The sequence below is a fragment of the Schistocerca americana genome, chromosome 4 (assembly GCF_021461395.2).
Source record: "Schistocerca americana isolate TAMUIC-IGC-003095 chromosome 4, iqSchAmer2.1, whole genome shotgun sequence".
In the NCBI taxonomy this organism is placed as follows: Eukaryota; Metazoa; Arthropoda; class Insecta; order Orthoptera; family Acrididae; genus Schistocerca; species Schistocerca americana.
In genome coordinates this window covers 840,458,783-840,747,140 of record NC_060122.1, presented here as the reverse complement: position 1 = coordinate 840,747,140, position 288,358 = coordinate 840,458,783, and the positions used below count along the sequence as shown (strand labels likewise).

The following is a 288,358-nucleotide window of genomic DNA, read 5'->3' as shown; positions in this document are numbered from 1 at the left end:
GACCTGGGAGGCCAAGCATGACGAAAGTGGCGGCTGAGCACACGATCATCACCAAACGACGCGCGCAACAAATCTTTCACGCGTCTAGCAATATGGCGTGGTTCTAATAAAACCCCATGTCATTCCAAGCATGTGTGTCAATTTTTACCTCTCTATCCACATTACTGAGTGGTTTATTACGTTTTCAAATTTATGCTGACTTTTTGATCACCCGGTATATATTGTCTTGTTTGGTGTAGGAATTTTGGAAACCGGCGTTTAGTACGGCGATCTGGTTTTCAATATGAGAACACTATACTTTAATGTTTCATCTACGGCTCCCGATATCGTAAGACTTTTAAATCAGGTGATGCTGAGGGAATTAGATTAAGAAATGAGACACTTAAAGTAGTAGATGAGTTTTGCTATTTGGGGAGCAAAATAACTGATGATGGTCGAAGTAGAGAGGATATAATATGTAGACTGGCAATGGCTAGGAAAGCGTTTCTGAAGAAGAGAAATTTGCCAACATCGTGAATAGATTTGTCAGGAAGTCTTTTCTGAAAGTATTTGTATGGAGTGTAGCCATGTATGGAAGTGAAACATGGTCGATAAATAGTTTAGACAAGAAGAGAGAAATGTGCTGCTACAGGGGAATGCTGAAGATTAGATGGATAGATCACGTAACTAATGAGGAGGTATTGAATAGAATTGGGAAGAAGAAGAATTTGGGGTACAACTTGACTAGAAGATGGGGTCGGTTGGTAGGATATGTTCTGAGGCATCAAGGGATGACTAATTTAGTATTGGAGGGCAGCATGGAGGGTAAAAATCGCAGAGTGAGACCAAGAGATGAATACACTAAGGAGATTCAGAAGGATGCAGGTTGCGGTAGGTACATCGAGATGAAGAAGCTTGCACAGGATGGAGTAGCACGGAGAGCTGCATCAAGCCAGTCTCTGGACTGAAGACCACAACAGCAACAAGACTTTACTACCTCCGAACAACTGAGTTGATGTGTTGAACCCTATACAGCACAGACGAAAGACGCCGACGATTCTGGGTCTTTGCGTATATTAGAGTTCTACCATCCAAAATGTGATCATTACACGTCGTAGAAAGGTTTGAAGATGGTGAGTTGTACGATCCGAAATGGCCACAAATAAATAAAAACAAAAACATACAGGTGAAGTTATTATCATTATTGTACATGTTGACTTCAAGGATTGTAGCTTGCAGCTTACAGGACTTTATTCCATCCTCATGTGGCAGGAATGTAGGGAAATGTGCGACAGACAAATTAGTCTGGTTGCAGCCTGAATCTACACCTGCATCTACAACTGTACTACAAAAGGCACCTTACGGTGTGCGGCGGAGGGTACTTTGTGTACCAGCGTCGCTTCCCCCTTTCTTGATCCAGACACGAATGGTTTGCGGGAAGAACAATTGATGGTAAGCCTCTGTGTGGTCTTGAATGTCTCTGATGTTATGTTAGTGGTCTTTCCGCGAGATATAGATGGGATGAAGCCACATGTTCACTGACTTTTCTCTCGGTATTGTAATAGCGAACCAGACCGTGACGCAGAACGTATCGTCTGCCCCTAGAGTTGGCTGGGCTTCTCTGTGACGCCTTCACGCTTACTAAGCGAACCTGCGACAAAACAAATTCAGTCATTACTTTGGAAATTCTCTGTTTGCCCTATAAACCCCATCTGGTAAGTCCCAGTCTGTGGAGCAATACGTAAGTGTTGAGTTTCGTAAGTTACCTCCTACGTGGGTGGACTACATTTCCCGAGGATTTTTCCACTGAATCTGGCGTCTGCCTCTCCTACAATTAGGCTTATGTGGTCGCTGGACTTCAAATCACCTTCGTAAGCATACTACCAGATATTTAATGGATGCATCTGTTTCCACTGTCCGAGAACAATGTGTTCTTCCGCCCATTTCTGCGCAACAGACTACGTTCGTTTATATTGAGGTTAATTGTCAGTCCGTGGAGCAAGCGAATATGCTCTGCAGGTATGCTGCATTTCGCTGTAACCGCTCTATATGCAGGAGCATCATCCGCGAACAAGCTCACGGATATTCCAGCGTTATCCAGTGTATCATCGGTATACGTTATGATTGGCAATCGTCCTCGAAAAATGTTTTGAGGCTGCATCCGAAGCTTCTTCTACGCCTGAATACTTCTCTATGTTTTAAAGATTTGCTGTGTTACCTCTAGTAGGAACTCTTCAGTTCAGCCACAAATCTGTTAAGACATTCCGTACGCTCGCGTTTTGTTCGTTAGGCGACAGTAAGGAATTATATAGGACGCCTTAGGGAAGTCGTTGAGGACGCCGTAAACCGACTGTCGGCATCTGCTTCCTCGTGGGTCTCGTGAGCGAACAGAACGAGCTGGGTTTTCCAAGACAGTTGTTTGTGGCATACATGTCAAGTTATTAGTCTCCACTTCAGCATGGTCTCGTATCTAGCAAAAGAACAGCTTCTTACTGCTTCTCTTCATGTTGTTGTTGTTGTGGTCTTCAGTCCTGAGACTGGTTTGATGCAGCTCTCCATGCTACTCTATCCTGTGCAAGCTTTTTCATCTTCCAGTACCTACTGCAACCTACATCCTTCTGAATCTGCTTAGTGTATTCATCTCTTGGTCTCCCTCTACGATTTTTACCCTCCACGCTGCCCTCCAATATTAAATTGGTGATCCCTTGATGCCTCAGAACATGTCCTACCAATCGATCCCTTCTTCTGGTCAAGTTGTGCCACAAACTTCTCTTCTCCCCAATCCTATTCAATACTTCCTCATTAGTTATGTGATCTACCCATCTAATCTTCAGCATTCTTCTGTAGCACCACATATCGAAAGCTTCTATTCTCTTCTTGTCCAAACTATGTATCGTCCATGTTTCACTTCCATACATGGCTACACTCCATACAAATACTTTCAGAAATGACTTCCTGACATTTAAATCAATACTGGATGTTAACAAATTTCTCTTCTTCAGAAACGCTTTCCTTGCCATTGCCAGCCTACATTTTATATCCTCTCTACTTCGACCATCATCAGTTATTTTGCTCCCCAAATAGCAAAACTCCTTTACTACTTTAAGTGCCTCATTTCCTAATCTAATTCCCTCAGCATCACCCGACTTAATTAGACTACATTCCATTATCCTTGTTTTGCTTTTGTTGATGTTCATCTTATATCCTCCTTTCAAGACACTGTCCATTCCGTTCAACTGCTCTTCCAGGTCCTTTGCTGTCTCTGACAGAATTACAATGTCATCGGCGAACCTCAAAGTTTTTATTTCTTCTCCATGAATTTTAATACCTACTCCGAATTTTTCTTTTGTTTCCTTTACTGCTTGCTCAATATACAGATTGAATAACATCTGGGATAGGCTACAACCCTGTCTCACTCCCTTCCAAACTACTGCTTCCCTTTCATGTCCCTCGACTCTTATAACTGCCATCTGGTTTCTGCACAAATTGTAAATAGCCTTTCGCTCCCTGTATTTTACCCCTGCCACCTTTAGAATTTGAAAGAGAGTATTCCAGTCAACATTGTCAAAAGCTTTCTCTAAGTCTACAAATGCTAGAAACGTAGGTTTGCCTTTCCTTAATCTTTCTTCTAAGATAAGTCGTAAGGTCAGTATTGCCTCTTCATGAGAAGTGGTATATGCTGGATTGTATTTTTGCTTTAAAAGTCCAGAGGTGATGCCTGCGCAAAGAGAAATGCCGGTCATACGCTGACGAGCCAGAAGATTGCAACTGCACTCGGGCTCGTTCACTACCTATTTTTCACGTGGCTCAACTGGAAAGGGGGTTGGTAGTGAACGGTTGCATTTGCTTCCCTACTATTGAGTCATATATTGGCTAGCTTTTGAACAGCAGTGAATTGAACTACACTCCTGGAAATTGAAATAAGAACACCGTGAATTCATTGTCCCAGGAAGGGGAAACTTTATTGACACATTCCTGGGGTCAGATACATCACATGATCACACTGACAGAACCACAGGCACATAGACACAGGCAACAGAGCACGCACAATGTCGGCACTAGTACAGTGTATATCCACCTTTCGCAGCAATGCAGGCTGCTATTCTCCCATGGAGACGATCGTAGAGATGCTGGATGTAGTCCTGTGGAACGGCTTGCCATGCCATTTCCACCTGGCGCCTCAGTTGGACCAGCGTTCGTGCTGGACGTGCAGACCGCGTGAGACGACGCTTCATCCAGTCCCAAACATGCTCAATGGGGGACAGATCCGGAGATCTTGCTGGCCAGGGTAGTTGACTTACACCTTCTAGAGCACGTTGGGTGGCACGGGATACATGCGGACGTGCATTGTCCTGTTGGAACAGCAAGTTCCCTTGCCGGTCTAGGAATGGTAGAACGATGGGTTCGATGACGGTTTGGATGTACCGTGCACTATTCAGTGTCCCCTCGACGATCACCAGTGGTGTACGGCCAGTGTAGGAGATCGCTCCCCACACCATGATGCCGGGTGCTGGCCCTGTGTGCCTCGATCGTATGCAGTCCTGATTGTGGCGCTCACCTGCACGGCGCCAAACACGCATACGACCATCATTGGCTCCAAGGCAGAAGCGACTCTCATCGCTGAAGACGACACGTCTCCATTCGTCCCTCCATTCACGCCTGTTGCGACACCACTGGAGGCGGGCTGCACGATGTTGGGGCGTGAGCGGAAGACGGCCTAACGGTGTGCGGGACCGTAGCCCAGCTTCATGGAGACGGTTGCGAATGGTCCTCGCCGATACCCCAGGAGCAACAGTGTCCCTAATTTGCTGGGAAGTGGCGGTGCGGTCCCCTACGGCACTGCGTAGGATCCTACGGTCTTGGCGTGTATCCGTGCGTCGCTGCGGTCCGGTCACAGGTCGACGGGCACGTGCACCTTCCGCCGACCACTGGCGACAACATCGATGTACTGTGGAGACCTCACGCCCCACGTGTTGAGCAATTCGGCGGTACGTCCACCCGGCCTCCCGCATGCCCACTATACGCCCTCGCTCAAAGTCCGTCAACTGCACATACGGTTCACGTCCACGCTGTCGCGGCATGCTACCAGTGTTAAAGACTGCGATGGAGCTCCGTATGCCACGGCAAACTGGCTGACACTGACGGCGGCGGTGCACAAATGCTGCGCAGCTAGCGCCATTCGAAGGCCAACACCGCGGTTTCTGGTGTGTCCGCTGTGCCGTGCGTGTGATCATTGCTTGTACAGCCCTCTCGCAGTGTCCGGAGCAAGTATGGTGGGTCTGACACACCGGTGTCAATGTGTTCTTTTTTCCATTTCCAGGAGTGTATATACGTTCAGATTGAAACTTATTTATTCAAAAGAAACACTTGAAGTTTGTGGCCATGCATTTTTAAGTATACAAATAAATCCGATATGTACAAATAATAATCGGCGCAGTTTGTACACTGTTTGTCCCGCACCTACACACTTTCACGTCGTTGCTTCACATACACTGGCGTCCATGCTTACACTCGCGGCACTTTTGCCGCTCCCAACTTACCACCATAACGGACCAACGACAAAAGACCCGATTTTCCCGCTCATATCCGCAGTCCTGAGTCAGGTCACGTGACACTACATTAGTCAAAATAATCCCTAAGCATGGCCACAATTCGTTTACAATTTTTTATAAGATTTAAATACTTAAATCTAAGTACATTATATAATTTTACACATTTATCACCATAATATTGTAATTCACTGCAATAAAAAGAAAGACAAAACACTATGAAACGGAACTACAACGCCCATCAAAACACAAAACAAGTATTTTCCGGTCTATTTTGCCCAACATATTATTCCTGCTGCTGTGCTTTAAATTTAAATTACGAACTACTTGAAAGAGCCCCATATTATCCCCTGTTACCTTACAACATTATGATGACCTGCTTAAGAACTTGTTGGTCCATCTTTGGAACGCAGTACCTCACCGACTGTGTGTATCACAGATTCGACAGTTTGTTGGTAGGTTTGTGGAGGTATGTCACACCAGATATCCACGTACGAGTCAAGCGGTTTCCTTAAACAGCGGGCCGCTGGTTTGTGTGCGCAGTGACGGCGCCTGACAGCGACCCAAATGGGTTCACTGGGTTCACATCTAGCGAATTTCATGGTCAAGACATCAACGTGAGTACACTGTAAGATGGCAAGAACTATGCCCCTTACATGAAGTCATTAAAGATCACCTAACTCACATTGAGCGAACAGTAGGGCTGAACAAAAATGACTGACAAGGCAGAATGTATCTTGTAGAGGGTATAGTATGGACTCATTGGAATAATTAATGTCGGGTGATGGTTTTAAAGTAATTCACACGACATGAAAACTTTGTGGAAATGTGTCGATTTACTGGAGCCTAGTTTATCCCAGGGAAGTATTCGAGTGACCGTGGTCGGCTGGGGAGCGGCAAAGGGAAGCGACAGTAGGCAGTTTAGGGCGGCTCAAGCTCTGAGAAAGCGGTAACGGGGCGCGGCCTTCAGCTGCCTTAAGATGAGTGACAATGAGTGGGTGGTTAACCCCATGCTGGTGTACTGGGAAGCAGACAGAGAACTTGTATGCCTGTTGACAAATGTCCATTGTCCCGTTTTCAGTGAAACATGCGAGAAAGCCACTCAAAGTTACAGTGGAGTGGTCAACAGAGGTCAAAATGTGCGTGTTCGTGACTACAGCAACTTCACGCTGAATTCACGGTCCGCGAGTCTGAAGTAAATCAGGTGAAGAGCGACAGAATGAAATACGCCGGCCTCCGATGGGAATGTAGGGCCAAGGAATTTTGAAGTACTCTCCTGGGAGTCAGAATTCCGGAAAAATTGGTGTTTGTGCAGATGCTAACCTTGATGGGTGGCCTGGGAGGAGCTAAATAGCAGAAGTTGAGAGGAAGAGAAATTTTATGGGAATTTATTCACTTCCCAGAGTAGGCATTGGTCGGCGCTGGGAAGCGATGCATAAATAACGCGATTAGCGCTGCAATTGGCGTAAGTGATTTTGCTGGAGGGGAAACCGAGGCAAAGAGCAGACTGTGAGAAGACTCCTTAGGGGTCTTCCGTTTCCAGCTTACCTAGAGAGCGGATGTGACGTTCTTTACTCAGCTTTCCTGAGAGAGAGTGAGCATCTCTGCAGTTTAGGACTTAGCAAACGGAACGATTGAGCTTGGAGATAGAAAGTTTTTGCTCAGCTATGTACTGAGCAAGATAACTAGAATTAAATAGATGAGCGTGGCCTTGCAGCAGGCCGTTCGCATGGATGACGGTGTCTGTGGGATGACCATCCACCTGGTGTACCAAAAACACGTTTCATCCGACGAGGCGACAAGTTTCCATTGATACACCGTCCAGTCTCGACGATCCTGTGGCCACTGCAATTGTAATTGACGATGTCGTTGGGCCAACACGTAGTGGTCGTGTGCTGTGGAGCCCCATATTCAATGGTGGGCAATGGTCGTAATATTTTGGCTTATCAGTGTTACCTCAGAAAGAGTTAATGACATGAAGTTAAACAAACCCCACTTTCCAACATTTGGTATACAATTCATGAGTACCTATGCCTCTACGGACGTTTATTCGTGTGATGTTTATTTGTGTGCTGGAAATTTGTGCCTAGCAGACGTCACTTTATCATTGATCTTTCATCACAAGTTGAAATATACCTGACACTGACTTTGTGGCGAGACAAGCGCTGTATCGTTTGAGAGATACAGAGGCAAGTAAGTAGCCGGGACTTAATCCAGTTTACTGCTACAAGCGCCAAGTCATGATAAAGCTCCAGTGTGTCGCATACAAAGTTTTGCGCGGTAATCTAAGATTTAAATTAAAAATTAGAGTAATTTTTCCAAATTTCGTCAATATATGCTTCAGTATATCAATGTTAAAACTGTTAAATCTCGGAACGATCATATGAATATGTTTTGCTAAAGATATTGTTTTAAGAAAAAGTAAGTGGCGCCAAATAACGCAGCTAGAAAGCTAAAAACTGTTCAGAACGAAAGTCACAATCAACTGCTACAAGTCTCAACATGATCGGAGCAATATTTTGGTGAAAACTAGCGTTTTTACGAAAAACTGAAGACGCTAAAAATTAGACTTAGAAAGATGAAAATTCGTATAAAGCTTCAGTCTCATATAAAAACTTTAACTATGTGACTCCATTAATCTAACTCTAATAGTTTTTACGTAATTTACTAGAAACTAAATCTGGAACAAAAACTTCCTTATTCGTAATAGATTAATTATCATTTGTATTAATGATAGAAAGTTTTAATTACAGCACTTGATTTCATCCGTTAAATGATAAAGGTATACCAAGTTTCAAGACTTTAATGTAAAACAATCAATACATGGACTCTTAAAGAAGTAGTGCAGAGGTCTTTTTCTGCTGTGATTTCAGTTTTAAAAATTCTAGCCTGCAAAGTTTAATTGCAGTGGAGCTGAAACTTTTTCTGTAATTAAATCCAACTTAACTCCATTCATATAATCATTATGAAATCGTAAACTGATACACAACAGAGGAATTAAATAATACATGTCCGAGAAGGTGGCCATTTAGATGCTACCAACTAGCCACAGAGTGGATAACAGCGGATGTTCCCTTTGGCCGTCCGCTGTGCCCATACATAAATACGGCCAGAGAGGCAACAGACAGACACCTTACGACCCAGCTATCAATCGGTCCGCGCTGCCTCGGATGACGTCACAGCCAGGCGGCAACTAAACACATGCTTTCGGTACAAATAGGAAGTGAACTCGCGAGGGCTGTACACCGGCCTGGATCGCTTAGATTTCATGGAAGTAACTGTTTATGTGCCGCCCGTAGTGTTCACAAAACCGCGTGGCCAATGGTGCGATTGTTTTCCAATTTTGTGGCGAGCAATTAACTTGGACGAGTAGAAGTGCAGGCGAAAGACAGTTTTAATTGGAAATTACCGTAGAGGTCGCGTCAGAACTGCTCATAATGCTTAGGAGAGGAGGTACTGGCAGAACTGAAGCTGAGAGGAGAGGTCGTGAGTCGCGCTTGGGCAGCTCAGTTGGTCGACACGGTGGTTCAGCGTGTTCGGCCAGAGGTTTAGCTGCCCTCTGTAATAAAAAAACTGAGTGAATGGATCAGTGATGAACTTGAACAAGCGTCATGGGACATACGCCCCGAACAAATACGGCAACCAATCACGAACAAAATGGGATTAAAAGAAAGCGACCTCGAGTCATCGCGAATTGTATATCGAATTGGTGCTTCGCTTCCCACCACGTCGCCCGCACGGTAGCTCAGCATATTCGGTCAGACAGCCGGTAGCCCTCTGTAATAAAAAAAAAACTGAGTAAGGGAATCAACCATCAAATTGATTGCCTAGACCAAACGCAACGAACAATACCGAACAAAATGAAAAAAAGTTGGTAGAGCACTTGCCCACGAAAGGCAAAGGTCCCGAGTTCGAGTCTCGGTCCAACACACACTTTTCATCTGCCAGGAAGTTTCTGCTCATAGTGCTCTTTGTGGTAGAGACATTATTATTATCAGGAATATTACTACGCTTGTGCGTGTGAATTTTACTGAATATATTGATCAGTTATAACTCAAAACTTTTATTTGTAGTCATAGTTCCTAATTCTGATGAGTAAACGGCGAGTACAAACATTTTCTTTCAATGTGCACTAGAAGAATGTTGACCTGCAGACTGGAAATTATGGTCAGTGCGTTCTCCATCCCTTTATGGCTGTCCCCAAAATGGTTTTCAGGCTCTTCTAAAAGACGGCGAAACAGATTACTATTTAATCCGCCGCCTCACAGTTTCACCCTAGACATTCTCCTAGTCGCACCACTGAACGCGCCTCAGGACCAGTTGCATCTTTAACTTGCAACTTAATACTCTCTGCTCCTTCCAGACTTCTCTGAGATTCTCCCAACATACTGCACGGAAAGTAATCAGTGGCAAGCTTAAGTTATTATTCGAATTTTTTAGTGCTCGAAAATCACTTAATTGGTGGAACGGTGGATCATCGCGGTGAGCAGCGGATCAAAGAAAAATGGGAAGTGTGTTCAACCCATTGTTATTCATCCAACAAAGGCAGATTCAAGGATTACTAGCATTCCTTTGGCCTCTGTTGCTATGATGGTCTGTGCAGATTAACATGTAAATTTTTTTTTATTATTTATTTATTTATTTGTTTATTGTTCCGTGGGACGACATTTAGGAGAAGTCTCCATGGTCATGGAACGAGTCAATACATGAAAAATGATAATGAAATATAAGAAACATATTCAGGCGACAAGTCGTTAGTTTAAATAAAGAAAATCAAGAATGTAACACTGGAATTTGCTTAATTTTTAAGCTCTTCCAGGAGCTCCTCGACAGAATAGAAGGAGTGAGCCATGAGGAAACTCTTCAGTTTAGACTTAAAAGTGTTTGGGCTACTGCTAAGATTTTTGAGTTCTTGTGGTAGCTTATTGAAAATGGATGCAGCAGAATACTGCACTCCTTTCTGCACAAGAGTCAAGGAAGTGCATTCCACATGCAGATTTGATTTCTGCCTAGTATTAACTGAGTGAAAGCTGCTAACTCTTGGGAATAAGCTAATATTGCTAACAACAAACGACATTAAAGAAAATACATACTGTGAGGGCAATGTCAAAATTTCCAGACTATTGAATAGGGGTCGACAAGAGGTTTTCGAACTTACACCATACATAGCTCGAACAGCCCGTTTTTGAGCCAAAAATACCCTTTTTGAATCAGAAGAATTACCCCAAAAAATAATACCGTATGACATAAGCGTATGAAAATATGCGAAGTATACTACTTTTCGTGTTGAAATGTCACTTATTTCAGATACTGTTCTAATGGTAAATAAAGCGGCATTTAGTTTCTGAACAAGATCCTGAACATGGGCTTTCCACAACAGCTTACTATCTATCCGTATGCCTAGGAACTTGAACTGTTCCGTCTCGCTTATAACATGCCCATTCTGTCTGATTAAAATGTCAGTTCTTGTTGATTTGTGGGTTAGAAACTGTAAAAACTGAGTCTTACTGTGATTTAGCATCAAATTATTTTCCACAAGCCACGAACTTATATCATGAACTACATTGTTTGATAATGTTTCAATATTACACACAAGATCCTTCACTACCAAGGTGGTGTCATCAGCAAACAGAAATATTTTTGAATCACCTGTAATACTAGAAGGCATATCATTTACATAAATAAGAAACAGCAGTGGTCCCAGCACCGACCCTTGGGGAACGCCCCATTTAACAGTGCCCCATTGGGACTGAACATCATTACCACTCTCAATATTGCGGAGGATTAACTTCTGCTTTCTGTTCTTAAAGTAGGAGGCGAACCAATTGTAAGCTACTCCCCTTACTCCATAATGTTCCAACTTCTGCAGTAATATTTTGTGGTCAACACAGTCAAAAGCCTTCGTTAAATCAAAGAAAACACCTAACGTTCGCAACCTTTTATTTAATCCGTCCAAAACCTCACAGAGAAAAGAGACTATAGCATTTTCAGTTGTTAAGCCATTTCTAAAACCAAACTGTACATTTGACAGCAAATTATATGAATTTAAATGCTGCAGTAACCTTGTATATACAACCCTCTCGATAACTTTAGCAAACACCGATGGCATAGAAATAGGTCTATAATTGTCAACATTATCCCTGTCTCCCTTTTTATAAAGTGGCGTCACTACCGAGTACTTTAATCGGTCAGGAAACCGACCACTCCTAAAGGAAAAGTTACAGATATGGCTAAGTACTGAGCTAACATAGGTGGAACAATACTTCAGTATTCTGCTAGATACCCCGTCATATCCATGAGAGTTCTTGGTCTTTAGTGATTTAATTATTAACTTAATCTCCCTCTTGTCAGTATCATGGAGGAGCATTTCAGGTAACAGTCTCGGAACACTTTTTTCTAAGAGCGCTATATGATTCCCTGTTGGGACTAGGTTTCTATTTAGTTCACCTGCTATATTCAGAAAGTGATTATTAAGTACTGTACATATATGTGACTTATCAGTAACACGGACATCCCCACTACGCACTGATTCCATATTCTCGACCTGTCTCTGCAGACCAGCCACTTCCTTTACGACTGACCATATGGTTTTAATTTTATCCTGAGACTTAGCTATTCTATCTGCATACCACATACTTTTTGCCTTCCTAATGACTTTTTTAAGCACCTTACAATACTGTTTGTAATGGGCTGCTGCATTTAGATTTTGACTGTTTCTAACGTTTTGACATAATTGCCACTTTGTTCTACAAGATATTCTTATCCCTTTAGTCAGCCACCCAGGCTGCCTGTTTGTGCTAGTACCCTGTTTTAAACGTTCTAACGGAAAGCAACTTTCAAAGAGCACAAGAAAAATCTTGAGGAAAGCATTATATTTATCGTCTACTGTATCAGCACTATAAACATCTTGCCACTCTTGTTCCTTGATAAGGTTTACAAAAGTGTGTACAGCAACTGGATCAGCTTTCCTAAAAAGTTGGTAACTATATTTAACATGTGTTGCAGCACAAAAATCTTTTAGACTTAAAATTTGTGCATCATGATCTGAAAGGCCATTCACCTTTTTGCTAACAGAATGCCCTTCTAATAATGACGAATGAACAAAAATATTGTCTATGGTTGTTCTACTGTTCCCTTGCACTCTCGTTGGAAAGAATACGGTTTGCATAAGATTATATGAATTAAGGAGGTCTACCAGCATCCTTTTCCTTGCACAATCACTTATACAATTAATATTGAAGTCACCACATATAACTAACTTTTTGTATTTCCTATAAAGTGAACCAAGAACCTCCTCTAGCTTTAGCAAAAATGTTGTGAAATCGGAGTCTGGGGATTTATAAATAACAACAGTAAGAAGTTTAGCTCCACTAAATTTAACCACACCTGCACAACATTCAAACACCTTTTCAATGCAGTACTTTAAAACATCAATTGACTCAAATGGGATACCGTTTTTCACATACATGGCTACTCCCCCACACCGCAAAGAGCTCCTAGAAAAGCTGCCAGCCAACCTGTATCCTGGTAAAGGAAGCCTCTGAATTATCTCCTTATTTAAGAAGTGTTCAGATATACCAATAATTTCAGAGTCAACATCTATAAGCAGTTCACTAACTTTATCTCTAATACCTTGTATATTTTGATGAAATATACTAATTCCCTCATTAATCGGATACCCAAGCTTTGTAGAAAGTGGTTTCTTTGTTAGAGAGACTTCCCTTAAGCAGGAATACCTATCAGCTGACTTCAATCTAAAAAAGGTACAGCTCTAACACCCACAACTACCGGAATTTTCCCATGAGTGATCCCACCACCCCCACCTATGCTGTCACCTATAAGTTTTGCCAACCTCCCCTTCCCATACCTGCTGAGGTGCAGGCCATGTCTAGTGAAACCCGTCCTACTGATAGACTCCACCGACACCACTGAAATGTGACTCATGCCTTCTGTCATCAGCGCACCCCCAAGTCTCATGTTATTACGCCTGACGGCTGTATTAAGATGAGGCCGATCGTGACGCTGAAACAGTCCCACGAAATGCACATTCGTGTTGCCAGTCTGAGTGGCTATCTTTTCCAGGTCACCATCTATGTCATACTCCCCATCCCTATCAATACTATTACCAGCCCCACCCACAATCACTACCTGATCCTCTTTAGTAAAATCCCTACATAACACCCCTATGTTAAAAGTCACCTAAGCCAATCCTGCATTAGGCTTCACAATGCTGGTGACCTGGTACTCACTCCCCAAAACTTCCTGCAACTGCTGGCCTACACCTCTTCTATGAGAACTACCTAACAGCAGAACCTTCTTCTTTCTCTTAGACTTTGCAACTGTCCTAGCCACCGTAACTGCTGAGGTCTGCTGCATACTTCCTACATCTACAGCTACTAGAGATTCCTCTCCACTAGACTCTGACAGTTGGTCATATCTATTACAAACACCAATAGTAAAACTATCTGAAAATCTCCTTTTCCTAGCAGATCTCTTGCCAACAGCCAGCTCCCATTCCCCAACGATGTGAAGAAACGAAATTATCAAGCTATCTCATTATGACCTCTGTGACAGCGTGTACAAATCGTAACAAACGTCTGTATTTGCTTAGGCTGTAAATAGTGTAAATGGATGAGTTTCTTTGCGTATGGTATAACTTCAGGTTCACAAATTAAACCTATTTTACCGAAGTTTTCCTAACATTTCCGCAACAAAGACTTAAGAATTCGTACATGAGCAATTTCGACTTCATATTTTTGGGATTTGGCGGTGAAAAAAGCAGTTGAAATTCATTTGACAAGTAAGTTAATTAATAGTGATAGCGGTTTCAGCTTAGACAAATCATATAATCCAGCGCTTTCTTTAATAATATTGCAAAGACTTCGCTACAGTGCAGCTCATAAAAATCCTTCGATATCGCAGCATGGCTCGACCGCTTAGTCACAGATGTAGTTTATGCACACTTCTTTGCCTCCGATCAACGTCTCTGGTGCTTGTGTATCTGTGGCCACTGTCGTGGACTTAACCATGGTGAGAGCCCGCACCAGTAGCTCACTTTCAGGTCGGAAGTACACTGGCGTTAAACCGTTTGGTGTTCTCCGTGGCTTCTCCGACTGTACTGTAATAAGAACATTCCTTTACGTTTTATCTAGACTTACAACAGCCTATGCACAAAGTACATAGTCACGATTAAATGTTTCTTTCATTTTTTTATTTTTAATCCGATTAAAAATCTAAAATAACGTGTCACATTTAAAAGAACGCAAAACACCACGATGTGGCAGAAAGTCCAAAGATATTCTGCTTGTACGTAATATACACCAGCGGCAAGGCACAGTCAATACCTTCAGCGGAGTTACCAAATACGATTTTCCGAAATTCCTGTAACAAAGGAGTCAAGGTAATTATTCCAGAATTCGATTCAAGAACTGTTAGCAACGTGAGTAACTTAGAAGTAGATATCCTCGGTATAGCGAAGCAACTCAAATTGCAGTCCAGTAGTCTATCAATGAGATACCTTTCAGATGCTGATATATTAATTCCATACTTAGCAAACATATACAATAGCTCAATCGATAAAAGATTCGTACTTAATGACTGAAGATCGCAGAGGTCACGCCAAGGTCAAGAATGGACATAGGAGGAATAAGCTGAATAACAGACCTATATGATTGACATTAATTCGCAGTAAGAATTTCGAATATATACTGTTATGAATTAGCTCGACGAAAACGATCTATTGACGCATAGTATGCCCGGGTTGATAAAATACCGTTCTCCTAAAACACAACCAACAGTTTATTCTCATGAAATGAGAGATATCAACAGTGATCTGAAATTGATTCCACATTTCTAAATTTCCAGGAGGCTTCTGATGCCTTTCCTCACAAGCGTCTTCTAATTACATTGCGTGCCTATGGAGTATTGTCTCAGCTGTGCAGTTGGATTTGTGATTATCTGTCAGACAAGTATCAGTTAGTAGCAACTGAGGAAAAGTCATCGTGTAAAACGGAAGTGATATCTGGAGTTCCCCAAGAAAGTGTTATAGGTGATCTGCTGCTCTTAATTTACGTACACGATTTCGGAGACAATTAGAGCATCCCTCTTACGTTGTTTGCACGTGATGTACTCGTCTATTGTCGAGTAAAATCACCAGAAGATCAAAACCAATTGGAAAATGATACAAGCGAGATATAGGTATCGTGCGAAAAGTGGCAATTGACACTAAATAGCCGGCCGGTGTGACCGAGCACTTGTAGGCGCTTCAGTCTGGAACCGCGCGACCGCTACGGTCGCAGGTTCGAATCCTGCCTCAGGCATGGATGTGTGTGACGTCCTTAAGTTAGTTAGGTTTAAGTAGTTCTAAGTTCTGGGGGGGCTGATGACCTCAGCTGTTGAGTCCCATAGTGCTCAGAGCCATTTAAACCATTTGACGCTAAATAATGAAAAGTATGAGGTCATCCACATGAGTACTAAAAGGAATCCATTACATTTCGGTTACACGATAAATCACACACATGTAATTGACAAAATACCTATTTGTAAATGTTACGAACATCTGAAATTGGAAGGATTATATTGATAATGTTGTGGAGAAGGCGAACCAAAGACTGGCAGAACACTTACGAGATGCAACAAATCCAACAGAGAGACTGGTTACACAAAGCTTGTCCGTCGTTTTAAAGAGAATTCTTGTGCTAAATGGGATCCTTACGAGGTAGGACTGACAAGAGGACATCGAGCAAGGTCAAAGAAGAACTGCTCGTTTTATACTATCATGAAATATTGGAGAGGGTCTCACGGATATGATACACAAGTTGGGATGGCAATCATTAAAACACAGGCGTTTTTCATTGTGGCGAGATCTTTTCACTAAATTTAAATCTCCAAATTTCTCCTCCAAACGCGAAAATATATTGTTCGCGATGATCTACATAGCAAAAAATGGGCATCGAATTACAATAACAGACATCATAGCTCGAATGGAAAGGTGTATTTCTTCGTGTCTCCCGCTCACTGTTTGAAAATGGATCGGTAGCGAAACAGTGTGCAACTGGTTCGATCAAACCACTGCCAGGCACTTACATGTGAACTGCAGAGTGGTTTTGTATATGTACACTGAAGTAACAAAAATCATGGAATAGCTCCTAATATCGTATCGGACCTCATTTTACCCAGCGTAGTGCAACAGCTCGACGTAGCATGGACTCAGCAAGTCGTCGGAAGTCCCATGCAGAATTATTGAGGCATGCTGCCTCTATAGCCGTCCATAATTTCGAAAGCGTTGCCTGTGCAGGATTTTGTGCACGAACTGACCTCTCGATCATGTCCCATAAATGTTCGACGGGACTCATGTCGGGCGACCTGAGTGGCTGAATCATTCGCTCGAATTGTCCAGAACATTCTTCAAATGAATGGCGAACAATTGTGGCTTGGTGAGATGCCACTTTGTTACCGATAAAACTTCCATGGTTGTTTGGAGACATGAAGTCTATGAATGGCTGAAAATGGTCTCCAAGTAGCTGAACATAACCATTTCCTGTCAGAGATCGGTTCAGTTGGACCGGTGGACCTAGTCCAATCCATGTAAACAAAGCCCACACCATTATGGAGCCAGCATCAGGTAGCACTGTGCCTTGTTGACAACTTGTGTCCGTGGATTCGTGAGGCTGTCCCACACTCGAACCCTACCATCAGCTCTTACCAACTGAAATCCGGACTCATCTGACCAGGCCATGGCCTTTCAGTCGTCTAGGGCCCAACTGATAGGATCACGAGCCCAGAGAGGCGCTGCAGCCGATGTGCAGTTAGCAAAGACACTCGAGGCGGTCTTCTGCTGTTACAGCCCATTAACGCCAGATATCGCCTCACGATCCTCGCGGATACGTTCGTCGTACTTCCCACGTTGCTTTCTGCGGTTATTTCACGCAGTGTTGCTTGTCTGTTAACACTGACAACCCTCCGCAAACGCCGCTGCTCTCTGTCGTTAAGTGAAAGCAATCAGCCACTGCTTACTTGTGATGAGAAATGATGCCTGAAACTTGTTATTCTCGGCACGGTCTTAACACTGTGGATCTCGGAATACTGAATTCCCCAACGCTTTCCGAAATGGTGTAAGACGTATAAATTTATACTGTCTATTGTCAAACCACAATTTATGAAAGATGTTTATATTTTATTAATAGGATTAAGTAGGAATAATTAATATTTGTCATTTTGGAAATAATTGTGGTAGCAGGGAATGCCTGCACCAAAGTATTGTTGGCGGGAGAGACCGCACATTGATACATTTTTTAAAAGGGCGGGAGAGACCGCGTATGGATACATTTTGAGAAAAGAGCGGGAAAGACCGCGCATTGATACATTTTGTAATGGTAGCAGGGATTGTCGGCACCAGAATGCATTGTTGGCAGGAGAGACCGCACTTTAGCGTTCGTAGGAAGTCAGTAGTAAGCGAGATGTGAAGCGAGTCGGTAGCAGGTCTGAAGCGAGAGGTTGAGAGGAGCGGTGTGCCTGCCAGCCACCAGCTATGATTTACAAGAGATTATAAACGGATGTACAGAGACATCAGCTAACTATTATCATAAGAGGAACTAATATTATTGAATTATTTTTTTGAGAAACTCAAGACTACTGAAGGTATGTTTGCGCAATGCTAGTTGTAAGATTATTGTAAAAAGTAAGTCCCATTAGAACGTTTGTAAAATCATTTCATTACCAACAGTAAATATTTGAAGAATCGTTTTCAGAATATAATTAATTTTTGCCAGCAATATTGCATTAATGATTATAATCCATCCCAAAAACCATCAACGCAAAATTTTGTTTTTGTCGAGAAAAAGTTTAACTATGAATTACGTAACTTCAATCAAATTAATTAAAGAATAACGTCTGCTTTGCAATTAAAGAATAACGTTAGCTTTGGTAATAAATACAGCCACTTATTATGACAGCCCACCAGCAGCTAATAGAGTATAGTAAAACAGAGTAAGTATATTCACGTCGCAGTTCGATGTAGCAGTCAGATGGCGATCCAGTAACAGTAAAAGAGGTAAGGAACAGTTTTGGGTTATTGTAGGTAACGACTGAGGGCCACGACGACGACACATTCTATGTTTCGTCGAAATATTCAACAAATCACTTTTAATAAGCAGCATTTAAATTTGTATGCCAAGATTGCACTTATTATTATTGAGAAAGAGAATTAATTTCAAAGGAAGGATTTCACTTTTTATTATTAAGCAAGAGATAGAAATCCTAAGGGAAGGTTTCATAGGTTATTGTAGAAGGTGTAATGGTACTTGAATTACGTAACCATTACGGCAACTCACCTCAACCTCTCGATACCAGCAATATTCTACTGTGTTTCTGAAAAATAGTTTACCTATTTCTGTGACAACATTCAGATTTGATTTTATTAATGTAGAGGTACTTTGATACATCGATATGTTTATATTGCAATGAAATTATTCTTATGTGTATTCTTTCTTTTGTCACTATGATCTTTGACGTACTTGTAACTCTGATTTTTGGGCGCGTAAGCGGTTACTAGAGAGTCAAGTCTTGGTCGTCATGTTGAAAAGACGCAAATTGTAGTCAGTTTATGAAATGTGAACTTTAACAGTGAGGAAGATATTTTCAAGTATGAATTATATTGTGAAGTGATGTTGCAACAAAAGTAATAAAAAAGAAGAGTAACTTAAATTCGGAGTGCTGATTACTTTTTTACATCACCGTTATCCTCACTTGCAAAAGTTTAATCTTCAAGAATGGTTTGTGAAGCACATCTATAAAACTTTTGAATAATGCAGGATAACACCTAGGCCTTTTTGCATCCGAGCTTGGAATCATCACTACCTAGATTTTCCACGATTGAGCCATGAGTTCACAACGAGACCAGCGTGGGAAACACGAAAAGATGAGTGTCTAGTTTATCCATTATTTCAAGAAATGACATTATTAACTGTGCTCTAATGTTACCTGCCACACAATATAACTTTGTTGTTGCCCGAAAATGCAATATTTAGCAGCGTGAGCAACACTAAAATCATATTTAATTTTTGACCTTTGTTGTGGTAGGGTTGTTAGAAAGGGAAGGTTGCGTAACGAAAGAGATATAGAGGAGACGGGAAGCTTTCAATGGAATGTCCTGTGCATCCAGCTCCAACTACCATTCCGCGTTCAAAATCTGTTAATTCGCGTCTAGCTGCCACAATCACCTCGGACACATTTTCGCTGGAATCACCTGAGTACAAAATGACAACTCTGCCAACGCACTGCCCTTTTATACCTTCTGTATGCAATACTACCGCCATCTCTATATGTGCATGTCGCTATCCCTATAACTTTTGTCCCCTCAATGTAGATGTGTGTGAGATATGGTAAATGAAGTGTCGACTTTTTCGACTGTGGAATTTGCGACAAGTGACATCAACATGATGATTCCGATCACAAGTGTTTTAGACGCAGCTTTTCCGATCGAGTGTGGACGTCGCAACAGAGGGAGAGGCTCTGGTGGGAAATACCATGGTGAAGAACTGGCTGGTCGGAAGTGCCAGGGCAGCACCTACGAAAGGGTCGGAAAGGGCACGGTCGGATTAGTCCACGTAGCCGCATGCGGCGTGCGGTGGTCGACGTGTTCAAAAAGAGACAGAGCGAGTGCTGCAGCTTCATTGTGTCGGCTCAGTCTAAAGATCGACGAAACGTATGTGGCCGAATATTAGGAGAAGATATAGAACTTAGGCGGTTGCCCCGCGAAAACATTAAGAACCACAACGATTTGTACTACTTTTGACTGCAAGTGAGAAGGTTATAAAGAGAAACTGGTGTTCTTCGTGCTCTATTTAGGTAGAAATGTAGTTCTGTGAGGCCTACGGACATGTTATTAAACGTGGCAGCTACCATGATTTGTATGTGACTCAAAAGCTGCTCCGTAACTGTTTCTGTTTTGCTAGCAGAGCGCACTGAAACCAACTAAGCAGAGTGGCTGTTTCATACTCTCTCCTGCTTTTCCGAATAGCGCCACGTTCTGTTTCGCTGGTACCGTCTATTAAGGTCATCCGAAGACCAGTATCAGTTGCAAAGCGATTTAGAAAAGATTGCTATCTGGTGTGGCAGGTGGCAGTTGACGCTAAATAACGAAAAGTGTGAGGTGATCCACATGAGTTCCAAAAGAAATCCGTTGGAATTCGATTTCTCGATAAATAGTACAATTCTCAAGGCTGTCAATTCAACTAAGTACCTGGGTGTAAAAATTACGAACAAGTTCAGTTGCAAAGACCACATAGATAATATTGTGGGGAAGGCGAGCCAAAGGTTGCGTTTCATTGGCAGGACACTTAGAAGATGCAACAAGTCCACTAAAGAGACAGCTTACACTACACTCGTTCGTCCTCTGTTAGAATATTGCTGCGCGGTGTGGGATCCTTACCATGTGGGATTGACGGAGGACATCGAAAGGGTGCAAAAAAGGGCAGCTCGTTTTGTATTATCACGTAATAGGGGAGAGAGTGTGGCAGATATGATACGCGAATTGGGATGGAAGTCATTTCTCTTCCGAATGCGAAAATATTTTGTTGAGCCCAACCTACATAGGTAGGAATGATCATCAAAATAAAATAAGAGAAATTAGTGCTCGAACAGAAAGGTTTAGGTGTTCGTTTTTCCCGCGCGCTTTTCGGGAGTGGAATGGTAGGGATATAGTATGATTGTGGTTCGATGAACCCTCTGCCAAGCACTTAAATGTGAATTGCAGAGTAGTCATGTAGATGTAGATGTAGATGTACTTTTAGCCTTCCACAGTCAGTAGGACAGATCTGTTGAGTTCATAAAAGTAGGATAGAATACTCGAAAATTTAAGCTTTCGATCGCTTCATGATGCTTGAGCAGCTATCTCTCCAGGTAGTTCTGCCACTTAAAGGCATAGAACGAATGCAAGTTGTGAACAGTTCAATACTTTATTTTTATTTTTCGTGAGTTTGTAGGGAATGTTGCAGCGGGGAGGAGGATTAGCAGCCTTTGAAATTAAAACGTCAACATTTTCACAGTGATAGAGAAGGCAGGTCATGATCTCGCTGAGGAAACCACTTCTTCACTCACGAAGAAGAACGAAGAACGAGGCAAAAAAATCTAGCTCTTAAACTACTAGACAATTGCTAACAGGCCTCTTCATTTCTGCGTAAGCGCTGCGTCGGTCGTAATCTGCAGTTCTTTGCCTCTGCCATAATTTTCATTATTGTTTGCAGCAGCGACTTCTGTCGTAATTTGTGCCTAGACATTCTATCACTTCGTTTCATTTTGCTCTTTATTAGAAGTTTTCTACACGTTCATTCGCTGCAGAGTGCCGTTATTCCTTACCCAACCAACCCATCCGCTATTCGACAATCTGCAGTAACACACGTTTGAGAGGCTTCTGAGAGTTTCATTTCTGTATTCCAGTGACCATATTTCGCACTCGGACGGAGCTGTACCCCCAAACACATCTTTCCGTGAGTCATCTCGACGTTTATATTTTTGGTTGTTAGTAACTGTTTCTGTTTATAGAAAGCCCTTGTACCTGGTGTAATCCTGTTCACTATGTCTTTGTTTCCATCTTCCTTCTTACCTGTTCTACTTTCGAGACAGCAAAATTCGCCAACGTCGTTAAGAGTCTCTTGCCCCAGTTTAACGTCATGTCCCCTCGATGCTTGTTCTGCTTTTGTTTATACGCGTAGTTCAGGTGTCAGCTACCACACATTCCACTGCATTACGCAACCGACTAAGTTCCCGTCCACTTTCGGCGATCACCGCTGCGTCAACAGCGAACCGTATCGTGACGATTTTCTGTCAGTGACAAACAGTCCCCACATCGAGAGAGCACCTGATTCCATACTGTAGTGTGAACGGGTCTAAAGTGGCGGATAACCGCCAGCTGCGTCGATATATCTCAAATGCGACTGTTTGTGCCTGGTCCCTGAAGAAGCAGGGCGTAGCGGCAATCTGAGGATGCTGTGCCAAGATGAGCTTCATTGGCGCTGCTAGATTGTTCCGGTAACAGCACGCAGTTCGACTGTAAATAACAACAAAGTAGAACGACAACACAATACATGGTGTAATGCAAGGAGGCGCGCGTATAACACTGATGTTAATTATCAAAATATCCACGGGTATGCTGCCGGTCTATAGTGTCCAACGGGCACAATATTTCGGCGATCAAACATGTCGCCATCATCAGGTGAACTGACGGACTGAGCTCCTGTGAACGTGCCGGCACGGAGATCCGTACGCTATGGCTGCTCAGAGGGAACTGGGTTCGGTCGCGGCGGCGGCCGATTTAAATACCCTCCGCCCGCGGCGCGCTCCCTCCGCCGTCCGCGCCCAGCGCCACGGTCGCGCGGTGGAACAGATTGCGACGGCGTCTGAGATGACGTCGGTGTGATGGCTCTGTCCGCCGTGGTCGTCACAACTATACGTCTGCTCGATTTACTCTTTATTAACCCGATCGCTGGTTCCCAAGCCTTGCTAAGATTATAGCCACAGTCACGGTTTATGAGGTCGTCATTGGTGCGAATTTCGATGGCCTCTCTAACAACGCTGTCCCAGTATCTCGACGTCTGTACCGGAATCCTCGTGCGGTCATACTCCATGGCGTGATTTTCCGACAAACAATGTTCAGCGACCGCCGACTTGCTCGGATACATCAGTCGAGTGTGCCTCTGGTGTTCACGGCATCGATCCTCGACGGTACGCATCGTCTGACCAATATACGACATGCCACATTGACACGGAATCTGGTACACGCCGGCCTTCCTCAAACCGAGGTCATCTTTGGCGCTCCACACCAGTGCACGAGTTTTATTTGGAGGACAAAACACAGTTCCGACCCGGTGTTTCTTCAGAATGCGGGCGATTTTTCCCGAGAGTGCGCCTGTGTATGGAATAAATGCAGTGCCTACCTCCTCCCTCGTGACTTCATCCATCTCAACAGGTTGTGCTGCAGTGGTTGGGCGGAGAGCACGTTGAATCTGCCACTCTGAGTACCCAGCACCCAGCACTCTGAGTACTGCAGCACAACCTGTTGAGATGGATGAAGTCACAAGGGAGGAGGTAGGCACTGCATTTATTCCATACACAGGCGCACTCTCGGGAAAAATCCCACGCATTCTGAAGAAACACCGGGTCGGAACTGTGTTTTGTCCTCCAAATAAAACTCGTGCACTGGTGGGGAGCGCCAAAGATGACCTCGGTTTGAGGAAGGCCGGCGTGTACCAGATTCCGTGTCAATGTGGCATGTCGTATATTGGTCAGACGATGCGTACCGTCGAGGATCGATGCCGTGAACACCAGAGGCACACTCGACTGATGTATCCGAGCAAGTCGGCGGTCGCTGAACATTGTTTGTCGGAAAATCACGCCATGGAGTATGACCGCACGAGGATTCTGGTACAGACGTCGAGATACTGGGACAGCGTTGTTAGAGAGGCCATCGAAATTCGCACCAATGACGACCTCATAAACCGTGACTGTGGCTATAATCTTAGCAAGGCTTGGGAACCAGCGATCGGGTTAATAAAGAGTAAATCGAGCAGACGTATAGTTGTGACGACCACGGCGGACAGAGCCATCACACCGACGTCATCTCAGACGCCGTCGCAATCTGTTCCACCGCGCGACCGTGGCGCTGGGCGCGGACGGCGGAGGGAGCGCGTCGCGGGCGGAGGGTATTTAAATCGGCCGCCGCCGCGACCGAACCCAGTTCCCTCTGAGCAGCTATAGCGTACGGATCTCCGTGCCGGCACGTTCACAGGAGCTCAGTCCGTCAGTTCACCTGATGATGGCGACATGTTTGATCGCCGAAATATTGTGCCCGTTGGACACTATAGACCGGCAGCATACCCGTGGATATTTTGATTATCAAATACGCCGGGAGAAACTCAAGAATCACACTGATGTTAATTGTACAACCCCAGATCACGTAAGAAACAGATTGACCGTCCTTAGGGCGGAACAGGCAACATTTCTCGCGAGTTACTGTGTAAATGCAGAGTGTTTTGCAGGAGCATAGGTTTTACACTCGCCTTCCATCCCGTCTATTTCCTCTTTGCTATACACCTCTTCTGATACGGATTATGATGGTAAAAAAGATCTCCACGTGCAGGTTAACACTAGAAAGTTTTCAAAATCCGCACTTGGTTATGATGCGAATTAAGGTTCAAATGGCTCTGAGCACTATGGGACTTAACATCTATGGTCATCAGTCCCCTAGAACTTAGAACTACTTAAACCTAACTAACCTAAGGACATCACACAACACCCAGCCATCACGAGGCAGAGAAAATCCCTGACCCCGCCGGGAATCGAACCCGGGAACCCGGGCGTGGGAAGCGAGAACGCTACCGCACGACTGCGAATTAAGGCTGGACATATTCCAGTGACAGTCATTTCAAATTTAAATTCTTTTACTTTGCATGTACTTATCGTAAATTATTTAAGAGTGGCACAAAACGATGAATTTTGGATTGTTGTTGAAAGGGGGCTGCAAACGTGACAAGTGAAAGCGTGTTTTTCGGGCATATTTTGGCGGTGTCAACTTTGAAGGGCCACAGATGGCAAACCATAATTATGTTAAAAATTTACTTTGTACAGTTTAAAGATAACCCGCAAATATTCGCAACAGACGTACGCTTTTATCTGCAACACAGTTATTACTGGGGATATCCGCACTCGCGCAGACCTGTTGCTATTAGTCGTGCTGTTTTCGAGTGGAAGCTGTGTGAGGATTATTAGCGCACAGATAAAAAAAAATTAAAATAGGCAGCGTTTATAGTTTGCATATTATGCTCGTTCTCTTCAATTCTCCTCCCTTCATTCCAGTGTAATCGCTTGTTCACAAGTATAAATCATTGGCAGTGAACATTGGCGAATTATCTATGAATACTCGTTTGCAGCAGTGTAAACGAGGTTTTACACTCGTTCACTTCGTTCGCTCTAGTATATACCAGGATTTAGAGGGACTGATGACCTAGCAGTTAGATGATGTCTATCATTAATTTATTTCACTGTTGCGATTTCAGCTCTAGAGCCATTTTCAAGTACCAAGGGAAAGGTCTTGTAAGGTAATGCTTCTACAATTGTTTACCAAATGTTACCACACTATGCTTTGCATTTTGTTATCCATATCTTATATTGGTTTCAGTTTTCACATTGCACACAAAGATGCCTCTACAGCCAAAATTACGATAGTGAAGCGAATAAACGGTTTAAAAAAAGTCCAAATCGCAGCAAAGATTTCATTTAAAAATTGTATGATACGATTCTTGTACAGGAAGGGCTGCTACGCTGTATCAGAATATAAGATCGACAAATTTAGATAGGATCGAATGCTTAGGGCTCTTTATTAATTCTTACTCGTAACTAATTTATTGATTTACCTGAATTTAAAATCCACTTCCGTAACCTTTCTTTATCTTTGACGGGAAATCTGAACATTTTTAGTTCAGGATTTGTCCGTCTACTCCTTCCACAGTTGATATACTCGCAGGCCCTCGGCATGACGACTCGATCCACTACCACCGGTATGTCAGAAACAGCTGTACTTCACAGATGCCAAACGGTCGAAAGCTGCATGCGTTCGGACGATATTGCCACATATTTCACAGAACGGAGTGCCATCTAGTGGTTGGGACCACAAGTAAGGGTGTGACGCTGTTGCCGTCTGGTGGCCGTTCCCTGACAAGGGTTGCCTGCTAGATCGTGCGATCGGGCAATCTGTTTCTTGCGTGATCTGGGGTACAACTCTTCTACATAGCAGAAAGTATGGAAGACAAGACGAATTTAAAACGCAGTTGACGATACTCGTCGACCCGGTATTGTCCAGCAACTTGCAGTTTATCATGGCTGCCCGTAACTGTTATAGGGAAGCCTTTGTAAAATTCAACGGGTATGCGTATGACTCTGGTAGTAGATCTGTTAATCGCTTACCCGTCCGAGCCCGGAACACTCCTCGTTTAATGAGTAAGAAAACCAACCGCATCGGTCGTCAGTACTGCTGTATGGAGTCAGCCGAGCTTCCCTCACGGGCGGACCCAGTTCGAATCCCGCCCACTGGCCGATTGCCGAGGTCGCAAGCCCACTCAACTCAGTGCTCCGTAACACTTTAAAAAAGTATTTATGCAACGCATTGTCTTTTCAGATATTTAAATAAAACGTTCAAGCGCAACAACAAATACAAATTAAAAAAACATAAACAGTTTCGTTAAAACCAGATTTGTAATATCGCATCCCACAAACAAATGGACGTAGCACAGCTAAGTTGTCCTTTCTGAAAGACTGGGACGACAAAATTACTGTAAAGTACGAGGGCCGTCTCAAAAGTCCGTGAAAAGTCCGAGAGATGGCACCACCAGCGCGTATCGTGGTCTTGTTTAGTTAGTAGCATCTTTGGAAAGAACGCACACCAATTTTCAGCCATATTGGTCTATTTCTTTGTGTTTGGCATTCGTGTGAGTCAAGGAAGTCGAAAGATGGTCAAGAAATGGACAAAAAATAATTTCGTGTGGTGATTAAACATTACTTTATGAAAGTCAAAACGCCTCAGGAGACAAAAGAGGAGCTTGATAAACATTACGGTGACTCTGCACCTTCGATTAGAACAGTTTATAAGTGGTTTCAAAATTTTCGGAGTGGCCATATGGGCACTAGTGATGCTGAACGTTCTGGACGCCCTGTGGAGGTAATGACTCCAGAAATAATTGATAAAAATCCATGATATGGTGATATATGTCAGAAGAGTTAATGTGAGTGAGATTGCTAGTGCTGTGGCATCTCGAATGAACGGGTACATAATATTTTGCATAAACATTTGGACATGAGAAAGCTATCCGTAAGATGAGTTCCGCGATTGCTCACGCTTGACTAAAAACGGAATCGTGTGATGTATTGCAAGTATTGTTTGTAGCTGTTCAGGAAGAATCCGCAGGACTTAAAGCGTCGTTTCGTCACTGTGGTGAAACTTGGATACATTATTGTGGTGTCACCGCCAGACACCACACTTGCTAGGTGGTAGCCTTTAAATCGGCCGCGGTCCGGTAGTATACGTCGGACCCGCGTGTCGCCACTATCAGTGATTGCAAACAGAGCGCCGCCACACGGCAGGTCTAGAGAGACGTCCTAGCACTCGCCCCAGTTGTACAGCCGACTTTGCTAGCGATGGTTCACTGACAAAATACGCTCTCATTTGCCGAGACTATAGTTAGCATAGCCTTCAGCTACGTCATTTGCTACGACCTAGCAAGGCTCCATTATCAGTTGCTATTGATCTTGGAATTCATGTATCATCAAGAGCGATGTTCACCAATTATGGATTAAAGTATACAGAAGTTACGTACGTTTTTTACTAGTCTCATTTCCGTGTCCTGTTCCAGACCTCACGCCAGCCTGCGTGAGCTTAAACGCGTGCCTATCGGCTTCCCGTCATAGTGGATTGGCTGTTTTGCCAGTCCACAACAATTACTATACTAAACAACAATCTAAACAATGGGTTACCAAGAGAGAAAATGGTTCAAATGGCTCTGAGCACTATGGGACTCAACTGCTGAGGTCATTAGTCCCCTAGAACTTAGAACTAGTTAAACCTAACTAACCTAAGGACATCACAAACATCCATGCCCGAGGCAGGATTCGAACCTGCGACCGTAGCGGTCTTGCGGTTCCAGACTGCAGCGCCTTTAACCGCACGGCCACTTCGGCCGGCTTACCAAGAGAGAATCTGCACCAAAAAAGGTGAAGACCATTCCTTCAGCCGGAAAGGTTATGGCGACTGTCTTTTGGGATTCGCAAGGGATAATCCACGTCGATGGGTAAAACTATTACAGGTGCATTATATTCATCGTTATTGGACTGTTTGAAAACCGAGCTGCGAGAAAAACGCCAGCGATTGGACAGCAAATATGTCCTTTTCCATCATGACAATGCGCCAGCACACACCTCAGCAGTTGTGGTCGCAAAATTAATGGAAATAGGATTCCAACTCGTTTCACATCCCCCCTATTCTCCAGATTTGGCTCCGTCGGACTACAATTTGTTCCCCAATTTGAAGAAATGGCTGGCGGGACAAAGATTTTATTCAAACGAGAAGTTGATTGCAGCAACTAATAGCTATTTTGCAGACTTGGAAAATTCCTATTATTCGGAAGGGATCAACAAATTAGAACAGCGTTGGACGAAGTGTGTAAGTCTAAGAGGACACTACGTCGAAAAATAAAAAACAGCAAATAGGTGAGTAGTTTTTATTTTTGCACGGACTTTTCAAACGCCCCTCGTACTTACCCTGATATGTACACAAGTTTATAAACTGAATGTTTCAACACTGGAATTGTTTCATTTAACGAGAAACGTAGTTAGCACATTATCAGTTTTTCTTCACTCTGTAGTTTATCTTTGACGTAACAGAAGAAGGTACTGAGAAAAAAGACCTTATTCGACAGGTGACTGTGATTTTCAGTGATCACTTTGGCTCTGATGTCGAGAAAATATTCACGTACAAGGACAACAGTGATTGTTGAAAGCTCAGAACTATTGAGAAAACATCCAATACCGGAGTGATTTCACTGAGGTTAGAAAAATATAGTATTAGCTCTGTAAGCGCAATACATGTCAATTTTCGGCGTTAATTTGAGTTAGGACTGAACTGTAAGCATTAACACACGTGTAACACTACGGTGATTAACAAGCAGCTAGAACATTCGAACATTTTGTGTGACGACTGCAAAAAATAAAGCAGTGAAACGAGCTGATCTCAGTGCAGACAAGGTATGTTATGTTATTTTCCTTGGGCGCAGTGGACTCCACAGATCCAAGCATCGTGTGCATGAAGGGAAGCGCTAGAAAGACTGGAATTGTTGGAAGCTGTTAGAGTTCGTCATCATCATAGACCGTAATCGACGTCGGCTGATGAAATTAAGCGATTTCGGCGCCAGGGAAAACCAGGGTAACTTCCCAGACGCACGAGAGGAAAATCACCTGATCCCGACCGCGACCACCGGCCCCCAGCAGACAAGGGATCTGAAGCACTTCCGACGGAAACCACAAATTGCTCCTCTGTGGAATGCACTGCAGGCGTCAGGTGGCTAATTAGTCACCTGCTCACTGGTACTGAACAAAACGCCCGTGACAAGTAGTTTTCCAGTGTTCCTAAGGCAGATGCAAATTGTAATACTACTCCAGAGCTACGGTCTTGTTCGTATCACAGCAGAATGGTTATGAATCACTGGTGTTTCCTGGACAAAAATACTTCGACAGCAGTTAATTACACACACATGAGCCGTAGTCGGTGTCACTTACGTATACTATTAAGTTGCCACTAGTCCTATTGGTACCCAGCGCAAATTCAAATGTGGAAGAATTTTCATTACCTGTATACGGAGGGCAAGAGCGTAAAATTTTAACATCAACATACTAGCCACCAATGTCTTGCAATAAATCTCAAACCTCTCCTCCTTCTTCCCCACCCCCCCTTTTTGAGTCTCTCTCTCTCTATCCATCTCCTACCCAACCCTCTCTGTCCCTCATCCCTCTTCTCTCAGTGTCCACCTCCTTCTAGCCCCCCCCCCCCCCCCTCTTACCATCTTCCTATGCTTCAACAAGTTTTCAACCCTACCCCCGCCCCAGTCATTTTTCCCTACACCATTTCTTTTCAGTTAGTAACCAATAGGTGCACTAAGCTTGGTTGGAATCGATCCAGGAGTTTAGGAGGAGATGTTGAACATACGCTATGTGACATGTACTGCACACGTACATGGTTATTTGCTGTTTTACACCATACGACACCACAGAGAATGTTAAATTTATTTCTGGTATTCAGCCGTGTGGCTTGATCTTAGGTCCCAAAAACATGTTGACCAAATTATTGGTTCGCGGCGGTCCTGATTCTCACGACCTGGCTGACAAACTGAACAGCACAAATGAGAGACAAATTGCACTTCATAAATTTAAAAGTATCCCAAGTCAACTAAATACAGGAAATAAGTACCAACAGGTCGTTTTCGAACACTTTTACGCAATCTTTTCTCTTCCTCACTCCCATCACTATTGGCGGTGGGGAATCTTACTCCCATACTAGTTTCATACAAATAATACGAAACAGATGTGGTTGAAACTGCTCAAGGTGCTATGGGATGTAGGTGGTTCTTAATGCCACAGTGCTTCTTACCAGATAGTAAGTAACCATTGAATTCCTGATTCTCCAAATAATCGAACTCCCCTGTATAAAACACCTTCGAAGTTCTAATTGCTTCACAAATGAGTAAATGTATTAAACATTTGTCTTTAAGCGTGTAAGCGAGAAAAAAGGATAGGTCATAAATTATGTTTGAAGTTTGTTGTAAGTCGCTAAGTGCTCTCATCGCCAAACACTGGATGAATAAGCTCTGGGTAATTGGTGCTTCGTTGGAACCTAGTTTTCCAAGCCTCTGAGTGTTCGTGACGTCATCGCTCCCAAACTTTGTGTCGTACAGTGATATGGAAAAATGGAAGTGATCGTATGGCATTGTTGGCCGGGAGGCCCCAAATTTTTGCAGATGCATTCAGTGCTATATCTCTGGCTACTGTCTGCAAACTGCGTTGCGGATAAAGTTGCAACGTCATGCCTGATGCCACAGTTTTGCTGTATGAACAGCGAAAATGTTGTAAACGATGAACTTTTTAAATCATTTTGTCAGTGATATAAAGTTCCCTGAAGGTTTGAAATTATGAGTAAAGTTCGTAGCAAGTCCCTAAGTGCTCTTATTCTTAAATACTGGATTAATACATACTCGCGCGCTATTATTTACCCATCTATTACGCCCCCGTCCCACCCGTTTGAGAGGTAGATAGTAAGCGATATGTGTACCAAGTTTGGTTGGAATCGACCCAGTGGTTTAGGAGGACGTGTCGAACACACGTACATACATTTTTGTAATATACAGTGCTTACTTACATACACTCCTGGAAATTGAAATAAGAACACCGTGAATTCATTGTCCCAGGAAGGGGAAACTTTATTGACACATAGAACGATGGGTTCGATGACGGTTTGGATGTACCGTGCACTATTCAGTGTCCCCTCGACGATCACCAGTGGTGTGCGGCCAGTGTAGGAGATCGCTCCCCACACCATGATGCCGGGTGTTGGCCCTGTGTGCCTCGGTCGTATGCAGTCCTGATTGTGGCGCACACCTGCACGGCGCCAAACACGCATACGACCATCATTGGCACCAAGGCAGAAGCGACTCTCATCGCTGAAGACGACACGTCTCCATTCGTCCCTCCATTCACGCCTGTCGCGACACCACTGGAGGCGGGCTGCACGATGTTGGGGCGTGAGCGGAAGACGGCCTAACGGTGTGCGGGACCGTAGCCCAGCTTCATGGAGACGGTTGCGAATGGTCCTCGCCGATACCCCAGGAGCAACAGTGTCCCTAATTTGCTGGGAAGTGGCGGTGCGGTCCCCTACGGCACTGCGAAGGATCCTACGGTCTTGGCGTGCATCCGTGCGTCGCTGCGGTCCGGTCCCAGGTCGACGGGCACGTGCACCTTCCGCCGACCACTGGCGACAACATCGATGTACTGTGGAGACCTCACGCCCCACGTGTTGAGCAATTCGGCGGTACGTCCACCCGGCCTCCCGCATGCCCACTATACGCCCTCGCCCAAAGTCCGTCAACTGCACATACGGTTCACGTCCACGCTGTCGCGGCATGCTACCAGTGTTAAAGACTGCGATGGAGCTCCGTATGCCACGGGAAACTGGCTGACACTGACGGCGGCGGTGCACAAATGCTGCGCAGCTAGCGCCATTCGACGGCCAACACCGCGGTTCCTGGTGTGTCCGCTGTGCCGTGCGTGTGATCACTGCTTGTACAGCCCTCTCGCAGTGTCAGGAGCAAGTATGGTGGGTCTGACACACCGGTGTCAATGTGTTCTTTTTTCCATTTCCAGGAGTGTATTAATATAACCAAATACTTACACAACGCATTTACATGTTAATGTTTAAATTTGACAGACAGATCGCATTAAGTGATGTTAATCCATGCTAGTTACTGAGGCCACGACTCCGCTTACCTCCTATCGTATTCAAAATCTTACCTCGTGTCGGCTGAGTCGTCGGTGAGATGCGAGCCAGGGAACTGCGCTGCGGTTTACCCTGCATGCCACAACGCACCACGAGTGAGGTTACTGGATACTCGCCTCTTGGAAGAGAGCAGCCACAACGACTTTATTGCCGTTACGTTGGTAATTGGCTGATAGTCCTGTCCGTCATATCTTATTTCAGTCTTTCAGATTTGGAAATTTTCCGTATGTTATGCAGCCTTTTCATTTTACTTGTCGGGTAGGTACCCTTATGCAAGAAACAAGCTAATATTTGCAGGAGCATCTCACGTTTGTATCCCACCCATCCGAACTTCGCTTAAGACTAAAAACACTAAAAATTATTTTGCTTCGAAGAAAAAGCATCGAACCGTTGCTAGAACGATTTCCCATCAGACCTTAAAATGCATAAATAGTCACGTGACGCTCATCAAATTAATCTCACAGAAAAAGACAATGACGATACAGAAGTGATTACACACGATGGGCCAAAAAATTACAACCACCCGCTTGACACCGTGTTGGTCCACGTGTGGACCGCGATGTTGTTGTGGTAGTCGGTCCAAGGACTGGTCTGATGTAGCTCTCTACTCTGGTCATTCCTTTGCAGTCTCTATATACCGCAACCTACGTCCTTTGGAACCAGCTTACTGTATTCATGCCTAGCTGTGCCTCTGCAATACTTACTCGCCATTGTCCCTCTGCAATATTTACTCCCCCATACTTGCCTCCATTACATTTGTTTTTTATTATTTTATTTAGCGTATGGCTAATACAGACATATCATGAAATTAAATTACATATACATATTTACATATTGACACACAAGAAACTTAAGTTTGTCTTTACAACTGAATATCCAGTCCTTCAATCCAGCGCACTGCATCTGGAGTTGCTAGCAGGAAGTCCTCTTTGGCGCCGTGATAGGCTCGAATCCTGCGTTCACTGACAATGTGGTGGACAGCCTGGTATGGAGCCCCGCAGTCACAAGCTGGATCAGGCAGCTTCTTCCTCTTAAAGAGAGCATCCCTGCATCGGGCATGGCCGGTACGGATTCTGTTGAGAGCAGTCCAGGTCTTCCGTGGTAGGTCGAATCCACTTAGAAGTTTAGCACCTGAGAAGATGTTATGCAGGTGCACATATCGCGCAGAGTTGAATGGCGTGATTTCAGTCTCTTACGATTTAAATGTGGAAGGTCGCTATGCACGGGTAGGTTAGAATTCCTGGAGATCTCATAATGGCAGTACATCTGTGTAGATCAGGAGGCATTATACCGGTTAACAGTGGAAGCCAATAAACTGGAGTAGATTTGATTACGCCAGATATTATGCGCATTGTCGTATTCAGCTGGGTGTCAACAAGCCTTGTATGATGACTGTTCGTCCAAACAGGTGCACAATACCCATAACTTGAGTACACCAAGCCCAGAGCTGAAGATCGCAGGGTGGTTGCTGAAGATCCCCAGGTAGTTAGCTAAAAAGTTGAGGACTCGAAACAACATCCATTACATTATCTTATGATGACTCAGGCTGTGTCCCATCAACAGATTCCAACTTTTAGCCAATTTGCGCTATACATTTTCCCTCGGTTCTATTCAGCTCCTTCTCCTTAGTGATTCCAACTATCCCATCTAATCTTCACCATTCTTCTTCATCTAAAATTACGTGACTACTTTGAGATTCACCATTAAGCCCCTGCCAGAGGATACATCGAACCATTGTCAACCTCTTTCTCTTCCGTTCCCCTCTTGAAAAGCTTTCAGTGTGAGCTCTGATTTATCTTATTTAATATGATGGTCATCCCTCCCTATGTAGGAAGCCCGCTAACAAAATATTTAAGGATTCAGGGGAGAAAGTTGGAGATTGAAATCGCGTGAGAAGATCCTGCCACTACGAGAAACGCCTTTCTTTTAATGGCTGCCGACCCAATTCGCGTATCACATCCATGGCACCTTCTCCCCTATTTCCTTATAATACAAAACGAGCAGCCCTTCTTTGAACTTTTTCGATGTCCTCTGTCAACCCTACCTGATGTGGATCCCACACAGCGCAGCAGCACTCCAGGAGACGATGGACAAGCGTAGTGTAGGCAGCCTCTTTAGTAGACCTGTTGCATTTCCTAAGCATGCTGTCAATAAATCACGGTCTTTCGTTTGCTTCTCCCACTGCATTATTTACATGATCGTTCCAATTTAAGTTATTCGTAATTGCAATCCCTAAGTACGTAGTTGACTTTACAGCTTTAAATTTGTGTGACTTATCTCGTAATCGAAATTTAGTGGATTTCTTTTAGTACTCATGTGAATAACTTCACACTTTTCATTATTTACAGCCAACTACGACTTTTCGCACTGTGCAAATATCTTGTCAAAATCACTTCTCAATTGATTTTGATCATCTGGTGACAAGATAGCATAATCGACAATTAACCTAAGGTGGATGGTCAGATTGTCTCCAAAATCTTTCATATAGATCGTTAACAGAAGAGGGCCAGGAATCCTTCCTTGGGGACCGCCAGATATTACTCTGTTTTACTGTGTGACTTTCCGTCAGTTGCTATCGACTGTTACCTTTCTGATAGGAAATCACGAAAGCATTGTGAGCGCAACCGAGACGACACGACATAGGCTCACAATGTCTGTGCCTCAGATGCTTTTACTTTGTAATTGACGTACTTTATAGTGACTGTAGTATGTATAGGAAATGTACGCCCAAATCTGTGCTTTGCATGGGTATGTGACAAGCAGTTATAGTAAAGTTGTGTTTTAGTAGTAATGAGTTTTTATATCGTGGGACTGTGTGTGCTCTGCTTGGACAGCGCTATCTGCTGGCCGGTTGTGAACCGCCAGAATCAAAACAGGTAGGCCTGCGCGGAATAGGGCAGTGATGATGCCGAGCCGTGTTATGCGAGCAGTGGTAGTTTCATCTGGTGACTTCAGTTTTATATTTTATGGAAAGAACGACTATGAGAGCAGTTTTTTATTATTTTTTGTTGGTTGTGACAATGATTTTATCAGATGGTCTGCCTCATATGCCACGGTGTCCATATGGTTTTATAAATGTTAATCCACGGAAATAGGTATGTGGTTCTGTAATAATTGTAATGTATATAGTTATGTAAGCCCTCCCTCAACCCTGTTATGTTATACCTTCACAGATCTCATGATGGCACCTTCAGAGTGCTGAAACCGGTCATCTAATAAACGATTGAAGCGATCGTGGCTTTTCAATTATTTTAAGAGCTATGGCAATTTACGTCTACTATACCGACTGTTCGTAGGTCAACCCTCGTCCTGTGTTTGTCCTGTACCCTTTTAGACTGACGTCCTTTCTGTAGTTTCCCGAGTCCCTCTAACCTAAAAAACTGCACAGTCCCCTCCACAACGGCCCCGCTATCCGTGTAGCCACTTCCTGCGTCTAGTGTATCTCTGACCTACCAAACGGAACCGGAAACCAAATCCCCATGGCTCAAGTCGAGGAATCTGAGGCCTACCCCGTCACAGAACCGTCTGAGCCTCTGTTTCAGTCCCTCATCTTAGCTCTGTTTTGTCGATGATGCTACAGATGGTGAGCTCCATGTTCGTCTCAAAAGCAAGACCGGAAATCTTTACCACCTCAGCTAGCCGCCCGAAACCGGAGAGAATCTCTTCTAGTCCAAAGCGACAAACGTAGTACTGGCACGAGCCACCACCTGCTGTTGGCTGCACGCTGTGGTCTTCATGGCATCCAAAGCATCTTTTCAATATCTCGAACGACCACTCCCGGTATGCACACAGAGTGCACACTGCATTCCTTCCCCTCCTTGGCAGCCATATCCGTAAGAGACCCCATTGTGCACCTAATGTTGGAGATCCCAGCTACCAGTAACCTCACTCAGATCTTGTGACCCCGAGAGGCTTCCTCTGGAACAGACAGTTTCTCAGGTACAGATATCGGCTGAAAAGCTTCTCATCAGACGAACCGGGAAGATCCTCCGACTGGCCGCCTGGAAAGTCTTTCGTTGCCTGCCACGCCTTGGAATGACCTCCTAGTCAACGACAGATGAGGGGTCAACCTCAGTGCAGGAAATCCCTGGGGCGGCTACAGTACTGGACCAATTGGGAGACAAGTGGGACGTGGTGGACCTACCTTGGATCTCCACGGCTGGCCCTCCACAGTGATGCCTGCTGGCAGCAGCTTCAGGCTGTGTTACTGAAGATGACACTGCCTGGAGTTGTGAGTGAAGGGTCACCAACTCGGCTCGCATCTCTGCACAGGATTCAAAGTTTCTATCCATGCTAAAGACGACGTAAATACACTGTACACAGTTAATAAAATGCGGAACTGTGCCTGATTAATACACAATCTCAATGATCCCATGCCCAGTACAACGGTAACTGACGATGTTGTTGGGTCAACATATGAAGACGTAGTGGCCGCCTGCAAGGACTAGTGATACCAAGGATTCGCTGGCGTATTGTTCGGTATGTTATCAGACGCTTTTCTAAAAATTGTGTTCCCAGTCCGAATATACCAACCTTTTAAGATGGCACAAGGCACATACGGTTCCGAAAGCTCTGTTACAGTTCTTTGGATCCCTATTTTCACAGATATAATTATCCTCATCGTAATCTGTGCCACCATGCTGATGAGAAACGAGAAGGGTCATAAACCTTTTATGACAAAATTAAAAATAAAAACAGTCATACAAAATTTAATGACAAAATGGGAATCGAGAGCAGTTACAAAAATTTTAATGACAAAATGGTTGCTGCTTATGGCGTCAGAGTGACACACAATAAGAGATCGCAAGAGCCCCCTGTCCCCTCTCGTTACTAAATCTGAAGTGTCTCAGTTTAGTTAGAGAGTCTGTAGAAGATGGCGTTAGAGGCGTACAGTATGACAGCCGTGCTTTTCTATCCGAGTGTTAACATCCTCGGATTATCTTAGCGAGTCGTGGCGTAGGATTTCCTCCTACCTGTTTCCCCGCAAAGCTTTCGTGGTTGATATCCCTCGCAGAAGCAGCATCAGCGCCTTCAGATTCTTGGAAAAGAGCCCTTCTACATCCTGTAAATCTAAGAGACCATGTGGGAAGCTATATTACATGAAATAGTGTTCGTGGATGGCCTTATGATGTATTTATTTACGAAAATACCGTTAGTCTGATAATACTGAAAAAGCTTATTGACTTTTCAAGTCTAAAAAAAGCAGTTTTTTGAGGGCACGCTGTCGGCGACTGGCGACCATGGCACGGAGTCTAGAGCTTGTGAGGCAACGGGCGAGTCGTCGCGCCCTGGAAATATTCTGAGGAAGCAGCGGCCGCACGGGTCGGTTGGCGGGCGAGGGCCGCTGGCCAGGCCGGCCACGTGGTGCCGGACGCTGGCCGAAGCAAAAGGGGTCCAGCCCGATCGCGTGGCTGGGAATTCCATGGTGACGCTGTGTCGACGAAGGAGATTTCTATGCCGGGATTGCCAAAGATGGCGGACTTTGTGAAACCTTAATGGCAGACATTTCACAGTTCGTATAGAAATTAATAGTAGCCAGATGAATCATGATACCTCAAAAAGAAACAAGTAAATTACTACTATTTGCATGACGATTCTGATGGTATAATCAGATTTTCAATATCTTTATTAGTTTAAAGTTTAGTGTCGGACGTTAAATTATACACTCCTGGAAATTGAAATAAGAACACCGTGAATTCATTGTCCCAGGAAGGGGAAACTTTATTGACACATTCCTGGGGTCAGATACATCACATGATCACACTGACAGAACCACAGGCACATAGACACAGGCAACAGAGCATGCACAATGTCGGCACTAGTACAGTGTATATCCACCTTTCGCAGCAATTCAGGCTGCTATTCTCCCATGGAGACGATCGTAGAGATGCTGGATGTAGTCCTGTGGAACGGCTTGCCATGCCATTTCCACCTGGCGCCTCAGTTGGACCAGCGTTCGTGCTGGACGTGCAGACCGCGTGAGACGACGCTTCATCCAGTCCCAAACATGCTCAATGGGGGACAGATCCGGAGATCTTGCTGGCCAGGGTAGTTGACTTACACCTTCTAGAGCACGTTGGGTGGCACAGGATACATGCGGACGTGCATTGTCCTGTTGGAACAGCAAGTTCCCTTGCCGGTCTAGGAATGGTAGAACGATGGGTTCGATGACGGTTTGGATGTACTGTGCACTATTCAGTGTCCCCTCGACGATCACCAGTGGTGTACGGCCAGTGTAGGAGATCGCTCCCCACACCATGATGCCGGGTGTTGGCCCTGTGTGCCTCGGTCGTATGCAGTCCTGATTGTGGCGCTCACCTGCACGGCGCCAAACACGCATACGACCATCATTGGCACCAAGGCAGAAGCGACTCTCATCGCTGAAGACGACACGTCTCCATTCGTCCCTCCATTCATGCCTGTCGCGACACCACTGGAGGCGGGCTGCACGATGTTGGGGCGTGAGCGGAAGACGGCCTAACGGTGTGCGGGACCGTAGCCCAGCTTCATGGAGACGGTTGCGAATGGTCCTCGCCGATACCCCAGGAGCAACAGTGTCCCTAATTTGCTGGGAAGTGGCGGTGCGGTCCCCTACGGCACTGCGTAGGATCCTACGGTCTTGGCGTGCATCCGTGCGTCGCTGCGGTCCGGTCCCAGGTCGACGGGCACGTGCACCTTCCGCCGACCACTGGCGACAACATCGATGTACTGTGGAGACCTCACGCCCCACGTGTTGAGCAATTCGGCGGTACGTCCACCCGGCCTCCCGCATGCCCACTATACGCCCTCGCTCAAAGTCCGTCAACTGCACATACGGTTCACGTCCACGCTGTCGCGGCATGCTACCAGTGTTAAAGACTGCGATGGAGCTCCGTATGCCACGGCAAACTGGCTGACACTGACGGCGGCGGTGCACAAATGCTGCGCAGCTAGCGCCATTCGACGGCCAACACCGCGGTTCCTGGTGTGTCCGCTGTGCCGTGCGTGTGATCATTGCTTGTACAGCCCTCTCGCAGTGTCCGGAGCAAGTATGGTGGGTATGACACACCGGTGTCAATGTGTTCTTTTTTCCATTTCCAGGAGTGTACAAGTAACACCCAGCAACAAATTTCCAAAATATAAACGCTTCATCCGAATTTGTCGATCGCTGTGTCTTTAGAAAGGTATTAGTGTAAACCTAAATTGGTATGAGTTACAGGCAGGTAACTTGAGTAATACATGAGTTACTGGAGGTCAAAGTGGTCGATTACTATCGATCGCGTCAGGCCGTAAGTACTCCACAGTTACACGAAAACACGCTAGCAGCATGCTTATAAATACATTTATTCATCTTTGTCTTTGTTTATATCCGATATATACTATTGAAAGGTGGCTACACTGAGTCACGGCGCCAGAGATTGCGCCAAAGATTATTATTCCGTCGCCTCCACTGCTGCAGTAGAAGTTCAGAGGATGCCGAGGGCAGTTGTTGTTCTGTTGGGCGAGAGAGTAGATGCTGTTCGCTTGGTGTAATGTATAGATGGAACAAGTTGCAATTGTCAGAGTGTATTTGAGAAAGGAGATGGGCTTTTGATTTATGATGCTGGTGTAATGGAAAATTTTCGTCAATATATATAATGAGGTAAAAAGGTATTACAGTTTTCTTCAATGACAATACCTCTTGCTCACAGGTACAGTCAACAAGGCATCCGGCTCTTGTTCATTTATTAGACGTGTAATTCTGGTTTCTATGTGCAATTATAGTATTTCTGGTTTTACAATTAGTTCATTGTAAATGGTGTTTAAAATATTTTGTCGTACTGAGAAAGATCCGAGCCAGATACATGTACGTTGAGTCACACTAGCACACACAGAACAGTTACACTAGTGCTTTGTTGTCTCGTAGCTTTTATAGTTGCAGGGGACTTAATTAATCAATTGTGTTAATGGAAATTCCTTGTCATTCTTTATTTTTATTTTATGCAGTCAGATTGCGTGCTGATACTAGTCAGGGCCAACCGGTTACGAGACATCATAACCGATCACACTGCTACTAAAATTATTGCATTTATTCTTCTTAATTAGGCCCCCATGCACTGTTCATGAAGAAATTGGTTAAATATTTACTGTCTTTTAGGAAGCACAGAGACATTAGACTACTGGCCTACTTTTAGTTTCTATTCCTTTGATATATGTTTATTTAATTTTTTTATGTATCTAATAATGAGTGTTAGAGCGTGTTTATGGTCCAGCCGTAGGAATATTTATTTAATTTCAAGTTATTTAAATGTAGATCCAGTATTGTGTATGTGTTTCAATATGTTTGCGAGTGCACGTTGCTTTGAGACATGGTGCGAGAGCTCTAGCCAATCGCAGCGCTCGTTACTAAGGGAGACATATGCAGCTTGCGGAGGAGCATGGTTTCCGGGGAGGACACTAGGGAGTACTGGCAGGGCGGCAGTTCTGGAGAGTACGGCACAGGACACGGAAAGTGCTGTACGGCGCGGCGGACACACGGTCGCGTGAGAGACTTGCAGAGTGTGGAGCGGTTTGCGCGTGGTCGCGGCAGATAGAAACACTTTGGATGCCGACTTGTGCACTTGTGAGAAGTCCGTCGCTTCTACAGTGAAGACGTAGTGTGCGTTTAGAAGTGAATATCTCGCGAGCTGTGTTGTCGTTCATAACTAATTACGTGCTGTAGGAATCTATCGTTTCCCTGTGAATCAATTTATGTTTTATTTACTTGCTGAACCATCGACGCCGGCCGGTGTGGCCGCGCGGTTAAAGGCGCTTCAGTCTGGAACCGCGTGACCGCTACGGTCACAGGTTCGAATCCTGCCTCGGGCATGGATGTGTGTGATGTCCTTAGGTTAGTTAGGTTTAATTAGTTCTAAGTTCTAGGCGACTGATGACCTCAGAAGTTAAGTCGCATAGTGCTCAGAACCATTTGAACCATCGACACGAATAAGTGTTTTGCAGAAATATACCGCATTCTCAGAAGTACTTCTACTATCGTACTCGTCATTTAAAGTCGTTAAGATAGTACCCGCAGATTTTATTTAATTACAGTTTTTCATTTATAAATTTATATGTTACTTTCATAATTCGCAATTGCCGGGTGATAGAAACCTTCGACCATTCGATTCCTGTGTGTAGTCTTATCGTATACCGTAGACTCAACAGTATTCGGCCTGTAACGCGGCAACTACGTATCCCAGCCCCTAGACAACGACACCAGTCAAAACTTTTAATATTTCAACGTTGAGTCGGAGGGTACGTAGTTGAGGGTCACCTCCTCATTTCATTTCATTTATGTTTCGGAAAGCCCGCAAGCTTGTACTTAAAATCGTGAATCATCGTGTACAACTTCGTTCTCATTTGTTGAATAAAACAACTGCTTTCTACCGCCATAATATTCTTGTAAGAAAAACCTATCACCAGTAGGCTTCTCCAAACAACTGCAGTGGAAAAAGTGGCCTTTATTAGCGGGTATTTATTAAACAAAATGATTTGCTTCGCTCCAGAATGGCTGTGGTTTCCCTACGTATCGTGTGCGCTGATGTAGCTGTCTTTCTCACAGCTAGCCACAGCGCCTCGCCCCGCAGTCTACTCGCGACGTCAGATGGTCCAGCAACTACTTCAGCCAGTGTCGGAACTGAAACCTTACTCCCCGCTACGCGCTGCAGTTCTGTCTGAGCTTATTAAATGCTACCGATATCTGTCAGGTGCGACATATAATGTAAATCTGAAAAATAGGAAGATAAAATGTAGTTTGAAAATAAGGGGTACCTCACAAGAAGGCGACGTGCTGTCAGGAGAACACCGCATCATTTTGCTCTGATCCGGCTGCATTGCTGGCTATTAAAATTGCAGCACCAGGAAGGGTAGCGAAGTTTTATGTATTGTGGTATACAACAAAACAGAAGAAATACGTGATTAAGTTTGTAGTTGATTTGAGTCTCTACAGGCGCCACTTAAGTACACGCAGCTGCCACCTCCGCCAGCAAACGCGGCCTTAACTCGTCGGTGCGTCGAGTCGGTCTGAGTTTACTGCTGCTTGGACTCCATGCCAGAGTTCATCGGCCGTAGTGCTTGGCCAGTGGTGGCGTGCCAGTCTGCTAGGAGTCCATCAGCAGACGTGTCCAGTGGGCGAGAGGTGTGGAGCACGAGCCGTCTAGGGCAACAGTCCAACACCCTCTATGTCAGTGGGTCACAACCTGGGGGTAGGTACCCCCTGAGAGGTAAAATGAAGTTCTGTAAGCGGTAAAAGCAAACGAATTAGATTGTATTACGGTTACGAAACTAAACACTTTTTGAAGATCATTATTATGATCACTATACCGTAGACTTTTAGACTTAGAGAAAGCTTTTGTCAATGTTGACTGGAATACTCTCTTTCAAATTCTGAAGGTGGCAGGGGTAAAATACAGGGAGCGAAAGGCTATTTACAATTTGTACAGAAAGCAGATGGCAGTTATAAGAGTCGAGGAGCATGAAAGGGAAGCAGTGGTTGGGAAGGGAGTGAGACAGGGTTGTATCCTCTCCCCGATGTTATTCAATTTGTATACTGAGCAAGCAGTAAAGCAAACAAAAGAAAAATTCGGAGTAGGTATTACAATCCAGGGAGAAGAAATAAAAACTTTGACGTTCGCCGATGACAATGTAATTCTGTCAGAGACAGCAAAGGACTTGGAAGAGCAACTGAACGGAATGGACAGTCTTGAAAGGAGGATATAAGATGAACATCAACAAAAGGAAAACAAGGATAATGGAATGTAGTCGAATTAAATCGGGTGGTGCTGCGGGAATTAAATCAGGAAATGAGACGCTTAAAGTGGTAAATGAGTTTTGCTATTTGGGGAGCAAAATAACTGATGATGGTCGAAGTAGAGAGGACATAAAATGTAGACTGGCAATGGCAAGGAAAGCGTTTCTGAAGAAGAGAAATTTGTTAAGATCGAGTATAGATTTAACTGTCAGGAAGTCATTTCTGAAAATATTTGTCTCGAGTGTAGCCATGTATGGAAGTGAAACATGGACGATAAATAGTTTAGACGAGAAGAGAATAGAAGCTTTTGAAATTTGGTGCTACAGAAGAATGCTGAATATTAGATGGGTAGATCACATAAGTAATGAGGAGGTATTGAATAGAATTGGGGAGAAGAGAAATTTGTGGCACAACTTGACAAGAAGAAGGGACCGGTTGGTGGGACATATTCTTAGGCATCAAGGGATCACCAATTTAGTATTGGAGGGCAGCGTGGAGGGTAAAAATCGTAGGGGGAGACGAAGAGATGAATACACTAACAGATTCAGAAGGATGTAGGTTGCAGTAGGTACTGGGAGATGAAGAATCTAGCACAGGATAGAGTAGCATGGAGAGCTGCATCAAACCTGTCTCAGGACTGAAGACCACAACTACAATATTGTAAGAATGTAACACTGGTTACTAACTTATGAGTCCTTATCTTTTTTTCAAACACGAGCATTAACCGGTGACACAATTTGGTTGATGTTAACGACGAAACGAATGTGTGAACATGTTCTACTCACGCAGTCCACTTTTACATACAATCCTTTTATTTTATGCCATGCATCTACGGCAGTAAAATTGAGACGTGTACATCATACGCGCTTTAATATCTCATCAAAATGCCTTGAGTTTTAGGTAGTTCCCGCAATGGACCACAAACTCTTTTTATTCATTGGCAACATATAATCCATCTAATTGACTGCACGACACAACGGTAACCACGTAATGGTTACTAAATTGCGTCAGGGCCTTCACAGTGTTACTGTTTATTAGTTGTAGCTGTCAGACATAAAGCTCTGGCAGCCTAAGATCTTCAAGTTTCCACCAGTTCAGTCGTAAGGAGTCCAGCAGTGAAGTAATTTACAAACCGTAAGTGTAGCGTATGTATTTTATTTAATTCGGTTGCTTTTAAATGCGGGTGTAGAATGTGAGTGAAGCAAGAGCTACTAGGCAGAGGCGTGGTGCAGAGGAAGCATATTTTGTGACAAGCGTCTGTTCTCAATGTGGGTAGTTAGCTTTCTTTTCTGAAGAGGAGTTACAGGTGCTTTGCAAAGTATTTCATCATTCTATAAAAAAAGCATGTTAGAAATAAAAAGATTCATCAGTTCGTGATACAATAAAACACCTACACAAACTATCTTTCGTCATTCTAAAATAAAAATGTTGGAACAGAATGTTTTTTTTTTTCATTCTAAAATTTATTTAGGCGCTGATGTTGAAGACGTCAGTGGTAAACGGAACTAGGTAATATCTGACTTCGCTCAAGGGTAATGGTCTCAGAAATGTTGGGAAACACTACTCTATATGGACGTATGTCAGGACAGCACTGGTGTCAGGCGGACTTGCGTTTTCTCGTCGAGATGTAACGTCGCAGAGACCACGGACATATGGCACAGTCGGCGCCCTAAATACGTCAGAAATATGACGTCTGCTACTCAAATCGCATGATGTGCGTGTTAGAGGTGATCTTGTTGCATACGCTATGGCATGACATACCATCGTGCATGGACCCATATCACGGGGACGAATGCAATGTGGAAACGCTCGCTCTTCTTGGGGAAAAAAAGAGAGGAAGATCAATGCTGAACGTCCCCTCGGCATCTAGTTCAAGACAAGCTCTGATTAATGAAAGATGCGGAAGGAAGACGGAAGCAATAATCCCGGCATTTGCCTTAAGCGGTTTAGGGAAGTAATGGACACTTACATCAGTGCATAGTGCTGTCCACGGTACCATCTCGCTCGCTCGCACTCCTTGGAGCTTTCGCACATGGGTACACCTACTGCGATGGCGTGCGCAAAACTGAAACTATTGTTGTCGTTGGGCGCATGTTGTCAGCGCACGTCTCTTGGCTGTCATTCTAAGGAGACTTATATGTGAATAACTCTCAAAAAATCGATTTTTTAAATTTTTGTCTTAAAAAAGTCTGTGCAGCTTTGTGAGTGAGAAAAATTTTACTTCCAGGAAAACGGAACACAGAGAGTACAAAAATTAGAGAAATTCAAAAGTGGCTGCACGCACTACGACGTCCCCACGTCACACAGTCAGCTCTCTTATGACTTTTTAGTCCCTTAAGTTGGCTAACCTGCGAAAGCTTTAGAGTTGCTTATCTTTCGTTTATACAGAGAGTTTAGTCATTCTTTTCTGTTCTTTTGTGAATATTTTGTTTACAGCAACGTAATTGCGTGCGCTAGTTTCTTATTGTGTGCGTGAGTTTCTTATTCCACTTGAAACCAATGGAAGGAATTAAGATGTTCGGTGCTAAACAGTGTAAATTTTATGGGAATCGGTTCACAAAACGGATTAACTCTGCTAATACTGAAATACAATGTGGTACAACTCTTGAATCAGCTTCAACGACTCCAAGTGCTTCGAATCTAAAACTGAAGTATGTGGTCAATGGGCTTGACAGTACTAACACTGACAATACAGAGGCACCAGCTACCGATTCAGGTTGTGTTATTGTTGAACTCTCTGCTCTATCTGAACTAACAAATAAAGCTTGGCAGAGCAAGGAGTGTGGCAATAGTGCTGTGAAGGTAGTTGAGGAGATACGTGCTAGAAGTGGTTGTGCATAAAAATTAAGAATTGTTTGTAATTTTTGTGATTTAAACGAATGTGGTTATACTAGACAGAGAGTGTATAACACAAATAGTAAACTTATGCTATGAGGTGTACAGGCAAAGGGTACAGAAGCGCACAAATTTTCTGTGCTCTTTTGGACTTATCTCCCTCCCCCCCCCCCCCCCCCCCCACCCCTACAAGGTTTGATAGGTGCAATAAAATTATTCTACAGACTTTACAAGAAGCAGCAAATGATAGTACGAAAAATGCTGTTCAGGGAAGTGCATACATGAATGACAGCAATACATGTAGGTCTGCAGCATTTTCTTTAAAATTCTGCTTATGCAGTCAGTGACCCCAGAAACGAACGGTAACCTGACGGAGTGAGATGGCGGTTCCTCGTCATTCTTAATAGCACTGACCGCATAAGCAGAATTTTTAAAGAAAAATGGTATTCAGACATCATTCTTTAGTCAAAACAAAATAAAAGACTTTTTCCGACGGAAAACGGATGCACCTGATTACCTCCACAATGCAGGCGTCTATCAAGTGTCATGTGGCTTCGGCATTGTGTATGTAGGTGAAGCGGCAAGAATTGTTAAAGAACGCATTAATGAACACGAACGGCACATGCGGCTAAAACAAAGTGCAAAATCGGCAGCAGTGGAACATCACGAGAACTGTGGCTCTGACATCGATTTTAATAACGTACGTGTACTGGCTAAAGAAACAAACATTTATAGAAGAAAGGTCTGAGAAGCGGTCGAAATTTCTAAGAATGCATCTAATTTCAATAGAGAGGACGGCTATAGGCTTCCGGCATCGTGGCTCCCCGCCATCAAGGAAATAGATACGCTGCCGCGGTGTGTGAGCGGCATAAACAACGCGCTGCAAGTCACCTCGGAGGACAATAATATTTTGGGTAAACATTCCCCCCCTCTTGCTCTTTCCGTTTCGAATCTAGCCACTGATTACGACTAACCAATAGCAGTAGCAGGCATTTCAACCAATAATCCTTCTCCAGCATAAGTGTGGAATAGTGCCTTTCTGTCCAATGACGATGGACCGCCAATGGTATCCACAGGAGATGAGCTACCAGCGCCCCTTCTTCTGCATCAGAGCGGGAATATTAGCCTATGACTTTGGCCCACCAATGGTAGCCATATGAATTTTAACCAATACTATCACTTCTCCAGCACGAACGCCAGAAAACTCCCCCTTTATAAGTGGACGCGACATTCGTCTCTGGCAGTGTTCTAGCAGTAGTGGACACCAAAAGATCGTGAGGAAGATCCCAGTAGAGGGGTCGAAACGTCGAACATTTTAGAAGAAACATGAAGCGGCCTAATAACCCAGAAGATTTTAACTTCAGTGACAACGGCCACGAAAGCCTGCAACTTACATAAGAGTCCTAGTTCCCTAAGTGGTGTAGTGATGTAGTGACAGCTACCTTCTTGGACAACGGTAAAGTCATTGATGTGGAATGTATGACCAAGTACTGTCATGGCTGTACTACTGGAACTGAAAATCATAAATATTTAATTAATTTTAGTGGTTATAATGGAGGGATGGAATCTGAAGGTGTTGTGAAGATATTTCACAGGTCAGAGGAGAAATATGGTGTAGTGGTAGTAGTAGTAGTGTGAAGTACATATCTTACCTAGGAAATGGAGACTCAAAAGAGTACCAGAAAGTTTGTGAATCCAAAGCTGTTTTTGACGCAAGAATTAAAAAAAAAGGAATGTATTGGACGTGTCCAGAAAAGGTAAGGTAAAAAGACTGAGGAACTTTAAAAGGAATTTCAAGGGGAAAAATCAGCTGATGGTAAGCGCATTAGTGGACATGGCGGCTTACAGACGAAGAAATAGAAAATTTGCAGTATTATTATGGGCAGCCATAAGACAAAATAAAAATTACCTTCAGGGAATGAAAACGGCAGTAAGAGCTACCTTTTTTCATAAATCCTCCACAGATGATAACACATGCCATGCACTCTGCCCACATGGCAGAGATTCATGGCGAGGGCTGTTACTCAAGGTGAGACCTACAACCATTAACATTCTTTGCCATTTGCTATAATGGAAGTTATAAAACCTATATATAGGGACCTTAGTGACACAAGGTGTGCGAGATGCTGTTCTATGTTTCAGTGACGGTGCAGTGTCAGGGCTTAATGTTATGGAACTGATGGGAGTGGGTGGTGGACTAAATATGTATAGAGCTCTAATAGCCATCGACCGAAGGAGACTCTTTGAAGCTGAAAAATCAGTGTTGGAAGCCACCAAAGAAGCAAGTATAAGAAGAAGAAGTGTGAAAAAGAGAAGGGAGGAATAGCAATACAGGAAACAAGATGAATATGGACCTGGGATGCATTAGTGCCATGCAAGCTCAACAGAAAAAGCCGGTTTTAACTTAAACTTGAATTTCACAAAAGTTAAATTATATCATGTTCTGGTACGTTTTGGCTAAACGCTATTAAAGATATAGAGAGCTGAAATTTTGTATCCTGTCTTGAAACAAGCTTAACTAAAAAGGAGACTACTCTTGAGACTTAACTTTGAAAACAAATTGCTTTTTTGAAGAAAACCCTTGATTTCTTTTCCAAAATTTTGGTAATCATCCTTAACATTTTTGTGTAACACAGTTTATGACAGCACCATATTTTCGGTAGTCTGCTTTAAAGATAATAGTGTAAAGAACTTACAGGGAAAAAATAAACCTTCTACTCTGTTTGTATTTTGAGTAATGTGTACTTATGATGTATATAAACAATTACCATGGTTTAATTCACTTGCAACGAAAAATACAATTACAAAAAATTGTGAGAGCTTAAGCTGTGTTTGATACATAAAAATGTTCCCAAAAGATGTCTTAAAAGATGGTAAGCGTTATATGGGCTTACAAATCTTATTCTTTGAATTACACTATTCAGAAAACTGACAGTTTTTTCAACATTTCCACTGGTATTCACGGACCAGTCGCCTTAAAGGAAGCACCAACAACCAGTCTTTGTGCTGACAGCCCATGGTGCTCCATACATCACTCAGTGCCCGTGTGCATACTTACCTTGCTGCAAAGAGCTCATTTCTTGACTCAAAGTGCGTGTGTAGCTGTACGGTCCTGTACGGCTGAGCCATCAATATATGAGTCTTCTCGGGCGGGCCTCTAAGGCTTTACATAGCGTCATGGCCCTCAATAACGGCACTATAGTCGTGGGATCTCAATCCACACTAGCAGTAATGTCGCAGAATGATAAACTGCAGCCTCGTTAGGCCACTATCCTGCCGTTGCTGATACCAAAACACGCTGCCATATATTCCTCCTCCTTATACGAGCCATAACATGATCTTCTCACAAACAAACAAGATTCAAATGCGATTTGTGTGTGGGAAACCGGCTGCTTAATCTTTTCTCATATGCGGAATATGGATGGTGTTACTGCAACGTGCTTTGTGCTGAAATATTAATCAGCAGTGTATCCCAGTACGTGGTGCACTTCACAAAAGTTTGACGTTTGTTACATGCCGTCTTGATGGTGATGCAATTTCAGTGGCCAGCAGTGTAAGTCGCGAGCTGATATTGCGCACTTTGATGTCAGTGAGTGCTATTGTCATGTGTGTAAGACCTTTTTCATTTGGCTGCTCTTCGTTGAGCTGTCTCGATCTATCGCTCACTTCTCCTCTTCCACCAGCGAGAGCACTTCTGGACAGGCATGTGTGCCACGTCTATAGTTAGTCTTCACAATTTATTGACGGAATTATGACGCCATCATTAAAAAATCTTCATGTTGGACGTTCCATTCAGTTCCATCATGGCAGATACAGCAACACTAGATAAATGATTCAAATGAGCGACCAGTCTCTGTTGCAATTATATATCAGTGTTTTATTAATTCCAATGACGACCATAATCAATTGGAATTAACAAAACACTGATGTAATTGCAACTGAGACTGGTCACTAATTTGAACAGTTCGTGCTGGCTGGTTTATCACCTGCGGAAAAGTTTCTGGGAGTGTGTAAAGCCTTTTCTCCTTCTTTTCCTACACTTACGAAATACGTTCCTCAACTTCAAATGGCTGTGAGCACTATGGGACTTAACTTCTGTGGTCATCAGTCCCCTAGAACGTAGAACTACTTAAACCTAACTAACCTAAGGACAGCACACAAATCCATGCCCGAGGCAGGATTCCAACCTGCGACCGTAGCGGCCGCGCGGTTGCAGACTGTAGCGCCTAGAACCGCTCGGCCACCCCGGCCGGTGCTGAACTCAGTTGTGTAATACACTGTGAGCATCAGCCACGTGAAGGACGTCTCGGATCTGCTACCAAAGAAGAAAATACTGCAAAAGTGCATAGCATGATGATAATGTGCGTTTACAGGTGATTTAAAAAGCTGACACTGGCATATCTGAAGAAGAAGTACAGTACAAAAAGAATTTAATGTGAGGAAGCTTTGTGCATGGTGGGGTGGATACCGATCGTATTCAGTTGCTAAAAAGAATTTCGCAAAAATGTTTAGATCATTGATTTTGTATAAGGATCTCTTAGCGTGAGTCTATGCTCCATCGCTGAGTACTAGGAACGAAACCGGAATGAAACAGACGATGCCCTTGCAAGAAAAACTGACGAAGTCGATTTCATCAGCCTCAAAGATTACGACTAATGTTCGCTGGGTTGTAAATGGGATTATTTTCATAGGTTACTTTGCAAAAGATGAAGCAGTATCTGGTGGACACTATGCAAATCTTCTGGACCAATTGGATGAAAAAATGTATGGAAAGAGGATTGCAAAATAAAATAAAAAAATATATTTCATCATATAATCCAACTAAATGGAACGACAAGAGATGTGAAGTACGAATTCTTAGAGCATTCATATATTCACCAGATTTGACAAGTCCTGACACTCACTTATTTCTGTATGTAAAGAAATTTGTGTTTCGAAAACGTGCTGGGTCCAACGAATAGCTTTTTCTCCTTGCCTTCACGTTTTGAGGATGTGGTGTGCAATTGAAGGGATGGTCTGAACGTCTGTACTCATTCCCTTTCTGTGGTGCACAAGCGTGTCTGCCGGGCACAGAGACTCCAACCCTCTCCAAGTTACCATCCCTGCTGTACTGAGGTGCTTAAAAGTGTAACACAGCGGAATTTAGGCCTGGGATTAAAAGCTTTGTCCAAAGGTGTTTATATTCTGCAAGCAAACCACTAGTCTCGTTCTACAGATACCAATCAGTACTCTCTTGACCATCAGAATTTGGACCAGCTAATGTTCACTCGAATGTTATCATTACAATTGAGAGAAGAAAACGCGTTCCACGCAGAAAACCTCTTTGTGTAGTGTTTATAAAATATCAAGATTAATTGTTCAAAGTGGGCACCACTTGGCTAAAAATGTATTGAAATATATGCTAGTAGTACTACATGAAGAAATTGTAGACGCTATTAGAGATAGTCTCAAAGTGGAACTGAAAATCAGTCGTAATCAGACTATGATAAGGACTTATTAATACACCGAAAAAAGATCAGTACCAGTAAAATTTCAAAGCAAACTCAAAAAGTTTCCCCTTGGCGACGCCTTCTATTTCATACAAGAATTTCTATTATTGTAATATCTTCTGCTGGAAGGAATATCCAAGGAGTGAATGAAAGCCTGATGTTCCTTATTCGATTCTTGAGTGTACTGGCGTAAGCTGTCGCCAGCACACTGGTCGGCAAAGAGGTTGCGAAAAGATCGTTAGTAGGCGCTGGAGCAAGTGCGCCTATCGGGAGAGAGGCCAAAGACAGACTCGCAAGCAACATGCCGCCACACCCTCTCGACTGCAAGTATTTAGATCGCCGCCGCGGACCAGAGGGCTGAGCCGAGTCAGACCCACCTAGTCAGTCTCTAGCTCAGAGTCAGTTGCAGTTACAATCACAGTCACAGTCAGCTCAATTACTAGCTCAGTCACTATTCTAATTGGCGTCTGTCAGTTCACGTCACTGGCTACGGGAGAGTAGTGTTTATAGCAGGATTTGTACTTCACCAGCTGGAAGGCTAATGTGGACTGTTATGGAAGTACCTGTATCATAAGACATGGACTAGCTTAGAGATAAGTAGCTTACAGTTCTGGTAAATAAAGAACCCTGTCAGTACTTGTGTGTAGTTGTGTTCTTGAGCCGGCTGCGGTGGCCGTGAGGTTCTAGGCGCTTCAGTCCGGAACCGCGGGGCTGCTACGGTCGCAGGTTCGAATCCTGCCTCGAGCATGGATGTGTGTGCTGTCCTTAGGTTAGTTAGGTTTAAGTATTTCTAAGTTGTAGGGGGCTGATGACCTAAGATGTTAAGTCCCATAGTGCTCAGAGCCATTTGAACCATTTTTTGTTTTGTTGAAAGAGGATAACGTCCACCAGACAACATCCTCTCCCTGATTCCCCTGGTACAAGACTCTAAAGTGGCAATGATGACACAACACTCTATAGTTCTCAGTCTTTTAGCCGTTCTGATGTATTCAAAAAGACCCAACCATTTCCTAGCCATTTTTATTTGTAAATAAAACGAAATGAAAATGTAATGAGTTGGCACCAATCACAAAGCAAACTTAAAAAATTCGCTTCTCCTAGCAAATAATATAAATAAAACCTATGGAAAAGAGCAAAGTAATGTCTTGAAATTTTGAATACACAAAGCGAAATCATGAAGTCCTTATGTCATAGTTACGAAAATTCAATGTTAGTTTCTACTCATAAAGAGAAGATTGCAGTGCTTAATTTTGTCACTGGTGTAAACTTCAGAAAATACTTCTGCCACCGACGTAAGAAAACGTACCTAACAAAGAAGTCAAATATAAATAAAACCTACCGAAAGAGAATAAAAGCAGTGTTATGTTTTTAATACACAAAACAAAACTGATAAATCCTTATATTAGTCAAGTAAATTCACTGTTAGTTTATGTTCGTAACGACAAGACTGCAGCGCTAAACTCTGTCAAAGACGTTAGTTTCCGAAAATACACCTGTCAATGAATAAGAAATACTAACAGTACCATCTATTGTTTCTTTGCCCGCCCGGTTAGGCGTTCGGTCTAACGCGCTACTTCCCGAGCGGGAAGGCGCGCCGGTCCCCGGCAAGTATCTCCCAGGCGGATCAGTGTCCGAGGTCCGGTGTGCCGGCCACCCTGTGGATGGTTTCTAAAGCGATTTTCCATCTGCCTCGGCGAATGCGGGCTGGTTCCCCTCATTCTGCCTCAGTTACACTATGTCGGCGATTGCTACGCAAACACCGTCTCCCCGTACATGTACACCATAATTACTCTACCACGCAAACATTTGGGGCTCCACTCTTCTGGTATGAGACATTCCTGGGAAAGGGGGAGGGGGGGGGGGGGCGGGGTGTTGGGCCCACTGGGGACCGAACCGCACAATAGCCCTGCTAGGTTTGGTGTGGGGGGTCAGTGGGGTGGGTGGACTGCTGTGGCCTGTTGTGCGTTTGTGGATCACTGGGGGCTACCGCGTAGGACGAAGCCTCTCTGTCGTTTCTAGATCCCCGGTTGAAATACACAATACAATTCTTAGCGTGTAGGCTTTCACGGCCGGCGTCTTCAGTAATTAAAATTTACGGGCTAAGAGGCCGTGGTCCAGTATTTCTACTATTGGACCACGGCCTCTTAGCCTGGAAGTTTTAATTACTGACACAATACAATTGTTTCTATAGTGTACAACGCCATGACGATTAAATATCCAAACTTTAAATTACAATATCTATCTTTCCTGTTCCTATTTTGATGAAATATAGCCTATATGTTGCCCCAGGAGACGCTTAAATTGTCTGTGAAACCCCCCATGAAAATTCGTGTAGTAGTTTTGGAGATCAGGGTGTTCAAACAGACGAATAGACCGACACAACGGTTTCAGATAAAACTTTTAATTACAACATCTTTTGTTCTGTTATACAATTTGGACGAAATAAAGCCTACATATTGGCCCAAGGTATGGTCAAGCTACAAGTGAAAAATCTCATGAAAATTCGTCCAGCAGTTATGGAGATTAGCGCATTCAAACAGATAGACCCGATAGTTCTATAGTTTTATTAGTGTTATTATTGTTATTATACGAGGGCTATGCGGAATGTAAGGTCCGACATGTTGCGAAATGGAAACTACAGTGAAAATCAAAATCGTTTTATTTGCAACGGTTAGCTACACCTTCCAGCTACTTCTCTACACAGCCGCTGCTACACCTTAGACATTTGTCGTAGCGTTGTACCAGCTTCCCAACACCATCTTCATAGGAAAGTAGCCGCCTGTACTTTGCGTCATTTCTATACGCTGGTCTGCAGTTCGTTGTCTGCGCCAAAATGTTGTCTCCATAGCCAGCGGTTCATGTGAGCAGACATGAACATCAGAGACAGCCAAGTCCTGGCCGTATGGTAGGTGGTCAAACACTTCCCATCAGAAACGCTGAACGGGCGTACTCATTACCCCTGCTGTGTACGGCCGAGAATTGTCGTGAAGAAGGAAATGTATGACAGGTACGTTATGTGGGCCTGCATGAAATCAGGCGAAACCTCTCAGCGGGCGCCCATACTTGGCGACAGACGCTACTGCTCTACACATCTTTGCGTGACACGATCGACAGGCATACTAGAGGCACTGCCCAAGACACATGTGCAGAGGTTCATCCGATTTTCACTCTCATTTCCATTTCGCAACCTGTCGGACCGTACTTTCCGCATAGCCCTCATATATGTTCAAAGTGAATACTTGAAACTAGAAAATAACTGAAATATGTGCAATACTCACAAAATTCAGTATTTAACACTTAAAATTATGAAAATAAATTAAGTTGAATGTGAATGTGTGTTAATCCAAGCGCTACATCGTAAACGACAATCGCTGTTTGTTGTGCTGAAATAAACAATTGACTCTAAGTAATGAGAAGTGTGAGATCATACACATCAGTCTAAACGAAATCTGTTAAACTTCCGTAACACGATAAATCACACAAATCTGAAGAGCGTCAGTTGAATGAAATACCTGGGGATAACAATTACCAACAGCTCAGACTGAAGCGATCACATAGAAAATGTTTTGAGGACTGGGAACCAAATACTGTGTTTTATTGGCAGAACCCTTGTAAGATGCATCGGATCTACTACAGAAATGGCCTACACTACGGTTGTCCCACCTGTTCTGTAGTATTGTTGCGCAGTCTGGGATCCTTACCAGATTCATGGAGGACATCAAAAAAGTTCAAAGAAGGGTAGCTCGTTTTGTACTTTAGCGAAATAGGGTAGAGAGTGTCACGGATGCGATACGCGAGTCGAGTTGGCATTCTTCATTCGTGCGAGACCTTATTAATAAATTCCAGACACCAGCTTTCTCTTCCAAATTCGAAAATATTTTATTGACGCCAATCTGCATAGGGCAAAACGATAATCGTAATAAAATAAAAGAAATAAGGACTGCACGGAAAGATTTAAGCGTTCAGTTATCCTGCACGCCGTTCGAGAATGGAAAGGAACGTAGAGAAATAGACTGAAGCTTGTTCGGTGAACTATCTGCCAAGTACTGAAGACTGAATTACAGAGGAATCATGTATATGCAGAGGTAAACGTAGAGTTTTCGGTAGTGTAGGGTATATTAACGCATTACAGTATGTTGTAAACGCTTTATGGACCAAAATTATCAAAACAAACAGAAATTGCCTTTATTTCTCCAAGACATAGTGACACTGAAATAAACTGCTTTCTTTAAGCAGATGCTGCTAACTACTGTGAACATTCAGAAACGAAAAACATGGCTCATCGAGTTTAGTTTATTCACAGACCTAGGAAAAATTAATTTTGAGTGTATATATATGCGAGATAAGGACTGAGTCGGGTAAGGTAGTTGCAAACGACTAGATAGGCGGCATAATAAATAACAGGACAAGAGGGAAGGCGTGGAATCCTTTTTGTAAACTAAATAGGGCTTTCATACTAACCGTCAAAATGGCTCTGAGCACTATGGGACTTAACTTCTGAGGTCATCAGCCCCCTAGAACTTAGAACTACTTAAACCTAACTAACCTAAGGACATCACACACATCCATGCCCGAGGCAGGATTCGAACCTGCGACCGTAGCGGTCACGCGGTTCCAGACTGTAGTGCCTAGAACCGCTCGGCCACCCCGGCCGCCAAAACCAACGGTTCGATGTGTCTGTAAAGGAAAGATGACAGTCATTGCGTATTTACCCATTTTGACTGATGCCAGCGAAACAATGATTTTAAACTAAAAATCGTTTAAAAGAACTGCGGAATGCTCAGAGAGCAAAGGAAAGCCGGCCGGGGTGGCCGTGCGGTTCTAGGCGCTACAGTCTGGAACAGCGCGACCGCTGCGGTCGCAGGTTCGAATTCTGCCTCGGGCATGGATGTGTGTGATGTCCTTAGGTTAGTTATGTTTAAGTAGTTCTAAGTTCTAGGAGGCTGATGACCTCAGAAGTTGAGTGCTCAGAGCCATTTGAACCATTTTGAACAAAGGAAACATCTCTGATGGGAATTGCTGGAAGATACAAGAAGAAGAAAAACCACATGGATCAGATGCAGACTGGAGTGAAATGCGTAATTACCACTCTAATGAAAATGGAGTTAATATGGACGGGACATGTAGCGAGTGGGATGAATGGTATGGGAGGGGAATAACGTAATGCAGATGTTGGTAAAACGTGTGAAATATTCTGTTACATTCGTATTTGGAATGGATTAGCTGCAGTGAGGCTTTCGAACAAACCAGATGAGAAGCTGTGAAGAAAACTGCCATTAGGGTCGTTGCGACTTCGGGTACAGGCACTCTAGTTAAGTTAGGTGAAGATTTAGTGGAGCGGACGGCGCAGCGGGTGTCTCTAGCGCTCAGAGGGTTGGCTGTTTGTGGCCACACGGCGAACAGATAAGAGTCTATGAACTGGAAATCCAAGAGCTTTTAAAGATGGAGAATCCGGACTTCCCGTCACTGACGTCACAGCCGTAGGGACGAGCTGGCTGAACGAGTGACTGGCTCTCTCGTAAGTATTTGAACACATGGCTGCAGACGACGACTCGTGTCACGTGAAGTGTGCGTGGAAACAGAGCAGGAAGCTTCCGTTTTCTACGCCTTACCTCTATCTACAGCTCTCTGACATTTTCAGTTTGCCACTGTCTTCTTATGTAATTTGTAGCTGAAGAAGAACAGTCGACCCTTGGGGAGAGAGCAATTTCTGTCTAGTGGAATGTTTAACCTAAGTAAACGATCAGGATAAGTAAACAATCAGGAAGGAATGAGAATTCACATATCGATACTGCGCACAGTTAAAAATCTGTGTTACAGCAATTCAAAGTTCCACAACAAATTTGCTAAATTTTGTAACTTTGAAGGAAACAATTTGAGTGTTCCGAAAGTGTTCAGACTTTTGTGGTCACTTGCTGTCGTATCTTTTTAATTTCACACTGAAAATAACGTTTTCTGGTAGGGAACATGGAGCATTGTAGGTCGCTGTGTTAATTCAGTGTCTCAGGCATAGGTCTCACGTTGGGATTATGTCTTCCAAGACAATAAGTCATACTGTCACAGGGTGGTAAATCAAAATCTGTGAATACTATCGCTGTATACAGATTTTAGTTCGGAAAAAAATTCAATGGACTGACCAAAGAGGCAAACAAAATGAGATGCCAACGAAGCAGACGATATATTAACTGTCGATGGACGCTTGCCGCATACACTAATCAGACAGAACATTATGACCACCTGCCTGACAGCCAGTATATCAACTTTTGGCACGGACGGCACAGCGATGCGTCGTTTCATGGAAGCAGTGAGGCCTTGGTAGGTCGCTGGAAGTAACTGACACCACATCTACACCCACAAGTCACCCAATTCCCGTGAATTCTTGGGAGGAGGCGCTGAGCTCTGACGCCACATTCAGTCACATCACAGATGTTTTCGATCGGGATCAGATGTGGCGAGGTGGGGCGCACATCAATTGGAATTCGCCACCGTGTTCCTCGAACCACTTCACCACACTCCTGGCCTTGTGACATAGCGCATTATTTTGTTGCAAAAAGCCACTGCCGTCGGGGAACATGATCGTCATGAAGGGGTGTACGTGGTCTGCAATTAGTGTACCATACACTTTGGCCGTCTTGATGCCTTGCACGAGCTCCATTGGCTCCATAGACGCTCACGTGAGTGTTCGCCAGAGCGTAATGGAGTCACCGCCAGCTTGTCTCCGTCCCGCATTGCAGGTGTCAAAGAGCCGTTCCCCTGGAAGACGACGGATTCGCGCCCCTCCATCGGCATGATGAAGAAGGTATCGGTCTTCATCAGAGTATCCAATGCCCAGCCAGTGCGCCAACGTCCAGGGCCGATGGTCACGTACCTATTTCAGTCGTAGTTGCCGATGTCGTGGTGTTAATATTGGCACACGCCTGGGTCGTCGGTTTCGGAGGCCCATTGTTAGGATCGTTCGGTGCACTGTGTGCTCAGACACACGTGTAGTCTGCCCAGCGTTGAAGTCTGATGTAAGTTCCGCCACAGTTTGCCGCCCGACTTGTTTTATCAGCCTGCCCAGTCTACCACGTCCGACCTTGGCAATGAGAGGTGAGCGGCTAGCCCCACGACGTCTGGACGTGGTTTCACCTTGGTTTCGCCACGTGTTGGAGACCCTCACCACGGCACTCCTCGAACGTCCGAGCAATCGTGCAGTTTCCGAAATGCTCGTGCCAAGCCGCTGGGGCTTCGCCAGTCTACACACCGTGCATGTGTCTGATTGTCATTCATTCCCCGTCAGGCGATGCTGTTATCGCAACAGAGTGCATTACACACTTAATGCAGGAGAAATGGAAAAAAAATGGAGAGAAACAACAGCGAAGAATCCTTCGAAAAATTCTAGGACCTGCCATAGACGAACATGGAACCTAAAAATTAAGAAACGCAAAAGAACATTAAAAAATTTGCAAAACCTCAGGCATAATCTGGGGAAGGTTATTCTGTTTCTTTGGAGATGTTAACTGGAAGGACGACAGTAGATTAAGCAAAAGAATCTCCCAGCATTAAAATAACAAAAAAAATGGTTCAAATTGCCCTGAGCACTATGGGACTTAACATCTATGGTCATTAGTCCCCTAGAACTTAGAACTACTTAAACCTAACTAACCTAAGGACATCACACAACACCCAGTCATCACGAGGCAGAGAAAATCCCTGACCCCGCCGGGAATCGAACCTGGGAACCCGGGCGTGGGAAGCGAGAACGCTGCCGCACGACCACGAGCCGCGGACATTAAAATAACAAGAACATAAAAAGTCAGTGTAGCAAAGACACTCAGAAAGGCTTAGAATAGGTGAACATAACTGAAGAAGGCATTCAGCACATAGAAAAATTGAGAACGAAAATATAAAGCTTCATAGATTTTCAAGGTAAAGAGAGAAAATGTGGAAGCGTCTTCGCCCAAGAAGAGAAACAACAGCAGAGGGAGAGAAAGGAAAACTGTTGGTGACAGAGGATGAACAACTTTATACGAGAGAACATTCCTCTGAGAAACTGTTTTACGTGTTTCGGAGTTAGATAGTACGACGCGTGAAGAAGAAAGGGCTTGCTGCTCCGTCCAGTATCTCTCTATAAAATGGGTTTATTTGCAAGGGATGATATAAAATGCAGCTGATGATTGTTCGTGCTTGATACGCATCTATCCCTCGGAGAAGTCAAGTCCTTTTGATGCCAAAGACGGTGCTGTACCGTATTAGGTAAACGTTCGTACTACACTCGTACGTGAAACTTAAGGACGAAAGTAACTTATCAGTGACGTGTGAGTGAGAAGTAACATATCTCGATGAAACTTGGACTGTACATGGAAAGAACTACATTGAAGAGTCAAAGAGCCAGGAGCTGGTACACTTGCCTAATAAAGTGTAGGGCCCCCACGAGCACGCAGAAGTGCCGCAACACGACGTGGCACGGACTTGACTAGTGTCTGAAGTACTGCTGGAGGGAACTGACCCCATGAATCCTGCAGGGCTGTCCATAAATCCGTAAGAGTACGATTGGGAGAAGATCTCTTCTAAATAGCACGTTGCAAGGCGTCCCACGTATGCTCAATAATGTTCATGTCTTGGGAGCCTGGTGGCCAGTGGGAGCGTTTAAACCGAGAAGAGTGTTCCTAGAGCCACTCTGTAGCAATTCTGGACATGTGGGGTGTCGCATTGTCCTGCTGGATTTGCCCAAATGCGTCGGAATGCACAATGGACATCATTGGATGCAGGTGATCAGACAGGATGCTTACGTACGTGTCACCTATCAGAGTCGTATCTAGACGTATCAGGGGTGACATATCACTCCAACAGGTCACGACCCACACCGTTACAGATCCTCCACCAATCTCCTGCTGTCATGCAGGGTCCATGGTTTCATGATGTTGTCTCTATACCAATACACGTCCATCCGTTCGGTACAATTTGAAACGAGACGCGTCCGTCCGGGCAACATGTTTCCAGTCATCAATAGTCCGATGTCAGTGTTGACGGGCCCAGGCGAGGCGTAAATCTTTGTATCGTGTAGTCATCAAGGATACACGAGTGGGCCTTTGGCTCTGAAAGCCCATATCGATTATGTTTCATTGAATGGTTCGCACGATGACACTTGTTGATGGCCCAGCATTGAAGTCTGCAGCAGTTTGTGGAAGGGTTGCACTTCCGTCACGTTGAACGATTCTCTTCAATCGTCGTTGGTCCCGTTCTTGTAGGATCTTATTCCGGCCGCAGCGATGTCGGAGATTCGACGTTTTACCGGATTTCTGATATTCACGGTACACTCGTGAAATGGTCGTACGGGAAAATCCCCACATCATCGGTACCTCGGAGATGCCGTGTCCCATCGCTCGGGCGTCGACTATAGCACTACGTTCAAACTCACTTAAATCTTGACAACCTGGCATTGTAGCAGCAGTAACCGATCTAACAAGTGCGCCAGACACTTGTTGTCTTATACAGGCGTTGCCGACCGCAGCGCCATATTCTGCTTGTTTACATATACGCATTGAATACACATGCCTATAGCAGCTTGTTTGGCGCTCGAGTGTTAGTAGAGTGTAGTAGAGAATGTAACCGAAAGAAACAGAACTGACACTTTAACTGAAAGACTGTAATTGCAATGAAGTCGCCGCGATTTCTGATGGTCCCTTGGACATTACAAAAGGGGGTACATTGTTCGTAATAGTGTGTGTGATCACCACAGACAGTAATGCATGCTCTGGAAGGTGCTTCCATGCTGGGCGCCAGGTTCCTGTGGTAGGGGGTTCTGTTCCTCCACCAGTGAGGTTGACATCTGCTGGATTGTCGTTGGTGCATGTGTTGGCGCTACAGTACGTCTCCCGAGTACATTCCATACGTGCTCGATGGGATTTGAGTCGAAGGAACGAACTGAACGCTCCATTCACAGGATATGCCCTCGTTGCAAGACCTCCTCCACCTGTGTCGCTCGATGCGGTTCCCATTGCCATCCATGAAAATGACGTCAGGGACAAACGCACTGCTGAAAGACCCAGATCGGGAAGGAGCACAATAACATTTACCGATGGGTGTTCCGCCTTGATAGATTTGGAGATCGGGACGTACACGCGCCATTATCCCTCCTCACCCCATAACATGTAGAGCAACACAACGATCATATTCGACAATGCTGGACATATCCTCATATGGGGAGAGTTGGGCAGACGTAATGCAGCCAAGAACATTGTCGAAGGTGATCCTTTTGGTGGTCCAGGTCCTATTGTGTGGGGAGGTATAACGTTACTTGGGCTCACTGACTTCGAAGACCTTGACCACGGCACATTCACCGGTCAGTGCTGTTGTGGCAGTGTACTCGTTCCTCCACGCGCTTCTTTGATCCAGGGTGCACTGTTACGGATGGTAATGGATGATGAAACGATACAGCATGTATCAGCCCAGATGGGGGAGCGCATGGGACCAGAAGATATTCGGCCAGTCACCTGCCCACTTCCCCCAGCTTAAATCCCACGGAGTACATGTGGGATGTGTTGGGGAGACATGCTGCGGCACGTCCATGTGCGCGAAAGACCGTCAAGCAGCTGTCAAGTGGAGGGTGGTGGGGGGAAGGGGGGGGGGGAGGCGGCTGGGACGGCCTACCACAAGAACGTTTTACCAACCTGGTGGGCAGCATGGATCCACTTTGCGAAACATTCATTGCCGTCTGTGGTCATCACACACCATATTAAGGAGCATGACCTGTCTTCTGTAATGAGCAGGAACGATGAAGTGATGGCTTCAGTGAAATTCTTGTCTTTTTTTTTTTTTTTAGAAAAAAAAAAAAGGTTCAGATGGCTCTGAGCACTATGCGACTTAACAGCTGAGGTCATCAGTCCCCTAGAACTTAGAACTACTTAAACCTAAGGACATCACATACATCCATGCCCGAGGCAGGATTCGAACCTCCGACCGTAGCGGTCGCGCGGTTCCAGACTGAACCGCCTAGAACCGCTCGGCCACTATGGCCGCCGTTGTCTTTCAATACGAATGCAATTCCTGTTCGTATTACTGCGGACTTCTCTCATTTAGCTTCTCTAGTTAAATGCAAGTGCGCATTAAAGTAGTGGAGGGGCGGAGGGGGCGATGGCCCCCTCCTAGAGTAAAAACTACATTAAAATCAAATGCTAATTTTTCCAATCTACGTCAAAGATAATCATGGGAATTTAGAGTCTCGGTCAGTAGATTTAGTCATTTAATTCAGTATTCCTCTGGGCACCTTACTTTGTGCGCCCGCGAGAGAATATTCTACCTGTGCCAGTGGCTTATGCTCTCCCTCCTGTTTGTAACAGATCTTCGAAGGGAAAAGAAAAATTCTGTATGGAATAAATATGATTAGTAGTGGCAAACAATTAAGTTATATATATGTGACAGGCGTAAGAGATAATATCTCAGATAATTTTTGTTTCTAAAACAAAAGACAAAAACTTTCAATTATTATTCTTGTGTTGTCTCTGTTAGAGTTTGGAGAGGACAAATTATTTAGTTGATAAAGTAAGTCATCAAAAATGTCGATGTTTTATGTAAAATGACAGTACACCGAACCAATTGCTTGTGTCGTAAACAATTTCGATTTGTGTAGTAATATTTCGCAGCAATCAGCGCGAAGAAAATCGACGAAGGATAATGGCCGTTAACTAATATTTTATTAGAGTTCTCATGTTATAATCTGTGTTCTTCTAGACCAGCATCCTGTATCTTTTTAATATCGAAATCTGATGTTTCCTCGTCCTGCGACCGTAAGCTACAAAACAACATTTTGTTTTAATTGCGAGAGCCGTTATTCCGTCGAGGCTTTGCAAAAATCACTAAAAAGAAGGTCACCATAAAAGTCAAACAAAGTTACATTAATATTAAAACGAAGTTCTATTTGAGAGACCGCAACTCAGACCTGTAATACGAATATTTATCTCATTTCACGAATAAGCCAAGCTTTATGTTTGAATTGTGGACGTCAAATATTAGCAGGGCTTCCCGATCTGCGACAGCAGCGCGCTTTACAATATATACTCTTTCTGAGTAACTTCTTTTAACCGGTCGCTGTGACGGAGCGGCTCTAGCCGTTTCAGTCCGGAACCGCGCTGCTGCTACGGCCTCAGGTTCGAATCCTGCCTCGGGCATGGATGTGTGTGATGTCCTTAGGTTAGTTAGGTTTAAGTAGTTCTAAGTCTAGGGGACTGATGACCTCACATGTTAAGTCCCATAGTGCTTAGAGCCATTTTGAACTTGCTTTTAACACAGAGTTAAAATCAGAATAAAATACTTTTAAAACTATACTTCTTAATTTGTAGACAGTTATATTTTTGCCAGTTTAGTTCGTAAACAGTCAACAAATTAAGAACAATCTGTATATAGAGAAAGCAGTAAAGGCAACAAAATAAATATTGGGAGTAGGAATTAAAATCCATGGAAAAGAAATAAAAACTTTGAGGTTCGCCGATGACATTGTAATTCTGTCAGAGACAGTAAAGGACCTGGAAGAGTTAGGAAGTCGTTTCTGAAAGTATTTGTATGGAGTGTAACCATGTATGGAAGTGAAACGTGGAGGATAAATAGTTTGGAGATGAAGAGAATAGAAGCTTTCGAAATGTGGTGCCACAGAAGAATGCTGAAATTTCGATGGGTAGATCACATAACTAATGAGGAGGTATTGAATAGAATTGGGGAGGACTTTGTGACAGACCTTGACTAGAAGAAGGGATCGGTTGGTAGGACATGTTCTGAGGCATCAAGGGATCACCAGTTTAGTATTGGAGGGTAGCGTGGAGGGTGAAAATCCTAGAGGGAGACCAAGAGATGAAAACACTAAGCAGATTCAGGAGGATGTAGGTTGCAGTAAGTACTGGGAGATGAAGAAGCTTGCGGAGGATAGAGTAGCATGGAGGGCTGCATCAAAACAGTCTCAGGACTGAAGAGCACAACAATATATATATATGGGAAAATATAACTTAACAAATTAAGAACTATAGTTCTAAAATTATTTTATTCTAATTTTGCTTTATTCGCTTTTAATTTCCTTATCAAGTCTGAGTTGTTAACAAAAGCCTTATGAGCTTGTTAGTGTGTGTTAACAGTTATATAAAAGAAGTTACTCAGAAAGAGGTTGTGAATGCTACACATTTTAAGAAATTTAAACCTTTTTTGTCTAAAATTAAACAGTTTTGCAATTGTTTGATGTTTTTACGTATCAAAACAGCGTAAAACAATAGGTTTTGAAAGTTTTTTTTCTTTAACTTTCAAGGAGAGGATCCCTGTGTCTTCTTTCTCTTCTGGGCAACCGCCCCCGCCCACAAAACTTCATCAATGCGCCCCTGATTCAATGTAAGAGTTGTTTCTGTGTGTGGTCCAAGTGTCGTCGAGCATGTTACTCGGCAGTGTGACGTGCTCTGAAGGTTGCCTTCGTCCAAGTTTCGGGCAGCAGTGCGTTTCGTGCACGGTCCGCACCGAACGCCGAAAGGGCGAGAGGCGGCCGAGCAGTGTCCGGCGAGGAGCGGCGGCCGCGCGCTGCGTATAAAGGCGCGCCGCGGGCAGCGCCCGCCAGTGCAGTCCCCGCCGCTCCTTGTGTGTGGCTGCCTGCTACTGCTGCTGCTGCTGCTGCTGCAGCTGGTGGTCGTGGTGGCTACTGGCTACTTGCTGCGCTCCGCCCGGGCCACCAGAGGTCCAACCCGGCGTGACCACGACGTCAGGGGACGGCCCGCCGTCGCCTAGTCCAGCCTAGCCTAGCCTCTGCTCTAGCCTGGGCCACGCTGCCGCACCGCGCGCGATGGCCGGCCGCCCACAGCTGCTGTTGCTCGTGGTTGTCGCGCTCGCCGAGATCTCTGCCCGCCAGCTCTACGGTGAGTCAGTCACATCCTCTCCACAAGTCTCTCTCTCTCTCTCTCTCTCTCTCTCTCTCTGTGTGTGTGTGTGTGTGTGTGTGTGTGTGTGCAGTAGTCGAGAACGTCAGACCGTACGCTGTCCCCAGGTTTGCAGAGGATATGGCAAATGGTCAGAAGTACAAACCAAGTGTGAAACTCAACACGACGTTGAGGGTACCTAAACAACGACGGGACATGTCATATGACGTGTGTGTACACAATTGTATCACGAAGGTTCTTGAGACTCGTCATTAGAGTGCGTGCACCATAATTAATAGCGAAAACTGACCAGAGTGACAGTACATTATAACAGAATCAAACTATTTTTTTGTCACATATTTCAACCTCAAGAGACATAAGTTGTATGAGTACCGCGAAATGCCGTGATTAGAAACGGTTTTCAGCTTCAAAAGAAAGAATTAACCACTTTAAAAACAAATACGACAATCAGAATTACGTGGGTCTAGCTGATAATTGTGGCATTGCCCAGCTACTCATTTCGCCAATTTTCTGTTAGAATCGAAAACAATAACTGCACTTTGTTTGTAATGTAGTATCTTGCACGGTTTCTGTGCGCTGGGCGCAGCTTCTTCCCACGACTACAGTGCGATTTTGTAAACGTGTTTCTGGCAATATCTCCTCGTAGCCCTGTAGCTGGTGATTCTCGCCTAGTAATGTTTGCGCTTTGCCTTTGAAAACTGTCAAAATCGCTGCCAGCTGTCAGGGATTTCCTTGAGCTGACTCCAATGTAGGTGTGTCTAAGTAGTAAAGAATAAATGTATCAAAACTTCATGAACCATGCGTCATTTTTTCACGCATATCAGTGTTTATGACGTCATATCTCCTGAACTGTCTGTCGGACAACGATGCGTTTGTGTAGGTACATTCACCGGTATATTTTGATACTCTCTGTAAATGTGTTGCGAAGAGAGTCAGTAGCAAGGAAGCTACAAATTTACACTTCACGCACAATGTCGCAGTTTTTACGCATCTATGTGTTTATGACGTGATACTTCCTGAACTGCGTGTGCGACCATGATATGATTTTGTAGGTGCCTTTAACAGCATATGTGAAAACCGTCTGCGAAATTTATCGCGAGCAGAGTTAGCAGCACAGAAACAGTAAATTTAAACGTCATTCTTGATGTCGCATTGTTTATGACGTCACTGCTCCTGAACTGTGGTAGATAGGTGATTCTTACCCCGATAGCAACTGTTCTCAGACATTAAGGGACATGTGTACAAAGTTTGGTTGAAGTCGGTCTAGTAGTTTACGATCTCACACGCACACACACACACACACACACACACACACACACACACACACGTAATTAGATTCGGGACCTAGCTCATGCTTTTATAACATAAAAAATAAAAATTTCCTGTTTCTATTCACCCCACAAATCGGTTGAGTAGAAACAGCACTGTTAATCTTATTATTTTTTCTAGTTATTGGCCTTCGGGGTGAAGAGGGACATGTCAAGATCTTGGAAAATAAGAAACGAACTTTATCTATTTTAGTTCAAAAAAAGCTTTGTTCAATACAAAAACTAAAAGCATTTCATCAGTTGTGGTTTTTATTCACATTTCATCAGTTGTGGTTTTTATTCTGTTCTCCGAATAAAAATTGTTATATCTCTAATTATTTTATTGCAACATAAAACTGATGAACTTGTTTTGTTGCTTAATGTAGTTAAGTCATAGGCATCACCTTTGAAAATGATGTCCTTGAATCTACAAGTCGTACCTCCAGAAGTAACGAAGAGCTTCCGAAAAATATCACTTTCACTAAAAAAACTATTCTTCGTCTTTTAACATAAACGAGCGTAATTGCCCTTGTTTTCTCAACAAAAGAAAGGAAAAAAAGAAAAAAAACCTTTTCCTTCTGAATATCCAGTTTTATATGGGTACAGTCTAAACCACAACTTACTTTTTCCACGTAGTTCAATCACAGCATAATCTCCTGGGTTGAGACCAGTACCATATGGGTTTTCATCTGCATAAAATTCTTGTTCTCTTTCTGAAGAAACGCTGACAGTTACTGTTTCTATTCACCCCACAAATTCCAGAAACACAAACGTGCATTTGCAATTAGTCTAAACAGAAGCAGATTAAGGTATACTTTACAACGACTTCTGGTTGGCCGTGCGGTTAAAGGCGCTGCAGTCTGGAACCGCAAGACCGCTACGGTCGCAGGTTCGAATCCTGCCTCGGGCATGGATGTTTGTGATGTCCTTAGGTTAGTTAGGTTTAACTAGTTCTAAGTTCTAGGGGACTAATGACCTCAGCAGTTGAGTCCCATAGTGCTCAGAGCCTTTTGAACCATTTTTGACTTCTGGTTAATGAAACGGAATTGCACATTTGTTTACCGTATTCTTAAATTAAAACAACACAATTCAGATTGGCACTTACGCATAAAATTCACAGAGCGAACAAAACATCAGCTAACAGTGTAGCCAATTTTGCAATTGATTATTTCCCAGTTACATTGCTTCATTACCAACCTACACAAATAACACTTTGAATGACATTCCCACTTGGCTTTCGACACAATACTTCCTCCGTACTCAGCACGGTACCACTCTTTTTGTGGCAGGGTTGACTGACAACAACAATGGTATCTGCGCAGACACCAGCTTCATACAACAAAAACAAGCCTAACTTCGTTATACTCTTTTCACAAACTTTCGAATAACATTAAAACAATTCTAATTATTATTTTTTTATTTTTTCCTATAAAGTATACTAAAAAGGCAGTAATTTTTTAGTCAGCTTCGTATCAGTTCCTGGTCGTCTGCTTTCTTTTTGTGAACTCGCTTTTTCGTTAATAGCATGGTTTCTTTGACACTGCAGCTTTTTGTTTAAAGATTTAATAGTTCACCTTACCTATGAAATTCAGTTGTAATAATATTAAATAATTTACAACGATTAACTCCACCATTTTACGTTGACGACTTATGGGTTCCAACACTTCTGTTGTAATTAATATATTACTTCTATTGTAATTAACAGTCTAAGTCATGGCTTTGACAACAAAACTCTGAATGTCTTCAAATTACGTATTGCGGGTGTCTTCTTCAAGCAACGGAATTACTTGCTAGAAGATGGCCTTTATTACGTTCAAGGTCTATTTGCCTTCGTAAAGTCAGCTAATCGTAAGGGAACTGTTCATATGGCCATCTCGTGTGCAAGCCAGAGCATTCAGCAAACATTATCAGTGCTCTCGCTAGAAAGAGTAGGATATCGAGCTTCACAGTATGCCGTCAGGCTCCTTTGCTAATGGAAACAGACCATTATGGAGTGCACAACTGCGTGTCGAAAAGCAAACACTCATCCCTCTTGAGGGATGACTCTGCCAAACAGCGTCTCGCCAGTAGCGCGCTGGTCAAGGTCGATCTGGAACGGGGAGACAGCTTCCGTCTACGAGTTCTGTAAGGGACTGCAGTGTCGTCGAGAGGAAGGATGTGACACACGTCTTAACTACGTTTCTTTCTTTATTTACTCATTCGGTTCAGGGAGCCTTTAAAGTATTTCTAGTTGACGTCACTTGGGCAGCTTGCGTGTCAAAGCTGTTAACTCTGCATAATACGTTGAGGTCGTGCTCAGTGTAATATTGTGTTCGTGATGATGGTGACAAAGATGAAACACTGCAGCAGGTGAATCCGGCAGGGACACAGTTTCTCTCTGCTCGAATAGCACCCAGGGATTGCAGCGCTGAACGTCTCTGTCCCATTGACGGATCACCGCCAAAGAGATCTGGCTGGCATTTGATCCACGGAATGGGGAAAAAGTCTGATGTTAGAACTGTTACGTCGTCACGTATCTCTCACTTCCCCCCTCCCACGTCCAGTCGACTAAATATATATATATATATATATATATATATATATATATATATATATATATATATACTCCTGGAAATTGAAATAAGAACACCGTGAATTCATTGTCCCAGGAAGGGGAAACTTTATTGACACATTCCTGGGGTCAGATACATCACATGATCACACTGACAGAACCACAGGCACATAGACACAGGCAACAGAGCATGCACAATGTCGGCACTAGTACAGTGTATATCCACCTTTCGCAGCAATGCAGGCAGCTATTCTCCCATGGAGACGATCGTAGAGATGCTGGATGTAGTCCTGTGGAACGGCTTGCCATGCCATTTCCACCTGGCGCCTCAGTTGGACCAGCGTTCGTGCTGGACGTGCAGACCGCGTGAGACGACGCTTCATCCAGTCCCAAACATGCTCAATGGGGGACAGATCCGGAGATCTTGCTGGCCAGGGTAGTTGACTTACACCTTCTAGAGCACGTTGGGTGGCACGGGATACATGCGGACGTGCATTGTCCTGTTGGAACAGCAAGTTCCCTTGCCGGTCTAGGAATGGTAGAACGATGGGTTCGATGACGGTTTGGATGTACCGTGCACTATTCAGTGTCCCCTCGACGATCACCAGTGGTGTACGGCCAGTGTAGGAGATCGCTCCCCACACCATGATGCCGGGTGTTGGCCCTGTGTGCCTCGGTCGTATGCAGTCCTGATTGTGGCGCTCACCTGCACGGCGCCAAACACGCATACGACCATCATTGGCACCAAGGCAGAAGCGACTCTCATCGCTGAAGACGACACGTCTCCATTCGTCCCTCCATTCACGCCTGTCGCGACACCACTGGAGGTGGGTTGCACGATGTTGGGGCGTGAGCGGAAGACGGCCTAACGGTGTGCGGGACCGTAGCCCAGCTTGATGGAGACGGTTGCGAATGGTCCTCGCCGATACCCCAGGAGCAACAGTGTCCCTAATTTGCTGGGAAGTGGCGGTGCGGTTCCCTACGGCACTGCGTAGGATCCTACGGTCTTGGCGTCCATCCGTGCGTCGCTGCGGTCCGGTCCCAGGTCGACGGGCACGTGCACCTTCCGCCGACCACTGGCGACAACATCGATGTACTGTGGAGACCTCACGCCCCACGTGTTGAGCAATTCGGCGGTACGTCCACCCGGCCTCCCGCATGCCCACTATACGCCCTCGCTCAAAGTCCGTCAACTGCACATACGGTTCACGTCCACGCTGTCGCGGCATGCTACCAGTGTTAAAGACTGCGATGGAGCTCCGTATGCCACGGCAAACTGGCTGACACTGACGGCGGCGGTGCACAAATGCTGCGCAGCTAGCGCCATTCGACGGCCAACACCGCGGTTCCTGGTGTGTCCGCTGTGCCGTGCGTGTGATCATTGCTTGTACAGCCCTCTCGCAGTGTCCGGAGCAAGTATGGTGGGTCTGACACACCGGTGTCAATGTGTTCTTTTTTCCATTTCCAGGAGTATATATATATATATATATATATATATTTTGTCGTCATAATCCGAACTGAATACCTGAGCGCTGAGCCCCAACGCTGAGCTGCATACGTTAATACCTACAGTATACGGAGGTGTGCACCCGTCAGAGAATGTAAATACAAATTCTTTTAAGATTTCTATTTCTTATATAACACTTGTAATGGTCACAGTATCTACATACTCAGAGAACCGAGTGTTACGGACGTGGTAGTGAAAAGTGAAATGAAAGGTTTGAATGTGCGCGAAAATGTCGATGACGGGAGAGTAATGGACTGTAAAGAATAATAAAACAGTTCCAACGGGGCATAGATGTGAAGAAGAAATCACAAAAAGTCGCGAGATCGGGAACGGCGCACAAGCAAAATACCTTTCGTGGCAGACACGGGCCTGAAGTATAGGAAAGGTGCTTACTGACAACACTTGGGCTTCAGGTGTTTCTAAGTAAATTTAAAGAAGTAGTTTAATGAGTACAGAAGATGCTGAACCAATAGTTTTAGTTCCGCGACAGAAGCCGGCACGTATGGATGAGGCAACATATGCGCTTCAGAGCAGAAATATACTGATTACTTTAACGATGAATACACACAGCACATTACCTGCGTTAGAAGCAAACAAGAGATTGCGTTACTTCGTAACCCGTTTCGACAGCGACTTAGGAACAATAAACTACGTGTTACTCAAGTGGCTGAAGTTAAGCACTATTGCAAGAGCTCAAGTTTCCCAACAGTGTCGGACAACTTTTTTTGTACGCATCTTCTTTTCCTTGATGGTTTTGTCTAAGAGGAGTCAGAAGGTGTAATGCACAGTGCTTCGTTCGTTGTACGGATTGGGCTGAAGCCCACGGACAGTATAATATTGTTGCCGTGTCTTGTCAGCGAGGAAAAATGATTGGAAGCGTTGCGTTAACTGAATGTTGTCCTGCCTCTGCATCTGTACTGCGCGCACCACCTGGCGGTTTGTGGCGGAGGCTACATCTAGTGCCACCAACGTTTCCCTCCGTCCCTGGTGCATTCGCGAACGGTGCCCAAGAAGTTCCGCTGTCGAACCTGCGCGCGGCCTCTGATTTCTCTGTCTCTTCCAGGCCTCTCTTGTGGGGCGTGCCACGCAAGTTTTTCAGCGCCTCTGTAACGCTCTCACACTTACTAATCGATTCTGTGACGAATCGTGCCTCTCTTTGCTGGATCTTCTCCATCTGCCCTATTAATTCAACTTGTGAATGGTCCCAGACGTATGAGCAATGTCCAAGAATCGATGCAACGAGTCTTTTGTAAGCTACTTATACCGTGGGCGAAGTACCTTTGCTTAAAATTCCTACAGCGATTCTCAGTCTGGCATTTGCTCTTCCTTTTCGATTTGGACGCTCTGGACTGTTACTCCAAGATGTTTTACAGTTTTCACTTTCTCCAGTCGTTGATCGCCAAAAGAGGAATTAAAAAGTCATTGTCTTCGTCTTTCTCTCTCTAATTTTTTTCTTTTTTTTCGGGGTCTTTAGTCTTCTGACTGGTTTGATGCGGCCCGGCACAAATTCTTCTCCTCCGTTAACCTTTTCATCTCACAGTGGGAATTGCAACCTGCCTCCTGGGTAATTTGCTGGATTTGCAATCTCTCTCTTCCTCTTCACTTTTTGCCCTCAACAGCTTCCTTCAGTATCTTGGAAGTTATTCCCTGATGTCTTAACAGATGTCCTTCAATCCCGCCCCTTCTTCTTGTCAGTGTTTTTCGTATATTCCTCTCCTCGTTGTTCAGCGTTTCAAATGTTGTCAATTTAGGATACATGTGACCTAAGAAACGGTGTATACATTACAGTATGAAATGTCAGAATGAAATCAGCAAATAAAAAAATCCGCCCAAACCCAGGATGGAGTCGTCGATCTTCTGCATGTTTATTCAAAACCCTATGCCCTGCGCCAACTGTAGAACAGGAGTACGGCGTGCCAACAGAGGTACTAACCATACATGTGGTTACACTGTTGCCAGATTGCCACTCTGGCTGGTCGAAATTTTGTGAGACACATTTTTTTTTATCGCTGGCATATGAGGAGCCGCGCTGTGAAGCCCGAGTGCGCGAATTTCGCTTCACCCTGTGTATTTATTACTGTCGCCGAGTACAATAATGCTGTTTACACTTGACGGACAGTTACATATCGTTCTAACTTTAAACTTTGGTACGCAGTTCTAACTGCTAATACGATCCCTGCGAGATTTGAAATACAATGACTCTGCTCTCTTAATCGACGAACACAGAGGCGGGTGAATAGCGCTGTTCTCTGACGTAAGTACTCTTCCAGCAGCTATGGCGTATGGAAACTCTTTGCTGACGACATTCATTCGTGGCTGGGAGCGACTGTCAGTTTGTGGCGCCGTCGTGAGGTACCAACTGTATCTTGGGAACTCCACACTTCGGGCGATACCACACCCTGTACGTTTTATCGATTTCAGTCTCATTGAGAATGATGTGTAGGTTTCCACTTGCTGTGTAATGGCCGTCACTTGATAGTCATTAACGAGATGGACAAGACATAAGATTCATCTGTATTTCACATTGTGGGCGTTTTTATCATAGAATGTGGGTGTTTAGGCGGATGGGACACCACTGAGATTGGGTAGGCACAGGTTCCTAACGTGTCTCGGTGTTATCGATGTATCGCGAGTACCTCGACTAGCGGAAAACCTCCTGCTGCAGACTCTGTGGCCCTGGAAAAGGACATGGACGTCAGGGGTGATCGTGGAATATCACAGATTTTAATAGCTGAGAGAGGAGGCGCTGTGTTCTCTGGTTCTGCGTGTGGCGTTCATGCTCACCCTAATTCCTTAGTGCATGTAGTTCCGCGGAAGTCCGGCAGATGTCAATACAATCACTCTTGATGCGGGAGGAGCAACTACAACCGAACTTCTCCACTCTAGGCCCAGCATCTCACTGTCGAATGGTGCGGCCGTCTATTCCACTCATCCCATCGCAGCACAGTCGCTCGCTGTCGCAACAAGGCGCATCAACTTTATAAGAAAGAGAGAGTGAAAGCGGAACTTGATTCGAAAGAACACATCCTGTGTGTGAGAGACTTGTATAGTAGTTGCTTTTGTGGGAGATTTTCATTAATTATTCTTCTGTCGTGGTCAATCCAAGGATTGGTTTGCAACAGCTACAATGGCAGCTTGTCTCCATTCTGTGCGTCTTTCAGCTTTTCTCTTCATTTCTTTATCGTTGTTACATCCCACATCTTTCACGATTTGATCCATGTACCTCAGTCGTGGTCTTCCTCTTGGTCTTTTTCCCTCGACGTATCCCTCTATGATTGTGTTCAGGAGTCCTTTATGCCTTAATAGATGGCCTGTAAATTCCACTCTTCTTTCAACAATGAAACTCCAGAAGCTTCTCTTCTCACCTGCTATTTCCAGAACCACTTCGTTTGTGACCTTGTCGATACATTTTATTTTCAGCATGTGTCTATAGCACCACATTTCAAATGAATTTAGCGTCTGGTCTTCCTCTGTCCCGAGAGTCCATGTTTCACACCCATAGCATGCCACGCTCCACGCATATGATTTCAAAAATCTTTTCCTGATTTCAAGGCTGATGCTCTTAGATGTTAAGACGTTTTTCTTCTTGTTAAAAGCAGCCTTTGCTTGAGCAATTCTACTTCTCACTTCTGCCTTGCTCCTTCCATCCCTGGTAATATTACTGCCCAGATAAGTAAATTTATCAACTTGTTCAAGGAGTTCATTGCCTACATGAACTTGGACTTTCACTTGATCTTTTTTGTCGCATGCCATTACTTTTGTTTTTGCTTTATTAATTCTCATATTATATTCTCCCCCCATATCTTTATCCATTCTATTCAGTAGGACTACAAGATCATCTTCACTTTAAGCTAGCACAGCTATATCATCGGCATATCTTATCATATCTATTCGTTGGCCATGAATTACTACACCTGTCTGTGAATTTTCCCTTACTTTTTTCAGCGCCTCTTCAATGTATACGTTAAAGATAACAGGGGATAGTGCGCAACCTTGTTGGACACCTTTCCGTATCTGCACCTCTTCTTGTTTTGTCCGTCCACGGATAACTGCTGTCTCGTTTTTGTATAGGTTCCATATCATTTTTCTATCTTATCCCATTTAACATTATCAAAGGCTTTCTCTACATCAACGAAAGCTATGTATGTTGTCAGGTTCTTATCTAGTCGTTTCTCTATTATTAGTTTTAGAGCAAATATTGCTTCTCTGGTTCCTCTGTCTTTCCGGAATCCAACTGGTCTTCGGAGAGTGTAGCTTCGACTTTTTGTTCTATGCGCTTTAGGATAATTGAGGTTACTATTTTAGAGGCGTGAGTAACTAGGCTGAGCGTCCTATAATTTTTACATCTTGTAGCATTTGCCTTCATTGGAATGGGGATCATAATGTTTTTCTCAAAGTCTGTATGAATTTTACCCTGCTCGTACATGTTGAAAACAAGATTATACAACTCCTGATTCAGTTGTGCTCCTTCAGATTTCCGAAAGGCTGACAAGGAAAAACTGGTGCCGTGAATTCGATAGAGAAATCACTTGAAGCAAGAAACGGAGAATTCCATGGAACGGCTTGTTTGGAATGCTACAGTCTGTACTTATACAGTACGATAAAATCATGGAAGCGCTTCGGATTAGGGCATCTCTGAAAAACGTATTGGTTACGAAAAAAAACACTGCAAAAGAAAAACGAGCGGCAGTCATGTAATACTTTTTGAAAGAGTATACCACAATTTCACTATATATTACTGTATTTATCCTCTGTGCTATCTAGATTTTGGCTTTTGTGCCGTTGTCAAGTACAGTGCATGTACCTGGTAATGGCAAGAAGGCCGGAACTCTTGTTGTCTGATACACGTTGCGTGTCCAGCAAATGAAACTTTTCCGGTAAGCTAGAAGAAAATTATACCACGATAGTAATATCTTACTCTGTTTTTGTGAAATATGTAAATATTTAGCGCTGCCGAGAGAATGTGATCTGTGTTCACCAACCAAAACAATGCAGTCTCTGTTTTCGGAGTGTAGAAACTGGACCGTTTCATACTGAACCTACCGTCGAGATTGGCTTGCATTGAACTCGAATGGCTGATGGTGACGCCCACGATTCATGCGAGAGGTGGAAGCAAACAGTAGTTTGTTTGCAAACCACTACATTTAGCGAGAAAAATGTTTTCTGTTCCAGTCCGCAGCTCGTGGTCGTGCGGTAGCGTTCTCGCTTCCCACGCCCGGGTTCCCGGGTTCGATTCCCGGCGGGGTAAGGGATTTTCTCTGCCTCGTGATGACTGGGTGTTGTATGATGTCCTTAGGTTAGTTAGGTTTAAGTAGTTCTAAGTTCTAGGGACTTATGACCATAGATGTTAAGTCCCATAGTGCTCAGAGCCATTTGAACCATTTTTCTGTTCCAACCTCAAATGTGGCTAGCAAATGATATTTCGATTTGTAGGGAAGCATATCTCGGACAGACGAAACAGACTTGACGAGTAGATGATATCCTGACAACACTAACAGAGAATTATTAGGAGACACTTTTGTGCCCTTTAGCGTTTTCTAATTCTTAGGTGGTAAAGTAGATATAAGTAACTTTAAATCAGTAAAGCAGAAGGTATTACAGAAAAGCAATAATGTGATTTTTAATTCCGAGATAGATTACAATTACAATAGTTGATAGCTACTTAGTTTGCTTGTGAAACTATACAGTTTCCAAATGTTCTTTACTGTTTAAAGCAAGCTATCTTCTCAAATGAATTACAATGACCAGTTGTTTTTATGAAGTAACGAAACTAATATTTTTTAAATGCAAGTAATTAGAATGTATTGCTTTGCAAATTCTTAAATCTTACCTGAACACAATGCAGATATTTAGGACTTACCTGAACGCTATAAGGAAAAGAGTGAGAAGCGACGAAGAAGAAGCATCATGCGAGAATGAACGACAAAAATGAGGAAAATAATTGCTTTAGTCTACAATTGAACAATACAGAACCGCAGTAAAAACAATATTCTTAGCAAACATTCTTTCATTATTCACTAAATGTCTTTGATCACTATGTTCGCAAGTATAAAATTTCAAACCATCGAAGATCGAACTCTACTTCTCCAACGTGTAACTGATTATGTATAAAAACTGGATGTCTTAATAAAATCCCAACTTTTTATGATGTTTATCCTTGTGAATTATTAATGGTTCTAGCAAATGCAGGAATAATTGCGAGTTATATTCTTTGAAATGAAGAAATAAAATATCTACATCTACATCTACATGGATGATTACAGCGCACGTTTTTGGGCGCCATTCTCTCTTTAAACAGCGCACTGTTGGCAAAATAATGTAACAGTAAGATCTCTCCGTGACTGATAACGCCTCTTTTATAGAGTCCGTGACTGGGCTTTGTTACTGGTATAAAAAGGCGGGAAAGCGGTTCTTAGTTACAGTCGAAGTTCATTTGGTCGGCGGTAAAGTTTTATCTGCTGATCGATACGAATGTGTTGTGCTTGGGTAACAGGTGGTGAACATGTACAGGATGGAACAGAAACACTCTCTGAGCTGAATAATGAAAAGGAGTTGTGGGTTTGTAATTGTGATTACGACGGCTGTACACAGCAGAGGTCTGCAAATTGGGCAGATTACTCTCGAACGCGTTAAGAATGTTTGTAGTGGTACATGGTGTTCGAATGAGGTGCTGGCGAGGGTGAAGGGCAGAGCTGTGTGCGTACGTGTGTGTGTGTGTGTGTGTGTGTGTGTGCCTGGTGTTGCTTCTGACGTACTCCCACCAGCTGATGGAACTCAAACCACATCAGTTTAACATGTGGAACAATCGGGTCTGCTGCCGGATGTTTGTGTCGCTCTGGCACAATATTTCGGCCATGTACAGTCTCAGGTAGCACCTGAAGAAGGCAACGAGTTACGTGGCCGAAATATTGTGCCAGAGCGACACAAACATCCGGCAGTAGACCCGATTGTTCCACATGACAAGATCTCGCCGGGAAAGCCTGAAGAGTCACATCAGTTTAGTTACGCACTCGGCGTATGTTCCTGCAACGTAGCGTCTAATCCCGACATCATTGTATTAATACGTGAACACGAAAATTGAAGCACCGATTTTCAGTATTAATGATAGAAGGAGGCCAATGAAACTTATACGGGGTGATCAAAAAGACTCTCCGCAGTGCCGTATGATTGTTAGCCGCGCGTGCCTTATGATTGTTCGCCTGCCCGGGTTACTTCCCTTCAAGTGGACTCTCCCAACATTCCACTGTTTTGTTTATCTTAGCCAGCGTCAGTAGTATCGTTGGTGTGTGTCGTTACGTGCTGACGTGAACGTTTAAGTTTAGTTCCTTTGTTCGTTTGTTTCGTTTTTGTCACTGTTAAAATTCTAACCGTTGAAGAACGTGTGTTTTTAGCCGAACAAGTGTTCAAAGCTGGTGGTAAATACACAGTTTCAGTTCGTCAAACATTTAATTCAGTTTTTCCAGAGACAACACTCCCACATCGCGATGTTGTGCGACATTTGATTAAAAAATTTCGAAGTACGGGTTCAGTGACAGATGCACTGAGAAGTGGTCGTCCTTGCGTTTTGTCTGAGGATAAACTACTCGATATTTCCGATAAAATGTCCATGAGTCCGAACAATTCAGTAAGAAAACTCGCCCAGGAAATCGATGTTAGTATCGGATCGGCCCACACAGCTGTAAGGAAAAAATTAGAACTTTTCCCATACAAAGCGACAGTCGTGCAAGAACTGAAAAATAATGATCATGGCAAGAGACTGCATTATTATCAATAGTTCAAAAATTTCGTTCAACAAAATGGAAAGGATATTCTTAATGAAACGTTTTTCACTGATAAGTCGTGGTTTCATTTATCCGGGTACATGAAGTCGCAAAATTCTCGTATGTGGAGTACTGCAAGTCCATCGTGTATTCATGAGGAACCATTTCAGTCTGTGAAAATTGGAGTTTGGATTGCAATTGCTAGACGTCGGAATGTGGGTACTGTATTTTTCAACGAAACAATAACCGCACAACGATACTGCAGTGATATTCTGTACCCATTCATAGGCTAACTTGTGTTAAGTGAAATACTGAACGGTTATTTTCAAGATGGTGCAACCGTGCATACAGCTCACGTTTCAATGTCACTGCTTGCTGATATTTTTGATGATAGCATGATTTCACAGGGATTTTGGCCTCCACGATCGCCTGACCTAACACTACCTGACTTTTCTTCTGGGGTGAAGCGAAAACAACTGTCTATAAAAACCGTCCAAAACCCATCGATGAATTGAAAACTGCAATATCCACTTTCACTGTTTCTATTACAGAAGAAATGTTACAACATGTGTTTGGAAACATGATTAGACGAATCGAATTGTGTATTCAACAACAGGAGGGACACTTTCAACATTCAATGTGAAAATTTGTAAGTAAAAATGAATATTCAATAAATTTATAACTTGTATTTCACTGAGTTTCATTTCGGTATCTTCACTGCGGCATACGGCACGCGCGCCTAACAATCATGCGACACTGCGGAGAGACTTTTTGAACACCCCGTGTAATTCGAAAGGTACTTTGCGGTAGATAGGCAGAAAGAAAAAATCATGTATGTATGCAGCCGTTTGAGAGTGGTAAAAGGAAGTGGAACGTTTCATATTCATAGCTCTGATGATATCTTCCTAATTCGAGATAATTTTGACAGTTAGAATTTCGATTTGATGAATTTATAGTGCAGATTTTGTGATTTAAAACGTTTCGCATCAGAGGTTACCGTATGTTATACAATGACATTCACACTGTGTTCTCATAAAGGAAAAGTTAGTTTGTCGGCGTTAACAGAAAAATTATGAAAGACGCTCTTCAAGTGATCCAAGAATTCAAGACAGATTAAACAATTATTTCAATAATACTCGCATCTACAATGCGGCATTTTCCATGGTCAGTTCTAACGGCAAAATTTCAGATACAGTTTTACATGGAGTGTATCACTTTCAGATACACGAAATTTTTTGTCATAGGTCGGTCGAGTGACTTCTACGTATGGTCATTCACCATGTTATGCGCATTTATATTTTGATGACATCGACACTGCTATTCTCTATAGACTTAATGAACCATAAAATCAGTCGTGCAGTACTTCAAAGTAGGACACAAAGAGGATTCAGTAGAAAACATGAAAAAAAATTGTCATCATTCTTTGATACTTCTACGTATGGTCATTCACCATGTTATGCACATTTATATTTTGATGACATGGACACTGCTAGTCTCTATAGAATGAATGAATCATAAAATCAGTCGTTCAATACTGATAACAATACATGAAACTATTACTGAATTAACACTCGCTAATCCTCTGATACTTTCAGGCAATCATTTACACAACTGAATTTCAGAAAAGAAGGTTTGCCACATGCGCATATTTTAATCACTTTATACGAAATCGATAAAACAGCAAACATTTGTGATAGTATAAAATCGTATGTACAGAAATTCCACATACCCGAATAAACTGTAAAGAATACGAATATGCTGCTAAATATATGATGTATGGACAATGTGGTGTACTTAACAAAAATTCTTTGTGTATGAGAGATGGCAAATGAAAAAAAAGAAAAAATGCTAAAGATTTCTCTTTAATAAACGTCAGTCAGTTAATGGATATCCATTCTAAAAATGGCGTGATAATGGTGTTAGTATTAATGTTCGAGGACAATCACTTGACAATTGTTATGTTGTACCATACAATCCACATTAACTTGCTAAAGTTATTGTCATGTGAATCTTAAAGACTGCAATACAGCTAAAAGTGTTAAATGCATTTATAAATATCTATATAAACGAAACGATAGTGCAACTATAGAGATACACAATAAATGAAGACATGGGAGTGAAGAGATTCAGATCGATGAACTGTGAAATTTTGTTACGTCGTATCAGGTGAAGTGATAAGGCGTAATTACAAATTTACAATGCATTTTCAATCGCATAGTATCATTAGGCTTGATATTCATTAACTAGGTGGACAAAATGTTTACTTCGAAGTTGGACATGAAAAGGATGCAGTTGACAACATGAAAAAATTATCATCATTCTTTGCATTAAATGAAGCCGATCCATCATCGAATGTTTACCGTTATACTGTCATTCTTCTACACAATGTCAGATAGATGCTGAAACAAAATAGAAGAAGAGAGTACATAGTGGTGATAAAATTGTTACACGCATGAAAGTAGTGTCACCAATGGATGTAGAACTTCATCATTTACATGTGCTAGTATTCCACGTTTCTCGTCCTAATTCATTTGAAGATGTTACAACTTATCATAGAATTGTTTACAATATATTCATTGAAGCATGTCATTCTTGAGGTATTGCTTGAAGCCGGCCGCCGTGGCCGAGCGGTTCTAGGCGCTTCAGTCTGGAACCGCGCGACCGCTACGGTCGCAGGTTCGAATCCTGCACGGACATGGATGTGTCTGATGTCCTTGGGTTATTTAGGTTTAAGTAGTTCTAAGTTCTAGGGAACTGATGACCTCAGATGTTTAGTCCCATAGCCCTTTGAACCATTTTTTATTGCTTGAATATTTAAATTAAGCAAAGGAATTGAATTTCCCAAAGCAAATGTGTCATTTATTTGGTGTAATTTGTGCACTGATCATACCAGCAGTTGCTTTAGCTTGTGGAATGAATTTAGAAATTTTTTTTGCGAAGGTTTCCTAAAGTAATACAACAAAGAAATTTCTTACGAGAGAGTACTCTTAGAAATTGATGATATTTTGAATCGTCATTGTTTGAGATGTCGCTTACTTGTATTATCCGTTTCAACGCTACTTCCAGAGTTTCCTGAAGGAGATATGTTAGTTCCAGTTCATGAACAAGTTGAACAGAAACCGGATGGCAGTTATACGAATCGAAGGGCATGAAAAGGAAGTAGTGATTGGGAAGAGAGAGAGAGAGTTGTGCACAGAGCAAGCACTAAAGGGAAGCAAAGGAAAATTTGGAGTAGGAATTCAAGTTCATAGAGAAGAAGTAAGAACTATATGAGATTTGCCAGTCACATTGTTCTGTTAGAGACAGCAAAGGACTTAACAGAACAGTTGAAAGGAATGGAAAGTGTCTTGAAAGGAGAATATAAGACATCTACAAAAGCAAAACAAGGATAATGGGATGTAGACGAATAAAATCAGGTGACGCTAAGGGAATCACATTAGTAAACGAGACACTTAAAGTAGTTGATGACTTGTTATTTGGGCAGCAAAATGACTGACAATGGTCTTGGAAGTGGCAAGAAAAGCGCTTCTGAAGAAGAGGAATTTTTTAACATCGAATGTAGATTTGAGTGCTAGTAAGCCTTTTCTGAAAGTATTTGTATGGAGTGTAGCCATGTATGGAAGTGAAACATGGACGATAAACAGATAAGACAATAAGAGAAGAGAAGTTTTCAAACGCATTGCTACAGAATAATGCTGAAAATTAGATGGCCAGATCATGTAACTAATAAGGAGGTACTGAATAGAAGAGTGGAGAAAAAAAAATTATGCCACAGCCTGACTAGGGGAAGGGATCATTTGGTAGGACAGATTCTGAGACATCAAGGAATTACCAATTTATTATTGGAGGAAAGTGTGGGTGGTGAAAATCGTAGAGGGAGACCAAGAGATGAATACAGAAAGCAGATTCAGAAGGATGTAGGTTGCAGTGGTTAATCAGAGACGAAAAGGCTTGCACTGGGTAGAGTAGCAAGGAGAGCTGCATCAAACCAGTTGTCGGACTGAAAACCACAACAATAACAACAACGACTTCCATGAATAGCTGCAATTTAATGAACTTTACGAAGGAACTAACTGTGAATGCCGTATTATAATTGACCATGTTATTCGTGAACTGCATGACCATGACACGGGCTCAAATGTGTTTTCCTGAACTGCTCATGCAGGTTGTGGTAAAACATCCACAGGAACTGAAATTATTCATAAATTAAATTTGCATAATCTTCATTGCATTGTAACGGCTTTTATCGGCATAGCTTGAACTATTTTAAATGGTGGTAGAATGTAACACAATTCCTTTAAATTGCCCATTCCAGTTTTGCAAAAACTTCGGTGCCCAACATACCATCAAACAGTAACTACAGATAATTAATTGATGTTCATCAGTACATACTGACGATGTTTCCATGTGTCCAATTTAATTGTTAAAACTTATAGACAGCTTATTTAGAGATCTACGTACAGACGAATGTAACAAACATAAAACTTTGAAAGAGAAAACTGTTGTTTTTTGTGCGGTGATTTTTGACAAATTTTTACAGTTGTTCACGTGCAACTTCACTTGAGAATTGCATTACAGGTTGGAATGAGTCTCATGGAGTTCATCATGTTGCTTCAACTCAAAATATGAGGGCTTGAGACATGAAGCAGAGTTTGTGGATCTTGTAAAACAAAATGGGTATGATCAAGCGAGGAAATTTCCACAGATTGGTGACAATATTATTGAAATATCACACCCACTTGTCAGTGATCAAAATAATATCATTAATGATATTTATGGCAATACTGTAGAGATCATTTTATCACAATCTGTGTTAATTTCAGCTATTCGAGCACCAAAAAAATGAAGATTCTGCTACATTAATAACGATATACTCAATGCTGTAGCAGGTGAAGCAAAAATTTTTCACAGCTATGACAAAATAATTTGTGACAATGAACACAGAATTAATAATTACTATTCAATAGACTTTTTGAGATCTTTGCCTTTAAGTTGCTCACTGACACAAAAATTACAATTATAATTAAAAATTGACTACATTGTTAAATTTGTATGTTAAATGTTTATATTTTAATGGTGTTGACTGCCAAATTTCAACTAAAATCAAACAAAATAAGCGAATTTTGATTCTGTATGTGCGTATGACTTATTTGGGTGTAATTGCGAGTTGTATTCTTTGAAATGAAAAAGGTAAAATATCTGCATCTACATTTACATGGATACTCTGCAAATCACATTTAAGTGCCTGGCAGAGGGTTCATCGAATCACATTCACAGTTCTCTATTATTCCAGTCTCGTATAGCGCACAGAAACAACGAACGCCTATATCTTTCCGCACGAGCTCTGATTTCCCTTATTTTATCGGGGTGATCGTTTCTCCCTATGTAGGTCGGCGTCAACAAAATATTTTCGCATTCGGAGGAGGAAGTTGGTGATTGGAATTTCGTGAGAAGATTTCTCCTCAACGAAAAACGCCTTTGTTTTAATGATGTCCATCCCAAATCCTGTATCATTTCAGTGACAGTGTCAATCCTATTTCGTGATAATACAGAACGTGCTGCCCTTCTATCAACTTTTTCGATGTATTCGGTCAATCCTATTTGGTAAGGATCCCACAAATCGCAGCAGTATTCTAAGAGGGCGGACAAGCGTAGTCTATGCAGTCCCCTTAGTAGATCTGTTGCATTTTCTAAGTGTCCTGCCAATAAAACGCAGTCTTTGGGTAGCCTCCCCCACAGCATTTTCTGTGTGTTCTTTCTTGTTTCAGTTGTTCGTAATTGTAATTCCTAGGTATTTAGTTGAATTTACCGCCTTTAGATTTGACTATTTATCGTGTAACCGAAGTTCAACGGATTCCTTTTTACACTCATGTGGATGACCTCACACTTTTCGTTATTTAGGGCCAACTGCCAATTTTCGCATCATACAGATATCTTTTCTAAATCGTTTTTCCATCTTTTTTGGTCTTCCAATGACTTTACTAGTCGATAAACGACAGCGTCATCTGCAAACAATCTAAGACGGCTGCTCAGATTGTCTCCCAAATCGTTTATATAAATAAGGAACAGCAAAGGGCCTATAACACTACCTTGGGGAACGCCAGAAATCACTTTTGTCTTACTCGAAGACTTTCCGTCAATTACTACGAACTGTGACCTCTCTGACAGGAAATCACGATTCCAGTCACATAACTGAGACGATATTCCATAAGCACGCAATTTTATCAAAAGCCACTTGTGTGGTACAGTGTCAAAAGCCTTCCGGAAATCTATAAATACGGAATCAATTTGAGATCCGTTGTCAATAGCACTCAACAGTTCGTGCGAGTAAAGAGCCAGTTGTATTTCACAAGAACGATGTTTTCTAAATCCGTGTTGACTGTGTGTCAATAGACCGTTTCCTTCGAGGTAATTCATGATGTTCGAACACAATATATGTTGCAAAATCCTGCTGCCTATCGACGTTAATGATATGGGCCTATAATTTAGTGGATTGCTCCTACTATTTTTCTTGAGTATTGGTGTGACCTGTGCAACTACGTGGGAAGAGACGATCGCCGTTGTAAAATAAGGAAAATCGAGCTCGTACGGAAAGGTATAGGTGTTCGTTCTTTCCAAGCGCTATACGTGATTGTAATAATAGAGAAATGTGAATGAACCCTCTGCCATACAGTTAAATGTGATTTGTCCCATCCGAAGTGTTTGAGCTTATACTATCTACGATGAAATTTTTCTAGTACCAAAATGCTTTCTTAATATTATTCATTACTGATTATGAAAGAAATCAAGTGAAAGGAGTTTCAGGTGTACAGAAGTTGATGAAAAACAGCAGAGGAAGATTCACGGAACTCTTGTAAAACAGAGTAAATGGTGAACAGTTTTATAACATTACTAAATCTGTATTTGCGTAAAGATTTCCATGTAGTTGACAATGAATTACCCAAGGAAAAGTTTGATGTAATTAGCTTCCTTTGTATCCTGTCTCAGTTCCGCACTTCGCCATCCAAGAAAAAAATTAGGTTCAACGTGGCTGCGTACGGACTGTTTCGGAACAGAACAGAATAGACTCAGGGTTAGTACCTTTGTTCCAAAATTTGCGTAAATTAAATAGATAATTTACACGTAGAAAAAAGTAGCGAATGATTTTAGCAGTAAGGATCACCTGCAGTGGAACAGACCTACCAAATTGAGAATGCCACCACTTTTCTCGTTCCATATTGATATGAGGACGTTAGGACAACAGTGACGTATGCACCAAAACGCTGTTGTGAGAAAATGCAGTACAAATTCCGAATGATACGTATCTGCCACATTCTTTCGTGGCGTATGCTCTGTTATAAACTGGAAATAGATCCATACACATAATTTTTAAGTGATTGATACATGGATTACTAATTACTATTCCCAAAGTCTAGATGCATACTCTTGCTCTGCAAAAGACAGGTGCGCATGTATTTGAATGAGTGAATACATAACTGACGTCTACTTTACAGATACATAGTCCGTTAGTCGCACCTATGGCAGTGACCTCCTAAGTTCAGGAAGTGCTGCAAAAAGTGAATTCTAGAGGGGAAAGCAGAAGTGGGAAAATGTTGACCAGAGTGACAAGACGAAGAACGCTGTCGAAACATTCGGAACGTCCTGACTTTACTTTGTAACCTTCTGTTAGTTTCTTTGAATTTTTCGAGTTATTTGCTTTTCTACTGTGTGCTATGTGAGACTGATACTTCAGTAACATTGCTGTAAATTAAATAAATATTTATCTAGTAGTTTCGTGGAAATTTAACTATTAACACATTTATGGATCATTTAAGGCGAACGAAAACAGCAAATCAATTCTTGTCTGCCTGTCTGATCTATTGAAAGGTTCAATGGAATCTTTATTTATAATTTAAAAAGTGATACTAGATAAATTTAGCTTTCCGATTTGGACCTCCCCCCTCCCCCGCAAAATAATTTTGTGTGCGGGCCTGCTTCTACTGAACAAGTGCTCTTGACTCTTAAGGTATGCATTTTACAGCTCATGTTTACTGGACATTTATTTTCATTTTTTGGTGCATACCGCCTCCTCTCAAAATATGGAAAGCAAAAGACTGCAGTAGAAAATATTTGTTTCGCACTATCGAGGATGAAGGAGTGCTCACAGCTCCTGAGGTATGCCGTTTAGAGATCGTGTGTGCTGGCCTTTTTTGCTTCGAATGATCGTTCCTGTCATGTCCCTGAACATGATCATTCTTCCTGGGGCACCCTGTGTGCGTAGACGATCCGGCGGATACGGTGGATAGCAAGTATGACTATTTCCTCATGACGCTGTAATGTACGGGAAAGAGTTGTTGAATGAATATCGGAAGACACAGGAGGACTTAAATTTTCTGTTTGGTGTGACGAATGCAGAAAAATGTAAGGGAATACAGATGAGAAAAACGACCCTGAAATTTTAGAATACAGTATAAAAGTTGTGCTACTTGACACATCTTGACGATTGAGTATGTAGGCGTGAAGATGCAAAGCGGTACGAAATGGAACGACAGCGTAGAGTCGGCGATAGGGTAGGCGAGTTTTCGACTTCGACTTATTGGGAAAATTGGGAAAGTGTAGCTCATCTATAAAGGAGACCGCGTATACAACACTTGTGTGACTCATTCTTGAGTTCTGCTTTATTGTTTGGGATCTCCACCAGATCGGGTTAGGAAGACGTCGAAGCAACGCAGAGGCGTGTTGGTATATTTGTAACCGGCACGTTTGATGAACACGCGAGGATTACGGACATGCTTCGTGAGCTCAAATGGGAATCCCTGGGACGAAGACGACGTTATTGTTGTAAAATGCTATTGAGAAATTAAGAGAACCAACATTTGCAGCAGACTACAGAACGGTTCTACTGCTACCGATGTACATCTCGTGTAAAGAACGCGCAGATGAGATAGAGAAATATGGCTCTTACGGAGGCACCAAGACAGTCGTATTTCCTTCTGTACGTTTGCGAATAGGACAGGAAAGCAAATGACTATTAGTGGTACAGGTTGCCCTGCAACAACAGGTGCCGTGTGGCGGCTTGCGGAGTGCGTTGCAGGGGTAGAAGCATGTTGTCAGACCTGCATCTCTGGTAAGTGCTACATTGTACTGTGTACCTCACATTATCAGTCACTTTCTGAAATCGAAATGTAGACCAAAACGCTTCCAGAAATTCCTGAGAAGCAAACAACTGTCGTTAAATTAAGCCCACATTTTCAGTACCTGCATCCTGTATGTGTGATGTAGTATTTCTTGTTGCTTCCGGAGTCCCTACGCCGTTAGCCATTGCCAGTTCACCTGCTTTTGACAGACGTTTATCTACAACGTTGAGGTACTGGAACCGCAATTCATTCCTCCCACGTGTCTCTGAGAGACTGTCGTCGATGTCATCCGATAAAATGAGATTTTCGTATAACAACAGTGTCCAGTTCCGCCAGCTAAATGTCCCGTTTATGAGTTTTTGTGAAATTTTTTGAAGTTGGAATGACACATTGACTGTTCCCGTCAATTTCTTAGTCAGACTTGACGATCCCTAATTCGTCCTCCATTATGAACGTCTAATGTCATGAATTACGCATTTACACCCACCTACGAACAAGTAACTGATTCATTCACGATCTCGTGTCCTGACATAGGTGGGAGAGGGAGAAAAGGGGTTACTGGTCAGTCTGCGCTCCAGAGCGGTACAGAGCAGAAGGCAGAAGGACGATTTACAGTGAAGGCATTTGACTGTTTTCTTCTATCTGAGCCAACACAGGTACAAGCGTTTACTAGAAATACAGGTTGTGAGACTCGGTAGGGAACTCGTTGTGGAGACTCTTGGACAAACAGGTTTTTGAAATAGTTGTTTATTCCAGACACGACTAACTAATACACTGGAGGCAAGTTCTAGGGTTAGAAAAAGCATGAATAACACTGTTACAACAGAAGCCAGTGCAGAAGTCCCAGGAGTGGATGCTAACCACAGTACCAAACACTAGCAGCGTCTTAAAGCAACAACTTAGTTGCAAAACAAAACATACTGAATGTGACACTGTTCACTGAGGCACTCCAAGTGAGAGAGCTGGACCGAGGCTGGAGTCGACGGACGCGGATTCGGCGCCCAAATCGTCTGACTGAGAAATCCGCCAAAATGCGGAATCTAGGGGTTTTAAAGAGGCGCGTGGGGGCACTGTTTTTCACACTTAAAGCCACCCAGCCAATCCCGCGGGTCTCTTGCAGGCGCCTGCCAATCACGGTTTAGTTAGGTCTCCTCTACTGCTCCCAGGGCGGGGATGTTAATGCAGCTGCACTAAGTCCGTATTTGGTATCAACACTGTTCAGCTGAAAGCTAAACGTAACTGCTCTGCCAAATAAGGCTTGCAACATTATTGTTATACGTCATTTAGCCCCGCCCCTCGGGCTCCCCGGAGTAGGGACTGCTAGGTCAACATTTTTTTTGACGTTTTCGCCCTCTTTCTAATCCTTGTGAGCTTACTGACGTTGCTGTTCTCAGGGCTGGTATCAAGCTGGCTTTATACGCTAATACGTGCCTGTTTGTAACAAAGTTCTACAGCGACAACCTACCACAGCAGCTAGACGACATACGAAGTTACATGTTAATTCCTTGAAGAGTAACTAGCACCCTGGGACCGCGTCTGGGGGCGTCTGCATTTTCGCAAGGCTCTCCCCTTACGGTTTACTTCACGTAGCAGTATCTCTCCTAGTTTCGTCTGCCCTCAGCATCGTCTCTGCTTCCGCACCTTGGAGGGCCTGTCCTCCTGTCTCACAGCTTCAGGATAACACTACAGTAGCAAGGGATAATCAATATATTACAACTTATGCACGTAGGCCTCGCAGATTAAATGATAATTTATAACGTTTTCTTTTTCCAAGCATTAGGGTAGCGAGTTACTGGAATCTCAGATGTTGTTCCCGTTTCTACTCTATTCAGTTTCATAAGCACCTTCTACCACTCGTGTTTAGTTACGAGTTAGAAGTAAATAATGTGCCTTCTATGTAGAACCACTAACGTATCGAGGGACAATGCCCTAAGGCCGGTATTACAATATCATATTTCTTTGATAAAGAAATATGATGAAATATTCATCAAATTTCTTTGACAAATATCTTTGACTTGGTGCGAAAAACGGGTATTACACTGTCGTCATATTTTTCGTCAGATTTCAAGATGGCGGACAACAACTTTTTATTATGCGCTTCAGTTGTTAGTACAACTGCATTGTGTGGTTATTTGGAAGAAAAGAGGCGGAAAAAAAGGAAACATACTTGGATGAAGCCATAGGTATTATGTTGAGATAGTTAAAGTATTCAGCAAAATTTATTACGAGAGCTGGAAGCGGAGAAAGTCACGTCTTAATATGTAAATTACATCCGAATGGATAAAAGTGTATTTCAGTACTTGCTCAGTAAAGTGGCTTCTCGTATTGCAAAAGAGAATACTCTCCTGAGAAATGCAATATGTGCAGAAGACAGGCAAACTGTGATACTGTGATTTCTTGATACAGGAGAGAGAGCTACTCTAGTTTACGGCACAGCTCTCGAATATCAAAATGCATATTAACCAAAATAATTCCACAAACGTGTTAAGCGATTTATAGAGCACTAAACGGCGAATATGTGAAGATAAATAAATGTTTAGTACACTATATGGGCAATAAGAACTATTTTTATTTTTGAATAATTTAATTAATGGAATTAGTGGTCCAGCTACCACAAAATTAACAAAAAGTACGAAACGCATGAAGCGCTTTTTAACTTGTGACATACAGAGTTAAGAAATAGACAAAGTAGAATGGAAAGCTAAGAAAGAATTTTTATTTTTGAGCGTGACCACATCGTCTATTCCGACTTGGTGAAAAGCTGCCTGGATGTTTCCAGACGTAGAGGTGGATGGCAATAGCTATGATTGTGGACACGAAGTCGCCTGCAGCATATTCCACCTGCCTATCAACACACAATTAATAGCATGCACTGTGCCCCTTGCTCCAACCCCACTATAGTCGAAGCAAATTTATTAAAAACCAAAAAAGGGTCGAAGGAACACAACAACTTTGAAACCATGTGTATCAACACACCGCAGAAACGTCAAATAGATCTAGCGACGCCAGCGTTCCAAGCGGTTACGTTTCACATTACAGTGGACAGAAGACGAACGACTTTTATGATCAGATCTACGGCGAGCCCCTAGATTTGGTGATATTTATTTGACGACAGGCGAGATTTGACAAAGTGACCCATTACAGAATCAAATTTCCTTGACATAAATATTTGACATATCAACTTTTGACAAAGAAATATGATAGCGTAATACCGGTGTAAGAGGCGTCTGTACGGCGGTATTGCCAGGACTCAGCGGAACTTGCTATCAGATAATCTATAGTACAATCGACTAGGAGGGTAATAACATCAAATTAAAATGCTGTACTGTAACAATTAGGAATCGCCTGAAAGGAGCATAAATGATAACTTGAGGCGTACTGTGAAGGAGAAAATACGGTTTTCGTCGTAGCGCTGCGTCTTCCAGATGTCGGATCGTTAACCGGGAACTGGCTAGACTGCAATCGCCCCCATGTTCACGGTGAGGGACGATTCCGCTCAGAAAGCTAATGGGAAACCCAGAAAAGCCAAATGAGCCTCATTGGAGCACGAAATTCAGTTAGCCGAGTCCGGGTGGCGGTTCGGCAATTGTATTCAGCCTTACATTTAGTGCTTTCTCCGCTTATGACAACCGTACCGCCTGTCTGGGAAAGTTTGCAACCTGCTCCGTGGCACCTATGTCGTTAAGGTTAGAAGTGTTTTTCTGGTAGTAAAACGAAGCGGAAATAAAAACAGTGTTCGCCACATACTTTCATATGATGCTAAAGGGGAATGAACTAGGTCACTACCAACAGTTTGTAAAATGTAGTGTAACAAATTTCACTTCGTAGTGTGTGTGCATATCACTGCAGAACGATATAGATTTTTCCCATTCATTCTTTTTCACTTCATCTACTTTATTCATGTTACATTGAATGAATTATTTCAGGATAAGTTTTGGGACGTTACTTCTTTATACAACTACGTTTCTCTTTACGTCATTCACTGCTCCTGAATGTAAATGCTATTTTCAGTTTGTTCTGATGTATGTTTTCTCGCGTTTATGAACACGTTATTTTAATTCATTTTCTACGGACAGAGTAATATGAAATTGTGTTTTTTTTATAATACTGTAAATGGATGTAGTTAGAAGCTTTGAAAGTGCTTTGTGGAACGACGCGTATGAACAGTGTGGAACTATATCGATAGGTCGACAGAGGAAAGCACCATCAAAGAGTGAGGCGTGAGGAGAACATAAAAGAGAGTGGATTGGGGGTGACTCGTCTCGCGCGTTTACAGCTATGCATTGTGTTAGTGGACGGTGAAAAATATCAGTGTTTTAACAGTGCTGTAGTTATGATTTCGATATGTACCGCAATTAAAGAACTAGTGACTTTACGTACCGCGTTGCACATTAACCGAAATCGAGTTTTGACTCAGCAAGCGTAAAACTTTGATGTGTAGACCGGTAAGCTATGTGCACGCCGTAAAGATACCGTTTACGGTTGTAGACAACATAAACTGTTTAGTGCGTTCCACGGACTGTGCAATCACACATGGTAGCACATTTTCTTGTTGTACATTGACACAAAGAACGGCGAAGTGGTTACGTAGACAATTGCGCACGGAACGGATTTATCGATATAAACCTCGGACTAATGATTCGCGGTACAATCAACTTGCCGTAATTTCGTAGTGCGGACGAATATACTGTGAAAACTGTCGCGCCGCGATCGAATAGTAAAGCATAAATCTGAAAACTGGGGTTATGCTCTTCAACAAACATTACGATGCCAGCTTACGTCATGCGTTAATGGAAAGAAGCGTGTCTTATACATGTGGATACGGAAACTGGAATTAAATCTGCAAACATCGAGCGTTCCTGTTAGATTCACAACATTGCTTTTCACAATATATATATAAATTACCTAGTAGATAGTGTCGGAAGTTCCATGCGGATTTTCGCGAATGATGCTGTAGTATAGAGAGAAGTTGCAGCATTAGAAAATTGCAGCGAAATGCAGGAAGATCTGCAGCGGATAGGCACTTGGTGCAGGGAGTGGCAACTGACCCCTAACATAGACAAATGTAATGTATTGCGAATACATAGAAAGAAGGATCCTTTATTGTATGATTATATGATAGCGGAACAAACACTGGCAGCAGTTACTTCTGTAAAATATCTGGGAGTATGCGTACGGAACGATTTAAAGTGGAATGATCATATAAAATTAATTGTTGGTAAGGCGGGTGCCAGGTTGAGATTCATTGGGAGAGTGCTTAGAAAATGTAGTCCATCAACAAAGGAGGTGGTTTACAAAACACTCGTTCGACTTATACTTGAGTATTGCTCATCAGTGTGAGATCCGTACCAGGTCGGGTTGACGGAGGAGATGGAGAAGATCCAAAGATGAGCGACGCATTTCGTCACCGGGTTATTTGGTAAGCGTTACGGAGATGTTTAGCAAACTCAAGTGGCAGAGTCTGCAAGAGAGGCGCTCTGCATCGCGGTGTAGCTTGCTGTCCAGGTTTCGAGAGGGTGCGTTTCTGGATGAGGTATCGAATATATTGCTTCCCCCTACTTATACCTCCCGAGGAGATCACGAATGTAAAATTAGAAAGATTAGAGCGCGCGCGGAGGCTTTCCGGCAGTCGTTCTTCTCGCGAACCATACGCGACTGGAACAGGAAAGGGGGGTAATGACAGTGGCACGTAAAGTGCCCTCCGCCACACACCGTTGGGTGGCTTGAGGAGTATAAATGTAGATGTAGATGTAGGTGCCTACGATTAAGGAGCTCAGCAAGACAATGCCAATTACCAGATTACACGCTCAAGCATCATGGACTATCAGCGCGGACGTCGACGGCTCGCCGACAGCATCATCTAAGTGGAAACTATTTTGCAGGAGCATTCGTTAAGACACATCGCGAACTACATTGTTCTAGTCAGTGATGTAAAAACTCATTATATGGAAACAACGTTAACTTTACTTAGTCATTCATTTTACATAATTATAAATTGCCATATCGTTATGCTATTCTGATTTCTTTTCAATAACATTCAGGACAATAGTTAAGACTTGCTTTCGTTCATTGAATTATTTTTTCCACACTCGTAACACAAACTCATTAACTTAGAAGATATTCCTTATTATTGCAAACGATTGATATCAATACTAATGAGATAAAAGTTAAACAGTTTATTACCTCTCATTCGCTTTTTAACTGCCGATGTTTCTTTATTTATGTACCTTGTAAGTGTTTATCTGCATTTGCATGTTTCATTGTGAAGCATTTAATCTGTGCGCTACCGATGAAGTTGCGCGCTGTGCATAATCCACCATTGCTAGCACGACACGGGTTGTTCAGCTTGTTTAGTAGAATATCTTATCAGTAGTAATCTAAAATGAAATTTTCACTCTACAGTGGAGTGTGCGCTGATATGAAACTTCCTGGCAGATTAAAACGGTGTGCCGGACCGAGACTCGAACTCGGGACCTTTGCCTTTCGCGGGCAAGTGCTCTACCAACTGAGCTCTCCAAGCACAACTCACGCCCTGCCCTCATAGCTTTAATTCCGCCAGTACCTCGTCTCCTACCCTCCAAACTTCACAGAAGCTCTCCTGGTAGATCACTTGCCCGCGAAAGGCAAAGGTCCCGAGCTCGAGTGTCGGTCCGGCAAGCGTTTTAATCTGCCAGGAAGTTTCAGTGGTAATCTGTTTAATTTGAACTAATGGCTGATCACTCATAATATTGTGTTTTTTTTCTAATAGCTTCTATGTGTGAGTGTAATGTCCAGTTAAATTGAAGAAAAAGTAGAATATTCTTGGTTTCATTTAGCTTAAAGTTTCCGAGTGCGAGAAAGTGGAGGAGATGAATCGGGGTTTCGTAAGTCAAGTACTTGAACACGGTCGGTTCTAGCTCAGTCGATGTTCGAGGGGGTGCTGTTTCAGATGATACAGTGACATTTTACGATACCCTCTGACTCTTTACCTTCACAATTAAAAACTACAACTTTGTTAAGGACATCTTATAAATCCTGTCACGTTACCTAAACGATCCGCTCAAGAAGATAAATAACTGAATGATAATCACTAGGATGAGAAACACCTACAAAAATAGATTAGTATGTTCTAGTTAAGTCACAAAAATAATAATTTCATTTTCAGTACTGTTGGAATTGAGACCTGAAGTTTGTTACTGTATATTCAATTCACTGCGAATTTCGTACTATGCCAGTCATTATTTTATCACTGCTTTTTGATTAAAATTGTTCATTTCAAGCATACAGTCTTAATATCAGTTGTCTGTACATTAAATACGGACATAGTTTAACTCACAAACATGTGATGTTAGGATGTGCCCCAGAAATTAATACTTTCCGTCATGAAGTAGTGACAAAGTAATACTGGACACAGTAAAAATTATTCAAAAATAATAACTTCAGAAATTGTCCGAAACTGTGGTTCAAAATGGTTCAAATGGCTCTGAGCACTATGGGACTCAACTGCTGAGGTCATTAGTCTCCTAGAACTTAGAACTACTTAAACCTAACTAACCTAAGGACATCACACACATCCATGCCCGAGGCAGGATTCGAACCTGCGACTGTAGCGGTCGCGCGGTTCCAGACTGTAGCGCCTAGAACCGCTCGGCCACCCCGGCCGGCTGTCCGAAACTATGTTCCATATAGTTGTAAAACCAGACTTTTCAGTCAAGGTCGCCAGTTCTTACTTGAGCAGTGGCGTTCGATTCGGAGATAAGCTAGTTCGAACCCTGTTGGTGAATGAAATTTTCGCGGCCAGAATTTGGCCGGCAAACGGAGGAGAGTGGTGACGTAACGTATCTGATCGCCATTCTTTGTGCCAGTGTCCTCGATTAAATTTCGAACCTCTCCGCAGTGTGTCATGAAAGAGAGGTTATGTGACACTGTTATTGTTGATCTATTCATCGGATGGGGCATTAATCTCGGTGCCCCCCTTGGTGCTATTCACCATTTGATCCTTAACAACACAACCCCAACACTACACTGTATAAGCACCGATCACAGTTTCCCACACACACGGACACACATTTAAATTTCGTAAACGATCAAGGAAGGCAACGGAAAACCACCACCACAAGGACCCCGCCATGAGTGCCACTGCAGTATCTACTCTCCTATACTCGTATCCAGAGTATGGAAGTACGTATTTATTTTGTATCTGTAAAACTCTCAAGAGATGTCGCACAGGTTTCAGAAAATAGATAATCATCGAAAGAAGAGAAAATATATCTAGGCTGAGCGTCAGCGACGCAGCCTAAAGCTCGTATTTTATTACACACGGACAACAGCCCTAAGACATAGTTTATTCCTATGTATTATCCTGAACCAAATACCAGATGACGCTGCTGAAAATCAGCAAAAGGGAACGCAAATTAGCGCTGATATCTGCTTTGCTTCAACACAGCGAGAGAGGTAAGGCAACATAATAAATTCCGTTTATTGTGCAGTTTTATTGTCCAGCCATCAGTGAACAGGAGTTCCTTATTCAAGATACTGAAACTTTCCAACTGCGTGAACTCACTTATTATGAAGTTCAATATGCTAGCTTCTTCTCTTTTTCCATGATATTATTATATGTATCACACGAGGTTACAGAATTTCCTTTGCGCTCAACTGTTGTGTGAAATACAGAATCTATACAAGCGGTGTAACAGTTATTCCAGGTCATAAACTTTTCATAAACGCTCAGACAAATCATGCTCAAAGTCCATCGAAAGCCTCTCACCAAAAAGAAGACATTGATTGAACACTCCGTCGACATCGAGGTCATTATAGACGCAGCTCAGGCTTGGACTGGGTAAGGGTGGAAAAGGAAATCGCTCTTTCGATTTCAAAGGAACCATCCTGACATTCTTCTCAAGCAAACCGCAAAACATTTAAATCTGGATGACTAGAATGGAATCTGAACCGCAGCTGTCGTGATAAGGAGTCCCCTGCGCTGAGTACTGCTGCCTGTCACTTCTCCGAACAGTGCCAGGGGACTTAAGTTACACGTGTCGTTCCACGACACCTCACCACACCACAACAAGTGTGGTGGCTTCTTGGAAGGGAATCAATATATGCTTTGTGTTCACTGTGAACACAGTCCTACTGCGTTACCGATAACTGTACACGAGTGAAACCGGGAACGTACTCCACAGTTAAAATACAGTGGACCGTATAGTTCTTCGGGGCAAAATGTCTAAATTGCAAACGGATTGGCCGTGAAATTCTGGTGGATTATATACTCATGTCCTGTTTTCAGCTTCTTGCAAAACCACATGCTTCGCTGCTGCGTTCTGTGTTAATTCATAATGACAGAAAGAAAAGCAAGATCTGTCATAATATCATATGTATTTAATTGCAGATATACACTGAAGCGCCAAAGAACCTGGTACAGACATGCGTATTCAAATACAGAGATAATTAAAGAGGCTGAATATGGCTCTGCGGTCACCAACGCCTATATAAGACAACAAGTGTCTGGCGCAGTTGTTAGATCGGTTACAGCTGCTACAATCGCGGGTTATCAAGGTTTAAGTGAGTTTGAACGTGGTGTTGTAGTCGGCGCATAAGCGATGGGGCACAGCATCTCCGAGGTAGCGATGAAGTGGGGATTTTCGCGTACGACCATTTCACTTGTGTACCGTGAATGTCAGGAATCCGGTAAAACATCAAATCTCCGACGTCGCAGCGGCCGGAGAAAGATCCTGCAAGAGCGGGACCAACGACGACTAAAGAGAATCGTTCAACGCGACAGAAGTGCAACCCTTCCGCAAATTGCTGCAGATTTCAATGCAGCGCCATCAACAAGTGTCAGCGTGCGAACCATTCAACGAAATATCATCGATGTGAGCTTTCTGAGCCGAAGGCCCACTCGTGTATTCTTTATGACTGCACGACACAAAGCCTTACGCCTCGCCAGGACCCGTCAATACCGACATTGGACAGTTGACGACTGGAAACCTGCTGCCCGGAGGGAAAGGTCTTGTTTCAAATTGTACCGAGGAGATGGACGTGTACAGATGTAGAGACAACATCATGAAGCCATGGACCCTGCATGTCAGCAGGGGACTCTTCAAGCTGGTGGAGGCTCTATAACGGTGCGGGGGCGTGTGCAGCTGGAGTGATATGGGACCCCTGATACGTATAGATGCGGTTCTGACATGTGACATGTTCGTAAGTATCCTGTCTGATCACCTGCATCCATTCATGTCCATTGTGCATGCCGACGGAGTTGGGCAATTCCAGGAGAACAATGCGTTGCCCCACACGTCCAGTATTGTTACAGAGTGGCTCCAGGAACACTCTTCTGAGTTTAAACACTTCCACTGGCCACCAAACTCCCCAGACATTTACGGATTTATGGACAGCCCTGCAGGATTCTTGGTGTCAGTTCCCTCTAGCACTATTTCAGACGTTAGTAGTAGAGTCCATGCCACGCTGTGTTGGGCCACTTCTGCGTGGTGTGCTCGCGAGAGCCCTACACGATATTAGGCAGGTGTACCAAGTTCTACAGCTCTTTAGAGTATATCTAAGCTAACAGCGCAACTATCGTGAGTGAGTTATAGGAAGTTATGTACAATCAACATATTTATCTTTGGTATGTATAACTATCAAATTCGACTGAAGCTAGATCTGCAATAAAATGCAGTTGAAATTATAAGCGGTGCTGACGTTCTTTCTCCCCTGGATTAACTGACGGGGCTGACTAGTTCATAAGTATTAGCACTCACTTAACGGATTCTATCTGAAAATGCCTCTATTGATACGTAAAGTTTCTGCGACATACTATTGAATTGCTCCCTGACAGACACTGAACTGTTTTGTTCAAGATCCAGTCCACAGCTTGAGGCCTGGTTGTTGGCGTTGCTGCCTCTGGATCATGGAGTCCTGGATTCGATTCCCGGCTGGTTCGGGGATTTTCTCCACCTGGGGACTGGGTGTTTGTGCTGTCCTCATCGTTTCTTTATCATTCAAAAAAATGGCGAGACTGAACTGTAAAAAGACTGGGAATTTGTACAGGTACTGATAACCTCGCGGTAGAGTACCCAACAAACCAAAATCATCATCAACATGTTCACGATCGCACTGATGAAGCCTCTTCTTAGATTGTTCAAACGACTGTGCTTTACTCAACCTTTCATGACACGTGACATATGACTAGGATTCGCCAACCGAATATGGTTTTTCCATATCTGAGCATATTTCATCCGACCAAACCCTAACTTGTCAGAACGATATATAAACAATGAAGTATATCTTCATAATTGTAGTATGTAACAATGGGAGACAATAAGAAATCTAACAAACAGTTAGATATATTTCTTTTATGAAAGTCATTACATTTCTTTCATTGTTCAAAAAGATTACATTCCTTTGAATGTGCCACAACAAAGTCTGCTCTGCTCATTGGCGTCATAAGGCAAATCCCGCAAACGGGAATCAGAGCACCACTGTTCCAACAATTTCACGTTCAATTCTACAGTCAGTAATTTGTATTCGTTGATACATATTTTCGATCAGGGTGCAGCAAGTGAGGGGAAGCTCTTGTGGACAAAAAATCTCTAATCCAATATTCTTCATTCAACCCCGTCAAGTAGGATATGACTAACTTGGAATAAATGTGCATATACCATTCAATGTCATCTCCAATTTACAGCCGGCCGAAGTGGCCGTGCGGTTAAAGGCGCTGCAGTCTGGAACCGCAAGACCGCTACGGTCGCAGGTTCGAATCCTGCCTCGGGCATGGATGTTTGTGATGTCCTTAGGTTAGTTAGGTTTAACCAGTTCTAAGTTCTAGGGGACTAATGACCTTAGCAGTTGCGTCCCATAGTGCTCAGAGCCATTTGAACCATTCCTCTCCAATTTACACCGGCTGACCTATTTTCCATTATCCACCTTACAGAAGTTCTATACAGCTCATATTAGATCTCTGCCCACTATAATATGAAACCAGCAAAAGAAGCCACGCTACTTCGAGGACCACCCAGCATCCGAGACACAAGTACCTTCAGAACAAATCGATTGCCAGTGGTGCGGAATCCTTGGCAATCAAAGCAGATGTCGTACATAGTTCTCGTAAAAAAGAAAACACCAATGAGCAGTATGATAATATTATTCTTCTTTCCTAAGCATGAGAGAAGTGTTTCTCTCCCTTTACTCTGGGTACAATATCCGAGAAATTACTAATCACTTGTGACTGTCAAGGCTTGTTATATACGAGGGTAAGTCAATTATTATCCACAAAGCAGCTATAAAATTTAATTGTAATCAAATAAGAAACTTACAAGAACATCATTTTTCGACATAGTCTTCTTGCGTTTCAACGCACTTAGTCCATCGTTGTACAAGCTTCCTGACGCCCTCATAAAAGAAGATTCTCGGTTGAGTTGCCAGCCAGGAATGCACTGTTTCTTTCACTGTTTCGTCCGAGGCAAATCGACGGTCCCTTAAGGGGGGCCGACCGCGGTGGCCGTGCGGTTCTAGGCGCTGCAGTCCGGAACCGCGGGACTGCTACGGTCGCAGGTTCGAATCCTGCCTCGAGCATTGACGTGTGTGATGTCCTTAGGTTAGTTGGGTTTAAGTAGTTCTAAGGTCTAGAGGGGGCGGGGGGGGGGGGGGGGCGTTTACCCGTGGTCTAGGGGTAGCGTCTTTGATTCATAATCAAAACGTCTTCGGTCCCGGGTTCGATCCCAGCCACTGCCTAAATTTTGATAAATAATCAGCATTGGCGGCCGAAGACTTCCTGCATAAGAAGTCAGCCTCATTCTGCCAACGGCCTTGTCAAAGAGGTCCGGAGGAGCGGATAGAGGTTCAGGGCACTCTCTTGTCCTAGGGGTGGGAAATTGCCCCTAAAGGCGGAAGAATCAGCAATGATCAACGACATGAAGATGCAAAAGGCAATGGAAACCACTGCATTAAAGACACGTAACGTGTATCCACAGGACATGTGGCCTGTAATTGAAGAAGTGTCATGATGATCTCTCCATTGGCAAAAGATTCCGGAATAGTCCCCCATTCGGATCTCCGGGAGGGGACTGCCAAGGGGGAGGTTACCATGAGAAAAAGATTGAATAATCAACGAAAGGATAACGTTCTACGAGTTGGGGCGTGGAATGGCAGAAGCTTGAACGTGGTAGGGAAACTAGAAAATCTGAAAAGCGAAATGCAAAGGCTCAATCTGGATATAGTAGGGGTCAGTGAAGTGAAGTGGAAGGAGGACAAGGATTTCTGGTCAGATGAGTATCGGGTAATACCAACAGCAGCAGAAAGTGGTATAACAGGTGTAGGATTCGTTATGAATAGGAAGGTAGGGCAGAGGGTATGTTACTGTGAACAGTTCAGTGACCGGGTTGTTCTAATCAGAATCGACAGCAGACCAACACCGACAACGATAGCTCAGGTGTACATGCCGACGTCGCAAGCTGAAGATGAACAGATAGAGAAAGTGTATGAGGATATTGAAAGGGTAATGCAGTATGTAAAGGGGGACGAAAATCTAATAGTCATGGGTGACTGGATGGCAGTTGTAGGGGAAGTAGTAGAAGAAAAGGTTACAGGAGAATATGGGCTTGGGACAAGGAATGAAAGAGGAGAAAGACTAATTGAGTTCTGTAACAAGTTTCAGCTAGTAATAGCGAATACCCTGTTCAAGAATCACAAGAGGAGGAGGTATACTTGGAAAAGGCCGGGAGATACGGGAAGATTTCAATTAGATTACATCATGGTCAGACAGAGATTCCGAAATCAGATACTGGATTGTAAGGCGTACCCAGGAGCAGATATAGACTCAGATCACAATATAGTAGTGATGAAGAGTAGGCTGAAGTTCAAGACATTAGTCAGAGAAGAATCAATACGCAAAGAAGCGGGATACGGAAGTACTAAGGAATGACGAGATACGTTTGAAGTTCTCTAACGCTATAGATAAAGCAATAAGGAACAGCGCAGTAGGCAGTACAGTTGAAGAGGAATGGACATCTCTAAAAAGGGCCATCACAGAAGTTGGGAAGGAAAACATACGTACAAAGAAGGTAGCTACGAAGAAACCATGGGTAACAGAAGAAATACTTCAGTTGATTGATGAAAGGTGGAAGTACAAACATGTTCCGGGAAAATCAGGGATACAGAAATACAAGTCGCTGAGGAATGAAATAAATAGCAAGTGCAGGGAAGCTAAGACGAAATGGCTGCAGGAAAAATGTGAAGACATCGAAAAAGATATGATTGTCGGACGGACAGACTCACCATACAGGAAAGTCAAAACAACCTTTGGTGACATTAAAAGCAACGGTGGTAACATTAAGAGTGCAACGGGAATTCCACTGTTAAATGCAGAGGAGTGACAGATAGGTGGAAAGAATACATTGAAAGCCTCTATGAGGGTGAAGATTTGTCTGATGTGATAGAAGAAGAAACAGGAGTCGATTTAGAAGAGATAGGGGATCCAGTAATAGAATCGGAATTTAAAAGAGATTTGGAGGACTTACGGTCAAATAAGGCAGAAGGGATAGATAACATTCCATCAGAATTTCTAAAATCATTGGGGGATGTGGTAACAAAACGACTATTCACGTTGGTGTGTAGAATATATGAGTCTGGCGATATACCATCTGACTTTCGGAAAAGCATCATCCACACAATTCCGAAGACAGCAAGAGTGACAAGTGCGAGAATTATCGCACAATCAGCTTAACAGCTCATGCATCGAAGCTGCTAACAAGAATAATATACAGAAGAATGGAACAGAAAATTGAGAATGCGCTAGGTGACGATCAGTTTGGCTTTATGAAAAGTAAAGGGACGAGAGTGGCAATTCTGACATTACGGCTAATAATGGAAGCAAGGCTAAAGAAAAATCAAGACACTTTCATAGGATTTGTCGACCTGGAAAAAGCGTTCGACAATATAAAATGGTGCAAGCTGTTCGAGATTCTGAAAAAAGTAGGGGTAAGCTATAGGGAGAGACGGGTCATATACAATATGTACAACAACCAAGAGGGAATAATAAGAGTGGACGATCAAGAACGAAGTGCTCGTATTAAGAAGGGTGTAAGACAAGGCTGTAGTCTTTCGCCCCTACTCTTCAGTCTGTACATCGAGGAAGCAATGATGGAAATAAAAGAAAGGTTCAGGAGTGGAATTAAAATGCAAGGTGAAAGGATATCAATGATACGATTCGCTGATGACATTGCTATCCTGAGTGAAAGTGAAGAAGAATTAAATGATCTGCTGAACGGAATTAACAGTCTAATGAGTACACAGTATGGTTTGAGAGTAAATCGGAGAAAGACGAAGGTAATGAGAAGTAGTAGAAATGAGAACAGCGAGAAACTTAACATTAGGACTGATGGTCACGAAGTCAATGAAGTTAAGGAATTCTGCTACCTAGGTAGTAAATTAACCAATGACGGACGGAGCAAGGAGGACATCAAAAGCAGACTCGCTATGGAAAAAAAGGCATTTCTGGCCAAGATAAGTCTACTAATATCAAATACCGGACTTAATTTGAGGAAGAAATTTCTGAGGATGTACGTCTGGAGTACAGCATTGTATGGTAGTGAAACATGGACTGTGGGAAAACCGGAACAGAAGAGAATCGAAGCATTTGAGATGTGGTGCTATAGACGAATGTTGAAAATTAGGTGGACTAATAAGGTAAGGAATGAGGAGGTTCTACGCCGAATCGGAGAGGAAAGGAATATGTGGAAAACACTGATAAGGAGAAGGGACAGGATGATAGGACATCTGCTAAGACATGAGGGAATGACTTCCATGGTACTAGAGGGAGCTGTAAAGGGCAAAAACTGTAGAAGACAGAGATTGGAATACGTCAAGCAAATAATTGAGGACGTAGGTTGCAAGTGCTACTCTGAGATGAAGAGGTTAGCACAGGAAAGGAATTCGTGGCGGGCCGCATCAAACCAGTCAGTAGACTGATGACCAAAAAAAAAAAAAAAAAAAAGAAGTTTCTAGAGGACTGATGACCTAAGATGTTAAGTCCCATAGTTCTCAGGGCCATTTGATTTTTGAACCTTAAGGGGGGACGTTGATGAAAAACACACACTATTTCAAAAATGCACCAAATCCACAGTTTTGGAGATATGGCAATGAAATGTTGTACCACGCTTTACATGAAAGTAACACATTTACATATAAAATCCTTTGATTATATACATTCCACTTTTTTTAATGTAATTTGAAGTTTTACTTTCAAAAAATAATGAATGTTCCTTTTTCTCAGAAGGCATTCAAGAGATTTCTACAAAAATTTCTCTGTTTCATCTCTTTACATGTTGTAAGCTTCTCTCATGAGGTTTTTGGAATAGGTCAAATAGGAGAATTTTCATAATTTTTTAATTATAATTCCACAAGTACAATTTTAAATCCATGCAAAATTCCAAGCACTTTGCTCCATATCTCAGCTTGCAATAATAATTTCAAAATTTTCTCTTGGGACAACGTTTACTAGGTTTACGGAAATATGTGTCCAAAATTTCATAATTCTAGCATTCATAGAATCTGAGGAACAGGTACATAAACTTTAAAAAACAAAATATCAGGAAACGCAATTTAAAGCACAACCTACCTTTTTTCCTTGTGTCACTTCTGCAGAAGGCACCACATTTGTACTCTGGGTCGTTTCATATCAGCGCACACTCCGCTGCAGAGTGAAAATCTCATTCTGGAAACACCCCCCGGCTGTGGCTAAGCCATGTCTCCGCAATATCCTGTCTTTCAGGAGTGCTAGTTCTGCAAGGTTCGCAGGAGAGCTTCTGTAAAGTTTGGAAGGTAGGAGACGAGGTACTGGCAGAAGGAAAGCTGTGAGTACCGGCCGTGAGTCGTGCTTCGGTAGCTCAGTTGGTAGAGCACTTGCCCGCGAAAGGCAAAGGTCCCGAGTTCGAGTCTCGGTCGGGCACACAGTTTTAATCTGCCAGGAAGTTTCATATCAGCGCACACTCCGCTGCAGAGTGAAAATCTCATTCTGGATCTCACTTAATGTACACTGTTTATTGTTGTGCCCCTTTCCCCATAATGTTCCAGTACTGGACCTTGTGCGTCCCAAAAAACCGTAAGCATCACTTTTCCTGCAGACGGTTGGGTCTTGAACTTTTTCTTGCACGGCTAATTTGGATGTTTCCATTCCATATTCTGCCGTTTACTCTCGGGCTCGTAATGATGGATCCATGTTTGGTCACCAGTAATGATCCTGTCTAAGAAGTTGTCCCCTTTGTTACCATAGCGATCCAAATATTTTTTGCAAATATCCAAGCGTGTTTGTTTGTGCAGTTGTGTGAGTTGTTTTCGGACCCATCTTGCACAAACTTTATGAAACCCAAGTCTGATGCGGGTGATTTCGTAGGCAGAACCGTGACTAATTTGCAGACGATGTGCATCTTCGTCAATAGTTAATCGTCTGTCTAAGAGAATCATTTCATGTGAACGCCCAGTGGTTTCTTCATTTGTGGCGGTAAACGGTCGTCCGGCTTCTTCATCGTGTGTAACACTTGTGCGACCATTTCCGAATTTTTCAATTCATTCGTAGACACTCCGTTTTGGCAAAACACTCTTCCCTTACCGTGCCGAAAGTCTTTGATGAATTTCGGCCCCTGATCCGCCTCCCGACCACAAAAAACGTATCACTGAACGCTGCTCTTCTTTGGTGCAAATAGACAGCGGGGTAGTCACGATTAACAGCACGGCAGAGATAACGAAAGTAACCTAGCATCTTGAAAATTGCAGAGATATAACGACAAATAAACCAAGCATGCGTCATCAACGTGAAACGACAGTACTACCAAAATAAACAAACATATAACTATATTGCGGATAATAATTGACTTCCCCTCGTAGCTTAAGTGTCCAAGATGGCTGTGCATCCGATCACGTGATTATGACGTTATTTCAGGTCGAGAAAACTGCGAGACTCCTTTTGTTTGAACAACATTAAATCTCCCTTGTGTGGGTATGCCTTGTTACCCGCCTGGTTGGAGGCGTCATATCCATAATGGAATTGTATTTCAATTCTCATATCAGCGACAGACGATTTCGGTGTTCATTCATTTTGATGTGAACAGTCGATGAAATGTAAGAGGGCAGTTCCAGAACTCGGTATGACTCCTTAGTCCTCTATCTCCATAATACAGCGGCTTAAAATTGCAGAACACATTATATTCTTTAAGCTGAAATTGACGGATTAATTCTCTTCACGATGTGTAGATGAATTCGGATATATCTTCAACTTTGTTATGACTATTATGTCAAATATGCTGCAATCACTCGAAATCGAATCCCGTTTTGCCTGAAAGCTAAAACAGCGTATATAGTTGTTTCGAGCACAACACCGTATACTAATTTCTGATGAAACACCTTCAGTTAAATCCCAACGACGGAATGCTAGAGTCAGCCTTAGACCATTTCTTAAGACCTTCCACAATGACACACACGTATTTCTGACATTTCCCACTTATGTAAAATAATACATTTGGTGTCTCCTTGCTCCATATATATATAAGTGTATGATGATCATTTAAAATAATCGCCCTGTAACCCTCTGCAGACACAAGTACCATACTGAATAGGATACAAATCGAAATGTCCATCATCAGCAACAAATTCCTGTATTTCATTTCTCATTCACTAACCAGTATTCTGCAAGGTGATTACGTCGTGTGGCACAAAAGGTGCGTATCCTTTCATCAGCGTTGCGTATCCCAGATTCTCCGCATGATCTATACACTGAGATACCGAAAGTCGTGGGAGACCTCCTAATATCGTGTCGGACGTACTTTTTTCCGGCTTACAAGGGGAGGCCGCCAATTGTGAAATTCAGATTCGATTCATACTGCGCATAATAAAAGCTCATGGCCAGAGGTGTAATGTGGCAAAGCACCAAAATGCACTTCTCAGCCGTTGTGGAGAAAATCGACAGTTAAAAGAAACCGTTGCGGTGAAATACTCTCTACGACTAACAAGTTCCTGAAGCGTCGTGGTGCAGCGGTGAGCGTTTGGGTTCGTAATTCGTAGGTCGCCGGATCGAATCTCGCGCCATGCAACTTTTTTTTATTATTTGTTTTTTGTAATTCAAATATATATATATATATATATATATATATATATATATATATATATATATATATATATATATATAAAATTCCCGGCAATCAGTTGCAACAATTATGAATATAATAAGTCGTTGAAAGTCGTTTGTCGTGGAAAAATAATACTTGAAATAAAACACAATATCACAAATAATATTCAAGTGGATACAATTTATTGATAAGTTCGGTACACACTCGCACATAATTAACAATTAGTGACCAGAAGTAGCTGGAATATCGCACGAACCAGAGTGATAGTTGTCATAGAAACATGGAAAGCAGAAAACAGCACGACATCGAGCACATCTGATAAACGATTCGTTTTTACAACAACAATTGTTTTTTAAATTATCTGTGGGGAAACACACCTGATTGACATTCTGAAAAAATTGTTCTATCGTTCGTCGGGTTTGATGCATACCACGCGTATCGTATCATATCGGCAAAAATCGGAGAAGACAATTGGTGGTGGACGATGGATTGGATATATATATATATATATATATATATATATATATATATATATATGTGTGTGTGTGTGTGTGTGTGTGTACATTTGAATTACAAAAAACAAAATAAAAGAAAGTTGCTTGGCGCGAGATTCGATCCGGTGACCTTCGGATTACGAACCCCAGCGCTTACCGCTGCGCCACAACGCTGCAGTAAAGTTATTAGTCGTAGAGAGTATTTCACCGCAACCGTTTCTTTTAACTGTCGATTTTCTCGACAACGGCTGAGAAGTGCATCTTGGTGCTTTGCCACATTACACCTCTGGCCATGAGCTTTTATTATGCGCAGTATGAATCGAATCTGAATTTCACAATTGGCGGCCTCCCTTGTTAGTGCACGAACTTAACAAGTCGCTGGAAAGTCCCCTGCAGAAATACATGAGTCACGGTGCCTCTGTAGCCGTCCGTAATTGCGAAAGTATTGCCGGGGCAGGATTTTGTCACGAACTGATCTCTCGATTATGCCCATGTTCTATGGGTTCTATGGTGATCTGGCTGACCAAATCATTCGCTCGAATTGTCCAGAATGTTCATCGTGCCAATCACGAGCACAACTGTGGCCCGATGACAGTTCCATCAGTTTTTGGGAACATGAAGTCCATGAATGACTGAAAATGGTCTCTAGGTAGCCGAAGATAACTCTTTCCAGTCAATGATCGGTTCGGCTAGACCAGAGGGCCCAGTCTACGATATGTAAACACAGCCTACACGATTGTGGAGCAACCACCAGCTTGCAAAGTGTCTTGTTAACGACCCGGGTCCACGGCTTGGTGGAGTCTACGCCGCACTCGGACCCTACCATCAGCTCTCACCACCTGAAACAGGGACTCATGTGACCAGGCTACGCTTTCCCAGCCGTCCAGCTTCCAACCGATATGGTCACGAGTCCAGGAGAGTCTCTGCAGGCGATGTCGTACTGTTAGCAAAGGCACTCGCGTCGGTCGTCTGCTGCCACACCTCATTAACGCCAAATATCGCCGCACTGTCCTAATGGATGCGTTCGTCGTACGTTCCACATTGATTTCTGCGATTATTTCACGCTGTGTTGCTTGACTCTTAGCAGTGACAACTCTACACAAAACGCCGTTGCTGTCGGTCGCTGAGCCGCGCGGGATTATCCGAGCGGTCTCAGGCGCTGCAGTCATGGACTGTGCGGCTGGTCCCGGCGGAGGTTCGAGTCCTCCCTCGGTCATGGGTGCGTGTGTTTGTCCTTAGGATAATTTAGGTTAAGTAGTGTGTAAGCTTAGGGTCTGATGACCGTAGCAGTTAAGTCCCATAGGATTTCACGCACAGCAACAACAACCAGGCCGTTGAGGCTAGATCGTAGGCCACTGCGTCGTCCATGGTGAGCGGCAATGCTTGAAATTTCGTATTCTCGCCCCAGTATTGACACTGTGGATCTCGGAATACTGAATTCCCCAACGGTTTCCGAAGTGAAATGTCCCATGCTCCTATCTCCAACCACCATTTCGCGGTAGAAGCCTGTAAATACTTGTCGTCCGGCCATGACCACGTCGGAAAGCGTTTCACATGAACCACCTGACAACAAATGACAGCTCCGCCTATGCACCGTCCTTTCTAGCTTGTGTACGCGATACTACCTCCATCTGCATATATGCATATCGCTAGCACACGACTTTTGTCATCTCTGTGTAATTTGCTTGTTCAAACAGTACTGAATTTCCGAAAACAAGTGAAGTGCGCGATTTTTATTTAGGTCGATGTCACTAGCTTTCTCAAACCCTGATAAATCGTCAAGTCTTCCTTCAATAAACACACAACCGTCGCATGGCAGTTCAAAAATGGTTCAAATGGCTCTGAGCACTATGGGACTTAAATTCTGAGTTCATCAGTCCCCTAGAACTTAGAACTACTTGAACCTAACTAACCTAAGGATATCACACATATCCATGCCCGAGGCAGGATTCGAACCTGCGAGCGCAGCGGTCGCGCGGATCCAGACTGAAGTGGCCGGCCGCGGTGGTCTAGCGGTTGTGGCGCTGCAGTCCGGAACCGCGGGACTGCTACGGTCGCAGGTTCGAATCCTGCCTCGGGCATGGGTGTGTGTGATGTCCTTAGGTTAGTTAGGTTTAAGTAGTTCTAAGTTCTAGGGGACTTATGACCTAAGATGTTCAGTCCCATAGTGCTCAGAGCCATTTTTGAACCAGACTGAAGCGCCTAGAACCGCTCGGCCACTCCGGCCGGCCGCATGGCAGTACGTAAATGTTTTCAGTTTCTGTAGTAATGGATATGGAAGCATTGTGAGAGGAAACTGATTAGCCAAAAGTTGTGTACTTACGATATTCGAAATGAGTAATGGAGTCAACAACGATAATGTTGTCTCTCACATTCAGTATGTAAGTCAAAATCTTCACCATCAACATCTTCATCATCTTCTTCTTCTTCTTCTTCTTCTTCTTCTCCTCTTCCTTTTCTCCTCCCTCAACCAGTACAATATAGAATGAGGGCTTGCCAAGAGTGTCGACAATATCTACAGCATTGCTCACCCTAGTGATGATAGTATTTGACGATAGTGATGAATCCACTTTGTTACCCTCCTTCTTATTCTTCTTCGTCGTCATCGTCTTCGTCTTTTTCTTCTTCGTACCTGTTTTTATTTGTTCAGACGGAACGCATTGTCTCAATATGATACTCTTTACATTTTCTTAAGTGTAATCAAACAATTACTTCCGCTCTGTCGAAATACGTAAGGTTTCTGCCTTAATCTCTATTAGACATACTTTTCTGAAACTATCCTACTGCGACTGGCAAGTAAAAGGGCGGAAATGGGGGTTCCACAATCTTAAATCCAGGTGGTATTGCAGGCCAGAACTGATGTAACTTGAGCACTCACGTTCAGAAAAAACAGAACCCCTGGAACGACGGGAGTTAGGATATTCATAGTCACAGGACATGTACATTAGTATGTTCTGCAGAAACGGCTACCATTTGAATCATGTCGGCCCGCGGGTTTCAGGTCAGTCGCGGTCCAACACCACCCATCGATAAATTGTGCCTGTGGCCCTCGCTGTCGAAGGTAATGGACCAGTGTGTCTCGAGCAGACACGCAGAATGCCTCGCACACGTATGCGCGAACCGTGCCGTCAAATCAGTGAGTTTGAAAGAGGGCGCATTATTGGCATGAGAGAGCGTGATGCTACATCCGAGAAATCGCAGATCGTGTAGGAGCAAGTGTTCCGGCAATGCAACGGCCGTGTGCAGATTGGTTCACGGAAGGCCGTGGAACACAGCGAGGTGGGTCAGGTCTCACCCCCCGAGAAGATTGACATCTCATCCTAATTGCAGTGCAGGACACATCTGCGTTCTCCTCGGCTCTGGCGCAACATTGGGACAGTGTAAGTCGTCGTACACCATCAGGGGCGACAGCCAGTCGCCGTTTGTTACGGCACGGGCGACGCGCGCGTCGTCCACTTCTTCGCCTATCTTTGACGAATGTGCAGAAACTTTCTGGACGGCAATGGCGTATGCAAGGACGTCAATGTGGACAGGAGCGGCATCAGATAGTGTTTTCGAACGAATCCAGGTTCTGTTTGTTTGAATGACCATCTTTTGGTCCTCCGCAAACAGGGGTAGTGGCATCACAGTGACTGCATTCGCACAAGGTACGGAGCGCCAAGTCGAGACGTTATGGTGTGGGGTGCTGCTGGGTCCAACCTCAGGCCACAGCTGGTGCGTGCCCAGGGCACTGCGACAGGTATGACCTACGTGAACGGCATACAGCGACCCATAGCCACACGCTTTCTGCGCATCACCTCAGACGCTATTTTTCAGCAACACAATGCACGACCACACGTTGCTGCACGAACATGTACCTTCTTGGTGCCACAGGATGTCAGCCTTTTGCCCCTGGCCCTCTAGATCACCAGACTTGTCGCCGATCGAAAACGTGTGGGATATGGCGGAGCAGCAGATGCAGCACTGTGAGCCAAGGCCGACCACCACAGATGAACTTTGGAACCAGGTGAATGCAGCATGGACGACAAAACCACAGGGCGCCACTCACGCCTTATACGCGTCGATGCCATCACGCGTGGAACAAGTTTTCAGGGCCGATGGCGGACGCTGTGCCTACTAGGCAACAGATACATGCTGAACCGAGGTGACTAAAAATGCTAATCATTTCGGTTCTGCAGAACATACTGATGTACATGTCCTGTCAATATGAATGTCCTATCTCTATTAGTTCAACATGTTCTGTTTGTTTCTGAAAATGAGTGTATGTAGGAGCAGCATAGTGGAATGAGTCCCCCAGAAATGTTAGAGTCAACACATCGGACGCTAATGTTCTGGATACTTACTGGATGTTTATTTTGAATCACATCTCTCTTAAAACTGAGCCTATTTTATCATTCAGCTTAAAATGAGGATGTACATATTGTACATCTCGCGTAGTTCAAGTGTTTTATGGTAACTAATGTTCAGTTCGACAATGATTTTCTCTTTTCCTCAGTATCATCTCTTCAGTGATTCTTGTTGTTGAATGAATCTTGGCTCCCACAATAGGCTCAAAAACGCCGTGTTCATATGTTCCACATTGTAAAGCAACTGTGTCCAGAATTTCCACATTCTGTGTCTGATTATAAAAGCAGAAGTTACTGTTTCTCGGTGTATGGAATTTTAGGTAAATGAGTTGAGTAAGTCATTTCCGTTCAAATGATTACACAAATGTATTGTGGTGTTAAAGGTAGCAATTCTAGTCGAGTTTCTACTAGAACGATCAAACGTCAGATCATACTCAATGGCATTCATTGTGGTACTGTCAGTACGTGCTAAGAGACTTGCTAGTTATTGCAGAGTTCAGAAACTTTAAACAAAAGTGAGCACTCATTTGACTGATCCCAACATTTGCCACCAACGAATCAGGTAGATCACGAAGAACCTAAATGTGGATGACCAGATGAGGCAGCTGTACACTCCACTACAGGCTTATAAACAATATGGCTGTCGTCACAGCCTGTGACTGCGTTACATAGTCCAGTAAATTTAAGTACGAAGGATACACCATAACCTGTATCAGTAAACGGTTAAAATAGTCATTGGGATCCAGTTGGTGGTAGCCTATCAAACGGTTTCCAGGAGGATCAAGAATTAGACTTTTAACATATCATACAGTTTTTGACCGAATATAAAAACTTAAAATTTTGTCGTAATCTGCTTATTAAGATGTATGATCTTACATGAAAGGTTTATCACGAGAAGGCCACTAGTGAATTTGGAAACTCCATGTGTTTATTCGGGTAGTGTAACTCATGGAACGCAAATTACCCACATTACATTCATGCAATATTTGACAATGAGAGTACTTACTGACTTCTAAACCGTTTTGCACATAATTTCAAACCTTTTCGAAACTTTTTCTCGCCCACATTCCCCACAAACATGATACTTTAATATTGCTGTTCACGCAGTAATACTTCACCATTAGGCCTTAAGTTTCAATCTATTTCTTCTTTACAATTTAACTCTGTTCGCAACACATTTTTCAGACAATATCAAAACACGTCACTGAATGTACCTCCAAAGTTGTATCATTTTAAGACATATAATTCAGGAGATACGACGCCAAAAACATTGAGATTCGTGGAAAATTAGCACATCTGAAAACACCTGGCGAGTGTCAACAACTGTTAGACATGATTTCAAACTTTTTCTACACTTTTTCTCTACTGACCCACGAAATTATATTATTAAACTGCAATTTAACGACTTGCTCTATAGCTTTTCAACGATCAGGCCTAAAACAAACAGTTGACACTATGTACAATTTGCAAAAAGGAGATTACATGAATCCATACAGAGGTGTGATGTTTTTGGTTTACCAGTTTTGGTTTTGAGTGGTTCATTAGACTACGGGTTAGTAGTGCGACACAAAACTAAGGTTTTCCGTCTCCAACGATAAAAGTTTCACATGCCTAACGTCCTTTGTAAAGGGGTCAGTCGTTTGTAGCTATTTTATACATGGGAGTTCGATTCCTTAAAAAATCTGGGATGAGTGACTTACTCTCTAAAAGGGAAACAGGTGAAATTATACAAAAGAAAAAAAATTCCAGTGAACGGTGATCCGCAAACGAATCGTTTACATCTACAGCTACATATATACTCCGCTACCCACCAAGCGGTGTGTGGCGGAGGGCACTATTCGCGCCAAAGTCATATTTCCCCCACTTCGCTCCACTCGCGGATCGCGCGAGGGAAAAACGACTGTTTGAACACCTCAGTACGAGCTCCAATTTCCCTTATCTTTGATTGGAGATCATTGCGCGATTTGAAAGTTGGTGGTAATAATATATGCTCTACATCTTCGGCGAAGTTCGGATTTTGGAATTTAGTGAGCAGCCGCTCTCGCTATGCCTAAATGTGCCAGTTACGAATCTTGCCGCTCTTCTTTGGACCTTCTCAGTCTCTTGAATTATACCCAACTGGTAAGGGTCCCACACAGACCAACAATACTCTAAGACTGGACGAACTAACGTATTGTAAGCAATTTCCTTTGTTGAAGGACTGCATCGCTTCAGGATTCTAACAATAAACCGAAATCTAGAGTTCGCCTTACCCGTTACTTGTATAGTCTGATCGTTCCATTTGAGATTATTTCGAATAGTCACACCCAGATACTTGACGGATGTTACCGCTTCCAAAGACTGGACTTTTATTTTGTACTTGTACATTAATGGGGATTTTCGCTTTGTTATACGCAGTAGGTTACACTTACTAATGTTGAGAGATAACTGCCAGTCATTACACCACGAATTTACTTTCTGCTTTCTCTGCCTCGTGGTGACTGGGTGTTGTGTGATGTCCTTAGGTTAGTTAGGTTTCAGTAGTTCTAAGTTCTAGGGGGACTGATGACCACAGATGTTAAGTCCCATAGTGCTCAGAGCCATTTGAACCATTTTTTGAAAAACGGCTATCTATATGCCTTCATATGAGCCACGATTTCTTGTATGTTATCGTAGTGGTCCTTACGCGAAATGTGTGTTTGTGGCAGTAGAATCGTTCTGCAGTCAGTTTCAAATGCTGGTTCTCTAAATTTTCTCAGTAGTATTCCTCGAAGAGAACGTCACGTTCCCTCCAGCTATTCCAATTGAGTTCCCAAAGCATCTCTGTAGTACTCGTGTGCTGTATGAACCTACTGGTAACAAATCTAGCAGCCCGCCTCTGAATACCTTCGATGTCTTCCTTTAATCAGTCCTTGTGTGGATCCCAAATACTCGAGCAGTACTCAAAAATGGTCGCACTAGCGTCCTATATGCAGTCTCCTTTACAGATGAAGCACTTTCCTTAAATTGTACCAATAAACCGAGGTGAACCAGTCACCTTCCCTACCAAAGTCTTCACGTACTCGTTCCATTTCATATCAGTTTGCAACGTTACGCCTAGGTATTTCATCGACGTAACTGTATCCGAATAGGACATTTTTCTTTTTGCTATTTTCCTGCGTTAACTTAACGTTTTTCCACAACCAGAGCTAGTTGTCGGTGGTCAAACCAACAAGAAATTTTGTCGAGGTCATCTTGTGTTTCCTACAGTCTCTCAACTTCGACAGCTTCCCGTACACCACATCATCACCAGCAAACAACTGCAGGTTGCTGCTCATCCTGTTCGCCAGATCATTTATATATATATATATATATATATATATATATATATATATATATATATATATAGAAAATAAAAGCGGTCATATAACACTTTCCTGGGGCAATCCTTGTCTGTAATGAACACTGGCCGTCTAGGACCACGTACTGGGTTCTGTTACGCAAGAAGTCTTCGTGCCACATATGCGGGAAACTATTCCATGTGTTCGCACCCTCGATAGCAGACTGCAGTGGGGCACCGTGTCAATTGCTTTTTGGAAATCTAGAAATATAGAATCTGCTTGTTGCCCTTAATCCACAGTTCGCAGTATATCCTGTAAGGAAAGGACAAGCCGAGCTTCGCACGAGCGATACATTCTAAAACCACACTGATTTGTGGACATAAGCTTTTCGCTCTCATTTATTATTCTCGAACTCAGAATGTGTTCAGGAGCTCTGCAGCAAACTGATGTTCAGGGCGTTGGACTGTAATATTTGTGAGTCCGTTCTTTTACCCTCCTTATACACAGGAGTCACCTGCGCTTGTTCCCTGTCGCTCGGTGCTTTGCACCGGTCGTGAGATTCGCGATGAATGCAAGCTAAGTAAGGAGCCATTGCCATAGAGTACTCTTTGTCAAACTGAACTGGGATGCCATACGACCTGGCGACTTACATATTTTCAGCTCTTCCAGTTGTTTCTCTACGCCTGGGATGCTTATTACTATGTCATCCGCACGGGACTTTGTGGGATGGTCAAAAGACGGTATATCTGTACGATTTCCGTGCTTGAACGATTTCTTAAATGCGAAATTTAAAACTTAGGCTTTCCTTATGCAATATTCTAACTGACACACCGTACTGGTCAACGAATGACTGGATGCAAACCTCAGACCCGCGCAGCGATTTTACATAGGACCGGAATTTTCTCGGGTTCTTGGTCAGATCTTTTGCTCAAGTGTGACGGTACTACAGTTGTATGCTACGCGCATAAATCTTTTCACAGACGCACTAATCTCTGCTAATCTTTGCTTGTCGTCATTGGTGCGTTCTGTTTTGTTCAAAAATGTTTAAATGTGTGTTAATTCCTGAGGGACCAAACTGCTGAGGTTGTCGGTCCCTGGACATACACACTACTTAAACTAACGACAACACACACACCCATTCCCGAGGAAGGACTCGAACCTCCGGCGGGAGGGGCCGCGCAGTCCGTCACATGGCGCCTCAAACCACGCGGTCGTTCTGTTTTGAACCGAGGGTGCAACAGCCTCAGCTTCCTCAGAATTTTCCGAATTTAGCTGTTAAACCTCCTCCCCTTCTCTCTGTCCATGACCTTCTCTTTTCTTTCTCTGTCCTTCTCCCGCCCCCCCCCCCCCCCCCCCCGGTCTCTATTCATCTCGCCCTTCCTTATATCTGTCTCCATACCCTCCTTGCCCTTTTGCATCCATTCATCTCTTGCCCCCCCCCCCTTCCTCCCCGGGCCCCTCTTCTCACTCAGTATTATCAACCCGATTTCGATAGGAGAATGGTGGTCTCTTTCGACATAGTAAGTAACGGGTATAGCAAGTTTGGTTGAAATCAGTGTAGAGGGTTGGGAAGCGCTTTTTACCCGTGGATTTGCCTATATAAGCAACGCGTCACATATATATTCCACTTATGTTTCATATCACGCAAGGCTGTATAATTTCGATATGATACTATTCTAATCAACATGAGGTTTCGCGCCGTTTTTCAGCTCTGTAGTATTGTGTGGCGTTGCAGTGCTGCTGGCTTTTGCAACTCCTCCTATCTTTTCCCTGAATACAGCAGTAAGTGCCACAGAGATGTACAGTTTTTGTAGTTGAGAGACAAGTGAAGTTACATAGTTTTATGCGCTCTTATAAACTGACTTGTTTCATATGCTTGTAGATTCTATATTAGTGGGGTTAGAGAGGTTTCCGTTCCCGCGTGTTATGAGGAATCTATGGAGAAAGACTGTATGGCACGTGCTACCATCTCTTAGCAGAGTTCGGTACTATTTATTCGCGATTTCACTCTCGCCAGTAGTACATTTTCGATCAGAAAAAAGGTACAATTTCGATACCATAGTACAGTTTCGACCAATGCAGTTCTTTAGTTTAGTCTGTCAAGATTGGTTACTGTAGACATACTATACACAATTACTAGAATTTAACATATTTTCTCTCACGAATTTTTAAAGCAAACCCTTATTTTTTCTTTTAGATGCCCGAAAAGGTCAGATAAGAAAAGCTGCAATAAATGGAATTCAACTGAATTACTCGAGGCAATAAAGAGTGTAATGTAGAGATGGGCAAACTGAAACACATAACTGTTACGAAACAAACGAAACAGAGCAATGTAATGTTTCGAAATGCTGTTTCGAAATACTGAAACAGTTTGTGTTTTGTAATAGTATAGGCCTTCATACTATATCATCTTGAGTGTCTACTGCATAAATATTGTCATAAAAACACAAATGAGGTGCAAGAGCACCAATCATATTGCAGAAACTATGAAACTTTCACTTAGGCGTCTTTGCAGTTCCGTATTTCGTGTGGAAAATGCGCTGCTTTCGTGTCATGTTACTTTCATACTTTCCAAATGGCCGAGGACATACTTCATATGTTTGACATAAGAGATTTTTCCAAACTCGTTTCCCTGTATTCTTGCGCGTAATTTTGTTAGGTTTTACGAGTGATAATCTGTATGTGCTCTTGAAAAGGCATATCATGAGAGATAATTTATTGAGATAACATTCTGGAAACCGAGGCATTGAATTAACAATTAAGAGTGTGCCTATCACACTTTTCTTACTCACAGTTAAATTTTCCATTGTTTGTCACACAGAGCAGGATGTAAAGTGACTGATGCACACAGATAAAAAAAATTCCATAACAGACTGGAGCATATAGCGCAATGGTCAAGTATGGTAGTTTTTTATCGAACATTGACAAGTTAGCTGGATACATCTCATAATATGTACACTCGATAGAGATAGAAAACACTAATTTCAGGGTAACTGAAATGCAGAGATCAGTACGTTTCCTTGAAGTATAAAATCCAGACTGCCATTTGAAACAATTCATACAGTGTAATGCCCTTGTGATACATATATCATGGCAGACCTGGCTCTACACCATTTACAGTTCTTGGTACAGAAGTTTATATGGGGTAGAGGTAGACAGACTTCACTCAAGTACACACAGCAAGCAGTTGTGTTATCATTTCATTATAAACTTCCCCTGGAAATCAGAGATGAAGTTAAGTTGCTATTGAATTGCAACTTTTATCACAGTATCTGAACGCCAAAAACAAAACTATTAAAATACTATTGTTGATATGCCTGAGAATTATTTATGGTACACAAGTATCAATATGCCTATAGTGTAATAACCAAACATAGCACATTTACAAACAGAAACACACAGACATATACATACACCAATGAGATAATTATTCTCAAACGCATGAATGAATAACACACTCAAAAAAGTTAAACTCACTGAATAGTGATCAAAAACGTGTCTTCTGTGTGCAACAAATTTGAAAAAAATGTTCTTGTAAGGTTGTTACATGTAGGATTTAGTGGACTAAAGAAAATACAATCAAATACAAATTCAGTGCACATTGTCCAGAGAAGAACAAAACCAAGTGAAATTTTATTGTTCATTTATGAGTAGACCTGCTGTCCCTATTCTAAATTGTAGTAGCTATATCATTTTTGATACTTTTTTGCTTGAAAGATGGGACGTCTGTCTGATATTGTTTGCCCTTGCTTTGAAAATATATTCTCACATGGAACAGAGGTGGCCATAATACAAAGATGTCATTTCACTATTTCAAACAATGTGGGAAACAACACATGATTTTCTTTCCACCACAGCAATGGATCTTGAGATCTGTGTATCAGTGCCATCTTCATATACACTCCTGGAAATGGAAAAAAGAACACATTGACACCGGTGTGTCAGACCCACCATACTTGCTCCGGACACTGCGAGAGGGCTGTACAAGCAATGATCACACGCACGGCACAGCGGACACACCAGGAACCGCGGTGTTGGCCGTCGAATGGCGCTAGCTGCGCAGCATTTGTGCACCGCCGCCGTCAGTGTCAGCCAGTTTGCCGTGGCATACGGAGCTCCATCGCAGTCTTTAACACTGGTAGCATGCCGCGACAGCGTGGACGTGAACCGTATGTGCAGTTGACGGACTTTGAGCGAGGGCGTATAGTGGGCATGCGGGAGGCCGGGTGGACGTACCGCCGAATTGCTCAACACGTGGGGCGTGAGGTCGCCACAGTACATCGATGTTATCGCCAGTGGTCGGCGGAAGGTGCACGTGCCCGTCGACCTGGGACCGGACCGCAGCGACACACGGATGCACGCCAAGACCGTAGGATCCTACGCAGTGCCGTAGGGGACCGCAACGCCACTTTCCAGCAAATTAGGGACACTGTTGCTCCTGGGGTATCGGCGAGGACCATTCGCAACCGTCTCCATGAAGCTGGGCTACGGTCCCGCACACCGTTAGGCCGTCTTCCGCTCACGCCGCAACATCGTGCAGCCCGCCTCCAGTGGTGTCGCGACAGGCGTGAATGGAGGGACGAATGGAGACGTGTCGTCTTCAGCGATGAGAGTCGCTTCTGCCTTGGTGCCAATGATGGTCGTATGCGTGTTTGGCGCCGTGCAGGTGAGCGCCACAATCAGGACTGCATACGACCGAGGCACACAGGGCCAACACCCGGCATCATGGTGTGGGGAGCGATCTCCTACACTGGCCGTACACCACTGGTGATCGTCGAGGGGACACTGAATAGTGCACGGTACATCCAAACCGTCATCGAACCCATCGTTCTACCATTCCTAGACCGGCAAGGGAACTTGCTGTTCCAACAGGACAATGCACGTCCGCATGTATCCCGTGCCACCCAACGTGCTCTAGAAGGTGTAAGTCAACTACCCTGGCCAGCAAGATCTCCGGATCTGTCCCCCATTGAGCATGTTTGGGACTGGATGAAGCGTCGTCTCACGCGGTCTGCACGTCCAGCACGAACGCTGGTCCAACTGAGGCGCCAGGTGGAAATGGCATGGCAAGCCGTTCCACAGGACTACATCCAGCATCTCTACGATCGTCTCCATGGGAGAATAGCAGCCTGCATTGCTGCGAAAGGTGGATATACACTGTACTAGTGCCGACATTGTGCATGCTCTGTTGCCTGTGTCTATGTGCCTGTGGTTCTGTCAGTGTGATCATGTGATGTATCTGACCCCAGGAATGTGTCAATAAAGTTTCCCCTTCCTGAGACAATGAATTCACTGTGTTCTTATTTCAATTTCCAGGAGTGTATTTATCAAGCTCGATTATACTTGCAACACGTGGATTGTCTGCAATTTTGATCAAGCCACCTAAAGCTTGGTCAAAATCTTGCCAGATGTTGTCAATGCTAGAGTTGAATGTGCTGTTTTGGCTGGTGGTGGATTGTCTGTAGAACACCGAGTGTGTTTCTGTCGTATTGCAGAGCACTTGTTAATTATGGCATCTTTTGTTTCTTTTAATTGATGCCTAGTTTTTGGAAATCCATGCTCCCTGAAGCGAGGATCCAATAATGTTGCTTCACAAGCAACTGCTTTATCTGCAGGTACAGATTCCATCCTCAAGTTTAGCAATTACTGTATTAATGGCTTCATTGTTGTGATCAGAATTTTTCAGTTTCAGACAATGACTTTGTAAACCTTTGCTTAATAAGACAACTTTTGACTAGATAACCTTTCTTTCGCTGCTAATTTCTGTTGTGACTTGTTCACAAGATTTTTCAAAAACTGACCCTTCTTCATTGGTCAGTTTTGTTTTTGAATCCACGCTTAGGATGGCGAGGGAGCTTCGTAGAGGCTCTTTGATTTTCAAAAGCCCGTCAAACATTTCATACATAGAATTCAATCTCCTGGGGCAATCTTGTTTCGGTGTTAAAATAGGGAAGCCCATTTGCTTCTGAATATTGTGCTTGAGGACTTCTTTTGAAAAGTTGCACTATTGACTTCACTTTTGCCCTTGTGTCTGTAATTGGTTCAAGGCTTGCTTGCACAATTAAATTCAGTGTATGTGCAAAACAAGGTACATGCCACCATTTGCACAGCATCACCGCCTTCACCATATTAGGTGCGTTATCTGTAGTGCAAGCTACAATTTTACTGGCAATACCCCAAGTTGAAGTCCCATTTTGTAATTCACTGGAAATGGGTTTTCTGCTGTATGCTTGTCGTGGAATTTAACACTAAATAACAAATATGGCTTCAGATTGCAGTTTTCATCAATGACGTGAGCAGTCACTGCAATATAATTATCATTTTTCACATATGTCCATCCATCAGTTGTTATGGAGATGTAGGATGCAGCTTGCACTGCAGATCATATTCGCACTAGTGTGCTGTCGAACAACTGAGAAAGTAAACTGTGGGAAAGTGTTTTTCTACTGGGAGGTACATAGTTTTCATTTAATGAATAAATCATTTTCCTATACTCTGGACTCTCAGCTACATTAAGTGGAAGATATTCTTTAACAACAAGTCTTAAAATCTATTGGTCTATTTTGGCTCATTTAGATGAAGGCACTGGTCTTGAGGCAAATCTGGTAATCTTTGTTTGTCTACCACACCTACTCAGAGCTGAACCGGTGGATACGCTGCGTATTTCTTGCACAGATTGTTCATCTTGACGCACAGGCACTGAAATGGCAGATTCCTGAACAGTTTGTTGTGTAAACTGAACTGGCTTCCTCACTGCCCAGATTCATAAAAACTGGTTTCGAACGAGTTTCACTTAAATTAACTGTTGGATGCTTATTTCGCAAGTTTCTGTTTAAGCAAGAAGTTGAACTACTTTAAAACGACAACACTGCCGAGCAGAAGTTACATTTAATTTTCTCAGGATTCATCTTCGTAATTTAATCCCACTCCGGTCTGCGTAACGCCATAGCTGAAGACAGAAGAACCAACACGAACGGAACTGGAGGCGGGAGCAGACCGCAGAAACAACGGATACGGTACTGGGATTCCCACATTTCATTAGTGTTATACCCATCCTGCTAAATGCCATGTACACAAAAGGAATCATTGTGGAGAATAGGCACATTGACTACAGACTTACAAATAAAGCCACATAATTCGAATAAATAACAAAATATAAGAGAAAAATTTTTTTTCCTCCAAGGTATTTCGAACCATTACTATAAATCCACCATGCTTCCCAGCCCTTCCCGTTCACCATTAGGCTATCAATGATCCGTCAATCAGACTGCTAGAAAGTACATAAAATTTATGCATATGTCTAAAAACTGCCACTCTACGCCTTTTTTTTTAATTTAAAATGTTATTGGTTTATGTGAGTTATTTTATTGTTTGTCAGCGTTTATAAAGCATCTATTACGCCATTTCGGAATAGAGCAGTCAATTAGAAACGAAACTTTATTTTCGGAAATCTTAAGCTTCATGCTGTTGTGTGTCAAAACGTTCGATTCTCTGGAAAGTGTTTTATGAAGTAGTATGTTAAAAGTTTTTCAGTATCTGTACCGTGCCCCAATCTAGTCCGAGTCAGAGCGAAATGAAACATCGCTGTTTCGATACAATTAGTCCGTTTCAAGTATAAGTGGCCTGACACAGCGTTATTTTGAAACAACGATACAGTTTCTGTGTCTGGCTCAAGATCGAATCTGGTCCCGTTATCCGACACAGAGAGGAATTAAACACCATTGATTAGATTAGATTGATACTAGTTCCATGGATCGTGAATACGATATTTCGTAATGATGTGGAACGAGTCAAATTTTCCAATACATGACATAATTAAGTTAATATAACAACTTTTTTTGTTTTTTTCCTTTTTTTTCTTAATTTATATCTAAAAATTCCTCTGTGGGGTAGAAGGAGTAGCCATTCGGAAATTCTTTTAATTTCTTCTTAAATACTTGTTGGTTATCTGTCAGACTTTTGATACTATTTGGTAAGTGACCAAAGACTTCAGTGGCAGTACAATTCACACCTTTCTATGCCAAAGTTAGATTTAATCTTGAATAGTGAAGATCATCCTTCCTCCTGGTATTGTAGTTATGCACACTACTATTACTTTTGAATTGGGTTTGGTTGTTAATAACAAATTTCATAAGAGAGTATATATACTGAGAAGCTACTGTGAATATCCCTAGATCCTTAAATAAATGTCTGTTGGATGATCTTGGGTGGACTCCAGCTATTATTCTGATTACACGCTTTTGTGCAATAAATACTTTAATCCTCAGTGATGAATTACCCCAAAAATGATGCCATATGCAAGCAATGAGTGAAAATAGGCGTAGTAAGCTAATTTACTAAGATGTTTATCACCAAAATTCGCAATGACCCTTATTGCATAAGTAGCTGAACTCAAACGTTTCAGCAGATCATCAATGCGTCTCTTCCAATTTAATCTCTCATCAATGGACACACCTAAAATTTTTGAATATTCTACCTTAGCTATATGCTTCTGATTAAGGTCTATATTTACTAATGGTATCATACCATTTACTGTACAGAACTGTATGTACTGTGTCTTATCAAAATTCAGTGAGAGTCCGTTTACAAGGAACCACTTAGTAATTTTCTGAAAGACGTTATTGACAATTTCATCAGTTAATTCTTGTTTGTCAGGTGTGATTACTTTACTTGTATCATCAGGAAAGAGAACTAACTTTGCCTCTTCATGAATATAGAATGGCAAGTCATTAATATATATTAAGAACAACAAAGAACCCAAGACTGACCCTTATAGAACCCCATTCTTGATAGTTCCCAAGTTTCGGAACAGTGAAATATACCCGTTTCGAAACACCGAAACAGTTCCACATATAGACACTCTTATCGAAACATAGAAACAGTGGCCAAGTCTAGGGTAATGGATGGAAATTTGAGCTGTCGAGCTGCATCAAAATTATATGACATTCCTTTCAGCGCTCTGCATGGTCAAGCACAAATTAAATGGAAAATAGAAGCTGGATTACCTCCAACTATAGAAAACAGAATTGGTCATTCAGTGGTACTCAATTCTGAAAAGGAAATGGTTTGGTCCAGAGAGCTTAATTTCTGGTGCAGCGAGTACTGGGTCTGACGGCAATTTAGTTAAGAAGAACTGCAGTTCAGGTGACTGAAATAAGAAGTGTGAAATAACCATGGAGCTTAGACAGCAGGCTTGCTGGAGTCGATTGGTTTAGAACATAAATAAAGCGGAATTAAGTGAATATTTCCACAATTAGAAAAAAATCTTAAAGGGATATGATTTGTTTGATGAACCAAAGTGTATTTATAATATGGATGAGTCCGTCTTTCCTCATAACAACGGACCCCTAAAAATAGCTAGTCGCGAAGGTAAGCGACAAGTTGTTTACCTAACAAACGTGGAAAGAGGAAAAAATGTTGCTGCATGCATGAATGCATTTGGTACTTATTTACCACCAATGGTAATTTTCAAAGGAGTTAGGAAACGCCCTGAATTTCAAGACGGCTTACCTTCTGGTTCCGTTATGGAGATGAGTGAATCTGGGTACATTAATGATGAACTGTTTGTGAGCAGGCTTCAACACTTCAAGGAATACAAAACAGTGGGTAGTATTAGAGGTTTTGTCACTGACAACGAGGGCACCCGTACCAGCTTGGAAGCTGTAGAGTACTGTTGAGGAAATGGGATAGAACTTTTGGGATTGCCTCCACACTGTACACATGTACTACAGGCAGTAGGCGGAACTTCCTTCACGTCTGTAAAGCCTCACAGTCATAGAAATGCAGCTGAGCTGATTCATCGTAACCCCAATGACGGTATAGCAAAATGAAGATCCTGTACAGTTTTCTGTGATGCCTGGAGCAAAGCTGCATCTGTTAGCTGTGCAATCAAGGGGTTCCAGTGCACAGGAATAACGCCTTCTGCAATGACATATTCGTAAGGAGAAATTTTCACCTTCAACCTCCACCAATCAAGCTACATCAATTCGTGTCACTTCAGCTGAAAACTTGGAAAACCTCAGCAGCAAGAGAAATCTTTTTCCATAGCGAACAAAGGAAGAAACAAACAAATGCAACAAGAGCAATAAACAGAAATGTAGGTCTATGGGTAATGGTGAAACAAATATTGAAAGCTGCAAATCACCAACAAACAATGAGAATAACTGTGGATTTTGTTTCTTGAATTATTACAGTGCGGAATCATTGGCAAAAAGTGACTGGATTCCCTGGTAAAAATGTAATGTTTGGTACCACAAAGCTTGCTTTTCATGTGGAAAATATCAATGATCAGAATTGTACCAAGAAATGATCACAATTGCACCTACTGTATTACATTTTCGAACAATTTTACTCATTTCTGTAACATTTTCTTTTGTTTAAACCAACATCTGGAATGGTGTAACTTTTGTGTTACATACAGGGTTATTACAAATGATTGAAGCGGTTTCATAGCTCTACAATAACTTTATTACTTGAGATATTTTCACAATGCTTTGCACACACATACAAAAACTCAAAAAGTTTTTTTAGGTATTCACAAATGTTCGATATGTGCCCCTTTAGTGATTTGGCAGACATCAAGCCGATAATCAAGTTCCTCCCACACTCGGCGCAGCATGTCCCCATCGATGAGTTCGAAAGCATCGTTGATGCGAGCTCGCAGTTCTGGCACGTTTCTTGGTAGAGGAGGTTTAAACACTGAATCTTTCACATAACCCCACAGAAAGCAATCGCATGGGGTTAAGTCGGGAGAGCGTGGAGGCCATGATACGAATTGCTGATCATGATCTCCACCACGACCGATCCATCGGTTTTCCAATCTCCTGTTTAAGAAATGCCGAACATCATGATGGAAGTGCGTTGGAGCACCATCCAGTTGAAAGATGAAGTCGGCGCTGTTCATTCTCCAGTTGTGGCATGAGCCAATTTTCCAGCATGTCCAGATACACGTGTCCTGTAACGTTTTTTTCGCAGAAGAAAAAGGGGCCGTAAACTTTAAACCGTGAGATTGCACAAAACACGTTAACTTTTGGTGAATTGCGAATTTGCTGCACGAATGCGTGAGGATTCTCTACCGCCCAGATTCGCACATTGTGTCTGTTCACTTCACCATTAAGAAAAAATGTTGCTTCATCACTGAAAACAAGTTTCACACTGAACGCATCCTCTTCCATGAGCTGTTGCAACCGCACCGAAAATTCAAAGTGTTTGACTTTGTCATCGGGTGACAGGGCTTGTAGCAATTGCAAACGGTAAGGCTTCTGCTTTAGCCTTTTCCGTGAGATTTTCCAAACCGTCTGCTGTGGTACGTTTAGCTCCCTGCTTGCTTTATTCGTCGACTTCTGTGGGCTACGCGTGAAACTTGCCCGCACGCGTTCAACCGTTTCTTCGCTCACTGCAGGTCGACCCGTTGATTTCCCCTTACAGAGGCATCCAGAAGCTTTAAACTGCGCATACCATCGCCGAATGGAGTTAGCAGTTGGTGGATCTTTGTTGAACTTCGTCCTGAAGTGTCGTTGCACCGTTATGACTGACTGATGTGAGTGCATTTCAAGCACGACATACGCTTTCTCGGCTCCTGTCGCCATTTTGTCTCACTGCGCTCTCGAGCGCTCTGACGGCAGAAACCTGAAGTGCGGCTTCAGCCGAACAAAACTTTATGAGTTTTTCTAGGTATCTGTAGTGTGTCGTGACCATATGTCAATGAATGGAGCTACAGTGAATTTATGAAATCGCTTCAATCATTTGTAATAGCCCTGTATTCATTAAACATCAAAGAACAAGTGCCATAATTCAAATTATTTCTTTCCTCATGTTACAATAGCATTTGTCCGAAATGATGGAAATTGTACCGTCATACCCTGTATCACAAATATTTGTGCACATATTTCACCAGTATTTCTATCGAATTTCGCCTTGCAATTTCGTTTTCACGCAGGGCAGTGTGTATGACGTCATATCTCCTAAACTTCGTGTTGTACAATGATATAATTGTGTGCGTGCATTTAGCGACATTATGTCTTGCGGATTGTGTGGTGAAGAGAGTCAATAGCAAAGAAGTAATAAATTTAAATGTCATGCCTGATGCGGTAGTTTTACTGTATGAAAAGCGAAAATGTAGGAAACCATAAACATTTTCCCTTTCGTCATTTGTGGAGGCTATCAGGGAGAAAAAGGTTCCGTAAAGATTTGAAATTGTGCATAAACGTTGTTAGAAGTTATTAAGTGTTCTCATTCTCAAATACTGGATGAAAGAACTCCGGGTATTTACGCATATTGAGCTGGACTTCTTTTCCATCCTCACCCCATCCTTTATGATAGGTAGGTGGTTTCTACGCCACAGCGATTCTTTTCAGACAGTACGTTATGTGTGTACCAAGTTTGTACAAACGTTTTTTATAATATGTATGGGTTTTCCTTTGTCAGTGCAAATGTATTTGAAATGTAAACTTTGCCATAAAGTTTCCATTTAACAGAGCTCACATTTCACGCATGGCTTACTTTAACAAGAAATATAATGCAACCTGACAACTTTTCATGTCTCAATTTGCCAGTCAAAGGAGTTGTTCCATCTATCGTCCTCGTTTTTGTATGGCATACTGCTCTGTCGTTGCAGCGATTTACGAATTGTTTTAAACATCCCTGTATGCTGAGACCGCTGTACTGTTCAACGCTCCAGTCTTTCAGCTGTATCACCGAAGCGTTGTACGGTTCGCTTTTGACATGACCCCAGACAGAAAAGTCCAGAAGATGCCGCTGGGATCTCGGAGGCCAGAGTGGAAGCCGTGCTCGGCTTATCTGCCTTGGGCCTTCTTTCTGACTGGTTTGACGAGGCCCGCCACGAATTCTTCTGCCGTGCTAACCTTTTCATCTCAGATTAGGACTTTATTTGTTGGATGTACTCCAGTCTCTGTCTTCCTCTACGGTCTTTACCCTCTATAGCACTCTTTAGTTGCGTGGAAGTTATTCCCTGGTGTCTTATCAATGTCCTATTATACTTTACCTTCCTCTTGTCAACGTTTTTCATATATATTTCTTTCCTCGCCGATTCTGTGGAGAAACTTCTCATACCTTATAATTCCACCTATTTTTCAACATTCGTCTGTAGCAGCACATCTTAAAGTGTTCACTTCTCTTCTGTTCCGGCTTTCCCACAATTCGTGTTTCTCTACCATACCATGCTGTGCTCCAAATGTACATTCTCAGAAGTGTCTGCCTCAAAAAATGCTTGAAATGGCTCTGAGCACTATGGGACTTAATATCTGAGGTCATCAGTTCCCTAGTACGTAGAACTACTTAAACCTAACTAACCTAAGGACATCACACACATCCATGCCCGAGGCAGGATTCGAACCTGCGACTGGAGCGGTCGCGCTGTTCCAGACTGAAGCACCTAGAACCGCTCGACCACACCGGTCGGCAGTGTCTTCCTCGAATTAAGGCCTATATTTGATACTAGTGGACTTGTCTTGTCCAAGAATTAAATTCTCCTGCTTCGTGATTCCCATTTGTAATGTTAAGTTTCTCGATGTTCTCATTTCTGCTACTTCTTATTACTTTCATATTTCTTCGATTTATTCTCGGTCCATAATCTGTACTCAGTAGTCTGTTCATTCCATTCAGCAGTTCCTGTAATTCTTCTTCGCTTTTACTGAGCATGTCGCGACATCGCACACTGCGAGGCAGTCAATGGCAGCCGTGCGAGAAACGTTCAGTGTACGTGGTCATTACTGGTCGTCTCAAGGTTCAGTGACGTTCCCTGCCCTGTCGCCCCACCTCTCCCAAGATCACCGCATTTGTCCGCTTGTGAGTTTCCCTTGTGGGGCTACCTTAAGAGGCGGGTCTACACGACTCGGCTAAGAACACGGCATGAAACGAAACACAGAACTAAAAACTAAACTCGTTGTTTCCCAGCTGAGATGTTGCAGCACTCAGTGATGAACCTCAAGAGAAGATTGGGAGACTGCATACATGCAGGAGGGCACCATCTTCAGGACGTAGCTTTCAAACAGTGACAATTTGGATTACTGTCTCTTAAAAGGCAGGTTGTGGTAGTTTAACTGCTGTTTACAGAAATTTTTTGTTGGATTTTTTCTATTTTAATTGCGTGCTTCAAAAATTCCCGTTTTTCTGTGTCACTCCATCTTATCGTATACTTTCACCTGTATGGGTTTTCCCTGCCACTATTGTACACGTTGAGTACTCCTCAAACGGCATGGTGTCCTCTCTCCACTTCAAATAAGCCTCACTGTTACACTAGGATGACTTGTGCAAGCGGAAATGGCGCAGTAGGGCAAACACAAGTCCCTGTGACAGATCGCTCTGCCCCGTTCAGACTGGCGTGTTGACGTTGTGCGCTTTGATGCCCAAGAAGCGCGCTGACACTAGTTTTGCCGTTTCTCCTTTCTCTGACAGCTTTTTCCTGCATTTTTCGATCCATCACAGAGCCCTGTGGTCGGCGACGTATATGCTATTTCTGCAGTCTACGCCTGTCTCAGTCCATACTTCGAGTTCAGATCAGCTCGCTGCATTGGTCTGGCGGTTGTAACTGTCACAAATCTTGCTATTCTTTATAAATTTCTGTTTCTGGATCACTTATATTGCCACCAAAAAGAACCGGCACACACTCATTTTCGCATCTAATGCAAAATGTATAAATTCTAGGAACATTATATGTCTACCATTACTTCTGACTTAATAAAGGAAATAATCGGGATATTAAAATATTTTGCCAACACACAGAAACACATGTAATCAATTGAATGAGGATTTTCTCCTGCTCAAATAAGTATTGTCACACTGTATGGCGTTTGTTATTGCGCTTGACAGACAGTGCCGCCCGTACCAGATTTGTGCAATCGGAGTTGACAAAAGGTTCAGTGGCTTGCCTGACGGCCAGAGCAGTGGGCGTTCACTTGTCACGGCGAGTCGAAAGGGGAAGAAGCATTCCGTGTTGTTCCGCAACAAGGCGGTTTTATTACATTCGCAGAGTAGAAGTTACTGTAAGACAGATAAAGGACTTTATGTTAATTGTACAACAATCCGGGCATTTGCAAACCCTCGCCGGCAGTTTTGTAGACCCTCGTCGCCAGTTTTGCAAAGGCCTCGTCATTACTGCTTTCGAGGCCGATTTGCCACTGTTGTTATTGTAGGTCGAATCCGTGATTCGTGAAACGGCTTCTGGTGCAGTACACCGCTACGACAATTTTTGCCTGCCACTATTATACAGCTATGCCGAAAGGTCAGGTAACAGGATAGGAGAACGAAGGTTCTCCAACAAATTAATAACAAAGTCACACAAATTAGTTAAAGGTTTCCTTATGTTTGTGACTACTTGAATATTCAAGTATGGAACACTGCTTGTTATACAGCACAATAAAGACCCTCGTTGGCTAAGTGCAAATAATCGCACAGTACATAGCAGATGCAATTAAAGCAACTGTCTGCTCACTTGTAAGAGTTCAGTAAACGACGTTCCCTGTCTGTGTCAGCCCTGGGCGGTGATCTACAGCCAAGTGGGCGAGAGCTGCTCTTCTGTCTGCCGAGCAGGCTTCTGGCCGTTGTCGTCCCGTCATTGGTGGATTATACTCGGCCGGCAACTGGCCGAGGCGTAGTCGATATCTTCATCCTCAGCGCCGCCCGCAGCGACGGTGGAGCTCGCGCAAGTTATTAGTCTCTGCGACACTGGTGCTTTTGCCCTGGCTGTGTCTCGTTCGTACGAAGTTTCAAGAGACTACTACAACAAGCAATACATGCAGATCTGGACATCCAAGATTTCTTAACGGTATGGAGCGCTGAAGCATAGTTCGTCTTGTTCAAAAAGAGCCCTTTAAAACTGCAAGGTCGTTTGTATTCGACTTTCAGTCAACGTCCAACAAATAGATCAGTCCTCGAACATTAGCAAATTTTGAATGCCGCTGATATTCGTGGCAGACCTCCCAGAAAGGAGCCATTTATTTCGGAAGTAAACCGAAGAAAATGCTTGTTGGTCGTCAAAGATTATGTCAATAAATCGATTGGAATACTGTGATATTTTCTGTCGAATCCAAGTTTAACTTGTTTGGATCTGTCGGAGAGGGAAAAGTGTGGTACAAACCAAATACAGAGCTCCAATCGCAACGTATCCTACATGCAGTAAAAAATGAGGGAGGACGTATAATTGTTTGGGGACGCATGGCAGCTTCTGGTGTTGATGACTTGGCAATTACTGAAGGTTTCATGGTTATACAGGATGTTTCAGAACTGGTGGTCAATATTCAGCGATATGACAGCAACGACCATTCGAAACAAAAAAGTCAATTAAACATGGGCTCTAAAACACATATCTTAGGAGCTATGAGTAATTCTTGATCTTCGATACTGTGGAACAAATCTATTCTACTGCAAGCTCTTAGCTTTCCATATTTTGGGAAATGGTAGTCTGGACGAAAACAAGGAAAAAAAGGTCCAGTGAACTTGTGCTCTAAACTTCATACCTTAAGTGCCATGAGCACTTGTTCAGTAGTACAGTTACGTCTCAAAGTAGCGAAAATGATCAAATGTATTGTATGGAACTGGGGATCTAGAGGGAGAGTCTTCGTCCTCGCCATATCCAGCAGTGGTACACAAACCCACAACAGGCTACAGCAGTTCACCCACCCCCACCGCCACCTCACACCGAACTCAGGGTTATTGTGCGGTTCGGCCTCCTGTAGACCCCCCCTCCCCCCCAGGAACGTCTCACACCAGACGAGTGTAACCCCAATGTTTGCATGGTAGAGTAACTATGGTGTATGCATACGCGGAGAAAGTGTTTCCGCAGCAATCGCCGACATAGTGTAACTGAGGCGGAATTAGTGGAACCAGCCCGCATTCGCCGAGGCAGATGGAAAACCTCCTTAAAAGCCAACCACAGACTGGCCGGCACACCGGACCTCGACACTGATCCGCCGGGCGGTTGTGTGTTGGGGACCGGCACGCCTTCCCGCCTGGAAAGCAGTGCGTTAGACCGAACGGCTAACCGGACAGGCAAAGTGATGCATACTACCACTTCCCAAGCTATGGAAAGCAAAGAGCTTGTAGTAGAGTAGATTTGTTTGACTGTATCGAAGATCAAGACTTGCTCATAGCTCTTAAGGTATGTGTTTTAGAGCCCATGTTTAACTGAATTTTTTGTTTCGAGTGAGTGTTCCTGTCACATCCCTGAATACTGACCATCACTTCTGGAACACCCTGTATAAATACAATGATGTGTTGCGAGGCCGTTTACATAGCAGTGCATAAAAACTGGTTCTTGATGGCGTCTTTCACATTCAGCAAGACAACGACACTAAACATACGGCTCTGAGAACTCGGGAATGATTATTATACCATACTCTAAGAAGGTTTTTCGGTTCACCTCAAAGCCCTGATCTTACCCGATAGAGCATCTTTTGCCACACTTGGATAAAATAGCTTGAAAACTTCCTTCTGCAGGAAAGCGGGTGTTTCAGACGGCGTTGCTAGAGGAATGGTCGACATTACTCACAACTTGGTTCGTTCCATGTCAAGACGTATAAAAGCTATCGTCAATGCCAACGGTATGCACACAGGATACTAAAGCTGAGTTATGTGTATTAGAGAGCCACTTCAATCTCATCTTTGTGTAGATATGCCAATACTTTTTTGACGTGTAGAGCAACTGATTTATTTTTTTAAACTGATATTTTTGCTGTGAGAAATTAGAATAGTGGAACCATGTCTTTACCACAGTACATTTAAATAAATACAAAAAGCATGAATAAAAAATGGTTCGAATGACTGTGAGCACTATGGGATTTAACTTCTAAGGTCATCAGTCCCCTAGAACTTAGAACTACTTAAACCTAACTAACCTAAGGACATCACACACATCCATGCCCGAGGCAGGATTCGAACATGGCATAAATAAAGGCATCACGTTTTGTTTTTCTGTAATGTATAGGTACTGGTAGGTGTGCCAGTACCTTTCGGTGGCACTGTACCTCTGCACAGTGTAAGGAGATATTCCGTCTAGAATGGTGACACCAGACATAGCTCTATATATGCACACGATAAAATACGGGATTACTTTTGAATACATTACGGGAAAGGCAGTGATCAATGTCTTACAAATATTTACTATTAAAACAGTCTTGGTCACGATTTATTTATCAAGGTAAAATAAATCGTGATCAAGACTGTTTTAATAGTAAATAAAAAATACGGGATGTTTCAACTGCTCTGCCGCTAGTAGGCTACTATGCTGCGGTGGAGGAAGTTCACAAAACTGTTTAAAGTTGCTCACTCCAGTTTCGGCTTTCTTCGGGAAGCGACACTCTGATGCCGTTAACGACTTCGGCCATTACGAGTTGAAGCCTGCAGCTAAACACGTCGTACGCACGTCAGCTGAGGCGCATTTTACGGTCAGTATTTACGCGAAGGCACAAGGAAACAATAGCTAACGATGACGCCAACTCAGGGCAATGTACGAGGAAACAGCCAGCACTCTTTCCACATAGCTCCAACACAATGCAACACTATGTGAATAAGCAAAGGCGTCTCCATACCTGTTGCATATTGGGGAAATTATCCAGTAAGTTAGCGGTAAGCGACAAGAATAAAGCATCGTGTGTTAGAACTAAATAAATACACAGTGGGTGTCACTTCACTGTATCTACAAAAGTATGCGTTTCATTTTCACTTATACATTTAATAAACAAATGAAATTTCGAGAGATTAAAAATGCATTCTCTTAATGAATTTAAACTATAGCATATAATTTCTGCAGTAACACAATAAGACAGTGACTCACTAAATTATATTTCACTTCTTAAGACTGTATTTTCTTTAATATACGGGCACAAAAAAATTGTTCTTGATAACAGGAATAATACTGGAACTCACTACTTCGTTGGATACCCCATATGCCTTATGACTACCTTGGAAGGTTCTTGGAAGTTATCAACGATTTTCGCGATGCACACAGCTCCATCTGATTCCCATTCTTCCTTCAGGCTCTTCTCCAATTCTTCTTTTGCGTTAATTATAGTTTTCCTGTCTCTTTTATCAAGTTCTTCTCTATCGGGCTAAAGTCTGGCGAATTAGGCGTTGTCTAAATAGCTTTGAAAGAGTTAAAAAAGCCATTCTGTAACAAGGCATGATGTGTGCTTTGGGCCATAACGTTGTAAAAATTTTAATGTTTTTCTAATCCTCAGCTTGTTTTGCACTCATGAGTAAGTTTTGCTTCAGAATGTAGAGATATCCGTCTTTGTCTAACGTGCTGTCACTGTCTTCCCCGCAGATGCAGCCGCATACGAAAACATTCCCTCTCCCTGCACTATGCTTTACAGTAGGTGCCAAAGGTTCAACATGCAGTTCGTCTTTTTGGCTTTCGACGCACCATACTTCTCCCATCAGTTGAAAAGAGGTTGAATTTGGTCTCATCGGCATATATCATTCCACCATTCAGGCCGTTTGATGACGTGTTCCCTTGGTAAGTGCAGTGTTTTGCCTCGGTTCACTTTGTTCTTGTATGGGTGCACGTTTGCCACAGTTCCGTTGTAATCTTCTTCTCTGATAACCGGACGAACAATTGATTCTTGTTGCAGCTAGAGTTAGGGGCACTGAATCGATGATTACGTTTGATTTTTCTTATGATTAATGACATTTCGTTCAGTTTTCTAGGCAGCCCCTCTTCGTGGACATATCGCTGGCGATTCTAGTTCGCAAATTCTCTTGTAAGAGTCAGAACCGCACTCATGGATGTGGTCAGTATATTAGAAACGCTGTCACATCGAAATCACAATCAAGTCCAAATTCGAAGGCGGGGTCGTCAATGGAGTATAAATCTTAGAACTGAAAGCACGTTTATTACTGACGCCAACGTACAGCTAGAACAGAACTGAACTCCTGGACGGAGAGTGCAGTTATTTATACAAACTTAGAATATTCGAGAGTATACTAACATCAGGTATTTCAAGATACTTCCAGAAATGATAAACACTAAAGAACAAATATCCGCTGTTGGTCAGGTCTGAACTAGCCACTCGCACCATTGTAGTCACTAACCACAACAGGAAACTGCATGTTCTACTACTCGCAGTAATGTCACTGTGTCTGTTATCTCTCTCACTCTGAAAGATGACAAGTTGTCGTTTTTCGAACACCTAACTGGGCCCCCACTGCGACCTTGTAGAACACGCGGTAGAACGGAAGCAACAGTGGAGTGCACTGGGAGAAACAGTTTCGTACGTACCACACAGAACCCGTAAATAAACAAGAGAACTCGAGACATGTCATTACTAGACCGAGTATTAAAGACTTATCCCTTCAGGACCCATTCAAATTAAATAGTTCAAAAATTTGATTATTAGCACTCTGTGGAGATTAAGTTAGGCTTTGTTACGTAACAGCTTTCCCTCTACTAACCGAGGACATTTTTGTGTGCTTAAGTTGTAACATAAAGTCAAGTAGGAGGCTAGCGATCATTCCAGTTAATCTGTAGTGAAGCTGGTTAGGTCGCATAAAAAGTCATGCAGCAGGTGAAGAATGACTTTACTGATCACGCAGTATACATGATACGTTTCGGAATTATTCCCATGTTCATAAATCCAATTGCAAAGGTAGCAAGAGCGTTTACTAGTTGTGTACGTCACAGGATATGACAGAATAGGCGTACGTCTGATACCTAATCGGAAATCACTCAACTGAGATTGAGGCTCATGCGCACAGGATAATGATGTGTGCGCGCCATCTGTCGAGTTTCGCCTTCGAAATACTGTTCCGGGGCGCGCAGTCGCATGCGTAATGGCGATTCGGCGTGCACGCCCCGTGTCGGAGTGCAGGCACTCAAGAGTTAAAATTTAGGTGTCAGCATAATAACATTAGCTGTCGCTGGACGTCTCATTAGAGGTGAAATGTTTTCTTTGCGAACACTCGCAGTGAGTCAGCCATAGTCGAGCATTGTGTCTCTACGGGAGGATTTATTCACCGAAACGATGGCTTTCAGCTGGATACGGCATGGACCTGTTGATTTCTTTAGTACCTTCACAACGAGAACATTTCTAGCTGATGACGATTTTTCTATGTGGTCACCAAAATTCTTAACTCCACGGGCCCGCATTGCGACAGAGGGCGTGCATGCACCGTCAGTTGCACGCATGCACCTGCTCTCCTCGTATATACCAGTCAACGAAGACCAAAAGTCGAATAGCAGAGAAACTCGTGTAATCGTGTGATCTGTGTTCAGTTTTTCAAGGCCTATCCACTGTGCCAACTTATAACTAAATCTGAGGGGGGGGGGGGGGGGGTTCCCTTGTGAGAGAAAGGGCTTTTAATAGTCGGACTGGCGACGGACAACAAAGTGATGGTACGAGGGTTCCGTTTTTATCGCAGCAGATCCCGAACTCTAAGTATCATCCAGCAGGCTTCCTGGGCAGATAGTGTAGTTAGCGTGGTCGGCGTATGATGCGCCCACACTGAGGAGGGCGGACGCCGTGTTTTCCGCAGAGGGCGACCGCTGCTCCGGGGATGGCGTGTGCACGCGGCTGCGCCACTGCCCCGAGCTGCTGCAGCTGCTCCGCCAGGGCGGGGACCCGCCGCGCTGCGGGTTCGCAGGCTTCGAGGCCGTCGTCTGCTGCCCCAGGCAGCAGCCGCGGGAACCCGAGCCCGACAGCCGGCTGGCGAGGCCCAGCACCGCCGGTGAGTCGCCGCTGCTCGCTGCCTCTGCTCGCCACTTCCTCGATACAGGGCACGGTTCGGTATCTTTGTTGGTACACTACGTACACTCAGGTGAGAAGAGTCACGCGACACCGACGTGCACATACACAGATGGCGCTAAAGTGCGCGTCATTTACGACGGCGGCCGAGTTTAGGTTCGTTCTGCGCATCTGACGTCACAAAACACAGTCAGCCAATGAACAGAGAACGACGTTGCCAGAGCTCGGCTGCACGGACGAGTGTCTTCAGTTTCAGAAACGTTCAGTCATAAATAAAGTAAGCAATGTCTTGATAGATGACTTTCTTTAATGGAAAGTTTGGAAAAAGCATTCTTTATACCAATTGCTTCATATTCTATTAATTAATTAAACCAAACAAGCAATAAGCCTCCTAATTCAGGCGATAGCAAGGAAAGGTGTTTGTATCATTCTTACTAACCGCTTTTTCGCAAAGAAGAACAGCGGTAATTGGTTATTTCCTATTGTACTTCGACGAAACGTGAGTAATTCATAGTCATACCCACAGTGTCTGTCGGTATTTTGCACGACATTTTAAAGTCTTCCAGGAGGCATATTAAATGACGACTGCGTTAGCGTAATGGTTAAAATGTCGCCGGCACGGTAGCTCAGTGTGTTTGGTCAGAGGGTTAGCTGCCCTCTGTAATAATAATAATAAAAAAAAAACTGAGTTAAGTGGCCGTGCGGTTAAAGGCGCTGCAGTCTGGAACCGCAAGACCGCTACGGTCGCAGGTTCGAATCCTGCCTCGCGCATGGATGTTTGTGATGTCCTTAGGTTAGTTAGGTTTAACTAGTTCTAAGTTCTAGGGGACTAATGACCTCAGCAGTTGAGTCCCATAGTGCTCAGAGCCATTTGAACCATTAATCGATCAACAATGAGCTTAAACGGATGTGCCTCGTGATGACTGGGTGTTGTGTGATGTCCTTAGGTTAGTTAGGTTTAAGTAGTTCTAAGTTCTAGGGGACTGATGACCATAGATGTTAAGTCCCATAGTGCTCACAGCCATTTGAACATTTTTTTAAACGGATGTCTTACGACGTCCGCCCGGAGCAGATGCAACGAACAAAATCGAACAAAATGAGAGAAAAAAGTGTATGGCTGCTAAGCAAAAGGTTCTGACTTCAAACCTTGTTCGGTGCTTAATATTTTCTTTATTTAAAACAATATCGGAGTGTCTTACTTCATGAATTGTATTCGTTTGAATGTAATTTTTTGAAATTTGTAGTGGCAACTAAAATCGACCATACGGAAAGTATACGCTATGGACTTTTACCTCTGCAAACTCTTCAAAATTTCGTGCAATGGTTTACTTCATCTAATGCTGCACAATAACTGCGTTGAACTTCGAAACAAAATTAAGTCATTTATGGGGGGAAGGTATCAGTCAAGAAGATGTGTAAAAATCGAATTTTTGGGCCAAATAGTTTTTGTGAAATCGAATGATAAACTGTTTCAAAGCAGTCGAGACACCATGTGTCGGCACAGGCGAGCAGTGCAATGATGACAAAATCGCGCACATCGCAGAATGCGGGGAGCACGTCTCCGTAGCAGCGGAAGGGTTAATGCGGCCGTGGTGGCTTTACTTCATAAAATGCGCGCTTCCCCTAAACGTAAGTTTGCGAACTATACTATGGCGCTGCTTCTCATGGCGCGTACAACTGGCAACGCGGCAATCTCCCACGTCTGGGCGGGCATGCGCGAACCGCCAAGATAAAAGAATTGAACTACAGTATCGCGTACGCGCGGTTTAACAGTGGAGTGGATTAGCGGAGCTGTCGTTCACACTCGGGTGAAAACGTTTCCGATGGGATTATGACCGCACGACGTGAATCTCGGAATGGTAGTTGGAACTAGACTCATGGAATATTCCATTTCGGAAATCGTTAAGAAATTCAATATTGCGAGATCCACAGTATCAATAGTATGCCGCGAATACGAAATTTGAGGCATCATCTCTCACAACAGAAGCAGTGGCAGACGGCCTTCACTTACCGACCGACAGTAGCGGCATTTGCGTAGAGTTGCCAGTGCTACACTACTCACCATTAAAATTGCTACACCAAGAAGGAATGCAGATGATAAACGGGTATTCATTGGACAAATATATTATACTAGAACTGACATGTGATTACATTTTCACGCAATTTGGGTGTATAGATACTGAGAAATCAGTACCCAGAACAACCACCTCTGGCCGTAATAACGGCCTTGATACGCCTGGGCATTGAGTCAAACAGAGCTTGGATGGCGTGTACAGGTACAGCTGCGCATGCAACTTCAACACGATACCACAGTTCATCAAGAGTAGTGACTGGCGTATTGTGACGAGCCAGTTGCTCGGCCACCATTGACCAGACGTTTTCAGTTGGTGAGAGATCTAGAGAATGTGCTGGCCAGGGCAGCAGTCGAACATTTTCTGTATCCAGAAAGGCCCGTACAGTACCTCCAACATGCGGTCGTGCATTATCCTGCTGAAATGTAGGGTTTCGCAGGGACCGAATGAAGGGTGGAGCCACGGGTTGTAACACATCTGAAATGTAACGTCCACTGTTCAAAGTGCCGACAGTGCGAATAAGAGGTGACCGAGCAGTGTAACCCCATACCATCACGCCGGGTGATACGCCAGTATGGCGATGACGAATACACGCTTCCAATGTGTGTTCACCGCGATGTCGCCAAACACAGATGCGACCATCATGATGCTGTAAACAGAACCTGGATTCATCCGAAAAAATGTGGTTTGCCATTCATGCACCGAGATTCGACGTCGAGTACAGTATCGCAGTCGCTCCTGCCTGTGATGCAGCGTCAAGGGTAACCGCAACCACGATCTCCGAGCTGATAGTCCATGCTGCTGCAAACGTCGTCGAACTGTTCGTGCAGATTGTTGTTGTGTTGCAAACGTCCCCAACTGTTGACTCAGGGATCGAGACGTGGCTGCACGATCCGTTACAGCCATGCGAATAAGATGCCTGTCATCTCGACTGCTAGTGATACGAGGCCGTTGGGATCCATAACGGCGTTCCGTATTACCCTCCTGAACCCACCGATTCCATATTCTGGTAGCAGTCATTGGATCTCGACCAACGCGAGCAGCAATGTCGCGATACGATAAACCGCAATCGCGATAGGCTACAATCCGACCTTTATCAAAGTCGGAAACGTGATGGTACGCATTTCTCCTCCTTACACGAGATATCACAGCAACGTTTCACCAGGCAACGCCGGTCAACTGCTGTTTGTGTATGAGAAATCGGTTGGAAACTTTCCTCATGTCAGCACGTTGTAGGTGTCGCCACCGGCGCCAACCTTGTGTGAATGCTCTGAAAAGCTAATCATTTGAATATCACAGCATCTTCTTCCTGTCGGTCAAATTTCGCGTCTGTAGCACGTCATCTTCGTGGTGTAGCAATTTTAATGGCCAGTAGTGTAATAGACAAGCAACACTGCGTGAAATAATCGCAGAAATCAATGTGGGGTGTGCGACGAACGTATCCGTTAGGAGAGTGTTTCGAAATTTGGCGTTCATGGGCTACGGCGGTAGACTAGCGACGCCTTTGCCTTTGCTAACAGCACGACATCGCCTGCAGCGCCTGTCCTGGGCTGGGCTCGTAGCCGTACCGGTTGGACCCTAGACGACTGGAGGATCGTGTCCTCGTCAGACGTATCCCGCTTTCAGCTGGCAGCTGATGTGGGAACTGAGTGACGCGCGGACCCTACGAAGCCAAGGACCTAAGTAGTCGACAAGGCACTGTGCAGGCTGTGGCTCCACAATGGTGTGGGCTGTGTTTACATGGAATGCACTGGGTTCTCTGGTCCAACTGAACCGATATTTGTTTGGGAATGGTTATGTTCAGCTACTTGGAGACCATTTGCAGCCATTCGTAGACTTCATGTTGACAAACAGCGATGGAAGTTTTATGGGTGGCAGTGTGCCATGCTCCTGCGCCGCTGTAGTTCGCGATTGGTTTGAAGAACATTCTGTACAATTCGATCGAAGGATTTGACCTCCCAGGTCGTTTGTCGTGAATTCCATGGAACATTTATGCGACGTAGTCGGGAGGTCAGTTAATGAGCAACATCCTATACCAAAAACACTTGCGTAATTATGGACGGCTATGGAAGCAGAATGGCTCAGTGTTTCTGCCGAGGAGTTCCAACGACTTGTTCAGTCCGTGCCGCGTCGAAATGTTGCACAACTCGGAGGAAAAGAATGTCCGACACGGTATTAGGAGACATACCACGACTTTCGTCACCTCAGTGTGAATGATGACGTAAACGTTAGGATTACCGGTAGTATCGGTAGGGAAAGAAACATAAATAAATGTGTATGAGAGAAGCTGCGAGCCGACGACTTCCCTTTGTTCTTTTGTTTGTTTGGTTGTCTGTTTTGCACATAATTAGAACAACACATCATTCAGTGTTAGTCCATTGTGCATTTTGTATCCTTACAGAGTGTAAATTGCATTTGATAAAAAATAAAAAATAGTTGATCGCGTAACTTCTGCAGTTTTATGTAACCAAAGCAAGTACTTTGATGCAGCTACAGTTTAAGTGCACAAAAATAAAAGAATACATAATTATTGTTATTACTTTGTAATAAATAGAACGTTCTTCATCACGATCAAAGGCAGGACTTTCCTGCTATTATAGACAAATGCGACAGTTATGAATAAGAGAAACCAGTTTTATGTACAGTCGACAAAGTACTGAAGCGATCTTTGATATAGTTTTGTTTTGCATTTTTTATTTTACCTATCTATTGAAGAAACTGCTTCTCTAGCGCTACATGATAAATCTGTATTGTTTTCTTTATTTCTACTATAACATCCCTGTAGTTGACGTTACAAATCAACTGTTTTCGAATAAAACCTGAATTGAACATCAACAGTTTCAGTTTTGCTATAAAGACTGATTTTTTGAAGTAACACACTGGAGGATAACCATGTAGAATAAAACTGTTCCTTAGCTTACCGTCCCCTTTATATATCATCACTCAGTCTCTAGACGGTTCACCGCTTCCAGTTTTTAGTGTAATCTAGTGATGCACTGATCGCACACGCAAGCAAAGAGATCGTTATGAGGTAACGCCCGATAGGTATGCAACTCTACTAACGTACAGGTAACGCGGGTACGACTTTAACCGACCAAAGCTACTAGGGAAACTTAAGTAGTGTACGCTTGCTTACGACTGTCTGCGGTAGCCTATGATAGTTTTACAACTCTAATCAAGGGCAGTTCGTCTAAAATACGAGAGCATCCAGAAAGTAAGAATACAACAATTGTTAAAAGTCGAAAGATGGATATATTTTAATGAACCTTACTGGTATGTGACAAAATATGTTATTATTTCTCCACATAACAGCCGTTCAGATCAATGCACTTTTGAAGCGTGGGCACCAGCTTATATTTACACTCAGAGCATACCACCTGCTCCAAGTCCCGAAGCCACTCTGTCACAGTACCCACGACCTCTTCATCGTTCTAAAAGCGCTGTCCACTCAAGAAATTTTTCATTTTAGTGAGAAGACGTTGATCCGAGTGTGCCAGGTTAGGGGAGTAGGGTCGATAAGTCACAATGCCCCATCGAAACGGTAGGATCAGGTCGCGAGTGAGGTGTGCAGTATGGGGTCCATTATTATCATCGTGGAGCGACACATCACGAGTCGGCATTTTCCTCCTTTTGTCTTTGATTTTACTTTTCAACTTCTGTAGGATCTCATAATATACAGCAGTAGCATTGATGGTGCCACCTCTGAACATGAAATCTGTCAACAATAGCCCTTCGGATACCATAACACGGACGCCACGATTTTCCTCTCTGAAGATTAAACTTCAAATTTTTGGATGATACAGAATGAGTATGGTACCACTGCAGCGACCGTCTTTTCGAATCAGAAATATAGTGACCCCCCCACGTTTCGTTCCTAATTTGTCGGAGTCGACATTTTTTGCACCCATTGAGCACACAACTTCTTAAACCCAAGTTTTTCTGACTCTATTTCACCCACGAGACTTCGTGTAATTTGTGGAAAACTTTCCTTAAGGAAGCCAAGAGTCACACGATGAACATCGCTAACTTTCTCTTCAACTTGCTGCGTCCCTCATGACTGAACAAGTCCCACACGTTCTGTAGGTGGAGCAAACGGAGGGTGCAACGAATGACGTGTTATGCTGCTGTGACGACATTTCGTAAATGACTCAGGCGCTCGATGATTATTACGAACTCCTCTACAAGTCAAGTTTGGAAACACTGAAAAAAAAAATCCCTATGCCTTACACAGCCCCCTTATTCTTTTTGGGTATACCTTGTACAAAGGAGAATAAAAGTTTTGCATCATCTCTTTATTTCGAAATTCATGGCACAGAAAAAGAAACTAGCAACTATTCGTTTGCGATGTGTTCAGATCAACAAGCCAAAAAGATAAACATGTGTAGCAAAACAAATCTTCTGTTTCCCAAGTTTTTTTTTAAATCCATCGTGGCATGCCTTCGATGAGATCACCAACCCACCCGTTGTCGAAATTGTCCCACCCTTCAATAGGTATTCTGTGTACGTTGCACTGAACGTGTGGTCATTTTCGACGTCGTCCATAAACAGCTCGTCTCAATCGATTCCAAACAAGTTCAATTGGACTCAGATTCGGTGAACAGGCCGGCCACTCCATTCTTCTGATCCTATCACGCTCAAGGATCATGTTCAAGAGAACTGCACGATGAGCACGCATACTGTTATCTATCAAGATGAAATTGTCACCAAACTGTCGGTGATATGATCCCACTATTGGTTGTAGAATGCCGTTACTGTACTACAGAGCACTGAGATGATCTCCAAACAAATTTTCTGCGGATATCTTAGTGCAAATTGATCAGAGTTTCGTGCCTAAATCACAACCGACGCCAATCCTAGGGAATCCATTCTGTACGATATCTTGCCCATCTGATAACGAAGTCCATAGTGTTGTTGTGTACTACGCGGTGCTCGACATTCGCGTCATTCAATCCTCTCCTAACAGTCTGATAAGATACATGACGGCCCGTAGCCTCTTCTAACGCCGAATTCAGTTCCGGAGCACTCATCCCACGGTTCCTTCAACTCAAAACTCGCAGATATAGATCGCCCTATGCACCTGTCGAACGTGGATGATCGGTGCATTGCAAGAATTCTACATCTATATGTACATATATACTCCACTAGCCACCAAGCCGTGTGTAGCAGAGAGCACTATTCGCGCCAAAGCCATATCCCCCCTCCCATCAGTTCCACTTGCGGATCGCGCGAGGGAAAAACGACTGCTTGAACGCCTCAGTACGAGCTCTAATTTACCTTAGCTTTGAATGGTGATCAATGCGCGATTTGAAAGTTGCTGGTAATAATATATGCTCTACAACCTCGGCGAAGATCGGATTTTGGAATTTAGTCAGCACCCTTTCCGTTTAGCGCGTTGTCTATCATTTATGATGCTTTGCTTTGAATGCGAGCTGGAAATCGTACTAAAATACTTATTTGTCTTCGAATGTATGCTGGTATGCAGATAAAAAGGATGAAAGCAAGTTTTGTAGCACTCTCTCCACGATAACTAGCAACCAGTGTCGAGTGCTGAAATGATCGTTGACCGTGTAACGATCAGCTCAGAGAAGGGACGCAGCTGTCTGTTTTCGACTGCACGTGCTCCGATGCGACGTCATCCCTTCCGGCACTATGGGTGATACATTGGTCACAGAACCAGTTCAGTTTTTTTCTTTGAAACTGCATAAAATTGCCATTGCCAGTCCACATTTTATATCCTCTCTACTTCGACCATCATCAGTTACTTTGCTCCCCAAATAGCAAAACTCCTTTACTGCTTTAAGCGTCTCATTTCCTAATCTAATTCCCCCAGCATCACCCGACTAATTCGACTACATTCCATTATCCTCGTTTTGCTTTTGTTGATGTTCATCTTATATCCTCCTTTTAAGACACTGTCCATTCCGTTCAGCTGCTCTTCCAAGTCCTTTGCTGTCTCCGACAGAATTATAATGTCATCGGCGAACCTTAAGGTTTTTATTTCTTCTCCATGGATTTTAATACCTACTCCGAATTTTTCTTTTGTTTCCTTTACTGCTTGCTCAATATACAGATTGAGTAACATCGGGGAGAGGCTACAACCCTGTCTCACTCCCTTCCCAACCACTGCTTCCCTTTCATGTCCCTCGACTCTTATAGCTGCCATCTGGTTTCTTTACAAATTGTAAATAGCCTTTCGCTCCCGGTATTTTACTCCTGCCACCTTTCAGAATTTGAAAGAGAGTATTCCAGTCAACATTGTCAAAAGCTTTCTCTAAGTCTACAAATGCTAGAAACGTAGGTTTGCCTTTTCTTAATCTTTCTTCTAAGATACGTCGTAAGCCCCCCCCCCCCCCCCCGCCCCCCATGAACCATGGACCTTGCCGTTGGTGGGGAGGCTTGCGTGCCTCAGCGATACAGATGGCCGTACCGTGGGTGCAACCACAACGGAGGGGTATCTGTTGAGAGGCCAGACAAACGTGTGGTTCCTGAAGAGGGGCAGCAGCCTTTTCAGTAGTTGCAGGGGCAACAGTCTGGATAATTGACTGATCTGGCCTTGTAACAGTAACCAAAACGGCCTTGCTGTTGTGGTACTGCAACGGCTGAAAGCAAGGGAAAACTACAGCCGGAATTTTTCCCGAGGGCATGCAGCTTTACTGTATGGTTAAATGATGATGGCGTCCTCTTGCGTAAAATATTCCGGAGGTAAAATAGTCCTCCATTCGGATCTCCGGGCGGAAACTACTCAAGAGGACGTCGTTATCAGGAGAAAGAAAACTGTCATTCTACGGATCGGAGCGTGGAATGTCAGATCCCTTAATCGGGCAGGTAGGTTACAAAATTTAAAAAGGGAAATGGATAGGTTTAAGTTAGATGTAGTGGGAATTAGTGAAGTTCGGTGGCAGGAGGAACAAGACTTCTGGTCAGGTGAATACAGGGTTATAAATAAAAAATCAAATAGGGGTAATGCAGGAGTAGGTTTAATAATAAATAAAAAAATAGGAGTGCGGGTAAGCTACTACAAACAGCATAGTGAACGCATTATTGTGGCCAAGATAGACACAAAGCCCACGCCTACTACAGTAGTACTAGTTTATAAGCCAACTTACTCTGCAGATGAAGAAGAAATTGAAGAAATGTATGATGAGATAAAAGAAATTATTCAGGTAGTGAAGGGAGACGAAAATTTAATAGTCATGGGTGACGGGAATTCGACAGTAGGAAAAGGGAGAGATGGAAACATAGTAGGTGAATATGGATTGGGGCTAAGAAATGAAAGAGGAAGCCGTCTGTTAGAATTTTGCACAGAGCATAACTTAATCATAGCTAACACTTGGTTCAAGAATCATAAAAGAAGGTTGTATACATGGAAGAATCCAGGAGATACTAAAAGGTATCAGTTAGATTATATAATGGTAAGACAGAGATTTAGAACCAGGTTTTAAATTGTAGGACATTTCCAGGGGCAGATGTGGACTCTGACCACAATCTATTGGTTACGAACTGTAGAATAAAACTGAAGAAATTGCAAAAAGGTGGGAATTTAAGGAGGTGGGACCTGGATAAACTGACTAAACCAGAGGTTGTACAGAGTTTCAGGGACAGCATAAGGGAACAATTGACAGGAATGGGGGAAAGAAACACAGTAGAATAAGAGTGGGTAGCTCTGAGGGATGAAGTAGTGAAGGCAGCAGAGGATCAAGTAGGTAAAAAGACGAGGGCTAGTAGAAATCCTTGGGTAACTGAATAAATATTGAATTTAATTGATGAAAGGAGAAAATATAAAAACGCAGTAAATGAAGCAGGCAAAAAGGAATACAAAAGTCTCAAAAATGCGATTGAATGGAAGTGCAAAATGGCTAAGCACGCACGGCTAGAGGACAAATGTAAAGATGTAGAGGCTTATCTCACTAGGGGTAAGATAGAAACTGCCTACAGGAAAATTAAAGGGACCTTTGGAGAAAAGAGAGCCACTTGTATGAATATCAAGAGCTCAGATGGAAACCCAGTTCTAAGCAAAGAGGGGAAAGCAGAAAGGTGGAAGGAGTATATAGAGGGTCTATACAAGGGTTATGTACTTGAGGACAATATTATGGAAATGGAAGAGGATGTAGATGAAGATGAAATGGGAAATACGATACTGTGTGAAGAGTTTGATAGAGCACTGAAAGACCTGAGTCGAAACAAGGCCCCGGGAGTAGACAACATTCCATTACAACTACTGATGGCCTTGGGAGAGCCAGTCCTGACAAAACTTCAGTCCCAAAGAAAGCAGGTGTTGACAGATGTGAAAATTACTGAACTATCAGTTTAATAAGTCACAGCTGCAAAATACTAACGCGAATTCTTTACAGACGAATGGAAAAACTGGTAGAAGCCGACCTCGGGGAAGATCAGTTTGGATTCCGTAGAAATGTTGGAACACGTGAGGCAATACTGACCTTACGACTTATCTTAGATGAAAGATTAAGGAAAGGCAAACCTACGTTTCTAGCATTTGTAGACTTAGAGAAAGCTTTTGACAATGTTGACTGGAATTCTCTCTTTCAAATTCTAAAGGTGGCAGGGGTAAAATACAGGGAGCGAAAGGCTGTTTATAATTTGTACAGAAACCAGATGGCAGTTATACGGATCGAGGGGCATGAAAGGGAAGCAGTGGTTGGGAAGGGTGTGAGAGAGGGTTGTAGCTTCTCCCCGATGTTATTCAATCTGTATATTGAGCAAGCAGTAAAGGAAACAAAAGAAAAATTCGGAGTAGGTATTAAAATCCAGGGAGAAGAAATAAAATCTTTGAGGTTCGCCGATGACATTGTAATTCTGTCAGAGACAGCAAAGGACTTGGAAGAGCAGTTGAACGGAATGGACAGCGTCTTGAAAGGAGGGTATAAGATGAACATCAACAAAAGCAAAACGAGGATAATGGAATGTGGTCGAATTAAATCGGGTGATGCTGCGGGAATTAAATTAGGAGATGAGACGCTTAAAGTAGTAAATGAGTTTTGCTATTTGGGGAGCAAAATAACTGATGATGGTCGAAGTAGAGAGGATATCAAAAGTAGACTGGCAATGGCAAGGAAAGCGTTTCTGAAGAAGAGAAATTTGTTAACATCGAGTATAGATTAAAATGTCAGGAAGTCGTTCCTGAAACTATTTGTATGGAGTGTAGCCATGTATGGAAGTGAAACATGGACAATAAATAGTTTAGACAAGAAGAGTATAGAAGCTTTCGAAATGTGGTGCTACAGAAGAATGTTGAAGATTAGTTGGGTAGATCACGTAACTAATGAGGAGGTATTGAATAGGATTGGGGAGAAGAGAAGTTTGTGGCACAACTTGACTAGAGAAGGGATCGGTTGGTAGGACATGTCCTGAGGCATCAAGGGATCACAAATTTAGCATTGGAGGGCAGCGAGGAAGGTAAAAATCGTAGAGGGAGACCAATAGATGAATACACTAAGCAGATTCAGAAGGATGTAGGTTGCAGTAGGTACTGGGAGATGAAGGAGCTTGCACAGGATAGATTAGCATGAAGAGCTGCATCAAACCAGTCTCAGGACTGAAGACCACAACAACAGCAACAACAAACAAGTCATAAGGTCAGTATTGCCTCACGTGTTCCAACATTTCTACGGAATCCAAACTGATCTTCCCCACGGTCGGCTTCTACCAGTTTTCCATTCGTCTGTAAAGAAGTAGCGTTAATATTTTGCAGTCGTGACATATTAAACTGATAGTTCAGTAATTTTCACATCTGTGAACGCCTGCTTTCTTCGAGATTGGAATAATTATATTCTTCTTGAAGTCTGAGGGTATTTCGCCTGTCTCATACATTTTGCTCACCAGATTGTAGAGTTTTGTCAGGACTGAGTCTCCCAAGGCTGTCAGTAGTTCTAAAGGAATGTTGTCTACTCCCGGGGCCTTGTTTCGCCTCACGTCTTTCAGTGCTCTGTCAATCTCTTCACGCAGTGTCATATCTCCCACTTCATCTTCATCTACATCCTCTTCCATTTTCATAATATTGTCCTCAAGTACATCGCCCTTGTATAGACGCTCTATATACTCTTTCCACCTTTCTGCTTTTCCTTAGCAGAGCCAGTATATATCAATATAATCTTGAGGAAATACAGTGGATAGATTTGGTGAACATCTACATAACGGCCCAAATAAATTGTGTGGCACTGCCGTATGCTGTGGCCGAGAGAATGTCATCCTTCCCCCATAACAGCCGTGGATTTATATTGAAAGTGAAATATGAATCACTGACATTATCTGCAGGTATGGTGGTTTAAATGTTACAGACGTGTACAATATAGTGCAAGTACTTTACATCTGTAAATCGCACAAACAGTGTAAGAACATGATGGCGTCTCCGTTGAATGAAATAGCTCCGGCCATCTTGGATCCTCCAGTGGATGACCGCCATTTTCTGAATAAATTATACCGTGTGAAGCCTTTCCTTACAGAATACAGTAGATTAAAATGAGAGTTTCAGAAACACATATGACCAAAGTGAAGGAAAGTAATAGTAGGAATGTCATAGAACTGCAGTACAAAGACCTTAACTGGTACAAAATTTGGAAGAATACGTATGACCCATTTGTACCCATCAGCGTAAGGGCAAACTGGTACTACGTTGTCAACAGAAAAACCCCAACAAACTCAATACTAAACTCCACTGATCTGGCAGATTGTCCACTGTTTGCCACCTGTAAGCTCACTGGTACCGAGGAAAATCAGTCTGTTTGGGGTAATGCAAACAACGTGTGGTAGTTGCCCATCAGAAACAAATTAGCAAGTATTCAAAGAACGTCGCCCAACACGATAACGCCGACGAGCCTTTTATATACAGATGAAGAACCTTACACGAAATGAAGAAACATGCCATCACCAGATAAATGGGCCATACGATATGTCAAATATCTCAAAAAGGGCTGGAGTCAGGGAGATTTCTGGTTCTACAGGATTACAAAACACGGCAAACTACAGGAAATTAACAATGTGAGAAATATACATTCTTACTCGAAAGAACTGTAATGTCAGTTGTACAAAAACGTCACCTAACAAATTTTTCAGTGGAGATTTTCTTACCAGTTTCTGTATTTACTATGTTTTAGAGTATGTAGGTATTTATAAAATGAATTTATTTTCTGATAATTTTACTAGCCTGTGTTGTGTAACATGCAGAAGGGATGAAAAATGTAAGTTGTTGATTCAATTTTCACGGGGCACCTATAGAAAACATTGTCTCTTTAAAGCACGCATTACAGAATGAAGTAATGAAACAGTGATTCGAGAGAAATCATCTTCGTGAACCTGTGTAGAATGCTCTAAGCACCGCCTGCTCTTCTTAGAGTGGGCGCGTGCCTGCCCATTCCTGCCTGGCATGGCCCTAGCATCAGCTCCCTCTCTTGCTTGAAGGTGAAATAAACATACGTCTCTCGCTTGATCACCATACACAAGAGGCAGTGTTCGGAGTGACCGACCGACTCACAAACTCCTCATCGCCCAGTCCAGTGCGCTAAGGACAGAATCTTGCAATTTGGAGAGTATGTGGATCTTAGATTGTAGGCATCATTTAATAAGGGATTATCCTAAATTCCACTCCTAAGGTAGTGAAATAGGGGATGAAAGGCCCTCTGAAAGTATGTAGCTATTAAGGGAATTTTGAAGCTAGAACTACGAAAACTGGTATTTGGGCTCTCAGAGAATAAAAAATACGTGTTGCAACATTTTTTGGCCTTGCCGCAGTGGTAACACCGGTTCCCGTCACATCACCGAAGGTAAGCGCTGTCGGGCTGGGCTAGCACTTGGATGGGTGACCATCCGGCCTGCCGAGCGCTGTTGGTAAGGGGGGTGCACTCAGCCCTTGTGAGGCAAACTGAGGAGCTACTTGACTGAGAAGTAGCGGCTCCGGTCTCGTAAACTGACATACGGCCGGGAGAGCGGTGTGCTGACCACTTGCCCCTCCATATCCGCATCCAGTGGCGCCTGTGGTCTGAGGATGACAGGGCGGCCGATAGGTACCGTTGGGTCTGCCAAGGCCCGTTCGGACGAAGTTTCGGAGTCAACCACTAAGGAGATAAAATATTGGGTGAAAGTTTTTTTGAAAATAAGTAATTCCTAAAGAAGTACTGAAGGGTTTGTGAGGTTGCATCTATGACAACTGTTATTTCACTTATAGGTTAGAAATAAAAAAAGTACATGTGTCAGTGTTCCTGGAAACTCAGCACCTAAGGGAGTGCAACAGTGGATGAAAATCTTTAAGAAAATATTTCGTTACATTAAAATAATTTTCAAGCTAAATTTATAAAAATCGGTATTTCACTCCTCGGTTAGATATAAAGAAATATTTGTTAGGGGTTGAAAGTTGCTATCAAAATATGTGCACAAGAACGCAAAAGGTATTACTAACAAAAACTTTGGACTCCATCCACCAGAATCGCTTTTTGGCCAGAAGTATATTCGGAGAGGACCATGCTTATATGGCCTTAATTAGCTTGAAAAGCTTAGAAGGTGATGCAACTTGTGAACAACATAAACATTCGATTAAATAAATATAAAAAAAAAATCTCTGCAGGTCATACAGTGTACGCGAGGGAAGCAGCAGATGCTAAGATTGTGTATTTATGATAAAGTTGGTAACAGCAATTTAGGGCAGCAGGAAAAATTACAAACATACACTGTATGATCAAAAATATCCGGACACCTCTAAGTAATGTGGACTCGACCACTGGGTGTCAGGAGACAAGCGGAGTGGGTCGGCCAGGGGAACTGAGTAACCTGGAATTTGGGCTGACAGACACGCCAGGGACATTCCAACCCTTCGAAAGCTGACCAAGTCGACTTTTAGCGGTGTCATTGTTAAGTGAAAACGTGAAGGGACAACCCCAGGCCAGGCAGGCTTCATGCACTGATGGACAAAAACCCTCAGGTGTTGTGGAGGGTGGTTGCAAAAGATAGCACTAAAATAACCGAAGGAATCTCTCGTAAGTCCCAACGCGCTACCAGCAGTCCAGCTAGCACAATGACTGTGCTTAGGGAGCTAACAAGAATGGGGTACAATGATCGCGCAGCAGCTCATAAGCCCAGCTCTTCATAAGCCATTCATTTCATTAAAAGAAAAAAAAATCTTGATTGATGTGTGTTTTTTTTTGCACGTGACTCGTTCCACATCATAACGGTTACCGTAATGTTGATCAATGAAACAAGTAACTTACTAAGTTAGTCAACGTTAAGCGGCGCTTGAGGTGGTGCAAACAATGCCGCAAACGGGCAGTGTCTTGTGACCAGACGAAACTACTTTCGTCCAGTCGTAACTGTGGCTTCTTTGATTGCTCTGAGAGAGTGCTTATCAAATTAGAACACACGAAATTTTCGTTCACTTTATTACATAACTGAATACAAGATTTACTTAACTTTGATAGAGTTCTTTGCCACAGGACTGCTTGATAATTTACAACTGACATCGACTATGTAACCATCACTTGATGCACAGATTGTTCTCGTGCAGTCCAAAATGCAAGATTTACGAAAATCCATTTCCTTAGAAACTTTAACAACTGTCGCTTTCGTACACGATGGTGTTGCCTGCTGTAGCTGAGGTCATAACCTGGGGCAGAGCACTTGCATGCTCAACATCATCCTGACCTCAGCGTGAGGGCGCTGCTGTGCTGAGGGAGGCGTGGTCATCTGGAGTGCCTCCCACTGGTTGTTGCGGACTGCTGCGGGCCCTCACTGGTGTCTGTGGTATCGATTCGCGTTGCCCAGTTTGGTGTGGCACCGCGATCTCTGGACGATGCAACACCGTGGATGACTGGAACTGAATCGTCTGGGGTGATGGGTCAGGCTGTATACCCTGTGGCAATCTAGGGAAGGCTTTGGGTTTGGTGAACGCCTGGACAACGTCACTTGCCATCATGTACAGGGTGAGTCACCAACTATTGCCACCAAGAATAACTCCGAAAGCATGATAGCAGCTGAAAAGTTTGTGGGACAAATGTTGCATGGGAAAACGGCGGCCATAATATGACGTTGGGTTTTTGTTGCTACGTGGCGTCGCTTCAGAGATATGAAGGTCAACTTTATTTTCTTTAAATGGGGTGCTATAGTTTGGTTTCTATTTTCTGATAGCGGCTATCGAGACGAATCGAATGATGTGTAAGGTCTTTGAAGATCAACGAAGGTCAAAAAGGCGGAATGAACGTCCATTTATAGAAGGTGTTCCAATTGATGACCATTGGTATTGAAACCTCCCCTTTGAAAAAATTATGAATGATTGTGCTGATAAACCCCTTACGTTATTTGTTTTTCAAACAACTGAGCAAAACTGAACGTGCTCAGACGTTTCTCTCTTTACTTATTCCGATCATCAATAAACGGACACACAATATTTTTAGCACAACGCCATCTGACTTTCAATAATCCCTACAAAAGAATAGCCATGACTAACAATAACCAATACTTTTCACGAATCACTTACCTCACAAAAATCTGCAATACAGCGAGCTAAATAAAAGATTCTGCCAGCTAAATAAAAGATTCTAACTACTGAAGTTACTAACTACTGATAGGCATAGTTAGCAAATGAAAGATTTTGATAGAGAACGAACAATGTATTTACCTCAATAGTGTTCAAAAGTCATAATATATATATCAGTTCATGACATCCAGTCTTACAAATTTACTGTCTCTGACGGACACACGTCCAGATCATCCGCTCTCACAACTCCGCCACCTCTCTCCCTACATCCACCAATGCTGTCGGCTCACCTCCAACTGCGCAACGCTACGCGCTGTTCACATCCAACTGCCCAACACTACAATAGCGAATATTACAACAATGCCAACCAGCCACAGACTGCACACAGCACAGCCAGTGATTTTCATACAGAGCGGTACGTGATGTTACCATCATAAAAACCTACACAGCCTACTTGCAGTATCAATGCACTGCTGCAATCTTCTTATCGTGGATTGAGTGATATTTCTTATCACATCAGCACTTATCGAAACACTTGCTTTGACAATTCTCTCTCGCATATCTTCAAGTATAATTGGAACATCTTTATAAACAATGTCTTCTACGAATTCCCACAAGAAAAAATCCAGTGGTGCCGATCACGACACATCTCCTCCGCGTCCAATCCAGCGATTTGGGAATTGTCTCTGCAACTCATTTCTAGCTATCAGCGACAAATGTGCCGGACACCCATTGTGTTGATACCACATTCTGTTCCTTGTTCCTAACGGTATTTCTTCCACTAACAGGCTTAATATTTCTTGCAGGAATGTGGTGTACTTCCTACCACTAAGATTTTATCGGTGAAATTGGAGCCTATAATTCTGTAGTCCAGAATCCACGCCATACATTCACCGACCACTGTTTTTGGTGTGCAACTTGCCGCAGCCAAAATGGATTTTCAGCTGCCTAATAATGCATGTTATGCAAATTAACATTTCCGTGGTTCGTGAATGTAGCCTCGTCAGTACATAAAATCAAATTAATAAATGTATCATCCCTCTGAATCTGAAGTTGAGTCCATCGGCAGAATTCAATGCGGCGCATACAATCCCTACCAGTTAATTCTTGGTGGAGACTGATATGGAAAGGATGATATTTATGGCGATGCAGAACACGAAAAACGCTACTCTGGCTCTTGCCACATTCCCTTGCGATTTGACGCGAACTAACACAAGGATCTCGAACCACAGTGGCAAGAGTACCAATTTCCGTTTCCTGGTTAGTAACTTTCCTTTGTCGGATATGTTTCTGATGCGTTAAAGATCCAGTTGTTATCAATTTATCATACACATATTTAAATGTACGACGTGTAGATTGAGTACGTTGAGTATATCTTTCAGCGTATAAGTCTCTAGCTTTCACTGAATTTCGTTGGCATTCTTCGTAAATGAGAAGCATATCGACTTGTTCTTCGAAGAAATACATCATTCACATTCTCTTGATTCGACGATACTAGTCGTACCGTTCCTATTAGTGTTGTATTGCGAAACTGTCGAATGGTGTTTACATGTCAATGGCACGTTGGATGGATACGCCGTATTCGACGAATATTTACTATTTTCACGATATACTAGGGAGAATGGTCAGAGCATGCGCTTCGATAAGTCCCGAAATGATAAGGAATATCAGTCAATCCATGATAAGAAGATTGCAACAATGCCACCCTTGTGACCTTCGTTGACCTTCAAAGACCTTACTGTTACACATCATTGGATTCGTCTCGATAGCCGCTATCAGAAAATAAGTACCGAACTATAGCATCCCATTTAAGAAAAAAAAAAAGGTTGACCTTCATATCTATGACGTCACTAAACGCAGATTTCAAGCAGCAGCCATAAGGGAGAAGGATGGACAATGCCCATTTTAATGTCCACTAATAGGTGTTTGGATACTTTTCATCGGATAGTGTTCGTAAATTACAGTCGTAAACAGATATACTGAACCGAGCTGTCGGTTACAGATATAGGAACTTCATGCATCGAAATACCAGTTAATGTGTCAGCACAGAATGAGTGTGCTTCAGCTATTCAGCCTTTACTAGTTATTGGACCGACAATCACTGCTCGGTCAACAGGAGCAAATCTTGCAGATTTATTGCTGAAATATCCGAGAAAATGAAGCCGAGAAATATACAAAATGGTTCAAATGGCTGTGAGCACTATGGGACTCAACTGCTGAGGTCATTAGTCCCCTAGAACTTTGAACTAGTTAAACCTAACTAACCTAAGGACATCACAAACATCCATGCCCGAGGCAGGATTCGAACCTGCGACCGTAGCGGTCTTGCGGTTCCAGACTGCAGCGCCTTTAACCGCACGGCCACTCCGGCCGGCGAGAAATATACAGATTCTGTTGTTACTTTGAGGTAAATTAATTGAAAAATTGTTTAAAGTATAAAATCACCCAGCTTCCGCCTCTCCTAAATCAATGGCAGTTAATACAGAAGATGTGTTGTACTTGTTTATTTTGCACAAACAACAGCTATTTTAAGGTGTGTAGATGTAGACTCACAATGAGGATGAAAGAGCTGTTTGTTCACTTAAAGATCTGTAAAGGCACTGAATTTGGAACATCGGATATTTCTCTTATCAGTCGACATGTTCTTTCTTGGTGATTTCGGTATCAAAGAAGAAATTATCATCACTCGGAGATACTAACAACCCCCTGCGGGTAACAGAAGGGGATTCATTCTCACATGTCTCACAGAAGTTCGCACCAATGAAAAATTGCTTTTCGGCAGACTGCGCAACCGCTGTAAGGTTGCTGGAACAGGTGCAGTTACTGCGTAGTTAAGAGATCGCTAATGCAACATCATTTAGTAACCACGCGCTGGGGGGGGGGGGGGGGGGGGGGGGAGGGGGCAACTGTCATCCCACGCCTCCCCACCCCTCCCTAACACTCTTCTCTCTCCCCAAAGAGCATAAATCGAACTCAGGTGTTACTCCACCATATAGGCAGTCGTATAAATCCACTTCGAAGAAATCCAAATCATGTGACAGATATTTACTGGTCGCAAGTTAACCTAGAGCCGTTTGTCGTCATCTGTCCAAAAAACTTCGCAATTCACCTCAGAACCGATCTCATCCCCCCCTCCCGCCCCCCCCCTCCCCCGAACCCCATAAACCCTAGCTCAGGCTCTGGTACACTTTCTCCTAATTTCACTGATGGTTATTTTTGACTTTTTTACATGCTGAGTCAGACCTTCCGACGATCATTTCTTTTTCGATTTCTTCACATTTTTCCTGCAGCTAATTTTTGCTTCGGCTGCCCTGCACTTCCTATTTATTTCATTCCTAGGTGATTTATATTTGTGTATTTCTGTCTTTTCCTGAGTATTTCTTACTTCCTTTGTATTTTCGTCGATCAAATGAAGTATTTTTTTCTGTTACTCAAGGTTTCTTCGCAGTTACCTTTCTTGTACCTGTGTTTGTCTGTCCAACATCTGTGATTGCCCTTTTTGTAGAAGTCCACTGATCTTCAGTTGAATTGCCTACTCTGATACTCCTTATCACATATCCGCATCCTTAGCGAACTTCAAACCCGTCTTATCATTTCTCAGTAGTTCAGTATCCCACCTCCTTTTACACTCATTCTCTTATACTTCAGTCTACCCTTCATCACTACTAAATTCTGATCTGAATCTACTGTATATCAGCTCGTGGGTGTGCCTTAAATCCACTATCCATATATACCTGACGTTGTGCCGGGATGGGAGCGATCTGCAGTGTATTAAACTCAGAATAAAAACTTCAAAAAGCCAAGATCACTAATAAAGCATTTATTCCATAACCGGTTTGGGTAAAACTACGTTCCCATTTTCGTATTTTATGCTCTACGATTATGTGAATTTTTATAGCGTAATATCCGAAGATGGGTACGTAGGCTTACCGAAACCTGTTATCGATCTTGGCTGTTTGTACTTTGGCTTCTGAGTTTAATCCAGTATCAGATTTCGAAATCTCTGTCTGGCCATGGCCCAGCTGGGATCTTCCCTTGTCTCCGGGTCTTTTCCAAGCATACCTGCTCCTCTTATGATTCTTGAATAGGGTTTTTGCTATTACCATCTGACATTTATTGCAGAACTCAATTAGTCTGTCTCCTGTCTCATTCCGACTGCCTGGTCCATGATCTCCCATAAGCCTTTCTTCTATTCTTTCCCCTACAACCGCGTTCCAGTCCCCCTTGGTTTCTAGATTTTCGTCTCGCTTTTCATACTGAATTACCTGTTCAAGATCCTCACATACTTCCTCTATATCTTCATCTTCTGCTTGGAACGTCCGGTTGTGTGCCTGCGTTATCGTCGTCGGCGTTAGTCCGCTGTCGAAACTGATGAGAACCACCATGTCATTCAACTGTCCACAATAGCACACTCTCTGTCATATCTTCCTATTCATAACGAATCCTACTCCCTTTACACCATTTTCTGCTGCTTTTGATATTACCCTTCATTCGTCTCACCAAAAATCCTTATCTTCTTTCCATTACACTTCACTGACCACCACTATATCTAGACTGAGTGTTTGGGTTTCCCTTTTTAGAATTCCTAGCTTCCCTACAACTTTCAGACTTCTTACATTCCGTGCTCCCACACGTAGAATGTTATCACTTCATCGGTTATTCTATCCTTTTCTCATGGTCACCTCTTCCTTGGCAGTACCCTCCAGGAGATTCGAACGGGTTATTAATCCGGAATCTTTTACCAGTGGAGAGGCTATCATGACTCTTCTTTTTCCAATTACAGGTCACCTGTCCTGTGGATACATATTATGTGTCTTTAATACAGTGGTTTCAGTAGCCTTCTGTATCCTCACGCCGTTGAACATTGCTGATTTCTCCACGTTTTAGGGGCAATTTCCCTCTCCAAGAGCAAGAGTGCCCGGAATCTCTGTCCGCTCTTCCGCTCTCTTTGGAAAGGCCTTTGACAGAGAGCGGGTAACTTCTTATGCTGGAAGTCTTCGGCTGCCATTGCTGATAATTTTCATTGAAAATTTAAGCAGTGGCTGGCTTCGAAACCGGGCCCCTGGACGTTTTGACTACTGCTCAGAACGCTACCTTTACATATTACATATATATTTATACATCATATATATTTAAAAATATGTAGCCTATATCCATCCAAATTTTTATTAGAGTAACGTGTAAAAATTTGAAGTAAATCGGTCAAGAGCTTTTCGAGATTTTTGGAAACAACGTTAGACAATGTCTTGTCTGTATATAGTAGTAAATACATTAATAGACTATATAAAATTTTATTATTGCTTTTAATGCACTAGTTATGTTTCCTTTTCAGCGTGCCGAAACTATCGAGCAAATTTCAATGAAGTTCCGAAGCTCTTCATTTTAAATGGTGAAGAAGTTGTCGAGAAGGAATTTCCTCATATGGTAAGTGTGGAGAAACAGTACTTGCGTGAGGTATTTTTTACTGCTTTAGCACTAAAGAAAACAAGGCAGAGTGCAGTAGGATTTCATGCAAAGTCTAAATCACAGTGGAATAATATGGAGGCGCATTCCATGAAAGCGATCTTTAGAGGGCTGGTGACAGAACGTTAATGTGGAGGATGTGACTCAGGGCGGCGTGGGTCTATCTCGGTGGAAACTGAAAACATAACCGATGATGGATATATAATATGCAAATGAGAAAGAAACTGGCCACAGATTTTCAGGCGTTGTTTGTGTATGTTAGTGAAAGTTTGGTTCTACAGTACCCAAAGTACCAATAGCTCAATCTTCTTAGAACATGTTGGAGAGCTTCATTTCTCTTTGGACTGACGGTCCCAGGAACATAGTGCATATCTAACACATCGGCTGAGAGTTGCACTGTAAACTGATATGTGATTTGTCATCGAGCAAGCCTAATTAAGTTGAGAGCAATTCCTAGTGAACGCCATTGATAAGGTGGCACAAAACATTGTTTCCGGCATTATTTTTTTAATAATGGCTTGCTGTGGTCAAACAGCGGAGAAAAACTCGTATAAGTTCGCGAATGACATTTATGATACGGGAATCACTCTGTGAAACGACTATAATTGATACGCTTTCCAAGAAAGCAAGAGCCTGGGGATAGGAAAATTACTGCACAATCAATATAGTTTCAGGAGTACTTTATCGAAGAATGGAAGTGAAACAAATAGATTAGATGAGGATCAGTTCGACTTTAAATCAGATAAGGACACTCGAGAAGCCATTTTGCAAAAGCAAATCCTTGTAATGTACAGGGAATTGCAGAAAATAATATGGAAGGAAATGCGCAGTGTAAACGCACATCTTTCAAAGTCATGCAGCGAAATACACTGAATAGCGAAAAAAACTAGTATAGGCATGCGTATTCAAATACAGAGATACGTAAACTAGCCGAATACGGTTCTGCGGTCGGCAACGCCTATATAAGACAACAGGTGCCTGGCGCAGTTGTTAGGTCGGTTACTGTTGCTACAGTGGCAGATTATCAAGATTTAAGTGAGTTTGAACGTGGTGTTACAGTCGGTGCACGATCGATAGGACATAGGTTCTCCGAGGTAGCGATGGAGTGGAGATTTTCCCGTGCGGCCATTTCACGAGTGTACCGTGAATATCAGGAATACGGTAAAACACCAACTCTCCGACATCGCCGCAGCCGGAAAAAGATCTTGTAAAAACGGGACCAACGCCAACTGAAGAAACTGTTCAACGTGACAGAAGTGCAACCCTTCCACAAATTGCTCCATATTTCAGTGCTGGGCCATCAACAAGTGTCAGCGTGCGAAAAATTCAACGAAACATCATCGATATGGGTTTTCGGAGCCGAAGGCCCACTCGTGTACCCTTTGATGACTACACGACACAAAGCTATATGCGTAGCCTGGACCCGTCAACACCGACATTGGACGGTTGATGACTGGAAACGTGTTGCCTGGTCGGACGAGTCTCGTTTCCAGTTGTATCGAGCAGATGGACGTGCACGGGTTGGAGACAACATCATGAATCCATGGACCCTATATGTCAGCAGGAGTCTGTTCAAGCTGGTGGAGGCTCTGTAATGTTGTGGGGAGTGTGCAGTTGGAGTGATATGAGACCCCTGATACGCCTAGATACGACTCTGACAGGTGACACGTACATAAGTATCCTGTCTGATCAGTGCATCCGTTCATGTCCATTGTGCATTCCGACGGTCTTGCGCAATTCCAGCAGGACAATGCGCCACTTACGCGTCCATAATTGCTACAGAGTGGCTCCAGGAACACTCTTCTTTGTTTCAACACTCCAGGTGGCCACCAAGCTCCCCAGACACGAACGTTATTGAGCATATCAGCATATCTGGGATGCCTTGCAAAATGCTGTTCAGAAGAGATCTCCACCCCCTCGTACTCTTAAAGATTTATGGACAGCCCTGCAGGATTCATGGTGTTAATTCCCTACAACACAACTTCAGACATTAGTCGATTCCATACCACGTCGTGTTGCGGCACTTTAGCGTGCTCGAGGGGGCCCTACACGATATTATGCAGGTGTACCAGTTTCTTTGGCCCTTCAGTGTAGAAAAGCTGAAGGCAAAGTATGACTCATACAACTTGTACAAAAAAGTAAGGCAAGGAGCTAGGATTTACTACATTAGAAGTAGAGGGCACTTCATAAAAAAAGATGGCGACATTCTGCTTAGTATTACAGAAAATGGGTGAGTGGAAGGGATACATTCAAAGTCACTTCAGGGAAAACGGAAGTGTTGAGCATGGTGGTCTGGGAGAGATATGACATGGAAGTTACAAGAGCAGAATTTATGCCACAACAATGTCAAAGAATGAGAAGAGTCCAGGTCCTGACGAAATGGACAATAAAGTACTAAAACTGTTCCTTTCTGGTTGGTTTAAATGGTTCAAATTGCTCTGACCACTATGGGGCTTAACATCTGAGGTCATCAGTCCCCTAGAACTTAGAACTACTTAAACCTCACTAACCCAAGGACATCACACACATCCATGCCCGAGCCAGGATTCGAACCTGCGACCGTAGCAGTCGCGCAGTTCTGGACTGAAGCGCCTAGAACCGCTTGGCCACCGAGGCCGGCCTGGTTGGTTTGTTCAGCAGTGTCTACCGAAGTGGAATCATAACCACTTCACAAAAAGCCCATTATAGAATAATCAGTTTAATGCGCTCATGCTATTAAAGTACTGCATATGTGGGTATATCATAAATCCGAGGTACTGATTCAGTGATGTCGCGATATTTGTGTCGATGTTTATGCTTGTTTCGTCGTTTACGAAATAGCTTTTGACACTGTCCTTCATAACAAACATGCATGTGTTAGGTGAACTGGGGCTGCATGACTATGCCATCCGATTGACTGGAAACATGTACTGGAACCAGAGTGCTGGTATGCATACCGATAGTCAGCTGTCAAAAGAAGTATCAATACTGAAACCTCGCACTCGATGAAGAAAGAGCACCGCGGAAAACTTCTCGTAACTTACCGCCTGTCGCGGGAGATGGCTCTGCAAGCAACTCTGGATAGTGAGCGCAAACATAATCTAAAGACGTAGGAGGCGCCATCTCCGTATGCGCCATTACTGTGTTGTCGTCATGACGGTGTCAAACCAATCACATGCCGTCCTCTGTGTATAAAAGTAGGGCTCCGACAGTTCACGACAATTAGCCTTCACCCCTGATGGCAGTGGTAGAGGTAGTCATTGAAAGCTTGGGATTTTATCCAAATTTGATTCAGCAAATAAACAGAACTTTTTATGCAATAGTGAAAGTATTTCGATAGGACTGCATCCTCTCGCAATTACTTTTTAACTTCTATTATGAAAAAATTTTCTGAGATTCTCTTGGTGGAAAATATCAAGGAACGGTGGTTAATGGAGTTACTATCAGTCAAATGTGATATGCCCATGACATTGCCTTACTTACAGCCAAGCTGGAAGGTCTGCAGGGACTACTAAACACTGCTTCTGAAGAGAGGTATACCAAGGGGTTAGGTTTAAACGTCAAGAAAACATAAAGGATCTTTGTCAATAGAAACCGCGATGAAATTCAGGGCACTCTTGCATTCGGTGATTATAAGATCGAAAGGGCTCAATGATATAAATATTTGGGCTATCAAATCGACGATGACTGGAACTTCTCCTAAGAAATTCGCTGCAGAATTGAACAGGCCAGAAGTTTTTTTCAGAAAATGAAAGTTCTGGCTAGCGGTGGCATAAGTGTTACACTTCACAATCAACTATTTCATGCTACAGATTCATTATCCTACTCTATGGAATTGAGTCATGGACACTTAACCGCAGTATGAGGCAAGAAACTGGAGGCATTTGAAATGTGGTCGTATCGAATGACTTTAAGGATAAGCCCACTATGGATAGATGACGTGAAAATTGCGGCAGTTCTCAATACCATCAAGAGAAGAAATCTCTAATACTTTGGCCATATAATGCACAATAACAAATGCGGCATATTGTAACTATTTCTTCAAGGAAAGAGTGATGGTAGATATGGTCAAGGATGTAGAAGATTATGATGGCTAAAGGTCTTAAGTAGTTTGGATTGGGCACAGAATCTCTGTTCAGAGTAGCCATGGACAAACAACAGACGATGTTACTGATCGACAGTGTTATCGGAGGACGAGGTACTGAAGAAGAAGAGTAAGGATGATAATAGAAGACAGATTTATAAACAACAGTGAAACATGCATTGTATTCGTAGATAAGGTGAATATCTTTCGTAAAGTAGGGTGGAGTAAAAGGTTTTCACATTCATACGCAGTCTGGTGTAAACCACGGTGATGGAAGGGTAATCCAGTCTCTTTATGCGAAGCAGACTGAAGTAACGAGCAATGACGGCAGGCCAAAACAGGGAGAGTGTGGGGGTGCAACAATCACACACAACAAAGATTACTCTGGGCACTTGTTTGTTGCTCAGGACATTGCAATCCTATCGTCTTCGGTGAGACAAGCTCCAGTTGCAGTCTAGATGCTGAGTTAAACTATTAAACATTTGTTGACTGGTAAAAGCTGCTCAGACTCACAAAAGAAATCTACATGCCAGTGGCGATCATAAGCATTGCAGATGGTCAATGACAACTTTGGATCCCTGATTTTCATGAACTCTCGAACAAGTTCAGGATCATAAGCTCAGTGCCACCCACAGAGAATTATGCTTGTTACCACTACTGAACATGGAGGGGAGAAAGCTACTATCGAAATGCCAATGAGATATGGCCTGTCCAAGGAACAACATTGGCAAATGTTAGCCATTCTGTGACAGTTTTCAGATGCTTTCAAATCTGGAGTGCAAAACACAGAATGAGAGGCCTTTGGTAAAATACCATATCAGCACTGGGGATCATCAACCAATTAGTCACTTACTTTGGGTGTCGACGGCTGAACAACACACAATTCGGTAGATAAACAAGTCATCTCCCTTGCAAGAACTATTGCATAGTGGCACCAAATTTTCCTGGAACAAGGTGCAAGAAAGGTCTTCCCTTATAAGGAAGTTCCAATAACTTCTCCAAATTGTATGGCAAGAGAGCTGAGAGTGAACTTCAGACTGACACTAACGGTTATGGGATGGTGGAGTCTGAATGCAAATTCAGGAAGGTACTATTCCTCCATAGTACTCTCCACTTCCGAGATGAGCTATTCTACAACTGTCAACAATTTCCACCCATATTTATTTGACAAATCATTCATTCCTATTCTGGATGTGTAGCCTAAAGGATATTTCAGGTCAACTGGTGAGACAGGCATTGATGCTTCAAATTTACATCAAAGTGGTATATAAATGGGAATGCAAACCCAGAGTCACAATTTCAAAGAATCTTGCTGAACCGAGGAAAGATCCAGCATTGCCGAAAACCATAGAAACCTTGAAGAAGAAGAAATTATCCAGAGGAAAATATTAACCGACGAATGAAACATTGTAAGAGGGTTGGACTTAAATAGTGGCAACTATTTATTCACAACTGATACAACAGAGTTACATGTTTGCAGCTGTTACTGTCCTTCAAAGCAGTCACCAGCGTTGTGTAGAACCCGTTGCCAGCGATGTGGAAGGCATAGTATACCGTTAGCAGAGCCTGTTCTGTTGATGGTGCGAATGGAGCGGTCTACTGCCTGTCGAATCTCTGGAACGGTTCTGAAGCGAATGTCACGAATTGGTTTCTTCATCTTCGGAATCAAATCAAAGTCACAAGGACTTAAGTCCGGGGAGTATGGTGGATGGTACAGTACTTCCCAGTCCAATCGACCGAACAGAGCAGCCACAGCTTGCGCTGTATGCGCCGGCGCACTGTCGTGCAAAATGACGAGTGGGTTGCGCAGAAAGTGTCCGCGCTTCTTTCGCAAAGCTGGTCGCAGGTGATGCACAAAAAACGGACAGTAATACGACTTAAGTCCTTGTGACTTTGATTCCGAAGATGAAGGAACCACTTCGTGTCATTCGCTTCAGAACTGTTCCAGAGATTCGACAGACAGTAGGCCGCTCCATTCGCACCATCAACAGGAGAGGCTCTGCTAACGGTATACTACACCTTCCACAAAGCTGGCAACGGGTTCTACACAACGCTGGTGACTACTTTGAAGGACAGTAACAGGTGCAAACATGTAACTCTTTTGTATCGGTTGTGAATAAATAGTTGCCAAAGTTCCAACCCTCGTATAAGAGCCACTATTTACAAACACGGGCAGAAATGGTTACTCATCATCTCAGCACATCTACAGCCGACTATGCTGAAGTACATATTTCCATAATGTTCCAGCATCTAGTCACCTGGGATTCTCTACATGGCAGCAGATGCAGGTATCACTGGCCAGTCCCTTACTGACCCATTAGACACTACGTGGATTCACTGTAAGGAATGCCACGGATGTTAGCAGAGTGCCGCAATTACCTCTGGGGCATCTGAAATAGATTACACCTGCGGCAGCGCCACGCCTGCAGACTGGAAGCGACCTCTTGGGAGATTTTCCAAGTACGCAAATGACGATAGGTGGATAATAGTCTGCACAGAGTACATCACCTGATATGCTGTCAGAAACGCTATGCCGAACGCTGAAGCCTCATAAACTGTAACTTTGCTTGCGGAACACATGATTTTGAAGCAGAGAGCACCCCATGTGATGATCTCTGATGATGGAAAAGTTTTCCAGTCGCGAGTAGTATCAGGGGTAACTTCACATTGTGACAACATCTACATCTACATCTACATTTATACTCCGCAAGCCACCAAACGGTGTGTGGCGGAGGGCACTTTACGTGCCACTGTCATTACCTCCCTTTCCTGTTCCAGTCGCGTATGGTTCGCGGGAAGAACGACTGTCTGAAAGCCTCCGTGCGCGCTCTAATCTCTCTAATTTTACATTCGTGATCTCCTCGGGAGGTATAAGTAGGGGGAAGCAATATATTCGATACCTCATCCAGAAACGCACCCTCTCGAAACCTGGCGAGCAAGCTACACCGCGATGCAGAGCGCCTCTCTTGCAGAGTCTGCCACTTGAGTTTGTTAAACATCTCCGCAACGCTATCACGGTTACGAAATAACCCTGTGACGAAACGCGCCGCTCTTCTTTGGATCTTCTCTATCTCCTCCGTCAACCCGATCTGGTACGGATCCCACACTGATGAGCAATACTCAAGTATAGGTCGAACGAGTGTTTTGTAAGCCACCTCCTTTGTTGATGGACTACATTTTCTAAGGACTCTTCCAATGAATCTCAACCTGGCACCCGCCTTACCAACAATTAATTTTATATGATCATTCCACTTCAAATCGTTCCGCACGCATAGTCCCAGATATTTTACAGAAGTAACTGCTACCAGTGTTTGTTCTGCTATTATATAATCATACAATAAAGGATCCTTCTTTCTATGTATTCGCAATACATTACATTTGTCTATGTTAAGGGTCAGTTGCCACTCCCTGCACCAAGTGCCTATCCGCTGCAGATCTTCCTGCATTTCGCTACAATTTTCTAATGCTGCAACTTCTCTGTATACTACAGCATCATCCGCGAAAAGCCGCATGGAACTTCCGACACTATCTACTAGGTAATTTATATATATTGTGAAAAGTAATGGTCCCATAACACTCCCCTGTGGCACGCCAGAGGTTACTTTAACGTCTGTAGACGTCTCTCCATTGATAACAACATGCTGTGTTCTGTTTGCTAAAATCTCTTCAATCCAGCCTGACAGCTGGTCTGATATTCCGTAGGCTCTTACTTTGTTTATCAGGCGACAGTGCGAAACGCCTTCTGGAAGTCAAGGAAAATAGCATCTACCTGGGAGCCTGTATCTAATATTTTCTGGATCTAATGAACAAACGCGCGCATGATGACAATTGTGTGCAGCCCACAGATGAATGGCCTCACAGAAAACTTCAATAAGAATCTGGCTGATATGCTATTGATGTACCTTGATTTGGAACAAAGAGACTGGTGTATCATACTGTTTGTTGTGAGATTCGCATACAACTCACCGAATCAAGACACAATATACACTCCTGGAAATGGAAAAAAGAACACATTGACACCGGTGTGTCAGACCCACCATACTTGCTCCGGACACTGCGAGAGGGCTGTACAAGCAATGATCACACGCACGGCACAGCGGACACACCAGGAACCGCGGTGTTGGCCGTCGAATGGCGCTAGCTGCGCAGCATTTGTGCACCGCCGCCGTCAGTGTCAGCCAGTTTGCCGTGGCATACGGAGCTCCATCGCAGTCTTTAACACTGGTAGCATGCCGCGACAGCGTGGACGTGAACCGTATGTGCAGTTGACGGACTTTGAGCGAGGGCGTATAGTGGGCATGCGGGAGGCCGGGTGGACGTACCGCCGAATTGCTCAACACGTGGGGCATGAGGTCTCCACAGTACATCGATGTTGTCGCCAGTGGTCGGCGGAAGGTGCACGTGCCCGTCGACCTGGGACCGGACCGCAGCGACGCACGGATGCACGCCAAGACCGTAGGATCCTACGCAGTGCCGTAGGGGACCGCACCGCCACTTCCCAGCAAATTAGGGACACTGTTGCTCCTGGGGTATCGGCGAGGACCATTCGCAACCGTCTCCATGAAGCTGGGCTACGGTCCCGCACACCGTTAGGCCGTCTTCCGCTCACGCTCCAACATTGTGCAGCCCGCCTCCAGTGGTGTCGCGACAGGCGTGAATGGAGGGACGAATGGAGACGTGTCGTCTTCAGCGATGAGAGTCGCTTCTGCCTTGGTGCCAATGATGGTCGTATGCGCGTTTGGCGCCGTGCAGGTGAGCGCCACAATCAGGACTGCATACGACCGAGGCACACAGGGCCAACACCCGGCATCATGGTGTGGGGAGCGATCTCCTACACTGACCGTACACCACTGGTGATCGTCGAGGGGACACTGAATAGTGCACGGTACATCCAAACCGTCATCGAACCCATCGTTCTACCATTCCTAGACCGGCAAGGGAACTTGCTGTTCCAACAGGACAATGTACGTCCGCATGTATCCCGTGCCACCCAACGTGCTCTAGAAGGTGTAAGTCAACTACCCTGGCCAGCAAGATCTCCGGATCTGTCCCCCATTGAGCATGTTTGGGACTGGATGAAGCGTCGTCTCACGCGGTCTGCACGTCCAGCACGAACGCTGGTCCAACTGAGGCGCCAGGTGGAAATGGCATGGCAAGCCGTTCCACAGGACTACATCCAGCATCTCTACGATCGTCTCCATGGGAGAATAGCAGCCTGCATTGCAGCGAAAGGTGGATATACACTGCACTAGTGCCGACATTGTGCATGCTCTGTTGCCTGTGTCTATGTGCCTGTGGTTCTGTCAGTGTGATCATGTGATGTATCTGACCGCAGGAATGTGTCAATAAAGTTTCCCCTTCCTGGGACAATGAATTCACGGTGTTCTTATTTCAATTTCCAGGAGTGTACTTCACTGTAGCGAGGCCAAAATGACAATCTATACACTGTTCTTGTTTCAGTCGGACGACAATCAAGATGAGTAAGTGGAACAGATCGCCAGGGCTAAAGAAACAAGGCAGCTGGCTGGCATATAGATTCTGCACACCCGAAGAAATACCGGGAGTGCTATAACGCCAAGCACTGGCCAGTGAGATTCAGGCTCGAAGACTTGGTATAGATTTTTAGCCTATGTGGGAAGTGTGACTGTTGGAAAAGTTAATATAATGTATCGTACCATTCATCTCTTGTCAGACGTCGCATGCATAGTCGAGGATTATGAACCTTCATTAAGAAGGCAACAACGCAGAGACTTACTACAATCCTCAGGTGCAAACTGACGATGGGAGATTCTTGTTCAAGCAAACTGAAGGCCCACTCGCTTATTGTGAAGCTTCGATGGGAGGAGCGACCTTTGCTACTTACCATACTGAAGGATATGTGACAACATGACCCAAACTTGACGCTGCTCCAGTGCTGCCATACGCTGGACCTCTAACAACGTCTAGCTCTAGGATGCTGTACTCGGCTCCAGTGATAACATCTCAAACAACGGGACGCTGTTTCTCCAAGAGAGGGATCAATGCCGTGAGCTGTGCATTGTGTAATGTTGGAGTAGCAGTAGGGGTCAGTGGCTTGCGTATGCGGGTCGCCGTTTCAGACCTGTTCAGCAGCAAATATTTTTTTAGTATTTATCATTTCTGTATGGTTCTCGAAATTTCTTACGTTTGTAATGTTTGCATACTCTGGAATATTCAGTGTTCATATAAATAGCAGCACCCTCCGTCCATGAGGATGGTATGATGGTATCTGCAATAAATGTGTTTGCATTGCTAAGTGTTTTACTTCACTGATGACACTGCTTTATAATTTAGATTTGATTGTGGTTACGTCGTGCCAAAATACACGTGAACAAAAATAAAGCTAATATAATGGTGTGCACACCATATTGGATAAAAGTTAAACATGGACAAGAGATACTCGAGAACGCAATGCGTTTTCGTGTCTCATCAGTAAGGTGGATAGGGAAAGGGAGATGCAAGACGGCGTGATAGTAAAGGTTGCATAAGTCAGTAGGGGTTTTTATAAGAACAAGAAGCTGCTGACATCGCAAAATATAAAACTTAACACGAGGAAAAGATTTTTGAAAACTTCATAGGAGGCATATCTATGCATGGATACAAAACGTAGACAGTATTCAATATAAATGAACCAGTTTCGTAACTGTCTGTCTGTACGGTAAATGTTCTCATTGAAATTCGATGTTACTGGCGACTGTTCTACGTCAGCTGCATCGATCGAGTAAGGAATGAAGACGTCCTGTGACGAATCAACGACCAAAAATTCCTAACAAAGAATGTAATGAATTGGTGAGAGAGAAGAGTTGGACACATATTACAAATTCAGATGTTGCTGAAGATTGTAGTTGAAGAGACAGTGGACGGAAAGAATCGCAAAGTAAGGACACGAAATGTCACAAGGAATTTTATAGTGTGAGACGAGGCAGTTATGCTGAAATTAAGTGCCCAGCTGGCATCCTACAGTGATGCAATACTGAACCACAGCAACGTTATGGCAGACTACAAAAAGGAATAACACGCCTCCATGATGAAATTCCACGTTACAGCTGAGTGTGCGCTGGTTGAAAACAAACTGGAAATTCATACTATGTGCTGGGCGGGGATTCAAGCCTGGGGACCTTCAGCTGTTGCGGACAAGTGCTGTGCCGCCAGTCATTCAAGCACGAGACGCGGCCGGCCCCCACGGCGTACTTCCGCCAGTACCTCGTCTGCTACCTTCCGAATTTCGCATTTCTCCTGCACACCTTACTGGACTAGAACTCCTGGAAGAAAGGATATTGCGGAGAAATGGCTTGGTTACGGTCTGGGAGGATTGTTCAGAACGGATTTTCACTGTGCAGAGCGGATTACGTGATGGTTTGACACACATGAATCGTTAATGCAAAGTGTTAACTGTTTTAGATGTGTCACCCGTTTACTGGGTAACCTATAAAAATATTTCTGATGTCAAGTTCGTGATTTTAAGTTTTACTGAATTACGTGGCCAATAAATCACCCCAGCTACAACTGAAGTGTGCAGACAGCCCTAGTGAGGCCAATTGAGGAGCTACCTGATTGAGCAGTAGCTGCACTAGTCACGAAAACTGACAACGGCCGAGACAGCGGTGCGCTGACTACTTCCCCCTCCTTATCCGCATCCGGCGACGCCTAAGGGATTAGGATGACACGGCGGCCAGCCGGTACCGTTGAGCCTTCAACGCCGATGTTTGTTTGTTATTAACGCTACCTATCTCGAATCATACTAAGTAAGGCGCAATACTAGCATTTCTTTTAATCTACAAAAAAGGAAAAGAAAAATAGGTACCACGCGCGCTGACATACAGCTTGATGTCTGTGCAGTTAATGGCGAAAATTTTACCAATGGCAGTGCTGCGAGTGAATGACGCTTCTAGTTTATTATGAAATTATGTGAACTATTAGGCAAGGAGGTAACAGATCGTCTACATTCGTCAACGACCTAAAACCCACAGTACAGGCTCGGTTGTGATGTACTTGCTACTGCATGCAGACGAAGATCTTACCACGCAAATGTGAAATGCCGCCTAAAGAAGACGTGTGTAACAATTTTCTAAGATACTAAACGTACACTTATGGTTCAGTTCAGAAACAGAGGCACAACTGATTCAACACTACAGCGAAATGTTAAAGAGGCCTCAGCGCGATCTGAAATCCAACAATCTGGCATGGTACGTCCCGGCATGATATTTCCGCATGACGACGGACTTCTGCACAATGCCTCGAAAATTTGAAATCTTTTCCTAAACATGAACATGTTTTTTGGATGCAGTATTTTGCTAGCGATGAGGAGCTTTTGGAAGCTGCTGATCTGCATCTGCGCTTTACTACGAGGTAAACAGAAAATGTACCACCCTGGTCGTTGTTTGTTTCGCGAAACCACGGACAGGGATTGTGGGACCATCCTGGTTCTTGTTTGTTCAATTTAGGGAAATCACGGACGGGGATTTGAACGGTCGTCCTCCCGAAGGAAAAAGAAAGGAAGATAGAGTTTAACGTTCCGGCGCCAACAAGGTCATTAGAGGAAGAGCAGCCGCTCGGATTAGGGAAGGATGGGCAAGGAAATCGGCCATGCCCTTTGAAGAGGGCCATACTGGTGTTTGCCTGGAGCGATCTGGGGAGATCGTGGAAAGTCTGTACTCGGACTGCCAGACGGGATTCGATTCGTCGTCCAACTGAATGCAAGTCCAGCTTGCTAACCACTAAGTGACATAGCTAGGTAATACTGCAATTAATTTACATTGAGAAGTGGGTTACTTTGGTGTTAGGGTTGTAATGTTAGATACTGTGATCACTGGTACCTTAATATGTACCTTCTTTAGTGTGCCAGTTGTTTTTTTCTCCGCGTATAAGAAATTAGATTAAGAAGTGAGTTACGTCGGTGTTAGGGGTTTAATGGTAGATACTGTCACCATTGGTACCTTAATCTGTACCTTCTTTAGTGTGCCAGTTAGTTATTTCTCGCCGGCCGCTGTGGCAGAGCAGTTCTAGGCGCTTCAGTCTGGAACCGCGCTGCTGCTGCGGTCGCAGGTTCGAATCCTGCTTCGGGCTTGGATGTATGTGATGTCCTTAGGTTAGTTAGGTTTAAGTAGTTCTAAGTCTAGGGGACTGATGACCTCAGATGTTAAGTCCCATAGTGCTTAGAGCCATTTGTACCAGTTTTTTGTTTATTTCTCTGTGCCTGTCTTCCCGTAATCACGTCACATAATTTACTGCCTGACGTTTTCTGCAAGGTCGTAATTGCACCAATAAGTGACACTTGTCAATATAGACCAAACGTTTTGGCTCCGCACATCCACACTTCAACACCGGACCCGTTGCGTAGGGAAAAATAAGCATTAGTGGTTTGTTTTTGTCACATGTACTTGGGGGTACTAACCGACCTGAAAACATATGACTCCTAATAGTTGTAATTATTAGTCTGTAAATGAAGTAAGTACTGACGTAATGTTGTTCAGTAAACCTTCCTCAGCCACCAATAAAAATATCTCCATTTATACCCCTGATAGAATACGCGTATAGTAAGCAGTGCTTATAATGCGTATTTTCTTATCCTTACTTCTATTAGAATTGACCCCACAAAAAGTTTCTTTAGATTCCACGAACAGGGCTCGGTGTCTATCACAACAGAAATCTGAGGGTTCAGACTTCAATATGTCATCGATACCAGTATTTGTACTGTGACTTACCTCTTATTTCACCTCTGTCAATTATTTTTATCTGTGAGCTATTTATGTATAACGACAAAGCTGCTAAAATCTTTACTGTTGTTGGTGTGGCCATTGCACAGTCTAACCTTATACAGCAGTAACGCAACCAGTTTTTAGTTGCAACACTTCTTTATTGATTACACATACACATGAATTCATCAGCAGTAATAATCAGTTAACAACATTTGCATATCAGGGCCCTATCCACAATCAGTATTCACAATATTAACCGTCACAGTTCTGACAACGGCCTCTTTACGTGAGGGTAACAACAGATAACTAAATGTTTACAATGTCGGCTATCGCCTTTCTCACTCAGTTTTACACTTACTGAAAAGGTAAACTTAATTTGATGCTATCTGACCTGAAGGGCACTATTAATTGTTCTGCTTACACTTAGCATTCTACTACACTCAACGTCCTGAAGATTCTAGACTAGGCAAAACGTCAATTTGATGAATATGTGATGGACGCGAGCAGACGCTATTCTATTACTATTTCACAAACACACGATCGAATGGGTGAACTTATACTCAACTTTGGGCAGTAGGAAATCTTCTGCCTAAAACAAGCCTCTCGCTGAATGGAATAGAGAAATCGCGCGTTAACGGGGTCCGGACGGCCCTGAGTTCAAATCCTGAGATTTCCGTCACACTGCAAGCTCGCGGGGCGAGGTTTGCTCGCGTCGACCACTATACACGTTTCTGAAAACAGGAAAATATGACGGTAGACACACTGTAGTATATACAAGCTACACAAATATATAAATAGAAAAGCAATACCTTAATATAAACATATTACAAGTTAACCAATGAACAGAATTAAGGAGCTTAGTTTCCTGTGATAAAAAAAAGAAAAATCTAGATACTACGTGAAAATACGTGCCAGTCCACACCCAATGACTTAAGGTAATCTGTCTTTGCTTGATGGCTGACACCACATAAATCAAACATGCAGTACGTAACGTGACAATAAGCGTTCAGGTAGGTATTTGAAATTGGAATAGGGAACTAATGTCACTTCAATACGCACAAGAAATTATTAAGAAACAACAACTACCACTAATTCGTAAAAGCAGAAAATTCTAAATCTATAAATTAAGAAATGACGTTCAAGTGAACCAGCTACGTTCAGCGTGCTACTAAGCACCAAATCCAAACTTACAAATGCGAGGCGCTATTTCTAGCCACTTCAGTAACATAATTTCATGGCCGTTCCAGAACATAAATCGCCTCCCCACCACTGCAGTGAATGTTTTGCTGGCCACTAGCACGAGCAACTGCAACAGTCCTTAAGTACGCAATAATATTCACTAAATACAGAAGGAGGAACCTACCACGAAAGCTTGGCGATTAATTTTTTCTTCTTCATGTGAAATTCACACGCCATCCATCCACATAGCTCTCGAAATATTGGCGAATGCTGTTCACCACTGGCCAGCCGTGTCAATGCAACTGTAATACCTTCCGGCAGCGGCCCATGCTTCTTCGTTGCTCCAACTCAACTGGTCCTTACGGCATATGGCCGTCCACGTGACACAGTGTCGCCAACTCCCCACAACATCGAAAGCACGTCACGTCACAGATTGAGTCGGTTCATGCACAGACCCACTCTCCTCGCCTTGCGCACGCGCGCCACCGTAAATAGCGTGCCTCAAAGACGCAAACAGAACAAGGCACAGGGACAACGATCAAAGTTGGAAGTAAGAATCGATATCGCCTGGCGCCAGAAACCCACCGTCTCAGTCTTGCTGTGATACTGATTTGCCAAAAAGACAGTGGACGCCTCTGGAATGCAGTAAAAGAGCGATCCTGCGTGGCATGGATTCGTACCTGGGTGTGCGGAGGTACGTGCTGGCACCAGGTGCCGACGCGCCGTCACGCAGTTCCCGCCAATTGCGGCCGATGGTTTCCGAGATCGGAGCTGGCGCTGCGTAGCGTCCGTAACGTCTTCCAGCGAGTTCAGATCACGGGAATTTGGTGGCCAAGACATTAATTTGGGTGCACCATCATGCTTCTCGAAACTGTCCAGGAAGCTGTAAGATGCCATTATAGTACATGCAGCGTGAACGGTTGCAGACGGTCTGCAATAATATTCGCGTAGTCCACCCAGCTGTCGTGGTGGCTTCGATCGCTACTACAGGTTCCATAGAGGTCCATCTGAATGTCCCCCCCCCCCCTCCCTCCACCGGCCTGCAGCCATCGTCAGGGGTGTATAGCGGATGTTCGGAGCAAGAGTTCGCGCCCTATCCGCATGCGACAATCAGCCTGGTCTTACAAGAGGAGGCCGCCAATTGAGAAATTCAGATTCGATTCATACTGCGCATAATAAAAGCTCATGGCCAGAGGTGTAATGTGGTAAAGCACCAATATGCACTTCTCAGCCGTTGTCGAGAAAATCGACAGTTAAAAGAAACCGTTGCGGTGAAATACTCTCTACGATTAATAATTTTCTACAGCGTCGTGGTGCAGCGGTAAGCGCTCGGGTTCGTAATCCGAAAGTCACCGGATCGAATCTCGCGCTATGCAACCTTTTTTTTTAGTATTTGTTTTTTGTAATTCAAATATATATATATATATATATATATATATATATATATATATATATTCCCGGCAATCAGTTGCAACAATTATGCATATAATAAGTTGTTGAAAGTCGTTTGTCGTGGAAAAACTGGCGACTTCGAACATCATTATGTTTTCCGCAAACAAAGTTGTATTTCACAAATGTTATTAATTGTCTTCACAATGTTAACCACGTATAGTTAACGGAAGACGTAGAAACGATATTCCGAAACGAATACGTATAGCGTAAGTCAAACGTTCGAATTAGAATAGAGACCCCACGAACACAAATTTGCTGTGGCAGGTATGAAATATAAACTCCGTTACTGGCTCGTTACACTTGAAGGACAGATGTTGAATGGGCCGAAACGAGCCGCCGCATAACAGCGTAGTTGCCTGCTAACTTCGAAAGAAGGTAGATGCGGTCCCTAGCGCAACTTATAACATCGTCGAAAATCAGTGCGGGCGGTAGAGCTTTGGTACACCCTGTTAAACAAACGGAAAAATGGAGGCGGTACAATTGGAGAGCGATCCGCCTTCACCAACATGCATAAGCAATTCATTAATAGTATATATATATATATATATATATATATATATATATATATATATATATTTGAATTACAAAAAACTAATAATAAAAAAAAATTGCATGGCGCGAGATTCGATCCGGCGACTGATCTTCCGATTACGAACCCGAGCGCTTACCGCTCCGCCACGACGCTGTGGAAACTTATGATCGTAGAGAGAATTTCACCGCAACGGTTTCTTTTAACTGTCGATTTTCTCGACAACGGCTGAGAAGTGCATCTTGGTGCTTTGCCACATTACACCTCTGGCCATGAGCTTTTATTATGCGCAGTATGAATCGAATCTGAATTTCACAATTGGCAGCCTCCCCTTGTTAGTGAGAAACGTGATTCATCTGACCAGGCAACGGATTTCGAGTGATTGACGGTGCAATCTGACGATAATGCGCCCACTGCAGTCGTAATTGACGATGCCGTTCGGTCAACATGGGAACACGGGGTGGGGGGCCTACCGCGGAGCGCCGTGTTCAACATCGTACGCTGAAAAGTGTAGTTCGAAACACTAGTGCTGGCTCCGGTACTCTGCCGGCACCACTTGAGTGGACTCTGGCGTCAGAGCTGCCACAGGTCGCCACACATCTAGTCCAAGCACCGTGTTTAAGTGCAAGCAAAAAGTATTACCTGAAAACAAAAAACAAAAATGGAAGAGCGCACAGGAAATTGAATTTTAATAGTGTTTCTTTTTCATGAAACTCGATGCAAGGTGGGTGGCGAACATGGCAAAAAAGAAAAAAAATTGACGAAATTGAAAAGAATAAGTTAAATATCAGGTTACCTTCCATTCAGAAGGCTGTTGCACGCAGCGACTGTTATATTGACTTGTAAATAATAGATTTGAGCTATCAGTCGTCCTTTTGAAATTTTATTGGCAGATCTAGATTTCAGCTAGAAACTAGCCATTCTCAATGCACAATCATTTTTGATGAATGCATGTAATGCCTGGTGGTCGGGCTTCATGCACAGTTCATTGAATATTCAATAATACATAAAGTGTAGCTCTTCAGGCTTTCCCGGTCATCTAATGACATCTCGGGTTGTCGGGTGTTCTGCCGGATATCAGCGCCGTACTTGCACGGTATTTCGGTCACGTAACTCGTGGCCTTCATCAGGTGCGACCTGAGACTGCTCCTCGAGTGGACCTGGTCCAGTATTTATACCTATGGCCTTCCCCCTCCGCCAACTGCTGCAGGCGCTTCCTCTGTGGTCCGCGCCCATTCCCTGCGACCTGCTGGAGCGTTGCTGCTCCGTTTTCCGTCCGCTGCGGTTCTAGGTGTTCCCTCTGCGGTCCCCGCCCACCACACCCGCTCCAGCACCTGATGAAGGCCACGAGCTACGTGACCGAAATATCGTGCAAGTACAGGGTGTTTCAAAAATGACCGGTACATTTGAAACGGCAATAAAAACTAAAAGAGCAGCGATAGAAATACAGCGTTTGTTGCAATATGCTTGGAACAACAGTACATTTTCAGGCAGACAAACTTTCGAAATTACAGTAGTTACAATTTTCAACAACAGATGGCGCTGCGGTCTGGGAAACTCTATAGTACGATATTTTCCACATATCCACCATGCGTAGCAATAATATGGCGTAGTCTCTGAATGAAATTACCCGAAACCTTTGACAACGTGTCTGGCGGAATGGCTTCACATGCAGATGAGATGTACTGCTTCAGCTGTTCAATTGTTTCTGGATTCTGGCGGTACACCTGGTCTTTCAAGTGTCCCCACAGAAAGAAGTCACAGGGGTTCATGTCTGGCGAATAGGGAGGCCAATCCACGCCGCCTCCTGTATGTTTCGGATAGCCCAAAGCAATCACACGATCATCGAAATATTCATTCAGGAAATTAAAGACGTCGGCCGTGCGATGTGGCCGGGCACCATCTTGCATAAACCACGAGGTGTTCGCAGTGTCCTCTAAGGCAGTTTGTACCGCCACAAATTCACGAAGAATGTCCAGATAGCGTGATGCAGTAATCGTTTCGGATCTGAAAAATAGGCCAATGATTCCTTTGGAAGAAAAGGCGGCACAGACCAGTAGTTTTTGAGGATGCAGGGACGATGGGACTGCAACATGGGGCTTTTCGGTTCCCCATATGCGCCAGTTCTGTTTACTGACGAAGCCGTCCAGGTAAAAATAAGCTTCGTCAGTAAACCAAATGCTGCCCACATGCATATCGCCGTCATCAATCCTGTGCACTATATCGTTAGCGAATGTCTCTCGTGCAGCAATGGTAGCGGCGCTGAGGGGTTGCCGCGTTTGAATTTTGTACGGATAGAGGTGTAAACTCTGGCGCACGAGACGATACGTGGACGTTGGCGTCATTTGGACCGCAGCTGCAACACGGCGAACGGAAACCCGAGGCCGCTGTTGGATCACCTGCTGCACTAGCTGCACGTTGCCCTCTGTGGTTGCCGTACGCGGTCGCCCTACCTTTCCAGCACGTTCATCCGTCACGTTCCCAGTCTTGAAATTTGTCAAACAGATCCTTTATTGTATCGCTTTTCGGTCCTTTGGTTACATTAAACCTCCGTTGAAGTTTCGTCTTGTTGCAACAACACTGTGTTCTGGGCGGTGGAATTCCAACACCAGAAAAATCCTCTGTTCTAAGGAATAAACCATGTTGTCTACAGCACACTTGCAAGTTGTGAACAGCACACGCTTACAGCAGAAAGACGACGTACAGAATGGCGCACCCACAGACTGTGTTGTCTTCTGTATCTTTCACATCACTTGCAGCGCCATCTGTTGTTGAAAATTGTAACTACTGTAATTTCGAAAGTTTGTCCGCCTGAAAATGTACTGTTGTCCCAAGCATATTGCAACAAACGGTGTATTTCTATCGCTGCTCGTTTAGTTTTTATTGCCGTTTCAAATATACCGGTCATTTTTGAAACACCCTGTACGACGCTGATATCCGGCAGAACACCCGACAACCCAAGATGTCAATACATAAAGTATTTTATACGCTGACGTGGTACGACACCTGGAAGACATTTTAATCACGGTTGTGGTTGTTAAAAACACTGTATTGTTCACGGTAAGCTGCAGTTTCAGTGAGTTGCACACCACGGGGCCCGTGAGTATTGCTGTGTGACCGCTCTGACTTGGGAGTCAGTGACGACAGCCGGCGTGGCGCGGTGCGCTGTTGCAGGCGGCGCTGGGCTACCTGCGGCGGGGGTCGGAGCGTCCGTCGTGGCTGTGCGGCGGCTCCCTCATCAGCCAGCAGTTCGTGCTGACGGCCGCCCACTGCTGCACCAACAGGGTCTGGTGAGTGGCGCGTGGCCTGGCGCCAGCGGCCTCTTGCACGTTCCCTGTCGTGAAACGTTTCAAGGTGGGCCAGTTACGTGTACATAATGCTCCACCAACTTGAAGAATACAAACGATCCACAATGCGGAGAAAAACGATCTGATATTAAGGTCAAAGAGTAGTTACCGGTCATCTAATCGACCAACACTTTCCAATTAACGATGTGCTTGCCACACGCGGTGCGCTCCATTAATAGCGCCAGCAGTTGGCTTGACGCCAGTAACCTGTCCCACTGCGCACTGCCTGCCGTGAAACGTTCCGCGGAGGGCCACTTAGATGTATTAGGGTGTGCTTACAAGTACAGTGTGTTTCAAAAAGGACTTTACGGTTCTAAGAATTCATATAAATTTACTGAAAGAAGATATACAGCTGTGTTTCGTATCTTAAACCAATGAGGTTTTATGTGGTTTCCTTTGGTTATCCTACACACGTCCCCATCACAAGTCGATTTCTTCCCTAATTCGCTGTAGCATTGTAGGTGTAACTTGCTCAGTGGTGGCGTAAATTCTCGCTCTGATAAGGGAACCTCCCAATCGCACCCCCCTCAGATTTACTTATAAGTTGGCACAGTGGATAGACCTTGAAAAACTGAACACAGATCAATCGAGAAAAAAAGGAAGAAGTTGTGTGGAACTATGAAAAAATAAGCAAAATATACAAACTGAGTAGTCTATGCGCAAGATAGACAACATCGAGAACCGATTGAACACAGGAGCGCCGTGGTCCCATGGTTAGCGTGAGCAGCTGCCGAACTAGAGGTCCTTGGTTCAAGTCTTCCTTCCAGCAAAAACTTTAATTTTTTTATTTTTAGATAATTATCAAAGTTCAGGCTTTCACACATAATCAACTTCGCTCTCCAAAATTCCAGGACATATTCAGATTTTCTTGAACATATGCAGGATTTGACGGTCTACACACGAAAATTTGAAAACGTAAAAAACATATGTTTTGACTGCGCACAGGGAAAAGTGTCCGAGTGTGAGACTTTTGGATTCATTTGTTCCAGTTTATGTGACAAACTCTTATGTTTCCTTCACTTTTTTGGGAGTAATTATCATATCCACAAGAAAACCTAAATCGGGCAACGTAGAAGAATCTTTTTACCCATTCGCCAAGTGTACAAGTTAGGTGGGTCGACAACATATTCCTGTCATGTGACGCACATGCCGTTACCAGTGTCGTATAGAATATATCAGACGTGTTTTCCTGTGGAGGAATCGGTTGACCTATGACCTTGCGATCAAAAGTTTTCGGTTCCCATTGGAGAGGCACGTCCTTTCGTCTACTAATCGCACGGTTTTGCGGTGCGGCCGCAAAACACAGACACTAAACTCATTACAGTGAACAGAGACGTCAATCAACGAATGGATAGATCATAACTTTGCTAAAATTAAGAAAATTTTATCGCTTGAGCGGTGACTTGAACCAAGGACCTCTCGTTCCGTAGCTGCTCACGCTAACCACGGGACCACGGCGCTCCTCGTCTCGAAATGTCCATGATGTTGTCTATCTTCACGTGGACTACTCAGTTTGTATATTTTGCTTATTTGTTTATACACTCCTGGAAATGGAAAAAAGAACACATTGACACCGGTGTGTCAGACCCACCATACTTGCTCCGGACACTGCGAGAGGGCTGTACAAGCAATCATCACACGCACGGCACAGCGGACACACCAGGAACCGCGGTGTTGGCCGTCGAATGGCGCTAGCTGCGCAGCATTTGTGCACCGCCGCCGTCAGTGTCATCCAGTTTGCCGTGGCATACGGAGCTCCATAGCAGTCTTTAACACTGGTAGCATGCCGCGACAGCGTGGACGTGAACCGCATGTGCAGTTGACGGACTTTGAGCGAGGGCGTATAGTGGGCATGCGGGAGGCCGGGTGGACGTACCGCCGAATTGCTCAACACGTGGGGCGTGAGGTCTCCACAGTACATCGATGTTGTCGCCCGTGGTCGGCGGAAGGTGCACGTGCCCGTCGACCTGGGACCGGACCGCAGCGACGCACGGATGCACGCCAAGACCGTAGGATCCTACGCAGTGCCGTAGGGGACCGCACCGCCACTTCCCAGCAAATTAGGGACACTGTTGCTCCTGGGGTATCGGCGAGGACCATTCGCAACCGTCTCCATGAAGCTGGGCTACGGTCCCGCACACCGTTAGGCCGTCTTCCGCTCACGCCCCAACATCGTGCAGCCCGCCTCTAGTGGTGTCGCTACAGGCGTGAATGGAGGGACGAATGGAGAGGTGTCGTCTTCAGCGATGAGAGTCGCTTCTGTCTTGGTGCCATGATGGTCATATGCGTGTTTGGCGCCGTGCAGGTGAGCGCCACAATCAGGACTGCATACGACCGAGGCACACAGGGCCAACACCCGGCATCATGGTGTGGGGAGCGATCTCCTACACTGGCCGTACACCACTGGTGATCGTCGAGGGGACACTGAATAGTGCACGGTACATCCAAACCGTCATCGAACCCATCGTTCTACCATTCCTAGACCGGCAAGGGAACTTGCTGTTCCAACAGGACAATGCACGTCCGCATGTATCCCGTGCCACCCAACGTGCTCTAGAAGGTGTAAGTCAACTACCCTGGCCAGCAAGATCTCCGGATCTGTCCCCCGTTGAGCATGTTTGGGACTGGATGAAGCGTCGTCTCACGCGGTCTGCACGTCCAGCACGAACGCTGGTCCAACTGAGGCGCCAGGTGGAAATGGCATGGCAAGCCGTTCCACAGGACTACATCCAGCATCTCTACGATCGTCTCCATGGGAGAATAGCAGCCTGCATTGCTGCGAAAGGTGGATATACACTGTACTAGTGCCGACATTGTGCATGCTCTGTTGCCTGTGTCTATGTGCCTGTGGTTCTGTCAGTGTGATCATGTGATGTATCTGACCCCAGGAATGTGTCAATAAAGTTTCCCCTTCCTGGGACAATGAATTCACGGTGTTCTTATTTCAATTTCCAGGAGTGTAGTTCCACACAACTTCTTCCTGTTTTCTCGATTGATCTGTGTTCGGTTTTTCAAGGCCTATCCACTGTGCGAACTTGTAACTAAATCTGAGGGGGGTGCGATGGGGAGGTTCCCTTGTGAGTTCAGGTAGAGAAGCCGTCACAGGAAGTACAAACACGATATCTTTGAAGGATCCCCACAAAAAAAAAAAAGAATCGAGTGCTGTCAGCTGTGGGGAACGTGGGGGCCACACAACTGGAGCATCATGGCTAATCCATTGACCTGGGAAGCGGTCACTGAGAAAATCCCGGACGACAGCCACGTAGGGGGGTGGTGTAGCATCTTGCATGAAGTAAAAATTTCGTTCTTGATCATCCTCATCGATCTGTGGTATCAAAAATTGTTGTAACATATCCAGCCACACTACCCCATTGATGGTTCTCCCTGGGAAGAAAAGGGACCGTGCACTTTGTTCTTGCTCAATGCGCAAAAACGTTCAATTTACGGCTATCACGAAGATGTTGCAATGTTTGATGTGGATCTTCACTGCCCCAAATCCTACAGTTATGTGTGTTAACCTTGCCACTTAGTGAAAATTCGACTCGTCAGAAAAGACGATTTTGTCCAGGAAATGTTCATCTTCATGTAATCGATTTAGCATATCTGCACAGAAATTCTTGGGAGCTATTTTATTCGTGTCTTTCATTAGTTGCACGATCGTCAATCTGTATTGCTTCAAATGCAAACAGTTTGTCAACACAGGCCAAACTGTCGTATGTGGGATTTTGCAGTTCGCGAGATGCACGCCGGGTCGACTTCTTAGGGCTGCCGACAAAGCGCTGTCTCACTCCCTCAATGACGTCGTCAGATGTGCCTGAACGACCTGATGGTTTTCCATGTTAGATAGATACACAGACAGATTAGTACTTGTTCCATAGATAATGAATACGACACTTCGTAATGATGTGGAACGTGTCAGATTAATAAAATGTGTCTATACAAGATACTACATTACACAAAATATTACATGACACTTAATTTTTTTGTGGGGGTTGGGGAAATTAGCCACCGTTCTAGGACATTACTTGAATTTTTTACGACTGGTGTCAACGTCAGCATTAAAAAACGCAGTATCAGGTAATTGTCTTCTCAAGAGCTATCGAATTCAGTTACAAAAAGTATACAGTTCTATTTTAAACAATGTACTGGCTTCAATATCTCCATTGATATCAGCGCTAAAAACATTGACCAAGCGAAGAAAAAAAAAGTACGTGCCCCTCGAGGCCCTAATATTTGTCGAAAACTGCGTTTCAAAATGTGTACTCGTTCACGAAATAAAAGAGGTGTTATGTCTTACGTGACTCACCCCATATAATATATAAGACGCCTCACCGCGAAGGACTTATCCGAGTAGGACGGAAATCGGTTGATGTGATGAACATATTCAGACAAACAAATATTACAGTTCATAAAAATTGAGTGATTTATTCAAGAGACAGCAGCGCGAAAGGGTCCAACATCAGGTCACTGTCACATCCAGAAACCCCACAAATCTCGATAGTGCACGATTCGAGTAACCGTCAAATTGGACGCCAACAGTGAGGTCCCACTAAAGAGACTGTCTGCTGTATCATACAAGCGCGTGGCACCACTGTATCCTTCATAGTGATCACTCAGCATTTGACGCTGTTCGTACCTATACACGGGGTGTACCGGAAATACTGCGGAAGTGGAAAGTGCTGTTGATATGTGGTTTTCACAGAATGGACTGGAAGTCAGGGACTGGTATTGTTAGCCAATCAACAGTTGTACTCATACTCATAAAGCGTATTTCTCTACAGAAATACAGCCGCACGGGGTAGCCGTGCGGGGGAGTCTTCTCATGGTTCGTGCGGCTCCCTCCCGTCGGAGGTTGTAACCTCCCCCTCACCTATCGACCTTAATGACAGTGAAAAATTAAACCGCGTGTACCTAATGCAAATTTGGGAAAAGCAATCGTCACCGAAGTTAATCTGCCGGTAAAGAGGGAGGAAAGGGTTACATCTAAATGAAAGGAAAAATGCAAATGAAACTGGTGGAAATTAATTTTGAAAAGGGGTAAAGTTATTAAAGAAAGTAAATGTGCGGCCGTTACGTTAACAATTAACTAGCGGTAATTAGATATTTGAGATTTGGGGGAAATTACGGTCGTCAGTCCTATGGACAATTACTATAGTAACTGAAAAAGAAAGGTTATTACACATATAATTAGCACTAGAGGCGTGGCAACTGAAGGTTGACACGTGTTGTGTGAAAACTGAAAGTTTGTCAGAAGTAATAAATTTCGCTACACTCTGACTTAATTTAGCAAAAGAATTAATAAAACCGGAAAATTGAAAGTTAATTTAGTGACTTAAGTTAATAGTGAGCTTTCTTTCTGAAGCACATCGAAATTCAGTAAAATACGGTTGGTCTTGGACTACCTCAACAATCATTTCAAAAGCTACTTGAATCTACGCAATTTAGAAATAAGAGATTTAACTTTGAACTTGAATTAAATGATTCTGAACAATTAACAATAGTAAAATTTAGTACGTACCAAGCTGAGCTGCAGTCACAGGTAAGCTAAAATATGGTAACAAAACTCGCACTCTTAATTTGTGCTTGTGTAATCTAAATATTGTAGCCAGCTATGAATACCTTAACTAAACTTTGAAATTAAAGCAGTGAAATCGAATGCTTTTACTTTAATGCTGGCGTTTGAATTTCAACGACACTCGAGTTCATTCCGGAAAAGGAAGGGACCCTGCTTGCTAATGCAATTGGGACAATGAGCAACAAATGTTCATGCTAAGTTGCTGTAATTATAGTTACGAAAATGGAACAGTTTGAAAAGCTGAGGTCTGCCATACAGTTCTAAAACTTCTCGTGCTTCCAGTCTTCCTTGTTGGTTGATTGAAAGTTTGAAGCTGTCGATCGAGGAGGTGGCGACAATCGCTCATTGTCGGCCGTCGCTGTTGCAGAAGCTGGATGTTGGCGCGCCTTCTTCTCGACACGGTCACCAGGCGAAACGGGCTCTTGATGTGCGCCAGCTAATGCTTCCCGTCCGCCACACCGTGTCAGAAACTATCATAGCAAGTCGAGCGCAATTACATGCTGCCCAACCCCGAAAGCGCGGCAACTCGCAGGAGCGTCACACAACACACCTGCTCCACTGCACCACCCCAGCCAGATTCTCCCTCTGCCCGCGCTCCACGCGGCAGAGGTAACACTACCAAAGATCTTAAACACTTTGGTTCTCCACACGACCTATCGATGTATTCGTTCGATAGCATAGTTTTGCCTAGGCCAGACCCAGCGTGTAAATACAAGTAATATTCACAAAACAAACAAACATAAATATATATATATATATATATATATATATATATATATATATAAAAACAGTAAAACAACTACAATATGTAAAGACACAGAAATGTCACATCTTCACGTAACAAAATAAGGAAACAAATTTATAGTGCAGCAGATGGAAATAGGAGGATATGCATTTCCTGCGTTACAAGGTTCCAGCCATCCTCCGGGCATGGGTGTGTGTTTGGTCCTTAGCGTACGTTAGTTTAAATTAGTTTAATTAATGTGTAAGCCAAGGGACCGATGACCTCAGCAGTTTGGTCCCATAGTCCTTACCACAAATTTCCAATTTACAAACACGCATTTTTTAAATCGAACGATACCTGTTGATGTTAACAAACTAAAAATAGAGTGAATAAGAATGCCAGTAGTGTTTGTTGCAAGATTGTAGTGCGAGTCATTTACGAGATATCGGATTTGATAAGTTCCCACAGCGATACTTGTATAATACCTGTGACTATAAACAGTGAAGAACAATAGAGGTGCGTACACTGGTTATGTGGATGCTAACCAGTTACGAGACAACTGAACATTGTAGACTGTGTTCTTAATGAGTACCGGCAGGGGCAGTACGAGATGTCGGAGCAGGCTGCAGACACGTCGTTGTGTACCATCAGGTGGAGCTGGCGTGTTCCTGTAGACAGCGTCTTTCAGCTTCGTCCACACAAAGAAAGTCTACATGGACTGAACAGTTATCATGTTGGTACCAGAGGTTCCTCCTAGTGTGAAAAGGAACGTCATCTAGCAACTGTGGAAGATGGTCTTTTAGGAGGCTGCCATACTTGTGCAAGTTTAGTGTTCCGTCTATGAGTAACGGGTTTATGAGCTGATGGTTCATTATCCCCCACCACACGTTTACACTACATGTAAGCTGACGTTCCACCTGACGAAGCCAGAAGGGGAGTATCAACAGACCAGCAGTGCATGTTTCGGCGGTTTACCTGGCTACGACTTGTAAATGTGACTTCGTCACTAAACGAGATACATGATACATCTAGTGTGTGCTGTACCCATGAACAAAACGTTTCCATGCAGCTCTTGATGAAGAGAAATGTGATAGGGATGGAACCTATGTCGATAGAGAATGGGTAGGATCCTTGCCTCACTCATGCCGATTTCATGGGAGCTAATGTGTGGACCAATTGCAACAGCAGCAAGAACATTAATCCCCCGCCCCCCTCGTCTGACATTTCCTTCTGTTAGGTTGTGTATATGTTACACTGCCACTTCTACATAACTGACTGATAAATAATTGTCGAGATGGTTGACGTATATTGGGTTATCCTACCGCATAAGCGAGCAAGTAACGACTGCATTGTGCCTAACTCCCTATACACCATGAGCATGTCGGCTTTTTCTGCACTGGTAAACACTATTTCCCACTCACGAGCTACTGCTTGTTGTGTCACACACTAACTGACTGGGAAGTCGCGATTCACTCGAGGAACACACAAGTACACTGCAAGCAAACAGACAACGTCGCACCTAGAAGAATGGCAGAAAAAGTGTCGGTGCGTAAACTTTTCAAAATACGATATCTCGTAAACGACTCACACTAATATCCTCCAACAAACACTACTGACATTCTAATTTGGTTCAAAGGGGTCAAATGGCTCTGAGCACTGTGGGACTTAACATCGGAGGTCATTAGTCCCATAGAACTTAGAACTACTTAAACCTAACTAACCTAAGGACATCACACACATCCATGCCCGAGGCAGGATTCGAATCTGCGACCGTAACAGCCACGTGGTTCCGGACTGAAGCGCATAGAACGGCTCGGCCACTCCATCCGGCTCATTCTAATTTATCCTACTTTTAGTGTGTTGGTGTCAATAGGCATCGTTCCATTTAAAAAAGTGTATGTTTGTACAAAAAATACACTTCCTGTATGTTATTACCATCTGTTTATTGGCTAACCCTGACTACCAGTTCATTCTGTGAAAACCGCACATCAATAGCACTTTCCATCTCCGCAGTACTTGCGGTGTAAGTTTTAGGTGATTCACCCTGTATATCCTACCAGGTATGGTAACAACACTAAGACCTGTGTTGGTCGTTCTGCGCAGAGAACTGCAGCTCTGATTATTTACATTCTCACAGAACATGTTTACGTCTAGGAAGTTGCACAGAAATACAAACGGCCTCTGTGTGCTTCACTTTTTTTGTCTGACAATATTGTGAACAGTAATGGAGAAGAAATAAAAACTTTGAGGTTCGCCGATGACATTGTAATTCTGTCAGAGGCAGCAAAGGACTTGGAAGAGCAGTTGAACGGAATGGATGGTGTCTTGAAGGGAGGATATAAGATGAACATCAACAAAAGCAAAACAACGATAATGGAATGTAGTCGAATTAAGTCGGGTGATGTTGAGGGTATTAGATTAGGAAATGAGACATTAAAATAGTAGAGGAGTTTCGCTATTTGGGGAGCAAACTAACTGATGATGGTCGAAGTAGAGAGGATATAAAATGTAGACTGGCAATGGCAAGGAAAGCGTTTCTGAAGAAGAGAAATTTGTTAACATCGAGTGTAGATTTAAGTGTCAGGAAGTCATTTCTGAAAGTATTTGTATGGAGTGTAGCCATGTATGGAAGTGAAACATGGACGGTAAATAGTTTGGACAAGAAGAGAATAGAAGCTTTCGAAATGTGGTGCTACAGAAGAATGCTGAAGATTGGATGGGTAGACCACATAACTAATGAGGAAGAATTGAATAGGATTGGGGAGAAGAGAAGTTTGTGAGTCAACTTGACGAGAAGAAGGGATCGGTTAGTAGGACATGTTCTGAGGCATTAAGGGATCACCAATTTAGCGTTGGAGGGCAGCGTGGAGGGTAAAAATCGTAGAGGGAGAGCAAGAGATGAATACACTAAGCAGATTCAGAAGGATGTAGGTTGCAGTAGGTACTGGGAGATGAAGAAGCTTGCACAGGATAGAGTAGGATGGAGCGCTGCATCAAACCAGTCTCAGGACTGAAGACCACAACAACAAACAACAATGCTCGTACTTGGGAGACTCCTGAAGTTGCCTTTGCATTTGACTATTTTGTTTCTTAGAGCGATTTGTTGAGTCCTAAGTGCCAGGAAATTATGAGCGGAGCCACAAATCTCGTCCGTTACGTAACCTCGTATGTTTTTTCACTAAACGACTGTGCGGAATTGTGTCAACTGCCTTCGTGATGTCACGGTGTATGGCACCAACCTGAACACACCTCTCTTGATTTTATGGACGAACAGAGCGAGCTAACATTCGCAAAATCTTTGTTTGCAGAGTCTACATCTATTTTCATACAGCATATTTTCGTTCTTCAAAAACGTCATATAAAAGTGGATGTTCCACATCTCCGCCTAAAGCACTGGATCGATTTCAACCCAACTTGTTACACATGTGACTTACTGTTTGGAAGGAGTCAGTGTGGGGGGGTAAACCGTACCCCTCTCAAAGGGGTGGGGGTTGGGATGAAAGCCAGCCGGGGTGGCCGAGCGGTTCTAGGCGCTACAGTCTGGAAACGCGCGACTGCTACCGTCGCTGGTTCGAATCCTGGCTCGGGCATGGATGTGTGTGATGTCCTTAGGTTAGTTAGGTTTCAGTAGTGCTAAGTTCTATGGGACTGATGACCTCAGATGTTATGTCCCATAGTGCTCAGAGCCATTTGAACCATTTTTGGAATGAAAAAGCAGCGTAGCTCACGACGCGCAAATAGCCCGACTATCCTCATCGATTATTTGAGAATGAGTATTCAGTGACTCGAAACCAATTTTACACATAATTTCAAACCTTTAAGAGACTTTTCTCGCGGACACCGCGCACAGAATGATAAAAGGAATAAAGTTTATCGCTTAATATATTTTCGCTGTTAAGGCAGTAAATCTGGTGTATGAGGAATGACCTTTTAATTTATTACGTATTTATTACCAACTCTAAACGCAAAATATTTTTCCGACCGTATTCCCATATACCACTAAATGTACTTGAAGAGTATATCATTGTACGACACATATCACCGGAGGTATGACGTCATAAACAATGAGATACGGCAAAAATTGCCGCATCGCGCATGACGTTTTAATTTAAAACTTATTTACCACTCAGTACAGTAGCAAAATTTATCGCAGGAAGTATCTAAATGTATCGAAATATAGCACTGGATGTACCTGCAAAATTACATGAATGTATGGCATATAGTTCAGGAGATATGACGTCATATGCATTGAGATGCCTGAAAACAAAATTGCAGGGTGAACTGCGGTAGAGCTGTGAAATATGTGTACAAAGATGCGTGAAATTTGTTGAACATATGTGAGATGTGCATACGTGGGCAAAGCCGTTGGTTAAAAGCTTCTCCTAAACCCATCAAATGTTCAAATGTGCGTGAAATCTTATGGGGCTTAACTGCTAAGGTCATCAGTCCCTAAGCTTACACACTACTTAACCTAAATTATCCTAAGGACAAACACACAAACCCATGCCCGAGGGAGGACTCGAACTTCCGCTGGGGCCAGCCGCTCACTCCATGACTGCAGCGCCTCAGACCGCTCGACTAATCCCGCGCGGCTCTAAACCCATGCATCTGTGTAAACCAAACTTGGTACACATATTTACACATGGTGACAATTATTGAACTAAATGAAATGAAATCGTCATAACTTCTGAACGGTTTGCGTTAGGATGATCAAACTTCACGGTCAGTCGCGGGCACGATGGGAATTAGTAAGCACACTCATAGTTTGGTTTAGAGATGAAGTCCACTTTCATTTGGATGGGTTCGTCAATAGGCAAAATTGTTACACTTGTGGGACTGAGAATCCGCATTTCCCAATCGAGAAGTCTCTTCACCCTCAATGAGTAGCTGTGTGTTGTTCAACGTCCAGTCGCGAAATAATCGGTGCGATATTCCTTGACGTCACGGCGACTACCGAGCACTTTGGGGACCGCATTCTGGCTCTGGAGGCCACTTGCATGGGCCTCGATTGGCCGCCGTATTCTCTGGATGTGAACACATGCGACTCCTTTTTGCGGGGCTATATTAAAGCCAAGGTGTACAGCAGTAACCCGAAAACCACTGCTGAGCTGAAAACAGCCATTCAGGAGGTCATCGCCAGCATCGATGTTCCGGCACTTCGGCCGGTCATGTAGAATTTCCCTATTCGTCTGCGCCACAGCATCGCCAGTGATGGTAGGAATACCGAACATGTCATAACCTAAATCCAAATATCTGTAGTGACGTTTATATGTTGAACAAAGTGTGTGCATGTCGTAGTTTGTAATTTACGTTTTTTCATATTGTTCAATAATATTGTACTTGCTATTTGGAAAAGAATATACTGTGAGGGTAAGAAGGTGAAACGTACTGGGGTGGGGGTGATAATGTGGAGAGCAAAGGGTGGAACAAGAGATGGAAAAAGAGAGGCAAGGAGGAGATGGGCACAGGTGTGGGGGAGCACGACATTGATAGAAAGATGGAGAGGGGAAAATGGCACAGAAAGAGAAGTGGAGGAGATGAACAGAGATAGGGGAGAGAAGGAAATGAACAAAGAAATGGAAGAAAAGCTGGAATGAGAGAGCAGGGAAGAAGAGATGGGCAGAGAGAAAAAGCAGGAGGAGATGGGCAGTGAGAGGGTGAGAAGGAGAGGGACAGGGAGAGAGGGAGGAGGAAATGAGCAGAGAGAGGGATGCTGGAGGTGGACTTGTGAAGGAGAAGATAGAGGGGGGAAAGAGGAGTTAGAGTGAGGCGAATGGAGGAAATAGACAGGGGAGGATGAGATGGAGAGAGAAAGGGAAGAGGAGGGGGGAAAGAGATGGACAGTGGGAAGGGGAGAAGGGCAGAGAGAGGGGGAGGAAGGAATGGATGGAGAAAGGGAAGGAGGAGGATGTAGAAGAGAGAGGGGAGAGGAGCTGATGGACAGACGGATAGTGAAAAGCAAGAGGATGAGATGTGTAGCGAGAGGTGCAGAAGGAAATGGACAGTGACTAGTAGAAGACTGGAATAAATACATAAGCCAGGCATCACTAGATAGCTAGTATAGTGTCAGAACAGTACTAAATGTACAGAGGTGAGCATGAGGTCTTTGGTGGAGGCTGCAGCTTGGCATTTGCCTCGTGTCCCGGCCGTCAGCTGGTGTAGAGTACGGGCGATGACAGACGGCGTGTTGCGGCGCAGGAAGTCTCCGTCGGTGGTGCAGCTGGGCAGCACGTGGCTGGGCGAGGCGCCGCCGGCGGAGGGCCGGGTCGGCGTGGAGCGCGCGCTGGTGCACCCGGGCTTCCGGCGGCCAGCCTTCTACCACGACGTGGCGCTGCTGCGGCTGGAGCGGAGGGTGGCCTACGGCGAGAGCGTGCTGCCCGCCTGCCTGCACGGCGAGCCGCGGCCGCCCCCGGGCCCGCTCACCGTCGCCGGCTGGGGCGCCACCGACCGAGCGGGTGAGTCGGGGGGCGGGCGTCACTCACTTCACTGGCCAAAATACCAACAAACTGCTCTCTCTAAAAGAGCACGCTCTTTCCTAGAGAGCGCTGTGGATCTACACCTGCACGGATAATCTGCAAATCACATTTAAGTGCCTCGCATAGGGTTCATCGAAGCACCTTCACAATTCTCTATTATTCCAATCTCGTATAGCGCGCAGAAAGAATCAACACCTAAATATCTCCGTACGAGCACCGATTTCCCTTATTTTATCGTGATGATCGTTCCTCCCTATGTAGGTCGGTGTCAACAAAATATTTTCGCATTCGGAGGAGAGAGTTGGCGATTGGAATTTCGTGAGAAGTTTCCGTCGCAACGAAAAACGTCTTTCTTTTAATGATTTCCAGCCCAAATCCTGTATCAATTCTGTGGTACTCTCTCCAATATGTCGCGATAATACAAAACGTGCTGCCCTTCTTTGAACTTTTTCGATGTACTCTGTCAGTCCTATCTGGTAAGGATCCCACGCCGCGCAGCGGTATTCTAAAAGAGGACGGACAAGCGTAGTGTAGGCAGTCTCCTTAGTAAGTCTGTTACATTTTCTAAAGGTCCTGCCAATAAAACGCATTCTTTGGTTAGCCTTCCCCACAACATTTTCTATGTGTTCTTTCCAATTTAATTTGTTCCTAATTGTAATACCTACGCATTTAGTTGAATTTACGGCTTTTAGATTAGACTGATTTATCGTGTAACCGAAGTTTAACGAGTTCCTTTTAGCACTCATGTGGATGACCTCACACTTTTCGTTATTTAGGGTCAAAAAAATGGTTCCAATGGCTCTGAGCACTATGGGACTTAACATCTATGGTCATCAGTCCCCTAGAACTTAGAACTACTTAAACCTAACTAACCTAAGGACATCACACAACACCCAGTCATCACGAGGCAGAGAAAATCCCTGATCCCGCCGGGAATCGAACCCGGGAACCTGGGCGCGGGAAGCGAGAACGCTACGGCACGACCACGAGCTGCGGACTTTTAGGGTCAACTGCCATTTTTCGCACCACTTTTTTCTAAATCGTTTACCAGTTTGATTTGATCTTCTGATGACTTTATTAGTCGATAAACGACAGCGTCATCTGCAAACAACCTAAGACGGCTGCTCATATTGTCTCCCAAATCGTTTATATAGATAAGGAACAGAAAAGGGCCTATAACACTACCTTTGGGAACGCCTGAAATCACTTCTGTTTCACTCGATGACTTTCCGTCAATGACCACGAACTGTGACCTCTCTGACAGGAAATCACAAATCCAGTCACATAACTGAGACGATATTCCATAAGCACGCAATTTCACTACGAGCCGCTTCTGTGGTACAGTGTCAAAAGCCTTCCGGAAATCCAGGAATACGGAATCGATCTGAAATCCCTTGTTAATAACACTCAACACTTCGTCTGAATAAAGAGCTAGTTGTGTTTCACAGGAACAATGTTTTGTAAACCCATGTTGACTGTGTGTCAGTAGACCGTTCCCGTCGAGGTAATTCATAATGTTCGAACACAATATATCTTATAAAATCCTGCTGCATATCGACATTAACGATATGGGCCTCTAATTCTGTGGATTACTCCTACTACCTTCCTTGAATATTGGTGTGACCTGTGCAACTTTCCAGTCTTTGGGTACGGATCTTTCGTCGAGCGAACGGTTGTATATAATGGTTAAGTATGGAGCTAATGCATCAGCATACTCTGAAAGGAACCTAATTGGTGTACGGTTTGGACCAGAAGACTTGCTTTTATTAAGTGATTTGAGTTGCTTCACTACCCCGAGGATATTTACTTCTACGTTACTCATGTTGGCAGCTGTTCTCGATTCGAATTCTGGAATATTTACTTCGTCCTCTTTTGTGAAGGCATTTCGGAAGGCTGTGTTTAGTAACTCCGCTTTGAAGCACTGTCTTCGATAGTATCTCCATTGCTATCGTGCAGAGAAGGGATTGATTGTTTCTTGCCGCTAACATACTTCACATACGACCAGAATCTCTTTGGATTTTCTGCCAGGTTTCGAGACAAAGTTTCGTTGTGCAAACTGTTATAAGCATCTCGCATTGAACTCCGCGCTAAATTTCGAGCTTCTGTAAAGGATCGCCAATCTTGACGATTTTGCGTCTGTTTGAATTTGGCATGTTTGTTTAGATGTTTCTGCAACAGTGTTCTAACCCGTTCTGTGTACCAAGGAGGATTAGATCCGTCGTTTGTTAATTTATTTGGTATAAATCTCTTGATTTCTGCCGATACTATTTCTTTGAATTTAAGCCACATCTGGTCTACACTTATATTATTAATTTGGAATGAGTGGAGATTGTCTCTCTGGAAGGCGTCAAGCGAATTTTCAGCTGCTTTTTTGAATACGTATACTTTTCGCTTATTTTTCGAGAATTTGGGGATTACGGTATTCAATCTCGCTACGACAACCCTGTGTTCACTAATCCCTATATCGGTTTTGATGCTCTTTATTAACTCAGATTTTTTGTTGCTAACAGGTCAAATGTGTTTTCACAACCGTTTACCATTCCCGTGGGCTCATGAACTAACTGCTCGAAATAATTTTCAGAGAGCGCGTTTAGTACAATTTCGGATGATATTTTATGCGTGCCTCCGGAATTAAACATGTATTTTCGCCAACATATCGAGGGTAAATTAAAGTCACAACCAACTATTATCGTATGAGTCGGGTACGTGTTTGAAATCAAGCTCAAGTTTTCTTTGAACTTTTCTGAAACTGTATCATCTGAACTAGGAGGCCGATAAAAGGATCCAATTATTATTTTATCCAGGTTGCCAACAATGACCTCTGCCCATACGAACTGACAGGAAGTATCTACTTCAATTTCGCGGCAAGTTAAACTACTTGTGACAGCAAAAAACACGCTACCGCCAACCATGTTTAGCCTATCTTTTCGGAACACCGTTAGGTTCTTCGCAAAAATTTCGGCTGAGCTTATATCCGGCTTTAGCCAGCCTTCAGTGCCTATAACGATCTGAGCATCGGTGCTTTCTATTAGCGCTTGGAGCTCTGGTACTTTCCCAACACAGCCACGACAATTTACAGCTGTTATACCAGTGGTTCCTCTAGCTACGTTCTTCCTGTGTTCAGCCTGCACCCTTTGTAACTGAAGCCCTTCTTATGTTTTCCCGAGACCCTCTAGCCTAAAAAACGGCCTATCCTACGCCACACAGCCGCTGCTACCCGTGAAGCCGCCTCCTGCGTATAGTGGATACCTGACCAATTCAGCGGAACCCGAAACCCAACCACCCTTTGGCGCTAGTCAAGGAATCTGCAGCCTACACGGTCGCAGAACCGTCTGAGCCTCTGATTCAGACCCTCCACTCGGCTCTGTACCAGAGGCCCGCAGTCGGTCCTGTCGACTATGCTACAAATGGTCAGCTCTGGTGTCATCTTGCAAGCAAGACTGACAGCCTTTACCACCTCTGTTAGCCGCTCGAAACCAGAAAGAATCTCTTCTGATCCAAAGTGACACACTTCATTGGTACCGACGTGAGCAACCAACTGCAGTTGGCTGCACCCTGTGCTCTTCATGGCATCCAGGAGGACCATTTCCACATTTGGAATGACTCCACCCAGTATGCACACGGAGTGCACATTGGTTTTCTTACCCACCTTGTTAGCTAAGTCCCTAAGAGACCTAATGACGTGCCTAACATTGGAGCACCCAACTACCAATAATCCCACCCTCTGCAATTGCCTGGATCTTGCAGGCTGAGTGGTTTCCTCTGAAACAGGACAGGCGACAGCATCTGGCTCAGCGACAGTACCAGCCACAGACAGCACTTGGAACCTGTTTGCTGTTTGTCAGACAAACCGGGGAGGCCTTACGTGCGGCCGTCTGGGAAGTCTTTCGTCTCCTGCATCGCCCCATGGTGACCTCCCACTCGACCACAGGTGAGGGGTCAGCCTCAGTGCGAGCCGTAACTGGGTTGGCCACCGGTGAGGACCGATCGGAGGACTCTGACGCGCTGGACGTCCGTTGGATCCCCACGGCCGGCCCACAACAGTGGTGCCCATCCACTGCAGCCTCAAGCTGTGTAATCGAAGTCATCACAGCCTGCAGCTGAGAGCGCAGTGTCACCAGCTCGGCTCGCATCCGCACACAACAGTCACAGTCCCTGTCCATGCTAAAGACCGTGGAAAACTAAACTGTTCAGATAAACGGACTATCGGCACGTGCTGCGCAACTCTACTGTTAGACCCTGACGTATAAGGCACGAACTGTGTCTAGTAATACGCAGATATTCAAAAACCTAACTACCGATGCACTCAAGTGAAACTAAGTACTATTCCCCTGATTAAGAACTTTTAATATATCACAAACGAAAACGCGAGAACTGTGGCTAGTAGATGTTAAATTTACACGCAGAAACACAAGAAACTAAACTGTTAAAGGACACAGATGATACAATAAAATTAGCTCCTGGTTAGGAACTCATAAATGACACAAAAGCGTTTACTTATCTGTTGCTGCGTCTGTCGCGGTCGGCTACCGCTGCCTGACTGATGGAATCATCTCGCTCGGCTTGGAAGTTTCTGTTGATGCATTTCACGTGTTTTTTTAACTCCACATTACGCGAAACACAGTTTCTCTTTACTCAACCAGACAAGTTTAGACAACTATGTATAATCTTCTGTGGGTCAAATTTATTCCTGTAGAACATAATACGCAGTTTATCGTCGTTTATATATTTTAGACGTAAATACAATAACATGTGCACTTTGTTTGCTTTCTTTCGATAGCTTACCTGCAAATTACCTTCCTAGTGAAAATGGACTTTTAAAGACCGTTTTTGGCACCGTTTTTGTCTTTTTTTCCGCCAGCTGGTGTGGCCGAGAGGTTCTAGGCGCTACAGTCTGGAACCGCGCGACCGCTACGGTCGCAGTTTCGAATCCTGCCTCGGGCATGGATGTGTGTGATGTCCTTAGGTTAGTTAGGTTTAAGTAGTTCTAAGTTCTAGGGAAATGATGACCTCAGATGTTAAGTCCCATAGTGCTCAGAGCCATTTGAACCATTTGTCTTTTTTCCAGCATGTCATCCGCATAGCAGTCATGAAGAAATCTGTGCGTTTTCGAAGTACATTTCCATGCTTTGTGGTTATGTATGTTATTGTACGAGGGTTACTCAGAAAGTAATACACCGCATTTTTTTCTGAGCCGAAAACAATGCTACGAACAAGAAACTTTACGTATGTATTATTTGAAGTCTTCTGAGTGAGCGCGCGAAGTTTTCGGCTCTTCCGACAGATAGCGTAGCTGCGGGACAGTTTCAAAATGGTGTCTGTAGGTGATGTACGTTACAAACAACGTGCATTCTTTGAATTTCTCACTGCAGAGAAAGAAACTGTGGGGAATACTCACAAAGTCCGTGGAGCATCTGCTGTCGACAGAAGTACAGTTAGTACAATTTTGGTAAACATTTTTGGAAAACAGTGATCAATTAATTGTTATTTTTTGACTAAAGTTCAGTCTTGATCACACCATTTATGTTTTAATGATATAGGTAACCGGTTTCGGTTCTTTTTACAAAACCATCATCAGACCCATGGGTCCCTTAGGATGGTAGGCGGAGCTCTCCTCAGCTGCTACGAAGTCAATTGATGTGAGGAGAGTTCCGCCTACCATCCTAAGGGACCCATGGGTCTGATGATAGTTTTGTAAAAAGAACCGAAACCGGTTACCTATATCATTGAAACATAAATGGTGTGATCAAGACTGAACTTTAGTACAGTTATGTTTGGGCACGGAGGGTGAGGTCATCAGAAGGCCCTTCGGTGGAGCTCCGCGATTTGCAGCGGTCGGGTAGACCATCCACGGCTATCACATCCGACCACCCTGACCTAGCCCCCTCGGTCTTCCACCTTTTTGGGCATTTGAAGGACCCCATTCGTGGAAGACATTTTGAGGACGACGTGCAGGTGATTCACACAGAGAACCACTGACTGCGCCGCCAGGACAAGGACTGCTATCGCTGGAGGAAGCCCATACAACGGGATGGAGTATCTACAGTCACTTCAAGACTCTGAAGTGTTCAGAATATCCAGAATGAAATTTTCACTCTGCAGCGGAGTGTGCGCTGATATGAAACTTCCCGGCAGATTAAAACTGTGTGCCCGACCGAGATTCGGACTCGGGACCATTGCCTTTCGCGGGTAAGTGCTCTACCATCTGAGCTACCGAAGCACGACTCACGTCCGGAAGTTTCATATCAGCGCACACTCCGCTGTAGAGTGAAAATTTCATTCTGGAAACATCCCCCATGCTGTGGCTAAGCCATGTCTCCGCAATATCCTTTCTTTCAGGAGCGCTAGTTCTGGAAGTTTCACAGGAGAGCTTCTGTAAAGTTTGGAAGGTAGGAGACGAGATACTGGCAGAAGTAAAGCTGTGAGTACCGGACGTGAGTCGTGCTTCGGTAGCTCAGATGGTAGAGCACTTGCCCGCGAAAGGCAAAGGTCCCGAGTTCGAGTCTCGGTCGGGCACACAGTTTTAATCTGCCAGGAAGTTTCATGTTCAGAATATCTCGTTTTGAAATTTTGGTATGTTTGGCCTGTGAAGACAGACTGGGTTGAACTACAGGTTCGTTGATAGGTTCCAGCTTTGGAGAATTTGTCTGTGGAGGTTCTCTTAATGTAGTTATTTCTGTACTGTGTTGTCTGTGTGGAATGATATTCGTGGTCCTTGTTTCTTCATGATGTTCCCTATACTGTGGGCGTTTTTGTTGCAGTATGTTAGTATGGCGTAGGACTGTTATCAGACCATCACGCGGTCCTCCGCCACTGGTGAACTACACGGCGGAGATGTCTGTAGTTTGGCATATCGCAGTACGGTGGGTCGATGTCGAGGTATGGCAGAGTGGCAGAAAAAAGTCTTCGTGCTTGGACGCGCCCTTCACCACACCCCAAGTGCAACTGTCCGATTTGTTGGTGTGTCAGTGTGGACTGTCGACCGTGTCTACACGGAACGGTGTGCCACCCTCTGCCATGCAACGCGGCGTAACAACAGTCGTCGTAAAGGGATCCTAGCCGTTAAGGACGGGAAGCGAGGGCCCCGTGTTGTCGTTGACAATTGGTTTCAAACTCGACAAGAATTGCTGCTGTCCGTTAGTGCAGGTCCATGTCAATCGATTTCTGAGCAAACACTGCGAAGGGTGTATGCAGCGAACATTTGCAGTCGGATACATCGCTACGCATTTCACTGGTTATCTTAGTTAGTGATTAAATAACTGAAGGTTTTCAAATCACAGTACCAGTATTTACAGCTGGATCACAACCAGAGAAAACTCACCCTGAATATTTTCCTTATGAAAAAGAATAATAATGTCTATAGAATGCAGTGTCCAGTCCTGAAGGGATAAAATTTGAAAAGAGTTTTTGCTTGAAATCTATAACGAAATTTTCCTTGAAGAAATGTAACTTTACACTTAGGACCAAAGTGAATTCGACAAGATGTTTGGCAGCAATCACTTTTCCAATCAAATTAACTAAACTTTTAAAACAGAAATGAAGTTACTCGTATCGACTTATTAAATATAGTCTAAACTTGACAAACTATATAAGTCACATTATCCAATGAATGTAGCAATGCGAGCTTACATAATTTTTACTTAGTTTTCATATTAAAGGAGACGGTAAATTTTATTCTGTGACAGACACTTTTTAATTAATGAAATGTTAATGTAAAGTTCTAGACAAATGGACCTAAAGTCCTTTTGAAAGACGGCAACACAATTTACTGTAATTATTACTGTACTGTTTAAAAAATACATCACCACACTCTCTCTAATATATCTGTCTCTCCTGCAACAATGTCAAATATAAATTTGAAAGTCAAAAGCTTGCCCTTGAGTCACAGTGCAATTGGGAGTATTATGCATGTCAGGTGGCGTCTACGTCTTCATGTACCTCTGTCGTGACGCATTTGAACACAAAATTTTGCCTGGAAATAACTTGCATCGAAGGCTAAATCTATATGAGACGACGCACTACTAAGAAAATCGCTAAACCGCCGACTTCTTCGACACACAGCACCACATTTCTGCACAAATATCGGCTTCACGAGGAGCGCGCTTCTACGTGAACTGTTTTCAAACATTGCGTGGCAGCTACTGTGTCCTCCGCTGTCCGCCAGGTGCGCACCTCAACCAAAGGAAAGCTGTCCCAGGTACAGAAAGGCGGTTTAAAAGGAGGAGCAGTTAAAAGGAGCAGAGGTTCCTTTAGTTTGTCGGTTGAAGACCACAACCTTTTCTTTTCCATAACTTAGTTTTTCCTCAGGACGAGAACAGACATTTACAATTTCGACTAATGAAAATAGTTATATGCAGAAATAAAGTTAATGTAATAAGATGTTAAGTACCGTACACAGTAGTTTCACGGAACTGGTGTATCGATATTAGTTCGAAACTTCCTGGCAAATTAAAGCCCTGTGCCGGACCGAGACTCGAACTCGGGACCTTTGCTTTTCGCGGGCAAGTGCTCTACCAATCGAGCTACCCAAGCTGTTGGTAGAGCACTTGCCCGCGAAAGGCACAGGTCCCGTGTTCGAGTCTCGGTCCGGCACAGGGTTTTAATCTGCCAGGAAGTTTCATATCAGCGCACACTCCGCTGCAGAGTGAAAATCTCACTGTCGATATTAGTTTGTTTTTCTTACAAACAAAACATACAAAAAACTAAATCTAATGTTGTTCCTTTGCAAGCTGTATCAGTTGATTTCAGTGAGCAACTATATGTTCCGATTAACTGTCACTTTGAAGTCTCTTTGTTATTGGTTTTTGATACGTCTGGTAAAATGTTGGAGTTTCGATATGAGGTTGTTGCATCCACGTTAGCGAAACACACAACCTCAAAACTGATAATTGCAAACGGTCACCAATTAATCGCAACATGTGCTCGGAACAAAACAAGTGGTCACTCACGCTGCTTGTCACTCATCACTTTTCCCCAAAATGTCAACTGGACTACTTATAAACTGCCCAAAAATATGTTTTGTTTCATCCCCTTGTCTGTGAGCATGTGTGTGTCAGCTTAGATTCAATAGAAGCAGAAAATCAGTGGCACACCTTATAAAAGCCCTCCCGGCTAGCCGCACGGTCTAAATCCGCGCGGTGGATTAGTGTGGAGGTCCGGTGTGCCGGCCAGCTGTGGATGGTTTTTAAGGCCGTTTCCCATCTGCCTCAGCTAATGCTGGCTGGTTCCCATTATTCCGCCTCAGTTACACTATGTCGGCGATTTCTGCGCAAACACTGTCTCCACGTATACGCGTACACCATAATTACTATACCACGCAAATATTTTGGGTGCACTTGTCTGGTATAAGACGTTCCCGCGGGGGTGGGGGGGGGTGGGGGTGGGGGGTGGGGGCCGTCCACGGTGGAAGGGGGCGAATCGCGCAATAACCCTGGGTTCGGTGTGGGGCGGCAGTGGGGTTGTGAACCGCTGAGGGCTACCGCGGGTCAAAGACTCTGCGTTGTTTCTAGGTCCCCGGTTCAATACACAATACCCACACGCGCCTTATAAAACTAAGAACGTAGCTTCACCATTTAAGAAAAACAAAACAATAGCAAAAATAAAGACAGTCTCCTTCGAAGTGCACTTCTTTGACATTAAACCTGCAGCTGAGTGAGATTTGGTACTACGTTGATCCACCACGTGCGCTGCCCAAGAGATTCCAACCTGTTGCTGCTGCATCACCGCCAGTGACAGGGACCCTCGTGTGGTCAACGAGTGCGTGACTGATGAATGACTTCAGTCGCTACGACAATACTAGGTCACAACTCAGCACTTCGTATTTGCATCCAGAGGCCGAGGTCGACGTCCATTGAAAGACCTAACGCAGTTCCAAAGAGGGCAGATTGTGGGGGCACGATTACCAGGAGCATCAGAGTAACAAAGATGCCAACTTATTGAATGTTTCAAGAGCAACTGTTTCAACAGCCATGACAGCCCACACAAGACATGGAAAGATACCGTCGTCTAAATGTTATAGCGGTCGCAAGCCAAAACTAAATGCACAGATCGTCGTACGCTAACAAGAATTGTGTCAAAACAACACAAAACCATGGCAGCTAAAGTGACTGCCGACCTCAACAGCCGTCTTCGAGACCCCGTATCTATCGACACTGTCCGCCGAGAACTACATAAAGCAAATATTCACGGACGAGCTGCTGCATCGAAACCCTTAATGCCCACAACCAACGCAAAGAAGCGTAAAACACGGCTGTACAGTGGAAACACGTCATATGGTCCGACGAGTCAACATTTTCGTTATTTCCAACATCGGGCCGGGTTTACGCCTGGAGAACGCCAAAAGAAGCTTAAAATCCCGATTGCTTGATTCCAGCGCTTAACCATGGAGGTGAGAGTGTGATGGTGTCGACAGCTCCCATCATTACTCTGAAATGCCGTGTTACAGCCAACGATTATGTGAACGCTTTAGGTCATCAGGGGCAAATGTTGTTGTACCATATTTCAGGACGATAATGCATCCATTCACACAGCCAGGACAGTAAAATCGTGGAATGAGGAGTATGCAGCTGAAGTGCAGCGTCTTCCCTGGCCAGCACAGTCCCCAGGCTTGAATATTATCGAATCCTTGTGGGAGGTATTGCAGTGCAGACTCCAGAGCAGATTTGTGCCTCCCTCGTCATTACAGGAATTAGAAGAGGTTCCCGTCGAAGAGTGGTATAACATTCCACTCGAGACTACATCATCATTACATACCAGTATTCCAAGAAGAATCGCAGCTACAAACATCAAAAAAAGATTTCGCATTACCCCGGTTCACAGAACTCTTGAAGATAGACGTTGACTGTGGATATTGTATAACAGACACAGTCCGTTTGACTGTTCAGAGATGTCACTAAACCCACCCAAAGATGTAAATAACCATGCATGACGGAGGGGGTCTGACAGCCGATCAGTTCCAGTCATTCCACCAGGAAAGAGGTACAAGGCTCGTGTGGTCTGCAGTTCAAACATCACTGGACGGTCAGTACCGCGGTTCGATCCCGTCCGTATTGTTACTTTGTGACAGGAAGGGCTCTCAACAAGGGAAGTATCCAGACGTCTCGGAATGAATCAAAGCGATGTTGTTCAGATATGGAGGAGATACAGAGAGACAGGAACTGTCGATGACATGCCTCGCTCAGGCCGCCCAAGGGCTACTACTGCAGTGGATGACCGCTACCAACGGATTATGGCTCGAACGAACCCTCACACCAACGCCACCATGTTAAATAAGGCTTTTCGAGCAGCCACAGAGATCCTGTTACGACTCAAACTGTGCGCAATAGATTGCATGTTGCGCAACTTCACTCCTGATGTCCATGGTGAGATCTGTCTTTGCAACCACGACACCATGCAGCGCGGTACAGATGGGCCCAACAACATGCCGAATGGACCGCTGAGGATTCACATCACGTCCTCTTCACCGATGAGTGTCGCATATGCCTTCAACCAGACAATCGTCGGAGACCGTGTCTGGAGGCAACATGGTCGAGCTGAACGCCTTAGACACACTGTCCAGTGAGTGCAGCAAGGTGGGGTTCCCTGCTGTTTTGAGGTGCCATTACGTGGGCGCGACGTACGCTGCTGGTGGTTATGGAAGGCGCCGTAACGGCTGTACGATACATGAACGAGGCATTCGTCTCCATGGACGACAATTCGCGCCCCCACCGTGCACATCTTGTGAATGACTCCCTTTAGGATAACGACATCGCTCGATTAGAGTGGCCAGCATGTTCTCCAGACGTGAACCCTATCGAACATGCCTGGGATAGATTGAAAAGGGCTGTTTCTGGACGACGTGAAACACCAATCACTCTGAGGGATCTACGCCATCACTGTTGAGGAGTGGGACAATCTGGACCTACAATGCCTTGATATGGCATAGTGGATAGTATGCCACGACGAATACAGGCATGCAACAATGCAAGAGGATGTGCTACTGGGTATTAGAGATACCGGTGCGTACAGCAATCTGGGCCACCACCTCTGACGGTCTCGCTGTATGGTGGCTTTGTGTATGTGTAGTTTTTGTGAGCAATAAGAAGGGCGGAAATGGTGTTCATGTTGATTTATGTTCCAATTTTCTGTACAAGTTCCGAAACTCTCGGAACCGATGTGATGCAAAACTTTTTTGATGTGTGTGTATTACGGGCAAGTGGCGATCCAGCCCCTTATTAATAAACTATTTTCAAGTAACTATAGGTGTTCACATTATTTAGCTCATCCCTTGTACATGTATATAAATACACAGCAGGCCACCATGTGATGCATGCCAGAGGGTACCGTCCCACTTGCAAAAAGGGCGAGACGATGCCTGTATGTCTTCGTACGATCCCTAATTTGTTTCACCTTGTCTTGGTTGCCCTTAGCGAAATATACATTAGTGGCAGTAGAATGGTTTTGAAATTAGTCGCGAACGCCGGTTTCTAAAATTTTTCAATAATGTCTCGTTGAAAGAGAACATCGTCTTCCTTCCAGAGATTCCCATTTATTTTGATTGGTCGTTTCCGTAATACTAGTGTATTGATCGAACCTACCGGCAACAAATATAACACGCCTCTGCATTGCTTCGACGTCTTACTTTAACGCAGCCTCTCGCTAATTCCAGACACTTGGCGAGTAGCCGAGAATGTGTCGCAGTACAGTTCTATACGCAGTCTCCTTTGCAGATGAACGACACTTTCCCATTTGTCTCACCAAATTGAAGTCGAACATTCACCTACACCACTACCGACCTTACGTATGCGTCCCGTTCCAGAGTGCTCTGCAGCTTTACGGCATGATATCTACCAGACGTCAGAGTATCAAGCAGCACAACACTAAGGTGTTTGCTACTCATCAACATCAACTTACCTTTTTCTACATTTCGAGCAAGCTGGCATTCATCAACATCATACGATGGCAGCTCGTGGTCTAGTGGCTAGCGTTGCTGCCGCTTGATCACGCGGTCCCGGGTTCGATTCCCGACCGTGTTGGGGATTTTTCTCTGCCCGGGGACTGGGCGTTTGTATTGTCCTCATTATTTCATCATCATAATCATAATTTGTGACAGTGGCTAGATTGGACAGAGCAAAAAAAAAAATTGGACTGTGTAAAAATTGGGACCCCGTGCTGTCGCTGATGACCGCGCAGTTGGGCGCCCCGCAAACCAAACATCATCATCAACATCATCACCATACACAAATTCCGTGTAAGTCCTCCTGTATTTTCCTGTGGTCACTTTCCTTACACTGTAGCGTTATCAGCACCAGCTGCTCACCCTAATTTGCGAGATATTTTATATATGCAGGGTGAAGAAAAATTCGCACACTCGAACTTCGCAGCAAGATTCCTGACATACTGGTAGTACAAAAATGTCTCTCAGAATTCCGTCCTGCGCATATTTCGGGCATTAAATGGACGCTAAAGGACGCTGGCAACACTGTAATCACATGTAAGGTAACTACCTCTGCCAGCATATACACACCGAAGTTGTGGAGTTGGTGCAGGGGAAAAATGGTTCAAAAGGCTCTGAGTAATATGCGACTTAACTTCTGAGGTCATCAGTCGCCTAGAACTTAGAACTACTTAAACCTAACTAACCTAAGGACATCACACACATCCACGCCCGAGGCAGGATTCGAACCTGCGACCGTAGCGGTCGCGCGTTTCCAGACTGAAGCGCCTAGAACCGCACGGCCACTCCGGCCGGCTACAGGGGAAAGTATTTTGGGTTGGCAGACAGGAGGTCGAGTGTTCGATCCTGCTTTGAGACATATTTGTTTTTATTTGTTGAAAGTAGTCTGCGTGGTAGGGCTCAAATGGTACAAATGGTTCTGAGCACTGTGGGACTTAGCATCTGAGGTCATCAGTCCCCTAGAACTTAGAACTACTGAAACCTAACAGACCAATGGACATCACACACATCCATGCCCGAGGCAGGATTCGAACCTGCGACCGTAGCGGTCGCGGGGTTCCAGACTGAAACGCCTAGAACCGCTCGGCCAGCGTGGTAGGGTATCTGGCGTCTTAATCGTCATACAGCGATTACAATGGTTCTTTTACAAAATATTTGCCGGTACGTAATGCTAACACAAAAATGGAAGTACAATCGTTTTCATTGCTCAGCTTTTAAGGAAATCTTTTGGACGACGTGGACGTGAGTTGTTTCGCACCACTACATCTACTAGATTCCAAATCTGCTTTCTGTGTACCCTCCCCCAATGGTTCCAACGAAATTATTTGCAAAGCACGTTGCTAGCCCTACTGTTGACGTAAGGCCCTAACTAAATGTAATGGTTCTGAACGTGGCAAGAATAACAGTTGGCATTAATCGATGGAATAATTGGGGGAGGGTACACAGAAAACAGATGTGGAATCTAGTAGATGCAGTTGTGCGAAACAAGTTTTCTTTAAAAGCTGACCCATGAAAACGATTGTACTCCAATTTGTGTGTTCTAGTACGTAAGTGAAACTGTTTTGTAGAAGACCCACTGTAATTGCTGTATGACGATTAAAACGCCAGATATTGTACCACGCAAACTACTTTTGGCAAATAAAAAAAAAGAAGTCTCCACCCAGAGTCGGGGACATACAAGGTGAGAATGTGGGTCTCGCGGGAGGCGTGCGCAAGATAGTCGCTGCAGTCGCACTAGCCTCTGTGCCCTCGGTGGCTCAGAGGGATAGAATCTGCCATCTAACAAGGAGATCCCGGGTTCGAGTCCCGGTCGGGGCACACATTTTCACCTGTCCCTGTCGATATATATCAACGCCCACCAGCAGCTGAAATTAATATAATTCTAATTTCGTTCTAGACGACCGCAGGTCATCAATGGTGTCTGTTCTTTCAGACATGTCAGAAAGAACAGACGCCATATCCATATAAGTACATGGAAACTATTCCGTCTCGAGGAAATTCATTGTATTCAAACTTATGATATTCTCATGAGTTCTGTAGCAAAGCGACATTAAGCATGTTGGTCCGTAATTTTGCAGGTCCGTTCATTTGCCCTTCATGTATTGGAAGTCACCTGTACATTTTCTCCAGTCGCTTGGTACTTTGCGTTTTGCGAGAGATTCGTGATGAATGAAAGCTAAAGAAGGGACCAGTGCCGAGGGGAGTATTCTCTGTAAAATGGAATTAGGGTCACATCCAGCTCTGCCAACTTTTTTGTTTCCAACTTCTGCGAAATATCCGTGTGCGACCTAAGTTGATCTGCATCAGATGGGTCTGCTGAACGGCAGGTGGCGACAAATTCTCCGCCGCCTCTCAACTCCCGAGGCAGCAGCCAGCGGGTGGCTGATGGCGCCAACGTCTTCAACTGTTCCCAGACTGTGGCCATCTGCTCCGGCGTCTGCACATAGCATGCACGTTCCCTGTCCATCCTAATACGAGAGTCGTTCAATAAGTAAAGCCCCACGTTTTTTAAAAAGCCATTAATATACGAAGACAAACGTCCTTACTGGTGCTTCACATTTGAGTTTTGTTCTGTGCGCCGGTGAAGTTTCGAACCGTTCTGGTAGATGGCAGAGCCGTAGTACAGGGTCAAAATGGATCTACATACGACTCACGTTACAAGCAGCGTGCTATTATTGAATTATTGTGTGCAGAAAAAGAACCGTGGTGAACATCCATAAACGTTTGTGTGCAGTGTATGGCGATGCTGCAGTTGATAGGAGTACAGTTGGGCGATGGATAAAGAAAGTTACAGCCTCAGGAAATGCAGAAACAGAGCTCCATGATAAGCCACGCTCGGGACGTCCTGTCACAGCCACTGCTCCAGACATGCTGAATCATGCGGACACCATTATTCGTGCAGACTGGCGCATCACAACTCGACAATTGGCTCTGCAGTTGTCGGTCAGCATTGGAAGTGCAATGATCCAGACTCTCGGATATTCAAAGAGGTGCTCACAAGGGGTTCTACGAATTCACACAGCCGACCACAAGATTCAAAAAAGGCCATTTCATCTGAACGGTTGGAGCGTTTTGAGACGTACGGAGAGGCCTTTCTGTCACGGACCGCTCCGCGGAACGAAAGCTGGGTGCACCACTTTGTGCCGGAAACAAAAAGGCAGCCCATGCAGTGGCATCATCCTCATTCACCACAAAAGAAAAAATTTGAGACAACCCCCTCTTCCGGAAAAGTCGTGGTGACGGTCTTCTGGGATTCTGATGGCGTCTTTCTCGTGGATGTGATGCCAACAGGGTCAACCATCCATTCAGAGGCATACGTCAAGATTCTGAATATACTAAAGAACCGTTTCCGACGTGATCGATCGGACAAGAATCCAGCAGAAATCTTGTTCCAACACGATGAAATGAAATGATCATACGGCAATGTTGGCCGGGAGCTCCCATGCGGGTCGTTCGGCCGCCGAAATTGCAAGTCCTTTTTAGCTGACGCCACTTCGGCGACTTGCGAGTGAATGATGATGAAATGATGATGAAAGACACACAACACCCAGTTATCTCGAGGCAGAGAAAATCCCTGATCCCGCCGGAAATCGAACCCGAGATCCCGTGCGCGGAAAGCGAGAACGCTACCGCAAGACCACGAGCGCTCCAACACGATCATGCATGCCCACACACAAGTTTGAGAACTGGGAACACATCACGACGAATAGGGTTGGACATCATTGCCTCATCCACCCTACAGTCCAGACCTGGCAACCTCGCACTTCCATCTCTTTGGGCCGCTGAAGAATTGTCTGCGGGGAACACACATTGAAGATGACGAGACTGTCAGTCATGCAGTGAAAACATGGCAAAGCCTACAGGACAAGAACTGTTACCAGCAGGGAATGGACGCTCTTCCACAACGTTGGCGTACCGCTATAGAGCCTGATGGAGACTACCTAGAAAAATGGGACATGGACAAGACATGTTGATGTATACTGTCACCAAATTCTAACTCTTCAGAATAAATGTGTTCTGAGAAAAAAATGTGGGGCGTTACTTATTGAATGACACTCGTATTAAGATTCAAAGGCAGACAACAGGTATAAAAAGAGCTAAGTAAAAGTCAGCCCATTCGCCTCGTAGACATGGATTTGCACTGAAAAATTTGATAAAAACACAAACACAAGCTACTAGAATACTCTTGAGCCTGTCGCTGCACTAGTTCACTGCACACTGGCAGACAAGGTTCAAATGGCTCTGAGCACTATGGGACTTAACATCTCTGGTCATCAGTCCCCTAGAACGTAGAACTACTTAAACCTAACTAACCTAAGGACAGTACACACATCGATGCCCGAGGCAGGATTCGAACCTGCGACCGTAGCAGTCGCGCGGTTGCGGACTGCGCGCCTAGAACCACTAGACCACCGAGGCCGGCGGCAGACAAAGAAACACCGATGTAGGTGGTTAGCTAGGCGGCTGTCGCGGGTTCAGAATACTGTTGTGTACTTTAGACGAGTTTTTTATGGTCACCCGGGGACACTAGACTATAAATCTGATTTAAACTAGTTGGCACGTGATATTTAAGTTCCGAAGTTGTGCAGTCAGGCACTACTATTTGTAGGCAATCACCACAGGACACAACTATCCGTGACGATAGGAAGTCGCCTTAAACCCTCTACCTCCGCCATAGAACTCTATAGTCTTTCCATGCACATCAAAAATCTCTTCTTAATTTTAATTATAGTGACAGTTAACTTTTTTTAAAATGGATGAAATTTTTCTTTTCACCAACACCTTTAAACGTATCACATCAAATCTCGAAAGCTATTGAACTCGGGGCAGTAACTTACTACCAGAAATCTCGTTCGATGATGAATCTTTCGAGAGTTACCAACTACACTGCATTTCCTATACACAGGGTATTTAGAAAGAGTCTCAAAACCTTGTAAGGGTGTTGCACGGCTGGCTATGCTGGAAAATAACTGTTAAGAAAGGAATTCGATACGTCGCGCCGTTTACGAGTTAATTAACATTGAAGTTAGCCAATCAGGCCGATGTGCACGCATATTCAAGCTCCGCGCTAGAGACGGTGTGGCCAAACGTGTTCTTCGTTTGGTTTCCTCAAACCGGACGAGAGAGCGACACAAAAACTGGGCACCGGGCGGAAGTAGGGATCGAACCCGAGCCACATGCTAAGCAATCTCGTGCGCTGTCATCTACGCTATGAGAACAACTGGCGTTAATTGCATCTGTCGGACCGCTGAATTTGCACGCCCAACAGCCTGATTGGCTACCTTCAGTGCTAATCACCTCGGATACGGTGAACGTATCAATCTTTTTCTCAATAATTATTCCTCACCACAACCTACACTGCAACACCCCTACAAGCTTTTCATACTGTTTCTGAACACTCTGTACATGCTTCTGAGTGCGACGTTTTAATGCAATTGTGTCAACATATAACTTGGATTCAATCTGACGTTCAAAGATTCTATCTCCTACAAAGATCTCGTAAAGTTTCAGAGATTCACGTATGATATCAGTTTCTGGCCTATCCCTGCATATCTCGGAAACTGTTAGACACACCGAAATAACATCTCGGTGTCTACACAAAATGTATTATATGAAGTCCTACTTTATAAAGAGGTGATGTGAGCTGGATCAACGGTATTCCGTAGTCTCACAACAGGAAAGGAAAATTCTCCGAAATAAATTGACAAACACAAGATTTAATGGGAGTAAGTGCATCATTAAAGTACACTATACACTGTCCACTAGTTAATGGGAAAACACCGCTATTGAGGGTCACAGTCAATGGACCTATCAGTGTTGCTGCTCGTAGTCACATATATAATCAAGTCTCTGATGCACTGTTGTAACGTTCCTTCATTATTCCATGGTTCTTATAATATAATCGTCTCACAAGTTTCACTGTTATTTTCCAGTCTTTGAATGCTACTTTTCCAACTGACTTCTTAACAAAGCGTTCGCTTTGTCAATGTAAATTTATCGTCTGACCTATGTCTATGCTGTTGATGGCCGTTAGTTTATCGACCAGTTTCTGCTGTTACTTTGACTGTAAAAAAATTCACACATGCATGATTAAGAAGCAGAAAATTAGTACTTGAATAAAAATAATTTTTTTAATTTAGTACATTTTTGAATCAGACTAGAAAGTATAAATTTGTTTCGTTTATCCCCATTCAGATTTCTAACGCCATGTAGATAGTTGTGAAAACTGTAATTGTGGATTTTTAATTGCTATGAGAGCACTTGTAAGAATTATAACGAGAATGAGGGTGGATGCAGTACATAACTGATTCATCAATAGTTTACGCTGTGACTATTATTTACTGCATGTACCTCAGGTTTCTTGTTATAAATCGTTAAGTATTTTTCATAGATATTAAAGTCCGCCCAGATTGTTGAGTGGTCAGCGTGACGGATTCCCGTCCTACGGGCCCAGGTTCGATCCCCGGGTGAGTCTGAGATGTTCTCCGCTCAGGGACTGGGTGTTGTGTTGTCTTCATCATCATTTCATCCCCATCCGGAGCACAGGTCGCTCAATGTGGCGTAGAATGTAATAAGAGCTGCACCAAGGCGGCCGGACTGCCACGCAAGGGGCCTCCCGGCCAATGACGCAAAACGCTCTTTCCATTTCCCCAGATATTAAAAATTCACAACCATAAATTTTCAGAAGTATCTGTTTTGGGCTAGGAACTGGTACAGGTCTAGGAGAAATTATTTAAGTGATTATTGCCAACCACAAGGTAAATTAGACGCTTTGGTTTGTATTGTAACTCAACTTACAAAAATTCTGCCCTTTTCAAGTTATTATCATTTAACTTATTTATTAAACAAACCTTATTAAAATGTATTACTAAATGTTCGAAGGTTAATATAATTTTCAGTGCGAGATGGTCCTCAGCTGCGATGAATTTTTTGGATGATTTCTTGAAGCCTTCAGCTGCCACTTCCTTTATTTCCTGTACGATTGTACAATTTCGCCCTTAGGCCATTTTCAAGTATTTTTTGGATGATTTTTTGGTATCGTCTGTCTGATCGATGTTTATGTGATCTGTGCTGCGTAAAGGTGTGTCCCCACCCAGTGTTTGCAACAGTGTTCGCACTTTCTTTTTACGCCATTTCAGAAAAGAACTTTCAGATGAACAAATCACTGACTTCATGAATCTAATCACAGTCGCAGTCAAATAAAAATACTTTGAATTTAATGGTCAACTGTATCAGCACCCGATGGTCTCGCTATGGGAAATCCGTTGGCTGGTATCCTTGCTGAAGAAAAGTTCTTCAACCGTTTGTCAGCTACAGCGCTGGGCATTCTCTCCTATTTCAGATACGTCGATGGTATTTTAGTCATCTACAAAGGACCTGTTGATGGTATTGACCGTATTTTCAGTCAATTTATTGAACTTCACGAGAAAATATCCTTCACCGGTGAATTCGGAAATGAGTCCCGCTAGCTGAGCTTTCTTGATTTGACGCTAACAGCAGAACAAAATAAAATATCTTTTAATGTTTTTCGTAAAGAATTATGTACGGATCAGCTCGTGCCTGCTTCTTCCATGCACCCTCAATCTCATAAAACGGTTTCTTCCACTCTGCTATTCACAGAGCTACTTCTATTCCACTCTCGAAAGAAAAATTCGAGGAAGAAATTAATTTGATCAAAACTATAGCACTTAACAAAGAATACGAAACTGCCATAGTTGACGACATCCTTAAAAAGAAAACTGTTAAAAGATTTACCTCTATCATTGAGTCCCACCAAAAGAAGAAATTATTTTCTATTTCCTTCTTGGGGCCCATCTCCTATCAGATTCGACGCCTTCTTCATAATAAATACAATTGTAATGTCGCCTTTTCAGTCAATAATAGCTCGAAAAAAAGTTTGTCACAATTTAAAATCCACCTGTTCCCCTTTGGAAAACTCTCGTGTCTATAAGATTTTTTGTGGCACTTGCTCTTTTTACGACATAGAACAAAAAGGACGTGCCTCACCAGTCAGATACAAAGAACATCTTTTAACAAAAAATGGCGTCTTTTGCAGACCATCTTCCGATTACAGGTCACGCACCCAAAGCTGTTCACGATATCAACATTTTGCACATTGAGAAGAAAGACCGTAGATTAGATGTTCTAGAAGAATTAGAAATTTTTAAACATCTTTCTCGTAATGATGGTCTCATTCTTAATGAGCATCTACAAATAGGTAACAAAAGCTTCTTCAACGATATAAAGCCGTTACATGACATTTGATTTGTGTTCCCTCGTGCAGTTACCGAAATATTTTTTCTATTTAAGTCGGCTCATAATGTTTTTGTTTTTTAAAAGTTTTTATTTTCTGCATTTCATGTTATACTAATCTTTTCTGCGTTTTCAGCCTTTAAACTATATATATATAAGCTCTTATGTAGACAATTTGTTACCGTGTGTGCAGCTGTCAGGTAAAATTATTGCCTTTTACTTTATGTAGAAAATAATGTTCATCGTAGCGTTTGTCTGTCTACATTTTGAAAGTTAAGTATCTTGCATTTGCGACTACTAGATGGCACTCTTTGTGTTGCGGTCACCTGCCTGCAATTGTTAACGCGGGATTAGATTAGATTCAGTTTTCGTTCCATGGACCCAAAAAATGAGATGAATCTCGTGGGTGTGGAACATATCAGAAAGTATAACATAAAACATTTGAATATAATACTTATTACCCTGATCATTTGTCAGGAGATTGTCAAAATAGGTGAATACAATACAGTAAACTGGAACAGCTAATATTTACAGCATTAACACGTTGTCAGAATGAAACATTGTTATTCACTATTAATAAATTTATCATACACAAGATACCTAATCTTTACTGTTGTGGCCAAGTGATGTCAAAACTGAAATCTAACAGACATTTTTACTTAAGCTGGCCTAACAGTCTCTGTTGAGATATTCATCCACAGAGTAGGAGTTGCCTATCAAAAAGTCTTTCGAACTCTGTTTAAACCGTTCTTTGTCTGAAACGAAGTTTTTAACGGTTGCTGGCAACTTATTGAAAATGTGTGTTCCTGAATATTGGACCCCTTTTTGGACCAAGGTAAGTGATTTTAAGTCTTTATGTAGATTGATCTAATTCCTAGTGTTGATACTATTTATTGGGCTATTGATTGGAAATAGAGATATTACTTGCCACAAATTTCATTAGGGAGTAAATGTAGTGAAAAGCAGTGGTTAGAATACCAAGTTCCTTGAACAGGTTTCTATGGATGTTCTTGAATTTACACCACGAATGACTCTTATTACACGCTTTTGCATGTTAAAAACTTTTGCTCAGTTAGATGAATCACCCCAGAATATGATCGCATATGACGTAATAGAATGAAAGTAAGCAAAGTATGCAAGTTTTCTTATATTTATATCTCCTACATCTGACACCATTCTCACTGCAAATACAGACTTGTTTAGGTGCTTAAGCAATTTTTTGGTATTCCCTTTCCAACAGAATTTATTATCGAGTTGTAATCCCAGAGATTTAACACTGACAACCTCTTCGATTTGCATGTCTTCATAAGTTATACACATGCTGGAAGGAAATCTCTTACAGCTTCTGAACTGCATATAGTAGACCTATTCAATGTTTAATGACAGTGAATTAACTTTAATCCACTTATTAATGTCAGTGAAAATTTGATTAGTGGCTACTTCTAAATCTGTACATGACTTGCTACTTACTGTAATGTTTGTATCATCTGCAAACAAAACAAACTTGCATGTGGCTACGTAACAGACGAGAGTCATTAATGTACACAAGAAAAAGAAATGGACCCAAGATTAAACCTTGACGAACACCACATGTAATTAATTCCCAATCAGATGAAGACTGACTGCTTACAGCACACATATTTTGCAACGACACCCTTTTTTTCTTGTTAGTTAGGTAAGACTCAAACTACTTTGCCGCACTGCCGGTGACACCGTTAATATTCTAATTTACTTAAGAGAATGGTGTGGTTCACACAGTCAAAGGCTTTTGACAGGTCAAAGAAAATGCCAATATCCTATAATTTCTTATCGAATGAAATAAGTACATTCTCACTGTAAATGTGAATAGCTTCCTCTGTATCAGAACCCTTAAGAAATCCAAACTGTGACTTGAACAATATACTATTTGCAACCAGATGCTTAAGGAGACGCTTGAACACATCCTTTTCAAATATTTTTGAGAAACCCGGCAAAAGTGAAATTGGTCGATAGTTTGATGGTATCTCTTTATCCTCCTTCTTGTAAAGAGGCTTAACTTCACCATATTTTAGCCAGTCTGGAAATGTTCCACTGATAAGAGATTAATTACACAAATAACTTCATACACAACTCAACTCTCATGAGCACTCTTTGATTAACTTCATTGATATGTTATTGTACGCTCTAGAATACTTAGATTTTAAGGATTTTGTGATGGATGCTACTTCTTTGGGAGACGTGAGTGTCATTGCCATTTTACTGAAGTTATTTTTAAAGACTGGTTTTAGATACTCCATTGCTTGTTCACCAAACCTGATAACTCAAGCTGTCAGTAACGGAAATGAAGTACTTGTTTGCAACACTACACGCACTTCTTACCGAAGTCTCATTTATTTTTAGAGCTATCTGTTCCTCTTCCTTTCTGGCCCCACATGTCTCTATCTTCACTATATCCCATACAGTTTTTATTTTGTTGCCCAATGTAAATATGTTTTTCTCATAATAAAGCTGATCCGATTTCTGGATTACTTACTTCAATATTTTGCACTATTCTTTGTAATGCATTACAGTGCTAACATCAGAGCTGTTCCTAGACGGTAGATACTATCTCCTTTTTGTCCCACATTATATCTTTATTCCTTGTGTAATCCACGGTTTATTTTTTGACTTTTGTGTGATTCGAGTTACCTTTAGAGGAAAACAATTTTCATAAGTGGAGATAACTTTATTAATAAATGCTTTGTACGAGGGTTGGAACTTAAATAGAGGCAACTGTTTATTCACAACCGATACAAAAGAGTTACATGTTTGCACCTGCTACTGTCCTTCAAAGTAGTCACCAGCATTGTGTAGAACCCGTTGCCAGCGACGTGGAAGGCGTAGTATACCGTTAGCAGAGCCTGTTCTGTTGATGGTGCGAATGGAGCGGTGTAAAGTTATGGTGAGTCTCGTGTACGAGTGTCATGGTGTTATATTAACGTATTACGTTCCTCCAGATATCACTTAGAACCTCTGTCGTAGAAACCAACGGTAATAACTATGTTAATTTCTCACAAAGAAAAAATGATAATGTAGATCTGAGTGTGCCATTAACAATTATTCTATTCTTTCAGGTTTTAAGTCAAGCGCTAAACTGCTTAAGACTGAGATCAGTGTACTTCCACTCGAGAGGTGTGAGAAGTACTACCAGAGGAAGTTCCCGGAGGGGCTCAACAACTCCATCATCTGCGCGGGGGACCCCGCCGGCAAATCGGACACTTGCTCGGTAAGCTGACTGCCTCCACTTTGGTCTCTTGCAGCTGTGTCTCAGAGAGTCTTCTGCGCTGATCGTTATTTGATCCATGCGGAGTAAAGGCGTGTCCCCGCCTAGTGTCTGAAACACTGTTCGCAACCCCCGAACTGTCAGTTGTCGTGACACGTTGTCAACACGACAACCGTCCTGTCGGTGAAGACTGAAGGACACATTGTTGTCGATGGCGAGTTGCCGCATACGGCCGCTGCACGGCGCTAGTGACGATGCGCTTGCGTAGCGTTTAATGGAACGTAATGTCGCGTGTGATTTTCAGTATGGAGAGATAAGGGTCACTGGTAGTGGAACTGGTCTGATTACACGATATGAATGGAGTTTTCTAAAATATGTTATTTGCTCATTACAAATGATATTAAATTAAAGCTGAAGTGTCTGCTTTAAATTTACGCTTCAGTCAACACTAACAGCAGACTGAAAGGAAAGGTTAGGTTAGATCGCCGCTGGCACAATACGTGCTAGAAAACAGCAAAACTGATCAAGGGGCCGGGAATTATACAAGTTTATGCCTACTTACGTTCATTTATATTTTGTACTGCACAAAAACCTGGAACCGTAAATGTTTTGCCTTGGAAAGGTTTTTCGGAAATATAAAAAAAAGTTTTAAATTTGACGCAACGGCACATCAGAAGAGGTAGCCCTTTTCTGGAATGTTCGAGACATCCAGTGTAGATAGTGCGTTCGTACGTTAATATTAGTTGCACTAAAGTACGCTATTCAAATTAACTTATATAGTTAGATACCGTTCGTTTAGTAATTCGGTCTTGCACTCTGTAACACTCCTCCCCTCTTACGCTACTGTACAAGTCATTTGAGCTGTCATTTTACAAAAGTTTGACTGGGATCAAGTTACTAATGGTTAAATGAAGCAATAGGACTCAAAGTTAATTATTGTTCTCCATACCGTAAACAGTGCACTAAACAAGGCAGATTGTAAGTCGTTTCTGTCAGGTCACACAAACTTACAATTACCTGTTGTATCAACGTTGCATTATGTTCGCGGGACACGTTCGGATATACTTTTAATGATTAAACAAATTGCAATAACTGAACCCAAAACTTTAATTACTCATTTACTGTTAGCATTACCTGTTTCATAAGAAAGCTGTTGAACGTCGTTTTACGTGTAAAACTGTTTATGCATTTCACTGTGAGATACTCAATCGCAAGAGCGGGTACGAAATTGTCCTTCCTGGTTCTGAGCCAAGTAATAACTAAATTAACATAGCAAATGAATTTGCAACGTTACTTTCTTTATATAGACGTCCCATAAACAGAAGTACACACACTTGCTGCATTTAGCATACAAAATTTTATTTTATTTTATTTTATTTTATTTCAACATTATGCAGCAGGTAGATCCTAAAGTTTGTGACCTTTTTAACTCGGCTAAGGGGTTTTTCAAAATAACAAAAAGTTCTGACAGACTTTGAAATGAAAACAAGACAGTTTTCTCTTCACTATTACGGCACTAAGGTAACTTTTGGAATTTATGCCGCGAACCTATCACCGGCAGCATGACTCGGGTTAACAACAGCCTGTACGCACACGTATGTGAAACTACACTGCGCAACACGATTACAAAATCACTCTTACGAAACTCCTAACTGTCTCCCACTGCGGCGCATGAGTTTTAACTTTGGCTCAGATGGGTCTACAACGTTCCCGAGTGTGGTGCAAATGCTCGGCGCCCTGCTACTTCACCCTCGCACTGATCGTCGCTTCAAACAGCAAAGTGTCGACAATTTGTGAAAAAAGGCCAGAGCCCAGAAGTTTATGTTAGGAGTAAGATGGGTTAATGATATCACACAGCCACCAAATTTCACCACAATTCTGCCCAACACGCCGTGGACTTGTGATATGATGGGGAAGCCCTCACAACCCCTCTTACCCACATCTCACCCCTTCTTTTGACGCCTCTGCGGTGGAGGAACGCCTAGCCTTGAAATCACGCTCGATTCTAATGGGCACCCGAGGAAAGAGTTCCGGAGACACTGCCGATCAGAAAAATGGTTCAAATGGGTCTGAGCACTATGGAACATCTGAGGTCATCAGTCCCCTAGAACTTAGAACTACTTAAACCTAACTAACCGAAGGACTTGACACACATCCATGCCCGAGGCATGCGACCGTAGCGATCGCGCGGCTCCGGACTGAAGCGCTTAGAACCGCTCGGTCACACCGGCCGACACCGCCGATCAGAATCGACACGAATAGAGCTCAGGGTGGTGTAGCACAAAGGGCATCAATGAAACCACTTCTTCCCTTGGGGTGATGATTCCGTCTACATCCTACTCCGCAAGCCACATAGCGTTGTTTGGCGGAGGGTACTTCTGGCACTAACTGACACCTTCCTTTCCTGTTCCACTCGCGAATGACGCGTGGAAAGAACCATTGTTGGTTAGCTCTGTATTACAGCTAATTTGTCGAATTTTCTCGGCGTAGTCAATTCGCGAGATGTTTCTGGGACGTAGTTGTCCATCTGTTCCTGAAAAGTACTCTCTCGAAATTTCGATAGCAAACCTCTCCATGATGCACAACGCTTCTCTTGTAACGTCAGCAACTGCAGTTGCTGAGAGTCTCTGTAACGCTCTCGCACCGACTAAACTATTCCTTTGACGAAACGCACATCTCTTCATTAGATCTTCTCTATCGCTTCATCGCTTCTCTCAGTTCTACCTGGTAAGGGTCCCAGACTGATGAACAATACTCATCAATCGGCCGAACAAGCTCCTTGTAACGCACGTCCTTGGTGAATGAGCTATATTTTTACTCTGTAAATGTCAGTCTGGCATTCCACTTAAGGGCGCTCTGGATAGTTACTCCTATTCTCAGCAACCTGTCATCAATAGTGTAACTGTACAATAGTAGACTTATTTCCCCATGTATGCGCAATGTCTTATACACTGAAGCGCCAAAGAAACTTGTACAGGCATGCGTATTCACATACATAGATAAATAAACAGGCAAAATACGGCGCTGCGGTCGGCAACGCCTATGTAAGACAACAAGTGTCTGGCGCAGTTGTTAGAACGGCTACTGCTGTTACAGTGGCAGGTTATCAAGGTTTAAGTGAGTTTGGACGTGGTATTATAATCAGCGCACGAACGATGGGACACAGCATCTCCGAGGTAGCAATGAAGAAGGGATTTTCCCATACGAACATTTCACAAGTGTACCTTGAATATCAGGAATCCTGTAAAATATAAAATCCGCCACGTCGCTGCGGCCGGAAAAGGTCCTGCAAGAAGGGGACCAACGACGACTGAAGAGAACGGTTCGACGTGACAGAAGTGCAATCCTTCCGCACATTGCTGCAGATTTCAATGCTGGGCCATCAACAAGAGTCAGCGCTTGAACCATTCAACGAAACATCATCGATATCGGCTTTTGGAGCCGAAGGCCCTCTCGTGTATCCTTGGTGACTACACGACACAAAGCTTTACGCTTCGCCTGGGCCCGGTAACACCGAAATTGGACTGTTGATGACTGTAAAGATGTTGCCTGGTCGGACGAGTCTTGTTTCAAATTGTATCGAGCGGATGGACGTGTACGGGTATGGAGACAACCTCAAGAATCCATGGACCTTGAATGTCAGCAGGGGACTGTTCATGCTGGTGGAGGCTCAGTAACGGTTCAAAAATGGTTCAAATGGCTCTGAACACTATGGGACTCAACATCTGAGGTCATTAGTCCCCTAGAACTTAGAACTACTTAAACCTAACCAACCTAAGGACATTACACACATCCATGCCCGAGGCAGGATTCGAACCTGCGACCGTAGACTGAAGCGCCTAGAACCTCAGTAACGGTGTGGGACGGTGTGGGTCGTGTGCAGTTTGAGTGATATAGGACCTCTGATACGTCTAGATACGAGTCTGACAGCTGATATGTACGTAAACATCCTGTCTGATTACCTGAATCCCTTCATGTTGATTGTGCACTCCGACGGACTTGGTCAATTCCAGCAGGACAGTGTGACACCCCACACGTCTAGAATTGCAACAGAGTGGGTCCAGGAACACTTCCGCTGGCCACCTGACTCCCCAGACATGAACATTATTGAGCATATCTGGGATGCCTTGCAACGCGCTGCTCAGAAGAGATCTCCAACCCGTCGAACTCTTACGGTTTTATGGACAGCCATGCAGGATTCATAGTGTCAGTTCGCTCCAGCACTACTTCTGACATTAGTCGCGTCCATGCCACGTCGTGTTGCGGCACTTCTGGGCCCTACACGATGTTAGGTAGGTGTACCAGTTTTTTTGGCTCTTGAGTCTATTTATTTACGTTCAAGGTCAACTGCCAAAGCCCGCACCGTTCATCAGTCTTCTGTAAGTAATTCGGCAAATCGATACTGTCTTCTGGCGTTGCTGCTTTCTTACAGACAACCTCATCATCTACGACATAGTCTTAAAGAACTTCCGACACTTTCTGCTGCATAATTTATATTCATCGTAAACAATGACGGTCCTATCTCTTTTTCTCGTGGTACTCCCGAAATTACCTTTACATCAATCGATTTTGTTCTGTTAACAGGGATGTGTTGGGTTCTTTCGGCAAGGAAGTCTTGCATCGAGTCGCAGATCTGGTCCGATACTCAGTGGCCTCGCATTCGTTTTTACTAAAAGCCACGCGGGACAGTGTCAAATGCCTTCGTGACGTCAAGGAACACATGGTCAACTTGAGTGTCGTTGTCTACATTTACAGAGGAGGTTTTCGTTCTCCAAAACCTTGTAATACTTGAGCGTAAAACACGTTTCATAATTCTACAACAGATTGACGTGAACAATATAAGTCTACGGTATATTCCGGGACATTTTGAGGTCGAAAATGGCAGTTCACAGTACGATGAGCAACGGGCTGATGTTATTGACAATGTTCGACACTTCTGGCGCTCCTTGGACAGTTCAGCGTTTCCGCATGGATTTTGTGCTGCTGTAACCACATTAAACGTGATCTGACCCTTCTGGAGTTTAGAATGACTGCCGCTTTCGCTCTGGTATACAGGGTGGAACCTCTAGGGACCGTTCAGAATCATTCAACGAAATTTCAACGTGATCCGAACAGCAAAGGGCGCTTCTTCGTTTTCAGTGCCCCTGTTTCACGTCCTCCTGTCGCGTGATCACGGAGGGTTGCGACGTTGACACAGGCACCAATAAAACGGCAAAGCGTCCCTATTAGGTTTTCCCGTTCACCAACACCCTCCGCCCCACCTCGCACATTTGTTACGCATTTTGAAAATGTACATGTACAATCTCTTCGACACCCATGCACTTGAGTGACGCTCCGTTGGTTCTCTAACGCTTAAAGACAGGCAACCCCTTCGAAGGGGCAGCGAGGTTGTTGCCAGATGGGGTGCGGGGGTCTTAGAGAGATCCTTTGCCACTTTCTATTCACACACGTGTCAATGTTACCACCCCCACCCCACTCACCCATCATCCCGTCACAGTAGGGCGAGAAAAAGGATAGCTGAAGAATCATAAAAACCCTTTGCTGCTTCGGATAATGTTTCATTCGACGTTTTGAACGGGCCTTGATGTTTGCACACTGTATACCAGAGCAAAAATTCTAAATGCCGTGTGACTAGGGCCTCCCGTCGGGTAGACCGTTCGTCTGGTGCAAGTCTTTAAAGTTGACGCCACTCCGGCGACTTGCGTGTCGATGGGGGATGTGATTAGGACAACAAAACACCCATCCCCGAGCGGAGAAAATCCCCGACAAAACCGTGAATCGAACCCGGGCCGTTAGGTATGACATTGCGTCGCGCTGACCACTCAGCTACCAGGGGCGGACGTTGAGTAGGGTTGCGACGCCCGACGTCTTTACAGAAGTGTTGAGTCGTCAGAGAAGTGTCAGCAGTGTCTAATGTTGTCAAGAACGCCGTCCTCTTGCTCACCGCACTGCAAACTATCGTATTCGATCGCGAAATGTGCGGGGAATCAACACCCGAGGAAGGGGTGGTTTCATTGTCGCTCCTTTATGCCACTTCTTGAGTCTTTTTCGTGTCAGCTATGAACTGTGGTGACTCTCAAACGTTTTCCTCGGCCACCCATAAGAACACCGCGTGATTTCAACGGTGGACGTCGGAGTTCTGACCTCCATCGCAAAGGCGGCAAATGAAGGAACGAAATGTGTGAAAGGTGGTGTGTGGCGATCTTCTCATCGTGACACACGTCCTCGGTGGCGTTGGGAGGAGTTGTGAAACTTGGAGCCAATGAGACGTCATTAACCCACCTTACACCTCTCACGAATTTCTGAGCTCTGGCCTTTTTTTCGTATGTGTCGGCACCCTGCTGTTTGAAGCACCGCCGAGCCCATGGCTGCCGTTGCAGGGCGCCACGCTTTTGTCCAATTACAGAGGCATGTTTTGGGAACCTTTTGGCCAAGTATCAAACTTACACTTTGGAAGGGAGACTGTTACGGAATATCGAAAAAGTGATCCTTTAATTGTATTGCGCGGTATATATTTATAAAATAACACACAATAAGTACTGGCATATGTGATTTATAATACTATAGAAAAGAGTACGTCGCCCGGGGGGTGACTATGCGAAGCACTTCGTCGATGCCGTAGAATGTTGTGTAGTTCTAGCCTCAGTGTTTACAAGGCTCACATGTGGCGCTTTTTCTAATTGATAGTTATCATACAGCTCTGTCTACGCGCTCCATATCTTTAGTACCAGAGCCAGTAGCCATCTGAGGCAATATTTCCACGAAACTGTATAGATTTTAACCTCGTATTTGATCCGAGATATTAACAGTGATGGCTGACGACTACCATGTGGTTTGGTTGGTTGATTTGGGGGAGGGGACCAAACAGCGAGGTCATTGGTCCCATCGCATTAGGGAAGGGCGGGGGGAAGGAAACAGGCCGTGCCCTTTCAAAGGAAACATCCCGGAAACTGGATGAAGCGATTTAAGAAAATCACGGAAATCCTAAATCAGGATGACCGGACGCGGGTTTGAACCGTCGTCCTCCCGAATGCGAGTTCAGTGTGCTAACCAATGAGTCACCCTGCTTTCCCTTTCTACGTGCGTTCCATGCATTTCATTGCCGTGTTTTTGGCCCCTTAACACAGATGGACTTTCCCGCACTTTTTCGTGTCCCGTAGCTACAAATCTATCGACACTAAACGTCTAACAAAGAAGTCCTTGTTGTGTCTTCAATCCGAAGACCGGTTTGATGCAGGGCTCCGTGCTACCCCATCCTATGCAAGCCTCTTCTTCTCCAAATAACTATTGCAACCTACATCTACTTGGATACTCTGCAAATCACATTTAAGTGCCAGGTAGAGGGATTTTATGGAACCACCTTCATAATTCTCTATTATTCCACTTTCGTATAGCGCGCGGAAAGAATGAACACCTATATCTTTCCGTACGAGCTCTCATTTCCCTTATTTTATCTGTAGGTCGGTGTCAATAAAATATTTTCGCATTCGGAGGAGAAAGTTGGTGATTGGAATTTCGTGAGAAGATTCCGTCGCAACGAAGAAAGCCTTCCTTTTAATGATTTACAGCCGAAATCCTGTATCAGTTCTCGCGACACTCTCTCCCATATTTCGCGATAATACAAAACGTGCTGCCTTTCTTTGAACTTTTTCAATGTACTCCGTCATTTCTATCCCCTAAGGATCCCACACCGCGCAGCAGTATTCTGAAAGAGGACTGACATCCTTCTGAATCTGCTTACTATATTCATCTCTTTGTCTCCCTCTACAATTTTTACCCTCCATATTTCACGCTAGCACTAAATTCGTGAGCTCTTGATGTGTCAGAGTATATCCTAGCAACCGATCCCTTCTTCTAGTTAAGTTGTGCCACAAATTCCTCTTCTCCCCAATTCTATTCAGTACCTCCTCGTTAGTTATGTGGTCTACCAATCTATTCTTCAGCAGTCTTCTCTAGCACCACGTTTCTAAAGCTTCTATTCTCTTCTTGTCTGAACTGTTTATCTTCCATGTAAATAATAGATTTCAGCTATCAGTCGTCCTTTGGAATTTTTATTGGCAGATCTAGATTTCAGCTAGAAACTAGGCATTGTCAATGCACTTTCATTTTAGGTCAATGTATGTAATGCCTAGAATGAAATTTTCACTCAGCGGAGTGTGCGCTGATATGAAACTTCCCGGCAGATTAAAACGGTGTGCCGGACCGAGACTCGAACTCGGGACCGGTCCCGAGTTCGAGTCTCGACCCAGCACACAGTTTTAATCTGCCGGGAAGTTTCATGTAATGCCTGTTGGTCGGGCTTTGAGCACAATTCATTGAACTGTGGACAAAGCCCAACCAACAGGCGTTACATGCGTTGACGAAAATTGATAGTGCATTGAGAATGGCTAGTTTCTATCTGAAATCTAGATCTACGAATAAAAATTCCAAAGGACGACTGATAGCTGAAATCTTATTATTTACAAGTCAAAATAACGGTCGCTGCGTGTAACAGCCCCTGAATGGAGAGTAATCTGATGTTTATCTTCCATGTTTAACTTCCATACATGGCTACTTTCAAAAAGGACTTCCTGACACTTAAGTATATACTCTATGTTAACAAATTTCTCTTCTTCAGGAAAGCTTTTCCTGCCATAGCGAGCATGCATTTTATATCCTCTCTACTTGAGCCATAACGTTATTTTCCTGCCAAAATAGTAAAACTCATCTACTAAATTTATTGTCTCGTTTGCTAATCGCCTCCGTTAATTCGACTACATTCCCTTACCCTAGTTTTGCTTTTGTTATTCTTCACTTTATAACTTTCGTGACTGTGTCCATTTCGTTCAACTACTCTTACAAGTCCTTTGCTGTCTCTGACAGAATTACAAAATCCCCGACAAAACTGAAAGTTATTTTCTCTCCCTGAACTTCATTTCTTTCTGCAAATCGTTCTTTGGTTTCCTTTACTACTTGTTCAACGTACGGATTGAATAACATCGGGCATAGGCTGCAACCCTATCTCACTGCTCGACGACTCCTCCGCTTTCTTATCCCTGACTCTTACAACTGCCGTCTGGTTTCTGTGCTAGATGTATACAATTGTTCGGTCCCCGTATTTCACCCCTCCTAAACTAAGAATGTAAAAGAGACGGTAGTCACCTGTTGTTCATATAGTAGCCCATCCGAATAGGTTGCGCAGTGCAAATCCTCTGTGGCACGATTTGTCATCAGACAACACGATGAAGAATATCATCGCACCGTGTCCTCAGAACGGTCTTTAAGACGGTCGGTTCTATATAAGTAGGTGTTATGTGTGCTTCTGCGGCTCTTTTGTAGCTGGTCTCATTCGTCCAAAGACGCAGTCATTGTTGTCAGTATGGGACTCCGTGACCCAAGGTGAGAGTACGCCAGCTTACGTGTACGTGCGTAGAAGACAGGTTTGATGAGAATGAGATTTTGATGAGAATGAGAGGTTTGATGAGAATAAGATCAAATAAAAACGTCTTCCATGGCCTCCATGCTCGCCGAATTTGAGTGTTATCGAGTCATTCTGGTATGCATTGAGAGGAACGTTGAAGAGTCCCTTACTCTTCGTGGGGAATCTCTTTAATAACGGAAATAGTTTCTCTGCAGCAGTTTTCAGAATATCTACAGAGTCTTATCAAAAGTACCCGGACACCCCTGTGTAAAGCGGAATTGACCACTTGTAAATTGCCCTCCCTAATCGGCCTACTGGATTCCGATATAACTGACTGTGCCTAATGAAATTTTATAGTGAGTAAGGCTATCGTTACCGAGGGAAAATAACGCCTGTTATTTGGAGGAAAGCGTACAACAAACTCTTTTGAAGGAAGAATCTATTCTAAACTTAAAGCCAAATACTGATGATAATTTTGAAATGGGTGCAGTATAGTGCAATAGCTCACGAACTGCACCAGGGGGAAAAAGGGGTACCACGTAATATTTACTACAACAATCACTGATAATACAAAGAAAACAGTGATTAGATGAAAAAAAAACGGATAATTAACGGCCTCCAGCTCGCTAGGGCAATGAATCTCCGGAATCATGAGGAAGGGAACAGCAAAGAAATTTAAGCAAATAATCGCTGGCGTGGCAACAGAAGGTTGTCACGCTTTTCCACAGCACAACAGCTCACGAGAAAGTAAATGAATCAGAAAGAACCGAGTTTACAGTTACTCATTCTGAAATACTAAATTTTGAAAGTAATGTTAAATAAATGACTGGCTTAACTTTGTAATGTAAAAAATGACTTTCAGTAACCTGAGTGTAACGTGACGCAAAATTTAGAAAAAGGGAGGCAATTTACTTTTGATTATTGAAAGATTAACTGAATTTATTTTGAGCAACTGAGCAACTGATTTTACTTTTAAAATAACAACTATAAAATACATACCAAGCCAGAAGAAGTCTATCGCTAAATACAAAATAAATCAAACTGCGCTGTCTTAATTTGCGTTGTGTCTTTAGTTATTAGTTTTGCCAGTGAAATTTTACTTTACTTTAAGTAGCCTCTGTTATACAATACAAGAATGAACAGTTACTGAGGCAGAAAATTTAGACTGAAGCTGGCCATTAGCAAACACACAAAACTGTCAGTAAATAGTTAATCAATTTTCATATGCTTATGAGACTCGATGATTGCATGGAAAGGAAACGGTTCCCCACATGGTAATAATGCCTGAGGACAATGACAACACGGGTGTCCTACAGGTTTTAACTACCGCAGGTTATTATTCAGATTAGTCATACTTTGTGAAAGAAAAGTTGTTGGTTAATGCCTATGTAAGTTTATAATTTTTCGCTTAACAGTCTTACGATGTTGTAGCTGTGCGGACTACGAAGAATGTAGCCGAAGACAATTCTGAGCTGCCATTGTTGCTGCTGCTGCAGTTCGACGAGGACCCCCAGTCGCCTCCAGAGCCCCGGATGATTACGGGACAGGCAGCAGCTGGAATTGCTTCTTCCTCCGCCTGTCCACTCCTACCGTCAGCTCAATACTCGCGAGAAATATCGGCAGAAGGAGTCACTCGCGAGTCACAAAATGCTGCTAGCAGTCCATCTAGCACAGTGGCTGAGTGTAGCGAGATCAGAAAAACGGTATATAATGGTCGAGCACGTCCTCATAATCCAGGCGACGCTTGAGGTGGTGCAAAGAACGAAACCACTGGACAGAGTGTGACACGCTCAGGGGTACGACTGGTGGGGGACCCTTAAACTGCCCTCACTTCTACCGTACGCCATGTCCACGCGACGTACCTGGTACTCTCGCGGCCGTCGTATTATTTTTGCTCCACACTGCTGCTGGCTTACCTGAATTCGTGTATATGAATATGAAAGCAAGTTTAGGGAAGCCGCTCAACACTAAACACAACACTGTCCTACGACTGGTATGAACAATTATGTTCTGAGACGATAAGAAAATCGCAGGTTGCACTTTTTGCACACTAAGTCGTAAGTGTTGATGCCAATTACCATTCTTGCTAATTTGATGAGAGGTCATAGTTATCATTGCCTTATTACCGTACAGTATTCTTGACGATGTTAATGTCTGTCACTGTTGTTCTCCACACAGTCACACGTATTTCACAGTCTTCCTGTGGCCGAACCTGCGGTGATAGAAACACAGGCTGTAATGGTGATTATCTGTTCACAATTAACACTTGGACCTACGTACGCGTAACCGACACGACGAAGGTGATTGTTGATGATGCGGAAGAAGCCGAAGCCGTTCTTACGTTCGTCAAGCACACACACAGACATCTCGTACCAGTGCTTCTTCACACTTGCAATAATACAACGCTGTCCACAGTTCTCATTTGTACGAACGTGCGTGTAACCGTCGCGACGCGGCTGATTGTTGATGATGCGGAAACGCGATGACCGAACGCATGTTCTCACGCTCGCTGCAAGACACTGGCACTTGATTGCTCTCCTTTGTGGTAAACTATTTTACTGATTCACATCAGTTTCATTTTGCAAGGCCGAACACGGCGCGGATGGTTAGTGTTGTACAGTACGACACGCAACGGGAGGGTACTCAAATACGTTACCGGCGGAACTGCTCGTATTTAATTACTCTTTTACGCACTTTTCACTAAATGCACTTCCATATCTCATTACTTCACAATAATAGTACTTGCAGCCACACTTAAACTTCCATAATAATGCCTTTTCCATGCAGACTTACTCACAACATAGCAGCTCCGTATCCCGTGCTCGACTCTGCAAATGCAGCCGCTAACAAAGATTCTCCGCAACCGAGCCAGCGACATGACAAGAGGATGACTGGAAACTAGTGATTTTGCAGTGCTGAATCGCGCTATATCATCTGGAAATCCGATGGAAGGGTTCACTTTTGGCGAATGCCTGGAAAACGTTTACCGGCCGTAATGTGTGGTACCGACAGTGAAGCACAGAGAAGGTGGTGCTACGGTAGCGTGGTGTTCGTCGTGGCCATGGTGTGGTAACCTCACTGCGCCTAGGAAAACGCTAAATGTGGAAGGATATGAACACATTTTACAGCATTCTGTCCTGCGTACAGCGGAGGAAGGAATTCGAAAACGGTGATGCTATCAGGATGACAGTACACGCTGTCATAAAGCGGCGTCTGTGAGAAAATGCTTTATGGCTAACAACGTTGGATTGCCCAGAGTCCCGAACTTCTTTGGTTTCTGCTCTTGAGGAAGAATGGGTCGCCAGAATGAGATTTTCACTCTGCAGCGGAGTGTTATAAAGGCACATTTGCATGCCGTGCGTGAGTTTCCTCGGAAACGCGAAATCTTAATTAAATAATTAATCTGTGACAAATAAATAAAGCCTATGGCACAGAACTGCAGCGCTGTGTCGCTGATAAAACAAAAACACAATTACGATACTCTTATGTTTCTTTAAGAAGGAGAGGTCTTGGACAAGTGGTGCGGGAAGCACGTATATTTCATTGACTGGCACACCGCCATATTTGATGTTATATAAGAACACTGCGAGTTGCAATCTTACTAGGCACTCGATTCTGTAAAGAATTTATATTTATGAAAGTAAGTAGAATTATTTAACTGTAGGCTTATTCGTTGAATATATCTGATTTAACCAACTGTGTAAACTTTTTATGTTTAGTAGACAGTCACCTCTGTACGACGTATTGACATGGCTGGCAAATTATTCTAATATTGAGATTTAGATTTGAGTCCGCACCTACCGCAGCAGTCTTTGGAAACGATTTAAATACGAAGTCCGATTATTTGAGTCTTATTTCACGGTCAACTACGAATAACATTACATTTACGAAAAAGCCATTGTCAAGCGTCTGATACCGAATAATTAAACGTCCACGTTCCAGATAAGCAAATATTAATTACATCCAATCACTATCATACATAATTAATAATTAATATTTTATTTTATTTATTTTATAGTGTGCGCTGATATGAAACTTCCTGGCAGATAAAACTGTGTGCCGGACCGAGACTCGAACTCGAGACCTTTGCCTTTCGCGGGCAAGTGTTCTACCATCTGAGCTGCCCGAGCACGACTCACGCCCCGTCCTCACAGCTTCACTTCTGCTAGTACCTTGTTCTCCTACCTTCCAAACTTTACAGAAGCTCTCCTGCGAACCTTGCAGAACTAGCACTCCTGAAAGAAAACATGTTGCGGAAACATGGCTTAGCCACAGCCTGGGGGTTGTTTCCAGAATGAGATTTTCACTCTGCAGCGGAGGTTTTTTAAAGTTTGGAAGGTAGGAGACGAGGTACTGGCAGAAGTAGAGCTGTGAGGACGGGGCGTGGGTCATGCTCGGGTAGCTCAGTTGGTAGAGCACTTGGCCGCGAAGGGCAAAGATCCCCAGTTCGAGTCACGGTCCGGCACACAGTTTTAATCTGCCAGGAAGTTTCATATCAGCGTACACTCCGCTGCAGAGTGAAAATCTCATTTTCGAAACATCCCCCAGGCTGTGGCTAAGCCATGTCTCCGCAACATGTTTTCTTTCAGCAGTGGTAGTTCTGCAAGGTTCGCAGGAGGGCTTCTGTAAAGTTTGGAAGGTAGGAGACGAGGTACTGTCGGAAGTAGAGCTGTGAGGACGGGAAGTGGGTCATGCTCGGGCAGCTCAGATGGCAGAGCACTTGCCCGCGAAAGGCAAAGGTCCGGAGTTCGCGTCTCGGGCGGGAACACAGTTTTAATTTGCCAAGAAGTTTCAATGGATCGCCATTCCCCCACAGACATTCAGACACCTCGTTGAATGTTTCCCCAGCAAAGTTCTTCGTCGTCATTTGGAAAGGCAAAATAACTGGCTAGCATAACCCTCCTTCTTTATAAGTTAACGACTACACGAAAACCAAAGTGGATTGTGATAACAGAAAACGTACTTGCTACGGAGGCACGTCTACTAATACACAACACACTGACGAAAACTACGCACTCAACTCCCATTTTTTATTATTTTCTACCTACTTTTCGAAGAACTCCACAAAATAATAGTGGCTTGCAGTAAATACTGTCACCCTCTCACACATAAGCGGCAGCAGCAGCAGCAGCAATGTGTCTTATTAACATTGCGGACTTTCAAATAACTACGCACCCTCCGACTCAACGTTGAAATATTAAAAGTTTTGGATGGTTTCGTTCTCTAGCGGCTGGGATACGTAGTTGCCGCATTACAGGCCAAAACTGCTGAGTCTACAGTATACGATAACAATACACACATGAATCGAATGGTCGAAGGTTTCTGTCACTCGGCAATTGCGAATTATGAAAGTAACATACAAATTTATCAATGAAAGGTTACAATTAAATAAAATCTGCAGACACTCTGGGATGACAATGGCATTGAAAGAGAGGATGAAACGCGTAAAGCTGAAATACTAAACACCTTTTTCCAGAGCTGTTTCACAGAGGAAGACCGCACTGCAGTTCCTTCTCTAAATCCTCGCACAAACGAAAAAATGGCTGACATCGAAGTGAGGGTACAAGGAATAGAAAAGTAACTGAAATCACTCAACAGAGGAATGTCCACTCGACCTGACGGGATACCAATCCGATTCTACACAGAGTACGCGAAAGAAGTTGTTCCCCTACTAACAGCCGTGTACCGCAAGTCTCTAGAGGAACGGAAGGTTCCAAATGATTGGAAAAGAGCACAGGTAGTCCCAGTCTTCAAAAAGGGTCGTCGAGCAGATGCGCAGAACTATAGGCTTATATCTCTGACCTCGATCTGTTGTAGAATTTTAGAACACGTTTTTTGCTCGCGTATCATGTCATTTCTGGAAACCCAGAATCTACTCTGTAGGAATCAACATGGATTCCGGAAACAGCGATAGTGTGACACCCAACTCGCTGTATTTGTTCATGAGACCCAGAAAATATTTGATGCATGCTCCCAGGTAGATGCCATTTTCCTTGCCATCCGGAAGGCGTTCGATACAGTTCCGCACTGTCGCCTGATAAACAAAGTAAGAGCCTACGGAATATCAGACCAGCTGTGTGGCTGGGTTGAAGAGTTTTTAGCAAACAGAACTAACCTCTGGCGTGCCACAGGGGAGTGTTATGGGACCATTGCTTTTCACAATATATATAAATGACCTAGTAGATAGTGTCGGAAGTTCCATGCGGCTTTTCGCGGATGATGCTGTAGTATACAGAGAAGTTGCAGCATTAGAAAATTGCAGCGAAATGCAGGAAGATCTGCAGCGGATAGGCACTTGGTGCAGGGAGTGGCAACTGTCCCTTAACATAGACAAATGAAATGTATTGCGAACACATAGAAAGAAGGATCCTTTATTGTATGATTATATGATAGCGGAGCAAACACTGGTAGCAGTTACTTCTGTAAAATATCTGGGAGTATGCGCAAGGGACGATTTGAAGTGGGATGATCATATAAAATTAATTGATGATAAGGCGGGTGCCAGGCTGAGATTCATTGGGAGAGTCCTTAGAAAATGTAGTCCATCAACAAAGGAGGCGGCTTACAAAACACTCGTTCGACCTATACTTGAGTATTGCTCATCAGTGTGGGATCCGTATCAGGTCGGGATGACAGAGGAGATAGAGAAGATTCAAAGAAGAGCGGCGCGTTTCGTCACAGGGTTATTTGGTAAGCTTGATAGCGTTACGGAGATGTTTAGCAAACTCAAGTGGCAGACTCTTCAAGAGAGGCGCTCTGCATCGCGGTGTAGCTCGCTGCCCAGGTTTCTAGAGGGTGCGTTTCTGGATAAGGTATCGAATATATTGCTTCCCCCTACGTATACCTCCCGAGGAGATCACGAATGTAAAATTAGAGAGATTCGAGCGCGCACGGAGGCTTTCAGACAGTCGTTCTTCCCGCGAACCATACACGACTGGAACAGGAAAGGGAGGTAATGACAGTGGCACGTAAAGTGCCCTCCGCCACACACCGTTGGATGGCTTGCGGAGTATAAATGTAGATGTAGAAATACTGTCTTAACGATTTTAAATTATGAGTGCAATAGTAGAAGGACTTTTGAGAATGCGGTATATTTCTGCAAAACACTTACTGGTGTCGATAGTCCAGTAATTAAATAAAATATGAGTTGAATAAGACGGAAGCAATGGATTCCTACTTCACGTAATTAGTTATGGGCAACAACATAGCTCGCGAGATATTCACTTCTAAACGCAGAGTCCTTCTTCGCTGCAGAAGCCACGGAAATCACACAAGAGCACAGGTCGGCACTCCGAAATATTTCTATCCTCCGCGACCACGCGCAAATTGCTCCACTCTGTCCAAGTCTTTCCGCTGACCGTGCGTCCGTCGCGCCGTACTGTTCGCGTCCAGCACTCACTCCCGTGTGTTCTGCCCCGTACTGTCGGCCGCTCCGCACCCTTCCGAAATGCCTCGCGTCCTCCCCGGAAACGATGATTCTCCCCAGCCTCCATACGTCTCTCCTAGTAAAGAGCACCGTCAGATACTGCGCTCGCTCCATGTCTCCAAGCCGACGTGCACTCACAAACATGTTGAAACACATACCAAATACTGGATTTACATTTAAATAACTTGAAATTAATTCCTATGGCTGGACCATAAACACGCTCTAACACATTACTAAATACATAAACAATTAAACACTTAAATGGAAACCGAGTTCTAAGCAAAGAAGGGAAAGCAGATAGATGGAAGGAGTGTATAGAGGGTCTATACAAGGGCGCTGTACTTGAGGGCAATGATATAGGAAGGGAAGACGATGTAGATGAAGATGAAATGGGAGATATGATACTGCGTGAGGAGTCTGATAGAGACGTAAGTCGAAACAAGGCCCCGGGAGTAGACAACACTCCATTAGAACTACTGACAGCCTTGGGAGAGCCAGCCCTGACAAAACTCTACCATCTGGTGAGCAAGATGTATGAGACAGGCGAAATACCCTCAGATTTCAAGAAAAATATAATAATTCCAATCCCAAAGAAAGCAGGCGTTGACAGATGTGAAAATTACCGAACTATCAGTTTAATAAGTCACGGCTGCAAAAATACTAACGCGAATTCTTTGCAGACGAATGGAAAAACTCGTACAAACCGACCTCGGGGAAGATCAGTTTGGATTCCGTATAAATGTTGGAACCGGTGAGGCAATACTGACCCTACGACTTCTCTTAGAAGCTAGATTAAGGAAAGGCAAGCGTATGTTTCTAGCATTTGTAGACTTAGAGAAAGCTTTTGACAATGTTGATTGGAATACTCTCATTCAAATTATGAATGTGGTAGGGGTAAAATACAGGGAGCGAAAGGCTATTTACAATTTGTACAGAAACCAGATGGCAGTTATAAGAGTCGAGGGACATGAAAGGGAAGCAGTGGTTGGGAAGGGAGTAAGACAGGGTTGTATCCTCTCCCCGATGTTATTCAATCTGTATATTGAGCAAGCAGTAAAGGAAACAAAAGAAAAATTCGGAGTAGGTATTAAAATCCATGGAGAAGAAATAAAAACTTTGAGGTTCGCCGATGACATTGTAATTCTGTCAGAGACAGCAAAGGACTTGGAAGAGCAGTTGAACGGAATGGGTGGTGTCTTGAAGGGAGGATATAAGATGAACATCAACAAAAGCAAAACGAGGATAATGGAATGTAGTCGAATTAAGTCGGGTGATGTTGAGGGTATTAGATTAGGAAATGAGACACTTAAAGTAGTAAAGGAGTTTTGCTATTTTGGGAGCAAAATAACTGATGATGGTCGAAGTAGAGAGGATATAAAATGTAGACTGGCAATGGCAAGGAAAGCGTTTCTGAAGAAGAAAAATTTGTTAACATCGAATATTGGTTTAAGTGTCAGGAGGTCGTTTCTGAAAGTATTTGTATGGAGTGTAGCCATGTATGGAAGTGAAACATGGACGATAACTAGTTTGGACAGGAAGAGAATAGAAGCTTTCAAAATTTGGTGCTACAGATGAATGCTGAAGATTAGATGGGTAGAGCACATAACTAATGAGGAGATATTGAATAGGATTGGGGAGAAGAGGACTCTGTGGCACAACTTGACTAGAAGAAGGGGTCGGTCGGTAGGACATGTTCTGAGGCATCAAGGGATCACCAATATAGTATTGGAGGGTAGCGTGGAGGGTAAAAATCGTAGAGGGAGACCAAGAGATGAATATACTAAAGAGATTCAGAAGGACGTAGGCTGCAGTAGGTACTGGGAGATGAAGAAGCTTGTACAGGATAGAGTAGCATGGAGAGCTGCATCAAACCAGTCTCAGTACTGAAGACCACAACAACAACAACAACAAGAAACAATTAAATAAACGTATATCAAAAGAAAATAAGCAAAAGGTACGCCAGGAGCCTAATGTCTCTGTGCTTTCTAACACACAGTAAATATTTAACCAATTTATTAATTAATAGCATGTATCGGATATAAACAAAGACATATACAAATAAATATATTTACAAGCATGCTACTACCGTTTTTCTCGTGTAGCTGTGGAGTACTTATGGCCTGACTCGATCGATTGTAATCGGCCACTTCGACCTCCAATAACTCGTGTACTATTCAAGTTACATGGCTGTTATTCATACCAATTTAGGTTTACTCTAATAGCTTTCTAAAGACACGTCGATCGACAAAATCGGAAGACGCGTTTAGATTTTAGAAATTCGTTGCTGCGTGTTACTTGTATAATTTATAATCAGGTACTAAATTTTAAACTAATGAAGCTATTGAAAATCCGAGTACATCATCAGAATCGTCGTGCAAATAATGGTAATGTTCATGTTCCTCTTTGAGGTATCATGATTCCTCTGCCTACTATTAATTTTTTTATAGGAATTGTGAAATGTCTGCCATATTGGTTTCACAAAGTCCGCCACCTTTGGCACTCCCGGCATAGACATCTCCTTCATCGACACAGAGCACTGTCCTCGTCACAGCGGAATTCCCAGCCACGCGGCTGGACCATGCTCTGGGGCTGCCCCTCTTGCTCAGCTAGCGTTCGGCACCACGTGTTTGCCAACGAGCCGCGGCTTGCCGAACCCGAGCGGTACCCGCTGCTTCCTCCGAACTTAAGAATATTTGCAGGGCGCTATGACTCGCTCGTTACCTCACAACATCGCGTTGGGTAACTACTTCTCAAAACGCTTAAAAAATCTTAAGACTTTGTAGATGTGAAGCGAGACCATACATTTCCTTCCTCAGGTATCTTTGCTATCACCTTTTAGAACTTATAAGTAAAGTTTTCCCTGCTTCCATCTTTGTATCACGCTTTGCTTCATAAATCATATGTTCACTCCATTTCTGATATGCATCTACAGAATCTCATTTAAGTTTCTTTTTCTCTGGGAATTTCTCTGATTTACAGTGCCGCGCTCCTGATGTACAGGTTCTTCCTTGACGTTATTGCACTTAATCACTTGACTTCTTTTACTGAAACATACGGGGGCAGTTCAATAAGTAATGCAACACATTTTTTTTCTCGGCCAATTTTGGTTGAAAAAACCGGAAATTTCTTGTGGAATATTTTCAAACATTCCCGCTTCGTCTCGTATAGTTTCATTGACTTCCGACAGGTGGCAGCGCTGTACAGAGCTGTTAAAATGGCGTCTGTAACGGATGTGCGTTGCAAACAACGGGCAGTGATCGAGTTTCTTTTGGCGGAAAACCAGGGCATCTCAGATATTCATAGGCGCTTGCAGAATGTCTACGGTGATCTGGCAGTGGACAAAAGCACGGTGAGTCGTTGGGCAAAGCGTGTGTCATCATCGCCGCAAGGTCAAGCAAGACTGTCTGATCTCCCGCGTGCGGGCCGGCCGTGCACAGCTGTGACTCCTGCAATGGCGGAGCGTGCGAACACACTCGTTCGAGATGATCGACGGATCACCATCAAACAACTCAGTGCTCAACTTGACATCTCTGTTGGTAGTGCTGTCGCAATTGTTCACCAGTTGGGATATTCAAAGGTTTGTTCCCGCTGGGTCCCTCGTTGTCTAACCGAACACCATAAAGAGCAAAGGAGAACCATCTGTGCGGAATTGCTTGCTCGGCATGTGGCTGAGGGTGACAATTTCTTGTCAAAGATTGTTACAGGCGATGAAACATGGGCTCATCACTTCGAACCTGAAACAAAACGGCAATCAATGGAGTGGCGCCACACCCACTCCCCTACCAAGAAAAAGTTTAAAGCCATACCCTCAGCCGGTAAAGTCATGGTTACAGTCTTCTGGGACGCTGAAGGGGTTATTCTGTTCGATGTCCTTCCCCATGGTCAAACGATCAACTCTAAAGTGTATTGTGCTACTCTTCAGAAATTGAAGAAACGACTTCAGCGTGTTCGTAGGCACAAAAATCTGAACGAACTTCTCCTCCTTCATGACAAAACAAGACCTCACACAAGTCTTTGCACCCGAGAGGAGCTCACAAAACTTCAGTGGACTGTTCTTCCTCATGCACCCTACAGCCCCTATCTCGCACCGTCGGATTTCCATATGTTTGGCCCAATGAAGGACGCAATCCGTGGGAGGCACTACGCGGATGATGAAGAAGTTATTGATGCAGTACGACGTTGGCTCCGACATCGACCAGTGGAATGGTACCGTGCAGGCATACAGGCCCTCATTTCAAGGTGGCGTAAGGCCGTAGCATTGAATGGAGATTACGTTGAAAAATAGTGTTGTGTAGCTAAAAGATTGGGGAATAAACTGGTGTATTTCAATGCTGAATAAAACAACCCCTGTTCCAGAAAAAAAATGTGTTGCATTACTTATTGAACTGCCCTCGTATTAGTGACGGAGCGTTAGTCCCACTGGAAAAGAAGAGAATACGTAGGTGCCTGTAGTCTTCATGTAGGGACTACCATGCATCTGACTGACATGGTTTTAAGGAAACTGCAGAAAACGCAGGTGGTAAATTGTAACCCTTGTCCTTCGAGATGCGAGTGCCTTTAGTATCTGAGCCACCTCGCCGGACACACTGTCGGAATTGGGAAGTATTATACGACGAAGCACCCGTACAATATTTATCAAGCTTTAGAATGATCAAGGACACTGACGGCTGGAAGTGCCCACCTGGTAAAGTTCGGCAAGTTGCAAGTCTTTTGAGTCGACGACACACTGGGCGTGTTGATGACGACGAAATGCTAATGAGGACAACACAACACCCAGTTCCCTCCGCAGGGAAATCTCCGACCCGGCCAGGAATCGAACCCAGGCCTGTTGCGTGGCAGTCAGATATGCTGACCATTCAGCTAAGAGGGTGGACTGTTCATCACGTAACGAATGCTAAAATATTAAATTATTATCCCTTTTAGAACCGATTTCTATCGTCAGTATCAGTAAGAGTTGTGACTCAGCTATAAACATTTTATTGTATTTGTTTTGGCGTGGAAGCAGCCTCCAAACGTTACGCTAGCGAAATTCTAGGCAGTTTACTGGAATGCCTGAAACACGTGACATCACATGCTACTTGGATTCTGGTAACAAATTAAACGTTGCCACGTCCCACCGCAGACATTCTCTAAGGGTATTCAGTCAGCGAACTGGCCAGATCAGTCAAAGATCTGTACATTCCTCAAGATATTTGTGGTGGGGTCTTGCATTAGTGGGCCTGAATATGCCACTTGGTACTGTAATTATGATGGATATAACAACAAGTTTTACCAGTCTTGCTACATACGGACGAGTATTCAGCCTTCCTTCAATAATTAACAAATCAATCCTGTTAGCAACCCAGTAGCTCCCCATACCATGATGTTGGACAGCTATATATCTGGATTATTGCTCCTCCCTATTGCTTTTCACCCACTCACCTGCAGACTTGTTGGCGTCGATATGAGAGAACCACAGATGCAAGGGACACACATCGCTGGAGTCTACAGCATGCAAATTTCTCTCACACAGGTGAGCTACCAGCAGGAAACGGTGAACGCAAAGTCTATACCAGAACCCAGGTTCAATCAATCTGTTCCCGACGATTCAGCGTGGCGATCGGTCTGTTACTTTTAGCGTGATTTCTACTATTGTCAGCTGTCTATGTGACAGAGCCAATTGAACACGCCAAGAATCTTGTCACGGTTTAGTCCTTCTGGAAGGATTCATGTGTACTCTTCTACAGTAACTGCACATCCAATTGTCTGTGCCATGTGTCGATATAATTCTCCTACTTTTCTTGTGCCAATGATTCAAGCTATCTCAGCGCCCACAAAAAAAAAAAAAAGCTGGAAACTGCAAGTGCACTCCTTTCATGTATTCTGTGTTGAGATCTCCCCCTCAAAAGTTTCAGTTAAACATATCTGATAACCTTCAAGTACAATCACCTCATTCTTCAACAATAGGAATGCATTTTTTCTGTATTGGAACTAACGGAAATAAGCTCATGTAAGAATGAAATTTTTATAATCATGTCCCACAGGCATGGGGATACTTCAGTATGCTTTTCCAATGTTTGGTCAAGGTGTTAACGGAGTAACGTCTTCCAAATCCTTCAGTGTTACTACGTTGCAAGCTAACAACCCTGGTTTTCTGGCATGTTTGCAGGGCGACTCTGGAGGTCCACTGCAGGTGGATTTCGACGGCTTGTACACCGTGGTGGGGATCACCAGCCTGGGGCCCAGCCCGTGTGGCGGCAGCGTGCCAGGGGTGTACACCAGCGTGGCGCACTACCTGGACTGGATAGAGGAGCACGTCTGGGGCCCAGAAGGGAACTCGTAGTGCCAGCCGAACGGCACGCCCTACACGTTCATCGACGGGACGCGCTGTCTGAACTGGACAGAGGGCCGTGTCTGGGGCCTGGGAAGGTGCTACTAGCGTCAGCCTGACAGCGCAGCCAACACATTCCCCAGCATCGCGCACTACCTGGACTGGAAAGGGGGGCACGTCTGGGGCCCAGGTGGGCACTCGCAGCACCAGCCAGCTGGCGCACCCTGCACATTCAGTAGTGGGAAGCGCTGTCCGGACAAGTTCTGGGAACACGCCTGTAGGCCGGGCAAACACTTGTACAAGAGCAGTGTGGCCTTATGTGCTGCCACTTGACAAGATGCATCCAGGACCCTACACCTGGATTAAACCAAGCAACTAGTCAGAAGAGACCAAACACCTGACACACAGCAGTGCATTGACATAACTTGAGAAATTAGTGGAAACAATTACTGCATTGTCACTGCTTGTCTAGTTACACACTTCAGATAAATATACAGTGGTATACAGGGTCAAGCATCGTGAAGTAACTGTAGACTTAATCACAATGCTGATTAAGATTTGGGAGAGTCTAGGAGTGAAGTTATGTAGTACACGCAGGAAAAGAACACGAAGCGCTCTTTAACTGTCATAACTTTAGCAAGTCATTTTCTGTCTCTGACAGAATTACAGTGTCATCGGAAAACCTCAAAGTTTCTATTTTTTCTGTGGTGTACTTTAACTCTATCTTCAAATATTTCTTTGGTTTCCTTTCCTACTTGCTTAATATACTGACTGAATATCATCGAGGATAAGCTATAACTGTGTCTCACTCCCTTCTCAACCATTGCTCCCCCTTCGTGCTATGGGTCTTGCCCACTTATCGCTAATAGGGTGTCTATGGGATGCAGCGTTCCCAGAATGCCATACAACAATTTCAGACAAATAACATTATTTCTAGAAAGCAATTGACAATATATAACTTTAGAGAATTACAAACGAGGTGCGACTTGCAATATAATTTAGAGTCCTTCAAATGTGAACTGTTCAAGTGACACTTTACACACGTCACTGATAACTTGTGTCCCAGATCCGGTGCTGATCTGAGCCGTTCGAGGCTAGCAGAAGAGGCGTTTATACGCACTTGTTGCAGGGCGGTGGGAGGGAGGGGGGGAGGGGCGCTTGACGCCTGGTGCGGCCCGGTCCAATTCCGCGCACCATTCACAGCCGTTTCCTCACCGCCTTCTCTGGTCTTGCAATCCGCATCTTCGTTCCAGCGTTTGTGGTTACGCCAGAACAAGTGCCGCTCGACTCTTATAACTGCTGTCTGGTTTCTGTATTGGTTGTATGTAACCTTTTGGTCCCTGTATTTTACCCCTGCTACCTTCAGAATTTCAAAGTGACGACAATAACCTGTTGTTGATATCCCAGCCCTTATGAATAGGTGGCGCAGTGCAGGTCCTCGGCGGCGTGATCTGTCATCAAGCAATACGATGGAGATTATCAGTTCATACTGTCAACAGACGTGTCTTTAGGACCACTATAATCTTCTTAGATTGTTGTTGTTGTTGTGGTCTTCAGTCCTGAGACTTGTTTCATGCAGCTCTTCTTGCTACTCTGTCCTGTGCAAGCTTCTTCATCTCCCAGTCCCTACTGCAGCCTACATCCTTCTGAATCTGCTTAGTGTATACATCTCTTGGTCTCCCTCTACGATTTTTACCCTCCACGCTGCCCTCAAACACTAAATTGGTGATCCCTTGATGCCTCAGAAAATGTCCTATCAACCGATCCCTTCTTCTAGTCAAGTTGTGCCACAAACTCTTCTTCTCCCCAATTCTATTCAGTACCCCCTCATTAGTTATGTGATCTACCCATCTAATCTTCAGCATTCTTCTGTAGCACCACATTTCGAAATCTTCTATTCTCTTTTCGTCTAAAATATTTATAGTCCATGTTTCACTTCCATACAAATACTTTCAGAAAGGACTTCATGACACTTCAGTCTGTAACTGATATTAACAAATTTCTCTTCTTCAGAAACGCTTTCCTTGCCATTCCCAGTTTACATTTTATATCCTCTCTACTTCGACTATCATCAGTTATTTTGCTCCCCAAATAGCAAAACTCCTTTACTACTTTAAGTGTCTCGTTTCCTAATCTAATTCCCTCAGCATCACCCGACTTAATTCGACTACATTCCATTACCCTCGTTTTGCTTTTGTTGATGTTCATCTTATACCATCCTTTCAACACACTGTCCATTCCGTTCAGCTGCTCTTCCAAGTCCTTTGCTGTCTCTGACAGAATTACAATGTCATTGGCGAACCACAAAGTTTTTATCTCTTCTCCATGGATTTTAATACCTACTCCGAACTTTTCTTTTGTTTCCTTTACTGCTTGCTCAATATAAGATTGAATAGCATCGGGGATAGGCTACAACACTGTCTCACTCCCTTCCCAACTACTGCTTCCCTTTCATGTCCCTTGACTCTTATAACTGCCATCTGGTTTCTGTACAAGTGGTAAATAGCCTTTCGCTCCCTGTATTTTACCCATGCCACCTATAGAATTTGAAAATGAGTATTCCAGTCAATATTGTCAAAAGCTTTCTCTAAGTCCACAAATGCTAGAAACGTAGGTTTGCCTTTCCTTAATCTTTCTTCTAAGACAAGTCGTAGTTTCAGTATTGTCTCACGTGTTCCGATATTTCTACGGAATCCAAACTGATCTTCCCCAAGGTCTTCTTCTACCAGTTTTTCTATTCGTCTGTAGAGAATTCGCGTTAGTATTTTGTAGCTGTCTCTTATTAAACTGATAGTTCAGTAATTTTCACACCTGTCAACACCTTTCTTTGGGATTGGAATTATTATATTCTTCTTGAAGTCTGAGGGTATTTCACCTGTCTCATACATCGTGGTCACCAGATGGTAGAGTTTTGTCATGACTGGCCCTCCCGAGGCCATCAGTAGTTCTAATGGGATGTTGTCTACTCCGGGGGCCTTGTTTCGACTCAGGTCTTTCAGTGCTCTGTTAAACTCATCACGCAGTATCATATCTCCCATTTCATCTTCATCTACATCCTCTTCCATTTCCATAATATTGTCCTCAAGTACATCGCCCTTGTATAGACCCTCTATATACTCCTTCCACCCTTCTGCTTTCCCTTCTTTGCTTAGAACTGGGTTTCCATCTGAGCTCTTGATATTCATACAAGTGGTTCTCTTTTCTGCAAAGGTCTCTTTAATTTTCCTGTAGGCTGTATCTATCTTACCCCTAGTGAGATAAGCCTCTACATCCTTACATTTGTCCTCTGGCCATCCCTGCTTAGCCATTTTGCTCTTCCTGTCGATCTCATTTTTGAGACGTTTTCTATTCCTTTTTGCCTGCTTCATTTACTGCGTTTTTGTATCTTCTCCTTTCATCAATTGAATTCAATATTTCTTCTGTTACCTAAGGATTTCTACTAGCCCTCGTCTTTTTACCTACTTGATCCTCTGCTGCCTTCGCTACTTCATCCCTCAAAGCTACCCATTCTACTGTATTTCTTTCCCCCAGTCCTGTCAATTGTTCCCTTATGCTCTCTCTGAAACTCTGTACAACCTCTGGTTTAGTCCGTTTATCCAGGTCCCATCTCCTTAAATTCCCACCTTTTTGCAGTTTCGTCAGTTTTAATCTACAGTTCATAACCAATAGATTGTGATCAGAGTCCACATCTGCCCCTGAAAATGTCTTACAATTTAAAACCTGGTTCCTAAATCTATGTCTTACCATTATATAATCTATCTGAAACCTTCTAGTATCTCCAGGGTTCTTCCATCTATTCAACCTTATTTCATCATTCTTCTTAGATTATCCATTGAAAAACGAAAGACTAAGGCCAGAGTGGATATACAGGTCATGGACTCATACCTCTATCTTGTGCATTGCTTAACAAGTAAACTGTGTTCATATCAAGTGGGTGTATTGTATGAATTATACGGATGATAAAGTGAAAAAAATATTTCCGTTTTGAGGGCTACGTTTGTTCCCAACATTCATAATATTCTACAGATTACACTTTTACGCAAATCAATAAAGCCCTGCGTACGTGAAGATAGTATTTTTTGGTGGAGTAGATGTTTAATTATTTTATGGCTTTCAAAATGTTACCTATCTGTAAGGATAAGATGCTGAATAATTTTGTTCTTGAGGAAACGTCGGAATCTGTTGGAACACTTGCTGCAGAATCAACATAATAATGCCGGTGCTTTGGCTTTTATGGAACTCTGCCAGAGTCTTAAAGAGTATTGCGTTACTTACTAAGATTATCTTATCAGTTTCACTCTGGTTGGTGCTGTGAGAGACAAATGTGATGATCAGCTCTGTATCTAGTCAACAGACAGTGTTTTCTAATTGGCTTCATCTTGCTTGAGGCAATTATTTGTATGAAACATGCTATTTGTGGTATTGTGTGTGTGTTTGGTGAGTGAGTATCAGTACAGTTTGTTGAACATTTTACCATTTGTGAACACTAACAAAGGTGGAGAGTGGGAGGGGGGGGGGGGGGTTGGTGGGGAACAAAGAAACGAAGCAAGCTCTGACCAGCACACAGACTGCAGCAGAGTAAGATGTGGTGGGAACAAATTCCGCCTTCCCATGAAGGTGCATTCCATATCGAACCTCAGTACGAACGTATCAGTGATCCAAGGAATAACGGAATTCTAAACTGTTTCGTGAAGTGCCTAAGTGACGTGTTCCCTTTCAACAGCAGCAGAACAGAAGGTGCAATTTACAACTACCACTTCATCACATGTAACTGATGTAAAAGTAATTAAAAAACACTATGAAATCGCTGAAAAGTTTCAGATGAAAGATGTGCATTTCAGTTCCACGTTGTTCATGAAAAAACCTTTTTTTCAGGATCTTTTCCAAAAACTGACAAGATTTACGATTTTTAATCCAAATGTCTGTTACGTGTACAAACTTTGGATAAATAAAAAATTTAAATAACTGAAGTGAAAGCAATTTATTAATCCAATATAATTCTAAAACAATGTTTTACACTACATTCTGAGCACTTTTTATCTTTCAAAATATGTAACTATTTTTTTATTTAACATATTTCTAAAAATCGTAGATGTGTGTTTCCGTTTTATCACAATCGTTATGCGCCCTAAAATTGCACAGGATGGACATTACCCACAGCTCTGCTTTATTGTCAGACTGATGAATTGCCTCGCTGAACAGGTATCCCGCACCTTTGCTGTCAATGTGACTGAGGTGTCCATTAACAATGGTGTCTCCAATAATTGATTCCCCTGAAGGACTGACTTCCGCGTATATTCCTGACATGGTCAGTCTGGGAGCAAACTGCAGTGTATGATAACTGAAGAAAACTTCACAAGCCAAGACTGCTGAAGAAAGCATGACCAGTTTCTACAGAGCTGGCCTGTCATCATCGGATCTGCAAGGAAATGAACAGTAGTTGACAGGAAAATATTTACAATCATGGTATTACAGCTTGTTACATAATCAATGGAACTATTACGTATTTTATGCTTGTATAATGTACATGGTTATTACAAATGATGGAAGCGATTTCACAGCTGTACAATAACTTTATTATTTGAGATATTTTCACAATGCTTTGCACATACATACAAAAACTCAAAAAGTTTTTTTAGGCATTCACAAATGTTCGATATGTGCCCCCTTAGTGATTCGGCAGACATCAAGCCGATAATCAAGTTCCTCCCACACTCGGCGCAGCATGTCCGCATCGATGAGTTCGAAAGCATCGTTGATGTGAGCTCGCAGTTCTGGCACGGTTCCTGGTAGAAGAGGTTTAAACACTGAATCTTTCACATAACCCCACAGAAAGAAATCGCATGGGGTTAAGTCAGGAAAGTGTGGAGGCCATGACATGAATTGCTGATCATGATCTCCACCAAGACCGATCCATCGGTTTTCCAATCTCCTGTTTAAGAAATGTCGAACATCATGATGGAAGTGCGGTGGAGCACCATCCTGTTGAAAGATGAAGTCGGCGCTGTCGGTCTCCAGTTGTGGCATGAGCCAATTTTCCAGCATGTCCAGATACACGTGTCCTGTAACGTTTTTTTCACAGAAGAAAAAGGGGCCGTAAATTTTAAACCGTGAGATTGCACAAAACACGTTAACTTTTGGTGAATTGTGAATTTGCCTCACGAATGCGTGAGGATTCCCTACCGCCCAGATTCGTACACTGTGTCTGTTCGCTTCACCATTAATAAAAAAATGTTGCTTCATCACTGAAAACAAGTTTCACACTGAACGCATCCTCTTCCATGAGCTGTTGCAACCGCGCCGAAAATTCAAAGCGTTTGACTTTGTCATCGAGTGTCAGGGCTTGTAGCAATTGTAAACAGCAAGGCTTCTGCTTTAGCCTTTTCCGTAAGATGTTCCAAATCGTCGGCTGTGGTACGTTTAGCTTCCTGCTTGCTTTATTCGTCGACTTCCGCGGACTACGCGTGAAACTTGTCCGCACGCGTTCAACCGTTTCTTCGCTCACTGCAGGCCGACCCGTTGATTTCCTCATACAGAGGCATCCAGAAGCTTTAAACTGCTCATACCATCGCCGAATGGAGTTAGCAGTTGGTGGATCTTTGTTGAACTTCGACCTGAAATGTCGTTGGACTGTTATGACTGACTGATGTGAGTGCATTTCAAGCACGACATACGCGTTCTCGGCTCCTGTCGCCATTTTGTCTCACTGCGCTCTCGAGCGCTCTGGCGGCAGGAACCTGAAGTGCGGCTGCAGCCGAACAAAACTTTATGAGTTTTTCTACGTATCTGTAGTGTGTCGTGACCATATGTCAATGAATGGAGCTACAGTGAATGTATGAAATCGCTTCAATCATTTGTAATAGCCCTGTACATTCATAAACAGAACTATATTACAACTATTAGAAATGTTCATGTTCACCACAAACTGACGACTGACAGAGAAGTGGTGTATACACAGTGATCACCAGGTATGTCCACCAGGTGGCACTGAGGCGGTTGACTGGATTGTTATCTTGTGCACAGCGTAGAACATAGGTACATCACTCCACATGGCTGGTGATACTTTATTAAGTACCATTTTTATGTACACTATTATACAATCTAACTCAGAGAAATATGGAAACGTAATGTCTAGTTAATATATGTACCTTTGATAATGTTGTAGGATAAAATATATATGACATACGTTAGGAAACATGAACTAGGCTCACAATATACTAAACGTAGACAGAATTTAAAACGAAATTCTTCAGGTAGGATGTCGATATTCTAGTGTACTCTGTGTCACATTTATAATTTACATATGAATGTCGATAGTCATGTTTCGGATTTTTCACGATAATGGCTATACATTATACTTTTGTTTTCTATTATTTAAAAACAGTGCTCTAAACATAATACTATAAACATATCACCATTACAGAAATAACAACGTTATATAATTTTAACTGTGGAATTATGACGTTCATCTGCAGGGTGACAATTGTTAAACTATATGAAATAGAATCGTCATATCGTCACGACTTCTGAACGGTTTGCGTTAGGACGTTCAAACTGCACGGTTGGCCGCGGGGCATGATGGGAATTAATATTCATGGTTTAGCGACGAAGCACACTTTCATTTGGATGGGTTCGTCAATAGGCAAAATTGGCGCATTTGGGGGACCGAGAAGGCGCATTTCGCGATCGAGAAGTCTCTTCACCCTCAACAGGTTACTTTGTGGTGTGCAATGTCCAGTCACGATATTCCTTGACGGCACGGCGATTACCGAACGGTACGTGAAGGTTCCGGAAGATGATCTCATCCCCATTATCCACAGTGACCCCGATCTCGACAAGATGTGGTTCATGCAAGACAGAGCTCGACCCCATCGAAGCATGAGAGCACTCTGGGGCTACATTCTGGCTATGGGATACCCGGAGCCTCCATTGGCCACCATAGTCTCCGGATCTGAACAAATGCGTCTCCTTTTTTCGGGGCTATATTAAAGACAAGATGTACAGCAATAACCCCAAAACCATTGCTGAGCTGAAAACAGCCATTCAGGAGGTCATCGACAGCATCGATGTTCCGACACTTCAGCGGGCCATGCAGAATTTCGCTTTTCGTTTGGGCCATATCATCGCCATTTATGGCAGGCATACTGAACGTATCACTGCCTAAATTCGAATATCTGTAGTGACGATTACAAGTTAACTATAGTGTGTGCACGCCATAACTTGTAACTAATTTACGTTTTTTTCATATAACTCAATAATTGTAACCCTGTACATCACGTATGTTGCTCAATGTCTAGATACTGAATGGGGATGTGAGTGGAGCAACGTTCTTCATGATGTGTCTTATCAGACTAAATTAAAATGGAATTATAACGGTGATTTTTTTAAAAAAAATGAAGAAAACAAAAAAAAATATATTGTCTAGACATTATGTTGAAAAATTCGAAGCATGATTATGGACATTCGCATGTAAATGATAAACGTGACACAGAAAACTGACATTAAATTCTTATCTACGTTGAGTGTATTGCGAACCTAGTTACAGCTATCCAACGTAAGTCACACATATTTTATCCTACAAATTTATCAAAGGTAGGTATGTTAATTATACATAAAATTTCTATATTTCTATGAGCTGGACTTATAAAAATTTCAACGAAAGTATTCCCTAACAATGTTTCACCAATTATATGGAATAATATATCTGTGTATTGTGATGTATATATGATGATAATCCAATCAACCACACAATACCACCTGATGGATGTACATAGTTGTCGTTGTGTTTACACCTCTTCTTTGTCGGTCGCCAGCTGATGGTGAACATGAACAACTGGAAATTTGTGGCAAGTTCTGTGGTACCAAACTGCTGAAGTGATCGTCCCTAGGCTTACGCACTACTTAATCTAACTTAAACTAACTTACGCTAAGGGCAAAACACACACACACACACACACACACACACACACACACACATGCCCAAGGGAGGTTCCGACGGGGGGAGCCACACGAATCGTGGCAAGGCGCCCAAGACCGCACGGCTACCCCGCGCTGCTAAACATGAACACTTGTAACTGGCGCAGCATACTTATGTTTGTTCGTGATAGCTTTACATTTGACATGTTGAAGTATAGTGATCTTCATGGTAATGGGAAGTGCATATGCAGTGCGAAGCGACTTGCAACACCGATGGACAATATGATGTAAAAACGTTATAGTATAAGGTATTTCATAACTCCACAAGTTATGATTTTATGTATCTAAGGCACTTTATCAAGTTGTAATATCACGATTTTAAATGTTTTCCTATCAATTTTTCCTCATCGTCTTGCTGATCTAATGCGACAACATGGGTCTGTTGGAATCAGTTATCAAATAAAATACTTTTTTAGCGATCTTGGTTTGTGAAGTTCTCTTCAGCTATCACGTCTTCCTTCTGCCCCTTCAGAATCTTTTGTCTGGATAACCCAATACCACTGCAGCCATTGTTTCTTTTGATTGTCAAGTTCAACGTCAGACTGCCTCTCAGGGGCCTTTACCATTCCTAAACCCTATCTGATCATCATTTTACAGATCTTTTTATCGATTACTTCTCATTTTTCCTGGTTGTGGACGCAGTATCACCTGTTTCAGTTTGAGACAAAAGGTTTGAGTGAGACACCCTGTATTGCTGCAATCCTGAACATTTTTGTCTTTTACTCGTTCATAGATCAATAGGAGTATTCTGCTGTAAAAGGTTTCTTCGCAGTTTCCTTCTTTGTACCTATATTCCTCTGTCCAACTTCTGCGATTGTCCTTTACACGGAAGTCCATTGTTGTTCAGCTGATTTGACCATTGTGGTATTCAGTATCGCAGAATCTACAGTCTCGCAGAGCTACAAATGCCCATAATCAAAGCTCAGTTCGTCTACCTGTTACTAATCAAAAATCTAAAGGAGTAAGGTCCGGGTACCTTTGTGGCCAAAAAAGGTTACCATTTCCGCGACTGCATCTTCTGGGGAATGTTAAGATTAGATGACTTGTCACGGATGACTGTCCCGTCGTGCTGGAAGAACACAGCCATTCTTGTAACGAAAGGAACAGCTTCCCTTTGTGCTGGAAACTGTTTCCAGAAATTCTAGATAAGTTGGCGCTGTAAGACGATTAGGTATTGCAATATGTCCGACCAACCAATTGTCTATGACACCACAATACACATTTTCAGACGAGCGTTCTTGAAAATATGACACCACAAAGGCTTGTCGGTTTTCTTCGGACCATCGTAGTGAGTTACGAGTGTTATTGATAACTTCACGACTGAACGTTATTTCGTCAGTTAACAGTATCAATGGGAAACGGGATTAACCGGCGATTTGCAATATGCCCACGATATCTACTTTTTGAAGATCCTCAATCCACTACAACGTTGAGGATAGAGGCCGTAGGTAAATAATATCCGCCATATTCTTGAATGAGGAACGTCAGTATGTGCGGAAAATCAGCGTATGTCTGTGGAAAGATTATGTTGTACTTACTGAATAATGTCTTCTTCTTCATCTGCACGTTCAGATGAAATATGAGTGCTCCTCACTGCACAAATCTCATACTGTTTAGTGAAAAGATGAACAGACGCTCTTGAGTCTTGTAATCTGCAGTTAGGAAATAGGATACCGTATTCTCTAAAACTCGCAGCAGCGTTTTCATTGCGAAACCCGTGCACAGATACCATATCAGTATACTCAGCACTTGTAAATTCGTGCGACATTCCTCGACGATAAGGTAGAATTGGCTAACAAATCATAACCACCGTTGAACATTTCAGTTATATAAACTGAAGCACAACTTCACAACTTAGAAAATATGACTAGCGTTAAATAAGCCAATAGCAACAAGAGTACCAAAGTGTGAGATGAAAACTTATCTCTAACCAGCTGTATCTCTGTAACCAATAAAAGTTCGACAGATGTTATACGGGATATATTATTCCAATTATATACAGAATATTTTATTCCAATTAATCTGTACTATCGCCTCCTACAATGTTTGATAGTGTCCCTAGAGCACCCTGTTGGCCCATACCTGAGGAAAACGACGTAAAACTTCATTGTTTGCTTCTCAGTGTGCTTCGAACCTTAACGGTTTGGTGTGTGATGTTTTGCTGCAGAACTTATTTGTGGCAGCCCAGTGTAAGCGGCGGATGTTGTAGCTGCCCTGTCTATCTGGGTCCTCCACGGCTGGAAATACCTCCAGATACAACTGCCACTCGTCGTTCAGCTATAGCCTCTCAGTAATCGAGCTATCGTCAATACTTGTAACAGTGGCCCCAGTTTGCAATTATTACTCCGGAAAGCAAACGAAATACTACGCCTACGTGTTTATTTTCGCAAATAAAGATTGTGGCAGATTAAGGTAAACTGTATGTTTATTTACTGAACGAGAACAATCTCCTACATTTACAAAACATCCATAAGATAATCGACTACTGTGGTAATATGAGATAGAGTGACTAACAAGAACCGTGATTCCAAGTTTCTGTTCACTAGGACAAGACTCGTGTAACTGTGGTTAACGTCAGTTCCAGAATATTAATTAACATACCTACTATTAAAATCAAACAATAGAATAATTCCCCAAGAAGCGCCTCTCTGGAAGTGGTTTGTCTGTGATCTATTTTCGTGCCCTTAGTGCTCTTGTTTTGGGCCATTGGGATCATCCACGATCTGGGCTGAGCACACGGCGCATTCAAGGCAGTGTGGGAAACGCTTTAACACTGGTGTACTCTGTTCGGAGCTACAATGACTTCATTTCCAAATTTCGTATCTTAACTGAAACAGTTCTACTAAATACAATAGCAAGGAGAAATACATAAAACTAAGCCTGTAACACGACCTGTCATGCATTCATCGTCTATAACCTTTTTTTTTTTTTAAAGAAATTAGTATTTCAATGTTTCATTCATAACTCTGAAAGAAGAAGAATATAACGGTAGCCACTGAACAGTAATAACTGGCGAAGTGTATATCTTGGATGACTCTCAGATAAAATGACAAAACTCGACAATTCCATAGATTTATATAGAAGATGCCTTAAAATCTTTACAATAGTTGAGTATTATTAACATTTATACATTGAATCATTATTTTCAAGTGTTGGAATCAGCTGCATAATCTCACGAGAAAAAACAGAATTTATATGTAATTCAGATCAATCTCTGAGAAGAGAAACCTTGCCTCAGGTATTTTTAGTGCACTTCAGTTCTTTTGTACTGTGAATGACTAACACTACCAACACGGGAATACCAGTAAACTCAAAGAATTACATGATGTTTCGAAGATATAAAAAAAAAAAAAACATTCAGTCAACTTACTTAACCACAGCTGCAACCTGCGGTTTCAATTTTCAGCGCTCATGCTGTTTGTCAAATTAAATCCCTTTTACTTGCCGATCAATTGTCATCATGTGTCCACAGGGTCTCATACGTTCAGTCAGAAGGTCTAGGTATAGTTCTGGTAGAAATAGCAACACCTTCAGCTACATATAGCAATTCCCATATGTAAAATCACTCTGAACATATATTAGTTCTGAATTAAATATTTTTAAGGCTTCAACACGAAATATTTTACTTACATGACACCAACTGTTAGATATCGCTCCAACATGCAGCACACACACTATTTACGACATATAATCCTGCCCACTTAGAGATTAGTGGTTATCAGTTATCCATAGAATTTCATACGAGTACAGAGTTACAATGAAATCCAGACCATTAGCTGCTTACAGGCGTTGATAAATATAAACGGGGACAGTCGAAAATGTATGCCCCAACCGGGACTCGAGCCTGGGATGTCCTGCTTACATGGCAGACGCTCTATCTGACTGAGACATCGACAACACAGAGGATAATGTGACTGCAAGCTCCCCCGTGAGACCTACATTTCCAACTTACTGTCCACACACTACATTTGTAGTGCCCCTGCCCACTATACTCATTACTCGCGGCAGTCAATCGCCAGATTCCCGTGAGAGTAATAAGTATGGTAGGCAGGTGCACTGCAAATGTAGTGTGTGGACAGTAAGTTGGAAATGCTGACGGGGAACGTGCCAGAGATAAGTCCCTGCAGTCGCACTATCTATGTCCTCGATGGCTCAGTCGGATAGAGCGTCAGCCATCTGAACAGGAGATCCCGGCTTCGAGTCCCGGTCGGAGCACACGTTTTCAACTGTCCCCGTTGATATTTATGAACGCCTGTAAGCAGCTAATGGTCTGGATTTCATTGTAATTTCATTCTTCGAGAGCTGCAAGATCACCAATGCTAACTGTTCTTTCGGACAAGTCCGAATCATATCATAGGAATACGTTCAGGTAGTTGGTCCCTGTATGGTTCTTTCAGCCAATGGCAGCACGTTTATTGTATTTTATCCACTATGAAATGAAGAATCAGATAGAACATAAGAATATGAGCCACATTATTAGTTCTGAAACAAAGTTCATGAACACATCAACATTGGCCGCGCGGTTCTGGCGCTGCAGTCTGGAACCGCGAGACTGCTACGGTCGCAGGTTCGAATCCTGCCTCGGGCATGGATGTGTGTGATGTCCTTAGGTTAGTTAGGTTTAACCAGTTCTAAGTTCTAGGGGACTAATGACCTCAGCAGTTGAGTCCCATAGTGCTCAGAGCCATTTTGAACACATCAACATTAATTATTTCATTGCCATGCAATTCATTGCAACCTGTAAACGCCGTGCCAACCTGCAGCTCTCACACAATTTGTCTCATTTAATCCCTACCACTTGCCGATCAGCGCTTGTTGCATGTGAAGAGGGTCTCATACCAAGACTCAGGTACAGTTCTCGTAGCCTATGGCAGTACGGTCAGCCCTCTGGTTTCCATATTTTCGGAGGAGGTAGAATGCATCAAAACAAGAACATACGTCCAGTAAAATGCTCTAAAACGTATACCTCAAGAGCTATGGGCACTTGTTCAGCAGAAGAGATGTATTCCAAAGCAGCGAAGATGAACGAAGATACGCCTAAAGTTAGGCCTTTTAGCGCCCGAGTTTTTTCGACATTTATTCCTTGTTTTGGTCCTTACTGCTTCCTCCAAAAACATGGAAACCAGAGAAATTGCAATAGAATAGGTGTGTTTCACAGTATCGATGATCAAGACGTGCTCTTAGCTCTTGCAGTAACAGTTATCGACAGTCAGAGGCGTCAGGAGGATTTCCGCTTATAACGTTTGATTCGGTCGTTCCCAGACCAGGGTCCCGTACCTCAAATCGATACTTTTATCCTTTTTCATCACCCCTCAAAGTTGGAACACTATCGCAGAACCGTCCTGCATACGAGGGCTATTGGGAAAGTAAGGTTCGATAGGTCGCGAAATGGACAGTGAAAATACGATGTAGCTTTAGATGGAAGTGTTGCGATGCGTCTCCAGTATGCCTGGCGATGGCGTCAAATCGCGCTTTTGAGTTTTGAGCACACGATGGGCACGTGACTATTCCTAGAATAATAGTGTCTCCCGCCAAGTACGGGTGCCTGATGCGAGGTTTCGTCTGATTTCACGCAACACCACACAACGTACCTGTCATCCATTTCGTTCGATCATGACGGTTCTCGGCCGCTCACTGCAAGGGCAATGAGAATGCCATTGTAGCGTTTCCGATGGGAAGTGTTCGATCACCCATCATACAGACGGACCTTGGCTCCCTCTGATGTTCGTGTCTGCTCACATGAACCGCTAGCTATGAAGACAACATTTTATCATAGAGAGCGAACTGCAGACAAGTGTAGAGAAGTGGCAGTAGGCACAGGCGGCTGTCTTCTATGGCGAAGGTATTGGAAAGTTGGTACAACGCTACGACGGAAGTCTAAGTCGGAGCTGCCACTGTGTAGAGATGTGGCTGGAAGGTGTACTGCTACAAATAAAACTTTTTTATTTTCACTGCAGTTTCCACTTCGCGACCGATCGGACCTTAGTCTCCGAACAGCCCTCGTATTAGTTGCTCTGTCCTCCCAAAAGATACGTGACACAGTCTGCATGCGTGACCGACAAGTTGCCTACTACTTAGGCGCAACTTGGTTAAGGTTGGACTCCAAGTGAGCGCGCATAAAGGAAGGACGACGTGACGTATCCGCCTCATGTCACACAACCCGCTAAAAGTGAGTGTAAGCACTGCACTCAGAATCAGCTGGTCAGCAGCCCAAGGAACGTGTCTCGGCGAGTGTCTCCGGACTCACCTGCTGTCGCCGCCAAGAAAACTCGGTGTGGACTCGATACAAGTGATGTTAGACATTGTTCGCTGGATAGACGTTTATACCATTGTACGTGCAAGTGAACGTTGATATATACTGTCACGCACAGTATACATATTTCAGCTAAGTATCGTCAAGCTTTTATTGACAGAGGAATGTAAATTGTAGCTAAACTTCCAATGGCCCTACACTTTGTCGGCTATACTCTAATGTGCTATTGACTACCGACTCGACAGTTAATATTCGCTACATAATTTGGAAAGAATTTCTAAAGCATAATTACCTAATTAGCTCAGTGTGCTGTTAAAAAGGCAAATCTCTCTCGCAGAATTAAGACAATTGTCACTTTTTGATGTTTATTTACGCACTATAAAAATTGTCCAAATAATTTCTGTTGTTTATTTCGTGAATAATGACACTAATGAGATTTAATTTAGCAAAACACAAAATCACTAACCAGGTAAAAACTGAACAACTGCAGTGTGCCTTGACCGTGACCTTGCTAACAAGTAGGCTATCAGAATCTGAAGACCCTGCGCACTATAAAATGGCCGTTGTAATTTCACACAAGTATCACTTCCTACCTACTCATTAATTTCCTCTTCAGAGCTCCACATTACTGGGACAACGCAGCAACCACAGCTTACACAGGAACAATTACTCACCATTAGTGTTTCTACCTAGAAACCTTAAAACCCTAGGCTTTGTGTTGTTTTTAGTAAGAAAGTTTTACAGTGTCTGAATCTAGATTTACTGTTAAAGCTGTTAGATGGAAACACTACTTTAACGTACAAAACGGACTCGGAGGCTTTAGTTGTACTAAAAAAATCATGTGTTACTCAATTCAGCTGTGAGATCAGGAAACTAACTTTGGAGTACTGCAGAGCCTGGGTGCTTTACTTCATAGTGGTTATAAATCTTACCTACCTTGCTGTCAGTTTACTGCTGCTGTTATGAATACTACAGGAAAATGACACACAACCTAGATTTACATTAGCACTGTTTCTGTAATGTAATATGTAATGATGCTAATGTGAACAATTTTAAAGCATTATAGATGCCTATATTGACTTTATGAAATTTCCCATAGCAAATATTGAACTGGTAGAAATGTCTATTTCTTCAGTAATGTTCTGACCCACATCTAATTATCATATTGTAAATACTTTGAGAAAATTGCAGGTACTTACTAAAGTTATGAGCTAAAATCATATTATGCAAACCTTTACCACGAACCTACTACGCTGTCAGAGTAGGAGGAGAGGTGATACTCCTACGTGGCGCGTCCGGTGGCGGATAGGGAAGTCCTCACCGGTTTACTGGCGGACTTGAGTGAAATAAAATAGCTCTCGCGGACCAAACACACCCCCTGCGGTTAACAACCGTGGTTGCAAATTGGAGCTTGCTCCAACTAAGGTTGACAACCTTCGACAGTCAAAAATGGAAAGGTCTTTTAGGAAAAAAATTCCACCGTCCTGCTCAAAAAGGCAGGAAAAGGCTACATCGGATTCGGTGGGTAGTCAACTAGAAAACAGCAACGAATCGGAGCGTTTGCAACCATCCAAATGCACACTAAAACACAAAAAGAAGATTAAACATAAACAAATAAATTATATAGCAACACACAACATAAACTCACTACTTCAGACCGGAAAACTCAAGGAGCTCACAGATGAACTAAATAAACAAAAAATTTTAATAACAGGGATCCAAGAAATGAGAAACACCACAGACGACCCATTCGAATCACAAGGATACAGAATTTATAATGGGAAACCAGGACCGAGGGCAAAGAAACAATGTCCCCAGTTTGGAACAGGGTTTTTAGTAAACATAAAAATAATAGATTCAGTAACGGATTTCCAAGCAGTATCACCAAGAATTGCGACTCTAAGCTTTAAAACAATAAATAAAACCTACACAATAATAAATGCTCATGCCCCAACAAATGAAAAAAATTGTCTAACAAAAACAAAGAAAGAGGTAGATAAATTTTGGGATCTTCTAGAAGAAACTGTGAACAGCGTAAATAAAAAGAATGTAAACATCTTATTGAGAGATTTCAATGCTCAGTTGGGAAAATAAAGGAAATATAAAGATATAATTGGAAAATGGAGTCCACATAAATTTACAAACAAAAACGGTCAAAGACTTGTAGAACTCTGCAGAGAACAAAACCTTATATCTAAATCAACATACTTTAAGAGGAAGCCAAGTAAACTTAAAACATGGAAACATCCAGACTGGAGGATGGGCGAGTGGCAGCTAGACCATGTCTGTATGGACAAAAATTTTCATAAGGAGATCCACAATGTTAAAGTACTGAGAGGAGTAGACACAGGCTCAGACCATTATATGGTTAAAATTAAAATCAAATTCACACCGTTAAAGAAGAGGACCGGAAAAAATAATAAAATAAAAAGGAGGTTTGACCCACATCAGCTAATTAAAAATAATAAGTACCAACAAATAACACAAACCATCAAATTAACAGATGATCTGGAACAACTAGTGCCTAATCTTAAAAAAGAAGCAGAGAATCTAGCTCCCTTGAACCCACGAAGGAAACATGCATGGTGGACATCAGAATGTGAGAAAATCCATGAAGATAGACACCAAGCATGGTTAAAGTTTCAAACACATAAAACTGAAGAAAATGCCATCAACCTAAAAAATGAAAGAAAAAAATTCACTCAAAATATTAGAAGAATCAAGAGAGGATTTCATAAAGATATTATAAAGTCTATAGAAGGTAATTATCATAAAACCAACTCCAGGAACTACTACAAAATCTTTCGGAAACAACTACAACAATATGAGGCCCCTACACTAATACTGAAAGATGAAGATGGAAGAATGACACACAGTAACAAGGAAAATGCAGAAATCATGGCAAAAGCATTTTACAAACTTCTGAATTGCGAGGAACCCAAAGAACTCTTACAAATCAACATAAATATCCCAATAAAAACCAAACCTAACAAACTAGACCCTCCAACTTTCCGAGAAGTAGAAGAAATTCTTAAAGAACAAAAAAATTATAAGGCATGTGGAGAAGATCAGGTTTTTGTTGAAATGTGGAAATATGCAAGTGACACAGTCAAGACCTCCTTACACATGGCTCTAACAAAAATTTGGGTAACAGAACAATTTCCCAAACATTGGACCACAGCTATCATCCACCCACTACACAAAAAGGGAGATAAGAGCAACCCAGACAACTACAGAGGAATCTCTCTCGTAGATTGCACATATAAAATTCTATCCAAGATCCTATATGAAAGAATCAAGGAGCAATTAGAACGGGAGTTAGGGGAATATCAGGGAGGTTTCAGACCATGGAGAAGCTGTGCAGAGCAGATAATTAGTTTAAAATTGATTATGGCATACTACAAGAAACGGAACAAACCTCTGGCAATAACATTTGTATATTTTAAGAAGGCATATGACTGTCTCCACAGACCTTCAATATTAAAAATTTTAAGAAATCTAGGACTCCATCCAAAACTAATTAAAATAATACAACTCACTCTAACCAACACCAAATCAAAAGTGAAGTTTAGAGGAGAAATTTCGGAACCATTCCTCATAAAAACAGGCTTAAGACAAGGTGACTGCCTATCACCATTACTTTTCAACTGTGCACTGGAATACATAATGAGAGAATGGTACAAGGACAATCCAAAGAGGATAAGAATTGGAAATGTAAAAGATGATATTAGCTTAAACTGCTTGGGATTCGCTGATGATCTTGCTCTCCTAGCCAACACCGTTCAAGAAGCCAGGCAACAAGTGAAATCACTACAAGAAATAGCAGAGAAAGTAGGCCTTAGAATATCATTTGAAAAAACGGAGATTATGGTAACTGATCCACCACTTGCAAACAAAATTACAATAGGAGAACAGGAAATCAAAATTGTTGATAAATTTAAATATTTAGGCGAAATAATTACATACAATCTAAATGAGAAGCCATCATGGCAAAATAGAATAAAAAAACTGAACTATGCAAATTGCATTACCAAAACTACATACAACAAAAAAAGCCTATCTATAGATGCAAAATTAAAACACTATAAAACAGTTACACAACCAGAAATAACGTACGCAGCTGAAACTATCTTCAAAACAACTAATACAGCAGAAATTGACAGAATACTAAAAATAGAAAGAAGAATAATTAGGACATGTATAAATAAACAGTATAAAATAAATGGACATTGGAGAATAGCATCAAATGAAACAGTATATAAGAAAATAGAACCAGTCATGAGCACAATTAGGAAGAAACGCATCTCATTCTTTGGACATCTGATGAGAACTCCAGAAAACAGAATTAGTAAAAAAATAATTCAAAAATTGTGGAATAGCAAGAGCGACATTAAATGGATCACAGAAATTAAGGAAGATATAAAAGAACTTCAAATTACAGTAGATGACCTAAAAAACAAGACAGAGAAAACCAGAATACTGCAAGACCCGCAAACCAGACTACAAATGAAAATCAATAAAAGGAGTACAGGAAGAGTTGTCTCAGATGAAGAAAGAAAGAAAATATCTGAAAGAATGAAGAAATATTGGGCAGACAGAAGAGCAAAACACCTTTCATATAAGAATAGCCTCTAATAATTATATTACCTAAACATCATATTAAGTTATTGTCGAACTAAATTGTATCCATGTGTAACAACTTGTTTAGAACTTTGTATTTTTGACTACAGTGGTCCAATGAAGGCCATAAAATAAATAATAATAATAATAATAATGCAAACCTTTAATTAAGTAGTAAAATTATTCATTTATTGTTATGACTGTTTCTTTTAAATGTAATGAATTTTTTTCTGGCAAATCTAGAAATTGCTGGTTTCTTGCCACTCAGTAACACGAGTGAACTGAGTTCAGAAATTGACGTACTTTTATGCATTACATGTCTATGTGAAATATGTGTACAATTAACAGTGCATTTTTATCAAATGATGCACTCTAGCCAACACAAATGGCTCTTTCTCCTGTAGGCAAAATTCAGTTTTCATTGCTTAAATATTTCGGAACATAATGACGTTAATTTTGCAAAGAAACCTTTACATACTTAACAGTGATTCTAATTAGGGTGGATACTAAATAAGGAAAGATGTAACCTTTTACTTTATATTATCCAAATAATATTTGATATCAAAATGAAATCCGCCTTTACAGATACATAAAAAATTCTTACCTAGGTAGCTGAAGCGATGTTTGACGGTACTCTTTTAGCAGTGCTCACGTAATTATGAAGATTAAACTTAGGGCTGCTGTAAGTGAAAACTACAAATGTTTTGCTGATTTTTCTTTTGGTGTACCATATTTACCATATACATTCCAACTGAACTAATTTTACACAAACGTCCACATGCAACTGATAATTATTATTTATAGAGCAATAAGGTCTTCACAATTTCCTCACCCTCTCGTCGTGTAGCCTTCTGTGCATACAAAGCCACGCTGTTGCGTAGTTTCTTTTTACACAACTTCAAACACTGTATTTCACTTTACAGTTAGAACAATTTCTTTTATCACTGGCCAGATACGTACTGAGTCTCAGAATGCAGTTTTTAGCACTTTCAGACTGGTCTTACTGCATTGTTATGTTTAAACTATGGAGTGAAATGATGTTAACGCAACCACATTAGCAACATTATTCGCCCTCCTTTCTGCTACGGCAGTACACGGTTCTCACATTTGGTGCGCCCCACGTCACTGCTACGTTCATGCTAATGGTGTACATCACTATTATTACAACTAGGGTGGATTCGTATAATCTCTTTGAACATTTTATATATATATAAGCTTCTGGTGGATATTTCTACAGCAATGCACACACAAATTTACAGTTATTGTAACTTCGTAAAATTACACAAAACGTTTTCGAAGGAACTTCTTGTTACATTAAACAAATATATTTAAAAAAAATTTTTTGGTATATAAGATACAAAATTTTTGTTACAAACTAATTGTGCCATAGATGGACCATAATCCTATTTGATACTGTGATAAAGCTGTACAGCTGCTGTGTACAAGTAAGGTAACTGGTAACAGCGATTACTTGGTGGTTGTGGGTTCTCCCGCTACCACATTTAAATGTTTGGTCCAGCATAAGTTTCGTGAATACAACGTTAGTTCTGAATGAAAGATTCTAAACTTGTTGATATTAAATACTTTGCTTCGAAAAACATCAAGAGTCCATGCCAACAGACAGTGCTCATACTACTAACACCTCCCACTTACGCTTAGTGGTTATCACGTCGACATGTCGAATGGATCTCATACATTCTGGCAAGTGGTCTATGTGTCATTCTCATAGCCCATGAAAGCACCTTCAGCATCCAGCAGCAACTACTAAGTGTTGAATAACCTGAGACATAAGGATATGACCCACATGTATTTTCTCTTAGCGAAAGAGAGTAAATATCTTAAAACTAGAATTACACTGCCTGACAAAGATGTGAAGCGCTCAGAAGGGGAAAAAGAATGAAAACGAAACCTCACACCTTGAGAGGGTGTGCGATGTTATTTCAGTGATTACAAAATGGAATCAAATTTCCGAAGAACGTGGCAGCATGAGACTACTTATCAGTATGATATGGCACTCTCTCCGCCAGGATGCACGCACTGGCTGGTTGGGAAAGGTGTCGTAGGACAGCTGTGTCCCCTCTTGAGGCAAGCTGGTCTACAAGAGTTGTAGCTGGACCTTGACATCTTGGTTACTGGCTCTGGGACAGAGTTGACATCGGTGCTGACGCCACACATTTCCTACTGTAGAGGGATCTGGGGATCTTGCAGGCCACGCGAGTACCTCATCAACACGCAGACTGTTCAAAGAGACACGTGTAATGTGTGGGCGAGCATCGATGTGTTGGGAAATGGCGCCATCATACAGTGGCGTGAGAGGCACCACATGTTGACACACAGTGTCCGTGACGTACTGTCTTGGTATCAGAGTTCCCTCAGTAACTACCGCCCGCAAAGTGAAGTCTTACCCCACGGCTCCCTAACATTATGACGTCAGGAGTAACATCGCTGTGCCTCTTCAAAACATTGGAAGAACTGATGCTCGCACAGGTCAGCCGACGAAGGTCATCCTGGGTTGTACGAAACCGCAGTACATTGGTGAAAGCAATGCGATGCCATTCGTCAGTAGTCCATGTTTCACAGTAACAATCAAAAAACAGTCGTTTGTGTTGTGGTGTTAACGCCGTCCTACTACACATGGGACAGTCATTTGCCAGTGCAGCTGCTGCGAGTCTCCAGACAGTGGCGCGGGACGACACAGAGTGGTGCAGGGAGTCCCTTACTTGTTCTCGGATGGCTGGCGGAGATGTGAAGGTGTTATGATGTGTTTGGTGCACAAAACAGTGAATGTTCCTTGTGCTGGTCAGAAGGGGTCGACCGGGATGTTGGCGACGAGTGCACTTGCCCTCACGTTAACAAGCAGTCCAGTCTCGGGAGTCTCTCACACCCAAACGCTCCGTATTTTTTTTTTTTTTTTTTTTGGCAGGAAACGTACTTTTTGTTGTGTGTAGGAAGCCTGCATACTCGGTCCGCTAGACAAACTATCAAACAACTCGTATTGATGAATTTTATTACAATAGGAACAATTACAATACTTAACTTTGGCAATTACACAGATGTGTTCCAAGGAAAGGGCGACATACGATATAATCAGTCTTTGCAGTGACTGCTGATCTCTGACACGTCTGTCCTGAACCGCTATCGAAGTGCATAACGTGGACACTGCTATCCAAGTCGCTAATCTTGGAGCTGCTATTCCTCGGGGCCTCACCAGTCGGTCGCGGAGCTTATGTCCTCTTCACACGTTGCTATCAGGATGCTATTACGTTGTCGTCCTGAAATGGCGGGGTCGCTCAGCGTGCGACTGGCTGACTTCTTCTCACAGCCTTCTCTTCCCTACCGTTCCCGACTGGTGCCCGGCGCTTGACTTTACGCCATAAGTATTTGCTCTCAAAAACTTCGATATAACATAGAGATACTGAACAAAGTTTCAGGACTCATACAATTTCTCGCATTTTATCGCTTCGACTTGCCAATAAGAGGCCGCTACGTCCTTGAACCTTCTCAAACATCTAGTCAGTCAGATGTAGTTCGCATTGCTTATGACAGACCTTCAAGTTCGAGTTGCAGTTCCGAAATGCATAATCACATGAAACATAACAGTCTGTTCATCACGTATTACAGCAGAATAGAAGACTACATACACAAATTTAATAATTTTGTTGTAAAAAACAACAAGGAAAGCAACAACTTGCCATATGGAGTTGTAGCGCTCATACTATTTGTACAGTTTACCCTTCCACATTCAGCAGTGGCTACACGTGTCTAAAGGACGCACAAGTTCTGTGAGAGGATTCTAGGTGTAATTCAAGTAGTCCGCTGCAATACATTCAGCGTTCAGTGCCATTTCCAAATACGGAATCGCGTGAAACGCGAGAATATTTTCGACGTGTATTAATAATGAATGAAGAATTCTAAACATCTTAACATTTAATATTTTACTTATAAGCTCATTAATAAAAGTACCAACTTGTCATTTCTACTTCCAATGTTTACACTATTCGTCACACTTGGCCTTCTCCACTTGCTGATCAGTGGTATAGGGCGTCATACATGCAATCATGTGGTACAGGTATTGATATCGAAGTTCATGGCAGCATCTTTAGCTTGCAGTAGCAACTCTGAAATGGAGAATCACACGAAACATAAGAATAGGTTCTACAGGTACAGGTTGGTCGTAGTTAAACTTCCGCTACTTGAGCCACTGTAGAAGGAGAACTGTTTACTGTAGGAGTGCCCAACTTTACAGGAATGATGTTCACACTGTGGGCTGCATGATTTGCGTTGTTAGTAGTGTTGGTGTCTTGACTTACCGTTAGGCGGCGGTACTGGTACGGCGATGTGGAGCTGAAACACAAGCATCAGTGAGCATACGGCTGCAGACAGCCAGCAGGGGTCTGGACAACGTGAGCAGGGCTTTACTCGCAGTGCTATTCTGTCAAACAACGGCAATAGTGCTTCTGTTCTTCGCGCATTAAAGAAACACGGAGAGGTCCTCTTTCCGCACTGGGGTTGAAGAACATAATTTGGAAGTTCGATATTTGGTGATTCGGGGATTGCTCCTGGAAGAGGCCGACTGCAACTGCGCCACAAGTTGTTGAAGAAGTTACTGCTGCCATTGCTGAGAATGCTGGACGCGATATGTGATCTTAAGACAGTGACTGAGCTGTGTCAGGACGGATGAAGATTCCATCGTCCTCCGTTCGAAAAGTGCTGCGAACAGGTGTGAAGTTTCATTGTACAACGATCTCTCGTTTGTCACGGGGCCCTCTCAAGTACCAGCCGGCCGGTGTGGCCGAGCGGCTCTAGGCGCTTCAGTCTGGATCCGCGCGACCGCTACGGTCGGAGGTTCGAATCCTGCCTCGGGCATGGATGTGTGTGATGTCCTTAGGTTAGTTAGGTTTAAGTAGTTCTAAGTTCTAGGGGACTGATGACCTCAGATATTAAGTCCCATAGTGCTCAGAGCCATTTTTGAACCTCGCAAGAACCGAAAATTTGATTACTATTACACCATATTAGTTCTGAATGAATGATTCTAAATATCTTAACGCAAAATATTTTAGATCCAAAGACATCAATTTGTTTATTTCTCATTATGAAGTGTAAGCTATTGATGTTGCGTGTGTGGGCGGGGAGGGGGGGAAGGGGGAGGGAGGGGCTTGTACGTGGAGCCAGATTTTGTATTGTATTTCATGAGAAATGACATGAAATGGTTATAACATGTAGAAGAGATTGTATTTTTGACACAACTGAACCAAACATGTTGCCTGAGTGGCAGAACCATTGTAAGTAGGGGAGCGCAATAGCAGTTGTCGCACTCTGTTAAAGGTAGGACGTAAGACTTTAAGCAAGTGGGTAGCTGTGAGGATTTAGCTGTTGGCCTATGGACTTGGCATAATACTGTTTTGTAAGGTAATGAAATTTTGTATATAAATTTTAAGTCTGCAGCAAAGCATTGTGGATCTTGTTATTTTACGGTACTGACACTTCAATGTTGAAACAAAGTATTTGCCATCAGGTTTAGTGTATAGTTTGATTAGGTGTACCCGATTTGTAATATTTTGTGTGTTTTGTAATCCTGATACAGACAAGTTAAATTTTGGAATCTGTTTTGTTAAACGTTGTCAGACTTTTTCTTACGTAACAATCCAAGTATTTTAATTACGACAGTAAGCGAGAATTGTAGAACAATTGAGAAGTTCACTGATTTTGAAGTTAATGTAAAATGTTTCATATCAGATTTTGGGAAGGAGAAACTTTATTTTGAATACAATTTTAAAACTGAAGCATTCGCTCTTAGCATATCCTGTTATCAGTAAGTCATCCTCTTCCACATCGTGTTTATTTAAATCCAATGAATATTTTTTAGAAGAATTGATTTTTCAGTCAGAGTCAAAAAAATTTCATGTGCCAGAATCAGAAAAGTATAAACGATTGTAACAGCTTTAATCCGGGCATTATCAATTTATTGCACAGGGCCATAGAACTCGGTGCTCACGAGACGGAGTAAATTTCAGAGGGATTGATTTCATTATAGGCATTACATATGGGTTTTCCAGATTAAATTGTTTAATTTTTCTTTGGATTAGAGTAAAACTGATTAAACACACCATTTTCTCAACCACACATCACACAGTAAATTTGGATAACACAAAGTTATTTTTTTAAGGAACGGTACACTTAACATATTTTTAAAGATTGCAAAATTGCAATGTCCATCATGTTATGTACTCAGACATAAGCACTTGCATTTCTGAAAGAAACTATAGTCTCTCTTCCGTCTACTAGCGTAGATTCATTTTCGGTAGGGAACCGCAAAGGCATGTTGTCTTAAGCAAGTCGCTTAAACTCTGAGATTAGTCAGCCAGCCGCATTGCTTGTCTCGGAGAATCATTTAGCAAGCCATGATGAATTGTGTTTATTTTCTGCACAATATTTATTTACTTGTTCAGTATTCATATAATTTCCATTTTTTATGAAGTCTTTTTCACTCTTCTGATCTGTATTCAAACCCTTATATGTGGTCACTTAAGAACTTCGTTCCCAGGATAGTTCAGGATGTCTATACCGAAGGGCCCTATTCTCAATTTGCTTCCAACACAAAATTAAATAAAATAAATTTACTTCCTTCTCAAAAGTGAGTACTATGCCAAGTTAAGGCTGTAACATATCCTCAGATATGGTACCGATGGCATCCACAATTCGAGTAAGGAGGTCTGGAGGGTACCACACTGCAGTGGCAAACATCCTGTCCTATAAGAAGGCCGAGAGAAAAGAGTCCAGTGCTGCGATGTTAGGAGAACTGGCAGACCAGTTCTCGGGTCCATGATGCCCAGTCCAGCCTCCTGGAAATGTTCGATTCATTACGAACATGCAACTGCTAGTGAGGTGGACCACCATGTGGTTGAAACCAAAGGCTTCATCGCAGTTTTTCAACCTGGGTAAAAGCAAAGATCTCCAACATGTCTCGCCATGTCTAGGTAAGTCGATCCTGTGACAGTCTCGCCAGCAAATATAAGTGGTCCAGTTACCTTGTTGCACCACACGTTCACTTCCGGGCTATCTCGCATCTGTTCCCTGATAACGTGTGTATTCGGTGACCCCCAAATCCGCACGTTATGCTGATTCACAGATCCAGAGACGTGAAATGTGGCCTCACCAGAAAACATTACACTCGAAAAGAAAGCGGCATTCCAGTTGATTCCAGAAATATTTCATCTGAAAATCCATGCTACGTGAAGAAGTTATTTGCGTAAACTTCGTTGTAAGGTTTTGGTAGACATTCTGAACTTGTTCTTCAGAGGCACGCCGACCCACTGCATGCCGTTAGTGCCCAGACACTGCCTATGCCATGTTTTTATCCTTCTGCACCCAATGGATGAGTCGGACTTGAAACAAAGGAAGGTTTATTATTTTTAAACCTACCAAAAAACAGAGCATTTCGGTGTAGACACTCTGTATGTGGATTAAAATTCCTACAAGACGCTGAAAATCGTAAAAAAATATTGAAACTGTATTCTGAAATAAATTTGTGGATTAAGGAGCAGTCACCATTTCACAGATGAAAATTTTTCTAGTTATGTCAGTCGTCACGATGTGGTATTCCCCACTATCAGTCCTGGAGATATGTTCGTGAAAATTTTGCGAAACCATACTCCCTGGCAGATTAAAACTGTCTGCCACACCGGGGCTCAAACACGATAATTTTGCTTTTTGCGGGCCAGTACTTTCCCAATTGAGCTACCCGACCACAACTCACGAAGTGTCTTCGCAGCTTTATCTGCCAGTACCTCATCTTCTACCTTCCCAGCATCACAGAAGTTCTCCAGCGAAGTTGTCCTGGTAGAAAGGATATTGTCGAGACATGGATTAGCCACAGTCTGAAGAGATGTTTCATGAATGAGTTTCTCACTCTACAGTGGAGTGTACGCAGATATGAAACTTCGTGGCAGATTCAAACCGTGCGCTGGGTCGGGACCCGTACCCAGGAACTTAGAGTCTCAGTCCAGCACTCTGTTTTAATCTGCCACGAAGTTTCCTATCAATGCACACTTCGCTGTAGAGGAAAAACTCATTGTGAAAACTTTACGAGTCGTCTATTCTTACGACAATCGTTTTTCATGTACTTTTTCCTCATTTGTTCTTTTAATTTCGTCTGTCTTCTTAGGTTCTAATATAATTTTGCTGCACCTCGTTTCAGATGCTCCCTATTTCACCTTTCTTGGAAATCCCACGGCCTGAGTCGGATTACCATAAGACGCTATTCAGTAGATGCGAAGCTTTAGTAACTTCTGCTTTAGTTAAAGTACAATGGTTAATACTTGTCGAACTGTTTTATTGAAGAATATTTCCTTCACTAGCACCACATAATAACATTTCGAATCTGAATTTTTTCTTTTCCAAATTTTGTTTCAAGGAATTATTATTATTCACAATTTTTACTTGGTTCTTCTCTAAATATAATCCAGTGATAGTTAACCAGTCCAATGAGTGAACGTACCGTTAAAGATTCAATCACTTTTGTCTGACGGTAATACTATCCATTCTCCTCAATTTTTATCTTGGTCTCGTTATTTGTATCTCTTCCCTTCACATTTTTTTCTAGTCTAAATCTTTCACCTTCACTCTTCTCCTCAACAGCTCCCCAGAAATTTTCGACCGAAAACTTGCAACTCCAAGTTACACTTTCACTAGCACTACCTCTTTTCTTTTAATTTTCTTTTACTATCCAGACATCCTATATAATTCTTCTTCCTTTTTATAAGAGCATATCCCTCCGTAGCTGAATAAAAACCCCGTACTGTTACTGCCATGCTGAAGTGACGTCCAATCTCAATCGAAGATACCGCATTCAAATAACGCAGAAATTGCTGGTGGACTACTAAAGTAAGTAACGGAGGTTGTAGTTTGCCCCCCTCCTGTCCTTTTTTGAAAGTTAATATCCTGCTCAATAACGTAAACGGTTTGTTATACACCATGTATAAAAAGGTGTCTGTAGTGAATTCTATCTCTTCTGATTCTGGAACTGTAACATTTAAACATGAATAAATTAGGAATAACAAATAAACTAGCCTCTGGCTGCAAGAATGGTTTGGAATTTCTTTTAACGCATAATCGATTTAGGGACTGCCGACGCCGTCTTCAGATGCACCTTAAAATATGCTTTACTCGCAGTGCTATTCTGTCAAAGAACGGCAATAGTGCTTCTGTTCTTCGCACATTAAAGAAACACGGAGAGGTCCTCTTTCCGCACTGGGGTTGAAGAACATAATTTGGAAGTTCGATAATCGATGACAGGCATTACTTTCTGGAATCACAGCTGCCTGTCATCGTCGGTCAGCAGCCGTGCACTTCGTCCGCAACACCACGATCAGTGATCGCCCACGCACCACGTACCCGTGCTTCGCAATTCTTAATCGTATACCGCTGCGTTCCCACCGTCCACTACGACGGAGGGTCAAGGTACAGAAATATAATTCTTACCAGGAGACACAAGCTGTGTCATTTAACGCGTCAGTAACACCAGCCGCCGATTTGTGGAAAACGTGTGACTCACGCACGGAAAGCTCGTACTGTGGGGATCTTCGCGGTAATACCAGCAGCCGTCAGACGAGGCAGGCCGTTGACCTTCCTGCTCTGCTCTTGCAACATCCTCGCTCGCTCTTCGCCGATGTTCCAGCGCACCGTTTTGAGTGGCGCTATTGTTTCCCACGGTCGCCACTTACAAGCGTGTGCTGTCTGTGGGCGATTTTTTAGTTGAAACATGACAAACATTTTTGTGCAAGAATATGAGTACAGTCGGATTGAAAGGAGATTATTAGTAGTATTTTAATTACAATTATAATTATTATAATTACAGTAATAATTACTATTAGATATAGGTTGTAGGTTCTGAGATGTCTGGAAGATTTTGATTATATTTTGAAGATGATGGTGATCAATATGATGACAATGATTTTTAATAGTTATTTAGAGATAACGATGCTATTTAGTTAGCTTTTACGTAACTTCTGAAAGTTTATACTAACGACAGTGTGTAGTTGCTTTCAGATAATGATTTGGATACTTATGGATTTGACAATGACACAAAATGTTTTGCATTTATGAATAAATATATGCACTAATATAGAATTGTTTCTAGTGCTTTTGCCATTTGATGTGCGCTGCGAGTCTTTACCAAATTTCTCATAATTGCCCAGTTATGGCATTTGACTATTTTTATTGAGTTAGAGAGCTGTGACTTTTTATGGGATGAGCCATATGATTAATATGAGTGAACATGAATATTTTATCAGATTTTGTTACTACTATACAAATTTTTAAATAATGATGTTATCTGGAAATGACAACTCTTTTGTAATATAAAACATTTACTGCCTTGCCATTATATATGTTTTTTATTAGTAATATTCACTCTACATGCAAAATATAAACATTTTATGCAATTTAATCTCATCAGATTGAATAATATCCCATTTGATGATATTATTTATCATATCTTAAAAATAACCTGTAGTACGTATTCACGATTCAATTTTGTGAAAAATATTGATGTTGACAAGACAAGGTTGTGTATGAGCCAATATCAAAGATGATGACGCACAATTCTGTCTGTGGAAAGCTAGATTCAGCATATGACTGGATGACTGTTGAACAAGCTAGAGACTTATGGTACTTTACGTGAACTAGCAAAGAGTTAGGAAGTATTACTAAGTGAGAAATTAAATTCGTTTAGAACATGTTGCTGCAATGTAGTATTAAAATTCGGTATTGTCAACTGACGTCAGAATTAGTGAAATCCTTGTTAGAGCTAGCCACGACAAAACTATTCCATCTGAAGCCAAAGAGGTATGAAACAGCAAAATATCCTCAGACTCCAAGCAGACTATAATAATTTCAATTCCAGAGAAATCATGTATGAATATTGTCGAACTATCAGTCTGATGAGTCATGGCTGAAGAATGCTAACACGAATTCTATACACAAGAATGGAAAAACTGGTAGAAGCACACCTCGGGAAGGATCAGTTTGGATTCCGGAGAAACGTAGGAAGACACGAGGCAGTACTGACGCTACGACGTAGGGGACAGATTAAGGAAAGGCAAACCTACGTTTATATCATTTATAGAGTTAGAGAAAACTTTTGATAATGTTGACTGGAATACTCTCTTTGAAATTCTGAAGGCAGTAGATGTAAAATAGAGGAAGTGGAAGGCTATTTACGACCTGTACAGAAATGATCAAGCATTAAAGGAAACTAGATAAAAATTTGGAGCAGGAATTAAGTTCAGGGAGAAGAAATAAAAGCTTTGAGGTTTTATGATGGCACTGTAATTCTGTCACAGGCAGCAGAAGATTTGACAGAGGGAATGGACAATGTCTTGAAAGGATGATGTATGATAATCATCAACAAAAGCAAAATAAGGATAATGAAACGTAGTCTAATCAAATCAGGTGCTGCTGAGGGAATTAGATTAGGAAACTATACACTTAAAGTAGTGAATGTGTTTGACTATTTGGGCAGTAAAATAACTGATGACGACAGAAGTAGAGAGGACATAAAATGAAGACTGGCTATGACAAGAAAAGAGTTTCTGAAGAAGAGAAATTTGTTAACATCGAGTATAGATTTAGGTCTTAGGTAGTATTTTATTTTGCTTTATTTTTTTATTTTTTGAAAGGATTTGTCTGTAGTGCAGCAATGTATGAAAGTGAAACATGGAGGATAAACGATTTAGACAAGAAGATAATATAGCCTTTTGAAATATGGTGCTACAGAAGTAAGAAGATTAGATTGTAAGTCACGTAATTTATGAAGAGATACTGAATAGAACTGGCAAGACAAGAAATTTGTGGCACAATTTGACTAAAAGATTGGATCGATTAAGAGGACACACCCCCCCCATGAACCATGGACCTTGCCGTTGGTGGGGAGGCTTGCGTGCCTCAGCGATACAGATAGCCGTACCGTAGGTACAACCACAACGGAGGGGTATCTGTTGAGAGGCCAGACAAACGTGAGGTTCCTGAAGAGGGGCAGCAGCCTTTTCAGTAGTTGCAAGGGCAACAGTCTGGATGATTGACTGATCTGGCCTTGTAACAATAACCAAAACGGCCTTGCTGTGCTGGTACTGCGAACGGCTGAAAGCAAGGGGAAACTACGGCCGTAATTTTTCCCGAGGGCATGCAGCTTTACTGTATGATTAAATGATGATGGCGTCCTCTTGGGTAAAATATTCCGGAGGTAAAATAGTCCCCCATTCGGATCTCCGGGCGGGGACTACTCAAGAGGATGTCGTTATCAGGAGAAAGAAAACTGGCGTTCTACGGATCGGAGCGTGGAATGTCAGATCCCTTAATCGGGTAGGTAGGTTAGAAAATTTAAAAAGGGAAATGGATAGGTTAAAGTTAGATATTGTGGGAATTAGTGAAGTTCGGTGGCAGGAGGAACAAGACTTTTGGTCAGGTGACTACAGGGTTATAAACACAAAATCAAATAGGGGTAATGCAGGAGTAGGTTTAATAATGAATAGGAAAATAGGAATTCGGGTAAGCTACTACAAACAGCATAGTGAACGCATAATTGTGGCCAAGATAGATACGAAGCCCACACCTACTACAGTAGTACAAGTTTACATGCCAACTAGCTCTGCAGATGACGAAGAAATTGAAGAAATGTATGATGAAATAAAAGAAATTATTCAGATAGTGAAGGGAGACGAAAATTTAATAGTCATGGGTGACTGGAATTCGAGTGTAGGAAAAGGGAGAGAAGGAAACGTAGTAGGTGAATATGGATTGGGGCTAAGAAATGAAAGAGGAAGCCGCCTGATAGAATTTTGCACAGAGCACAACTTAATCATAGCCAACACTTGGTTTAAGAATCATGATAGAAGGTTGTATACATGGAAGAACCCTGGAGATACTAAAAGGTATCAGATAGATTATATAATGGTAAGACAGAGATTTAGGAACCAGGTTTTAAATTGTAAGACATTTCCAGGGGCAGATGTGGACTCTGACCACAATCTATTGGTTATGACCTGTAGATTAAAACTGAAGAAACTGCAAAAAGGTGGGAATTTAAGGAGATGGGACCTGGATAAACTGAAAGAACCAGAGGTTGTACAGAGTTTCAGGGAGAGCATAAGGGAACAATTGAAAGGAATGGGGGAAAGAAATACAGTAGAAGAAGAATGGGTAGCTCTGAGGGATGAAGTAGTGAAGGCAGCAGACGATCAAGTAGGTAAAAAGAAGAGGGTTAGTAGAAATCCTTGGGTAACAGAAGAAATATTGAATTTAATTGATGAAAGGAGAAAATATAAAAATGCAGTAAATGAAGCAGGCAAAAAGGAATACAAACGTCTCAAAAATGAGATCGACAGGAAGTGCAAAATGGCTAAGCAGGGATGGCTAGAGGACAAATGTAAGGATGTAGAGGCCTATCTCACTAGGGGTAAGATAGATACCGCCTATAGGAAAATTAAAGAGACCTTTGGAGATAAGAGAACGACTTGTATGAATATCAAGAGCTCAGATGGAAACCCAGTTCTAAGCAAAGAAGGGAAAGCAGAAAGGTGGAAGGAGTATATAGAGGGTCTATACAAGGGCGATGTACTTGAGGACAATATTATGGAAAGGGAAGAGGATGTAGATGAAGATGAAATGGGAGATACGATACTGCGTGAAGAGTTTGACAGAGCACTGAAGGACCTGAGTCGAAACAAGGCCCCCGGAGTAGACAACATTCCATTGGAACTACTGACGGCCTTGGGAGAGCCAGTCCTGACAAAACTCTACCATCTGGTGAGCAAGATGTATGAAACAGGCGAAATACCCTCAGACTTCAAGAAGAATATAATAATTCCAATCCCAAAGAAAGCAGGTGTTGACAGATGTGAAAATTACCGAACAATCAGTTTAATAAGCCACAGCTGCAAAGTACTAACACGAATTCTTTGCAGACGAATAGAAAAACTAGTAGAAGCTGACCTCGGGGAAGATCAGTTTGGATTCCGTAGAAATACTGGAACACGTGAGGCAATACTGACCTTACGACTTATCTTAGAAGAAAGATTAAGGAAAGGCAAACCTACGTTTCTAGCATTTGTAGACTTAGAGAAAGCTTTTGACAATGTTGACTGGAATACTCTCTTTCAAATTCTAAAGGTGGCAGGGGTAAAATACAGGGAGCGAAAGGCTATTTACAACTTGTACAAAAACCAGATGGCAGTTATAAGAGTTGAGGGACATGAAAGGGAAGCTGTGGTTGGGAAGGGAGTAAGACAGGGTTGTAGCCTCTCCCCGATGTTATTCAATCTCTATATTGAGCAAGCAGTAAAGGAAACAAAAGAAAAATTTGGAGTAGGTATTAAAATCCATGGAGAAGAAATAAAAACTTTGAGGTTCGCCGATGACATTGTAATTCTGTCAGAGACAGCAAAGGACTTGGAAGAGCAGTTGAACGGAATGGATGGTGTCTTGAAGGGAGGATATAAAATGAACATCAACAAAAGCAAAACGAGGATAATGGAATGTAGTCGAGTTAAGTCGGGTGATGCTGAGGGTATTAGATTAGGAAATGAGACACTTAAAGTAGTAAAGGAGTTTTGCTATTTGGGGAGCAAAATAACTGATGATGGACGAAGTAGAGAGGATATAAAATGTAGACTGGCAATGGCAAGGAAAGCGTTTCTGAAGAAGAGAAATTTTTTAACATCGAGTATAGATTTAAGTGTCAGGAAGTCATTTCTGAAAGTATTTGTATGGAGTGTAGCCATGTATGGAAGTGAAACATGGACGGTAAATAGTTTGGACAAGAAGAGAATAGAAGCTTTTGAAATGTGGTGCTACAGAAGAATGCTGAAGATTAGATGGGTAGATCACATAACTAATGAGGAAGTATTGAATAGGATTGGGGAGAAGAGAAGTTTGTGGCACAACTTGACCAGAAGAAGGGATCGGTTGGTAGGACATGTTCTGAGGCATCAAGGGATCACCAATTTAGTATTTGAGGGCAGCGTGGAGGGTAAAAATCATAGGGGGAGACCAAGAGATGAATACACTAAGCAGATTCAGAAGGATGTAGGTTGCAGTAGGTACTGGGAGATGAAGAAGCTTGCACAGGATAGAGTAGCATGGAGAGCTGCATCAAACCAGTCTCAGGACTGAAGACCACAACAACAACAACAAAAGAGGACACATATGAGAAATCATCAGTTTAGTATTGGAGGGAAGAATGGGTAGTAAAACCCCTAGAGGGTAACCAAGAGATTAATAAAGTAAGTAGATTCCTGAAGATATAAGTTGCAATAGTTATTCGGAGATGAAGAGGCTTGCACAGGATAGAGTGGCATAGAGACTTGCATGAAACCAGGATTTGGACCGAAGACCACAACAACAAGACCCTCAGGGATACACGTACATGATGACGGAAGACAGTAGCTCCCACTGTAGTTTAGGCGCAATGTGTAGAAGTTTAACTGAGTGCTGAAGCGTCAGAAGGGTAAGGAAGGTCATCGGTATCTAACGAGCAATCGTTGCAGTCATGTTATTGCTCGTTATTTGTGGTAACTCGTTTAGCTAAATCACCCATGACACTTGGAAAACACGAGTGTGCCATCGAGCCATGAGATCACTCACGGCGCTGCCCAGCTAACAAGGGATGTTCGGCCGCCGCCGCCGTGTTGTACTCGTCGTTTCAAAATGACTCTCCCGCTCTAATAGCCTTCTTCATTCTTTGTGTTTTTTGTTTCCCAGTTAACTGAACAATGACTGTCGGATTCATTGTTCGTTCCAGTTGAACAGCGAAGCACTCTTTGCTACCTGTTACAGTGCGATTACATTTGTCAGCGAGAGATAATTTCTGTGATTCTAATTGAAGGCTTAATGTATCTGTTTATTTCTGTGTAAATATGACTCTTGTCTTAGTAGCGTTGCCTTTCTTCTGATGGTAGCTTCAATCACATTCAGTGCGGTCAAGCAAAAGCCTGTGTGATTAACTATGCCCCTGACGCTAGGAAATGGCAGCCGACGCACGGGTCACGGACGAGAGAGGAAAGCCAGTATCAGACAGGCAAGTCTCCAGTTTAGCAGAATCAGGCAGCGCCGGAGGGAGAATACTGACGGCCTTTTAGAAAGAATTCAGCAGTGTAAGATGGAGAAGACGCCCGAAATTTTGGTGCGAATACCCGCTACTGCAGATTCAGCGCCTGTGTGGAAACATATCTCTGGAGCATTGTCAAAACTCGTGTCCTGACCTGCCAGCAGCCGAAAAGAGTGTTACCGCACTCTTATACTCATTGCCGTAGATATACGGGGACAGAAACACGGCCCACCTTTGTAGGCCTCACGCCCTTTGGTAATAGATACCTGAATTTGTATTGAAACATACAACAGTTGGCTGTGGTCAGTCAGTAGTACGAACCGCTGGCCCTAGATATTTCTTTAGAACAAAGATTATCACCAATGGCTCTTCCTCAATGTGGCTGTAATTTCGTTTCACGAGCGTCAGTTTAGCACACAAAGGTGATAGTGCATTCTAAGCCATTTACTTGATGGGACAGAACTGCTCCCAGCCCATAATCCGATGCGTTAGCCGTTGCCATGAGCAATTTTTGTGGCTCATAAGCTATGAGAGACGTAGACTCAACTAAAGCCTGGTTAATGTCGTATAAGGCTTTATTGCAGATGGGTGACAATTGCCACTTGATGTCTTTGCGTAGTAAGTGGTGTAATTGCTCCACGATAGTTGCACCATTTGGGATAAACTTTCGGTCATAACTGAAATGTCTCAGGACCCACTTTAAAAGTTTATTGTCCATGGATGCCGACAATTATTGTATAGCTTCCCCCTGTCGAGCGTTTGAACCGATCTCCAAAGCGCTAGGTATTCGAACTATTTGACAAAAAAATCATTTTTTGTTGCATTTGATATTTGCTTTCTGGGAAACTTGGAAAAGCGTCTTCAAAAGTGTTGACAGCTCCCTTCTATTTCTTCCCACCATTACAAAGTTATCCATGTAGTTTGCTGTTCCTAGGACCTTCTGGGTCAGCTGTTCCAGGTAGCAATGGAATATGGTAGGTATACTTGAAATCCCGAATGGCAGTCCATTGTACTGAAATAGCCCCGATGGAGTATTGAGCACCAGAACTCTGCCTCCAAATGCAATTGGAAGTAGACTTGACGGAAGTCAATCTTCTTAAAAATGGTAACACCTTCACAATAGCGTATGTGTCCACGACTGCGCGGACGTTTGCAGTCGAATTAAAGTCACCACAAATCCGGAGTTTTTCAAACAAAATTGTGGGGGCAGCCCAAAAACTATTAGCCACTGGCATGAGGACCACTTTGTCGTGCAGCCATTAGAGCTCTAACCACAACTTGCATCTTGAAGTAAATGAGACATACCTTGCTGTACAAAATTTGGGAATTACAGATGGCCACAACGTGATGTGTGCCTGATGGTTGTTAACACAAGTCACCTGACAATTAAAAACGGAGGCTTATTTTGTAAGGAGGTCCTTGTCTGATTGGTAGAACTGTGCACCTCAATGCCTAATTTGTCTTAATGGTCAACTCAAAAATGTTGATGGGTCTCTGTTTGAACTATCAATAATTTGGCTCTTATGAGTGACCCTTTATAGCAGATGCTGGGGGCTAAATTGGCCCATAATCGCGACATCACTGTTGCTGCAACTCTTCAGTCGTTTTGGAAATAGCCAAAGAACCAGTAACCCAAGCAGGCGTGTTGATGATCATTGTGGAGGAGCCTGAATTTATGTGGAACCTGACAGGTGTCTCATAGATGAACACGTCCATTGTCAACGTGTGGGTCAGAGAGAGCGATGAAGCATGAAGTTGGAGCACGGATGGACCTGTCCCTGGGATATGGGTCTTGCTGCAAGAGTTCATTTCCGGAAGTTGCGTGCTGTCTACGTTCATTTTGGTGGCAGAGTTGTAAGCTTGGACCTTGTGGCCCAACTCACGACCCAACGTAAAAAATGGTTCAAATGGCTCTGAGAACTATGGGACTCAACATCTATGGTCATCAGTCCCCTAGATCTTAGAACGACTTAAACCTAACTAACCTAAGGACATCACACAACACTCAGTCATCACGAGGACCCAACGTACATCTCGCCTTCCTGAAGTAGCATTGCTATTTTCGACGAGTAATAAAACAATGAGGACATGAATGTAACTCACTAGAGGCACGTCCGCCAAAATCTTCTGGTGGGTAAGTGGCTGCGTCCTGAGTAAAAGTGGCGACTGAACGGCGAGAGGACCTGGTCGTTGCGAGGCAGGTGAATGGAGAAAAACCCGAGAGGAGACCTGCAGGGCCGCCCATGATCTCACCGTTTGCTCGAATGATCGGAAGTCATGCGCCAACGAGCCGTCGATCAGTTTCACTAATTCGTTCTTAAGTCCCTCGTCGGGCGAATGAACAAAGTCCGTGTCGCGCAGTGTGCGTAAGCTTCTTTACACTTAGGATTGCCACACTGATATAAACAGTGCGTAGAAAGACCTTACAACTGCACTATCCACTCATGACAGGTTTGGCCATTCTTGTGGTGACAGGTAAAGAACGTATGGCGAGCAGCTGCCACATGGATCTGCGAGTCAAAACACTGTGGCAACTTACGTTGTTCATAAGACAATTTGTTGGGTTCCACCTCACGGCCGGCCGTTGTGGCCGAGCGGTTCTAGGCGCTTCAGTCTGGAACCGCTCGACCGCTACGGTTGCAGGGTCGAATCCTGCCTCGGGCATGGATGTGTGTGATGTCCTTAGGTTAGTTAGGTTTAAGTAGTTCTAAGTTCTAGGGGACTGATGACCTCCCATAGTGCTCAGAGCCATTTGAACCATTTTTTGAACCACCTCAGGGATGAACTTCTTGGACAGGCTGTACACCAAGCAACGGTACTCATGAGTATGGTCCGTGATTCCATTTGTGACGAAATGTTGCTCAAGGCGTGTAGTTCACCCTAGATTTCACTTTTTTGTCAAAAGCGGGGAATGGCGGCACTGCGATTGTACACCTCCGACGCTGCGGTGATGCCATCCATCTTCTCCAACAGCAATTCCTGCGCCTGTTACACCTTTAGAAACAAGAACAAGAGAGTTTGGGTTGTCACGCCCGCACTGGCTGTGGCTCCTCTGAAAGGAGGTCGGATTAGGACTCTGGTTAACTGGCCTCAAAATTGTGAAAAATGTCCCGGTGAGCACTGAGCAGACAGAGAACATGATTGCGACTAACTGTTGTCTAAAGTACAGCTAAGGTGGACGAAGACTGCTTAGTCTGTTTGTCAGCACGCCACGGGCGGAGGTATCATGGCTGCCGCATCTCCAGCACTGATGTAAGTGCCACCTGTGGTGAGACGGGTACTGCCCGTCTGCATCGCGTCTGCTGGAGAGTCTCACGAAAACAAGCAGGTGTTGATTTTCTCGGCTGGAATGTTTATGTGTAATCGGCCGAGGTAGCGTCGACAGTAGAACAGAGCTTCGCCAGTCCTCCGGAGGCGCCTGTATTGTTGTTGGGTGGAGTTCCCCGGCAGAGCTGTACTCAATGCCAGGTTTGTCGAGAAAGTCAATGGCTTCACTTTCTGAGACGTATAAACTGATATTCAGAATCTAAACCTTTATGCACTGCCTGAAAAATAAATAAATAAATTAAGCACCGAAATGGGAAGAGGAAACGAAATAAAAGTTCTCGGTTGTAGAGGGTAACTGATGGCATTTCAGTGGTTCCAAAACCGAGTTTAATTTACAAAGAACGTGGCAGTATCAGTCCATTTGTCAGTATGACGTCGAGGCGATAATTTTTAAGTTTATTGAAAGACGCTGGATGGCGATAACATCTGTGACAACGATAGAAGATAGTGAGGCCAGAGATGATTATTAATGAGCAATCCAGCGCGCACTAATTAATTAGCAGCTGCCTGTCTGCGTTGAGATCTGAAAGAGACCAGACGCATTAAGAATGTACGCATGCCGAGTATTATTAACCTTGTGAATGTCTTACGTAAAGGTTGTGTGTGTGAAAAGATATTCGGGACAGTTTCAAACAATTGTTTGAATATTTATTTATTAATGTATAAAAGTACGTCTAATAAATGTTTGGACGATTGTGAGGAGCTGCAAGGACACCAGTAATAATGGAGGGAAACACCAACGTGTCACTACAACGTTAAAGAGGTATAAGAAATCATTTGAAGAAAGGACAGAAGAAAATTTTTAATTTTTATGTCTATGTATTCGTAACGAAATCTTACTGTTCAATTTTTTCTTCATTACCTGCGCTGACTGTTCGGGTGGACGAATCCGCTTCTTGATCCGACAATATATTCCAGAATAATCTCAAAAAATCATTGAACCCTTTAAATAATATTTCCCATATCATTTGCAAATTCTTTTCCCCCGCGCCTGGCATGGATGCATCCACTGACCGTTTGGGAAGGTTCACAGCTGTTGTGACTGGTTCTGGATATTGCGGATGCTGGCCGTGAAATGTGAGTTCACTGTATGGAATGGTCCCACAAGAGTTCTATTGGGGGCACACACAGAGATCTTGTTGGCCCACAGGAGTACCTCAACATCATACAGACATTGTGTAATTTCTGCTGTAGTAGTTTAACGTCTCTGAGAGATGTCTTCTACGCTGTGGGCCCATTCGATTCTAAATTATCGTGTAGACAGTTCATAGCGACCTATGCTGTGTGTGAACAAGCATCGTCCTGTAGAAAAATGCCAGCACGATACGGCCGCGTGAGAGGGAACACAAGAGGACGCAGGATATAACTGGCGTACCGCTGCGCTGTGGGAGTTCCCTAACTCAGTGCCAGCCATGACTGCAAGTCATACCCGACGCCTCCCCATACTGTGACGCCAGGAGTAACACCACTGTGATCCTCCAGAACGCTGTAAGGATATGACCTCTCTCCAGGATGCCGCCATATTTGACGAAGATGGTAGTCCACTGTACTGCTTGCCTCAAGTAAATGGTGCGGAGTGGGACAGGATGTTGCAAGCAGTCTATTGCTTGTTTTTGGATAGGAGAAGCAGATTTGAAGGGGTGCTTAGTGGACAATATGTGGTGGTCAGAAGTGACTGACTGGAATCTTGATGAGTATGCCTGCCCTCACGTTGCCACGCAGTCCGGCGTCGAACCACTGTCACCTGCGAATGCTCCAAAAGCCTGGAAATCGCTCGAGTCGACCAGCCGCCCAAATGGAGACCCACAGCGAGGCCGCTTTCAGACTCGGTCAGGTGGCGATAACGCTGTCACACACGAATACGCATCTCCGTGTCCTTAAGTGATCTCTCAACGCTTTTAGCACCCGTAGTACATAGTGTCAGGCCTGGTAACTACGCCATACGCGAGCAACACTGGTCACCGTTCTACCTGTCAAAGAGAATCGTAATTATTTTAACGTAGATACCAGTCGATAGTGTGACCCTGCGCGAAATTACGTCAACTTCCGTCCACCTCTTCACGACGCTTTCTCTTTCATATCAGGAAGTGTACATTAGTCTGTGACGGATTGACCCAGAATAAAATTAAAAATAATTGATTGGCGACTCCATGAAGCGCTGTGTGCACAACGACCATATATGTTAAATTAAAAGGAAGGTCAGCGTTGGCCGTAATATTGATGGTGATCGAAAATCGATTCTGCTATCAATAAAACATCAATATTACGGCCAACGCTAACCTTCCTTTTAATTTAAAAATAATTTCCTTCCCCTGGTTCCGGTCAAGGTTTCTAAGGGGTTTTCAAGACACATGTCAGAGCTGGAAAGCTCCTACCAAACATTGTCTCTGCTCACCTACCACTTGCCTGGTATTTGGCAGAAAAGAACATTTACTGGACAATGGGTCGTAACTCGAACAGCTCGTGCTATATGTAAAGATAGAGAACTAAAAGTAGTTCGTTTTTAAAAAGTTGTCATTCCGGTGAAGTTCACTCTGTATGGCCTGCTGTTAATTGCCTGCAGCAGACTATTACACACACACACACACACACACACACACACATACACACACACAGTGTGGTCCAGGAGGAATCATCAGTTTTCAGGGATATGGCAGGAACGGTCATTCAGTGCAAAAATTTCTAGTAAATACGGGCTCTAAAATGAGTACTTTACGAGCTATGTGCACTTACACTTCTAATGCAACCTATTTGCTTTCCATGTTTTGAGAGACGCGAGTACTGACCAAAACGAGAAAAAAATGTGCAGCAAACATGGCCTGTAAAGTGCCTGGCTTAAGAGCTATGAGCACTTGTTGGTCTACGCTACTGTGAAAGACGTCTCATCGACTGAGCAAGTGCTCGTAGCTTTTAAGGCACGCACTCTACAGCCCATGTTTACTAGGAATTTTTTTCTTCTTTTGGTTCATACTACCACCTCGCAAGATGTGGAAAGTAAAGAGGTTGCAGTAGAAGAGATTTGTTTCACAATATCGGAGTTGAAGAAGTGCTGAAACCTCAGGTGTGCATTCTAGAGCCACTGTTTACTGGACTTTTTGGCTCGAGTGACCGTTCCTGTCATATCCCTGGGGCACCCTGTATAAATGTTTGCTACGTATCGATCCAGAAATAAATTGAAAATAGCTCCCATACGCTGTTACCCGCCAAGACTTTCTGGAGATTTCCCTCGATTCCAAGGAAAATGGCGTAAATGAAAATCACCTCGGCAATATTTTGAAATGTGATCCTGATCGATCTGCTACTAGCTGAAAAGAACTGATCTCTTCTGACCTCTGCGTTTGAAGCAGACTGCAGGTCAACGGTTTCGTTGGTTCTGATAAACGTATCTGTGCTGCAACCAATAAGATTCGTTCACATATTCTGATGTGAGCAACGTTGCGCTCTACCAAAACTGCAGTTCGCTAGTTTTGGTGCAGTACAGAAATGACGTAATAAATGGTAAGATTTTCGGTAGTATTGGTAGGAGAAGAAACAGAAATGAAAGTGTGAAACTCAGACTCGACGACTTCCCTTTCATCTGTTTGTTTGTTTGCTTGTACATAATTAAAACCGCACATCGTTCAGTGTTAATCCGTTGCGTATTTCATATCCTTGTAAAATATAAATTGCATTTTGTAAGTAATACAAATTATTTGATAGCGTAACTTTTGCATTTTAATGTAATCAGAGCAACTACTTTTGACGCATGTGTAGTTTACGTGTACAGTTTAGATGTACAAACACTGAGGGAGATGGCGCAGTGGTTAGCATTCGGGAGGACGACGGTTCGAACCCGCGTCCCGCCGTCCATATTTAGGATTTCCGTGATTTCGCTGGATCGCTCCAGGAAACTGCCGATTTGCTTCTTTAAAAGGTGATAGCCGATTTCCTTCGCCATCCTTTCCTAATTCGAGCCTCTGGTCGGTCTGTAATCACCTGGTTGTCGACGGGACGATAAACACTAAACTCCTCCTCCTCCTATATGCGCAAAGACAAAAAGATCTGTACAGTTATTGTTGTTATTTTGTACTTAGAGTCAAATGTGGAAAAATGGGCCCCTGCTGGTATTATGGGCGCCCTACATATTTGGAAGTACAGGCCACGAATTCTAGCAGAAAGCACATGAACTAGTTGCCAAAGTTCACTGTAGAGTGTGCAGACGTAGTAACTGTCATTGTTTTCGAGTACTTGTGCTGTGAATTTTTTCGCTGTCATCAAAAGTTTGAAAGGTTAGTGTTTATCTGAATAAAACTCAAATTTCTAACATGTTATTACTAAAACTAAGGTAAGGTACGTATTTGGCTTTTTGTTGGGATGCCGTTTTACATTAATTAATGTCGGTTGCGAACCAAACTAACCGTAGGCAAAATCGTTTTTCCCAAGATGTCGAGGGTGGATATATGGGCCCCTTTTGCTGCTGGTATTATGGGTCCCGTAAGATCAATCAGATTTTATGGGACCATTTACAAACATTGCTACCCTTTATGTTTCAGATGCCTCGAAGACATCTTGTACCACCAAAAAAATCGAAACGGCAATCGTGGGACAAATCAAATACGTCAAATGCTATTGTACCTATTAAAGAGAAAAAAGGGGGGTTGAAAAAAGCGGTTAAAGTGTACTCTGTCCCTCGTTCTACACTCCAAAGACTTTCACGAATCGATAAACCGGCCGAAGAAATAGTTAATATTAAACTGGGCCGTCCACCGGTTTTACCACATGGACTTGAGGACGAACTGGTTAAATATCTTCTCATTATGGAATCCAAATTCTACAGCCTTACCAGAAATGACGTCAGGCGCATGGCCTACCAGCTTTGTACAAGAAATAAAATCCCTCATCCATTTGTAAAGGGCGAAGTTTCTGGTCGAACTTGGTTTGACCATTTTATGTCACGGCACAAAAATATTCTGTCTATTTTGAAGCCATCCACAATTTCGATTTCACGTGCTAATGAGTTTAATAAACAAGCTGTCGACAATTTCTTCAGTTTACTTGAAGCTGCCTTCAGTAACTACAAATATCCTGCGGACAGAGTTTTTAATGTAGACGAGTCAAAAAATGGCTCTGAGCACTATGGGACTTAACTGCCGTCCCCTAGAACTTAGAACTACTTAAACCTAACTAACATAAGGACATCACACACATCCAGCCCGAGGCAGGATTCGAACCTGCGACCGTAGCGGTCGCGCGGTCCCAGACTGTATCGCCTAGAACCGCTCTATCACCCCGGCTGGCAGACGACTCAGGTCTTAGTGTCGTTCAAAGAAAAATTTCTCGTGTCATCGGCCTGAGGGGAAAAAGGCAAGTTGGTGCATTATTTGCAGCTGAAAGAGGATCACTTGTCACGTGTAAAAAGATGCTATGTGTGTGGCTATTGTGAATAGACTAGGCATAGGCTGTGAAAATCATCCCACCAGTAGACTAATTAACAATGTTCAGAGTGAATATTTCTTTCATTATACACAAAAATGAAATGAAATTATTTTTTCAAATTTTTGTTTCTTTTTATTTCAAACTACCTTGGGGCCCATATTACCAGCACAAATTCTTGACGCAACGAAATGCAGACTATCAGGAAAAATAAAATTTTGTTTTAAATATTAAAAAGTTGAACCAAAACATGTAACTTGCGACCGAACCGCCGAATCTTTCCATCAGTAAATGGGGTATGTTCTCAAGTGACTCCGATGTTTTAACCCCTCCACTGACAGAATGACCAGCTTCCTACTTCCGTATGTATAAAGCCAATACGGACTTGTAGCTGTCACGCCTTTGCGCTTACTGCTACGTATTTTAACTGTAAATAGCTCAGCCCTAATGGTAAGAGTTAGTAGTGAATTCTGGCGTTATTAATCTTTGAAGACAGCACAGCTGCCACAAGCTCAGCTCACTTTTACTCTACTCCTACCCTCGCCATTACACCACATTAACTAGGTGCTACATGGACCTTGCTAAATTCACTTGCGTATACATTTTTGACCATTACTCGCCAGTATTTACCTATTGGATTAGTACACTCCTAACCGGACTATTTCTCAAAGAGCTGTGATGATTGAACGGGTTCGATCCACGGCCTACAGTGCCCTACAGTTCACACGGTAACACTGCCTACCTGACCCACTTAACTTGGTAGTGAGCTTATGTATCCAATCACCACTGCTAGCAGCAGTAGATAATCCTATCAGCACGACGAGAGCAGCAGACTTACCGTCGAATCCTCCTGAAAATACTTATAACTACGGTCGCCAGCTCTGAAGGAGCAAAAGAATAAATCAATTTTTTGGCTCGTTTCAAAGTGAAACGGCTTGAGTTGAATTTTAAACTTAATTCTGAATATTACTATTTCTGATCATTCTAGGTGATTCTACAAAGCAAATACTCTCTCAATTTCTGTGAGTTGGCTTGGTAGTTACCACCAAGACAATTTAAGCAACTTAGGTTAACAAACTTCTACCCTTCAACTTATTTAATGATTTTGGGATATTACTCTTTGGACAATTGCTATAGATTTAGTTAAGTGACTTTACTTGAAAGGTTACTCAGAAATATTTAAGTAACTATAAATAGGCGACTCATTCTGGTGTGCCCATTGCTCTTTTCTGGTTCTTATACGCTAAAGTATTCTACACCCAAAAGAATTGTAAATGGAAGAGGCGATGGTGGCCTCAGTCTGATTTCACTACACTATGTTTCAGGTTACTACACTTTACAATGAACAACATGCGTCGTAATTTTGCTCATTACTATATTCTGTCCTCTGCACTTGCACAAAATAAAACTGGTATTCTCCTTTTACATGTATAGAAAGTTCGACTTAACAATTTCAAGCAGTCTTGCCTTGGGTAGACGTGTCGGTGCTGGTGGTGGGATGCATGTGGCTAATGCAGCTCTTCCTCTTCACGCCTCGTGCCCTTAATGGCGGCTGGCACTACGAGCTGTAGCACTCGTATAAGCTACTGCGCGTCCGCCATAAAATCTGGGCGCAGGAACTCTTACAATCAGCCCCAGTGGCATAGAGACGGCTTCGACAACCATTCGTCGCGTTCTACTCCACAAACGGCGACGATATTCTCCTTTTCGCTGTTGCACAGTCACTTTTGCGTGAGCACAGTTATGCACGTCCGCTCACGTCAACACTCCCCAGGCCATTCCATTGTTCAGTCCCTGTGTCTCCAGCTACCTCTAGCTATGCTCGTATCACCAAGAGTGGGGCGTTCCCCTACCACCTTTTCACCGAAATCATTTAGTATTTAAGAATATTTATATTTATTACCCTGGAGTTCATACCAGTCATAATAATTTACCACTAGCGCTTTATAACATTAAATCATACAGTAATAGCTTATAAATACCAAGAAAAAGAATACATTTGACTCCGATATCTTATTGCATTGTCTGAGACAGCGCTAATTCCCAGTTTCGCCAATAGATGGCATCAGGGTGCACTCCCTGGCAGTCTCACACCAGCGCGCCCGTTTCCGACGCGCGGGCTCCAAATTACTGTCAGCCCACCATCATTTCAGTTCCGTTACAAACTATTTGCAGGACATACTAGAGAAATGTTTTATGTTAATTTTAGGTGATTATACTAAAAATAAAAGGTGTTATATAAAAAAAAAATAAAGTGGGGGCCCATTTATCCACCTTTACCTCTAATAGAACATTCTTCATCATCATCAATTGTCAGAGGTTCCTATTATTATCGGTAAGTCCGAATGTTGTTTATGAATAACAAACATATTACACATAAGCTCGATGAGGAATTGAAACAATGTTTGATATATTTTTGTTTAGCGTTCGTTTTAAATTTTACCTTTTTGTGAAAATGACGTTTTCTAGCCCTATACGATAAGTCTATATTGTTTTTTTTATTTTTGCTTCAACATACCTCTGTTTCTTGTTATAAATTAACAATTTTCGAGTGAAACCTGGAACGATGACAATTCAATTTTGCTATAAATACTGTTTATTTTTAAGTAACAGACAGAAGGATAGATGTGTGGAACAAGTCTGTTCCGTAGTTTATGTGCCTCTTTACACACACTCGTTCAGTTTCTACGCAGTTCACAGCTCCCGGTTTATGTGGGAATCTATACAGTAAGACAATGTTCGCATACACAAGTAAAGGGATCGAAATGAGGTAACGTCCGATAGGTGTGCAACAAGCAGCGTACAGGTAATGGGGTTACGATCTTAACTGACCAAGGCTACCAGGAAAACTACCGTAGTCTACACGCACTTACGATAGTTTACGGTAGTTTTACAACTCTACCTGTGACCTCTCAGAATTCCTGGTTTAGAGAGGCTTCATTCTTTATAAAGCAGTTGTTAAAAGGTTTCGTCTTTTCCTTTGGTTCGACTGAAGCCCAATTCCAAACTTTGCTGTCAGGTTCCTAATTTCTTTTAAACAATTGATGTAATTTATTTTCATTGGCACCCGTAACACTAGCCAAACTATACCCTTTTATCCATTGTTTCGGTTCCATATAACTTTAAGTGCAATGACACGAATCGATCAGTTCTCAGTGACTTGAAGAGTCCTCAAGGATATAAAAATATGCCCCATCTCCAATTGAAGCGTTTATAAGTTGTTGTTGTTGTTGTTGTGGTCTTCAGTCCTGAGACTGGTCTGATGCAGCTCTCCATACTACCCTATCCCGTGCGAGTTTCTTCATCTCCCAGTACCTACTGCAACCTACATCCTTCTGAATCTGCTTAGTGTATTCATCTCTTGGTCTCCCTCTACGATTTTTACCCTCCACGCTGCCTTCCAATGGTAAATTGGTGATCCCTTGATGCCTCAGAACATGTCCTACCAACCGATCCCTTCTTCTAGTCGAGTTGTGCCACAAGTTCCTCGTCTCCCCAATTCTATTCAATACCTCCTCATTAGTTATGTGATCTACCCATCTAATCTTCAGCATTCTTCTGTAGCGTAGTTACCCATAGTCAAACGAGTAGCCAACATCCACCATTATCTGTATAAATTTTAATGCAGAAATTAGCAGCGTCATCACTGCTCACAGAACCGCATAACCATCATCCACCGCCTGCAAAGTCCAACTATCTGAAAATCTTCTAAAACGTTCAAAATAGTTCAAACTAAAAACACTGTTTAGTAGTCACTATTATTAAAATAAATTATGTTCTAAGTGTTTCGGTGAATGTTCTGTACCCTGAAGTAGCAGAGTTGTGGCCACTCATGATATCGTACAACCACCTCTCACTGTGTCGCCGTTGCAGCTGACCTCGTTATTATGCCTTCTCGTAGACCATCTCATCTCACGTACTAACGGATCCACCACACCGTATGTACGCAAATCATTATTTACTAACATTATTCTAGGAAAACATCATAGCATCGCCGGATATGTGCTGACGCGCCTATTAGAATGTTATGTATCTTAAATTTTTAAGACTGAAACTGCTAACTAAAACCTTTAATTATCAATTTAAAAAATTTCCTCAAATAATCATAGCATACAAACAGTTCAATAATAGCGTGAAGAATGCATGTAGTAAACGAATTCATACTGCGCGCCTACCTCGCGTGGTCTGTTGTGCCTCGCCACGGGTCGCGTGGCTCACCCCGTCGGAGGTTCGAGCCCTCCCTCGGGTTCAAAATGGGTTCAAATGGCTCTGAGCACTATGGCACTTAAAATG

At 43.2% G+C, this 288,358-nt stretch overlaps 1 protein-coding gene across 1 annotated transcript; it reads left to right on the top strand.

Annotated features, from left to right (window-relative positions):
- The first annotated feature begins 65,476 nt into the window (after nucleotides 1-65,476).
- LOC124613854 (venom protease-like) lies at nucleotides 65,477-239,819 on the top strand. The gene is made up of 7 exons (XM_047142579.1): nucleotides 65,477-65,549; nucleotides 136,531-136,722; nucleotides 158,620-158,711; nucleotides 178,864-178,979; nucleotides 191,534-191,790; nucleotides 216,091-216,242; nucleotides 239,214-239,819. The coding sequence occupies exons 1-7, from the start codon at nucleotides 65,477-65,479 to the stop codon at nucleotides 239,385-239,387; spliced, it is 1,056 nt and encodes a 351-aa protein (XP_046998535.1). The 3' UTR covers nucleotides 239,388-239,819.
- Nucleotides 239,820-288,358: the final 48,539 nt, after the last annotated feature.

What these genes read in the sequence shown, in the direction of transcription:
- LOC124613854 (XM_047142579.1), top strand. Translation starts at nt 65,477, where the DNA reads ATGGCCGGCCGCCCACAGCTGCTGTTGCTCGTGGTTGTCGCGCTCGCC. An exon ending in GGCGAGGCCCAGCACCGCCG is followed by an intron (nt 136,723 to 158,619) that starts GTGAGTCGCCGC and finishes TTTCCTTTTCAG; the next exon opens with CGTGCCGAAACTATCGAGCA. An exon ending in TGCTGCACCAACAGGGTCTG is followed by an intron (nt 178,980 to 191,533) that starts GTGAGTGGCGCG and finishes GTTGCGGCGCAG; the next exon opens with GAAGTCTCCGTCGGTGGTGC.